This window comes from Haliotis rubra, unplaced genomic scaffold (assembly GCF_003918875.1).
Source record: "Haliotis rubra isolate DU_JTF1 unplaced genomic scaffold, ASM391887v1 Scf192, whole genome shotgun sequence".
NCBI lineage: Eukaryota > Metazoa > Mollusca > Gastropoda > Lepetellida > Haliotidae > Haliotis > Haliotis rubra.
In genome coordinates, this window is record NW_025765914.1 from 55,829 (window position 1) to 344,186 (window position 288,358).

At 40.7% G+C, this 288,358-nt stretch overlaps 7 protein-coding genes and 1 long non-coding RNA gene across 14 annotated transcripts; 2 read left to right on the top strand and 6 right to left on the bottom strand.

The window, feature by feature from the left end:
* Positions 1 to 20,098: 20,098 nt before the first annotated feature.
* LOC124274560 (short/branched chain specific acyl-CoA dehydrogenase, mitochondrial-like) lies at positions 20,099 to 39,689 on the bottom strand. The gene is given in 12 exon segments (XM_046709922.1): positions 20,099 to 21,319; positions 21,611 to 21,710; positions 23,190 to 23,327; positions 25,082 to 25,171; positions 26,975 to 27,067; positions 27,409 to 27,441; positions 27,444 to 27,536; positions 34,474 to 34,644; positions 34,994 to 35,200; positions 36,286 to 36,386; positions 37,193 to 37,364; positions 39,614 to 39,689. Coding segments are annotated over 12 exon segments (1,308 nt in total). The 5' UTR covers positions 39,647 to 39,689; the 3' UTR covers positions 20,099 to 21,242.
* Positions 39,690 to 48,712: 9,023 nt separating this feature from the next.
* On the top strand, positions 48,713 to 89,623 carry LOC124274609 (protein SFI1 homolog). The gene is given in 32 exon segments (XM_046709975.1): positions 48,713 to 49,028; positions 49,639 to 49,849; positions 50,248 to 50,319; positions 51,008 to 51,118; positions 59,585 to 59,668; positions 60,093 to 60,157; positions 60,432 to 60,549; positions 67,991 to 68,093; positions 68,370 to 68,526; positions 69,712 to 69,873; positions 70,180 to 70,250; positions 70,588 to 70,680; positions 72,542 to 72,639; positions 73,506 to 73,572; positions 74,861 to 74,991; positions 75,917 to 75,998; positions 76,585 to 76,677; positions 77,020 to 77,105; positions 77,860 to 77,935; positions 79,251 to 79,423; positions 79,819 to 79,921; positions 80,132 to 80,228; positions 81,377 to 81,537; positions 82,994 to 83,143; positions 84,052 to 84,228; positions 85,449 to 85,592; positions 85,594 to 85,784; positions 85,942 to 86,043; positions 86,722 to 87,197; positions 87,834 to 88,221; positions 88,438 to 88,543; positions 89,239 to 89,623. Coding segments are annotated over 32 exon segments (4,494 nt in total). The 5' UTR covers positions 48,713 to 48,799; the 3' UTR covers positions 89,356 to 89,623.
* Positions 89,624 to 95,317: 5,694 nt separating this feature from the next.
* On the bottom strand, positions 95,318 to 233,977 carry LOC124274610 (inositol polyphosphate-5-phosphatase A-like). Its single transcript, XM_046709976.1, has 16 exons — positions 233,737 to 233,977; positions 196,853 to 196,894; positions 188,348 to 188,448; positions 171,843 to 171,930; positions 153,847 to 153,910; positions 129,480 to 129,511; positions 127,762 to 127,859; positions 113,568 to 113,709; positions 110,690 to 110,745; positions 109,226 to 109,310; positions 107,859 to 107,948; positions 106,776 to 106,853; positions 105,985 to 106,058; positions 105,505 to 105,667; positions 105,138 to 105,203; positions 95,318 to 103,584 (listed from the first exon to the last, which is right to left on the bottom strand). The coding sequence occupies exons 1-16, from the start codon at positions 233,797 to 233,799 to the stop codon at positions 102,877 to 102,879; spliced, it is 1,950 nt and encodes a 649-aa protein (XP_046565932.1). The 5' UTR covers positions 233,800 to 233,977; the 3' UTR covers positions 95,318 to 102,876.
* A 5,448-nt stretch (positions 233,978 to 239,425) lies between these two features.
* On the bottom strand, positions 239,426 to 254,618 carry LOC124274561. 6 transcript variants are annotated; one of them, XM_046709928.1, is made up of 5 exons: positions 253,993 to 254,618; positions 246,725 to 247,275; positions 245,111 to 246,679; positions 242,534 to 242,959; positions 239,426 to 241,749 (listed from the first exon to the last, which is right to left on the bottom strand). In XM_046709928.1, exons 1-3 carry the CDS (start codon positions 254,537 to 254,539, stop codon positions 245,453 to 245,455), a joined length of 2,325 nt encoding a protein of 774 aa, XP_046565884.1. In that variant the 5' UTR covers positions 254,540 to 254,618; the 3' UTR covers positions 239,426 to 241,749; positions 242,534 to 242,959; positions 245,111 to 245,452. The 6 variants fall into 6 exon arrangements, with proteins under 6 accessions (XP_046565884.1, XP_046565881.1, XP_046565882.1 ...); XM_046709925.1 differs by having other exon boundaries at positions 242,534 to 242,702; positions 242,865 to 242,917; positions 245,111 to 247,275; positions 253,993 to 254,617; XM_046709926.1 differs by having other exon boundaries at positions 242,534 to 242,702; positions 242,865 to 242,959; positions 245,111 to 247,275; positions 253,993 to 254,617.
* Positions 254,619 to 257,828: 3,210 nt separating this feature from the next.
* LOC124274565 lies at positions 257,829 to 260,085 on the bottom strand. 2 transcript variants are annotated; one of them, XR_006897977.1, is made up of 5 exons: positions 259,951 to 260,085; positions 258,484 to 259,129; positions 258,334 to 258,373; positions 258,225 to 258,248; positions 257,829 to 258,064 (listed from the first exon to the last, which is right to left on the bottom strand). It is a non-coding gene; the product is annotated as an uncharacterized LOC124274565 (long non-coding RNA). The 2 variants fall into 2 exon arrangements; XR_006897978.1 differs by lacking the exons at positions 258,225 to 258,248; positions 258,334 to 258,373.
* Positions 260,086 to 260,367: 282 nt separating this feature from the next.
* LOC124274612 lies at positions 260,368 to 265,508 on the bottom strand. Its single transcript, XM_046709977.1, has 3 exons — positions 264,930 to 265,508; positions 264,457 to 264,540; positions 260,368 to 261,003 (listed from the first exon to the last, which is right to left on the bottom strand). The coding sequence occupies exons 1-3, from the start codon at positions 265,476 to 265,478 to the stop codon at positions 260,368 to 260,370; spliced, it is 1,269 nt and encodes a 422-aa protein (XP_046565933.1). The 5' UTR covers positions 265,479 to 265,508.
* On the bottom strand, positions 262,401 to 263,671 carry LOC124274564. The gene is made up of 2 exons (XM_046709931.1): positions 263,294 to 263,671; positions 262,401 to 262,683 (listed from the first exon to the last, which is right to left on the bottom strand). The coding sequence occupies exons 1-2, from the start codon at positions 263,524 to 263,526 to the stop codon at positions 262,485 to 262,487; spliced, it is 432 nt and encodes a 143-aa protein (XP_046565887.1). The 5' UTR covers positions 263,527 to 263,671; the 3' UTR covers positions 262,401 to 262,484.
* A 3,395-nt stretch (positions 265,509 to 268,903) lies between the features above and the next one.
* LOC124274563 (aldo-keto reductase family 1 member B1-like) lies at positions 268,904 to 282,580 on the top strand. The gene is made up of 10 exons (XM_046709930.1): positions 268,904 to 268,944; positions 272,193 to 272,279; positions 274,688 to 274,849; positions 275,375 to 275,491; positions 277,306 to 277,356; positions 278,507 to 278,629; positions 278,719 to 278,825; positions 279,260 to 279,341; positions 280,195 to 280,278; positions 282,477 to 282,580. The coding sequence occupies exons 2-10, from the start codon at positions 272,196 to 272,198 to the stop codon at positions 282,564 to 282,566; spliced, it is 900 nt and encodes a 299-aa protein (XP_046565886.1). The 5' UTR covers positions 268,904 to 268,944; positions 272,193 to 272,195; the 3' UTR covers positions 282,567 to 282,580.
* Positions 282,581 to 288,358: the final 5,778 nt, after the last annotated feature.

Sequence of the window (288,358 nt, forward strand, 5' to 3'; positions counted from 1 at the left end):
GAATTCCATCACCGATCATGAAACCTGAACAAAAGGAGCGAAGGTTGAACTGGTGCTTACAGCATAGAAATTTTAACTGGGACAATGTGATTTTCTCAGATGAAAGTTCTGTGAGGCTGTTTCCTAATACACTGAAATTCTGGACCAAACAAACTGAAAAACCTTTGTATCAGCGTACCCAAAGTACAGTCCGAACTTTAACGTGTGGGGTGGCATATCTGTGTTAGGGGCAACGCCCCTCTGTGTATTTGAAGGGAATATGAACAGTGAGCTGTACACAGATATTCTCGAGGGACATTTACTTCCATCTGCTCACGTGTTCCATGGAAATGTTTGGATTTTCCAGCAGGACAACGACCCAAAACATCGTTCAAAGCATTCACAGGCCTGGTTTCGACCCAAAAATATGACATTATTAGATTGGCCAAGCTTATAGCCCTGACCTAAATCCAATAGAAAAAATGTTTGGGGACTTATGAAGGAAAGTGTCAATAAGAAAAATCTGACAAATATTGTTGAAATGAAAGAAGAGGTGGTCCGATATTGAGACAGCATGGACCACGACTTTCTAACTTATTTGATCAGTAGTATGCCCCGCCACATTGAAGCCTGCATTGCTGCCCATGATGACTTGACAAAATACTAACTGTTCACCTGTCTTTGAATCTGGAGTTATGTTCTGCTAATATTCACATTAATATGTGAGTAATGAGTGAAAAAAATATAAAAGATTACAATCTTAAATTCTCAATAATTTCTGGTTGTACTGTATAACATGTCACATAGAAATTATTACATGTGACATTGCATCATTGGTAATAATATTAGGGTTAAATACGTCATCGAGAATATTGATTAATCTTCTAATCTATCAATTATCACAGATCGTAGACATAAGGATATTCATGAACATGACACTTAGGAGTTGTTTGGGTTGTATATTTCCAAGGGAGCTGGGATTTAACCGAGTACATACTGATCCTGTGTTTGATTTCATATATTTTCGAAGCTGCTACACATCCACGACAGCGATTCGATACCACACATTGTTGAGTACATACTGATCCTGTGTTTGATTTCATTTATTTTCGAAGCTGCTACACATCCACGACAGCGATTCGATACCACACATTGTTAAGTTGAATCAGTCAATAGTTTCCCTGGGGAGCTAGGAAATCAACCGAGTGTCCACTGATCCAATATTAGTATTGGTAATGGTGTGGCACTTTCAGCATGACCGTGGTGTGGACAGATAGCACAATATAGATGTTGTTTGTTTCTGTTGTTTGTTTCTTAGTAGGGATGAAACGGTATACTGACTGACTGACTGACTGAGTTTGGTTTTACGCCGCTTTTAGCAATTTTCCAGCAATATCACGGCGGGGGACACCAGAAATGGGCTTCACTCATTGTACCCATGTGGGGATTCGAACCCGGGTCTTCGGCGTGACGAGCCAACGCTTTAACCACTAGACTACCCCACCGCCCCTGAAACGGTATACAGCGGTATCAGTAGAACTGCGGTATTTTGCCTTCGGTTCGGTACATACCGTAACGCAATTAAAAAATTCAGTATTTTCGGTTTTCGTACCGTCATTTCTATTTTGTCATAAAATGACAGTTTTGTTCATTCAATAATGATCTAACAGAGATTATGGTTATTTTTATTCCCATGTTATTGAACAATGTAAGGTTTGGCTCTTGTCAATTTTCTCATATACCGAACCGAAACGGACCTAATCGAAGGCCTTGTACCGGAATACGTACCGTACAGTGGTAAGAGCGTACCGTTTCACACCTATTTCATATATACCCCAGCACACACGCACACATGCACGCACGCACCGACGTACGCACACACGCACGCACGCACGCACACACTGCTAGATATGCCCAACACCGACTCTATGCCATGATCAGATAGGTTAAGCATTGTGCACTAAACAGCCACCTTACACTGTATGAGTTATATCCCACGGACAATCCCCACTCCGATCATCGTGAATAGTTTATGCCGCCGAGAAACTGCTGAGTCACTGAAACATTTCGCCAAGTGGCTGCGTGGTAAAATAGGTCAGAGTATAAACAACCAACCAGACCTAACTTTCATTTCATTTTCGATGTAAAACATATATAAAAGAATATCAAGTATATTTTCTAAAAAGATAATTAAAGCATTGGGGCCAGCCACATAAACGCGTCTACGATCTGGAGTTCCTGATCACGCGTGTGAACCAGCCGCGCCCAACAGTGAATTAGCCTACCTGTCAGAATAAACACCTTCTATACGCCAACCGATTAGAACATACAGCGTATTGATTTAAACACGTTTTATTGACAATGATGTATTAATTAATATGAAAACACACGAACGTTATAAAAATTATATGTGGCTCCTGTTGGGTATATGTATGTTGACACTGAAATGAAAGCTATACCGGATCTGTCACTTATTGATCACACATGGCATTTACCTAACGTTGCATGCGACATCGATAACAATGAATGATCGCACACCGAAGCTAATTGCTTAATGTCTGACGGTAAGTAGTGAGTGATGAGTGATGAGTGAGTGGGTGGGTGGATGGATGGATGAGTGAGTGGGTGGGTGGGTGAGCGAGAGAGTGAGTGGGAGAGTGGGTGGATATGTGAATGAGTGGGTGTGAGAGGAGTGAGTGAGAGTGAGGGTGGGTGGGTGAGCGAGAGAGGAGGGTGTGAGTGTGTGTGTGGATATGAGGAGGAGGGTGTGGGTGAGTGAGTGAGTGAGTGGGTGTGACAGTGAGGGTGTGGGTGGAGTGGAGGAGTGCAAGTGAGAGAGTGAGTGAGTGGAGTGAGGGAGAGTGAGTGGAGAGTGAGGAGGAGAGTGAGGGTGGAGGAGGAGTGAGTGAGTGAGTGGACAAGGAGTGAGTGAGAGTGAGTGAGAGTGAGAGGGCAAGGACATGTGAGTGAGGAGGAGTGAGGAGTGAGTGAGGAGTGGAGGAGTGAGTGAGAAATGGAGTGAGTGAGTGAGTGAAGGAGGAAAGGGTGGCTGGACGAACACGGACCCAAGAGACCCCAACCCAGGATGAACATGGAAACAACACAGTGGACAGAAAGACACACAAAGGAGACACAAGACACAATAGTGGACATGGAACACATGGACATGACACACATGGATACACAGCCACAAGGAAAGACATGGAACTGACACGGACAGCCCAGAACACACACACACTGGACACGGACACAGAGAGACCAATCAACTGACCCACAGGAAGATCCACAGGACACAAGGAAACTGGACTGACCACACAGGAATGATGGAAAGGAAGATGGAAATGGACCGTGGAATAGGAATAGGACCGGGAAAGATCACGACACAGACAGAGACACGGATCCAACAGGAGGACACAGTGAAGGAGATGGACAGACCAGCCATACACAGGACATGGACACCCCAGCACATGACCATCGGACCGAACCCGACCACGAACAACCATCCCACACCATCAAGGAAGATGGAAAATACAATATAACGGAGAATGGAAAGGAATATGGAACGGAGCCACTGAACAGACACAGACACACAATCAGAAGACAGCACACACGGCACACACCCACAAAGTGGTGAGTGGAGCGGAAAGGAACACACAGGAGACACACAGCCAGAAGAAGACTGTGGAGGACACACTGAAGTGGATATGGAATGGAGGACATGGACTGGAAGAGAATCTGAATTACAATCATAGGCAAAATGGAAGGAGGACACACAACCGCAACCAGACACGCACGGATGCAGGACCACACACAGACAGGCCACAGACACAGAAACAGCACGCATGGAAGGACGGATGGCCCCAGCAGGTGTAAGGAAGGAAGTGGACAGACAGGACCCACAGACACACACAATATGTTGCAGGTGACAGTGGTACATACAGAAAGATAGCCAGAATAGTATGTGTGGAAAGTGGAAGGGAAAGGCACACAGAAAGAAGTGGAAAGGACTATAGACCAGGCCGGAATTAAAGGAGGAAATGAATATGGACATAGAGAAACAGGGATGTAATAGACTCAGAAGGAAGGAGCCGTAATGAATGGAGGTGGATGAAGGAATGGAATTGATGAATCGGAGTGGAAGGAAAGCATTAATAACTTGGGAAAGACAATGTAATGGAAATCGAATATAAAGTATCAGAAATGGAAATGGTTATGAGTGGATTAGAAATACAGCATGGACACCGGAAATGGAATGGACACACATGGTACTCATGGAATGGAAATCTTCGGGATGAGGGAATGAACACCCATATGGTACTAATAATGGCCCTGGATAATACCAGTAGGTTTAGTATGGAACACGACCTGCCGTGATGATAAAGAAAATGGAAAAGCGATGAGTGAAAACTAAACTTAAATAAGTCAGTCAAGGAACAGGACAATGATAATTGGACTATAATCCTTTATATATTCAGCAGGTAGAAAATGGATTAAGAATCAGCGTTGATCGTACTTGTTTATAATAATATGTCACATAAAACATACAAATTATACAGCTCTTGGAAGCTAAAGATACGATAGAAGATCCCTCCATGAAAAGAATTACTGCACCGTAGCTTCTGTTACACTTAAATGAATTCTCCTGATAATGTTTCTTTGTTTGTCAGAGCCAAATACCTGTGTTCGTGGATTTGCCGCATGTTGTACACGCCAGTCTTTGACCCAGTTCGGCGTTCCTACCAAACCGTGATAGAGAAAAACTTTGTTTTAAAACGGTCTTAAACCCATCTAACACTAGAGCAACAGTTCTAACCTCGCCATGTTGACACGTCACGCTCTGCGGCGTCATGTACAAAGAATTAGCGTTATACAACAGGATACGAATGAACTAAATACTGACAGTGGTTGGTTGCGTAAGGGAAACACACTTTCCGACCCCGAGTGACGTGTAACGAGAACTTTACGTGGCGTTTATGGCGGATGTGAAACATGTAGTTTTTCAAAATATATCTATATTAAAATTACTGGTGTTCAAAATGGTTAAAACCTTTGGGAAAAGCTATGTAATTTTATCCACATTGTTTAATTGCACATGACATGACACAGAGAGCTACACAGTCTTCTCGGCCGTCGTATTTCGTTGCGCAGCTCTTTCCCTTGTTCCTGACGAGATTTTCAAACGTGTCCTCGTTAGGGGCCGTTTCATAATTTATTGCTAGGTGGTGGTGGGGTGGGTGGGTGTTCATGATTTTATGGAGAAGCATGTACCATGTAAATGACCCACACCCCATCCCCATGTCAGGTACAAAATCAATTACCGCCACTCCACCCCCCATATTTTTTAAGCATATTCGGTAAATATTTTAATGTACAACATTTCTGACCCCACCTACTTCATTAGAACAAAATGGGTGACCACCCCATCTCCACCCCCAGAACATCCCTTATAGCACTCGTATATGTGTACATATGGGTATTATATATATACCCTTATCCATAGGGACACGAATAGAGACAATCCGGCACTACAATGTCTGATTCGGTCGTGTTGGCGAGTTTTTTATCATAGCTCCATGTTTGACACTGTTTTCCAATAGTCCGCTAGGGCAATCAATGTAACCTCATATAAAGGCATTATTTAGAAATAATTTAAGATGGTTTACTCTGTGAAGAGAACACGTTGTACAGAAAGGTACGGATACACTTGAGACATGCTGTTGTTGTAATCAGGGCTACTCTGAAAGTTGAGGGGGCGGTGGGTTAGCTTAGTGGTTAAGGTGTTCGCTCGTCACGCCGAAGACCAGGGTTCGATTCCCAATGTGGTACAATTTCTGGTGCCCAAAAAGTGATATTGCTGGAATATTGTTAAAAGCGGCGTACAACCATACTCACTCACTGCATGTTGAGGAAGTTAAGTCGTTTGAAATTCGTAAATTATGGCTCGAAAATACATTACGTAACAGTACATACTTCAACGACAGACAAATTCAATGTTATATACCCAGTACCACAAAAGTGCAAACTGTGCTCCAGACGTCTTGTCACGCAATGCAACGAAGATAGCCTTGCGTGGTTACATAAGCTCCTTACACTGCACAATGAGGTTATACAATTGGGTGAGTTTAGTTTTACGCCACACTCATCAATATTCCAGCTATATGGCGGCGGTCTGTAAATAATCGAGTCTGGACAAGACAATCGAGTGATCAACAGCATGAGCATCAATCTACGCAATTGGGAACCGATGACATGTGTCAACCAAGTCCCCAGATAGCATTCAGACGTTGGCCCAATGTTGGCAATGGTTTTGCTAACATTGCCAATGTTGGGCCAACGTCCGAATGCTATCTGGGTCAGCGAGCCTGACCACCGGATCCCGTCAGTCGCCTCTTACGACAAGCATGGGTTGCTGAAGATCAATTCTAACCCGGATCTTCACGGGTTGTAGTTACAACAAACGTCACCAACTTCACGAACGTTTACCTTATGAAATGTCTCCGCCTGAGATCGGGAACGAGCATGTAAATTGCGTAAATAGAAGCAGACGATAGAGCTACACACTATCTGTAAGAATGCACTAGGAGTGGAGGCGCCATGGTTTAGGACTAGACGTAGAAACTAATTAGAAGAAAAGAGATTGCCATGACAACCAGTAGCTACAATATATACATAGCTTAGCAGATAACATGCCAAATAACCTTGATCACCATTCCAAGTGGGACTCACTAGTATAAGGTTCTTACCATTATAGAACCGCGCTCAACTTGATGCGACTGGATAACCTCGGGGTTACAGCTTTCAACGTCATTAAGGTACTTGTCTGTAAATAACAGTCAGACAATCAGACAGTCCAGAGACTGACATCGTGAGCATCGATCCACTTAACTGGGATACGATGAGAAGCAGGGATCGCTGAGGATTAATTCTAAACTGGAACAACATATACAGCGGCATACACAAATACATGAACAACATACAGAACGATATACACAAATACATGTATGAACATACAGAGTGAGTGAGTGAGCTTATTTTTACGCCGCTCAGCAATATTCAAGCTATATGGCGACAGTCTGTACATAATCGAGTCTTGACCAGACAATCCAGTGATCAACAGCATGAGCATCGATCTACGCAATTAGGAACCGATTACATGTGACAACCAAGTCAGCGAGCCTGACCACCCGATCCCGTTAGTCGCCTCTTACGACAAGCATGGGTTACTGAAGATCAATATTCTAACCCGGAATTTCACGGGTATGAACATACAGAACGTTATACACAAATATATGAACAACATACAGAACGATATACACAAATATGTGAACATACAGAACGGTATACACAAATATATTAACATGCAGAACGATATACACCATACATGAATATACAGAACAATATACACAAATACATGAACATACAGAACGATATACACCATACATGAACATACAGAACGATATACACAAATATATGAACATACAGAACGATATACACCATACATGGACATACAGAACGATATACACCATATGTGAACATACAGAACGATATATACCATATGTGAACATACAGACCGATATACACCATACATGGACATACAGAACGATATACACCATACATGGACATACAGAACGATATACACAAATATATGAACATACAGAACAATTTTCAGAAGTATATACAGAATATACAACGACATACACAAATACATGAACAACACAAACAACGACATGCCCAAGTACATAAACAACATATAAAACATAGTATTGGTGAGCTAAGGTTTGTTTTAAAACCGCCGTAAACCGTATTTACATCAGATGAATGTGGGGTCGTGTTGACGGTCACCTCGTTCATGAAACCCTCGTAGGATGCTGAGAACCAATCAATCAATCAATTCTTTATTGTATGAAAGGCCATAGGCCCATATACAAAAGAGATACATCTTGACAATGGCATATATAATCAATTTTCTAACTAATCAATTCTTTTCTTAACCAAAATGCATTGTAGATAAATAGAGCAACTTTGTGTTGTTTTGGAGGTTCTTTGCAGCAAAGTAAGGAAGACAATAGATTAAAGTTGATTTGAGATAAAGACAGTTGCGGTAGATACTTATTTCTTAGATTTTCATATACAGGACAAATAAACATAAAATGGAATTCGTCTTCAATAATGAAACAGAATGGACATAATCTTTGGGTTTTTTCCATAGAAACGTATCTCCCACGGTTAATTAATAAATCATTGAGGCCTAAACTAAACCGTATAAAAGCATTGCGAATATTTCTGTATTGAAGGTGAGGAAGATAACACTCTGGCTCAAGCAACGACTTAAATTGACGATATGAAGCATATTGAAAGCTTTTTTAGGTAAACGATGTTCAGGCATATTAATTATTTTACACCAATATTTTAAACAACGACAATAAGATGATATGTACAATGGGAACCTCCCACATTCACCATAAACCATAACATTTGGTGTTGACAAACCAACATTTAGAAACTTTTTACAGGCAAGCAAATGAATTTTTTCTATAGTATAATACTCTTTAACACCCCATATTTCAGATCCATACAGTAAAATCGGTTGTATCTGAGAGTCAAATAATTTGAAGTAAATAGTCGGTGGAACAAGACCGAGCATAGGAACATTAGAGTGAAGTTGTAAAAGAGCTTTCTTTGCTCTCCTCGCCAGGTTAAGTACGGACTTATTCAGATTCAGCGTATGGGTAAACAATATGCCAAGGTATTTATAATCATTCACAACATTCATACGTTTATCTTTAAAAAACCATTTCTCTCTAGCCGACAAAGGACCACCTCTACGGAATATAACGATGTTTGTTTTATCTAGATTCACACTCAACTGCCATTTATCTGTATACGCTGTGAGTATATCTATTTGATTTTGAAGACCAATTACAGAGCTGGACATAAGAATGACATCATCAGCAAATAATAACATAAAAAGTTCGATTACATCGGGAGAAAGTTGGATGCCATGTTTACCAGACTTCATGATATCTAAATATAATTCGTTAATGAAAAAGGAGAAAAGTAAAGGACTTAAAATACATCCTTGACGCAGACCGACAGGACAATCGAAAAAGTCACTTACACCATAGCAACAGCGGACACATGACTTTACATTGGAATACATCGATCTTATGATACCATACATTTTACCTCTCAAACCTATATTTCTTAAGCATTTCCACATTCTACCTCTATCTACAGAATCAAACGCCTTTTTGAAATCTACAAAAGCTACATACAACTTTCGCTTGCTAAAGGATAAATATCTCTCAATAATAGCATACAAGGTAAATATATGATCAAATGTTGAGTAGTCCTTTCTAAATCCAGCTTGAGGTTCCGGTATTAAATCTCTCATATTCGACCATTGTGTTAACCTACTGTTGATAATAGATGTAAAAGTTTTACCTAGAATACTAGTCAGAGAAATACCCCTATAATTGTCAGGATTTTGTGCATTTCCGTTTTTATATAACGGGATAATAATAGATTGCGCCCATACGGAAGTCCAATGATCAGTCCAATGATCCAGTATAAAAGCCTCAAGTTTATCAATAAGGCAACCAGAATTATTATTTCTGTTGTAAAATGTAGAGCCTACAGGCGGAACATACATACACAACAACATGAAATCATTAATTAAACTAAATGTAGCTTTGGGAAATTTTAAACATATCAAATTGTCTATCTGTGTGTTAAGTTGAAAGCACTGGTTCACAATTTCTTGTCTAACACAAACACACACACCACCAGAACATCTACCTGATGAAGATAGTTTCACTGCTGGGGCAAAGTATGTCTGATATCCAGGTAGCCAGCACAAGTTCGCAAAATCAGTGATAAATGTCTCCGTTAAACACACAATATCAAATGACTTGAGATAAGCCATACAGTCAAGGTCATCAAACATTTTACACAAGCCACTAATGTTCCATGATAATATTGACAGTTTATTGTTACCGGTGCGCGAGTAGTTTCCATCCTGTGAGAGAGGATCCTGGGCCTGACCGCACTGCTATCTCCTGTTATGAATGACATCCACACTCAACCGATCCTGGCACAACAGATATGATTGTAGTCGGTCCTTGCGTTCGGATTGGAGTAGTGCCGAAGAAAGATATGGAAAGTGAAACGATTCCTTTAATATTCCAATTCATCCATTTCCGCCACGTGGTACATCCTTTATATGCATCCATCAATCAGTGAAAATACCATATTCCTTGACCACTCGCCTGTTTTCAATAACCTACGCATCTTGCAAAGGGCTTCAAATGAATAACACCGTAAACTACAATTTGATACAACATCAAAGCTTATACTCTGACAGAATACCTCTTGGCCCGGAGAGAGAAAAAGAAATTGATTTTAATGAGATTGCCATTACATGATGATATCCAAGTACAAATTAACCACAGGTATTTTCTCAGGCATCCACAATCAGCCAGCACTGTGCACATACTTGAGACATTCCGTGAGAGGGAGAATGTCCTTCTCATATCGGTTTAACAGGTATAGAACTCTCGCCTCTGAACCAGACCTGCTGATGTCCAGAACAGGGGTTTCGTAGTCTGTAATATTTGGGATCTTTAGAGCACCGTCTTGTTCACTTTGTGGCATTTCTAAAATCTTTACAAAAACATTGTAGTGTCTCTCTCGCACTAATCTCTGTACAACGGTCGGTTGAACAGCCTTTCCCGCTAACACATTTTGGAGAATCAAACCAACACTACTAAACCGGTTCTCAGCTGCAACCACCTGATTCCGGATTGGTGAAAAGCTAATGTCATCTTCTTCCTCGTTGCCTGTCAGTTGGACAGTCTGGTTCAAGAACAAACCTCCATCTAGGTTGGAGAACAGAGGCTCCAGCAACACACGATACGTCTTGATGAAGCTGTTGGGAAGAAACAAAGCAACCGGAAGTCGTCTGCTTCGGGAGTCTGACAATGTTTTCAGCATGGTTAAGGTCCGGTTGAGTGCAGGTGTGGTTTCAGCAGCGTAAAGGAAGAGGGGATGTTGTTTGAGTTTAGCATTTCCACATTCTTTGACAACGGAGTTTCCAGACGGGGGGTTTCGAGTGGGATTAATGTCCTTGAAATCCCCGTATGTTCCCTTGACCTGGTCCCAGGTCTCAACCTTTTCACCTCGATTTTGGAACTCTTTATTATAGAAGTCTACAATACTTTGATCTTTTGTAGTGGAATAAAACTTGTTTACCCATTCAATGGCTGATGTCTCAACGAGGCGTTTTACAATGTTTTTTTCAACATCTGCCGATGCATCTACTTTGAGAACGATGTGTTCATCGGCATGGGTATTGTCCATGATCCACTGACCTATGTCGACAGTTGGAACAGACCGTTGTCTCGACTCACCGGTCAGAGATTTCAGTTCCATCCGCTTCGAACCAGTCGCGGCGTCGCACACAGCCGGTGACACCAGTGTATGGGACGGGTACACAGAGTACAGGGGAGCGTAGGTCGCATCGGGGATGAACGAAAATATAACGAACTTATGTGACGATGGATAAGTGTCGATGAAGAGTTCCACACTCCTGGGAGAAGTCCCTCCACAGTTGATGAATATGTGCCTAGGTTGATAATCCCTGAACTGTACACTCATGTCTTTCTTCCGACTCTTCGCCTCTTCGGCTCCTCTTTTCTCTACTTCTGCTATAAGCGCTGCTCTTTTAGCAGCTGGTGGAATGTTTTCTGTGTCAGCAGACGACATTTTCGACCTGTTGATAAGGAGCGTAAAGATATGTCCGCAAAATAACCCAACAGCAAAGAACACAACAATACACGTCATTTTCTTACATCTTGCGAATCCGACCATTGGTGCTGCTAGACCAGTTAGTCTGCTGAATGAAGACTGTCTGCTCAGAGAAATTTTCTCACTTTTCTCCATGTAGGTGTGTCTCTCAAACAGGACAATAAGTTAGCCTATCTTTGACGTGTCTATGCTCAGAATCTAGCACAATTTGTTATCGGAAACATCTGACCTTGACCTTGGTTTCTGGCATGACATTTCAAGAGAAATGATAGTCCGTGATTCGGGACGATATTGCATATAATTATGTAGGGCACCAAATAACCAATATCTTCTACGTTAGAAGGAGAAGACAATTGGTGAATGAAATACACAATGCCATTAGAAAGTGGATTTTGTGTGCTGGGGATTAGGTGCCTGACTCTGAGGGTGTGGGTTCGAATCCCGGATGGGACTCAACCCAACAAAAGTACCAGAATCTATACTTTACAAAGAAAGTGTAATCCCAAATATAACAATTGGTTGAATACCGGAATGAGGCCCCACAGAGCTGCATCGCTCAGTCGTAGCAAGAAACTCCCAGATCATTATCCATGTTCTGTCACCTCATTACTCACAGGCAGGTCTTTAAACTGATATCTCCGAAATGAAAACATTTTATAGAAAACACATGTCTTTATCTTTTCTTGCTAAAATGTAACCAGAAGGAGCCCCAAAACTCTCTTCATTTTCAGAAACTGCGGTAATTCTTCCCACCTGCCCTGAATGGGCTGTAAAGGATATGTACAATGTACATTCAAACACCTTTATGTCGAGCTTACAGTTATTTCGGAGAAAGAGCATGGTTCATATTCCTTTATCGTTAAGAGCTTTGGAGTAGCCTCGTGGTTAAAGCGTTCAATCGTCACGCCGACCCGGGTTCGATTCCCCACATGGGTACAATGTATGAATTTCTTGTGTCCCTTGATATTACTGATATGTTGCTACAATGGTACATCGAACCCCGGTCTTCGGCGTGACGAGCGAACACTTTAACCACTAGACTACCCCACCGCCTCGGCATAAAGATGACAAAACAAAGACTTGTGGTCTGGGAGTCAGTATAAGGTCTGTACGGGGAATTCATGTAACTGTGCCGTGGTATGTCAGTGTGCTAGCGTTAAGAAACTGGCTTTGTCCTGGACAGCTCTAGCAGCCACACCCATACGTGCGTGTACGTCGCCAACCAGCCTCGCTTCTCATCACTGCATGTGCATGGGGACAAAAAAAATGAGGGTCTACGCACAGGCCCTCGTGTCTTTGCGAGGATTAAAGATTTAAAAAAATTATAATTATGAATTTGAGATGACCCCCGACTCGGAATGCTTCACAGTATTACTGGGAATCATTTCGAGTTGGGGGTCATCTCAAAAACAATATTTTTTAATCATTAATGGGTGAGTTAATATTGAACGTCACATCGGCATCGGCCACATCGTGACGAATTAATCATTAATCCTCGCAAAGACACGAGGGCATGTGGGTCTACGAGCATATTTCGATACCTTCGTTTCCGTGTTTATCTAATATATGGTAATTAAAACTAGAATCGAATCCGTTCATTCCGAAAATAGAAGCAGAGAGCCCCTAAGAGGCAATATGATTCTGCTTACGGAATAAGCAGATTCGAGTGAGTTCTCCAATTAAACTATGTCATGGTTGATGTCAAATTTCTCTATAATTATGCATGAGCTATGGGTGCTTCAGTTTTAGCTGTTCAGATTCAGTTCCTGGCCATGAATCAGCAGCAACAACATGACATGAGGGTTCACATGAGACAGAAGGTGTAAAATCTGTGCCAGTCCCAGATCCTCACCCCTTAATGTTAGAGGAGTTCCTCATCACCTGATGTTGTAAGAGCTGCTGTGTAACACGTAGAGCTCTACGACTGACTGATGTATCCCCAGTATGTCATGAACTGATGGGAAGTTGAGGTGAAATCTCTCTACATCGCATATTAAGCCACTGCTGATGGTATCTTTTCTCTTATCCATGAAAATTACTTTTATTAAATCTTATAGAATTAAATTTGCAAAATTTCAAACATGTTTAGAGTCCATGTACCTGCTAGAGTATGGACTCATTTTTACTGAAAAAGTGAATTAAGTGGGGTTTTTTTCACAAAATTACCCAGCTAAAAGTGAGTGAGTTTAGTTTTACGCCGCACGGAGCACTATTCCAATTATATGGCAGCGGTCTGTAAATAATCGAGTCTGGTCCAGACAATCCAGTGATCAACATTATGAGCGTCGATCTACGCAATTGGGAACCGATGACATGTGTCAACCAAGTCAGCGAGCCTGACCTTCCGATCCCGTTAGTCGCCTCTTACGACCAGCATGGGATGCTGAAGATCCATTCTAACCCGAATCTACCGAAGATCAATTCTAACCCGGATCTTCAATAACAATTCAATTTATATTGTTGCACGAATGAGTGATCATTAAATATCTATAGTCAACAGTTGTCATAACTTTTAGTTTCATCCACAACAAACTCTTCAAACAAAATGCTTTTGCCTCTCAGTCTATGTACGTTCTAATGTTACGAGCAAAGCTGTTTTGTGTGACATATATGTACCCTATATTCCTTCTACCTTATATTTCAGTCATTTTAATTTGATGATATGATTAATGTACATGGTCTCCTTTCAAAAAGTACTAGGGTGATCGTAAGTCACTAAGGTAACCTTAGTGCAATGTTAAAGAATAGGAGTTAAGGTTAACCTTAGAAAATGTTGATTCGTGAAAGGAACCCTAGGTTTGAGGAGCGTCCGTCTGCGTGCTTGTACTATCCAGGCCGCAATATTCCTGTTCTTTTAGCGCTGGCACCCATGACGCAGTCCAACACGGATCGACAGGTTACACACATTATGCTTTATCTGTCCTTGCTAAATCCACTCAAAGCCGAACGCAACAAGTATATTATCCTTCAGAGTCTTTTGGTATGACGCATCTGGCGAGTGAACGACCTTCACCCCTCGGAGCAGACGATCTATCTACCAGACCCAGAAGCATGAACTGATGAATGGACCACATATACGACAAGTGAACACGTTTTGTTTGGTTCGCCCCGTAGTCAGCAATATTCCAGCAATGTGACGAACAATCTCGTCTGGACTAGACAAACAAGTGATTGGTATAATGAACACGGTCCTGCGTCGTCTGTGTATAACGCCACGACAAGTCACCGAGCTCTCTGAAAAGTGTGAGACATGTTGTTTGTTTGTTGTTTAACGCCGCACTCAGCAATATTCAAGCTTCATGGCGGCGGTCTATAGATAATCGTGTCTTGACTAGACAACCCAGTGATCAACAGCATGAACATCAACCTCCGGAATTGTGATACTATGACATGCGATAACCAAGTCAGCGAGCCTGACCACCCGATCCTGTTAGTCGCCTCTTACGACAAGCATGGGCTGCTGGTGACCAGTTCTCACCCGGATGTTCACGTGTCCTGGGCACTGTCTGTTCGTGGCATTTATGTATGCTAACGTCAACACAGCAGATACAGCAGCCAATAAGAATAGGCTTCGTTTTGTATATGACGATTCACACTTGGTCACAGTTATGTGTGACGTTAAAACCACTTTACTACTTTGACACGGAGTTTTATTCACGCATAAACAGTCTAGAGTGCTTAAGTCTCTACGCGAGGTTGAGAACAAGTGTGCTGCACCTGACATAAATTAAACTGTAGAAAGAAACTTGTTCGATAACACGTCTCTTTGTAGTAATTTAAATGTTTAGAAATATAAATTTCGTTTCGGGATATTACAACCCTTGTTCTTTCCCCAACTGATCACGTTTGTTTCAGATTGGTGTCATGTCTCATTTGTCAGCTATAATAGCATACGTGACATCGATGTTCATCATGTACACGGTTCTTAAGGTGCAGGGGCGGTGGGGTAGCCTAGTGGTTAAAGTGTTGGCTCGTCACGCCGAAGACCCGGGTTCGAATCCCCACATGGGTACTATTTGTGAAGCCCATTTCTGGTGTCCCCCGCCGTGATGTTGCTGGAATATTGCTTAAAGCGGCGTAAAACCAAATTCAGTCAGTCAGTCTTAAGGTGCACAGAGCGGTCGGATAGCCTAGTGGTTAAAGCGTTCGCTTGTCACATTAAAGATCCGGGTTCGATTCCCCACATGGGTACAATGACTGAAGACCACGCCGTGATATTGCTGAAATATTGCTAAAAGCGGTACAAAACTAAACTCACTTACTCTTAAGACGTACAAAACAGCGTACACAACTAGGGGTTTGGGATTTTTGCCCAATGATCAATTTAAATATTACGTACACGTTGCCAAATACGTCAGTCTATGGCAAATCCACTGTGCAAGATAACAGTGATTGAGTGATCAACCTGATATTGGTTAAAAATATGGTGGACGTTTTGAACATGACAGATTCACTGTAGACATGTTTAAAATAGGATATTCTTGAGATTCTTTTGAGTGGCTACCCGTGAAGGTCCGGGTTAGAATGAACCTCCAGTAACCCATGCTTGTCTACCCGTGACGATCCGGGTTAGAATGAACCTCCAGTAACCCATGCTTGTCTACCCGTGAAGGTCCGGGTTAGAATGAACCTTCAGTAACCCATGCTTGTCGTAAGAGGCGACTAACGGGATCGGGTGGTCATGCAGGCTCGTTGACTTGGTTGACACGTCATCGGTTCCCAAATGCGCGGATCGATGCACATGCTGATGATCACTGGGTTGTCTGGCCCAGACTCGATTATTTACAGACCGCCGCCATACAGCTGGAATATTGCTGAATGCGGCGTAAAACTAAACTCACTCACTTCTTTTGAGTGGTACATGTTTGTAGAAAAAATAACATAAAACATGACTTCAAAATAACCGGAACGTTTGGGGCTAACGCCAAACTGTGCATCCACGTTACCACCAGGCACAGACAGCTTGGCGCAGATATCTGAGGTTCAGAAGACAAGACGGGACAATTTACAGTTCACTGATGACTCAGTGTTTCGTCTGGACAGCACTGCTGATAGTAAAGTGTCCACAGGTGCCAAGGAGAACGTTTCAGTGGTGCTTGCCTAAACCAAGGTCGTCAGTTTGGGGCTGGAAGCGATTGTTTGATCAGCATTCTAAAGGTTGTTGGGTAAATAACTTGATTTAGAACTTGTGTAAGAATCTACATCGAAACGTCGCCCTGTGCAATCATCCAGACGCTCTTATCCATAAAGTTGTGTGCTTCCTTACAACTACGCATGGCAAGTTGAGGTGAGGTGAAATTGGGTTTTACGTCGTGCTTGAGAATATTTCGCTCATATGACGACGTGCATGCGTGTGTATGTGTATGTGCGGCTGCTTGTACTAGCCCACACTTAAGCTGGTTTTATAGTGCTAGCCCACTGAGATACCATGCTGCAGTGAAGCATGAATAACCCACTCAGACACATTATACTGACTCCGAGTCGACCAGTCCTTCCTGTACCCATTAATGCTGAGCGCCAGGCAGGGACCAACAAGTACCAAATTTTAACGTCTTTTGGTATGACGCAGTCGGGGATCGAACCCGCGACCTTCCACTCTCCGGGCGGACGCTCTAACCACTACACCACGGAGGCGGTTCATGACAAGTTGAATAGTGTATGCTACCATCATTCCAGATCACGTTTCCAACTCCGTATATATGCAATGACATCACGTTTGGCAGGATGTCGCTCCACCCCGTTCCGCTGTCGCAACAGATCTTTTCTGGAAGCGTAACACAGCAAGACCTCTCCTATTTCTCCAGACCTCTCCACAAAGATCATTTCTCTGAAAACAGATGGGTCGACGCCTACAACAGGACCAGAACCATCCGGAAGGATACCTCAGTTGTGCTATTCTTTGGCTGACATCTGGAACATTGCGCAGTTCTGTTTATCGAGTCTAGACTACACAATCCAGTGATCAACATCATGAGCATCCACCTCCGGAATTGTGATACGATGACACGTGTCAACCAAGTCAGTGAGTCTGACCACCTGATCCTCTTACGACAAGCTGGTTGCAGAAGACCAATTCTAACCCGGATCTTCACTGGTATCATTAATCCTGGGTGTCGTTCTGTGTCACCTCACATTAAATAATTATTTTATTAGCCCCAAAAGTGGGCTCTACAGATTGGACCCATGCGGGGAATCGAACCCAGGTGTTCAGTGTGACCAGCGAATGCTTTAACACTAGCCTACCTCACTGCCCCTCTCAAACAAAACAAACACAAATTAGTCTAATACTGGTCATTCCAATCTACCAAACCATTTTCACAGAGAAAACAACTAACCTGACTAACACAAATCAATGCACCTCCAGAGAGGCCACACAAGCAACAAACATCTCAATCTGTTTACATCTTTATTGGCAACAGAGCTGATATGTCAAAAACATTACTGACTTGACACCTTCTGTGATGTCTCTACCATCAGACAACCAGCCATTACAGTGACAGTCTTGTCCCAGTTATTAGCTGTGACTGAGTAAGTTGTGAATAGAACTGCTTTCACAGAGTTGCAGACTCATGTGAGAGGACTGAGTTTAGTTTTACCCCACTTTTAGCAATATTCCAGCAATATCACGGCAGGGGACACAAGACACGGGCTTCAGACATTGTACCCATGAGCGGAATCAAACCTGGGTCTTCAGTGTGACGAGCCAACGTTTTTACCACTAGCTACCCCACCGCCCCTCATGTGAGAGGAAAGCCTGAAGCGACAAAGGTGCAGACGTTTATCACTTCAGTGTAACTGCTGAGGCTGGGTGAAGTGCAGGAACACCAAGCATCAGTATCTGAGCTGTCCAATCAAGGGCAATGGCTTCACAACCATCCTTTCAACAGACGAATTCACTAACTCGGCACCTCAGACACTATGGGACAACAACATCATCTGGTTGACAAAGTGCTGTCTGATAATATATTCAACACATCAAAGACACAAAGACACTCACACAGACACCCTCAAACCATATCTACCACACTTGTCATTACCTGCACCACATATATCAAGAGTTATTTAAAATGCAAGTAAGTGAATATATTTAGACACTGTCATAAGAGTGCTAATATTCTTAAACACAGCATGTATATAGGACTCAGGAATAATCTATAAACAATCTTTACATACTGTATTAAACAGCTAGCAATTATAAACACACATTAATATTAACCATAATTTTTCATTCCAATTAAAAAATTATAACATCCATACTTCTCAGTCTGTAGGCTACAGATGAAGAAATGTCGTTCTTATCTTAATCTGCTGGCAAGATACAATACTGAACTTGTTCTTCAAACCAAAATCCAAATAACACGTAAGGTTTGTAGGATTCTACAAATTGACAACACATAGTGCATACAGACTATTATGTACATATTTACAAATCCATGTTTAAGTTACATCTGCTGAGATTCCAGAGCCTGCAGCTGGTCGATACGACATTTATAGCTACTGCATTATCCATGAATCCATGCATTCATGAAGCAATTGGCCCACTATTATCTGTCAGGTTCACACATTACATACAAACAATAAAATTAACACCATATTCATAAAACACCATATATCTTTGAAAAAAGTATATACCAGTTATACAATTTGGTATCAAAATGACTGGATATCATAAGCATCATACCAAAGTCTTTCTCCAACACTTTTGTAGACATTCCACTAGTCATGACCAAACTGCATTTAATTATATGATATTAAATTTGAAAACAAATACTTAGTTCACACTTTCTGAAAAAAAACAGTATCAGGGGTGGAAATAACTTTTAAATTGCTAGTGTACTCCCGTACAGTGGCACAAGTAAAATTACTTGCCCTGATAATTTTTCCACTATACTGGCCGATTTTCTCGTTGATTTTTTAAAATAAACAACATAATTTACACTGGAAAGTCAACTGGACACCGGTAAAGTGTGATATACAAATTTGCTTGCCCGACAGAAAAAAACACTGGACTCGGGCGTCGGGCAATGGGTTATTTCCGGCCCTGAGTATGGGATCAATAATGCTACATGTATTCTGGCAAATATTATTTATCAGACTGTAATAACAGTATTCATGATCCTTCACCTTTTGTTCAGCATAAAACCAAATTAGAACAATTTGAATGGGAGAATTTAACTATCACGTCAGACTACTCATTAATTTACAAATTAGGTCCGGAAATATCTCGACATGTCAAACAACGAATTAACATAAAGATGTTAAATGTTCAACTATAGTCATTCTAATTTCAATAAATAAATACTGACAACAATCAAATCATGAAACTATAGTGGGTAATTTATGAACAGGAAAGACATAGCCTGTAATATCATTACAAACAAAATTGTACTTGTTCTACAAGCCATAAAGGTTTCATTTCTTCAACTACACTCTCCTAATCTTTGAGTGAGTGAGTTTAGTTTAAGCCACTTTCAGCAATATTCCAGCAAATCACAGCGGGGGACACCAGAAACAGGCTTCACACATTGTACCCATGTGGGGAATCAAACCTGGGTCTTCAGTGTGATGAGCGAAAACTTTATCCACTAGGCTACTCCACTGCCACTGTAAATCTTTTTGAAAGAATATAAGCTACCAGTACTCAAAGAATTCTTGCTTCTTTCATACTGCCATAGTTAAACAATCATGGCCATGATCAATAATTTCTAGTCACAGGAAAAGATTGGGCGTTTTTCAACTTCATTTGAAAAGTAAGTGTCCAGTAGTGACCAGCTTTTAATCTTGTGGTTAAGAAATGTCCCTGTATAAGTGACAACCAGCTGGTCCCTCTATAATGTGATTAGTCAGTTACAAAGCTGCTAGGAGTGAGTGAGTATGGTTTTACGCCGCTTTTAGCAATATTCCAGCAATATCACGGCGGGGGACACCACAAATGGCCTGCTAGGAGTGGAAATATACACAGTCACAGATTTGTCTCAGTGCTCAGGAAACTATACATATTTGATTATTTTCCAGAATATTCAGAAATGTTCAACATTAGATCCTACCCCAGTTAACACCTGACATTTTCATTTCACAGATCACAAAGGTTGTGAATTTGTCAATATTATCAAAAAGGACACATTTCGCAAAAACATCAATACAAGATTTGTGAAACAAGCTTCAACATGTCAGTGTATTTAATTCTATACATTGATTATCTGTTTACTCACATAAAATTGTTCATTCTCTGTCTAACCAGAAATATGGTTTAACATTGCATGTATATCTCCAACATTATCACACAATCAATTGATCTGTTATAAATCCACACAGGTAGTAGTCTAGTACCAACTGAGACAGCTCTAACATTAAAACAACTGCAGCATGTATAGTTTGCTATGTGCACACGACAGACAGCTGCCATGAAGCAAACAACTGTGTCCATTACTGGGGCAAACTCCAAGTGTGAAATACGTCTACTGCTGGCTCTCCTGCTCCAAGCACCGAGCTATTGTGTTCAGCTGGATGTTGCTTGTTCCCTCATAAATACAACCTGAAAGAATATGTAATTTTTAAAGTAAAATTGATATTTTATACTTATCCTGACTTAGTCGTAAGTTAATGTTAATGTATGGCACTTACGACTGTCTTAGCGCTAAGAGAGCTTCGAAAATCTAGGCCCAGGTCTTTATGAGTGATTGAATGAGTTTGGTTTTACGCCGCTTTTAGCAATATTCCAGCAATATCACAGCAGGGGACACCAAAAATGAGGTCTTTATGGGACTGCATCAAACAAACCATTCCTGAAACAGCTAACCATCATGAAACAAGGGAGGTAACTCACCTATCTTGCAGTCCCTGTAGTACTTCTCTATGGGGTAGTCCTTGGTGAAACCTACTCCACCCATCCACTCCATGCACTTGGATGTAGTCAGTGTCGCCACCTGTCAGTGAGTGGGTGAGAGAATATATGAGAGAGGGAGGGAGTGTGTGCCACTTTTAACAATATTCCAGCAATATCACAGCAGAGGACACCAGAACTGGGCCTCACGCATTGTACCCATGTGGGGAATCAAACCTGGTTGCACAATAAACAAACTACCATACTACAAGGGGAGTTGGGTTCATGCGGATTTGAAAAGTATTCAAGTAATATCACCTCATGTCAGCAATCCTCCAGTGTTACCACCTCAAGCACTGGAAAGGTGAACTATGATTCCACCCAAAAGCGTGCTCAAGGGACTCAAACTCTACACAGTGTATTACATAAGTTTGGCCACCTGGGCTCCTGCTTAATATGAAGAATGAGTGAGTTGAGGTGAGGTGAAATTGGGTTTAACGTCGTGCTTGAGAATATTTCGCTCATATGACGATGTGCATGCATGTGTATGTGTATGTGCGGCTGCTTGTACTAGCCCACACTTAAGCTGGTTTTATAGTGCTAGCCCACTGAGATACCATGCCGCAGTGAAGCATGAATACCCTACTCAGACACATTATACTGACTCCAAGCCGACCAGTCCTTGATCTTTCCATTAATGCTGAGCACCAGGCAGGGACCAACAAGTACCATATTTAACGCATCTTTTGGTATGGCGCTGTCGGGATCGACGAACATTGCCCGCGACCTCATGCTCAAACCACTACACCTCGGAGGTGGTGAGTCAGGATTTATGCTACTGTTAGCAATACACTAGCAATATCACAGCCGGGGACATCTCAGGGCTTGACATTCACCCAAATTCTCGAACAAGACCACAGGACCAGTAACTTTTAAAAATCACTGGTCCTTACTGATTGTTACTGGTCCTGCTAAGGGACTCTTATTGACAGCCTGAAATATCTACTAGACCGTCGGGATGGCACTTATCAAAGTTGCACTGGTCCTGTCAACATTTTACTAGACACGTCCAGTGGGAACGCATGAATGTCGAGCCCTGCATCTCTTTCACACATTTTACTCATGTCAGGAATTGAATACAGGTCGAGCAAACACTTTAACCACTAAGCTACCCCATACTATGGGGAGCAAAGGGAGGCCGTTCTATTCAACCTATCAACACTTACAGAACAAAAGGGATATTTAACCTTCAAAGGCCAACACAGAAACAGAAAGAAAGGAAATAAATGATTGGGAAACTAAAATGATTTTTATAGATCAGCCAAAGTCAGCGACCTTTATTTGTAGAATGAAAAGTATGCCTGGTGTCACTTCTGATAATCTGGTGTCTCAGAATCAAAAATATATTGGAGACCAAATTTGTATTTCAAATCTTTTGCACAAGAATTGAACATATCAACTGTCAATTAATCTTTGATACATAACATACTTGTTAATGTGTATCCAGTGAGTACTTTGATAAACATTTACAAATACATGTATATCAGCAAATTCATGTGAAGATTATTCCTGAGCACAGTACCTCTGAGGTGAAGTATTTGGCCATGGCTCCTTCCTTCACGATGGGCAGTCCTGCCTCCTTGCGGCGAGCAGCGTTGTAGATCATCATCCGGGCAGCCTCGATCTGGGTGGCCACGTGGGAAATCTGGTGCTGCATGGCCTGATGGGACATCAGAAACATTGTACTACTACAGCTACTACAACTACTACAGCTACTACAGCTACTACAACTACTACAACAACTACAACAACAATAAATTCAGTGAGTTTAGTTGTACGCCGCTTTAAGCAATATTCCATCAATATCACGGCGGGGGACACCAGAAATGGACTTCATACATTGTACCTATGTGGAGAATTGAACCTGAGCCCTTGGCATGACAAGCGATTGCTTTAAGCACTAGGCTACCCCACAACAAATACAAGTTTGACTAAGTCAGTGAAAGTGCTTCACACTATGGCCATCTATATTATAGTGAAACACCACTGTGTAAAGTTGAAGGGATCATCGCCAATACTTCCAGTTATCCCAGGTCCTACACAAAATGATGACTAGACAAAGAATACGCAATAACCAAGTCTTCAAGACAACCATTAAGTTGACCCGTCCATTTTCAACACAACAGCCTTGGAATGTAGATCAATATCCATACAGAAACCATGTAACCAGTGACACTAGTATGAGAAAGGTGCCGTGTTACAGTGGCCCATGGTCAGGTTTACACAGATAGTTGGTCATGTCACCTCTCCCAGTACCACTATGTCCAGCAGACACATGGTTCTCTATAATCATGGAGTAAACTTCATGAGCAGATTGGATGTCATTATTATCTTTACTTGTTAGACTGACTGACTGAGTTTGGTTTTACGCTGCTTTAAGCAATATTTCAGCAACATCACGGCAGGGGACACCAGAAATGAGCTTCACACATTGTACCCATGTGTGGATTCGAACCCGGGTATTCGGCGTGACGAGCCAACGCTTTGACCACTAGGCTACCCCACCGGCCCGACACTAGTATGAGAAAGGTGCCGTGTTACAGTGGCCCATGGTCAGGTTTACAAAGACAGTTGGTCATGTCACCTCTCCCAGTACCACTATGTCCAGCAGACACATGGTTCTCTATAATCAAGGAGTAAACTTCATGAGCAGATTGGATGTCATTATTATCTTTACTTGTTAGACTGACTGACTGAGTTTGGTTTTACGCTGCTTTAAGCAATATTTCAGCAACATCACGGCGGGGGATGCCAGAAATGGGCTTCACACATTTTACCCATGTGGGGAATCAAACCCGGGTCTTCGGCGTGTGAGCCAACGCTTTAACCATTAGGCTACCCCACTGCCCCCTTTACTTGTTAGACAATCTAGATGGTGGTGTGTGGTCCTGTGCATAGAACTCAGGTCACAAATCAGTTGAAGTTAAGCAACGTTGAGCGTGGAGAGTGCTTGGATGGGTGACCGTGTTTGGCAGCTTGACTCCAGAGAGCGTCTAGGACTTCAGTCCTGTCCCACAACAAAGACAATGTGATACATGTGGTTCACCTTAGGCAAGTGAGTTTGTTCAAAATTGCCTCTGTTCACCCAGCAGAAAATGGGTACCCGGTGGGATAAGTCATGTAACCATTAACTTTCTAGTGCCTCACAGGCAACTTGGGTTATCCGAGGTAATAATAATCAGTGTGTGGGCTTGACAAATGGTTCCCTAATTTGAGTTATTAAAACATGGAGAAAACTCCATCAACAGCATTGGATGCCATTTACCTTTACTTGCTAACCAATCTAGGAAACAGAGTTCCAGTCTCTGTATTATTAAAAATTCATACAAGTCACCTGGCTGGATTGTACAGCTACAAGATGCCTGTATATTTTTCTGGTGACACATGTAACTCATACAATGTGTTTAATCCCACCTGGAAATCACAAATCCTTCGGCCAAACTGTTTACGTTCCCTGGTGTAGGCAACTGCATGGTCGAAACACCCCTGTGACAGACCCAGCATCTGTAACATGACAACAACATCATCGTGTGTAATATGATGTACAACACACTACAACATTGTTTACAACATACAATTGTAACAGTGTGTAAATAAAAGTGTTTCATTTTAATGTGTTAAACTTCATTATTTTAAAACTTAGGTATAAAACTTTATCATTACCAAACTGGGTCATAACACTAACACTTGCACTGTTTAACTAACTCACTGGTAAGCTAGCTTGGGGTCTATTGTTAAGGGTAAGTGATCTGTGTCAGGTTCAATCTCTGCATTGGCCTGTTGTCAAGGTTCCTATTGTTTCATAGATTTCACCTTCTCGTCATATTTAAAGCTTTCTACTGCCTTTCATTTGTGGCAGTCTACATCTTTCTCCTTGAGAGCACAATCACAGCACAACACCAGGACATTATGGGGTAAGTTAAGTTAGATCTTGTAGTATTATATGTATAGTAGGGCTATTAGGATTTAGTGTGTTAGATTACATGTTTTAAGGAATAGTGTTTTATCATATTTAGTGTAGGTTAGGTGTTTGTGTATGAATATATGCATGCTAAGTATTTTAGACAAATATATGATGTATTGTGTACCAGTACACTAGTATACTGGCGTGAGTTTATTTGAACAGTAGTGTATCATGTATATGTAGTATGTATATGTATATTAGCTATTTTATGATTGGCATGATACAGTAATGTGTATCATGCAAGTTTATTATAAGGTTTAGTTTCTATATGCATATTTATTTATGTATTAGGGTCAATAAGATAAGTATTTATGTGTACGCTAATGCCATTTATGATGTATATCTGTATATACTAGCAGTATACTTAGGCAATATTTTGTTTATTTAGGTTCACTAAGAATCAGATGTTTAATTAGCTGTTGGACTATTCTGCCTACGTCCCTGAGACGAGGTGAGGTATTGTTTTCAGAATGTGATTGTAAATATTAGTAATTATAGTTGTCATATATGTGAGTAATAATCAGAGTACATGTCTTTGCTTAAATCTGGATGATTGACAGTTATCAGATGCATTAATAGTATACTGGTAACCATATTAAACGTATAACATGATACGTATATGAGAGACATGTATTAATTGATGTATATTTTATTGACCACGGCATTTTGTTAGTTCAGTTACATGGACTGAGAACCAACTGGGGATCTCCATATCCCACACTACCAGCGCTGGAATAAATCCCTGAAAACCTACACAAGTGTTCGTCTTCATTAAACTACCATATACGAATACCTCTGTTACACAATCACATCATAATAACAAGTTGACACTTGTGGGGAAGAATTATATCCTCACTGAACTGTTTTGTTGGTCTTACACATAGCAAGGTAAATGATAATTAAACTAAGATATAAGTGATTAAGGGACCGTTCATAACTAATTGGGGGAGGGAAGGGGGATGATGACCTTATGGAGAAGCATGTACAATGTGAATGACTCCCCTAAAATTTATGTACAAAGTGCCCCCAATCCCATTTAATGTACTTAATTGCTGCACCCACCCCCACCCCAAAATTACAATTTTTTAAAATCATCATCCCCCTATCCATAAATAATAATGAACGGTCCCTAACTGGTTTACTGTCTCTTCAAACATTATTCCAGTTGTGTCAGCTTAACTTAACTTAATGTGGGAGGATAATCTGAATTAATCCACTTCTAGACATAGACATCAGTGAACCAAAATAGACAAAACAAGACATCCTAGAAACATCCTCAGGGTAACTAGGATTCTAACTTGCAACAACAGACCTCTTAAATCTTGTGAAACAGGACCACATACCTGTGATGCAATTCCAATCCTTCCTTCATTCAACACACCAATGGCGTACTTGTAGCCATGACCAAACTGGCCCAGGATATTCTCTTCAGGCACCTGAAGAAACATGATTAACATAGACATGAACTCATGAATACCTGCTAATTGTATACTACACCTTTCACACTAAACTGGTTGATGCTCAGGAACCTGATCCCCCTCCTAAAGATAAAACTACTTATAAACCAAATCAAAAGGCTGATTGAATTACTGTTTAACTGGAAAATTATCTCCAGGCAAACAGCATCATACTAAATCTTTAGGAATTAGAGGTAATAAAATCTAGCATGATTCTATGGATTTTCCAACTCTGACATCAACATATATATATATTATATCATCTTCCAACATTCGACCAAACACCAGAACAGCTCCAATGTTTGATGACAGAGTCTCACCTGGACATTTTCAAAATGCACGGAGCATGTCTCTCGGACGCCCTGATGCCAATCTTGTTCTCCTTCTTTCCGATGGTGATGCCCTCCGAGTCTGCATCCACGATGAAACATGTGATGCCCTTGTAGCCCTATGTCAAACAATGCACCAGCTCATGTTCTAGCCGTCCAGTATGACAAGACTTGCATACTATGTAACAACTGAATACTGCTTTAGTGGAATACATCTACATCATGTCAGTTATAGGCTCACTAGTGTTTCTGTTATCCTATGGTTTACTGTGTAATGAATGACAGAAGCAGATATCCTACATGACAAAACAAGGAGGATAACAACAAACCTCTACGCCATTTAGAACATGGTTCAATGTAACACGTTATAATTGGGATTACACTTTCTCAGTAAAGTACAGATTGTAATACTTTCATACGGTTAAGTCCCATCCGGGATTTGAACCGACATTCTCAAGGTCAGGCACCTAAGCTTAAGATGATAATCCTGAATTGGAACCCACCCTCTCAAAGTCAGGCACCTAATCTTAAGATGATAATCCTGAATTAGAACCGACCCTCTCAAAGTCAGGTACCTAATCTTAAGATGATATTCCTGAATTGGAACCCACGCTCTCAAAGTCAAGCATCTAATCTAAGATGATAATCCAGAACTGGAACCCACACTATCAAAGCCTGGCACCTAATCTTAAGATGATAATCCTGAATTGGAACCCACGCTCTCAAGGTCAGGCACCTAATCTTAAGATGATAATCCTGAATTAGAACCGACCCTCTCAAAGTCAGGTACCTAATCTTAAGATGATATTCCTGAATTGGAACCCACGCTCTCAAAGTCAAGCATCTAATCTAAGATGATAATCCAGAACTGGAACCCACACTATCAAAGCCTGGCACCTAAGCTTAAGATGATAATCCTGAATTGGAACCCACCCTCTCAAGGTCAGGCACCTAATCTTAAGATGATAATCCTGAATTGGAACCCACGCTCTCAAGGTCAGGCACCTAATCTAAGATGATAATCCTGAATTGGAACGCACCCTCTCAAGGTCAGGCACCTAATCTAAGATGATAATCCTGAATTGGAACCCACGCTCTCAAGGTCAGGCACCTAATCTAAGATGATAATCCTGAATTGGAACCCACTCTCTCAAGGTCAGGCACCTAATCTTAAGATGATAATCCTGAATTGGAATCCACGCTCTCAAGGTCAGGTACCTAATCTTAAGATGATAATCCTGAATTGGAACCCACCCTCTCAAGGTCAGGCACCTAATCTTAAGATGATAATCCTGAATTGGAACCCACGCTCTCAAGGTCAGGCACCTAATCTAAGATGATAATCCTGAATTGGAACCCACACTCTCAAGGTCAGGCACCTAATCTTAAGATGATAATCCTGAATTGGAACCCCACTCTCAAGGTCAGGCACCTAATCTTAAGATGATAATCCTGAATAGGAATCCACACTCTCAAGGTCAGGCACCTAATATTAAGATGATAATCCTGAATAGGAACCCACACTCTCAAGGTCAGGCACCTAATATTAAGATGATAATCCTGAATAGGAACCCACACTCTCAAGGTCAGGCACCTAATATTAAGATGATAATCCTGAATTGGAACCCACACTCTCAAGGTCAGGCACCTAATATTAAGATGATAATCCTGAATTGGAACCCACACTCTCAAGGTCAGGCACCTAATATTAAGATGATAATCCTGAATAGGAACCCACACTCTCAAGGTCAGGCACCTAATATTAAGATGATAATCCTGAATAGGAACCCACACTCTCAAGGTCAGGCACCTAATATTAAGATGATAATCCTGAATTGGAACCCACACTCTCAAGGTCAGGCACCTAATCTTAAGATGATAATCCTGAATTGGAACCCACGCTCTCAAGGTCAGGCACCTAATATTAAGATGATAATTCCTGAATAGGAACCCACACTCTCAAGGTCAGGCACCTAATATTAAGATGATAATCCTGAATTGGAATCCACGCTCTCAAGGTCAGGCACCTAATATTAAGATGATAATCCTGAATTAGGAACCCACACTCTCAAGGTCAGGCACCTAATATTAAGATGATAATCCTGAATAGGAACCCACACTCTCAAGGTCAGGCACCTAATATTAAGATGATAATACTGAATAGGAACCCACACTCTCAAGGTCAGGCACCTAATATTAAGATGATAATACTGAATTAGGAACCCACACTCTCAAGGTCAGGCACCTAATATTAAGATGATAATCCTGAATAGGAATCCACACTCTCAAGGTCAGGCACCTAATCTTTAAGATGATAATCCTGAATTGGAACCCACACTCTCAAGGTCAGGCACCTAATCTTAAGATGATAATCCTGAATTGAAACCCACCCTCTCAAGGTCAGGCACCTAATCTTAAGATGATAATCCTGAATAGGAACCCACCCTCTCAAGGTCAGGCACCTAATCTAAGATGATAATCCTGAATTGGAACCCACCCTCTCAAGGTCAGGCACCTAATCTAAGATGATAATCCTGAATTGGAACCCACTCTCTCAAGGTCAGGCACCTAATCTAAGATGATAATCCTGAATTGGAACCCACCCTCTCAAGGTCAGGCACCTAATCTTAAGATGATAATCCTGAATTGGAACCCACGCTCTCAAGGTCAGGCACCTAATCTAAGATGATAATCCTGAATTGGAACGCACGCTCTCAAGGTCAGGCACCTAATCTAAGATGATAATCCTGAATTGGAACCCACCCTCTCAAGGTCAGGCACCTAATCTAAGATGATAATCCTGAATTGGAACCCACGCTCTCAAGGTCAGGCACCTAATCTTAAGATGATAATCCTGAATTTGAATCCATGCTCTCAAGGTCAGGCACCTAATCTTAAGATGATAATACTGAATTGGAACCCACTCTCAAGGTCAGGCACCTAATCTTAAGATGATAATCCTGAATTTGAATCCACGCTCTCAAGGTCAGGCACCTAATCTTAAGATGATAATACTGAATTGGAACCCACTCTCTCAAGGTCAGGCACCTAATCTTAAGATGATAATCCTGAATTTGAATCCATGCTCTCAAGGTCAGGCACCTAATCTTAAGATGATAATACTGAATTGGAACCCACGCTCTCAAGGTCAGGCACCTAATCTTCAGATGATAATACTGAATTGGAACGCACGCTCTCAAGGTCAGGCACCTAATCTTCAGATGATAATACTGAATTGGAACGCACGCTCTCAAGGTCAGGCACCTAATCTTCAGATGATAATACTGAATTGGAACGCACGCTCTCAAGGTCAGGCACCTAATCTTCAGATGATAATACTGAATTGGAACGCACGCTCTCAAGGTCAGGCACCTAATCTTAAGATGATAATACTGAATTGGAATCCACGCTCTCAAGGTCAGGCACCTAATCTTAAGATGATAATCCTGAATTGGAACCCACGCTCTCAAGGTCAGGCACCTAATCTTAAGATGATATTCCTGAATTGAAACCCACCCTCTCAAGGTCAGGCACCTAATCTTAAGATGATAATCCTGAATTGGAACCCACCCTCTCAAGGTCAGGCACCTAATCTAAGATGATAATCCTGAATTGGAACCCACCCTCTCAAGGTCAGGCACCTAATCTAAGATGATAATCCTGAATTGGAACCCACCCTCTCAAGGTCAGGCACCTAATCTTCAGATGATAATACTGAATTGGAACGCACGCTCTCAAGGTCAGGCACCTAATCTTCAGATGATAATACTGAATTGGAACGCACGCTCTCAAGGTCAGGCACCTAATCTTCAGATGATAATACTGAATTGGAACGCACGCTCTCAAGGTCAGGCACCTAATCTTAAGATGATAATACTGAATTGGAATCCACGCTCTCAAGGTCAGGCACCTAATCTTAAGATGATAATCCTGAATTGGAACCCACGCTCTCAAGGTCAGGCACCTAATCTTAAGATGATATTCCTGAATTGAAACCCACCCTCTCAAGGTCAGGCACCTAATCTTAAGATGATAATCCTGAATTGGAACCCACCCTCTCAAGGTCAGGCACCTAATCTAAGATGATAATCCTGAATTGGAACCCACCTCTCAAGGTCAGGCACCTAATCTAAGATGATAATCCTGAATTGGAACCCACTCTCTCAAGGTCAGGCACCTAATCTAAGATGATAATCCTGAATTGGAACCCACCCCTCTCAAGGTCAGGCACCTAATCTTAAGATGATAATCCTGAATTGGAACGACGCTCTTCAAGGTCAGGCACCTAATCTAAGATGATAATCCTGAATTGGAACGCACGCTCTCAAGGTCAGGCACCTAATCTAAGATGATAATCCTGAATTGGAACCCACCCTCTCAAGGTCAGGCACCTAATCTAAGATGATAATCCTGAATTGGAACCCACGCTCTCAAGGTCAGGCACCTAATCTTAAGATGATAATCCTGAATTTGAATCCATGCTCTCAAGGTCAGGCACCTAATCTTAAGATGATAATACTGAATTGGAACCCACTCTCTCAAGGTCAGGCACCTAATCTTAAGATGATATTCCTGAATTGGAACCCACCCTCTCAAGGTCAGGCACCTAATCTTAAGATGATAATCCTGAATTGGAATCCACGCTCTCAAGGTCAGGCACCTAATCTAAGATGATAATCCTGAATTGGAACCCACCCTCTCAAGGTCAGGCACCTAATCTAAGATGATAATCCTGAATTGGAACCCACGCTCTCAAGGTCAGGCACCTAATCTTAAGATGATAATCCTGAATTTGAATCCATGCTCTCAAGGTCAGGCACCTAATCTAAGATGATAATCCTGAATTGGAACCCACCCTCTCAAGGTCAGGCACCTAATCTAAGATGATAATCCTGAATTGGAACCCACGCTCTCAAGGTCAGGCACCTAATCTTAAGATGATAATCCTGAATTTGAATCCATGCTCTCAAGGTCAGGCACCTAATCTTAAGATGATAATCCTGAATTGGAACCCACGCTCTCAAGGTCAGGCACCTAATCTTAAGATGATATTCCTGAATTGGAACCCACCCTCTCAAGGTCAGGCACCTAATCTTAAGATGATAATCCTGAATTGGATTCCACGCTCTCAAGGTCAGGCACCTAATCTTAAGATGATAATCCTGAATTGGAACCCACGCTCTCAAGGTCAGGCACCTAATCTTAAGATGATATTCCTGAATTGAAACCCACCCTCTCAAGGTCAGGCACCTAATCTTAAGATGATAATCCTGAATTGGAACCCACCCTCTCAAGGTCAGGCACCTAATCTTAAGATGATAATACTGAATTGGAACGCACGCTCTCAAGGTCAGGCACCTAATCTTCAGATGATAATACTGAATTGGAACGCACGCTCTCAAGGTCAGGCACCTAATCTTCAGATGATAATACTGAATTGGAGCGCGACGCTTCTCAAGGTCAGGCACCTAATCTTCAGATGATAATACTGAATTGAACGCATCGCTCTCTCAAGGTCAGGCACCCTAATCTTCAGATGATAATACTGAATTGAACGCACGCTCTCAAGGTCAGGCACCTAATCTTAAGATGATAATACTGAATTGGAATCCACGCTCTCAAGGTCAGGCACCTAATCTTAAGATGATAATCCTGAATTGGAACCCACGCTCTCAAGGTCAGGCACCTAATCTTAAGATGATATTCCTGAATTGAAACCCACCCTCTCAAGGTCAGGCACCTAATCTTAAGATGATAATCCTGAATTGGAACCCACCCTCTCAAGGTCAGGCACCTAATCTAAGATGATAATCCTGAATTGGAACCCACCCTCTCAAGGTCAGGCACCTAATCTAAGATGATAATCCTGAATTGGAACCCACTCTCTCAAGGTCAGGCACCTAATCTAAGATGATAATCCTGAATTGGAACCCACCCTCTCAAGGTCAGGCACCTAATCTTAAGATGATAATCCTGAATTGGAACGCACGCTCTCAAGGTCAGGCACCTAATCTAAGATGATAATCCTGAATTGGAACGCGACAGCTCTCAAGGTCAGGCACCTAATCTAAGATGATAATCCTGAATTGGAACCCACCCTCTCAAGGTCAGGCACCTAATCTAAGATGATAATCCTGAATTGGAACCCACGCTCTCAAGGTCAGGCACCTAATCTTAAGATGATAATCCTGAATTTGAATCCATGCTCTCAAGGTCAGGCACCTAATCTTAAGATGATAATACTGAATTGGAACCCACTCTCTCAAGGTCAGGCACCTAATCTTAAGATGATAATCCTGAATTTGAATCCACGCTCTCAAGGTCAGGCACCTAATCTTAAGATGATAATACTGAATTGGAACCCACTCTCTCAAGGTCAGGCACCTAATCTTAAGATGATAATCCTGAATTTGAATCCATGCTCTCAAGGTCAGGCACCTAATCTTAAGATGATAATACTGAATTGGAACCCACTCTCTCAAGGTCAGGCACCTAATCTTAAGATGATAATCCTGAATTTGAATCCATGATCAGCTGACACAAGAACAATCAGGGGAAACAAGTATGCCCAGCTATTTGCTGCTTGGCCACCCATGTCTAACATATCAGTGGGTTTAGCATTGGCAAAAGGAATGAGGGTATTATACGTAATACCTCACATAAGTGGGTTTAATATTGGCTACTGTATGGGAATGTAAGGGACCGTTCATTATTTATGGCTAGGGGGTGTGATGATGATTTTTATGGAGAAGCATGTACAATGTGACTGACCGCCCTAAAATTTATGTACAAAGTAAGTGAACCCCCTGCATGTCATGCACAAAATCAATGACCCCCCCTCACCCTTCGCAGATATTTTTTAAGCATAATTTTAAAATGTGTACAAATTGATGGAACACCCCCCCCCGAACAAAATGGGTCACCCCACCTTAAAATCATCATCGCCCCCTCTTGCCATGAATTATGAACGGTCCCTAATTCTATAGACTATGATACATATCAGAAGGTTTAGCACTGAAACAAAGAGGAAGTAAGGTGTTACAGATAATGCCTCACATCTGTGGGTTTGGCATTGGCAAATACAAGGAAGACGCCAGCAAAGGAGGAGTGGGATATCCAGATTTTCTCGCCATTGAGAATATAGTGGTTGCCCTGCTTCACAGCTGAAGTCTTCATCGCGAAGGCATCGGACCCTGACTCAGCCTCGGACAGACAGAAACTGCCCACCTGTAAACATATCAGTCACAATTCATGAGGCACAACAACACAATGTTTGGAGCATTTTAGAAGATATTTAGATTGTAGGTAATAAAATGTATGCAGCCAAATAATAGCAAGCAAATAGTATAATAAGGAAAAATATTCTATTACTAACAAATCCCTCTCCAAAAGTGTTACTCATGACAATGATATTCATCACCAAAACATCACAAAGAGCTCTATGGTGTAACTTTAAAAACTTCCAATTTCTGTAAGAACAATTTTAACTGACTCAAACTAAAGGCAACAATTTTCTCTTCATTGCTTTCTGTACATATCACTTCAGAACATCTTGAATATAACAACACATTCTCACCGTGTCTGTTGCAAGTTTTGTCAAATATTTTTCTTTTTGTTCCTTGGTTCCGTACTCATCGATGAGACGGTTGATGAGCGTGTTCTGGATGTCTATTACAAGGGACACTGCTGGGTCCACCTTGGCGATCTCCTCTATGACGAGATTGGCCACGAAGAACGTGGAGTCTGTTCCACCATACTGGCTTGGTATCTCAATCCCCATCAACTGTAGAGGGAAAGACAGGTTAATGCTGGTGGCACAAGTTTGTTTAATTGTTGATTGTTTTACGCCGCACTCAGCAATATTCCAGTTTATACGGTGGTCTGTAAATAATCAGGTCTGGACCAGATAATCCAGTGATTGCAGGGCTCCAGATAAGGGCCATATCGACATATGTACGGATGAAAAATATGCATGATACGATAGGAAATAATTTTGAAAACGTAGCAGGTACGCACCACAGCTATGGTGTACGAATCATTTACAGACATATTTATATGAAAAAGTATTGTTTTATTGTTTATTGACCTGTTTACACAAGAGTAGCAATGTTGTGGTACATATACCAAAAGAAACACAAGAATACTGATTACTAATTTCCATTCAGTACTCTAAATGTACTCTTAAGTTTTTCCAGTACTCCTATATTGAAAAAATAAGGAGTACGTACTCCTGAATGCTGATGTTGAAAAATTATCTGGAGCCCTGGATTGTCATCAGTATGGATCTACACAGTTGGGCTATGATGACATGCATTAACCAAGTCAGCGAATCTGACCACCAGATCCCATTAGTCATGGGTTGCTGAACATCAGGGAATGTTGTGATCACGTGGCTTCCTATTTATATATTGCCTGTCACTAGCAGATGACTGATCTTACTGAAATTTGGCTTGATATTTTTGTTATATAGGCAATTGATTTTGCATCTGAAGTGGTATTAACGATCTCAGGTAAATAATATTGATGTTTGTTTGCTTTTTATATAACTCAACTTTCGGATTTCAATTGTCAATAAAACGCCTCATGACAGCGATTGGGCACCCGCCCTACCGATGAAACTGCTTGTGCCCTCCAATCGCGCACATACTCCCCCGATATAGCGCGATCAATGCAATTGTCAAAATCACCAGAACATCGAATTCAGCTCACTTTGGGATATTTACTTGCCATCCACAACATCATAATAAAAATATTCTATTACTAACTGCCACTTACTCAGGACACATGCAAGGATATCCATTTTATTACAAACATGTTCATCTTGGAAAGTCAAACATGGTGATAATACTGAAATTAGTTACAACTAACCCCATTCTCGAACAGCCCAGCAACAAGGGATCGATCGAACACACCATGCTCGTCCATTTCTTTTACCAGAGGTTGAATTTTCTCAGCAGCAAACCGTGCAACTACAAAAAATAATTCAAATTTGCATATCATTTGTCAGAAATTCACTATTCACCTTATAACAGATAGATGGAGTTTGATCAGGGTGAGTGAGTGAATTGGGGTTTAAATCTGCTTTAAAATGATATTTCTGTCTCAGATCAAAGCAGTCATTTCCGATATAAGACGAAGGGATAAATGAGGTTCTAAACACTGACTGAAAACATGAGCAGTGATCTCTATATTTAAGGAAAGTTTTGAAAAATATAACTCTCTTTAAAATAGGGATGCCACGATATATCGATACTTTTTCTAAGACGATACAATTATCGATACATTCAAAACTGTATCAATATTTACTTTTGGAAAGATCGGTTTAAATATGTTTATGTATCGTTTACATTTTGTAACTGTATCATGTTTCTTGATGTTATGAGAATTATAAATGATTATTTTTCATGCACAAAGATGGGAAATTAGAACTTTTTTATCTCTGAGAATAAAAAATGTTGATCTTTTCATGGACAATTTTACAATATGTAACATTAATGTTCAAATTGTAACTAAATTTATGCAATAATTCTGCGAAAATAGGTATCTTGATACATATCGAATCGTGACATGGGTATTGTGATAGGTATCGATTCATGAAATCCCTAGTAAAACACAATTCTGAGCATACCAGATATCTGCCTGGGGTCCCGATAGCAACAGTTTTTGTGATAGAAACAAACTTATGAATTACCGGGACAGATATTATTTGTTACTGACAATAATGTGGATGGTATTTTGATTTTTTAACTTTGTTGATTTGGTATTGACTGTTTACCAGTTTCCTTCATCATGCGTTCTTCATCACTGAGTATTGTAAGGGGTGCTGCCCGGAAACCCTCCTGCAAAGGGGAGAGGTCTGTTGCGGACATAGATCGCAAGTGAGATCCAGGTGAAATCCATCTTTTGTGTGTTTGGGCAAGACTTCGAAATGAAGCTGACCGAAGAACCTAGTCGTAAAACATCATAATGACTATACACAGTATACAAGTCAATATTGCATGCTTAACATCGTAATAAATCGGGGCTGCGTAAAACCAAACTCAGTCAGTCAGTCAGTCAGTCAGTCGTAATAAATCAGTCAAAATGTGCACTGCCACCTCAAATTCTGATCAGCAACAGTTCTACAATAGCAAATGGTTCTAGCCAATTTCCACATAAACTCATTTATTTGTTGTTTGTTGTTTAATGCGGCAATCAGCAATATTCCAGCTAAATGATGATGGTCTGTTGGGATATCATGACATGTGTCAACCAAATCAGCGAGACACCATTGGATCCCCTTAGTCGACCATTATGACAAATATGGGTTGTTGAAGACCAATTCTAACCCAGATCATCACAGGTATCCACATAAAATCAAAGAGAAGAGGTAAGTGTTCTTCTTCTACAATGACCTGTATCAAACAAGTCAGTGAGCCTGGCTACCCCATTCCTGGTAGTCGCCTCTTTATGACCAGCATGGGTTGTTGAAGACAAACACAGATCTTCAAGGGTCATCGGCAATGTAATATAGTCTATAACCAATATCATCCATAGGATGTCTTTTGAAAGCCTCTACAGAAATGTTTACCATATGTTACTGCTCTTGGCAATATGATCTATCATTGTAAAGCAAAAGTCACTGTGTTCTTTAATCTGATTGGTTGAAAAACATGATCGAATGGTATTTGATTCCCAGAAATTGCAAGACTATTCATTGTGTATTGACAACTACAAATATTGCACACAATTGTATTGTTGCGTCGTCAGCAGTGGTGATGTCATTCAAATCATATTGTGACGTAAAGACGGAATGAATGACGTCACAAATGAGCAGTTAAAGATGCTACCATGGGAACCAGCTGAAACGGCCAGCTGATGACACTTCACTGCTGTACCAGTATGAGTTCAGACTGTAAAACCCATGTGGGCCTTTTGGTTTACTTTTGTGTTTACAATGTCGATAATCATCATGTGTTGGCCAATTTCCGGGTGTTATTGAGTATTTGAAGCACAGGAATATTTCATTTGAAACCCGCGCTAACGCCGTCGGTTCCAAACGAATTCCCAGGCTTCAAATACTCAATAACACCCGGAAATTGGCCAATACATGATGTTTATCTCCTAATTAGATTATATCTGTTGTGGGTTTTTACATCATACATTTGATGACAGCAGTGTTCTGTCATATAGACATTGTAAAATCTCGGATGATGGCTCGTTTATGAGGTAAAGCTGCCTTTGATAAGTAAGTGGGATTTTTGCAGTTGTTCATGTGATTAGAGAGAATACAACACATGAACAATGATGAAGCATCTTAAGAAATCTGTCGGTCCATGGGTAACTGACATTATTGGCACAACAGGCAGGTTAATAGTAAACACATCTTGCATGCCTGTCCTGTGTCTTCTGGTTCTCTTAACATAACTCTCAGTGCAACCATAGCACCATAAATTTACACTTATCATTTTTATTTCCCGAGGCACTTGGCTTCAATATCACATCATGTGCAGTGTCAAACAATTTCTGGGGCGGTGGGGTAGCCTAGTGGTTAAAGCGTTGGCTCGTCACGCCGAAGACCCGGGTTCGATTCCCCACATGGGCACAATGTGTTAAGCCCATTTCTGGTGTCCCCCGCCGTGATATTGCTGGAATATTGCTAAAAGCGGCGTAAAACTAAACTCAGTCAGTCAGTCAGTCAGTCAGTCAAACAATTTCTACAATGGTTTGATTCGTTTGATTTGAAATGTACGGAAGATGCGTCAGAAACATTCAAAAACAAGGATTTCCGACATTAGTTATTCAGATTTGTGGCTGAGAAATATTTAAAAATCGTAAAATCGCTACATATGACAATACAGTCTGTTTTATTTCGATATTTATCGCTTGCATTTAATGTCCCCCTGTATTCAAACGATTACGTTTGACTTGTTCATCACGTCGGGAAAAGATGCCTGCAAATTCAGAGGTCACATCTGTCCATATACCGAGCACACCCACAGTTACATCCAATCACCTTAGGTCTGGAATCGATGTTTGTGTATGCTAACTGACAATGTGAAGGTCGACTTTTGAGTCCAACCATTTCATTCCAAGTGACAGCTGTGTCAGCCATCAAGTTCGATGTAGGCATTTGTATTTTTGTTGATTACAAAACTTCACATTTGTTCAGCTCACACTCGTTTCTTATAAAGAAATAATGCGCAATTATGTATACCTTGACCACAGCGCTGCTTATGGTGGCTGCCATTTTGGAACCTGGAGTCTAGTATTTACCGCGAGAGAAATAATATTCACCCAACCAGGCTGTATTCGAACAAGTAGAAACCACTGCGTCATCATGTTAATTTTCGTAATTCTTTAAGGTCCAATACCAGACGAGACGAAAGGCTACATAGTATTAAAAAGAATATTTTCCCGAATTAAAGGATCACTTTTTAGGGTCAGCTGGGGAGAGATACAGCTGAGGACGGAAAGATTTAGAAATAACTGCAAGTTTTCTCACCTAAGCAGACGCTTCAAAGAGAAGTTTAACAGAGCGTAGCAGGGTTGTGTTTTGGCGAGTTATGTTCAACACAGCTACTGTACGGGTGTAAATTCTCTTTACTGGTTTTATTAGTTTGTAACACCACACATAACATCACTCAATTAGGATACAGTGCCTTACACTATAAGACATAGCATATAAAAAGAGCATCAATACTTCTGCAAATAAAAATATACAGGTCACTTAAATCATACATTTACTTAAGAGATGATAAGATTGAGAGATCAAGTGTCGTAATCTGAGGGGCATCAATCCTCAGGAAATGAGATCTGATCTTTTAAATGCGTCACTGCTGTGTGATCCCCATGACGATGTTAAAGAACTGACTCAGCTTTACAGCAAGACTCTCAGTGACGTACTCGAGAAACATGCTCCTCTCATTTCCAAGAAAGTGAGTAAAAGACCTGTCACTGACTGGTATGACCAGCGCATACTCATTGCCAAGCGTAAATGTAGATCAACTGAACGTCAGTGGCGCAAGACTCGTCTGGAGGTGGACAGAAGTATTAACATGGGAGAAACGCACAATGTTTTAACGTATTTTATGACAGTATACGTTTTTGAAATATGGAAATGTTACAGACTAACTGAACACGTTTCACAATCTGCAAGCTGCCAAGGGTCACATTGATAACGAACGTCCGAGACCAGTATCTTTATGTGTCGGCAGATAGAGATAGGCTAATTAAATTCAGTGTGAACTTCACTCATCAACACCGACGTTTATCAAAATCATTAGACAACCCTGCCAAGATAGAGTTCTTAAATGCGCAGTAGGCACCTTATCGTCAGTCGAGTTAGGCAATAGGATTAAGATTCAGCAACTGAAGTTCACAACAACAACTTTATCGTCATCTTTATCAGTAAATGGGATTATCTATGATAACTGGAATAGGTATAAAACAGGGACGACACACAGTCACAAATCATCCTGTGACTGCTGTGTAATAAACTCCTTGTTTATATTCAGGTGTTGTGTTGTGTATGGGTTGGTATAGTCATACCTCTTGCCAAGCGAGCTAATTCCCCAACACTCGCGTTTTAACAGAAGTATTTATTGTGCAGCTAGGCATGAACTCCACATGGTGCTGCGCCGTGTTAAGTCAGAGTCCTGTAAATCCAAGATAGATGACATGTCTCAGAACCCAAGAAGATTCCACAGCTTCATGAAGACACTTCTTGGCAGGCAGAAAAGTTGCCTAAACATGACAATAAGAGGACCCTAGCTGACTCATTTTCTTCTTACTTTGTCAACAAAATTGAGGCAATCGTGGATAGTCTCCCCACAGTCCAAGCCCCTCACTCGCATGCGTGTCACTCGCCTCTGCACTGTGATCCATTAACTTTACTTGAACCTTTCAGTGACAGTGAAACTGAAAAGGTTATATAATCATCCAAGAGAACTACATGCTCTGAGGATCCAATTCCCACCACTCTTTTGTTCGAATACTTTGACATTTTGTTACCAGTCATATCAATGATTGTGAACTTATGTTTACAGCAAGGCACTTTTCCTGATGTCTTGAAGAAGGCTGTTATCCGACTACTCCTAAAGAAAACTACCCTAGATCCGGATAATCAGAAAAACTACCGACCAGTCTCAAACCTTTCCTTCCTTTCCAAAATTGTTGAAAAAGCTGCCAACATAAGATTGAAATCACACCTATCTGACAATAGTTTAGTGGATGACTTTCAGTCAGCGTACCGGGCACGTCATAGCACGGAGACAGCTCTGCTGCGAGTCGTGAATGAGTTACGGTCTCAGGTAGACAGAGGACACATGTCATCGTTGATTCTTCTTGACCTGTCCGCGGCTTTCGATACTATTAATCACATGCAGCTCATCAACACCCTTGCGGCTGATATGAAGATAGAAGGGACTGCTCTTCAGTTCTTTCAGTCGTACCTCAAGGGAAGGCAACAGGTCATCAAAATCGAGGGAGAGCAATCAGATTCTGTCGGACTAACCTCTGGTGTTCCACAAGGCTCTGTCCTCGGCCCTGTGCTGTTTGTCATCTACACAAACAATCTTGCTCATATCACGGATCACCATGGGATGAAACACCAGTCTTTTGCTGATGAGGCCCAGCTCATTGATAGTTTTCACCCAAGCAACATAAGTCAAGCTTTGGATCACACAACAGCATGTACATCGGATATTAAGGCTTGGATGACTGGTAGGAAACTCAAACTTAATGACGACAAGACCGAGGCTATACTGATAGGGTCTAAGCGTCAACTTCAGTCAGTGGATGAGGCTTATGTTAGTATTGGACAAGCTGAAATCTATTTCTCGGACGAAGTGAAGAGTCTTGGTGTCTATTTAGACTCACAGCTCACCATGGAGAAGCAGGTAGACAGTCTCTGCAGGACATGCTACTTTCACTTGAGATGCATCGGCCAGATCCGTCATCTTCTAACCACTGAAGCCACAAAACCTTGGTCCAATCCCTTGTCCTTTCACGGCTAGACTATGCCAATAGCCTCCTCTTTGGAATCAAGAAATCATTACTACAAAGGCTCCAGAAAGTACAGAACACTGCAGCACTGATGGTGTCAAGAGTGACCAAATTCTCCCCAATTACGCCAGTTCTTCAATCACTACACTGGCTTTCTGTAGAAGCCAGACTGAAATTCAGAGTTCTGTGCCTGACGTTCATGTGCTACCATGGATTGGCTCCATCATACCTATCCTGTCTACTCAATCACGTGCACCAGTCCCAACGTTCACTGCGCTCAGACAACCTCCACCTTCTGTCTATTCCTCAGTACAACTTCACAAGCTTTGGTGATAAGTCATTCTGTGTTCATGCCCCAAGACTCTGGAACACACTGCCTCTAAACATTAAACTCTCTCCTTCATTTGACTCTTTCAGATCCCGACTAAAGACCTTCCTATTCCGTGAACACTATGACCTTTGAACTATGTGCCGCTTTGAGCATACTCGAGAGTATGGAATCTAGCGGGATACAAAACCATATTATTATTATTATTATTATTATTATTATTATTATTATTATTATTATTATTAAGGCTAAACATATGTACAAAACTGACTGCCGTATGTATATTGTCGTGAGCTTACTACATAGGCATATTGTATTCTCGAAAACCATCAATGGTGGTACATGAGACAATACAAAATTGACAACAATAGATATACCTGTCAGGAAGAACGAGATGGAGGGAAGTTACATTGGTTGCGCTATCTTTAGTTCTTGAATGAAATAATTTGGCCATCTTTAGTGGATTGAGCCATTGCACATATTTATAAATACTAAGTTGAGATCGATCTAGCTAGCGTAAAACCTTCCCATTTAAACAAAAAATGAGTCTTATCGGAAATTGCCAGAGAACTGCATAATGGACAAATTCTTTCTTATCTGGGTACACCACTCCAGTGGCCGGTTTCAGTCGGAAGGTTATGATTTGAGGTTCTGAATTTTAAAATCGGAACAGATATGCTTTTAAAAAATGATAGGTTTCAAACTTTGGTAAAAGAAAGTGGTAAAAATGGCGATTCGGACTTGATGAAATATTCTGCCTCCAATATTGAAGGAACTGGTCTTTTAGAATTCTATCAACATATGAGACTAAACATGGGCTGGTGTATTCAGACGGATTTTTAAAAACATAAAGCTTAAACCAACAGTTTGTATATTATATTTTTAATAAAATTTACCCGTTACTTTCAGAGTGCATAGTTCTTTTTCACCCGTTTTTCGAGAGTTTCAATGGTCATTTAATAAACTTTAAGGACAAAAGGGGGGCTCTCTGCTTCTTTTCTCTCCCCCACCCCTCTCCCTGGATCCGCCTATGTAAGTTGAGAAAGTTTCAGAAGTTGTAGAAGATTTTACGCAGGCCATATCACGTGTAAGCAATAGGTAAACACAATAACATCTCTTTGCATGTGGAGATGAAGCAACATACCCGAAGTAATACTACTAGGCGCAGATGATGCCTGCCATGTCTAATATGTCAGTCTAAGATCAGCGCATCATCATAATGCCTACCAATATGAACATAGTACTGAGTTTACAATAACCCTAACTTCTCTACACATTGCTTTTGCGTATGAGAAGTATCTATATCACCACATCGTTGATGCATTCAATACATATCTACACATCTGAAGATAATGCAGTCATAAGACACGGTGCAATACTAAACATGCATACTAGAACTACCAGAAATGTCCACACACTTGTAATATATATTTACAATACGTAGTACATTTACAATATGTATGGAAATGGTTTCAGAAAACAGGTTTAAATCACGGCCCAACACACCCAGACATTCAGTGTCTCTCACACTACATGGAAAATATGTTGTTTACCTTACACCCATACTATATTTTATATGGTCCAAATTATGAAACCGTGATATTTAAGTACATACCTTTGCATGTGAAAATGTATTCAAAATGCCTCCACTTGCTGTCAACAGACATGACTAGTCAATTTTGTGCCTGAAGTACAAGTGACACGGGTTCAGAAGGGCGTGTTCATTCGAGAGGAACATCTGACCCCAGTCAAACAATAACGACTGTGAGGATGGGGACGGTGGTTTCCCTCTATGGCCCTTAAAATTGCGTCTGTCACACATCACTGATTACAAGTGCCACACAGGGAACCTGTGTGGAGGGCATGTGCCAGACAGGGACAGCTCATCCACTCTATCCTTTTTTTCCATCAACAATTAAACTGTGGATAACATACCCTTAGCTATCAGAAACTGTAAATCTGTTGTGTCTTTTAAAACTGCAGTTCATGTGAAACAAAAATGTGCACCCGTATATTTCTCATATGGGGAAAGGAAACTAAATGTTTTGCATACAAGATTAAGATATATGACAAGTAAAATTAATTATGATTTATTCAGAATTAATGTTAGAAATGATGCACTTTGTCAGTGTGGCCATAATTGTGAAAATGCTTTTCATTATTTCTTGAATGTCCATTATATATAATTCAAAGAGAACAAATGTTAACCTCTTTAGAAAATATAGTGAATAATAGAGCATGTATTGATATTAATCTCATCTTAAATGGCAATGCAGGTCTCTCGCTTGGTGAAATCAGAATGTTTTTAGATCTGTACATATCTACATCCATAACACTAAACGATTCAAATAACTCTGTCTGTACATATCTATACCCTTTGTCTGCCTCTTGTTGAATTTTTTTTGTAATATACACTTGTAACTATGTGGAGAGGGCTTATTTAAGTTGGATAACTTGCGCCCAATCCGTTTCTTAATTGAACAAAAATATGTTTCAGTCAATCAAATCACCCCTTCAGTTAATGCAGGCCCCAGCAAAAAACTGACTAAAATATTAACACTACTAGTCTATAACCTATTCATTAAAATGCTTAAAATATATTCTACAAACTAATACTGATAACTAATTGCTACTAGCAATAGTTATACTAATACGGGGCGGTGGGGTAGCCTAGTGGTTAAAGTGTTCGCTCGTCACGCCGAGGACCCGGGTTCGATTCCCCACATGGGTGCAATGGGTGATATTTCTGGAATATTGCCAAAAGACGTAAAATTAAACTCACTCACTTATAATAATACTAGAATTAATACTAAAACTAACTACACTATAACCTAACAGCTCTATGCAAATATTAATACTAATACCATCAACTAAATGTTAATATGAATATTGATACGAACCATCACTGTATGCATCCACCGAGTTAAAGCGACACAGTCACACAAAACCTGACTGCCACAAGATGATACGAAGTTGTCAATTCTTGAAGATATGTAGGATTATTCTAACTTACTGACCGATCTGTAAACGACAGAATCTTGAAGTCCGTTATGCACGTGCAAACTATGAAGTTACTAAAAAACACAGATAAATATGCAATAGCTTTTCAGTCTTGGAAACAAAACATGCGACCGTATTTTGAATTTCATCAGTTTATCACAAGAGCTGTTTGTCGGCAAGCTGATACAGCAATCCACACGAGAAACACATACGTCATGAATATCTCTGTGGATAAATTTTAAATGAAGATTGGTCGCACATATTATCTCCCAAAGTATTAATGATCCCTAACTTTTTGGGTTGTTTGATAATAAACCACAACAAATGCGAAATAAATTGATGATTATGTGTTTAACTTCATCAGTCGATTATTAAACAGTTCACACACACACCCCACCCCCGCCTTTACCCCGATTTCTCAAAAAGCTGTATCCGCCCCTGTAGCGTAGAAAGCACAGAATGTAAATAAAGAGAGTCCCAACACCACTTGCGTCTTTTTTGTTTTTGTATGTTCCAGTGTCTAATAAACAAAGTAATAGTTAAGATCACAATGCTCATTTTACTATTCTGAAATCAGAAATTCGACTAATTGGTATGCGGCCGAGGAGGAGAGAGCAGGCTGTCATACACAAACGTGAAGGTTACTCTCGTTATTGACCTTAAATCATGTAAGGCACGCAAAATGACATTTGAACGGTCACATTCACCAATAAATTCAACATAAACATTCTAGGTCCATACTTGTACAGACATAGTTTTGTACGAAAATCAGTGTTTCGTTTTAAAATGAGCAATTATCATCATAAAATCAACATGGATTCCAATATTTTTGTCGTTTTTTTATGAGTCAAAGGACCACGCGTGTCAGAAAAACTGACGTTTTTCCATCGTGGTCACCACGAGAAGTTAAGAAATACAGGGGGTGCTTAATTAAGTTCTTTGTGTATATTACCAAATGTGCACACATGCCACACAAAGTGCTTAATATACATAGGTGAAATATATTTTAAATATTATACTTTTTACCGTATATAAAAGTCAGATACACGGCCTTTCAAACACGTTGTACTGTCCCGGAATAACTATCTTTTCTCGTATTATTTAAATGGTGTCCTCCCATGACGCAGAGGCAGTTCGCAGACGCCTTAAAGCAACATTTCGGTTCCATGAACAGATTAGCTACTACCTGGTACCTACACATTATAATGGAATAGTCCAAATAAAAACACAGGAAAAACCTGAAGTTATATTATTTACTTGAAAGATGGTTGAAAATTGAATTTTATTGGTGCAATATATAAAACAGTTGATTTTCATAAACATTTCGGTTTAACCTTCTCGTCTAACGGGAGTTGGCATCATCATAGTGAAACGATTGGAGCATGTCCTACTAAATAGAACAACACCAGTTTTTCTTCAGGATTTACCCCCACCTGTAGTAGGCAATCGGACAAGTTATGAGTTAAGAAACTCTGATAATCTTAGCCAACCATGTACAAAACTGAGGCACTCAACATCATCTTTTATTCCATCAGCAGTTAAAATGTGGAATAGTATTCCCTTAGCTATTAGAAATTGCGACTCTGTAGAATCATTTAAATCTTATATCCACGTGAAAGACAAGCGTGCACCTAAATCTTACTCATATGGAATAAAGACGTTAAATGTTTTGCACACAAGATTAAGATATATGACGAGTACACATAAATTTATTTAGAATGAATATTTAAATAATGACGAATCATGTCAATGTGGCCATGGATATGACAATGTTTTTCATTACTTCCTTGAAGACCATTGTATACTATTCAAAGACATAAACTGTTACATCTTTAGAAAGTATTGTTAAAATTAGAACACTGATTGGTATTAATCTTATCTTACATGGCAATGCAGGTGTCTCATTAACTGAAAATCAATGTTTTCAAATATGTACATGTCTATATCTCTCAAACAAAACGTTTTCTCGGTTAACTTTTGTTGTACATATCCTATCATTGGGAGAGGGCTTTTCTATCAATAAACACAATCAAACCCCTCAGTGACAAACCTGTTTTTATATTCGACAGTAATTGATAGTATAAACAATTTTGAGAAGAGAAATCATTTATCATTTAATCATAACAAAGTTCTATTTACACACAATCAAACTTCTCTGTAACCTGTTTCCGGCTCAGCCTTCTCTCCTCACTAGACAGTGGACTGTTCCATTAAACCCGTAGGTGTTACCCTAATTAACCTTCTAGTTCAGTGTCTGTCTATTGGGTGTCTGTCAAATGGGTGTCTGTCAACTGGGAGATAACCGTTTAAATCACAATAACGCAATACGTATGTTTTATCCTTATAAAACCAAAAACCACATAAACATTTGGAGGCTATGAGAGAATGGTGCCGTGTTACATATCGATAAACAAGTCGGTCATAGCTGGGACCAATGCAAAACATTATATATGTGGTTGTAAACTTGATATATCTCTTCGCTCGTTTGCTCAGCTCCACCCAAATGTACTTCCCTTCATCTATCGCGTCGATCCCGGTTAGAATAAACCCCAGCTTCCTATGCCTGTCGTACAAGGTGATTTGCTGGATTGGATGGTCAGGTCAGGTTGGTTGTGTTCAGCATGTGTATTTTCTGACCCAGACTCAATTATATACAGGCTTCTGACGTTCCGTTATGTGTTCTGAAATATTGATGAGATAAACCTCCTATATTCAAAATTTTGACAAAGCTCCCTTTGAAATTATAGATTACAAATAATGTTATGTGTAGATTGTCTTAAAAACCCGCACAAAACATTTATTTCCAAGATATATAAACGTCATCTGTTAATGGGTTTCGAACACATATATTCCAGATTGCCTGTCTTCTAACGTTTCGTGCCTGGGAATTACCTCCCCTTGTAATAAAATGGATTGTAAAGTCGTTTATCCAGCCGATAGCGTTTACTACTTTACTACAGTTGATGTTTATTCGAGGTTTGTTTGGAACATGGCGGTACGCGAGCCTAGTCTTGCACCTTGGTTACATTTCTTTATACGTATTCATGAAACTTGAAATATTATCGTGTTATGGATAGACGAGATTTTAAGAAGGTTGCCAGCGAAAACGGACTATCAAATGCAGTGATGAAAGCAGAACGATATTCTGCACAAGGTCAAAATGCCGACCGCGTCCAGGCGAAGCGGGCAATTTTGCAAGAACTTGGCGCAGATCTGTCAATACGTGCGGAGAGAATGCGATTAAAGACACGAATTCTGAGCGATGGTTCTGCAAGACATGACAAGCGGTGCTCTGGACGTTGGAACTGAAAACACCAATGCAAAAACGTATGCACTGTTTATGTGTTTGCAAAAGTTAACATGGTTAGCTAAGTTCAGCAGTTTTGATGTTTGATACACCTCTGTAAAGTTGGGAAGTGAAATGACAGATTAAACGGGAGCATATTCAAAGGATTTCATTTGAAATCTAAATTGGACATACCAATAGTATTCTCTTCCATCTTTACAGAACTCATTTGATTGTTTTTTGTCAATATTCCATATCACTGAAACACAAACTTTTCCAAACAGTGGCCTCATTATAATAACAATGTGGATTTCTGTCATTTCAAAACTAGTAAACAGGAATGTCTTAAAAACACCTTTTTTCGATGTATTTACTGTTGACTCATTTATATTTATAGAATATTGCATTCTGTGATTTGAGCCACCTCACCAAAGCCCAAGTGTAATAAAATATTTGGCCTAGTGTGTGATGTAACGTTTAAGTAAATAATAACTCTTCACACAAAGATCTACTGAAAATGATGTACACAGACAGATTCACGCTTGTAGACATAACAGTTTGACCATATCTGATATACCAGGAACCTAATGTACATGACACATAAATATGACTATGTGGTCAGTTTACAGACCTACACAAGTAGTACCAGGTGTCCAGGGCCTCAGGGATGTGGTCAACAGTCCGACCAGGATCCCAGTGTCACAAGCCAGGCAGAGAAGGCGGGATAAGGAGAGAGGCTTGAACAAGCAGCCCAAATCAAACATCAACATACAGAACTACAGGCCTGATTATACATGGAACAGAGGAGGACGTGTGAAAGAACTGAGAATAAGGTATTGGATTAGCCTGTTCAATTCATGATGGGGCTTTCTTGACATTGACCCCACAGACTGTGGGACATGTGTGATTTGATACCTGGTCCTATCATACTGAGAAATGTTAAAAGATGGTACTTGTTGTTATCCTGCCATGTGTTTGACAGAGAAAGGATCAAACAAGGACTGGTTGGCTTGGAGTATGTATATCTGAGTAGGGTATCCAGGTTACACTGCAGTATGGTATCTTACGGTGCTACCATTAAACCAGCATTAATCAGAACCAGTGCCAGACAAACAAAAGCATGCAAGTGCAATAATTCTGAATGCAAAATTTCACCTAATCTTGTCTATGATGGTGTAGAAAAATGTACTCAATGATAAAGCAGCAATATTCACTGTTTGATTTTTTTCAGATGCATTGCAAGAAAGTTCCTACATTTGTGGATTATAAATGTATTTGGAAGAGTAACTCTCTCCAAAGCAAGGTGAGTAGCAATAGGAATTTGAACAAGGGCTGTGGGGACTAATTGCCAGTGTGTAAGTATTCAAGCTTCACTGAAGTTTACTTAGCCCAGCATAAGGCACAGCAAATCCCTGTGCTGGGGTGCATCTGTTTGGCATGTCAAACCCATGATTGTGGGTTCAAATCATGGTTAGTCCTTATTATTTGTCTAGGTCATCACAGTAACAAGGTTTCACCAAACTAGTAAACATCCAGACAAGCATCACTTCAGGCTTTCCTCCATCATTAGGCTGACAAAGCTTGATATACCTGAAATACTGTTCTAAAACAGTGGCATTATACCTAGCTCAGTCAGTTATGGTACAGGGACTCACAAGTCACATGAATGTTTCTTTTAAAAGATGTCAGTTTTTTCAAGGCTTCATTTTTAGAAATTTTAATGAGTGGCACTATTCAAATATTGATCCCAACTAAATCTTTTGTATTAGGTCTCTGAATTTTGACTTGCCAAATACGATCAACTCTATTTTCGAACTCTGGTTTTTGGTTATATTATGTAATATAATTTCTTTGCCTATTACAAACGGAAGTGATGTAAATACACATGTTTTAGAAATCATCAAGTTGTGAAAACAATATTGTTAATATGATAAATAAGCCTGTACTTATGTTATAAGCAAAGGGTTGAAATGAAGACTGCTATGTTCCAGAGCCCATTTCAACAATCGCCTGCTGAAGATGACGTTTGGTGTGTGGTATGACATGTGGTGGGAACTGAGGAAAGAATGGAGACTGCAGGTTCGGGCAGAGTGTCATCACAGGTACTTCAAATCATACAGGTTTTCGTACAGGCAACATTACCTTGCGATATATTTTCACACAATGTTGGAAAATAAAAGTGAAAAATAAAACGATTATGGTATTTGGATGATAACCAGTGTGTAACCACGTTTAAGGCTTATTTGTGCATTCTTATTTGTTTCTGCTAAGAATTTAAACATTGCTTAAACTTGTTCCATTAGTATATTCAGAAAGGAATTCAATCTCTTTCCTTATTGTTGCCTTTAAAATACTCTTTGTGTTAAGCCTTGATATCTGTAATTAGCCATTAGTGTTGACAATTGGGGGTCACTAGGGTAGTTTGGGACTTGGGCTAAATTAATAGTTTATAATACAATGTATTATGGTTATGTCAAGTGTCCCTTCACTTTGGTCCACTTTTTCTTGTAATCACACCAAATTCCCAGTTGTTTGCATTAGCTGATCACTGTCATTGCCAACTATAGCTTCCATTAGTAACATAGTTATCAGTGGTGTGACGATTCATCGACACGCATCGATGCATCGATCCATCGATCCATGGGGCGCCGATACAGTGAATTGATACAAAGTTTACATTGTCGTATATCCCGATACGATACTTCAAAAGGGCCATGATGCATCGATTTTTAACTTTGAATATTGCCGAATGGCAATATCTGTCAAGAAAAAAAACTTACATTTTTAAACTTATCCTATCTCACGGTATGCACCATCTCTCTCTTCTACGACCATGCTGTCAGCTAAGTTGAGTCAAATCTAACTGGCCTCTGACCCGCCCTGACCTCTGCCCTCACCCCGACATCAACGCCTGTCAATCATCCACCAAAGCGTGCGGCTCGCCTAAACGATCACATGACCACCTCTACTTGTCATTCTCTTTCTTGTCTCCACGCTGTGTGGACGTGTGTTGTGGTTAAGAGAGTTTTTGTTTGTGTTTCTACTATGGGAAAATCAAATCGTCACGCTTCAAAGAAACGCAAACATTGTGAAAGATGCAATAGTAACTTTCGGCAGCGGACCCTCATAACTCTTGTGTGGATTGCCTTGGACGATGCGGTTGGTCTAAACGTTGTACTTTATGTGCTAACCTGGACGACGATGCATTCTCAGAGTATTGTCGGGTAGCTAGCAGGCGCAAGGCAGATAGAGATCAGAGGAATCCATCGGAAGGTCCATCAGAGCTGAAACGTTCTAAATTAGATCGCCGAGTAAAATCTGCAATACGTTCAAAATCCAAGTCTCCTAAAGAAGATTTTCTGGACGAGGCATCGGACTCTTATCTTAGTGAGAATGTGCGTCAACTGTTCCGACCCCATTCATCTAGTCCTATTACTTTGGAAGATTCGTCACCTCCATGTATTGTTGTTTTGTCTACATCTGACATTCAATCACGGCCATCCTTGTTGGTAAATGTGACTCAGCGCCCTAATGGGTCGGAGGTGGCGACTACTCATACTATTACATCACAAGTGACGGTTACAGGCAGTGCAGCGCTTTCAACCAGAGCGGCGCTTACCTCGGGAGTGACACTCTCATTAGGAGAGTTATATACGGGCAGAGCGCCGCTTGTCACGGTTACTCACTTTGGATGGATTCAGCACTTACTACCAGTTCGGCGCTTCCTCCCGGTGTGACGCTTACCCCTGGTATTCCCGGTTCGGCGCTTCCTCCCGGTTCGGCGCTTAACCCTGGTATTCCTGGTTTGGCGTTAATCCAGGTTCGGCGCTTCATGGTTTTGCATTTCCTCCCAGTGGTCCTGGTTCGAGGCTTGCGTCTGTTTCGACGCTTCCTTATGGTGCACCCAGTTCACTGATTCTTCCCAGTATTCCCGGTATGGCACTCACTCATGTTGGACTTGGCTCGGCGCTTGCTCATAGTGTTCCCGGTTCGGCACTTCCTCCTAGGACTCCCGGTGCGGCACTCACTCATGTTGGACTTGGTTCAGCGCTTGCTCATAGTGTTCCCGGTTCGGCGCTTCCTCCCGGTCCGGTGTTTCCTCCTGGTTCAGCGCTTGCTCATAGTGTTCCCGGTTCGGCGCTTCCTCCCGGTCCAGTGTTTCCTCCTGGTTCAGCGCTTGCTCATAGTGTTCCCGGTTCGGCGCTTCCTCCCAGTCTGATGTTTCCTCCTGGTTCAGCGCTTCCTTCCGATTCGACGCTTCATCCTGGTTCGGCGCTTCCACCCGGTTCGACGCTTGCTCCTGGTGTTCACGGTTCGACGCTTCCTCCTGGTTCGGCGTTTGCTTCAGGTGTTTCCGCTCCGATGCTCCCTACTAGTTCGACGCTTCATCATGCTGCTTTTAATTCAGCGCTCGCTCACAGCCTTCCTGGTTCGGCGCTTACTTATAATGTTATTGGATCAACGCTCACTCCTGGGATTCCTGGTGCGACACTTACTCATGGGGCACCTGTCTCAACGCTTACTTATGGTGTTCCTGGTGCGGTACAGTCTCAAGCTACTGGAGTGGTTCATGGTTCAACGCTTCCTCAGGTTTCAGCGTTTACTACTCAAGTGCCATCATCTCATGTGGGCGTGACTCAATCAGCTGTATGTTCATCCTTTCTGTACGTGACATACCTCATCATCCCTCTGGGGCTACTACGATTTCATCAGTTCCTTCTGCTACAGTTTCGACGGCGAGATCTGTTTTGCCGGTTTCCTGGAATCCGGTGTCTGAGGGGGCAACGTCTCAACCTATGGACTTTGATGCCTTTGTGTTGGCGGTAGCATCAGCTATACGGCATCAGGAGCCAGTGTCATCTCCTGTTACTCAGTCATCAGGGATTTCGACTACGCACGCGGTGCCTGTGCAAGAGATTCTACGTTCAACAACGCTGTCTATGTCTTCAGGAAGTACGTCCCCTTCGGATGTGAGTGTGGATGCTGTTGACTCACCTTAGCTACTTATCTGGATTGCTGATAAACTCAAGTAACAGCGTAGTACTTCGAAGGATGACATTTTATCCAGTTTTGATATGAAGACTGGAGACTTTGGTTCCATCACGTTCCCTCCCCGACCGTGCATCACTCAGTTGACTGCGTCCCCGGATGAGGCTAGTTTGAGAAAAATTAAAGATGGTTTTGCTACGCCTCGCTTCAACTTGACATCGGCTCATGTACATGGATTGTCATCTATGATTGCCTCTCCTCCAGTAGATGATGATATCACTTTGTTGGGGACGAAACAGAGAACTTATTTGCCCTTCCTTGTCGAAGACCGTGAACTGATACATTTAGATGCGTCCATAAGGAAGATTATGGCTCCATTAAACTAAGTGTTGACAACTACTGAAGCGGTGGCCATATCTGTCGCACATGCTACAACCCATCAGCAAGCATACATCCGAGCGGCTATGGTGTTATTGCAGGAACAATTCCAAACCATCCTAGATCTATTGGCTCATTTTTTCTCCTATGTCATGGCTATGAGGCGTAGAGGACCGTTACAATTATCATCCTGGGAAGACAGATTCAGGACAGACCTGTTTCGCCAACCCTGGTCGGGCAATTCTCTGTTCAACGGGGCGATTAGGCAAGTCGCCGAAAGAGTAGGGCAGGATACCCATCTACAAGTCTCGGTCGAATTGTTGAGGTTCCAGCGACTACAAGTGGAGCAATCAATGACACAGCGACGACCAGCTCACTATGTCCCTACTAATCCGGACCTTTCCTCGGGTTCTACGGCTTCTTTTCCTATGGAAGAGGAGATCGAGTCGCCAACGGAGAACTTCCACTGCTCCACGATCAACTTCCACTACTGACCAGCCCACCTCACAGAGACGTGATAGGCAATGACTTGTTGACATTGAAAGGCGACTGGGAACTTCCACCTCAAGTCGTACCCATTCAGATTTCCTCAGTAGGAGGCCGACTTGGGACCTATGTTCCCAACTGGACAAGTTTTTTGGAGACCCTTACGTCCTGTCCATGTTAACCAAGGGATTCCAGTTACCAGTCATCGGGAAACCTCCGCTCACAATACTTCCGGATTGCAGAACGTATGCCACACAACAATTGGCTGCTCTGCGATCAACGATAGACACTTTACTCAAGAAACTTGCGATCGAATCCCTGGGTCCGGCCCCGACCAGTCCAGGGTTCTATTCTCCCAATCTTTCTGGTGCCCAAGAAGGATTCGGACAAACTGAGGTTAATCTTAAACATGAAGATTTTCAACGAGAAATTTCTGCAGCCCCCGCCTCATTTTCGCATGATATCGGTGGCACTTCTCAAGACAATTATCAAGCCGGGAGACTACATGGTCAGTTTACACGGGTAACGAAGCCTATCTCCAGTTTTCGTCATCGCAAGAGGATAGTGTTTGAAGCCTCAATTGACGACTGCATTCAGGCACAGAACGATCATGCCCTTCTGCTTCGTCACATGCAGTTTGCATTACAGCATCTTCGCCAATTAGGATGGTTAATCAATCTTCAGAAATCGGAACTAGTCCCAACGCACCGACTTCAATTCATCGGGAGCAGTTTTCGACACAGAGGTCAACAGACTGTTTGTCCCGAGGGATCGTTTCTGCAAGATACAGCAGTTGGTTTCCCTAGCTCTAGCCCAACCTAGGACGCTCCGTCAATGGCAGGAACGCCTAGGCCTCTTGACGTCGGCTCAGGCGTTGACACTCAGGGGTCATCTACAACTTCGTCCGTTACAGCTATTTCTAGCACCTTACATCAGAGTGGGAAATCCCGGTGCTTTGATCACTCTACCTCTGGAGCTTCGTCCTTATCTACAGTGGTGGATGATAAAATTGAATGTCTGCGACGGAGTCTGTTTAGAGCCGTTTGTTCCGTCTCACTACCTGTATGTGGATGCGTCTCTACACTGGTGGGGAGCTCACCTTCTCAATCTACAAGTGCCATGGCTGTGGTCTACCACAGATCTCACTTCTCACATCAATATTCTGGAGTTCAGGGCAGTGATTATAGCAATCAGTCACTGGCAGGATGTTCTACGATCAACTTCTGTCATGGTCAGATCGGACAACACAGCGGTGGTGTGGCATATCAACAGAATGGGGTCAACAGGGTCTCCACAGCTTCTACAGTGGACACAACGGTTCTTCAACCTGGTGGATTCTCTCAACATCTTGGTGCGGGCCAACCACATTCCGGGGGTGAAGAATGTCATCGCAGATGCTCTGTCTCGAACAAGTCATCCCTCTCCAACGGAATGGAAATTAAATCCCCAGGTGTTTCAGACTCTTTGCCTTCCAATAACGTTTCCAACAGTAGATCCCTTCGCCACGAGGTTCAATCATTAGCTACCTCGGTTTGTGTCACCAATACCGGACCTTCTAGCTTGGGACCTGGATGCTCTGGCCATTCCATGGGAAGATCTGAACACTCATGCGTTTCCGCCAGTGGCCCTTCTTCCTCGCATTCTGGTGAAATTGCGTGCAACTTGAAGGATAACTCTGCTTTTGGTCGCGCCCCACTGGCCGGCCAGAAGTTGGTTCGTAAATCTTCGAGACTTAGCCGAACCAGATCCCATGCCGCTTCCCGAGCGACCCGATCTATTGGTTCATCCACACTCCAATCAACTCCATTGGTCTCCGCTGACGCCTGGCGCATCTACATCGATCATTAACGGCTAAGGGTTATTCTTTATGTGTTGCCACTGCCATCACTACAGCTCATAGTTCTTCTACCAGGTCACTCTACGATGACAAGTGGAAAAGTTTTGAAGCATATTGCAGGAAGAAGGGCATCTTGTCTCCTACTACGGCATCCCCGCAGATGGTGGCAGAATATCTTCAACATCTCCCGACCTCCAGGAAACTTAAAGGATCAACTTTATCTACCTATCTGGCTGCTCTTAACACAGTTATTGCTACAGCCTCGGGGGTGAAGATTTCCGGGGCGGTGGGGTAGCCTAGTGGTTAAAGCGTTGACTCGTCCCGCCGAAGACCCGGGTTCGATTCCCCACATGGGCACAATGTGTTAAGCCCATTTCTGGTGTCCCCCGCCGTGATGTTGCTGGAATATTGCTAAAAGCGGCGTAAAACCAAACTCAGTCAGTCAGTCAGTGTGAAGATTTCCACTGTTCCTGAACTCCAGTCTCTCCTAAGGTCTTTCAAATTGGCTGATCAATCCCAGAAGTTCCGGCCTCCAGCTTGGAATCTCTCTGTTGTACTTGCTCATCTCAGATTGGCTGAATATGAACCTTTGAAGAATAAAGATTTTGAACATGTCTCCTTCAAGACCTTCTTTCTCTTGGCCTTGGCTACAGCGGCCCGTATCTCTGAGTTGCATGCTCTGGATGTGTCTCGAGTACGATTTGAAAAGACTAGACATGCGAAAGTTTTCCTTGGTCTGCGGTGGGATTTCCTTGCCAATAATCAATTACCAGGACAGCTGGATCGCATCTTTACGATCCCACCATTGTCTACCACCTTGGGCCCAGAAGACACTGAAGATCTTTGCTTCTGCCCAGTTCGAGCATTGAGGATTTATCTAGCTGCCTCGCAGGATCGTCGAAGACTACGTAGCAGACTTAATCATCCCTATATCTACTGCCTCCACTTCGGAAGTCTCCCGTACTACCTTGGCATTTTGGATGAGAACTACAATCCTGCATGCCTATACCTTTGCTGACCTACCTCCACCAGCAACGGCCAAGCCTCATGAGACCCGAGCTCTTGCGTCAACCATGGCTCTTCACAGGAACTGTTCCTTTCAGTCCATCATGGAGGGCTGTTTTTGGAGATCGGATACTGTGTTCTCCTCACACTACCTACGGGACCTCTCAGTGACAGATGTGGAAGGACAACATCAATTCGGCCCTTTGGTTCTGGCACAGCAACTGTCTTCGGCCCGCGTTCGCAGATAAAGCAATCCTTGGTCAGTTCTGCTCTGTACATAATAAAAGATATCGATGTTATCCATATCTTGGTACTTTTTGACCTGGGTCTAGACCCTTCTCACCTAGAGAACTAGGACATGCTGGTACTGTCACACCATGGCGAGAAGACTATGAGGCAAGTCCTGTACTACATGTAGAGATGGTCGACATACAGTTACTGACCTCTGCTCTTTGAGCAATCACGTCAGTGAAGTGTTGATTCTGATTACCTGTGTGGTTTTCGAAGCGTTCTGCTCCTAAGTCCTTTCTCACCTTTGGTAAGTTAGGGAGATTGGTACTTAACGTTAAACTAGTGAGCAACCGGGCTATTCCTTCTTTCATCGCCTTCCAGCGTGTGTCTGTGGGGGATAGTTTCGAAGCAGGGACTGGCCAGATTAAGGTCCTCGACTTTAATTCACTGGGGTCACCTGATAAATCGTGGGGCGGGGCCTACTTGCCATACTGCCTCCTTTTGCTTGTCAAAAGTTACGGCTGAAAACCACATTAACTCGGGAGCGTCCACTCCCAAGAGTTTTTGTGCTGTGTAAGCCAAGGGGTTACCTGAAGAAACCATCTCAAGTTTGGAGTTTGCATATCGGGAGTTGGTGCTTTCTCCTGGCCTCCTTGGGTTATGCATTTTTCCCGGTGGTAGTAGTAACGGGGTAATCTGCAACCCGCCTACCAACCGTGGGATTATGCATACCGTGCATAGGATAAGCTTAAAAATTTGAAAATTTTATAATAAATTGTATATTTATATACTTATCCTATCTCCCGCGATAAGACCCACCCGACCTGCCCCACATCACAGATTACTGGAAGCTTCACGACGAGAATGACAAGTAGAGGTGGTCATGTGATCATTTAGGCGTTTTGGTGGATGATTGACAGACATTGATGTCGGGGTGAGGGCAGAGGTCAGGGCGGGTCAGAGGACAGATTTGACTCAACTTAGCTGACAGCATGTTTCCACACATGGTCGTAGAAGAGAGAGATAGGATAAGTATATAAATATACAATTTATTATAAAATATTAAATTTTGTTTGATGATTAAAATAAGGTTTACTTATTTTCCCTTCATAAGTAAACTTTTCTCGGAAATTCTTCCGTCAAGAACTGGGTCAGACATAGCGCTCGGATGTTATCAACATTCACAAAGTCCGTGTATAAACTTAATTATTTCGTTTCCGCTGGCGGAATTTGACGAAATACTTAAAAATGGTTTTGCTTTGATCTTAAAGTGTTTTATAGTTGGTGTTAGAATTAAGGATTTTAGTATTGTGATACGTATCATATTGCCACCCTTATATCGGGATTCGTATCGTAACGCAGCTTCAGTGAACAATACTTTGGCAATATGTCATCATGACTAAAAATTTATCATCGGGTTATGTATCGTATCGCAGGTTGTATGGCAATACCACTAATAGTTATATCTATGTGATTTGCATCCTTTCATCGATTGATTTTTACGTGAATATAATTGCAGCACATTTACATATAGTAGTTAGTTTTGTGTTGGATGTAGTTATGTAGTTTTGGTATGATTTGTTGTTCTATGTATACTTAGTCACCTCTACACATCACAGCTAACTGTACTTTCCTGGGTCAGGTATGTGCTGTGGAACCACAGTTTTCAAGCCTGGAAATACTTTGTGCAGACCCAAAGAGTGAAGAAAGCAAAGTTCTTCAGAGCGTAAAGACATTGTGAGTAGAACAAAGCCAGTATTAGTTTTATCTAATGAAAAATAGTGGCCCAAGTTAGAATAATCATGTTTAAGGTATTGTGCTGTTCTTTGTTTTATTCATTTTCTTCTTGGGGTCTTAATGACTTTATTTTGATATAAAGTCGTATTGCTGTGCTTGTATTCTGACAGCAGTCGTAATAATGGTTGTGATGAGGTGATGATGAGATAATGAAAATTAACTAGATGAGGAAGTTGATGATGATAATGGTGTTGGTTCGGGATGAGATGATGATTATGCAAATATGATATTGATGAGAAAAAATGATGATGAAGATGAGATGAAACAATGATGAAGATCATGAGGGTGAGGATTGCAGTGATGAGATAATGTTAACTGGGGTGATGAAGATGAGATGGGGATGATGATGGCAGTTGTCGTGATGATGATGATGATGATGGTGGTGGTGGTTCAGAACGAGATGATGATGTTGACTGGGGTGATGAAGATGAGATGGGGATGATGGTGGTGGTGGTCGTGATGATGATGATGATGATGATGATGATGATGGTGGTGGTTCAGAACGAGATGATGATGTTGATTGGGGTGATGAAGATGATGATGGTGGTGGTGGTCGTGATGATGATGATGATGATGATTGTGGTGGTGGTGGGTGTGGTTCAGAACGAGATGATGATGTTGACTGGGGTGATGAAGATGAGATAGAGATGATGATGAAGGTGGTGGTTCAGGATGAGATGATGCTGTTGTAGATGTGCTTCATCGGGAAAGCCAGGTGATGCGCTGCTGGGTGCAGTATGTACATCAGAGAAGGGAGGTCAAGCAAGTACAGGAACAGGCTAACAACTTCCGGAGAGGCTGTCAGTTAAGGTCAAGGATGGCATATCATCATGCATTACTGTTACCAAATTCTTATTTTTCCTTATCCTGACTCATGGTTATTGCTTGTCTTCTTCTTCTTGCGAACATAGTGGAACACGTGTATCTCCCAATTGAAGTTCCCTTCAATTAAAAAATCACTAATTAGTACTCACCACGAGTTACCTCCCTTCCACAAGCGCGTGAACGAGGGCGCCACCTGAACCCATGTGCCTCACTCTCTCCTTCTTCGCCCAGTGAGCTGGACGTGAGAGCGTCTGTGTCTCCCAACACACTATATCCTTTATTTATATTTAGTTTAGTACCTCTTATATTCAGTTATAGAGGTGTAACTAGTATCCTTATTCAACTTGCATTGATTATTAGTCGTGTTTCTGCTGTTTTATTCACGGTTCGCGTGTTTGTTCAGCAGTTTACGCTCATGAGAATCTGCACAGGTTGTAAACTACGCTATTCGCCACCGATCCACATTTAAAATGCCCTAGTTGCATTACTCCATGTTCTATTGTTTCTCGTTGTAAATTATGTATTAATTTACCAATTGCTGCCTTTTGATAAATATTTATGTTCCGCTTTTGAGACGGAAGGCAGATAAATCTCGCAAACAATCTTCAGTCATGGCTAATAGATCGGAAGCTATTATACCCTGTCAACTGTTGACTGACTCGACCGCCACCCATTGGTGCCCTGCCGGAGTCCCTCGGGGATAAGCGTGGGACACAGTCCGCTATGTCCAAGAAGCTTAACTCTGCGCCTCAAGACATTCCGCCTTCTCAGTCTAAGACTAGGACAGCGCCCACATCTTCTCAACGCACGCTTGAACCCCCAGGTCCACAGCTTCAGCCAAAAGGGAAATCTAACGAAAACTATAAATAATTTTGCCTCCGATATTCTACCTGTCTCAGAATTATGTTTATATGATGATGACATTCCGATTATCATTCCAGATGTACGTCATAAGAAACGTCCAGTATCTGCTACCGTCACAACAGCGCAGATAAACACGCAACCAGAGATGCCTACGCTGACGCCTGAGTTTACGATTGAGGGTCCCGTCACTTTCACAGAGAGGCCACCCTCAACGCCAGCGCAGACTGTCCCAGACGACCTGGTTAACCAAATCATGAGACTGATGGAGGACCGTTACGGTTTACAGAGGCCCCAGAGCCACGGGCCCCAGAGCCCAACACTTAATAAGTCATACAGGGCCCCAGAGCCCGCCTTGGCTTCGAGCCTCCGCGAAGGGCAACCCAGCCCGTAGCGATCACTTCGCTAAGGAAGTCCCAGGCCGCCTCCGCGAAGGAGCGAGAGCCTATCCAGTTGCGAGGGACATCGCGGAGAAGGAGCACTTCGACGAGCCCACACCCTGTAGAACACAGAGGTCGTTCTCGAAGCAAGCGCTCATATGTCGATTCGGACACTGACTTGATACATTCGCGAAGGTCGCAAAGGCTAAGTGGCTCCATGTCTACCTCGCCCAGAAGATTTAGAAGAGCTTCGCGAAGTCCCCAACGTTCGCCGAGGATGTCTCCTCCAAGGTCTCCTTACACTAGCCACTCGTCAGTCCGTTCACCACAGTCCTCTCATAGATCTTCCTACAGATCTAGGACTCCGACATGTGACCCTACATCAGAGGAAGAAGGTATCATTTTCTCAGATGCTGAGATCAGATACTGGATGGTGAATGAGTTACAAGTTGCTTCCCCATCAAAGAACGAGAATTCAACTCAGACTTACCTGATGAAGGATGATGATGTAGACAATATCACCTTACCTCCTATTGATCCGATTGCAGCGGTACCAGCTAATTTGGATACAGCCTGTTCCAAATCTTTAAAAGTACAATCTACACAATTCCCGGTCTTCAATGCCAAGAAATTTGCTGGACACAATATGGACCCCTTTTTCAAGGCCCAGGATATTGATGACAACTTTAAATTGATTAGCGATGCCAAGTCCAGAAGTTACAAAGTAGACGATCGCAAATTCGCTCAACTAGATACCATCGCCAGGAGGATGTTCTTTGGATTGAATAGATCTAGAACGATTAATGAAACTCTCATCACCAAGTTCAAGAATTCTACAGAGGAGGAAGATAGAATGATCTACTCAGCTCTACTCATGCAGAAAAGAGACCACCAATTTCTTACAGAGCACCTATCAGCTTACTGAAACTACTACCATGGCTCGTCGGCAAGGCTTACTAGCCTCCTGCTCTTGGGATAAGCAATTTACAGAATCTCTATACACAGCTCCATGGTCATCGCCCTTACTGTTTGGTGGCAACATAGACAAGGTCTCCAAAGAAGTATCTAAAGACTCAAGAGAGGTTCTTATGATCAGATCCATGGATACCTTAGCGAACGTCATTAAACAGTCAACACAGAGATACTCAGGCAAGTCTAAGTTTTCGGGCTACAGAAAGCACGGGACAAGAAATTAGCTGCAGCTAAAGATCCCAAGGATTCTTTTTCAGCCCATACAACAAATTTAGGGAGGATCAGCTAGAGGCAGATCATCCAGAGGTGCCCGTGGATTTAGACGATGAAATTCAGGTTCGGAACGACTGGAGTCTTCCACCCCCAGCCGTTCCAGTACAACCGTCTCAAGTGGGTGGACGCCTTCAGCTACACTGGGAAAACTGGGGAATACTACAAGATCCATATGTATCCAACATCCTACAGCACGGATATCTAATACAACTCAAGGCCAAGCCTCCGTTAACAGTCAACCCCCCAGGGTTCAACGTTCATCCGGCACAACTACCTATGTTAAGAGAAACAGTACTTACTCTACTAAACAAACAGGCCTTAGAAGTTCTGGATCAACGAAACATCGTACCAGGTTGTTACTCCCCAGTTTTCCTAGTGCCGAAGAAAAATTCCAAGGAGAAGTTTCGTCTCATATACAACATGAGCATCTTCAACAGAGAATATCTATGGAAACCTCCAACGTTTCGCATGATACACTTACCGCAACTTCGGCATTTAATTCCTCCCAAAGATTACATGGCCAGCATAGATTTGCAAGACGCATATCTACACATTCCGATTCATCCCAACTCAAGGAAATATCTAAGATTTATCCTAGACGGGAAACATTACCAATGGAAGGTTCTTCCTTCGAATCACATCGCCCCTTGGGTATTCACAAGAGTGACCAAGCCTATTGTCTCATACCTACATCGTCAAGGTCTTCTTGGCGCTTTTACCTAGACAACGGTATACAAGTGGATCCAGATCCACAGCCGCCTCAGACTACAGCTGAAATTTATAATCAAGCTACTAACACAATTAGGATGGTTAGTAAATCTACTCAAGTCGGACTCTAGAACCAACGCAAGATCTGCAATTTCTAGGTATACGATTTCTAACAGCTCAGAATCGTATTGTAGTCCCGGAGGACAGATGGATCAAGATCCAACAACTTATTCCTCAAGCCCTACTCTCTCCGTTACCACTACGACAGTGGCAGAGCCTATTGGGACTACTCACATCAGCTCAAGACTTGACAGTCAGAGGCAGGCTTCAATTACGTCCGTTACAAGTCCTCATCAATGCTCATCTCGAGGACCCTCTACCATGCAGTCTACCAGATTATGTCAAACCACATCTACTCTGGTGGACCAAGAGATTGAATGTTTGCGCAGGCGTCTCCTTAGTAGAGCCGGAATCGAAAACACATCTCTACGTAGACGCGTCACTACAACTTTGGCAGGACAGCGTCAGGCCTATGGAGCAATCAAGAGAGCAAATGTCACATAAATCTGCTAGAGATGCAAGCAGTCATAAACGCCATAAGTCACTGGAGCAACATACTACAGAACGCTCAGTTGATGGTTCACACAGACAATTCAACAGTGGCGTTTTATGTGAACAAACAAGGTTCAACAAGGTCACAGAACCTACTGACTCGATGTTTCAGACTGTTCGATTTAATCGACAATCTAAACATACACGTCAGAGCTTGCCACATTCCAGGAGCAAAGAATGTATTAGCAGACGCGCTCTCTCGGCCACACCTACCGTCGCCGACAGAATGGATGCTCCACACAGAGATATTCAATCAAATAATCATGGAAATAGGATCTCCACTGATAGACCTATTCGCCACTCGATTCAACAAACAACTGACAACATTCGTGTCGCCAGTGCCAGACCCACTAGCATGGGCAACGGACGCTCTAAGGATATCGTGGGAGAGACTCAACACGTACGCCTTCCCGCCTCCAGCGTTGATCCCACAAGTCTTACAGAAAATCAGTCAAATGCAGAGCCTCCATCTGATTTTAGTCGCGCCCTACTGGCCAGCAAGAACTTGGTTTCCAGATCTCATTCAAGTAATGGGAAAACCAATTCTTCAGCTCCCTACAACGCCAATCTATTGATACATCCGCGACACCAAACAAGTGCACGAAACACCTGAAGCATTCCAACTTCACGTATGGATTGTATCAAGGCATGTCTGAATAAGAGAGGTTATTCTGCCAGAGCTGCTAAAGCGGTCACGCTTGCACTTCACGTAACTCAACTCAGAACTTGTACGATGATGACAAATGGCACAGTTTTGTCAATTACGCTGCTAAGAAAGGGTTTACAGCCAGATATGCTACACATCCTCAAGTGGCAGATTCCTTATGTTATCTACGGCAAACTAAGAATCTAAAAGGCTCAACCTTGTCCACTTATCTTGCAGCCATAAGTTCTGTCATAACTATGCGAACGGGCGTCAAGTTAACAAAAAAACCAGAGTTACTCGCTTTGTTACAAGCGTTCCGATTGGAGGATCAGAAAGGGAAGTTTCACGCTCCAGCCTGGGATCTAAATATAGTGCTCCAATACCTCACTAGTGAGGCTTATGAACCATTGCTATCTACATCGTTTGAATCACTGACCCACAAAACCTTATTCCTGCTAGGGCTAGCTACGGCCGCCAGGATGTCAGAGATTCACGGCTTGGATTACGAGAGAATACGCTTTGATGATATTCATAACATCGCTCATCTGGGACTTCGCTGGGATTTTATAGCGAAAAACCAACTGCCAGTTCAACCAGACAGATTATTTCACGTCCCAGCTCTCTCATCCATTCTTGGACCGCATGATACGATGGCTCTATCACAATGCCCAGTGAGGGCACTAAAAATATATCTCCAACGATCCAAACAGAGCAGAGGGAAATTCAAGAGATTATTTATCCCTATATCTACAGCTACGCAGACGGAAGTCTCAACGCATTACTACCATCTCTATCTGGATCAGAACTGTCATACTACGTGCCTACAAGGCTGCAGGACTCGACCCTCCAAGAGCTTCTAATCCTCACCGAAATTAGAGCTAGCCTCAACTCTCGCTCTACATGGGAATTGCTCGTTGAATACCATAATGGAGGGATGTTTCTGGAGATCCGATATGGTGTTTGCCAACCACTATCTGAGAGATATCACCACCGAGGACGTCTCAGGTATCCACCATTTCGTCCCATGGTCCTCGGCCAACAGTTGACAGTTCCACGGAGAAGATAAGCCTATCTTACAGATTTTATACTTATCTGATAACAGTACTAATAGCTACATGCTATCTATATATTTTGCTTAAGTTTAATTTATTATCTTAAGCTCAGTACTATGGTTTTTTATATCATACTATATATAAGCTTACAACTCCTAGGAGTTTTGCTACTATATATGTTCAGCTTAAGTTTCATCAATCCTTAAGCTCAGTCATATGGTCATATGCATAAATGTATTAGTTAACAAACTCTAAGGAGTTGGTTCTATTATACAGCTTAAGTTATAATTATATCTTAAGCACAATACTATACTATTATAGCTTAAATATATGCATATCTTAAGCTTAATACTTTGGTTAATTTATAAAAGTATCCACTATAAACTCACAGAAGTTTATATTATCACATTAATAGCTTCAGCTTACATTAATGTTGTATATACTTTTATCATATTCTATAAATTGTAATAACCTTATATGGCAGCTGATAAGTTATACAGCAGGAATTCATCAGTTCAGTGCCTTTATGAAGTTCCCATAGGGTTATTACAATCATCACAGTTCAAATCACTAATTATTAAAATCCAAAGTATATATATTCCCACCTCCTTTTCCGTCGGATTCTACAAGCAATAAGCATGAGTCAGGATAAGGAAAAATATGAAATTTTTAGAGTAAAATTAATATTTTATACTTATCCTGACTCATGAGGTAAGCCCTCCCGTCCTCCCCACTTAACACTTTGGATTTCTTCAGAAAAATAAAGTGTTGGGTTCGAAACTAAAGGAGAGAGTGAGGCACATGGGTTCAGGTGGCGCCCTCGTTCCCGAGCTTGTGGAAGGGAGGTAACTCGTGGTGAGTACTAATTAGTGATTTTTTAATTGAAGGGAACTTCAATTGGGAGATACACGTGTTCCACTATGTTCGCAAGAAGAAGAAGACAAGCAATAAGCATGAGTCAGGATAAGTATAAAATATTAATTTTACTCTAAAAATTTCATTTTTCAACTATCTGATTTGTTACTTACCTCAGAATATTTTTAACATTCATATAAGAAATAAACTGCTTCATTTCAACAAGGCATTAGTATGCCCTTATCTCTTGTAAATAGAATGTACTGGCTACCGAACAGTTATCGCCATGTTTTAGCGGTATTTACAAATTTACTCATCCGTTCGTTAAATTAATGAAACAGAATTAATTATGATACTTAATTAGCTATTCACCGATGTGTCCAGCCGATTCATTGCTGCCGATCATGTTTTTATATAACGCGGCAGAAGGGAATCACAGCAGTATAAATAGATGTTTTCTCACAGCTAACTGTAACAGTTATCCCCATTTAGAATTTCTCAGGCCATTCGGGAAATAATATATTTATTTATATCATACAGTAACTTCGAATAATTGTTATGTGACTATTTGAGTATTTCTTTCACAGTAGATTGATAGGGAATGAAACAATTAATGACTTGTGAACTTGAACTTGCAATTATGCCCCTCGACTAAGTTGAAAAAGAATTATAGGGTTCATAACTTTTCTTTAATTTTTCTCTTATGTTACTTACTGTGAATAATTTTCTTTTGCTGTCCTTTATTGTTGTCAAATACCGAGGGAAAACCCACGGAATTGTAATTGATCGGAATTGTGCTGATGTACTGATACTGTGATACTGATGTAATGGCGATAACTGTTATGCGGCGATAACTGTTCACTAGCCAGTACAGGAAACACCATATTAATTAATAAATTTCGTGAAAATATTCCTCTCACTTTATGATTTGTTTGAATGATGCATTTAGTTTTTCTAACCTTATTTGGTCAAACATTGCATCATTTTCTCTTCACTGGTGATTATTTTTGCTCAGAACAGTATGTTACTAGAGATAAATGTAATCATCCTATTGTGTTTGTGTACAGATGGGCGTGGCGGCAATGGCAGATCGAGATAGCTCTCTCACATGAGAGACAGGAAATGGATGGCATTGCTCTCCAGTTCTGGGCATACAGGTTACAAGCTCAGGTAAAGATTAAGTCAAAACTCCATGTCTTTGTACATTCTGTGTTTGTAGGTAAACATTCAGAGAGGGAAGGGTGACCTAGTGGTCTAAGGTGCCACAATTCACAGTTGCGGAGTTATGTCCCTTGAGTGCACCAGAAACCTGAGATTGTGGATTGGAATCTGAGTTGTTGTTATGTCTTGGTTTGTTAGCATCATGCTCATGCTAGTTGGTTTCTATCTATTGGTAACCACCTTATTCACTTTGTTGTAATACTGTAATGGTAACACTTGTTACAGCACTGGCTCTTGTGGCACGAGGCGTTCCAGAATCGACAGTTGGACAAGCAGAAGGCCCTCCATGCATATCGGCACCAGAACTCTGTCCTCGCAACCCGCTGCCTCCATGCCTGGATCTTGTACTACAGGACGAGGATGGAGAAGAAGAAGCATTACGGTGAGAAGGGTTTGAAATAAGGGCAGGTCCAGGATCTTGTACTACAGGACGAGGATGGAGAAGAAGAAGCATTACGGTGAGAAGGGTTTGAAATAAGGGCAGGTCCAGGATCTTGTACTACAGGACGAGGATGGAGAAGAAGAAGCATTACGGTGAGAAGGGTTTGAAATAAGGGCAGGTCCAGGATCTTGTACTACAGGACGAGGATGGAGAAGAAGAAGCATTACGGTGAGAAGGGTTTGAAATAAGGGCAGGTCCAGGATCTTGTACTACAGGACGAGGATGGAGAAGAAGAAGCATTACGGTGAGAAGGGTTTGAAATAAGGGCAGGTCCAGGATCTTGTACTACAGGACGAGGATGGAGAAGAAGAAGCATTACGGTGAGAAGGGTTTGAAATAAGGGCAGGTCCAGGATCTTGTACTACAGGACGAGGATGGAGAAGAAGAAGCATTACGGTGAGAAGGGTTTGAAATAAGGGCAGGTCCAGGATCTTGTACTACAGGACGAGGATGGAGAAGAAGAAGCATTATGGTGAGAAGGGTTTGAAATAAGGGCAGGTCCAGGATCTTGTACAGGATGAGGATGGAGAAGAAGAACAGTTGTGATCATGTTCCTGTTGGTGTTGGATGAAATGTCTACATAGCAGTGTGGATCCTGGGCCTGTTATCCCTGATTATTAACACATTTCATTGTCTATGTTCTTGTGTCAATCTTTCTGCATATGTCCATTGTCACAGAAGTGACTTTTACCTGTGATAAAATACTTCATCTTCATGAGGCAAGGCAGTTACCTGATTATAAAGGAATGATGGAGTGTCCCTTTTTGCAATATCAACACGATTCACATGATTATGCCAGATATAAGCAGCTGAATACAAACCAGAAGTCCATTTTAATCAGTCATCTCATTATTTTGCATATCTAACAATGCCAATTCACATCACAAAGCTCTCACAAATAACAATAATACTTTACATTGTGCGACAACAATTACCTGTGTATCAAAACATAATGATTTTACTAACGAATTGATATCTTGATTTGATTTCTGGGTGTTTTCCTGTAAAATCCAAAGGTAGGGCTACTCTCATTTGTTCCATGACAGTTTAGATATGACACATTAATGTCATGATATACTGTATTCATAGTAAGAATCATCAATATTAACACAACTTCTATTTCAGCGTATGCTGCTAGGGTGTACCAGACCATGCTGAAGTCCCGCTACCTTCAGCAGTGGCATCAGCATCTCGCTCTGCGTCAGTCCCTGGCCCGGCACCATGACCACATGCAGCACCTAGCCTACAGGTTCACGCTGCGCAGATCCATGCAGCACTGGAAACGGTGTATCCTTGTCACGTGTTGTAGCTGGTGCGATTGTTGAATGTACACACTGTCCTGTAGTATACATGCTTAACCATCAACACAGTGAGGCAGGGTAAATGGTGGTTATTGCTTGTGTTAGTCCCAGTGACTTTTCCCCCACATAGTACAGTCTGGCGTTGTGATCAGTGAAGTGCAGTTGTATAGTCTCAAATTACTTCCCTTTCCAATTATTTTGAAGTGGACGAGTTAGGTGTATGTAATCTTTCAAGCCCTTTCATCCTAACTGATTCTCTGATCTCACGTCAATACCCCTTGACCAGTGTCAGATGTGTATGGGTGTCGGGCAGCCAGGAAGAAAGAGAAGACAGCTGACCAACACTACAGACACCACCTGCTGGTCAGTTAGACTACACAATCAGCTAATTAAGGAAAATGTTTTTTTCCTAGTGCATGACTTTGTTTTATGGCAGTGCTATGTCTCAGCTGTTTTTCTGTGGGTAGTGTAGTGGTCAAAACATTTGCTTTTGATGCTGAAGACCAGCATTTTATTCCTGTCATGAGGGCCCCATTTTCTGGTGACCGAGCTGTGATGTCGCTGAACGATTGTTCAAACCATACTCATTCACACTCTGCTGCTGTTTCACGAAGACGCCACCTGTGACACTATATATAGTGTTGATTAGAGAATGTATTGTGTGCCATGAGAGAAGTAGTGACAGTTTTTCATGTTACAGGTTGTTGGTCTGAGTGCATTCCGGCTGTATGGGGTACAGCAGAGGCTTCAGGCCATGCGACAACGGATGGCTGAACAGCTCCATCACAGACAGGTAACAACATCCAAGTGGGCAAACATAGCTGCTGTAAACAAGGTGGGGTAGAGGTGGGATAGGCAGGTGGGTGGGGTGAGGGTAGGCAGGTTGGGTAGGGTGGGCAGGTGCGGTAGAGGTGAGGGGTAGGCAGGTGGGATAGGGGTGAGGGGTAATCAGGTGTGTAGGGGTGAGGGATAGGCAGGTGGGTAAGGGGTAGGCAGGTGGGGTAGGGTGTTACTGTTTGTCAGTGATTCATTCAGATTCAACATGTGTTAAACATGTGTTAACATGAACTGTTGTAAAATGAAACAAAAACATGATTTAGGTGAACTACTTGAGCTTAAAATCTCATGTGACCTCCAATAACTAGGGTCCTTGACTAGAATGTCATTATGCAGTCCTACAAAATTGATATGTCTTTGGCCTTTATCATAAATTGATAACATATGTCCCATTATGAAACAAAACAAAAATAACAAAATAATGTGAATTGCGAAATGGTCACTCAGAGCCAGTAGCTCTACTTATAAGTCCGAATAATCTTTGAAGGGCATTTAGAAGTGGAATGCATAAGAAAACAAGATTTATGGATGTCAACTTCTTTGTTGTGAATATTCATGACCTGATGAAGGAGCAAGCATACACTCCGAAACGTTGTGTTATTCACAAGAAGTTGACATCCATAACTCTTGCTTTTCTTAAAAGGTTGGTCCATTTGAGTCCATTAATTCCTCTAAAACCCCAAAACTTAAAGCATTTGGTAGAATATTTGGCACTTTTGGAGCCACTTATAAAGACACTTCCAGTTGTAAAATGTTACATGAAACAGAAAAGAAACAGAAGTATATTTGGCACTTTTAGAGCACATTTTTAGGGCAGATAATTCCAAGGGACCTAACTCTGGATGACCCAATATATTGCGTAATCTGAACCATATCGCGATAATCATATTGAGAGATACTGTACCAGTTTACCGGTAATATTGCACAGCCCTAGTAAGCAGGTGGGGTAGGGGTGAGGGGTAGGCAGGTGGGTAGGGGTAGGCAGGTGGGTGAGGGATAGGCAGGTGGGTAGGGGTGAGGGGTAGGCAGGTGGGTGAGGGGGGGAGGGATAGGCAGGTGGGGTAGGGGTGAGGGATAGGCAGGTGGGGTAGGGGTGAGGGGTAGGGGTGAGGGGGTAGGCAGGTGGGGGTAGGGGAGAGGGATAAGCTGGTGGGTAGGGGTGAGGATAGGCAGGTTGGTAGGGGTGAGGGATAGGCAGGTGGGTAGGGGTGAGGGGTAGGCAGTAGGGAGAGGGGAAGGCAGGTAGGGTAGGGGGGTAGGCAGGTGGGTAGGGGTGAGGGTAGGCAGGTGGGGTAGGGGTGAGGGATAGGCAGGTGGGGTGGGGGAGAGGCAGGTGGGTAGGGGTGAGGGATAGGTAGGTGGGTAGGGGTGGTAGGGGTGAGGGGTAGGCAGGTGGGGTAGGGGTAGGCAGGTGGGTAGGGGTGAGGGGTAATCAGGTAGTGTTGAGATGAGGGGTAGGCAGGTGGGTAGGGTGAGGGGTAATCAGGTAGGTGAGGGGTAGGCAGGTGGGTAGGGGTGAGGGGTAAGCAGGTGGGGTAGGGGTGAGGGGGTAGGCAGTTGGGGTAGTAGTGAGGGGTAGACAGGGGTGTTTGGTGGTTCGAGCTATCTGTAACATTTACAAATACAGCTGGCTCTAGGCAGGGATGGTCAATGGTGGGGTGGACGTCGAGGTAACAGGGATGGTCAATGGTGGGGTGGACGTCAAGGTAACTTTCTGTACATGGACAGATGCAAAGAGAGAGGGGGCTATCTGTGGAATCTGTAGAGTCCTCCCAGGAGAGGTGTGTAGTGTCTGTAGCCTAGCTGTTGTGCTCCAGGTGATGAGGAGGGTGTGGAGTCAGTGGCTGATTCGATGTGAAACACACGAAGAACTGAAAATGATGCCTCAGACACAGAAAGCCAGGAAGCATTACAGGTAGGGAGATACGTGATGTATCATTGTATGTGACATGACCAGTAGCTGAAGGAGCTGTACAGAGTTACACCCCTTTATCTGCCAGGATCCTAGATTCTCTCTAAGCATGAACATAGTTTTATCAGCACAATGTGCTTTATATGTGATTCACCAATACAGTTAATGTATCTTTTGTCATTAATTGTGGTTAAAGCCTTATGGGCAAAACTGAAACAAATCTGATACAAATGCACTTAGAAAATATTGAAAAACTAACCATTTTCTTGTGTATGGGTACCATTGCTCCCCTGACTGGGATACAAGGGCAGATGAATTGGTCCACAGCGTATGTGTCTCCTTCTCCTCTTCTCCATTTTGATATCTTACAACCCTGACAAACTGCCTCCGTGGTGTAGTGGTTAGAGCGTTCGCCCGGAGAGCGGAAGGTCGCAGGTTCGATCCCCGACCGCGTCATACCAAAAGACGTTAAAATATGGTACTTTTTGGTCCCTGCCTGGTGCTCGGCATTTAATGGGTATGTCAAGGACTGGTCGGCTCGGAGTCAGTATAATGTGTCTGAGTGGGGTATTCATGCTTCACTGCGGCATGGTATCTCAGTGGGCTAGCACTATAAAACCTGCTTCAGTCTGGGCTAGTACAAGCAGCCGCACATACACATACACAGGCATGCACGTCGTCATATGAGCGAAATATTCTCAAGAACAACGTTAAACCTAATTTCACCTCACCTCACCTTACAACCCTGACAATGTTGATTGCCGTCAATCACTGGTCTGGTAGCCAAGTATGTATTATATCTGTGACATGTCTGTACTATAGTTAACTGTTTAACTACATGCACTGAGTTCCTGTTGTTCTGGTTGTAGCTGTGTGCTGCTGGGAAAGAGCCTCCAGGCCCTTCAGAACTACGCTCAGTGGAGACACCACAGGAAGGTCAGTCCAGGGAGACAACTCTATACCGCACATGTTTCATCATGACACGAATTAAGAAACTTTTCGAGATTGATGTTTTGGGAAATGAAATATGCCTTGAGAATCATGCTGTGATAAGATGACATCAGTCATGTGAACCCATGGGAGTTCCAGGTTAAAATTGGTGCCAAGCAACCTATGATGGTTGTTTCATATGGATATCGTGGTAAGGCTCACCGATTGGTTGACTGCATGCCATAAATCTCACTGGCTTTAATCAATACTCACAATGTCGCTTTGTGGATTACACCCCGTGTCAGGATGATTACAGTTTCAGTATACTGGCCACAATGGTTGCTAGATGCTCCTGTTGCATGGCTGTCTATCTATCTACCTACAGCAATGACAGATGATCATGTATAGCTGTGACCGTCAGGGTTACTGTAAACGTATTATATTTCGCGCAGGTTTTATTTTTGCGCAAAACATTTTAGCACGAAAATTTATACACCGCGAATATACCTGTCATTCATTCAGTCTAGCCACGCTCGCCCCTGAGTTGTTACCATAACACATCAAGTTTGAAGACAGAAATCTACGGGAATCTTAAAATGACGACTGATAGTAGCATAAAGAATCATACTTAACTGTCGCTGTAATGGATTTCCCGAAACATAATTAAATAATGAGCCAAATCCCATAGCGAATTAGCGAAAACAGCAATGTGTGTTGTGGCGCCATGGAAATTGGTCACATGACAGATGGTTTGATACAAAACAGATAACCATGAAACCACTCGAGGAAAGAAATAATACAGCAGTATTTTATTTATTCACTAAGATTTTATTTACCAGTACATCATGAAGTTTAATAGTCGCTAACACTCAATCATCTCATTCACAACAAACCCGCTTGTTTGAAATCACAAAGAGCTTCATATACAGTAGAAGTTAATTAGTCAGATCGTCAGAATTTTCGAACATAAGACTGATGTGTTTTTCATCTCTTCCGTGAGTAAACGGATTACTGTGTACTAGTATATCGCACAGATAGGGATTTCCTGTGAGTAAGCAATAAACGCCGCCTGACAGGTTAAGCCACTCTGTTTGTTTTCACTGCTATTAGTGGCGGCCAAAGAGACAGCTGGCAGTTCCGGCAATTACTGATTGCGCGAATAATTGACCGTGCGATGTAGTCTAAACTGTCAATTCCGCGAAAATTGCACCACGCGAAAATAAGTACGTTTACAGTATATGGCATGCTGAAATAGTTGTTACATGATCAACTCACATGTGATTGTGTTTGACAGAGCCAGTACAGTCGAGCCGACGCCCACTTCTACCTCCATGTCATGCCCCAGTGTGTGTTCAGGATGAGAGTCTTTGTCCAGATGGAGAAGAACAACCGGGAATATCAGGAGAAGGCTGTCCAGTTCAGACGGTATGGAAGTGAAGCATAATGAGTTCAGACAGTAGGGTAGTTCAGATGGTAGAAGTCAGATGGTTGGGCAGAGAGTTCCAATGGTAGGATAGTGAGTTCTGACAGAAGGGGAATAAGTTCAAATGGTATGGTAGTGAGTTCACATGGTAATGTAGTGAGTTCAGATTGTAGGGTTCGAACAGTAGGCTAGCGAGTTCAAATGCTAAGGTAGTGAGTTCAGACAGAAGGATAAAAAGTTCAGATGATAGAGTAGTGACTTCTGACAGAATGATAAAAAGTTCAGATGATAGAGTAGTGAGTTCTGACAGAATGATAAAAAGTTCGGATGATAGAGTAGTGACTTCTGACAGAATGATAAAAAGTTCAGATGATAGAGTAGTGAGTTCTGACAGAAGCATAATAGCTCGGATGATAGGGTAGTGAGTTGTGACAGAAGCATAAAAAGTTTGGACGATAGGGTACTGAGTTCTGACAGAAGGATAAAAAGTTCAGATGATAGGGTAGTGAGTTCTGAGAGAAGCATAATAGCTCGGATGATAAGGTAGTGAGTTGTGACAGAAGCATAAAAAGTTCAGATGATAGGGTAGTGAGTTCTGACAGAAGAATAAAAAGTTTGGATGATAGGGTAGTGAGTTCTGACAGAAGGATAAAAGTTCGGATGATAGGGTAGTGAGTTCTGACAGAAGGATAAAACGTTCGGATGATAGGGTAGTGAGTTCTGACAGAAGCATAAAAAGTTCAGATGATAGGGTAGTGAGTTCAGATGGTAGGGTGTTGAGGGAAGGGATAATTCTTAATGTATCAGCATGTAATTGATAGGTTTGTAAGTACTAGTTGGATGAATGTTTGTAAGTACCATTCAGATTAATAATTTGATTGTTGGTGGCCTCAGGAAACTGTAACAGTATTGTCATGTTGATTCCAGGGAGAGTTTAGCAGTGAGGTTCTTCACACAGTGGCAAAAGGCACTGGAGAATAGCCGGGAGCACCGCATGCTTGAGAGAATGGTAGGTCAGCCTGCAGGTACATTATAATATGTGACCCATGAAGATCTGGGTTAGAATTGATCTTCAGTAACTCATGCTTGTCATAAGAGACAACTAGCGGGTGGTCAGACTTGCTGACTTGGTTGACACATGTTATCGCCAGTTGCATAGATCGATGCTCATGATGTTGATCACTGTATTGTCTGGTCGAGATTTGATTAGTTACAGACCGACACCATATAGCTGGAATATTGCCAGGGGCGTAGCTACCGTTATAAAACAAAATCTGGGCTTACACATGATTTTGGCTCAAAAGGTTGGGCAAGCCTTCAATACTATCTAAATATAAAGCTTTGCAACCTATCGGGCTTACACGAAAAAATTGGCTTGCTTACATGCCAGATTGCTGAATGAGGCGTAAAACTAAACTCAGTCGCTCACTCATTATAACATGTCCAGCGCCAGATTCCATTCACAGTTAATGCCAAGTTATACCGATAGATTGTGAGAATTTGGATGAAAAGGAATGTTTAAGGATATCTATTTGAGATATCATTGAGTGAATGTTTACGGTTTAAGACTCCACTCATGATATTGTGTATTCCAGGCAATTCTTCATGACGAGGACAACACAGCTCAGAGGTTTTTCCGCATCTGGCGAGGTCGTACAGTGGACAGACTGGAGGAGAATCAGAAAACAGTGAGTTCCCACAGCAGGTGTCCCCCCAACACATGCAGTGTTGTATCTGAAGGGTGTGACTGAAGGGGCGGTGGGGTAGCCTAATGGTTAAAGCGTTGGCTCGTCACGCCGAAGACCCGGGTTCGAATCCCCACATGGGCACAATGTGTGAAGCCAATTTCTGGTGTCCCCCGCCGTGATGTTGCTGGAATATTGCTAAAAGCGGCGTAAAACCAAACTCAGTCAGTCAGTCAGTGTGACTGAACCCTCTGAAGATTGCTTTGTGATTACATGATGGTGTGATTTCAAAAATAAAGTTTAAGAAGTGTACAACATATGCTTACATCTACTTCATTTCTACAGGAGTTAGCTGGGCAGCACTACTGTATCTCACTCTGTGTTCGGCATCTCAGGGCATGGAAGAGGCATATAGATGACCTGAAACACAGGTGAGATATGACATAAAACAATCTGAAGGGCATGAAAGAAGCATTAGATGACCTGGAACACGGTGAGATATGACATTGAACAATCTCAGCGCATAGGACAGGCATTTGATGAGCTGAAACACAGGTGAGATATGACACAAAACATTTCAGGCATGGAAGAAAAATACTGAGCTGAAACACAGGTGAGATATTACACAAAACAATCTGAGGGCATGAAAGAAGCATTAGATGACCTGAAACACAGGTGAGATATGACACAAAAACATTTCAGGCATGGAAGAAGCATTAGATGAGCTGAAACACAGGTGAGATATGACACAAAACAACCTGAGGGCATGAAAGAAGCATTAAATGATCTGGAACATGGTGAGATATGACACATCATCTCAGGGTGTGAAAGAAGCAATAGATGACCTGGAACATGGTGAGATATGACACATCATCTCAGGGTGTGACAGAGGCATATAGATGACCTGAAACACAGGTGAGATATGACCCACAACATCTCAGGGCATGGAAGGATTATATTGACAGTCTGAAAGTTTTGACTATCAAGTTGACAGCCACTGTTTTGAACTCTCCACATATCTGGGTGAGCTCCATTGGAAAAGTCACTGATGTTCCAGAAAGGGATGATATGTATTCATATGGTACTTCTCCTAGGTAATATATTACTTGATATTGTGTCTAACCAGTGTATTGATGACTGTGTCCAGTCACAACCTACCACTGACCTTATTACATGTTGTTACAGTGAGATGAATGAGGTGAAGGCTGTGAGACACGGTTATCTGGCTGTCATGAAGAAGTGCTTTACCAAGTGGAAATCAGTGAGTTGCTTTTACTGTCATGAATATGAAGGCTGTGAGATGTGTGTCGATATGGAGCTGTGTATAGTTCTCACTGCATACTTCCCTTGAAATCCAGGTTAGAATCCATCTTCAGCAACCCATGCTTGTCGTAAGAGGCGACTTTGGGTGGTCAGGCTTGGTGGCTTGGTTGATGCAAGTCATTGTATCCCCGATTGTGAAGATAGATGCTCATGATGACCCTCCATGGATTGTCTGGTCCAGACTATAATACAGGGGTGGAAATAACTTTAAAATTGCTAGTGTACTCCGGTACAGTGGCACATGTAAAATCACTTGCCCTGATAATTTTTCCACTATACCGGTCGTTTTCTTGTTGATATTTTATTAACATTGGAAAGTCAACTGGACACCGGTACAGTGTGATATACAAATTTGCTTGCCCGACAGAAAAAAACACTGGACTCGGACGTCGGGCAATGGGTTATTTCCACCCCTGTAATATTTGACTGCTGGCATTAAACTTGTACCCTTTATGTAAAGAAATGATTGTGCAAGACACAGCAATATTATGTTACTGAGGTTCATTCTTAAAATTTAGGTACCTATTTGTATTGAAATAACTTGCAAGAGATTCCCTAGACTGACTGACTGACCAAATAATTATGTTTGTGTTGATGTTTCCTCTCGAAAACTGCTGTTTCCTGATTGGCTGATGAAGTAGCATGTGTTGAGTTATTGAGGGGGTCAGTGTCACTGATTTTCTATAGTTGTCGGCACTTAAGTCAATGAATAAAAAGCGGTCTGTGAAGATATTGTTTATATATTTTTACAAGAATTTCGAGGCAGCGAAATGGTTTAAGAATCTCCTTATCACTCTGAAGACCTGGGGGTACAAAGTTTGATGCCAATTTATTGTGTACCTTACTTTGTTATTGGTGGAATATTGCTAAAGGTGGCATAAAACCTGACTCACTCACTCACTCCAATAATTGCATTCATGGAGATGTAGATGTAAATCAATGTGCATACTTTGCATAAAATCTACAAGTTTTTGTATACATATGTCTATCTAGAACTTGTGGTGACTATGATTCACCTTAGCTGCTGCTTGCTATCTACATCACTTGCACTTTGAATCATTGAGACAGCCAACCCAAAGGGAACTGGTGCTGTGCAGCTTTCTGATTTAGTTCTTAACACAGTGATTTAGATACATTCATAAATGAAAGACCATAGTACTTTCAAGATCTTAGTGCTATGAGTTTGATACATCAGTCATGTTACACTGAAAGACCTGATCAACAAGCATGGCTTATTTGTTTTTCTATTTCAGTACAATATGCATCGGAAGGAAAAACATTGTCTCAAACTGAGGGCTTCCACCCACCTGAAGGTGAAACTGTTCAGGATGACCATTACACACTGGAAGACCTACGTTGACCAGGCAAAGAAGGTCAAGGTCATAGCTGATGAACGCTATCAACAGAAATGTGTTGAACATTTGAGGTAGGTTACAGACTTTTACTGGGTTGGTGAACAAAAACATAATCACTGTTTCAGTCAAGTCATGATGTTAGTGACATCAGTCTATTTCAGAAATAAATATTATAGGCTTTTGTTATGTTTGTTATAAATTGAGGATTGGAGAATTTCTAGTTGTTGTTCCTTAGATGTATAATACTTTCCATAGAATAAGTCATTGGTGGAAGAATAATTAGACACTTTCCTATAATTCCCCTATAAATAATTTGACCCTTTGAAACAATGTGGGCACTTGGTAACTTTGTCTCTAAAGCATTTGATCATAATGCTGAAGTGTCCATGTTTAATTCCCCACATGGATACAATTAGTGAAGCCTTCACCTCACAAACAATGAATATACTGCAATATTTGTGTTCAGGTGGGCATTTTGCCTGTGGCAGGAGAATGCCGGTCTCCAAGTGGAAGAGAGACATCGAGAGAGCCAAGCAAGTGTCCATCACAACAGATACCTGCTGGTGAAGGTGAGCTAATGTAACGCTTATGTAAGGAGAATGCCAGGAACCACTTCAAGAGTTTTATTTATTTTCAATAACTTTGAGAAAAAAATTGCTGTTTCTTATAACATTGGCAGTTGATTTGGTGTAAATGAAATTTGGATTTCATGGTTGGGAAAGCAGGAATGACAAAAGCACATGCTGTGGACGTGTACATGGTGTAGGAGTGTGTTTCAGGTACTGAGGATCTGGCACAGGTTTGCTGCCATCCATGCATACAAGAAGTCTGAGACCAAACACCTAGAGGAAGACGCCAGGACGGAACTCAATAAAAGTGAGAAGTGTGGATTATACTGATAGTGCAGGATAGGGGAATTAATTCCCTTTTCAAGACACATGCTTGCCACAAAAGGCGACTATGTTTGTCGTAAGAGGCGACTAACAGGATCGGGTGGTCAGGCTCGCTGACTTGATTGACACATGTCATTGGTTCCAAATTGCGCAGATCGATGCTCATGCTGTTGATCACTGGATTGTCTGGTCCAGACTCGATTATTTACAGACCGCCTTTTATAGATGGAATATTGCTGAGTGTGGCGTAAAACTAAACTCACTCACTCACTCATTTCAAGACATGTCACATACTGCTTGTATGAAAGTCACAGAGTGTAGTGCTTCTGTGCCTCTCATAGTGATATGATTTAGAGTATTATATGAACATGATGAATGTGCTTTGGCCTTGTCTAGTTTGCATTATCATTGCCTTGATACTCCACGGGTATTATTGAAGACATTTTTTGTAGGGCCATGAGAGGTAGGAATAAAATGGATAATGACTTGTGTTATGCATTAATGCTACACTGTGATCATTAGAATAGACAACATATGTATCAATGGTCTGATTTCAGGGTATGTAAGAAACAGATTAATTACACATATATCAACTGAATCATGTACCATTTATCTTATGAGATGCTGTTGCTCCTAAGATTCATGTTTAGACAACTTGTAAGGTTAATGGTATCTGTCCCATGAAGGTCCGGGTTAGAATGTGCCTTCAGTAACCCATGCTTGTCGTAAGAGGCAACTAACGGGATCGGTTCCCAATTGCGCAGATTGATGCTCATGCTGATCACTGGATTGTCTGGTCCAGAATCAATTATTTACAGAACGCCTCCATATAGCTGGAATATTGCTGAGTGAAGCGTAAAACTCAACTCACTCACTCACTAATGGTATCTGTCAGGCATGGCTGCAGTTACCTGTACATCTATGTAACTTTAGTGAATACAGCTAACATCCTAAACATTAGGTGCTGTATCTGAAAACATAGGTCCCTCGGGCATGCAAATAAGGTTTGGTCATCATTCTGTGATTTCATAGGAATCAAAGATAAAATCAGTGATCTTTCAGAGATGCCTCGTATTTATGGCGGCTCCTGTGTTTGGTTTCGCTGTCAGTGTCTGTGTTGGTGTCTGCTAGGTAAGCTGCAGCGGTACCTGCGGCGATGGTGTGACGCCAGGGATGCTGCTGTCATTGCACGACTCCGGTGGCAGCAGGCCGTGGAACATCATCAAAACGGTGTGATGAAGGCTGTTGTCTCACAGTGGAGGGAACACACCACACTGAACATCAGGAAAACTGTGAGTGTTGCTGTGTTTGTCACTGTCTGTGTGTGTGTGTGTGTGTGAGTATGAGAGTTATATGTGTGTCTGTCTCTGTGCATCTCAGTGATTGTGTGTGTGTGCGTCTCAGTGAGTGAGTGTGTGTGTGTGTGTGTGTTTCTTTGTGTATGTGTGTCTCAGCATGTTTGTGTATGTGTGTGTGAGTGATGGTTCAGTAAGAATGTATGATATAGTGATGGATCATTGACAGCTGATGTTGCTATAGTGATGGATCATTGACAGCTGATGTTGCTATAGTGATGGATCATTGACAGCTGATGTTGCTATAGTGATGGATCATTTACAGCTGATGTTGCTATAGTGATGAATCATTGACAGCTGATGTTGCTATAGTGATGGATCATTGACAGCTGATGTTGCTATAGTGATGGATCATTGACAGCTGATGTTGCTACAGTGATGGATCATTGAAAGCTGATGTTGCTATAGTGATGGATCATTGACAGCTGATGTTGCTATAGTGATGGATCATTGACAGCTGATGTTGCTATAGTGATGGATCATTGACAGCTGATGTTGCTATAGTGATGGATCATTGACAGCTGATGTTGCTATAGTGATGGGTCATTGACAGCTGATTTTGCTATAGTGATGGATCTTTGACAGCTGATGTTGCTATAGTGATGAATCATTGACAGCTGATGTTGCTATAGTGATGGATCATTGACAGCTGATGTTGCTATAGTGATGGATCATTGACAGCTGATGTTGCTATAGTGATGGATCATTGACAGCTGATGTTGCTATAGTGATGGATCATTGACAGCTGATGTTGCTATAGTGATGGATCATTGACAGCTGGTGTTGCTATAGTGATGGATCATTGACAGCTGGTGTTGCTATAGTGATGGATCATTGACAGCTGGTGTTGCTATAGTGATGGATCATTGACAGCTGATGTTGCTATAGTGATGGATCATTGACAGCTGATGTTGCTATAGTGATGGATCATTGACAGCTGATGTTGCTATAGTGATGGATCATTGACAGCTGATGTTGCTATAGTGATGGATCATTGACAGCTGGTGTTGCTATAGTGATGGATCATTGACAGCTGATGTTGCTATAGTGATGGATCATTGACAGCTGGTGTTGCTATAGTGATGGATCATTGACGGCTGGTGTTGCTATAGTGATGGATCATTGACAGCTGGTGTTGCTATAGTGATGGATCATTGACAGCTGGTGTTGCTATAGTGATGGATCATTGACAGCTGGTGTTGCTATAGTGATGGATCATTGACAGCTGGTGTTGCTATAGTGTCATCCTGACAGATAAATGGCAGCACATGTGTTGTGAGATTAGTTACTACTAACAGGTACTCTTAGTACATTCATTCAAGTGATGAACATTTAATATGATCAAATGTATATATGAGTGACTTGAGCTCAGTCTGCCTATTCCTCCCCTCAGCTTCTCCGGAGACAGAGTACCTGGTTTCTGAATGTCCGTCTGACAGCCAAGTCATTCCTGCTGTGGAAGGAGAGGATGTCGGAGTCCGAGGAGATGAAACAGAAAACAGACCTTGCTCTGTGGCACTGGTGCCTTGTGCTTCTCAAGAAGGTATGTGTATGGCTGTAGAAGTGCTTGCATATCTTGACAGTTTGTTCTGTCATGTACCCTACAAACTAGATGTCTTGTTTAAAAGGGTGACTTTTGAGGTCATTGTCAAGTCAAAAGTCAAAAGATGTTTATTGTATGAAAGGCCTCTGGCCCATATACATGAGAGTTACTAATACTCATTATCTTACCTCACACATAAATGTCGCTTTCTGATTGGCTGAGCGCTCTTCTATTATTTTCAATGTACCCCGCTTACAAGCGAGTAACATTTCAATGTACCCCGCTGTCAATGGCAACTCATTTGGTACTTCGTGGTAGTAATTCTTTATCTCGAATAACATTGAATCACGTACCCCGGTATGATGTACGGAAATTACCGATGTTTTGCGAATGCAAATCGATGGAAGGGAGATAACTCTTAATCTGTTTTTCTTGTCAGCAAAATCTAGCGATGGCTACAAAAAGATAATAACCTGTGCTTCAAACAATTCAAAATTAACATTAAGGTGTTCGGTAAGATAAATATGTTGTTTACTGGTCCCTCGGGGCCCATGGGTTGATGTACCCTCGATGTAATTCCAAACATTGAGGGTACATCAACCCATGCCCCCCCTCGTGACCAGTGAACAACTTATATTATTACACAGATCATAGGGGTTCCACGTTAGGGTTGATCACAAGCAACCTGTACTAGTTGTAAGAGTCATTCAAATGGATTTGGTGGTCAGGCTCAGTGGATTAGTTGGTCATTCTACACTGATAGTATGAATCATTGCTCACAATATCGATCACTGGATTGTTTGTTCCAGATGTGCTAATCTATAGGCTGTTGTCATATGGCTGAAATATTACAGTATGCAGCGTTAAACAAATCTTATTACACTGATCTACTGACTTCCTGTGTGCAGAGTGTGGTGTCATGGTACGTGTACAGTCAGGAGAGACGTAGGAAGAAGAAAAGGGTTGCAGAGGAGCTAGAGGGGAGACGACTCCGTCTGCTGCGTAGTGGTGCTGCGCAGTGGTTGCGGGTCTCAAATGACCTGGCAGGGATGAGAGCCAAGTTTGCAGCACAACAACAAGCTAAGGTAGGTTCAGCTGATACATGTGCATCATCATTTTGTTTTCAGTTGTTGTGCCCCGCCGAAACGCGGAACAGGGGACTATGCATTCAGCGGCGTCCGTCTGTACGTCCCGATTTTTGTTAACGTGATATCTCATGAAATGTTGTACCCAATGTCTTGAAATTCGGTGACAGCCTACATTGGGGGATTACGCAGACATCAATATATTTGGGTGACCTTGACCTTATTTTCAAGGTCACCACAACACTGACCACTTTTTAAACTGTTGTTAACGTGGTATCTCATGCACTGTTGTACCCAGTTTCTTCAAATTTGGTGACAGCCTACATTTGGGGATTACGCAGACACCAGTTTATTTGGGTGACCTTGACCTTATCTTCAAGGTCACCATGACACTTTGCACGCTTTTAACTCTTGTTAACGCGATATTTCATGGACTGTTGTACCCAATGTCTTCAAATTTGGTGACAGCCTACATTGGGGGATTACGCAGACACCAGTTGATTTGGGTGACCTTGACCTTATTTTCAAGGTCACCACGACACTGACCACTTTTCAAACTCTTGTTAACGCGATATCTCATGAAATGTTGTACCCAATGTCTTCAAATTTGGTGACAGCATACATTGGGGGATTACGCAGACACCAGTTTATTTTGGTGACCTTGACCTTATCTTCAAGGTCACCACGATACTTTGACCGCTTTTTAAAGGCGATATCTCATAAAACAGTGCACCCAATGTTTTCAAGTATGTTGACAGCCTACAGTGGGTGATTATGCAGACACCAGTCATTTCAGGCATCTTGTATGTGACCAAAAAATAAAAAGTAGTAAATTGTAGATATTCCATTCTTTAGCGGCGGGGGACATTGCCATATCAGTGGCAAACACTTGTTATAGCATGTGATTATGACAAGTGATATTGTGGATAACGACTTCTTTCTTATAAAAATATGAATAAACAATTACTGAGAAAGTGTAATCCCAAACCATTACATGTGTTTCTCTATTATACTTACACAACATTTTAGGGCTACCTTTTGCAAAACAGAAGATGATACAGTGCAAGAAGTAGCTTTGAAACATGTTTTTGTAATCCATGAGATTTCTTGGTACAGTTGAATAAATGACAATATCTAAAAAAATGTCAGGAAAGTAGCAAATTCTTCTGTGTTCAGAGTATCAATAGCTTTTGTTGTAATTGAAATATTCCTTGTTTCAGAGTGTATTTGACACATTCCAAGTTGTGCAGAAATGTGCCTTGCACTGGAAATACATGACAGCTCGTAGACGGGAAGTGAGGGGTGGCCCCCTGCCCCTCGACCCCTACCCCCTGTCAACCCCACCAACCTCAACCTCCTGACCAGCTTTCCTCTATAAAGACCAGCTTCGCACAACACCCTCCAGACTTCCATTCCTACCCTTTACAGCCCAATGCCCTACCCCCAGAGGCTTTAGTACCCCACCCTCAGAGAGCAGGTGCCCCTCTACCACACCTGACACAGACCATGTCCCCATGTAGAGCTCATCACAGACTGGAGATCGGACAAGGTGATGGGTATGTAAAACTTCCACAATTTAAAGATTTTTAAGTCAGTCTGTTGAAAATATATGATCGGATATGTTTCAAATATATAAAGGATATTAGTGAAATAGTAGGGTAATGTCTAGTCAGGTGTTCATCTGTGGATGTTGATGTATGTTTTGTTGTGCAGGCCTGCACCAATATCGCGGAGGGAGAGAGCTCGGCCAAGAAAACCTGCATTCCTCATTGAGTCTCTGAAGAGAGCAGGACTGTATGCTTCAGTGTATGAAATGTAAGTATTGTTCATACATAGCTTTAAGTATAGGCTATGCATGCCTAATGTCTAACTGACTTCACTGTAAAAGAGTAATGTTTTACCATGACAAAGTTGATGTGATGATATGAGCCCCTAAAGCCAAAGCTGTCTGAGGTGGGACCATGCTGGTGACTATACATGCTTGTAATTGAAGTAGGTTCAGGAAAATGTGATTTTATGGCTAGAATACAGAATACTGCCCGAGCACAATGTTTTCATCATTACTTTTAGCTGCCTCAATGAAAACATAGTGTTGCCTCCCCCACAATGACTGGAAACAAATGTTATTGAAAGTAAATGTAATTTAAAATCCCGAAGTTAATGAAAAAAGGGTCAGATAAAGTGATGGATGCCATTGATGAGGTTTCCACAGGCCATTATGAAACTTCTATTTCCATGTGATATCTTAATGGTGATGTATGATTTTCGATATTTATGAATTGCTTTGATATTAAAAATGAGTTTAATTTTACTGGACCATACAAATGGAAGCAGAGTATGTTTATTTGTTCTTATTTTCAGCTTCTTTTTTATTTTTTAAAATAGTCAGCTATCGCATACTGCTGTGTTAATAGAATCAAACATGCATGGCGTAAGTTGATAACTGTGTCATCATGCTTTTTATATCATGGTTTCATGTACATCTGTCCCCAGGTCTGATGTGGCTGAGCAGGGAGAACCATCTGCTGTATCACCCCTTCGTCAACTCCACACACCCCAGCTACCGACCTCAAATACCTCAACTGTGCCAAATCTGACAGTATTGGGTACACACACATCGCCACCACACACCACAATGCTGCCCCAGGACAAGATGTCCATCCCAAGTCATCACTCACACAGGCCTAAGGTAGTGCTGGAGATGCAGGGTCAAGGGCACAGCCCCAGGGAAGTGCCAGAGATGCAGGGTCCAGGCCCCAGCCCCAGGGTAGTGCCAGAGATGCAGGGTCCAGGCCCCAGCCCCAGGGAGATGCACCAGAGGGAGGTGCAACGACACAGCCCTAGGGTGAGGCCCCATGATCAGGGCCCAGACCATAACCTTCACCTCTCCAGCACCTCAGACACAGAATTTGCTCCTCCTGCCAACTTTGTGTCCCCCTCGTGCAGTACACAAAGGTCACAGCCGTCAGGTACGCCATGCCACCATCTTACACGGCACTGTTTGGTAGCACAATGTAGGTGTTCTGTATTAATCTGTTAGCTAACTGACGGCCTCCGTGGTGTAGTGGTTAGAGCGTCTCCCCTCGAGAGCGGAAGGTCGCGGGTTCGATCCCCGACCGCGTCATACCAAAAGACGTTAAAATATGGTACTTGTTGGTCCCTGCCTGGCGCTCAGCTTTAATGGGTACAACAAGGACTGGTCGGCTTGGAGTCAGTATAATGTGTCTGAGTGGGGTATTCATGCTTCACTGCGGCATGGTATCTCAGTGGGCTAGCACTATAAAACCAGCTTCAGTCTGGGCTAGTACAAGCAGCCGCACATACACACACACGTATGCACATCGTCATATGAGCGAAATAATCTCCAGCGCGACGTTAAACCCAATTTCACCTGACCTGTTAGCTTACTTGGAATCCCTGAATTCACGATGATGATGGGAATGAATGATCCAAACAGTGATGTCTCTGAAGAGTGTTCTTCCCATCATTTCTCTTTTAATCTTTTCTCCCGAGCTGACATTCTGATGCATAGTTAAATCCTGTTCTGATCAGGCTAAATGCAACACACTTTCTATTATTTGATGGTATCGATTTTCCCCTGACAGGTAACCCTCTCCTGTACTCCTCCCCAAAAGCCGAGGCCAGCAAGCGCCATGAGCACTACACAGACCAATCTTGGAGACCAGAGAGGAACATCATCAGCGGCAATCTCGACGACAAGGGTCCCGGAAGAACCATGCTCCTCACCCCAGATGATTTCATCAAAAGGTCAGACAGACCGGAAGAGTTCACACCCAGGAATGGGGACAGAGTGTCATTTGACTCCTCCCAGAGCAGGTGTCACGAGCAGAAGGGGACCAACATGTACCTTGACCTCTCCACTGTTAGAGATGTAAAGCAGTCAGAGGTCAAGGTCAGTCTGTCTCCAGCAGAAGAGATTGTTCAGATCCGTGATCAGTTGAAATCTTTTGATGAGATGAAGAAGAGGCTAAGGTTGGTTATTAGGATAATTTTCTGTTCTTTACATAGAACTACAGGCTCTTCTTAATAATGGTCACTACTTGATTGAATAAAGACTGTTCGTACTATATTGTTGCTGATTTTACCCAATGTTGATTGCTACATAAAGCTTACTCATACTTCAAAGTACTTCTTGCAATACTACTGAGCCCAAAGACATCTTTCTCATCTACTCATGTTGTTTTACAGGAGGCTGACAAAGCAACACCGGCAGCTGGCTGGCTTGTTGAAGGACCAGGAGGCTGGAGATGAAGCTGATGAGGATGTGGTCAATGCAAGACGTGAACTACACGATGTAAGTGACCTTTCCCTGTAACGGGATAGAACAGATGGTGCAACTGGGGGCCTTAGATAACTGGACTCGATGGAAGCTATACATTGTGGTTTTAGGTGTACAGTTGACTCTACTGGGCGGTCTTAGGTTACTGAACTTGTACTGAACAGACAGTTTTACTGTATTGTCTATACTTGTAGTAATTAGACAGGATGTCAGGGTGGTAAAAATGTGGACTGAACAGAGTAGTCTTAAAAGATGGTGCTACAGTGTGGCCTGGTCATTTGCTGCAGGTGTGCTGTTTAAATCATGTGGTGGTGTGTGGTCCTGTGCATAGAGCGCAGGTCACTAATCAGTTGAAGTTAGGCAACATTGGGTGCTGAGAGTCCTTGGTGACTGTGTTGGCAGCTTGACTCCTGAAAGTTTCTAGGACTTCAGTCCTGCTCCACAACAAAGCACATGTGATACATGTGGTATCACCTGAGTTTTTTCAAACTTGCCTCTTTTCCCTCAGCAGAAAATGGGTACCTGGTGGGATAGATAATGTGACCATTAACCTAGCGCCTCACAGGCAGCTTGGGTTATTCGGGGTAATAATATTCAGATTGTAGCTCTTTGAGCGTGCCCCTCTGTGGTGCAGAATTCAGCACATTACAAATGCCCTTATTATTTATTTTTATGTGTAGCAGGTATTATATAAGTGTCATGCGTTGCAGCTGTCATGTGAGATGGAGGAACTGAGAGTGGCAGTAGAGAGGCAGAAGGGGCATGTCAACAGCTGGTGGGGAGAGCCAAGCAGTTGGTGCAGCAACTGGACAACAGCACATAGCTAGTCACCAGCGACTAACATGACTCCTAAACACAGAGCAAAGAACAGAGAGAACTCTCTATACTTTAATAATTGCCACATCTAAATAAAGTATTCACGTCTTCTTGTATACTGTAGGTGACATTACACTGACAAGGGTAGTAACCAGAATGTATGTTATTTGGTCTTCCATGTACAGTACACACTGCATAGGGAGGTGCTATAAATATGACCATATTTGTATATCGATTCTCTGTAGATACTTGTACATCAATAAACATATAAACCACAAATTGAAGCCTCTGTCGCATCCCTTGGGACATTCATGTGAGAATATTGGTGTTATTCCTTTCAAACTTCTGTCTGCACGGTGTTGATTCTGGGGCAGAAAGGTCTGCATTATCCAGTGTGCTTTTTGGACAGTGGAGAAGAACGTGCCTTATCCTGGGTGAATTATTGTCAGTCACAGGTTTGTCTGGTTTGAACATTTACAGACTGCCAGAATTCCTCCAGACAACATGGTAGCTGGAATATGTTGCCAACTATAGACTAGCATCTAGTCTGAGAAACATATTTTACAGAAAAAGGTTCCTAAATTATAATCATAAAATATCATGAAAAGGAGCACAGAGACTTTTTATTTGAAACTGTGGTAATCTAAAACTGAAACACACAACTTTATGGACGACAATTTCTTATTTATTGCATAGAGCGACGTTTTGATGTAGATTCTTACATCGTTATCAAGCTAAAAACTTCAATTTTAGATTTCCTTGAAGGAATCTTCTGATTGCAAGTCTTAATCCCAGGTCATATTGCTTTCCTTCCAAGAGTAACGCAGCATGCTGTGAAATCCTGTTCAGAGCAGTGTCAACTAAACTCTCTCAGCTGCCTTTCAACCATCATACGTGATTAATGAAACAATAAGGGTAAATATGCTGGACAGTTCACTGCCAAAGGTGTGGTCTCCATCTGTCCTATTGCATTCTTAGCACACGACTTTGTTTGGCTGCACAGTATCAGTAAATATTGTCTCTGACTACGTTGCTATTATGATCTAAAATAAATGAGAGTTTAGCCTGTGAGTCTTTCCTTTCATTGAAGAAAAATGCTGATTGTGGTGGGTGGCAGCATGGAACTGTATTGACAAGGAAAGCACGTAAATAATGGTTCGGCAACATTAAAAAAATCTGACAAAAGAGTGAAAAGACAAAACGCTTATTGTATTAATAGAAGCTTTACTTTCCATTTGATGTAGACATAGTGTGGTGGCTCGCACTCAGGTTAGGAAGATGTGTGCTTCCACGAGTAAGTAACCATGGTAACACACTGAAGAAACTGCAGGTTTAATCATGATGACTTGACATGCTGTATGTGTAATACAGAGTCATGAATATGTATACAAAATGGTCATGAGTTATGAATTGAAATTTCTACCTCAGTCTCAAATTGCAATTTTGAAGACTGACATTAAATAACAAGACATCTAGATAGGAGAGATAATTTGATAAAACATCAATATAAAAAAGAAAACGTAAACCTGCTGATAAATGTTGGAATCTGTCCCATAGAGTGATGTAACACTAAATTATGGGATGTAACTTGTCTTGGGACAGTCACCCTCCAAGACGATCTCACCTTCAAGGGACATGTCTCATTGTACAAACGTGCACACATTCACTGTAAAGATCAAAGTTTAACATTGAAACAGACAAAACCTCATAGTTGTCCAAATTGTGAAGTGGACACGTGCTAACCTGGTCAACTGGGTATGGGACAACAGGAAATATCTGACATGTGACAAAACATCAAGATGAATGGTGTTGGACGCCAACATAGGGTACAGATTGTACACTAGGACAACCAAACCTGGTTCTATGACAGGACAAGCCTCTATAGGCGACTCTACAACATGTCAACACTTAAATATCAACAGAATTCTGTAGAGACAATCTGTGCCCATATGGAAAATTATACATGGTTCTAAGATCTGAGAAATCAGTGCATTAATTAACAGGCTAATCTACCCATACAACGGTTGTATGTTGACAATACAAGTGTGTTGGTACTTACATACCAAGTGAGTTCTGCATCATAATCTCTTCAATTAAGGGGAGGTAATTACAGCTGTGAAAAAATATATTTTAGTTGTGTCTCAACTCGCCAGCTAAATGTAGAAATGTACAAGCACCTTTTCCAGTTGAGTTAAATCTCGTCAGCACAAGTAGGACCAAAGTTTGTATTCCGGGTGAATATGAGATTCTGTGATTTCAAACCTATGACCCTGGCTCATCAACTCATCTTGTGGTGCCTTAGTTCACTAACTTCCTTATGTTGATAGTTTGCAGGAGTTCAAGGGGATGAGAACCCTATTATTGAAGTGAGTGAGTTTAGTTTTACGCCACACTCAGCAATATTCCAGCTATATGGCAGCGGTCTGTAAATAATCGAGTCTGGACCAGACAATCCAGTGATCAATAGCATGAGCATCGATCTGCACAATTGGGAACCGATGACATCCTATTATTGAAGCTGCAAGTTAACAAGTATCGTTGTGTTCGATTAAAAGTAACATATTTTTCTACATATTGTTAAAAAATCTGGGTCAGCAAGTTTCCATCTTCCATTGAATTTTGGTTAGGCAAACATAGGGTTACTAGCATGAGCAACAATCCATCCTCCATTGAACCATGCCATCAAGAACAACTCATTCTCGTCATCTTGTCTAACAATCGTGGGTACAGGTATATTCAGCCCTGACACTCCAACATTGAAACATTCATTTTTATACAATACGAGAATCTAATTATGCAATACTTTTCATATTATGTCATAATGGAAACTTTCACACCAACAAAACAAGGATGGACTTAAAAAGTACAAGCCATTATACAGAAACATATACAACAGCACACTTTACCCTTTCATCGACTCGAAAACATGCAGTCAACATTCAAGTTCTACAATGTTAAAGTGAGCTTCACATGCTACTATACTAATGCAATAGGAACTGGGTGGTCCTTAACTTCTGTTGAGTTGTATGTGGTACAGAGTGACATTGAGAACATATAAACAAAGTACAGTGGAAACCTGATAAGTAAAATTTCAAGGGACTCGCCAAAATTGTTTACTTATCAGGTATTTTACTTATCCAAACTTATAAAAACCTGCAAATGACAACCATAGGCATGTATAAGTATGCATATGTAACAATGAACAACTTATCAGGGCTGGCCTCCAGTTGTCAGTGTATTGTCAACTGCTTGACGGCAGCGAGCTGTAAGTAGGATGTTTGTTTGACTGGAGACTGACACGACTGCCCCTCATGTCGGATTATGTGGTGATTGCTAATTTAGTTATCCAGTCTCTTTTGTTAAGTAATTTACTTCCAGGGACCGTGAGAAGACGTTTACTTAAGCGGTATTGTTTACTTATCCGAGTTTAGTTAACAGGACTCTAATAGTGATAATTAATGAAGAAATTTGCCGGGACCAAAGAATAGTGTTTACTTATCCGGTCCGTTTAGTTAAGCGGTCTTTACTTAGGCGGTTTCCACTGTATACCATATGTTTTCACTACAAGATGATAAACTTGAAGGTGCCCCAGTTCGGTGATGTGTCTCTGAAGCTGCTTCTACAGGACAGACACAATCAATGCAGACATCTTTTGAAATATGTCTGATTCTAGAAGAAGCGGTGAGTGAATCAGATGGTTTTAGACTGCTTCTGCCATTTCAGCGATAGGATTAGGGGATCAACAGACATGGGCTTCATTCAATATATGTGTGGGGAATTGAACCCATGTCTCCTGTATGATGAGCAAACACATAACCACAAGGCTACCCCACTGCACCAGAAACAGAGATAAATTGTACTTGCCATGAAGATAAACTTAGAAAATAGTGTGTTCAAGTGGAGCATCTCTGAATTCCCAAACCTAATGATTAAAAGTTTGGGATTTTGTTTCATAACACAGTTTACAAGACATTCTCCATGTTTTACCAAGGAGATGATCACATAGAGATAGTGGTGCACATGACCTCTTAGGAAACATTACAAGCATCTTGAAATGTGCTGGGGCAGCGCGGGGTAGTGTTTTGGTTAAAGCTTTGTCTGCCATGCCGAAGACCCAGGTTCAGTCTGTGATATTCCCAATTCGATGCTTCTTTATTATTATTCTCGATTCCATACAGTGTATTACTGTCGTCGCTCGCACACACGATACATGCCACAAGCTTGGTTAGTTAAATAGTTTGAGTGATTTTTACAGAGGTCTTATTTTCAAATGTTCACACAAACCGATGAACAGTATCATGATCTTTTTAAGTGTTGGCGGAACATACAGATACAGTTAAGTCCTGTAAAATAGGTGTAGTCTTGACTGACAAGGAACATCTTGAACCTAAGGGAGGCAACTCTCAACAAATAAATGAGCCGCTAGACCTGCCAGCAGAGGGCAGCATCAGTTTCCTTTCGTAACATCGTCCATACTCTTCAGCTGAACAGAGTTGCCCACTGCTGAAATCTGAGGACTAAAAACTTAATCAGAAACTCAACAAAGATAATTAGTAAATCTAAGTACCAATAAACAATAACATTCAAATCTGGAACTACAGCCTGGAGTCTTTGATGGAGATGGTATTTGTTGCTACAGGTTTTCTATAGATATACATGTACATGATACATGTTTCTGTACAACTGCTGAATAGTTGTGACTGGTTTCTACATAATGGCAGCACAAACTTGTTTGCAAACTAGACTACACTTTAATAGGTTTTAGCCTCATTTGTTCTGAAATTTGGGTACAGATACATTCACAATTACAAATTTGGCTGTTTGTAAATCGAGAAAAAAACATGACAGCTGCATGAATAAAGTAAAAATACCATTCTTTAACACTGGCATGAGATTGATAACATTAATACCGGTATCAGAAAATGCCAAACACCATCGCTCTAATCCATGCAACAGAGACAATGTCGTAATCTCAGTGTAACCACCTCCAGGGTTGCCAAGTAACAGTTATGCATCAAACAAACTAACCACACTGTTAACCTTTGATTAATCTGTAGCTCCAGGTCATGGCATAATAACCCTGGAGCAAGTATTCCATAATCTGTCCTTCTCTGTATCTGAGTAGGTATAGCTTTATACTGCCTCAAGCTATATTCCAGCAATATCATTGTGGCATCCACCAGAAGTGGACATCACACATTGTACCAATATGAAGAATCGAACCTGAGTTTTTGCTGAGTGAACACTTTAGCCACTAGGCTACCCACTGCCCCTTAAACCCCCTGTATCAGACGGGACCTGGTGTGGCTCACTGGGAAAGGCAGCCTTACTCAATGTGTTCTCAGTTTCAGGGGTAGTGGGGTAGACTACTTTTGTAAAGCGTCTGCTTGTCATGCCAAAGATCCGGGTCCAATTCCCCATATGGGTACAATGTGTGAAGCCCATTTCTGGTGTACCCCACTTTGATATTGATGGCATATTGCAAAAAAAGTGGCGTAAAAGTATACTCACTCACTCTGACAATGCCAGGAGAAAGTGAGTGAGTGAGTGTAGTTATACGCCGCACTCAGCAATATTCCAGCTATATGGCGGCGATCTGGACCAGACAATCCAGTGATCAACAGCATGAGCATCGATCTTCGCAATTGGGAACCGATGACATGTGTCAACAAAGTCAGCGAGCCTGACCACCTGATCCCGTTAGTCGCCTCTTACGACAAGCATGGGTTACTGAAGATCAATATTCAAACCCGGACTGTCACGGGTTTCCAGGAGAAAGAAATTGGTGTCAAACTTCTGAATATACCATAGCACAGTGGGTCTTTGTGTCACAGCAGCTCTTGTCAATAAAGGTTTTATTTAATGTACATCAAAAACCACTCTATTCTCCTGCAGCCTAATCAGGTGAATAATTTTATAATAACTGAATCTCTGATATCTGCTTGATGTATTAATGAAGAGAAAAACATAATCTAGAGTCCACCTATGTAGTTAGAGAAACTGGTGGACTGGTACGTAGAGAGGATGTTATGAGGAAACAACAATATATAAGTGTGGATAACACAATGAAAAATGTATGTATGCTCAGTATTAATAAACATGACAATGTTGGTTTCACAAAAGCACATGAAACATGTTTTGAGTCGACAATAAGTGAATGGTTTTGATTTTAGAAATATTTGTGTGCATGGATGTAAAAAATAATATATCTATTCAATATGCCATAATACTAGCCCTGACTGTTGTAATACATTCATCAATATACAATCCACATAAGAACTATAATTAGAGATTGAATATCTAACACAAAATGCATTGCACATTTTGATTGCTCTATCAGAAAACTGATTGGAAAAAAGTTGATTTTTTTCTTCCCAATAAACTGACCGAACAAAGCATCACTATATAGAGGAGGTGACTATGTCACTTTCCTCATGCACAAAACACATAAATGGGATTATACTGACACAACAAAATAAGGGACCACAGGAAGGATTGCTGGACGATGCATATTGCCGTTTCAATATGAACGATATTTTATAGTAAAATCCTTCGCTGAAATATTGGTGTGGATATCCTTTTGACTACTGAAAGAATGAAAGGAAAAAAGAAGATAAAATAGCCTCCCTTGATTGTTCCCTTATTTTTCCCCATCAGTATATCAGTGGTGTATGTATTAGAAAAAAAATGAAAATACAAATTTATTAATGCTTATAATAAAACTATTTCTCGCAACTACTGTAAACAACTGAAATACTGATCATTCAATATATTACCTTAGGTTAAATGCCTGTTGTTTCATCAACCCTCTAAAATTCCATAAAAAGGTTTGCCATTAATTATCTGGTACCTCCACAACTACATCCATGTTTTGGACAACAGTCTGAATCAGGCAGCAATACACAACGATCTTTAACAGCATATATACAAACAACAACAACAACAACATGAACAACACAGCTGGTTAAACAACTAATATATATATATATATAGATATATGTACATACTTATATATATGACCTGAGCTGGTTTATACAAACAATAGAGTATAAGATAAGTTTTTACACAAGGAGTATTACAGGCTGGTGTAGGTCGTGGAGAGTTACACATGGCCTCTCTAACACTGTACAATAATCAACTGTAATTTAAAGAACATGATAATGACAGCTACAAGCCATAGTACTAACTATTAGCAAGGCTAGTACAAACATGTTTACAGATAGGCAGGATTAATACAACAAGTGTAGCTAAACTGACACAAGAATTAATTATTTAAAGTTAATTTCCTTGAGGCAGCTTTCAATCAAACAAAGAATTTGAGTAACATTTAGGGACTTATCATCCATAATCCAAAATATAAGTTGGTCTAGATTTAAATCAAATCAAGAGATAGATCGGCTTATACAACCTACAAAGTTTCTATGAGTTTGGGTGAATGAGTACGCAACACATAACACTGATATAAACAGTATTCAAGTTAAATCATGGCATGTCAGAGTGAATACCAGAAGAGATGTAGGATCAGACATTTACAACATTGTTGAAACCGAAGAGCATGGGTTTGGTGCTGATAAAAACATTGCAACATAATAGGGCCAAACAGGGACTGGATCACACAACCTCTGTTTCCTGGTAATCTAAGGGGAAGTAACTCTGTACAGCAAATTCCAGAGCCTTAACATATGAGGACAAGGATTTGAAAAGGACTTGTTTTTCTGACACTGAATATGTGAGCTTATTAGAAGATGCAATTAATGCAATTCTGTCATTTTAAGAAAATATCTTATAAAAACAAAGTGGGAATTTCTAATTAAAAGGGTAACTATGGCAACAGAATGCAGCATCAGCATGAGATATAATCTCTGTACATGCTAGAGATCGTGTTTCTGTACATCACATCCATGGCACTATTACACCAAGGAATCAGGTAGAGTCAAACCTCGAACCTTTAAACCCAAGATAACTGGTTAGTAGCTTCTACACAATTGTGCTATATTGATCAAGTTAAAACAACATTGTGAACCCATGCATGCCATATTCAAAGAAACAAATCTGGAGTTAATCTGACACAGGTCAACAATGTTTACCACTTTTAATAAGCTTACAAACATGGTTGTGGTTCTCACAGATGAAAGAGAATAATTGTGTGAGTGAATGAGTTTGGTTAAACCCACTTTGATGCATTCCACTTATATCATAGTGCATCAACTTAATGTGGAAAGACAGCGATGCTGGTACCATTGGCACAGGTTTCTGGCTTGTACAGAGGCTGCAACTCTGGCAGAGAATTACACCACTTTAGATGAACGCCACCTGTGCCCTGGGCGGCTTGTATCTCTGGGAGTGAGTGCCATGAAAGTGTAATATCAAAGTCATAATATTTTAATAACATTTTGTTTATGCATAAGAGAGATGGGCGAATTTGCACCTGTTTAGGGACAGTCTTTTTAAGAGAAACATTGGGCTTTAGACTGTATCATATTCTGCTGCTCTGCACTTTGTGTAACATTCTTTCATGTCCCCAGCTATTCCATCCCAAACTTTATGTAAAAGTATTCCCATGTCCCTGCTACCTGATAATAATGACCTTTTCTTATAAAACACAATGGGAAGTATAAATCCCCTGCTATAAGGTGGACTACGTAAACATTTCCATCAACAACAATTACTCATGGTTCTTCTCACAAGAACCTGTTCAAGCTGTAGTGGGAGTCTTCAGGCGTGAGTTGGGTTTTGATTGTAGTAACTGACAATGAACATTGCCTGACCAGACATCCCCTGTGCCCCTGTGGAGTTGCTTGACTTGTCCTGACTGATCAAATATGTTGCCTACGGTTGAAGGTTAATATAGAAATAATGTCTCTACCGTTTGTACAGATCGCTGACTGGTCACACCATGCTAGACCCTTCTAACAAACACAGCAGGTGCTCTTACAGACAACTACGTTTGACCATTACTATACACATGATCAATAATTCTCATTACCTTCAGGACTACAAATACACAAGACCACATTCTGTACAATACTCATAAAATTTTCCAGTGACATGATTGCACAATTAACAAAAGTTCCTATATGGCACTATGTATGGTAGAAAAACAACCAGGGTTGACCTTAAACTGCCTTCAAGGTCACGTCCAAGTCTGTCAACAGATGGCCTTCAGCTGCCAACTTGCAATCACACTGTGTGTACTTGAAGGGTTTTCAACGGTTTTATGAGATGTGGGTAGAACTGTTCCATCCTTACAGTTACAGTAACCTTCTGCAGGTCAGTTGTCCAGCTGACCACATGCCCATCAGTGGACTCACCACATTGGTTGTTCTATTCTGAATTTTTCTTACATGACCTGGAGTCAATCTCACAATCTGCATGATCTGGACGCCATAGTATTTGCCCCGAAAGGCTCCAACACCAACAGCTCCAACAACACTAACATATACAATGTCCACACAATCTTCAACAGCCCAATAGCAGATGACATATCAACTGTGACATCCCAGGATGTCCTGCACGTCTTCTGTTGGCTGACCCACTCTACAATGTCATACAGGTCCATGCTGACCCTACTACAGGTGTCCCTTCTGGATCAGCCAATGACCTTGTTCAACTCAATGTCACTGCATGGTCCAACACCAAAACTGTTATGTCAACTCACTGAAGGTGCTCCATTTTGGACAGTCCAGCTTGGCTGGCCTCTAATGAGTAAGTCAAACCAAGGCCTTTCTCTACTGTCAATGTGAGAAGGTCATCTCTACTGCAGCTGACAGAACTCCATATCAACTTCATCACGACAATGCTGTTGATGTTGAGGACAGTCATGAATACATCCATCTAGAGATCTGCCAAGTTGATTGACTTGAATGGTAAATACAGACATCAAACCTGACATCTGTAAGTTGACTGGCAGTTGTATAACACCAAGAGATCGACATACTGTCATACAGACATTATTCCAAAGATCTTCCAACAATTGTGTGACACCAAGAGACATTGCCGTCATACAGATGTTTCCCTGAACACGCGAGTTGAGCTGTCCCCCTGCCTGATGTGGATGTAGCGTGTTGTGTCCACCTCTGAGATCTTCACCTGCGTGCTGGGAATGATGATGTCCCCCGCCCCGGGGAGCTGCACCAACTCCGCCTTCGGTGTCGGCACTGAAACATACATTATCTTGGGATAACATTGGTCTCAATGAAAATCACAAACTTACATTCCAGAAAATATATTCACTTTAATTTTTGCATGCATGAAATCATTGCCCAAAACATGTGGAATTGATTCTAAGCATTATTCAGCCATTTTTTCTGCTGTACTAGAGTTAGAGTGAGTGCATCACATGTTGAAGTCAGCAAGATGCCATCTGCATGATGGAGATCAGCCATCAGGTTAGGGCTGCTGACCATCAGACAACTACAAGTAGTAAGACGGGTCTCATACCCCTTCATGTAAACTGCCAGTAGGGAGTAGAGGTTTGCGCTCCCAGAAAGAGTGTCAACCAGTAAAGTTTGTTGAAACAAGGGCTAGCATACAGAATCGGCAATTTGATATTCTTGGGATGTAGAGGAGGAGAGGGGATGGAAAAGAAGGATGTGATTTGATCGAAACACAATGTTATTTTCTTGAATGATTCTCGAAAACATAATCATGCACACCAAATGTTCGGTCTCTTAGGCAAACCAGCTCAGTTAACCACAAGTCATACAAAAAATTGGATTCTGGATTATACAAAAATATAACTGCATAATACAAATAGAACTGGTTTCAGGAAATACAATAGGAAATAGTTTGTTTGCTGAACATACTGGTTGCCCTGAAATATACTATGTTGTAAGAAACGTGGTTGTCCTGTTAGATATATATGAGCTGGATTTAGATGGAATTTGTGGGTGTGCTAGGTCTACCACAAACCTGACAACCAACAAAATTTTGAAAAAAGTTCAAAATGACATAGGTCAAATATATTTGCTTTTTGAGTAAACTTTAGACAGTGGATATGGTGCTGATAGAATAAGGATCATCACTAGGGTACACAAGAAGATCCTTGCAGATATAAGGGACACAACTCTGCATGGCAAACAGCAATGCCCCTGACCACTTGGCTACCCATAATACATAGAGAATATAGTGAAGTCTCACCTGTAGCTGGTGTGCCTGCCGAATCTCACTTTCAGTGCCGGCCACGACAATCACATTACACTGTCACTTCACCAGCAATTATGTGAAATTTTCAAAAGAATTGCAAAGCTTCATGCCAAAGAACCCAGCCAAACTAAGAGCAGATTACGCTCATCCCATTCATTAGTACCAAAAGAATCAATAAGCAGAATCGTGTGCAACTGCCAGTTCAAGGGAGATAATACATACCATGGAACCAGATTCAAGATTCATGGACAGAGAAACCTAGCAGGAACTTTCCCACATCAAAATTGGAAAAGTTAGTGAAACCCCACACCACTTTTGTCAATATTCCAGCATAAGGGTGAAAAACTAGACTTCATGCTTTGCATCCAAGTAAGAATGAGTAAGTGAGTTGGCGCTGTTTCAAACAGTATTCCAGTTAATATGTCATGGCGTGTCAGACTGACGTGGCAGGAAAGGCTACTGTGATGGAGGACATTTACAAGTTTGGTGGAAAACAACAATGAGCATGGGAATGATGCTGAGAAACTTTTAAACAAATCTAAGTAGAGCACTCGGATTGGAATTCAGGATCCAGGGTTTCTGGCAAGCTCAAGGGATGCAACTCTGCACAGCAAAATGCCTTCTACAACATTGAGCAATATGTGCCACTGCTTCCATGTAGGAATTACAACAAAGGTCTCTTGTGCAATGATTAAATGCTTAAGTCAAGATTTTCAATCTACATGAATTTGGGACGGAGTGTCAAACGTCATGTCCAGTCAGGTGTCGACCGTCAACCTGGGCATAATGGGAGGGAGACAAAATGAAAAATCACAACACAAATCAGTAAACATGGCACACAGTCCCTATGGAAGTCTGGACATTGTACCATATTGTTTACCTCATGCAAAAGGTTAGCGAAAAAATACAGAATCTACTTCAGAATCACAACAGTTATTGATACATAATCTTAATCCTTTCAATTTGAGTCCAAATTAAAACTGTTTTAAAACTACAGATTTCTTATTGATAAAGGGATGGCATCTGTACTGAAATATTACAATGAACGAATACAGTTGAAATCCATTATTAAATTCTATCTTAACTGAGACTAAAGCTTCTAGGATGCCACTTAGTCTGTATCAAGGCTATAATTTCATGTTTGTTCCAGATGCTAGTATGTTGTATTCCAAATGAGACCGAGGTAACCTTACACTATGTATGTGGGGAATAGAACCCAGGACGTAAGAAGTGACCACAATGCCTGCTGTACCACCACACCTTCTGACAGCCAAGACATCAGACATGCTCTGTGAATAACCACTTCAACCATATGTATAGTTACATATGTCAACTGGAATTCAACATGCTACGATATATATACATATATATATATAGTAGTAAGCTATAAAATAAAAAGTAACATAAGAAAAAATGATCAATACAAACATACATACTTGTATAAATATATAAAAGCAGTACAACAGCAGGAAATAAACATACACAGAAAGTTGAGCAAATATAAGATTTGAATCGTAAATCAAAGTCAGGCAGAATATTGTCTGGCCAAGAACTGTACAAATATCAAGTGTCTAAAAACTCAGGCGATTTAGCAGAGATTTCCACAGTTCTTGTACCTTAAGGAAGATACATGGACTTGTATAGCTATTTTGAAAATTCGACTTTGCTTCATACTGGAAGCTTTATCTCAAAGTTGTTTGGTCAACCAACACATCAGCAGGTTCAGGTAAAATAGGAGATATACCTCTCAACTATAAATAGGGACATTCTTATTCACTGATACATCAAACCGTATAACACAGTGTAACACTACATAATGAACTGGCAGTATCCCTATCATATCTTGAACAGTATACATTCGTCATGTATCTTCCTGGTGATTGGCCACACTGCTACACACTGTCCATACAAAACATGCTCAGGTATGTGGAGGGTATCCATACTACTCAACAGAAGTTAAGGACAGCACCCCTTTGTTTTAGCATGACTGATTAACAACAGTAACATAAAAAAATGAGGCATTCTTAATTTCTTTAGAATAGTATTCATCCAGCTGTTAATAATTACTCAATCTAAAAATAATGTCCAGTTTCTGTATTTTGATAATCAGAACTGAGAATGGAAATTTTTCCAAGCTGACGAGATAGTTTCCTTTAAAACTATTCAGAGTATCAAAGCAAGGGAATCCAAGAATTTAAAATTGTTCCTAGATGGAATTAAACCCAGACTTCGGTATGACATTCATACACACCTACTTGGCTGATGGAGATTTCCTAATATTACATGAAGATGGACAGTATGTAGCATTGTGAAAGTTGTTCGTAAGGAATAAGTATAGGAGTGAGTAACTCACGATAACAACAGAAGAGGCACCAACAACAATCAGATCACAACAACACACAGGCAGGACAGCAGGAGTCCGACTTCGATTTGACAACAAGGTTTGAGCGCTCATTTGCTGGCGAAGTTGGGCTACCAGTTGATTGGCTGGGAGGGAAGCTGGGCCGAGCATGCTCATTAACACTCACAGGACCATGCAACAGGTGTTTGTTAGCATTGTCACTACTGGGCGAAGCTGTCGGGGTGGAGATGGGTGTCATGTTGACTGAGTCATCAACTTCTAGGGACACATGAGATATGTCAGTTGTAATAGATTTGATGTCGTTGTCAGGGCTTTTGTCTTCATCAGCGTTATTGTTCTCCTCATGGTCATCAGTGAAATCCTCTGAGGATGAACTATGATGACGCACGCGAATCCTCGGCCACTGCCGTAATATTTTTTGGCAAGTCCGAACTTGCATAGCTATTTCCTGAAAAGACTTCCTGCGTACCTTAGTTGGTACGGGTTCTAAGGAATCAGGAATTAATGTCCCAGATTCTGTCCGGGTTCGAATACTGGTCCGGAATTCAGGAACGAGATCATTTTCTTTCTCAAATACAGCATAGTCATGTATATTGATGTCAGTAATGTCATCACTCTCAAAATGTTCCCCATTTATCGATAGCACCTTTTTGCGTGGAGATTTAGTGGAGGATGAGCGGGACTCATTGAGATTACCTTTTCCTGGTTTCAGATGCAAGGACAGGTACACTGGCTGCGATAACAGAGAGATACATACACATTATTACATATTTACACGCATAAAACACACACAGTTATTTCATTTTACTTGTCTTGAAAGATTAGTCAGCAGTACAATGAACCATTTCTTTTCATGAACCATTCCCCAAAGAGATCTTAAAGATAGATTAATTTGAGTGAGTGAGTGAGTGAGTTTAGTTTTATGCCGCACTCAGCAATATTCCAGCTATATGGCGGCGGTCTGTAAATATTCGAGTCTGGACCAGACAATCCAATGATAAACAACATGAGCATCGATCTGCACAATTGGGAACCAATGACATGTGTCAACAAAGTCAGCGAAACTGACCACCCGATCCCACAAGTTGCCTCTTACGACAAGCATGGGTTACTGAAGATCAATATTCTAACCTGGACCTTAGCGGGTCTAGATTAATTTGTAGTGAAGAATTGCAAAGTATAAGTATTGTAAGTATAACATATGGCTGAAACCCCCCCCCAAAATAACAGGACGGTGATAAAGCGAACATTTTTCACACACTGGCTAAAGTGAAGATCTGCAATCTTCAATCAAAACACGGACATCATGGTGTAAGTGAGTGAACACTGCATTACCCATGTCTGCAATTTTTCAGCTATATCACTACTCCCTGTAAATGTTATTGTCCGGACCAAACAATATGAAAACATAGAACTATCCATGTAACATATGTTATATTTGGGATTTCACTTTCTTAGTAAAGTACAGTTTCTAGTACTTTTGTTGGGTTGAGTTCCATCTGGGATTCGAACCCCCACCCTCAGAGTCAGGCACCTAATCGCCAGCACACAATATCACATTCCTAACCCACTTCTGTGTGCTGGCGATTAGGTGCCTGACTCTGAGGGTGGGGGTTCGAATCCCGGTTTGGATCATTTTGACAAATATGCGAAACTAGGTCCTGTTGAACCCTGCACACAGCTACGCTACAGCTACTGATCACCCACACCTGAAGACACCACTTGGATGTGATAGGTTTCCTAGGATACAATACTACAATGCAACAACAGCACAACGCTCTTACATCACAATCAAATAACATCACTCATCTCTCTCTGCCACAGCAGCAGAGCATGTGTGCATTTTACACACAATTGAAATTGCTGAAGAATGATCTCGTTGTTAAATTTATTGAATCTCAAACAAGAGTAAAGTTTCAAGCTTGTACTGGCTCATGTTCATTACATAGTACATAAAAACAAAAAACAAAATAATCTTTAAACCATCCACCCCTAAAAACAGTTTAAAACTTTCAGCAACCCATGGTATTTTGTAAATAAAAACAAACAAGGATGAGATTCTTGATACACCAATGACTTGTCATGTTAATACACCTGGCCTAGACAAACAAATACTTTACACCAATATGGAAAATATTATCACTGACATTATTTACTGTTAGTTAAAAGTAGTCACAAATACATCTCAGTCATACAGAATATATTAATCATGAAATAATTTGATAAAACTAATGCAACAAAAAGTAGCGTACATTCTTATTACCAATCAATATGAACGTCACCAACCTTGTGATCACCCATACAAACTTCCTTCCCTATTAAGCTGTACTGGGGCCGGTGAAACTTCTCATCCTGAAAGCACACAATATAATCAGTGAGGGATCTGGGATTAACAGTGCCTTGTCAGCATGTCACATTGGTGGGTTGTGTCCCTTGGATGCCAAACAAATTCTCCGACACAATTTAGTAACTAACTGACTGACTGACTGAATATGGTTTTATGCCAGTTTTAGCAATATTCCAGCAATATCACGGCTGGGGAAACCAGAAATAGGCTTCACACATTGTACCCATGTGGGGAATTGAACCCGAGTCTTCGGCATGATGAGCGAATGCTTTAATGTTATGATTTGGAATGTATTTTTTCTCTTGCCACCATTCTGTTCAAGAATCCAGGAAAAGACATATTTTGGTGCTGTAGTTCACCTGGAAGATGATGTCTTTGGCGCTGAGAAATGAGTATCCGGTCACACCAGGAGGGGCAGCGCGTCTTCATGTATGACGTCCCATCATTTACATCCTCACTGAAAGGGTAGCTGACAAAACAGAAACAAGACACATTGTCTGGAGCACCCATTACTGTTGATTTAAACAAGAAACATAGATCCTCAACATGTTGGACATAATGTATTATTTGTTAACAGTGACAAGACATTTCATTGTACATCATTTATTTTAAAAAATGCATTCTGTTTCGATTCATTTGTTTTCATGTGGGATTCATAGGAAGCAGTGAATCTGGATGTTTGGTAGTGGGTCTGGACATTTGGCAGTGAGGCATAATGCTTGGAGGCCGAAGGGGACAAAAGATCCAATAATTACTTGCCTGGCCTGATATTGTTGGCTTTCTTACCTTGGAGGGAAGTTGATCTCATATTCAGACAACCTGTCTTTGAATGGAGTCATCTCAGTGTCATACTGCTTCAACTAAACAAAATACAACAACACAGACCATTACAGGAGAACTAACTCTGTGGTAAACACTATCATATGTTCCTCAACTCAATACATACAGCACGTTTAAATCATAACACTGACAAGTAAACTTTTATTGAGAAAAGTACAGAAATAAGTCATGGTTATATCCATTAAGTGGACACACTGCAAACTGTGTGTTGTAAAATGAAGCAAATTTGACAGTATGCAAATCATGTTACAGAGAAACAGGTATACCTTTACCATAAAGTAACACCCTTGGCAACAAACAAGGATACTACTAATCCCTATCAAAATTTGAGCGCGCTATATTTTCACTTTACCTTGCTATCTGATTGTCACTATTACCTACCTCTAAATTCTTTGAGTAACAATACCATGAAATTCATAGAACAAAAATATTGGCATCCTGTAGAACACAACTAGGCACCTGTAGCCTGCCAAACATTATACATATGATGTCTGATATACAGTTTTCAGCCTGACTGACTGACTGACTGAGTTTGGTTTTACGCCGCTTTTAGCAATATTCCAGCAACATCACAGCGGGGGACACCAGAAATGGGCTTCTCACATTGTACCCATGTGGGGATTCGAACCCGGGTCTTCGGCGTGACGAGACAACGCTTTAACCACTAGGCTACCCCACCGCCCCTTTCAGCCTGACTGTGTCTTGTAGTGTTCCTTGGAGGACAGAGTGGCACCTACCCACTTGATTGTGTTGAAGAACAGATCTTCATGTTTGTCATGATAGTCAAATCCCTTGGCCTCTACTGTCAGCACAACCTGAAACAACCAACGATGAACTGATGGGTTCAGTAAACTCCCAGCTCTTATACAACAGTGATGAGGACTCCAGACACTGTTTAAAATCATTGAGTCTTTACAAAATTACTCACATTATTATTGACTTTGAACATCTTTGGGTTTTCAATACAGACTATTAGGTATTGTCTAGCCACTGAGTAGATATTTCTAGGCAACAATAATTCTGTTTCAGATAGGTTCCAATTTGAATGATTGAGCCACCCTTAACAGTGTGAATGTGCATAAGATCACAACAGTGGTGCATGTCTTAGTTACAAAAGGGAGATGTAGCCACTTTGTGCATTATTCACTGCAGTAGAGCTTATGAACGGGTGAAGCCTTGCATTTGATCAGTAAATAAATGAAACCCAGCCTTTAGTGTAACAAGTTTAACACTGTTGTGACTTGGCTACCATGCTGGCCCTCTCAAAACAGCCTTCAGTGTAACAAGTTCAACACCGTTGTGACTTGGCTACCATGCTGGCCCTCTCAAAACAGCCTTCAGTGTAACAAGTTCAACACCGTTGTGACTTGGCTACAATGCTGGCCCTCTCAAAACAGCCTTCGGTGTAACAAGTTCAACACCATTGTGACTTGGCTACCATGCTGGCCCTCTCAAAACAGCCTTCAATGTAACAAGTTCAACACCGTTGTGACTTGGCTACAATGCTGCCCTCTCAAAACAGCCTTCGATATAACAAGTTTAACACCGTTGTGACTTGGCTACCATGCTGGCCCTCTCAAAACAGCCTTCGGTGTAACAAGTTCAACACCATTGTGACTTGGCTACCATGCTGCCCCCTCTCAAAACAGCCTTCAGTGTAATGAGACAAACACCAATGTAACTTGGCTAGCCTACTGCCCCCTCTCAAAACAGCCTTCAGTGTAATGAGACAAACACCAATGTAACTTGGCTAGCCTACTGCCCTCCTTGACCACCACCACCATTATCCTCCCCTACTTCCTCCTCTACTTCCTCCTCACCTTCTCATTGCCCTCCTCGGTGTAAACGATCTTACTGATCTGGTCCTTCTTTCCTAGTGTCTGTTCCGACGTTGTTTTGGCTGTGAGGGCCTACAAAGACACACCATCAGTGAACATGATATGCAGTGAAAAGATTTGGTATTGTCTTTCAGTCATTCACAGATGCAATGGTTAACAGTAATGTTGTTGTCAGCATCACAAGTAACATCCATTGAGCTTGATATTCACTTGGAACATAAAATCACTGCAAACCAAACCCCATGAGCATATCACACTTGTATGAAAACAATTACATTGGGTCCCAGTCCAGCAAAGGGTGGTGTACAAAGTTTTGTCACTGACATATGCTGTTCTGCACAAAGATAACTCCACCTCTCTACCTAAAGGATCTGACCCAGATGTAAATACCTGGGCCCTTATTCTCGAAACGTTCGTAGCCCTAAGAATTCTTAACTTTGATCGTAGACAATGTGTTATGACTGACTGACTGACTGAGTTTGGTTTTACACCGCTTTTAGTAATATTCCAGCAACATCACGGCGGGGGACACCAGAAATGGGCTTCACACATTGTACACATGTGGGGATTCGAACCCGGGTCTTCGGCGTGACGAGCCAACGCTTTAACCATTAGGCTACCCCACCCTCAATGTGTTAAGAATGGGTTAGGGCTAGGGCTGAACGTTTCGAGAATAGCTAGCCTGGACGATATCTCCGATCTTAGAATATGTAGAATCTCTCGGTTCCCTCAACATCCACTAAACTTGCTGATCATGCCATCTCCAAAATAAACCCCACCTTGTGGAACAATCTACCGTTTGAACTCAAAGTTGGAAAATAGGCCTATATAAATTAATTATTATCATTATTATTATTAAATGTTAAAATGTCCAGGCATCAAGTATTTGGTAATATCTGACAACCTGACAACATAAGTTACTGATAACTTCCATCATATTTACACTGACACCATAGCTTTTATTGCACAGTGACAAGTGTTTGTTCATCTGTACCTATACAACAAAATCAATCGGGAGTCACATGTTCTCTACTTATCGCCATGATTACACAGCAAGTTATTGATACAGACATAAGAATGGCAAAGCACAAAACATACTGAACATCTAGCCGGGCATCTTGGGGGTCTTTATTGCAGAGTTACATCGATCTCAAAAACGTTCAAAATGAAACAAAAATCCTGGAAATCTGCGGATCCACAGGAAATTCTCATGCCTGTTGATAATGTCTGTATCAAAACAAGTTGAATACAGATACCGCCCAAAGACCATCCTTAAAGCAGACATAAAATACTTTTCTACAGGGGTTCCAAATGGCAGAAACATCTCTTAGGTATGACAAGTATCTCACCTTTATTAGAACGTTTGTGTCGAGTCTGAAGTTGAAGTCTCCAAATATCAACATCGGAACCTTTTCATACTGGTCCCCTTCAAACCTGGAAACAACCAAATTCTTATTGTAATATACATTTTCTTCACTTTGTCACTTTGTGTGTTGCTTGTTGTTGTTTAAATCTGCTGCTGTAGGATGGCATTCAATTAATAATTTCAGTCTCCACTTGACAATGCAGTAATAATATAAATGAAGTCTTGGTTCGATGACATGCGATCCACTAAGTCAAGAACATGTCACTCGACTATTTGGTCACCTGGCCCCAGTTTCACAAGTGATGTTAGCGTTAAGGTGATAGTAAAGAATGGGAGTTAAGGTCACCTTAGTGCCAAGATCCCTTTGTGAACAGGTACAGTCGATGTTTACCTGTACAGTGGAAGGTCAGTGGTTCCATGCCCAAGCCAAGTCATACCAAGAGACTGACTGACTGAGTTTTGGCTTTATGCGCTTTTAGCAATATTCCAGCAACATCAGCGGGTAGGGGACACCAGAAATGGGCTTCAGGCATTGTACCCATGTAGGGATTCTAACCAGGTCTTCGCATGACGAGCAGAATAACGCTTTAACCACTAGGCTACCCCACTGCCCCCATACCAAGAGAAACTTTGCAGACAGCATTAAGGGAATAACACAAGGAATTTTAGGCCTGGGGTGAGCATACTGGGTTTGTTTTGAGTGGGTCTGTATGATAAACTGCAGCACACTATCTCCTTGGATAGCACATTATCTTGATATTAAATATCTTTAATGAGATTTGTATCTAAAATATCAATATCAAAATACTGTATCCCCTCCCGTGAGGTGCGAAGTATACTCAAGAAAATATGGTGACTGACTTAGTTCAGACTAGTACAAGCAGCCATACACACACAAGTGCATGTACATCACCACATCAGTGCAAAAATCTTGAACCATTTCACCTCACTCACCTCACCTTGTGCAGACTGAGGGAATGGCTGCTGAAACTGCCTTAATAGCGAGTGCGTTACAATTATCTTCACATCGGCAATACTCTGGCCATATCGTGACGAGTCAACTGCCGATAATCAACACACTATCTAGGTGATTTCCCCATAGTTTTGATGGCTCTAATGACTTCCAATGTTTACATTCTAAAGCATATTGATAACAAATTAGCAGTCAGTTGTTAAAAGTTTCTGCAGGTTGAACCTTCCCTATGCTTATCATTATCATCTTAGCTGTTCAAGAATCCTGGCTGCATGGCCACAGTGCCAATGATTCCCGGTAAATCGAACACCTAATTTCCTCTATTAAAAACTATGCTTTGAATAAAAGCTTGGTACGTTGATAAGCAAGCAATTTGCCGCATCCCTGCAAATAAACACTGAATGAAAAGCATGTCTGAAAGAAATATACACTGTCAAGGCATATGATTGAAGAAATGTGATAAGCTTGCTGTACCTTTTCAATGTGTGCATCAGTGCCTGTTGCCTGTTTCCGTTGTATATTGAAGGGCTCTGAAAACATAACATTCATGCTAGCTTAGGTCACAGGATAGGGTTTTTACATTAATTACTAGTATATTTTCTTAAAGCATGAACCCTTCATATGAAAATACCAATATTTCTGCCAGAGAATTTTCATAGCCTGACTTGTACAAACAATTTACTCGTCTCAGCAGGGGAGTTAATGGTATTAGTGAACACTGTCAGTCTCCCCTGGAATATTTTAAAGTTCCAACCAGGACAATGATGAACATAGAGATTTTTTCTGGGTAACATCTTCTTTTTATTCTTGAGTACAATGTTTCAGGGCTTGTTCTGGCCCCATCATCAGGTAAAACTGAACAGTAACTGTTAACTCTGGCCGTGACGTCACAATGCTTATGACATCACAATGCTATGACGACGCAATACATGTGGTGGTCAATAGATACAATGATGATGAAATCTAAAATATATATAATAAGCCATAGATATATACACTATAAGTGGGGTATTACCTTACTAATAATATACTGATATATCAATATATATATATAAACTAAGTACTCTAACTTAGCTGCTGTAATAAATCGAATAGGACTCAGTATGAGAGCTTGGGTTGAATAACCTTAAGCTAAACATGTACATAGCCCTCTAGAACTCCATGGAGTTATAAGCCAGTGAATATATGTCATATATATCTAATAACTGTCATGGGGGTGAATATTAATTTATTCGGACTTACACTTCTGTTGTCAATTGCTGAGTCGATCAATGCTCAAAGGACCGATCAAAATGATGAATGCCAGAGACGCCCTCGTGGTGATATCTCTGAGATAGTGATTAGCAAACACCATGTTAGATTTCCAAAAGCATCCTTCCATAATTGTATTCAATGAACAGTTACCATGAAGGGCGCAGGGTGGATACGCCAATGCCCTGATTTGCTGAGGATTTGATGCTGTTGGAGGGTCCAGTCCTTGCTGCCTTATAGGCCAAGTAGAAATGACAGCCCTTATCCATAATGATATGGTGGGTACGAGACTTCTTCGTCTGATTTGTAGGCTTATAACGGGATGAATAATCTTCTGAGCCGCATCTCGCCTTGTTTTGGAACGACGTGAAATAGATTATGAGATTCGTGACTTCGGGCATAGAGATAAGTTCAAATGTATCTTGAGATCCAAGAATTGAGGATAGCGAGGGATGTGAAATAACCTGTCTGGCTGGACCTTGGTAGTTGATTTTTAGCCGCATGCAAAATCCCATCTTTTAATCCTAGGTGCGCTGCCTTTTGATTTTCATCAAACTGTATCTCTCCTCATAATCTAGGAGCATGAATTTCAGGGATATTCTGGCTGCCGTGGCTAGCTTACATAACAGGAAGACTCGTTTTCTGTGAGAGAAATTCAAACGCTATTTCCATTCCAATGGTCTTCGTGAATCCTCACTCTTGTGAGGGTGTCGCGAAACTACATTCAGATCCCAAGCTGGGCGTGGAATTTCCGCTTTGGTCCTCCAATCGGAGCCACGTGAGTAAGGCCAGTAACTCTGGTGTTCTTTGTTAATTTTAACACCCGCCTTCATAGAAATCACAGAACTAAGCCGCAAGATATGTTGACAAATGTCGAAAGCCTTTTAAACGTTTGTTTTATCGCGTAAGTAACACAAAATAGTTCTGCCACTCTGATGAGCGATGCAGTCTAATTCTCGTAAAACCCTTTGTTTGCTGCATAATTTTCAAACTTTGCCACTTTGTCAATCGGCGACAAGCTACGCTGCTGAGTATCAGAAGCGCAAGTTGACCGCTTTGGTCACTCTGGTAGAACATCCTCTCTTGTTTAAACATACTTTTAATACAGTCCATAATGGAAGTTTGAATACTCTGGGTTTCTGCACCACCTGTTTTGGTGTGAGGATGTATTAACAGGCCTGCTACTTTGGGTAGTTCTAGTGCCGGGTTGACCGAAGATCTTGTATTGCTATGGAAACTGACGCTCTGGCCGGCCAATAGGGCGTAACTCAAAGTGAAAGCTGTGTAGGCTCTGGCGCTTATTGGATTTTCTGTAATTACCTAGAGGTATTATTGCTGGGGGCGGAAACGCTGCGATGCATTGAGGCCTTCCCATGAAATGCTTTAGAGCCGCCTTTGCTGCCCATGCTAGTGGGTCTGGCACTGGTGACACTCAATGTCGCAGAAGTTGATTGTTGAACCTTTGTGGCCAACAGGATCACTAGCCTCCTATTTGCTTCTTGATTATCTGCAGCAACATCTCTGCATTGAGCATCCATTCTGGTCGCATTAATGCAGATGTGGGCCTACGAGTGAGGCCTGGCTAGGCATATTCCCGGCCCGGAATGTGGCATACTTTGGACATGTAGATTTTAGATCTTGGATTAATCTCTCAATTCCAGCCGGGGAAAGGTTAAATTCTAAAAGGTCTCGGGCGACCCCGCTGGAGCCTTGTCTGTTCACTAGCAAAACTTCACCGTCTAGCTAAGTTGTCGGTATGTGCATCATCAGGTGCATGCATTCTTGGGTGAATGTTGCTCCAATGTCTTATGAGCGCTGATTACAGCTTTCATCTCGTAATGCGCTTATGTGGAGCTTCATTTAGCTGAGTCCATAAACCCTCGATACCGGCCCCGTTGAGAGATGAGCTCCCCTAACCCTTGATTAATGCCATTCAAGCATATAGATGGGTCTTGAATTCCCGCCTGCTAAACAAATCCCTTCAGACATTCTGGATTTCTTTGTCCACCATAATAGATGAGGTCTGAGAGGTATCGTAGACTGGAATGGCTGTAGGTCGTCGAGATGCGTGTATTGACGAAGACCTGCAAACGACGCGAACTGTAATCTGCCTATACCGTCGGGTCTTGGCTGATGCTAGAAGACCTAGTAAAGCTTCTTTAGGCCATTGTCGGCGGTAGCGGTATTGTAGAGCTGGTGGAATGATCTGCTGGATCTTGAGCCAACCCGCCCTGGTACCGCATCTATACGGTTGAGATTGGTGATAAATCGGACTTAGGAATTGCAGATCTTTATGGCGGTACTAGGTCCGACTTCTGTGTAAGTTTACTAACCATCCCAGCTGTGTTAGTAGCTTTATGGATGTAGTTTTAACCGTAGTTCTGAGATGCTGTGATCTTGATCTACTTGTAATCCTGGCTGCCGAGGGAAGAACGCACTGGCGAGCTCCCTTTGACGGTATGTAGATAGATAACAATCGCTTCCTCTGCTATCCCTCGTGGAATAACCATGGGGCTGATGCTATCTCGAATGGGAGCACTTCCGATTGGTAATGTAAACTGGGCTCAGCCGTGAAACCGGGTTGCATTTCCTGGATTCGGGATGTACTGGGATGCAGTAGATAAGCATCTTGTAGATCTATACTCGCCCATGTAGAACCATGGGCGAATCATCTGCCGTCAGAGCTGGGCGGTAGATGTAGAAGCATAGTGAACCTGGGTGGGTTTGTTTAAGTAAGTCTCCTAGTTGAAGAAGCCTATGTTGTAAATGAGTCTGCATTTCTCCCTTGGAGTTCTTTCCTTGGGTACTAGGAAAACTGGGGAGCAGTGTCCCGGGTCTGGATGTTTCCTTGCTCTATTACTTCTATGGCCTGGGCGCTAGGTATAATGTAACCGGCCTCTTTAATCCCTTGGTATTAAGTTGTGCCTCTACCTCTAACTTCTGGAGGGTTGATCGTTAGGTGGAGGCTTGGCCTGTAGTGGATAATGAACTGCTGCTTGAAAAATGTTGCTGAGACATAGGTGTCTTAAGTATTCCCCAGCTTTTCCTTAGTGTGAAGTTGAAGATCGCCCACTCCACTTTGTGACGGCGTTGTATCAAAACGCCGGGGTGGGAAGAGACTCCAGTCGCTCCTCGAACCTGTCTTCAGCGCTTATAGTTAAGTGGAACCTCTGGGTGTCCTGCCCTCGGCCCCTGACCTCCTATAGTTGCCATAGCGGCTTAACCTAAAAGAATCTCTTCCCCTGAACCTGGCAAATCTTCCTGTCTCCTAGCTCCTTTGTAGGTCTTGAATTTAGATCTCTCCCGGAGTATCTTTGTGGAAGTCTGTCGAATGACACTGGCTAGCTGCGGTTCCATCGATTTAATCATCAGGACTCCCCTCTAGAATCCTTTTGGTGATTTCTTTGAGACTGTGTCTATTCCTCCGGCCAAATATGGATGGGGAAGACCACGGGCCAAAGCATAGTGGAGCTGTGTGCTCTCACCTTTGAAGTTGCAGGAAGCTAGGAGGCCTCCTGGACGACGAAGCTAAGGTCAGTGGCTGCTGAGACAGACGCGTCAGATGATTCTATTAAAACTGGCTGGTCCTTCTTTGCATCAGTAGGGCCGAAAGTAAATCATTCTTGGGTCATCTTCAGAGGTCGGTTCCGGAATCTGAGATAAGTGTCCTATTCATTGTTCTAGATCTATTTAGGACCGGAAGAATACATACTCTGGCCATGGTTTCATATCTTTGAACCAATTTCCATCATCAATCTTGTAGGTAATTTGTTCTTGGCATCGGAGATCAGCTTATAGTTCCCCATCGATGTCTTATGCTTTGAAGAAGGGTCCTATATTATGCGCGGAGAACTTCTTTGAAGCTGAAATTTGGTGGCAGATGTGGCGCTGGAACCTTTGTGGCTTTGTTAAATGCTGTATCTAGGTTCTTGAGGTAACCGCGAATCGGGTCGACATTGGGGGTAGCGTAATAGCATCTAAGGCCATCTTCTTTTCATCAGATAAGTCTGGGCGCTCTCTTTATTGCCAATTTAAAGAAGGTGATGAGAGATCTAGATTATTGACCATCCAATATCTTATATCTCTGCATCTGAGAGAAAATAATAATTCCTCCATCATCTTCCATTCCATCATCATCATCATGATAAGAGGTTGTTGCTCTTCTCTGATGTAGGGCTGTGTGTGGCTCTATCTCTATATCTACGGACGCTTTGTGGAGATCTAGTTGTAGGTTTATGTGCAGACTCTGTGAGGTGATCGACGCAGTGACGGCGCAGGGTGATCAGCCTTTGGCGGATCTATATCGATAGGTTGGACCTTCTTGGCGATCTATAGATGGGACTGATAGCTTCGCTGGTCCTGTGTAGTCCCTTGCTGATCTTTTAGATGAAGCGACGACTTCCGAACTTCAGGTAACTTCAACTTCGCTAGTCTCTCTCAGATAGCGGTCCGTCCTGGGGAACGATGATATGACCTTCATGTAAGGCTATTTTGCGGTAGTGGTCTGGTGATCAGATTCCACATCTGGAGTATGACTGCCGGCGAAGGTGATGATTCTTCCCGCTTTCGCTAAGGCCTTCGCTAAGGTTGTACATCTGGGTCCTTCTGTCGGTGGTCTGTGAATTCTTCCTTCGGTCGCTTTACCGTCAGCGCCATTGCGATGTCAGATGGTGCCCATTGGGGTGTCGGTCAAAATGAGAGCCTTCTCGCGAAGGCTCGACCCGGATGGCTGCTTCTCCAGTCGGGATTTTCTTCCACCAGAATCTTGATTTATTTCGGTAGATTCGCTTGGGATGGATCGGCAATGAGTAGATGGTAGCCCTTCGCGTGTTACGGGGCCTCAGCGATCTCTTTCGGGAAAGCGATCAGTAGAGGCATCGCAGCAGCTTTGTTGATCTCTGCTGACGCCTCCGTCGATAGCACTGGTCAGCTTGTTATCATCGGTTCCTTTTGCATTATCGAATTCGCCAACGTAGTTCAATTCCGCCGCTGAAATCCATCCTCGCCTTCGGTAAGTGTTCTACGGACTTTGATTTCCCTTTGAGGGTTATCGCTGCCCGAAAATACGGCCCTCTAAGCGTGAGAAGACGCGAGCCTCTCGGACTTTGTTCTGGACGCGACTGGATACGTCTGGAGGCCGGTCACGCCTCTGAGGTGATCGACTGCATCCTTTATCGCTTCCGATGGGGCCCCAAGCAGAATACCAGACGGGAGGGATCACTGGCTGAGCTGACTGATGGGCAACCACGACGGGCTTTGTTCATACCAGCCTATGGACCTAGTTGCAACACGCCTCAAGATTCAATGATGGTATTCATCAAAGGCAGAATTGGTTAAATTTGCGTAACCGGCCCAGTCCGCGTCCGCCCGCGATCCGCAGTTTGAAACGAATCAGCCTTTCACTTCCACCAGTCGTAACCATCGGCCTGCACCCAGTCGAATGATATCAGTTGCCGTCCTTCATAAAACCGACCAAAGTTCCGCGATGAGACACATCCCGTTCAACAAGCGCCTACGAAATGAAAGGTTACACCCGCCAGCAGGCACCACCAGCGGATTCGGCGCGACGAAGGGAGCTTCACTATGGAGAGGATATGGGCGGTTCTCACGGTGGTTCTGATATGGGGTGGCGCCTGAAGCGCCGAGTCAGAGCAAGCGAAAACAAGGAAGTTGCAATGGGTCGGTCGGTCGGATATTCGATATGAATTCAGAATCCGCCATGGCTCAAAAAGCTCATGATCCCGACCGACCGGCTTCCGGTTCACGCCTTTGCGAATTGGTTCAAACAGTTCCGCCTGACACCGAAAACCGTCAGCTACCGTGGATCTAACTCTTTTTCTGGCTCTTTTGCAAGGATTTGAGCTTAATCAAACAGCTTTTGAACGGTTTTAGGGTTTATCCCACCACTTCGGTAGTGGTTTTGCTTTTGAAATTGAGGATTTATAAAGACTTCTGGATGCAGGGCCGAGAACAGGTTTTGACTTCTAAAATGAGGAAATCGCATTTTAGGTTGCTTAAATTGAGAATCTTTTGAGCCAGAGAGGATCTTGGCTTTGAAGAAGATCTGAAATTGATTTCGTGGAAAGGAAGGGATCGAAACGGATGCTGTTCCGCGCGTCCCTCGCCCGAGCCTGACGCTACTCGCGTTCTGTTCAACGATTGGCAAAATAAAACCCATCGTTTATTTTATCGCGTTCCGCCCAGCCCATAATTTAACGCCTTAACGCAATGCAACTGAAGCCGCGCATGTTCACGCATAATGCCATGAAGCGCGATGGTTGTCGGCCCATTTGTTTCACGCAACAAATCAAATATAATATCATTATGAATAGGTCGGCACCTGGCATGGATATCGTTCCAACGGTAGCCATCGCTTTCGGCAACTTCCATCGATGGTGATCGTTATACCGCCATCTATCGACGTATGATATCAATGATTCAATTCCGGAACTCAAGATGTTTTACCGGTAACCTGGATCAACCGGTGAGCGCATTAATTTAAGCGGCTGTCCACGGAAGCGATCTCATCATTGCTGGTTCTTCTGCGTTCGAGATCCCCAACGCAGCATCGGGTTCAATCTGGCGAAGAAAATCGGAATGGAAATGAAGCGACCGTATGTTCGGCAAAGTCGCATACGCTGATAGTTCCGGTGCGACGGTGGAAGTGAAGCAGATGCCCGCGCGACTGCGCCGCATGCCGGTATTTATTATTTCATCGTCTCGGCTGCTGCGATAACGGAACAAGTGAGTTATAGTGTTGGAATATCCATATTCAGCAACATCAAGGCTGGGGACATCTGAAATGGAATTCACACTTTGTACCAATATTATGAATCGAACCGCTGGCCTTTGGTTTGATGATTGAATGCCATAAGCTAGATATAATCAGACACAAAATACTGTAGGCACCAGGGTCTCATTCACATAGTCTTCTGTAAGAAATTATCCAAGTGAAGAAGTGAAAACTCTGGATTATTGGATGGATGGATGGATGGGTGGATGGATTAATCGGTGTACTAATGGATGGATGGATGAGTGGATGGATGGATGAGTGGATGGATGGACAGACAAATGGATGGAGAAAGCAACAAACATTTTAAGCATTGTAACAATGTCCCATTAATATCACAGACAGGAGCACCAACTACAGCAGAGACTTGAAGGGAGGTCATCAGCCTGCATTGGTCACATGGCTACCCTGAAACAATCAAGTAAGATCAAGCCAACCATTATTTTCCCATGCACTGTGACAGCAACTACAGGCCAACAAAAGAAAACTTTCCCATTGTGCAGAAAAACGCAGAAAATCCCACATTAATCGTGGAAATAGTAACATAAACATAATACCTCGCTACTGAAACAGTAAAAACGGCAACGAAAGACTATGAAACTGCAACATTTTTGTATCAGTAAACTTTGACCTCTACTACGCATAAGCATTACCATACGCGCTTCTTTCAAATTCTCGAGCAACCTTGAATCGCCTTGCATAGAAAAAGTATTGAATATGTCGAAATAATTTCTGTCAATCATTTCATACGAATGGAAAGTAAACTCAACAAGTGCGCACACAAGTTCATGATGATAAATGCCAAATAACACAACAGAAATACTTTAAAAAGGGAATGTAACTTTTGTCCAAGCTGGAAAATGTCAACATGCGGTCGCCACTTCCTCTTCCATGTGCGCATGCGCAAAATCAAAGTTGTAGGCCCTTCATTTTTTTATCCAGCTTAAGCGATTTAAAGTTGCCGTTTTTACTGTTTCAGTAGCGAGGTATTATGTTTATGTTGCTATTTCCACGATTAAGGTGGGCTTTTCTGCATTTTTCTGCACCGTGGGAAAGTTTTCTTTGGTTGGCCTGAACTTAATGGAGGCCCAATAATCATTGCCTGTTCCGCTCCTGTCTGAGGTCAAGTTGGAGGTGAAGGGTTTTGAAGATGGGTCAAGGGTTTTCTATTCATCAGTAGGTACTTCATGTAGGTTTAGGAGTGCAGCCAAGCTCTGTCTAACGTAGGTGCCGCACAGCAGTGCGATAGAGGCAGCTGGGTTATGTATGCAACTTGCTGTAATTACAAATACATATACAGATCTTCATTTTTAACCAGTGAGGTTCTAGAAGATTTTTTCCATAAGCATTAGCTGTACCAAAAAGGGAGTTATAATGTATCTGACAATGTCATAATGTTGACTCTCTCTCTTCCTGACATGAACACAAGCTCTTGTGCTTGGCTCAGCAAGTAAGTGAGTGAGTGCAATGTCACATTGCTTTGCATTTGCAGCAGAAAAATTCGAGGCAACATCCTGTACTTGGAACACCATAATGTACACATCGTTCACTTTGGGAACCAAGCCTGTGTGTCCAGTGTGACAGAAAACACTGTGCCCTCAAGGCCACATCACCTCCCCTGGCATTTTGCAATGACTGTTTGACCACTGTGAGATGGTCAGTCTGGGACAGTTTTCAAGTTACCACAGAATGTAGTCAGAGAGCTATTGTATTAGTAACTGGAACAATTTGATCTTGTTATCTCTCAAATCCTACTGAGTAAAACTGGCTGCGTGTCATGAAAATCATCAAATACTCTCTACTGATTGAACATCTACAAAATATTTAATTCCAGTCATGACGTCTTTTAGCCCTTAAGTTGTGCAAATTTGAAACTAGAACCATCCTTGAGTCAAGCACATACAATTTTGAAGCTAGAATCATCCTTGAGTCAAGCACATACAATTTTGAAGCTAGAACCATCCTTGAGTCAAGCACATACAATTTTGAAGCTAGAACCATCCTTGAGTCAAGCACACACAATTTTGAAGCTAGAACCATACTTGAGTCAAGCATATACAATTTTGAAGCTAGAACCATACTTGAGTCAAGCACATACAATTTTCAAGCTAGAACCATACTTGAGTCAAGCACATACAATTTTGAAGTCACCGGGATGGCGGGGTAGCCAAGGGGGTAAAGTGTTTGTTTGGGTTCGAATCACCAAGTAGGTACAATGTGTGAAGCCCATCTGGCGTCTTCACCATGATATTGTTGGAACATTGCTAAAACTGACGTAAAACAAAACTCACTCACTCACTCACTCGAAGTGGTGGTTTAACACGGCATATCAGCTTGTGATAAAAGTCTGAAGTGATGATGGCCATGTACCATGAGCATGGGTATGTGCTGACAAACTTTGAAACATAATCATGTGAACTGGAATTGGAACCCATGATCACAGGTTTCTGACAGTCCTGCTATATGCAAGTCAGTACATAAATTGCAACGCCTTAGACTCGATGGCACCCTGTGCCCCCAAACACACGATGTGTACACACTCCTAAATCAGAATCTTTATCAGGTGTGTTTTTTCCCTTCTAATCATTGTTTCCAGAGCAACATGAAAGGCCACATCGAGACAGTACTTCATTCATTAATCATGCTTGGAATTTACAACATCCAAGCTGTAAAAAACATCAGCCCTTGATGATGGCGACAGTGATGTCATACATTTCAGTAAAGGCATCATTTTTCTCAAAATAACCTCCAACTCGATATTTTATGGCACAGTAAGACATCAAAACATACAAAGCCAATTGCAATACCTTAATGGTACCTTACCTTATCTTTGAAATAATTATTTCCTAAATATGCCATTATATTGGCTTGTTTATGTGAAACACAGACACAGGTATGATACTTTGAAAACCAAGGTCACTATATGCTTCATCTGTTTGAAGAGCATGATAAAAACGGCATCGGAATTGGGAAGTATTCAACCCTCTACTTACAGGAAAGGTTGATTGAACTAATGATCATGTAAGCTATAGCTTCTCTAGTCCTGTTTTCAATTATTAACCTTTGATATACACCATCCGTCCAGACAGTCTGGCAACATCTATGTTGTTTAACTAGATTAGGAACAAACAGGAAAAACTGTTGGACTGAAATAGAATATCGTTGTGTGATAAACATGATGAGACCTACCATTTTTTTCTATATCAGCAGTACATACAGGTTAATAAAATCTTATTTAAAACATATCTTAGTTCTCGTCACTGCTCCACAGAGGTTTGAGGACGACCATTACAAGTCATATCAGAATGGCCTATCACCCAACCAATCAGAGTGTCACTTACCAGATCTCGAAAGTGAAAGTCTGAATGTTTTTTCTAATTATGAAACCCTAACAAAGTAAACACAGGGTATTTTGAATGACCGTTCAACTGATTCCATAAAATTCATTGTCTATCTTGCAATATGTCAATGGCATTTTAGAAATTGATAACTACATAAGAAGGGTATGACTGACTGACTGAGTTTGGTTTTGCGCCGCTTTTAGCAATATTCCAGCAATATCACGGCGGGGGACACCAGAAATGGGCTTCACTCATTGTACCCATGTGGGGATTTGAACCCGGGTCTTCGGCGTGACGAGCCAACGCCTTAACCATTAGGCTACCCCACCACCCATAAGGGTATGATACTTCATGGACAACAACTTCTTTACTATAGTATGATGCAGCATTTTGGTACAGGTTCTTAAACTGTTGTCAAGCAAGAATCTCTCATGAAGTATCACACCTTTCTCGTATGTCAATGGGATAAACATTTGATGTGGAAGAGACTTTCCATAGACCATCCCAAGAACTGCTATTCAATCTTGTTCCTCATTGGATATCTAGAATTTTCTTTTGATCAGTTGACAATTTCATGAAAATTGTTGAAACATTTTTTAAAGTGTCAAATCTGGAATGAAGTCTTCAATTTGAAACTAGTGCTGTTAACCTCAGGAAAGCTGCTTTCTCCAGGTTGACTAGTGCTCTCTTACCATGGGAGACATTTCATTGGTTGATCAAAGTTCGAGAAAGGTCAATCTGACAAGACCAGATTTGTGATGTTCTCACACAGCGTGTTGTTGCACCTGAGACCACAGGAATATCTGTGCCCCATACTGCAGTACATCCTCGATAATCTCCAGGGTATATGTTACGATCACTCTCCACTATACCCTGGATCCATCCACGGCTTGGGTCGATGATTTTATTACCTCCCTTGGCTGGCTCCGCATTCTCACAGTAGCCAATCAGCTAAGCCGCCGTTACAGTCGAGCTTGCCAGTGTCAAAGATAGCGGTCGCAGTCGCAAAAGTTTGTTCGCAGTGCCACACAGATTTTTTGGGAAATAATATTAAAGACAAATTCACAGATGTGAAACTTTAAAAACTATATGAAAGAACTCCTTCTAATTCTTTCAGAGTACCTCTGCATCAATTGTGTTGCCAAGTTTAAATGGTTAGATAATTTGAGTAGCGAAAGTGAGTTGTGATTGGTTCGCTCAACTTCCCAGCGTAAGCACTTGATTGGATAAAAAGCCATCCAAGGGAGGTAATAAAATCATCGCCCCAAGCCATGGATGCATCCAGGGTATAGTGGAGAGTGATCGTAAAGTATACCCTGGAGATTATCGAGGATGACTGCAGTATAGGCCTATGACAACTGCTGCACCGGAGACCACAGGACGTCTGTGCCCCATACTGCAGTATAGGCCTATGACCACTGCTGCACCGGAGACCACAGGAACATCTGTGCCCCATACTGCAGTGTAGACCTATGACCACTGCTGCACCGGAGACCACAGGAACATCTGTGCCCCATACAGCAGTATAGACCTATGACCACTGCTCTACCCGAGACCACAGGAACATCTGTGCCCCATACAGCAGTATAGACCTATGACCACTGTGGTGCTCGGATCACTTTGTGTAACAGGGCCTTGTCACCTGCTACTAAAATAATTCCTTGGGATCCTCAAGAAATATTTCAGCCTTATCATGATGGGGGACACCAGAAATAGGCTTCACCCATCGCACCTTTGAGGGGAGTCGAACCCAGGTCATCGGTGTGATGAGTTAATTGTTTGAACACTAGGCTACCCGACAAGGATTTTTAAATAAGCCTTTGTGTACATATAAACTCAATGCATGTTAAACACTTTAAGTATGAAAATACTTAAATCAAACTTGATTATTTTCACTTACTTTGTCAGTTTTCCCAAATACATTTTTTAAATATTTTTTTTTATTCATTCCCATAGTTACATAGATGCAAACATATTATTGTAACAGAAATGAGTGAGTGAGCGTGTAACGCCGCTTTTAGGAACACTCCAGTAATATCATGGGCATCAGAGACAGGTCCACACACAGTACCCATATGGGGAATAGAACCGGGTCAACCACTCAACCACTGGGCTACTCTGCCGCCTCAGTAACAGAAGCAATATACAAGTAAAATACGCTGACACATACCCGCTTCTATAGGGTGGTTGAACATAGTCAATGATTGAGATATGGGGTGGAAGGTAACCTTTTTTTTTCAAAATTTATATGGTTTAGTATTTTGTTGGCTGGTGAAGTACCAAACCAAACCTGATATTTTGTTATTATGATTTCTTTGTTGAGGTATTTATTGATCCAGATCTCAAGCTCATTCCAAAATGTCTTGGTTTCCTTACAATTCCAATATACATGACAGATTGTTTCCTGTAGGTCATTACAAAACTGCATATGTCAGAATCTATTAGCTTCATTTTCAAAGCTCCCTTTTGGAATATATTATTCCATGTAACAATTTAAACTGAAAATCAAGAAGTTTAACATCTTTTAAACCATAGAAACTCAATGCATGTTAAACACTTTAAATATAAAACACTTAAATCAAACTTGATTATTTTCACTTACTTTGTCAGTTTTCCCAAATACGTAATCTGAATGTTGTACCCTACAACCTAATGTGGTAAACAAGTGCATGACAACTTGACAACTGATCATGACCTCAATCTGTAACAAGAGCAACAGGGTAGAGAGGAAAGCCCTCATTCAAATTAACAGGGACTGTAAAAACATTTGTGAAGATTAAAAAGAAACAAAATATATGGCCACTTTCTGCTGGTGTAAACACACTGTTGTGACACATGCATGTGGGTCAGTGACGTGTGTACACTTGTTACCAGCCAACACACACAGTACTCAACATGTTCTTGCATGTATCTCTCACATGACCTGGACTAACAGTTCCCAAAATACAGTGAACCGCAGTGAACACATGCCCCCAACTAGTGGCTCAATACAGAAATATAATACGTATGTCCATGTGTATTAAGCTATGTACAAAAATGTTGTGTGGAATGTGCACATATATGCCCAAGAATCTAGTATGTTAGAGGAAAAAATGTTAGATAATAATCTTTGTTTGTTGTTTAATGCTGCAATCAACAATATTCCAGCCATATGGCGCCAATCTGTAAATAATAGCATCTGGACCAGACAATCAAGTGATCAACATCACGCGCATCAATCTGACACATGTGAACCAAGTCAGTGAGCCTGACCACCCGATCCTGTTAGTCACCAACAAGCATGGAATGCAGAAGACCAATTCTAACCGTGATCTTCACAGGTAAACAATCTTTGTTGTTATCACCAAAGTGAACGATACACCAGGTATCCAACAGAACCCTGTAAAATGTTTGGACGGGACAAACTGGTGATCAGTAATATGAACAAGATCTAACTCTGTCTGGATGTGATGACACGCAACAAGCCAAGTCCCCACAGATGACCATCTGATCAATACAGCTGCCTGACACGACAGCCATGGAATATGTTCGGCAGATGTAGATACATGTATACAACAGATGTGATCACCACACCTGACCATCTGATCAATATAGTCACTTCATGCAAGAAGCAGGGTATAACTGCTGGAGTCTCACAGGACAGATAGTGGCAAGAATCAACTTAGAGGTAAAGATGAGGTGAGGTGAAATTGGGGTTAACGTCGTGCTTGAGAACAATTCACTCATATGACGACGTGCTCGCATGTGCATGTGTATGTGTATGTGCGGCTGCTTGTACTAGCTGGTTTTATAGTGCTAGCCCACTGAGATACCATGCCGCAGTGAAGCATGAATACCCCACTCAGACACAGTATACTGACTCCGAGCCGATCAGTCCTTGTTGTACCCATTAATGCCGAGCACCAGGCAGGGACCAACAAGTACCATATTTTAACGTCTTTTGGTATGATGCGGTCGGGGATCGAACCCGCGACCTTCCGCTCTCCGGGCGGACGCTCTAACCACTTCACCACGGAGGAGGTCTAGAGGTAAAGGGGTGTCTGACCAAATGTTATTGGGAGTCTTCCAAGATATGTGAGAGGATGTATTTACCTTGATTCTCAGGTTGACAGGCAAACATAGAAACTACCAAGTGAGAGTGTGTGTGCATGCGCGCCCTAAATGTACTAGTCTAGACTAATCCAATTTTGCATGGTGCTGTTTCACTGAGAAACACTGGCTCCCAGCTACCCAGTCTTTGATTTATCAATTTAATTGCAGCTAATCCCAGGTAACTAAGAACAAGTACTACACTTTAATTTCTTTGGTATTGAACCCTCATCTTCTCCAGGCAGGCGTTGAGTCCACTAGACCAAGGGTCAGTCAAACAGACAACACATGATTTGTCAATGACAGAGATCACCTTTCGCAGTATCATTTGATAATGATTATCACAGAAACCCAATTATCAATTGTGAATCAATAGCTGAAAGTCAAGGATGATGCCATGAATGTTTGTAAAAAGTGAAAGTAGTACTTCCTGTCCTATCATATTTGCATAATTATCCATGATAACAGTGGATACTGCATTTCCGTGATGGATTTATCCTACCATTTAACCTTCCCATTTTATGCTAAATCCAATTATTTACCCACTTCCTATATATCTGCCACCAAGTCCCCGGCTGTTAGCCAATCAATATTCACTTGATCTCAGTTTCAATCAACAGGACACTGTGGAACACTCAAGTGTTTCATGTCAAATCAATTCTTCAATCAAATCAGTCTGCCAGTTCAGTATACGAAACCGCAGCTGGATTTCCCTGAAAAATTGACTTCAGTATTTTTATGGAGGTACAAACATAAGGAATGACGTTCACACTAGTTAATCTGCAGAGTTGATTTACGTAAAGTGCTGACATCGGTTTGCATTTTAACACCTCAATAAACACAGAAAACACATTGAAATCAATATTAATTAATACATTTATCAACAAAAACAACTTCACAGACAGGTTACTATACATTAACACCAAAAAAGCTACAGTACAAACATCAGTACAACACAATAAGTCAACATAAGATATACCTATTCCATCCTGAACCAATCAAGAAACAGGGGTCCATTAGTGGGTAGGAGCTAATAGATTCTCTGGAATACCTTGGTAGACTCCCCAAAACATTTAAGTAGACTCCCTTTTACTCATGGTTGATTCATGAAACGATGCTCATGACATCAATCACCAGTTTGTCTCTGTGTGGTGACTGTGTGTTTTATGTCAAGGATATACCACAAAATGTAGCCTGACATATTACGTACACCCTGCTAGTGAGTGAGTGAGTGAGTGAGTATGGTTTTACGCGGCTTTTAGCAATATTCCAGCAATATCACTGCAGTGGACACCAGACATTGGCTCCACACATTGTACCCACCTTCTAGCATGCTAATCACACAATTACCATTACATCTTAACAACTTACATTATACTTGCAGGAATATATTTGTGTCACATTTCAGCAATGTCTTACAGGAACAGGCCAATTGTTACATACATTCTTCAACAGCATTTTTTAATTAATATATTTTCCCGGGATATCTGGAACAAATTGTAACAACTCAAAATCAGAACCTGTATTTGAAACTGGACTTTTGGCATGATGAGAGGACACCTTGACGACAATGCTACACCATAAATCCCTTAAGGCAACTTCTAAAGTTAAAATGATGAAGCATGCCCATTCCATAATAAGATCTGGAGTAAAACATGGCAATACTTCAAGAGACAAATTCTACAAGCAACTACTGTAACATCCCAACCTGGGAGTGTACTACTACTACACTGAGGCCATGCTGACACATGTTCCCAATCTCATAAGGACATGATCAGAGCCCTAACATGAACAAGACCCTCGCCAGTGTTATTACTCTCTGGAGGATGTAAAACAGCAATAGCTTCACACACAAGTGCCCATCAATCCCTGCTTTTGATGTGCAACTAAGGAAATGAAATGCACAAGAAGGCTTCAGCCCCGAAACAACCATTTCACTACAGAAAGTGGAAATCATGACAGTCTTTTTCTTTGGCAATTTCATGCATTAATTGAAATTTCCAATGTCCATTATGGAATGTTTTTACACTTTGGATCGACTGTAAAATCTTTTGGGAAAGAATAAAGAGTGAAACCTTTGAAAGTAGCCCTTTTCACTTACCTCTGGGAAGAAATGTTGAGGGAATTTTGCCTTTTCTTTTATTTGAATGTTTTCTATGTTTCCAGATAAAACCTGAAAGAAAGAGAAAGATAACTAATTATGTATGGCTAGCCGCTTCTTCTGTAGATTGATTGAATGAATGTGATCTTCTGATATTTGAACTGAAGAATAGATGTGGTTTTCTGCCAGAGTCAGCAATGTTCCAGCCATCATGGCAGCATGTAATTAATCAAGTTAATTCCAGGAACACCACACTTGGATAACAGGTTATTCTGGGTTTCCATTGTTCCATGAGATCCAGCTGAGAGACATGCATGGTGCACAGGGAACAATTACTCTGTAATACATCCCAACTACCCATGAAGGCCCAGGTTAGAATATTGATCTTCAGTAACCCATGCTTGTCGTAAGAGGCGACTAACGGGATCGGGTGGTCAGGCTCGCTGACTTGGTTGACACATGTCATCGGTTCCCAATTGCACAGATCGATGCTCATGCTGTTGATCACTGGATTGTCTGGTCCAGACTCGATTATTTACAGACCGCCGCCATATAGCTGGAATATTGCTGAGTGCACGGTAAACCTCAACTCACTCACTCACTCACACCCCAACAGGGAGACAAGCAAGGGCAATGGAACATATTCTGCCAAGAACCCCAAGAGGAAGACAAGCAAGGGGCACTGGAATATATTCTGTGTCCTTACAGGGTCCAAGATCTGATGGGTGAGTGACCTTTTTATGCCGCTTTTAGCAATATTTCAGCAACATCACATCGGTGGACACCAGAAATGGGCTTCACATATTGTATTCATGTGGGGAATCGAACCTGGGTCTTAGGCGTGAGACGCAAACGCTTTAAACAACTAGGCTACCCCAACATGAATCGAACCCCTGTCTTCGGTATGACGAGCTAAAGTGATAACCACTAGGCTTACCCATCACCCCTAAAGATCTAATGAGACCTAACAATCTGGAAAGGCAGATGTACAATTCATTTCTCTTAAAACAAGACAATTAAGAATATCAATATAGGCTGGTCACAAATTCATTTTCTATTGGCCTACTGATAAAAGCTGTTTCTGGAGTCTCAAACCATCTATATTTTAAGTACTCTATCTGGCAACTCAGAAGACCAAGCATGGGGTTCTTGAAGATCACATTGGTTGAGTTCAAGATTCAGGATGGACCTGGAATCTTTGATTTTTGGTATTATAAAAAGCATATAAATGTTACAAACTCTAAATCTTTAATTTTTAATAGAACAGTTGTGACAAGAACCCCATAATCTTATTAAATATCTGCCAATTATCATATTTAACGCTTCTGAAAGTTTTGCATCCTTAACAACGTAGGGCAATAAACATCAAGCACTTTCAGTCTCAATGTCTCCATGTATAATCAATCATCATGAAAAATGCCAAATTTCAAATTACACTCATCAAATTCTCCATATTCATCTCTTGTAACTTATAATTTCCAACTATGATAAAAAATTCAGGAACAGATGAGGCAGCTGATGGTGAAATCATTATGTGAGGACATAAAGTGTCATGGAAGCTTGCAGTGGAAATCTGATTGGTCATGATGAACTGGTGTAGTAGAGGCCATGAGTTGGCAGGCATCACTGCAATGTCCTATTGACCTCGCTCAACAAGGTCATGACTAGGTAATGACGTAATCTTTCACTCACCTCACGTCCTTCCACCGGAACAAATTTATTTTCTGAAAAAGAAACAGCATATTATAGTTAAATCTGGCAAAGTAGATAGTTTAGATTAGACTAAGAGATGGACTGACTGACTGACTGAGTTTGGTTTTATGCCGCTTTTAGCAATATTCCAGCAACATCAAGGCGAGGGACACCAGAAATGGGCTTCACACATTGTACCCATGTGGGGATTCGAACCCGGGTCTTCGGCGTGAGGAGCCAACGCTTTAACCACTAGACTACCCCACCGCCCCACTAAGAGATGGAATACACTGCAACTTGCATTGGATAAATTCATTAAACTGTTGTTTTACCAGGTAATGTTTAATCCATTCTAAACATACCACATATTGCCATCTTTTAGGCAAGATTCTGCCATGTCAGAATTGGGGTATTTGAGGTGTGCACAGGTACCTTCTTTGAACGCATCCAGCCAAGGTAGCTTCTGTGTACACATGTGTATCCTAAGTACCATCTATGTACATACATATCCCAGGTACCTTCTGTGTTGGTTAGGATTACGGTAGTAAAACCACTTGCAGCACATTTTGCTAACAAGCAAGTTTAAGTGGCAGCCAAACTGAATCGGTTCATGCATTGAGAAAATAAACAGGTATGATTGTAATCATTTCGGTATGATTCTGTGATAACTGTACGGGAAACTTGCAACCATAATCCAGAGGGAATGTTTACGACATAATTATGCATGGTTGTAATGCTAGGGTATATTTAAGTAAACCGAAGGTATGTGTTCACATCTGCACTGAAAAGAGTGAGTGAGTGAGTTTAGTTTTACACCGCACTCAGCAATATTCCAGATATATGGCGGCGGTCTGTAAATAATCGAGTCCGGACCAGACAATCCAGTGATCAACATCATCAGCATCGATCTACGCAATTCGGAACCGATAACATGCGTCAACCAAGTCAGTGAGCCTGACCACCCGATCCCATTACTCGCCTCTTACGAAAAGCACGGGTTAATGAAGATCAATATTCTAACCCGGATCTTCACGGGTCATGCACTGAATAGAACCCCAACAGCACAATTCACAGACAGGACCAGGGCCCCAGTTCATACAGCTGTCATAGTGCTATGTCATAAGTCTAAGTTACAGAATAGGAGGTATGACAGTCATAGCACTACGATAGCTTTGTAAAACGGGGCCCTGTATAGGAGGCATGACAGTCATAGCACTACGATAGCTTTGTAAAACGGGGCCCTGTATAGGAGGTATGACAGTCATAGCACTACGATAGCTTTGTAAAACGGGGCCCTGTATAGGAGGTATGACAGTCATAGCACTACGATAGCTTTGTAAAACTGGGGCCCTGTATAGGAGGAATGACAGTCATAGCACTCACGATAGCTTTGTGAAAACGGGGCCCTGTATAGGAGGTATGACAGTCATAGCACTACTGATAGCTTTGTAAAAACGGGGCCCTGTATAGGAGGTATGACAGTCATAGCACTACGATAGCTTTGTAAAACGGGGCCCTGTATAGGAGGCATGACAGTCATAGCACTACGATAGCTTTGTAAAACGGGGCCCTGTATAGGAGGCATGACAGTCATAGCGCTACGATAGCTTTGTAAAACGGGGCCCTGTATAGGAGGTATGACAGTCATAGCGCTACGATAGCTTTGTAAAACGGGGCCCTGTATAGGAGGTATGACAGTCATAGCACTACGATAGCTTTGTAAACGGGGCCCTGTATAGGAGGTATGACAGTCATAGCACTACGATAGCTTTGTAAAACGGGGCCCTGTATAGGAGGTATGACAGTCATAGCACTACGATAGCTTTGTAAAACGGGGCCCTGTATAGGAGGTATGACAGTCATAGCGCTACGATAGCTTTGTAAAACAGGGCCCTGTATAGGAGGTATGACAGTCATAGCACTACGATAGCTTTGTAAAACGGGGCCCTGTATAGGAGGTATGACAGTCATAGCGCTACGATAGCTTTGTAAAACGGGGCCCTGTATAGGAGGTATGACAGTCATAGCACTACGATAGCTTTGTGAAACGGGGCCCTGTATAGGAGGTATGACAGTCATAGCACTACGATAGCTTTGTAAAACGGGGCCCTGTATAGGAGGTATGACAGTCATAGCACTACGATAGCTTTGTAAAACGGGGCCCTGTATAGGAGGTATGACAGTCATAGCACTACGATAGCTTTGTAAAACGGGGCCCTGTATAGGAGGTATGACAGTCATAGCGCTACGATAGCTTTGTAAAACGGGGCCCTGTATAGGAGGTATGACAGTCATAGCACGCTACGATAGCTTTGTAAAACGGGGCCCTGTATAGGAGGTATGACAGTCATAGCACTACGATAGCTTTGTAAAACGGGCCCTGTATAGGAGGTATGACAGTCATAGCACTACGATAGCTTTGTAAAACGGGGCCCTGTATAGGAGGTATGACAGTCATAGCACTATGATAGCTTTGTAAAACGGGGCCCTGTATAGGAGGTATGACAGTCATAGCACTACGATAGCTTTGTAAAACGGGCCCTGTATATAGGAGGTATGACAGTCATAGCACTACGATAGCTTTGTAAAACGGGGCCCTGTATAGGAGGTATGACAGTCATAGCACTACGATAGCTTTGTAAAACGGGGCCCTGTATAGGAGGTATGACAGTCATAGCACTATGATAGCTTGGTAAAACGGGGCCCTGTATAGGAGGTATGACAGTCATAAGCGCTACGATAGCTTTGTAAAACGGGGTCTTGAGTAACATAACTTCTGTCCTATCCCTCTAAGAGCTGCTGTATTACAGTTCTGTGAATTATTAAAGTTTTCACTAAGCCATATAAGCCAGTGTTTCATTTCACTTTTTATTCCAAGGATATCACATTCTGACATTCATTCACTTTAAACACAAACTCAAGCAGTGCATCGTTCATTGGGTAACTTGATTCTCTGTAGAGAAACCATAAATACAACTGCTAACTGAATAAAAAGAGTTGAATTTCATAAAATTACATGTATTCTGACATTATATCAAGTAAAGAAATATAGTGTATGGAAATGGAAGCCATGTATTCAAATTACATTGACGACAACTTCGTGTTCTCTGACTCCCTGGTGACTGTCAGATGCAATAATAGAGCATCTCTCTGACAGACATATAAAGTACTAGTTGTGGCTTCATAACAGCATTATTTCTTCTACTAAAAGCAGGAATGAAGCTGGCATGGAATACAGGAATAAGCCAGTTGTCTACAATTGTCTCCACAGTAATCCTGATGCAATCTACCCTATAATGAGTGAGGTTGCTTACTTATTGTTTAACACTGCACGCTGCAATACTCCAGCTTCTTGACAGTGGTCTGTAAATAATCATGTCTGGACCAGTGAGTGAGTGAGTGAGTGAGTGAGTGAGTGAGTAAGTGAGAGTGAACGAGTGAGTGAGTGAGTGAGTGAACGAGTGAGTGAGTGAGTGAGTGAGTGAGTGAGTGAGTGAGTGATGTGAGTGAGTGAGTGAGTGAGTGAGTGAGTGAGTGAGTGAGTGAGTGAGTGAGTGAGTGAGTGAGTGAGTGAGTGAAGTGACATTAAGAATGGATCAGAAGGAAAACCAGGATTTTGATTGGTGAATGAAGTTAGGCCTTTAAGTGAAGGGGCAACCTTTAACATATGCACACCAGATCTTTGAGTTCAAGACTGTTCATAACATCAACCACTAGTTTCCTTGGCTCAGAATCAACTTCACCATCACCAAGCATGATTATTACCAAGTGCAATGTGAAACAACAAACACCAAGTATTATTTATATTTTAACAGCAGCCTGTAATTATACTTGTGGGGATGGAAGAACATGCGATTGACATCAAATTAGGTGAAACAAATATACAAACATGGAGACAGAGCCATCTTGTACATGTTCCTTTACAGCTGAGACACACAGGCATGTTTACAGGTCAGATCTACATCAGTGCCTTGCATAATTCTATTACCATCATTACTGAGCTGGAACATTCCTTGCAGAGAAGATAACCAAACATGACTGGCATCTCCAAAATCACAATCACACCTCAACAATTCTGATGTAGCCAGGGCATACTCATCTAACTGTCTTCATAAATCTGTGTTTTTTCATTCTTACCTCTTCTCTATGCATGGAGTTATACCGATACACGGGCTGAATACAAATGGAAAATGGCAGTCGGATTTTTAGGCAATATGGATTTTCTGTCAAAAGGTCTGCAGAAGATATAAGTGGAACCCTTGTGTAAGTTGTGGAGTCACCGGACAACTGAGACTTATAACAGCAACACAACCTAGTTGTCGGAAGTACATTGGATACAATGGCTGGTCTTCAACAAGCCAAGCCAATTTATAGAATTACATTCTGGCATGTATCCTGTAGCTCTAGCAGAATGTGCACATTTTATATGCTTGCAAATTACTTCACACCCACAAGTGATGCATCTTCTTACTTCGGGACACAATGCCAGTTATTCTTTTCCTAGTTTATATGCAGCTTCAGAATTGGTGAGAAATGAGACTAGGAGAAGCGTCTAACTCTGTTTATTATTCTGCTCATCTCACATGCCATGACTGCAGAACACTTTTACTGAAATGACCTCCTCAAATGGGAGTCTCTGCATGGAAAACACTTATATTTTTAGAAGTCGGAAATGAACTAGTCTGATTGTAGGCTTAGCTGACAGTAAATATTATTATCTTCTCACCATCATGCTAACTTCAGATCTCGCAGATACAGAGGCTCACGGTGCCAACTTGATGTTGCATGATGTTGTGCATGGTTCAGAATCCTCCATACCACTGATATGGGTTTGAATCCTAGTTTTAGACGCTTGGTGTATCACCACCATACCACAGTCATGGATAAATTATACCTCCACATATAACCTCCTAACCAACTTTGTCAATTTCATTATAATCATTAGAAATATGCAGACCTCTTGCATGAAATCTAATACTACCAGATGACCTGACTTTTGGACTACTGGGTCTGAGTATTGTCATGCAAACCTAAAAAATTTGATTCAAATATTGCAAAATAATTCTTCACATGAGCAATGATTCCTCCCAAGAAGAATAGCAATAAATCTGCACCAAATCAATACCAGTGTCAATAGCTTATTGACTCAAGAATGATTAATAGTTCTAAGAGCCACTTGCTGACAACACTGTTAGTGAGAGTGGACTTGAGTACATCATGGCCAAGATGGATGCATGGATATGAAGCCCTCGTCACCTCACATTACACATAGAACGTTGTGGATGAGCATGTCATTGCTGGCCAGCCTAGTTCTTCATAAGGAATAGAATAACTAACCTAATCCCCCTATAAAGTGGATACTGATCATAACAGTGCTAAGATAATGTTTGGAACTGATCAAAGGGGCACTGTGATACACATTCGCCAAGGGAGAGCACTAAATATTAGTGGAACAACCACAGACCAAGGCACTAACTTCTGGAGCATACTCTGTGTGAACGTGAACGTTTTTTGCAATCCAAAGTTGATGAAAGCCAAACTTCACTCCTCACTTACTCACTCATACAGAATGAGAGATCCAGTAGCCACAACCAACCAATCCAGGAGGGAATTATTCCAATAAGCACCGCATTGGTAGGACTTGGTGAAACACCCAGGGCATTAATTACATCGAGTACGCCATACACTCTCTGTTTGTCCATACTGTGTTCCCTGCTAATATCAGTGGATGATGATGGATGTGACGTCCGATCAGAGGTCTGGGAGTAACCCTGGGAACCTCCATTATTGACATCTTCCTGACAGCTCTACTTTGTCTTGTGTTTGAAAAGAGTGCTTAATAAATGCATTATTATCTCCTTTTGAACAAAACTGTTTCAGGTGTGTGAAATGAATTGTGTATGTCAAAAATCCCATTAATTCTCAATCAAATAATATACAACTTGTCAATATATTCTTAGGATTTTCCCATCAGGCCAAATATCAAACATCAGTCATTTAGGACATATATCCTCTTTATTAGTTGCTGCATCCTCATGTTGTGACAATCTATCTGTTAAATATGATTCAGGTCAAGACCTATCCGCCTACAAACCCTGGCAACCATTGTATCTTCTAGAGTCATCCCAGAACCACATCATGCTGCAGGATCAGCTTCCTTTCTGTGTTATCATGAAATGCTTTAGTAGCAACTCTCATGAATATAGACACAATATTCTCACATCCTGACAGATTTTATGCTCACCACCAGTACTGACTGACTGAGTTTGGTTTTACGCCGCTTTTAGCAATATTCCAGCAAAATCACTGCGGGGAACACCAGAAATGGGCTTCACACATTGTACCCTTGTGGGGATTCGAACCAGGGTCTTCGGCGTGACGAGCCAACGCTTTAACCACTAGGCTACCCCACCGCCCCTTCACCACCAGTAAATAAGTCAGGATGAGAAGAGGGCATGACAGATGCTAGATACTGGTATGGTGGTAACTTTTAAGGATTGCAGAGTCAGCTTTTGAAGAGTCACCAGCACTTTCCCCTTACAAAGTATACATTACATATTTCTATATTTCTACACAGTTCTGATTTTTTCCTTTTCCTATTTTCGAAGATTTTGTGATCTGTGTTTGTTATTTATCATCACACTCGGCAATATTTCATCAGTATGACAGCATTCTGATTTTGTAAGTAATAAAGAAAATCCAGTGATTGGTAACGGGATTGAGTGGTCAGGCTCATTGACTTGGTTGACACATGTCATTGTATCCCAATTGTGTAGGTCGATGCTCATGATGTCACATTGTCTGATAACTGGATTGTTTGGTCCAAACTCGATTGTTTACAGACAAGCTGCCATATACCTGGAATATTGCTAAGTGCAGCTTTAAACAACACAAACAAACTCAATATTGTGAACTATCCACAATTTTGAGAAACTGAACCTGGACCTTTGGTATGAGGATCCAATACCTGCATCACAAGGCCACCCCTACACTTCAAAAGAATGTAAAAAATCTTATACCGTACAGCAATGTAGAGTCTGATATCACTGAATGGCTTCAGTCTTTGTAGCCAACATTTTCCCAGCCATCAGACTCCTGCCAGGAACAGCTATGGGAAGCTTCTGGATCTGCCACCCAATAAAACTCTCGCTTACATAGCCTCAAGGGGCTCTAGTGGTGGTGTCTTTATCAGCAGCGGAAATGGAAGACAGTTTCACAAATGCTTGCTGTCATTAACAGACTGCCATTATCATCAGGTCTGAGTGAAATGTGAAATGTGAGGTGATAAGTTGATTGGTGGAGGCAATAACTGACATGAATGTGGAGGTATTCAGTGTCCTACCTACTTCATTGCTGAAGCAAAGGTATTGTGATACTAGTGACACGTCTGATCACTAACTCCTCTCAGCTTTCACTGATATTCAGTTAGAAACGTATAGGTTTAAAACTAAGATACATGTGTCTTTTCTTGTCACTGTGTCTACCAAACGCATGTATTTATGAGTACATGTATGTGTGAACTTGCTCAATGCTTACATGCCTCTTGCTTGTTTAGTGCTGGACTCAATAACTGGAACGTTTCAGCTATCAAGAGAGTGGCATGAAAATAATCAAGTCTGGATCAGACAATCCAAAACATTGCCAAAGAAGTTGATTAGTCTCGCATCTCACCACCATCATAGATGATTCGGGGCCACTTTTATCCTGGAATCCCCAGATTCCTACTGTAGTAGCATCCTATGATTAGCAACTGATGTTGGGGACACATTCTACCCCTGTGTGTGTGTCTGCCTGTCTGAGTAATGCTGGTTTTATAGCCCATTGAGATACCATGCTGCAGTTTAAACCCCTCCCACACTGTATATACATATACAGATCTGTCCCAGTTTTATCTCCTGAATGTGGAATGCCAGGAAGGGTAACAAATGCCATCTTTTATTGGGATGATGGGTCTGGGGATCAAACCACCAGCCTCCCGCTATCCAAGACCCGTGAAGATCCGGGGTAGAATAGGTCTTCAGCAACCCATGCTTGCCACAAAAGGCGACTATGCTTGTCGTAAGAGGCAACTAACAGGATCGGGTGGTCAGGCTCGCTGACTTGGTTGACACATGTCATCGGTTCCCAATTGCTCAGATCGATGCTCATGCTGTTGATCACTGGATTGTCTGGTCCAGACTCGATTATTTACAGACCGCTGCCATATAGCTGGAATATTGCTGAGTGCGGCGTAAAACTAAACTCACTCACCCACTCACTGCCGCTATCCAAGCAGAAGCTCTGTCCACTACACCAAAGGGGCAGTTCTACTCATTCTACCAAAGGAAATTAGTAGAGATGAGTACTGTTTAGTTGTGTCATAACGTTCAAATACTGAGTCTAGCATTCTCCTTCTACACATGTACTACCCATCAAGAATTTAGACTCACTAGTGGAAATGTACCCACTTACTTCAGTCAACTGTTCTAAACTAGATTTTGCAAAATATTCCATACTGTTTAAAGGTACTATTTACACATGAACTAATGTATTGTCAAACAAATTCATAAAGTTGAAAAGATTATTGTCATGAGTTAAATAAATGATGAAATTGGTGAATTCTTAACAAATTTCTACACCAAAACACAACTGTTCCCATGCATGATATTTGCACATGCTTTTCATCAATTTGATGCATGATCTTTGTACAATTCATCTGCATAACGTTTGCAGTTGGTTCCCCAAGTTTGTGGAGAAATTCATCTTTGATGTAACCATATATATATATCATGTAAATAACATATAGTGAGTGCTAAACTTTTGATGGGTAGTATATTAAGTGAATCACCTGACAATGGAAACTGCAACCTTCTGAGTACATCTATATTTCACATCAATACTGCATGTTTAATACCCATATTATCATACTGATATAACACAGACACATATGAGTTTACTGTATCTTGAAATGATTGTCTTATCAACACATCAAGTTTCAGTTTCACATTTTGTTGTTTTAATTTAAGGAAACGGGAAATATTTTTACAAATGCAGGGATTTACCTCGAGTCCTGTATTTGAGGGTCCCTGGGACTCATATTCTTAACTTTCAGGGGTCCTGGACTACAAAATGGGGTTCCCAGACACTTAAATATTATTATTAATACTGTTATTGTATTGTGTATCATGATCATCACATTGTTACAGTAATTAAACTGCAAATACTAGTAATACCATAACCCAGCTAGTTGCAAACTCAGTGATAACTTCTTGTTATTTGATTTTAATTAATACAAAAAGCATTTGGACTTTTTTCTGCATCTCTGTGGATGCGCTAATAAATTTTGTTGCGTCCATTGTCAATTTTTATGCGTATAGGACGCAGGAATTCACGTCCTGTAAATCCCTGCAAATGAGTTCAAGAAGGACACATTATCTTCACAAGTTTTGTGATAACCATACCAGCAATAATAAGCAACTGTAGGAAGTTTTGGTTGGAGACAAGGAATTGGATTTACCCCTGTGAGGTAGAAAAACATTTGACAAATGGTTTTCATTCTAAACATAACACAACTGCTTTTCAATTGAGCTTATATCCACGATGTATTTCTATTTCTGATGACCTTGACCTTGTAAGACCTACAATGTGAGCAGATAATTCCAAAGGATCAATACTCAGCATGTTGTTCCATTTTATTTCAATTCCTCCAGGAGCAACTAAAGCAATCAGTTCATTTGCCTCCTTCAGAACGATTCTGCCACACTTGATACCATCACAGACAGTTGTCCACGAGTGATAGAAGTCCCTTGACAGTTATCTCCCTTGGAATGAGACATACTTCAGTAATTCCTCTCCCACAATAACTCCAGCAAATGGGTAACTTACAAATGATGTTAATCTGTTGAATTTATAGTCAATGGTCATCACCATTACCCAATCTATAGACTGAACTTAAGACATTGACATAAACAATATTTTTCATTTCTGGTAATCTGAATTCTGTTTCTACTGATTCCTAAGGGATCAGTCAAGTAATATGGAGAGCCTCAAATGATTGAGTGCATGGCTGTGTGTACATTCATAAGGGCTTTTTTTTTCATTACCTGGTTTACGGATCCCCCAACCCAAAATGTGAAGAAAGTGGAAAAAACGTATAAATTGTTTTTACATAAGTTTTGTTTTGTCATGATATGCTGCCGACCTGATAAAAAGAAAGAAAGTGAAAAAAAAGAAGAAGAAAAATAGCAAATTATACCTTTCAAAGATACCCTGAAACTATTTTATATTTTACAAAAGAAAATCAGACAAATCATATCTCAGAAATTACTACATTTCAAGTTTGAGCTTTCACTGTGCAACCCTGTTCACAGTACTTGTAAGTGGGTGTAAGATCTCTGCTGGTCCACACCCTTCCATTCAACTTAAATATTTTATTCTCTGAGCTGATGAGTCAGACATATTTGCTTTTACCTGTGGAACAGAGAGAAAGGTAATGCCACAGACTGCTCAGATGGCATGCTGCACTTGGCATATATGATATACTCAAGTGTGCAAATAACATCTCCATATTCCTTTTAATAATATTATAATAATATCTTTTAAAAATCCGTAAACTAAGTAAGGCTAGACCAATTTTATTTCTTGTTTTATGGATTCTTGTCCTCAGAAAATCTAAAGGCAGGAGGGAAAAAAATAAATAATAATGATAATCACTAGTCAAAATAATTTTCCTTTTAAATACTAAAAGTATTTTATTTTGGGCAATTTATGAAGTCTTCTTATATGGGACAAAAAACAATCCAAAAAAATATTTTTTGTAAGTTTACATTTTTGGCTAATAAAAATATGAGGATATTATTTTTGAGCGAGGAATATTATTTTTGTTCTTATTCTTGAAAAATTACAACCAGCGGATCCGTAAAACAAGAAATAAAATTGGTCTGGGCTAATTAAAGAAAAAAGGCTTAAGGAAGGAAATTACATTGTGCACTGTGAGCATTACTGGAGAAATTCACAATTCAAATTGACTTGGAACAGATAAGGTGTCCACAAGCAGGACCAACAAGGTGTCGATATTTAGAAGTGACAAGGTGTAGAAGCCGCTAGGATTTTATAAATGATACAGACAAATTGTCCACAAGTGTGACAGACAAGGTGTTAATATGTAGAAGTGACAAGAAGTAGAAGCAACTAGGTGTCTACAATGTAGGACAAGGTGTCGACATGTGATGAACTAGAAGTGACATCACTAGCTCTTATCACTAATCACAGAATTCCTTTCAATTATGACTTGAAAATCAACAATCAACGACAAAAGCCTCTTTTAGACTTCGGCATAGATCTCACACCTAATGAATGCTCAAATGTATTTAAACTGTAATAAACCTTTTTTTAGTTGGACAGGTTGGATTGTCTGGGCAAGACTCGATTATTTACAGACCACTGCCATATAGCTGGAATATTGCTGAATGCAGCGTTAAACAACAAACCAACAAACCAACCTACCTTACTTGTTGGTTGTTAACACTGCATGCCAACTGGGTCTGATGACACGCAATCAACCAAGTCATCAAGCCAGACTACCTGATCCATCCATGACCAGCATAGGTTACTGGGGACCTATTCTAAGTGGAATCCTCATGGGGCTCTTCCATACTGCCAGATTGCAAGGTCATACCTTCATCCATCAACCAGTTGCAATGTTTAGCCAGAGCCAACTATGTCCTGTATATCACTTTGATTAATCACTTGGTGGCATGGCTGAGTACATCAAATCACATGACTTTATTTCAGTCCAAGTACGATCTCACCCTTGAGTCCATGATGTCGCATCTAACTTTGAAATCACATAAAATTGGCGGCATTCAAGGTGTGTGATGTACTCGTACATATTGTGTTTGATCACAGTTACTACAACCCTCTGTCTGGAGTGTAACAGTTGGGTCTGAAGGGACTTGGTCTGGGTAATGATTCAGATCTTGCAATCTCTGAGACATAGCAGGGGACAAAACTAAGAATTTGCACAGAGCTTCAAGACATTACAGGGGACAGGGAACATTACTGGAACAAATGGCATGGAATCTCTGGGAACCTGGGATAGTTGAAAACCAAACTCAGACCTTGCAAGGAACCTCCGGGACATAGCTGAAAACAAAACTCAGACCTTGCAAGGAACCTCTGGGATATGTCAGGGGACAAAACTCAGACCTTGCATTGAATCCTTGGGGCATGGCACGGGACAAAGCTCAGACTTTGCTAGGAACTTCTGGGACATGGCAGGGGACAAAACTCAGACCTTGCTCGGAACCTCCTTATCTGTGAAGTTGAAATTTTTATTGATCAGCTGTGTAAAATAATGGAGGTGAGCGCAGCAGCTGATTGGTTGAGAGGTCTTAAATAGAATTTGAATATCAAGACATCTTATGTACTTTCTGGATGAAATAGGTAAAATTCACCCCTAGTAACATTCATTATGTTCAAACTTGCATTAAAAACTGGAACAACGGTAGGAATCATAAGGGAAACAAACTCAGGACAGTGTGAAGAGAGAACACCCTAACCAGTAAGCTGTAACACCACAACAGCACTGTGTATGAATGTTCAGTGTCAAGTCCAGTTTAATATTATTCATTCCAGGAATAGTTTCACCACTAATCTTCACTGTAGATCAGGCAACAGTTTCCTAATGTACTGAACAACTGACAAAGGTACCAAAAAATGATAATAAAACCTTTTAAAATATCCATGAAGCCTAAGACAGATGTAGCTGATAAGCCAAAAAGATGACTGGTGGTAATGAGACTGTTGTAGCTCAAAATCAAATTTTAAAAGACTGACTGACTGTGGTAATCCAGAGAATGGGTTGTTGTACCCATGTGTTAAATCATTCAATCACCTTCCCCTTTAATTTTAAAGCATCAAAGTGCAAACCTTGATACAGGCAACATACATGCTGTTGTATGAATTACACCTTAAATTACATCAATGTAATTGTAAACACATCAATAACTGCCCTTTTTTACAATATTTCCTGCTGTTTAACTTCAATACATCAAAAGCTTGAACTGTCAGAGTGGAAGAAAATATATAATTCACATTGCAAAGACAAGACATAGCGTGAGTGAATAGGCTTCTAAGCCAGTGTTAGAACACTTCACCTGTGTACCCAGGACAGGGACAAGCTAACCACTGTCTGGGAGCATTAATCAATGTCTTAGCATCATGATACCACCAACATGAGCTGCTCACAGTGTTTGATGATTCTGTTTTGCAGACTACTTAATATGTCTGAGAATGAAAAATATGTTGAAACACGAGTAAGTGGGTGGGCTTGTGAGTAGGTGGGTTTGTGAGTGAGTGAGTGAGTGAGTGAGTTGGTTTTTGATTAGGGGAGTTTCTGGATGGGTGGGTTTTTGAATGAGTGAGTGAGAGTGGATGGTTGGGTTTGTATGTGAGTCAGTGGATTTGTGAGTGAGTGAGTGGGTTTGCAAGTGAGTGGGTTGGTGGGTTCATGAGTGAGTGGAAGGATGGGTTTGTGTATGAATGTGGGCATAGATTTGTAAGTGACTGAATGGATTTAAGAATGATTGAACTTGAGTGTGATAGATCATGTGGATGATTGCTGATGCCATTAACCAATCATTGGCTGACCCACATTTATAGTCTGCAGTTACTACAGGAAAATGTATCATAAAACAGCCTTCACTACAGCTTACATCTCTATATTGCTGCTGAAAAAGTTGTACACAACTTTGCTACATTGTCTCTGAGCATTTTCTCCCATTAAAACACAGAGTCACTTGTTAAGCAAGATGTCAGAGGTCACTCCCATTAACCTACCAATTCCCTAATGCCCCTGATTCTACTACCTCATGGCCTGCCTGGCACAACCTCTCAAGACCCGATTGCCCACCGGTCAGTGACTGGTCTCATCATACACTATTAATCCATAATCTCATTGCTCTCACAAGCCCAGTTCTATAAAGAAAGCCTATTGATCACAAGTGCAGTAAACTGTGTTGACTCTGCAATCCTCGGTCATCTGATGCCTACAAGTGATAAAATCCATCGATACTAGATCAGCCATATTACACGGTCCACGCTGTGATGGTCACATCTTTCAGCTGACTTCATTCTAGACTTCCCAATCTTTAGAAACAAGCCTGTCATGGCACCATCTCTGGATGAATAATATACGTGACTGACTTTTAAAACAGTTAATAGAAAAAGGTCATGGAACAGAAAGTTTCAGCTTCAATCTCACTGGCAAGGCGATAATAAAATAAGAGAATACAAAGCTCATGATATAACAGTCCCCAGATACCTCATATGAAGAAAAAGCAATGAAAGTTTTCCTTTTTTATTTACCAATAAGTCTACATCCAAAAACATTCCTCTTGGGTTATATCCCAAAACTTCCACATCCCAATACTACCAGACATTGCTAAAACAACAACTCCTTATCACCCCTTTTCAGGTAATAGGATAGCCCAGGAAGTGCACTGAACTGAAACAACAGATACATCATCACTGACTGACTGACTGAGTTTGGTTTTACGCCGCTTTTAGCTATATTCCAGCAATATCATGGCGGGGGACACCAGAAATGGGCTTCACTCATTGTAGATACATCATCAGTTTTGGGTTCATTCGCAGGAAGGCGACTTTTTAGTTTTAGCTTTTTGCACAAAGGCGAAACACGGTACCCTTTCATGTTTAGTGTTATTACAGTAATGTTCATGTAAGATCTTACCGGGACATTAACAGGGGATTAGCGTACGGGTGGTGACTAATTTGTACTAATTTCTACGTGAACACAGTTCATGGGTCGTTCATGCTGACACTGATTTCGTGAACAGTTTTGGCCGAACTGTTATTTACAACTGATTGGTTATCATATAAATTGTGAGTTCGTATCAATCTCATAAAACAATATCAACAGTTTTATATAAATATGCCGGTACAAGAGTCATCATTACTCGATTTCTGAGACATTGCGAACGCACAGCTACAGTACAAGTATCAAGAACAAACAACAACCTGGAAGGTTGGCATGGGCACTTGGAGAAGTTGGTTGGCAAGGAAATTAAATCAGCATGTTAGATGCTTCTTTGAACATATTTTAATGATTAAGAAGGACAGTGGAAGTGGAAGTGAAATATTTTGTACATATGTATGTCGCCTTCCTCTGGGTTTGTAAACACCCGAACCCATTGGTGCAAATGTCCACCCTTTTTGCATGAAGTCGAAAACAAAAAACGGCCCATGTTTTTACACGCCCCCAAAAGTCGCCTTCCTGCGAAGACACCCAGTTTGGGGAGGATACCTTCTCTTGGCATCTTTTTCAGTTAACAACTTCCTAGGTAGAACATTATTTCACCACACTCTGGCTTCGGACAAGCGGTAGAGTCAAAACTTTGAAATACACGTCAAATGACATTTAAAATGCCTTGAACAGAGGGATCAAAATCGAAGAAATAATTTACTGTGACTTAATGCTCTGCTGGTAATTTTTTAAGACTTTATATCTTGACATACAAGGATCTTACCTTATACAAAACTGAAGCATAGTTCAAGGTTGTACTTGCAATTTTTTAAACACTCACAAAACATTAATACTGGAGATGAATGAGATTGTATTTGGGGTGAAAGGCAATACAGCAGTAAATTGTTTGAATGGATCACTGAAAATCTGTGATGACATCAATGTTTAAAAACATGTTCGCAAAAAGAGTTACATGTCATGCCCTACCAGTAGCACAGTTACCATAACCATCTCTGTGGTGACACCTTACAGCAGTTCCAGCCATGTGACAGCACCATTGAAAACACTGCTATGAAATAAAAAAGCTGAACAGTTAGATAACATTTCATCCAGATACTGAGCACATGTAAGGATTCCACAATCATCAGAGATGAAATTACATCCACTCTTATTTCCGTAACATGATATTAAAGATATTTTTATCTGAAGATAACGTGTCCCTGAAGGAAAACACTTGTTCATCCTTCAAGGTGTTAATGTTTCGGAATAAATCACTGATAATGTCCGATACTTGCACACGCTCATGTTACTACTTAAACAGTCACTGTTAACAGCTCCCGGTATGTTTGTAATGATTGTGAGTGAGTGAGTGAGTGAGTGAGTGAGTGAGTGAGTGAGTGAGTGAGTGAGTGAGTGAGTGAGTGAGTGAGTGAGTGAGTGAGTGAGTGAGTGAGTGAGTGAGTGAGTGAGGGAGGGAGGGAGTGAGTGAGGGAGGGAGGGAGCGAGCAAGTGGCACTTCTGTCAGTATTCCAGCCGAACTTGACGGCTCAACATGGACACCCAAGTCAGACACATTCTACTGACTCCAAGTCAACATGTCCTCATCCAACCTTAATGTGTCAGACAAGGTCACAATAAGTACAATCCGTTAATGTCCTTTAGTATGATGCAGTCAGGGACTAAACCACTGACCTATCACTTTCTGGGCATTTGACTATCCACCAGGGCCCTGTTTTACAAAGCTCTAGTAAGCCTAAGATCTCCTAACGTTTCTTGTAGCAATCGTACTTCCTATGTTACAGTATAGGAGGTACGATTGCTACGAGGAACATTATGAGATCTTAGGATCTTGAGAGCTTTGTGAAACAGGGCCCAGGGTGCTAAGTCTGGTGTAAGTCTATGCTAAGGTATGCTAAAGGAGTTACGATAACTCAGGATACCCAGGTCACAAAGATAGTCTCAAATTGGGCTGATTCTGGGCAGATACAGCACTAAAGGTGGTCCAGAAACAGTCTTGACATATGCTAATTGTAGAGCTATAAGAAATCATACTTAGACCTTTGCTATGACAAGTCAACATTCTAATTACCCAGCAAACTGTTTTCCTTTTAGTTTGTGTGTCACAAAAATGCCTTGACCTACATAACGTCTACATCCCAAGAAACCAGCGGTTGACATTGTGTACATCAATCCCTTGACAGAACATGCATAAAGCCAGCTTGAAGCTGTCCAAAATACTTATTCACAATTACAATCACTCCCTGTTGTTATGGCAATCATCCTTGGCATCCCTCAACTATGAACTCCCATCTGAGGGAAAAACTTTCGTGAAAACAATAGAAGTTTCAGTTGCTTCCAATTTATCCTTCATGACTGAAACCCAAACATCAAAGCATCGCAATAGCGTTGGCAATAAAAGCAATAATTGAATTGGCCATTTAAAACATCAAATATATATGATGAAATAAAACCATGAGCCACTATTCCTTGCATCCTGGTTCAATCAAATGCATCTGAAATTTCCAGCAATATCCTTTTTTATTACAAACTACTATCAATTTCAGAGAGAACGCTCTTGTACAACAGTGCATCAAAGTTTTAATTTGAAAAAGTACATAAGCAAGATGGAGGCCTGTTATAGCTTGTTTCAAATCTCTGAGGCTGTTTTCAAATTACAGCCTCTCAGAGCAATATGAAAAACTGACTTACAGTTCACTGCATGTTCTCAAAGATGATGAATCCATTCTTGTTATACAAATTGAATGGGAAGCTGTATGTCTCCTGTTTGACTACATCACTGCAGCCACACTTTAAAACCCCAAAACACATTGTGAGGCTCCACTGGAATCCATCTTTTAGAAATGACAATTTAAATCTTTAATATTTCTTTGTCTTGAGTTGTGAAGAAGAAATTTTCAATTACAATCTCTGCCTAAATTCTTGTCTACAAATCCTAATTTGATAGTCTGACAACACTGGCACCTGACACCTGAATTTGCCTCTCTCTGTGATGTGTAGCGTTATTGATGTGTGTCTATGCAACAGTAAGTCATGTTAATTTGTAAAGGGAGAAAACAGATTCCCTAAGTCCCCTAAAATGAAAGTATTTCCAAACACACGGAATGGCAATTACGGGTGCAATAAAAAAGCACCACCAAATTGTAATAATTCCATCTGTGCTAAGTTTTGGCAGGATGCACTTTATCATCTAATTTCCTTTCCGATATCAATATTTCAAGTGCTTCTGACAATCAATGTAACGCCTCCTGTCAGATATTGGCACAAGTCAGCAAGTGGCGGAATCAATATTGTATTACATTGGAGACAGTTGGCTGCCACAGTTACTGGTCAATGGATAGTCTGTGCCTCGTAACAGCCAGGGAATAATGATATTATATCACATCTGTGTGAGACTGGCCACAGTGTTGGTAATCACCATTATACCATATCTTGTACACTTTGTTATTTGAGAAAAGTCAAATTTACTTGAGGACTGACTTCTTTCTACAGTATTATTCTGCAGCTTCGAAATTCACTCCAGTCGGAGACTACTTAGTTGTGCTGAAGGAAAGTAAAAAGCCCATGAAAGTAGTCCACTTCGCTAGAGGCATTCAAAGGATATAATTCTAGCCTTTTCTTGCTGCTTTGATAACCCTTCATATTTGGACTGAATGAAACTTACAGAGTATGTAATGGTCATAGGATGGCATGTGATCATTTATGAACCAAAGACATGGTGGGGAAAGCGGGAAAGTTACAATTGTTGTGAGTTAATGATTTTTATGAGCAAAGAAATACTTCTCAAAATGAAAGCAATGTCATCCAGAATTAGACAGCCAAATTATAAACTGCTTCAGGACCATTTCTAACAAAATACAACCTCTCTACCTTCTGTTCCCAGTCGTTGAACATAGTGGGAAGAGTAGGAAAGTTGCTGTTGTACTTGTTTGTGTAAGAACGGTCTTGACGAGCAGACAGTCACTTCCCAAAAGGAAAGACCAGACTGCCCATGATTACAGATGGCCGAATTATAAACTGCCTCAGGATGTTTCCAACACCTTACAACCCCCAATACGTTTTGATAACAGTTCTGCTGAATCGATGTATCTCAGTTATTCTGTTTAATGATTTCACTAAATAAATACTCAAGTTACTAACAACTGGCAATCATATTTGAGTTTATTTTTACCAAATTTCTTTCATAAAGATATATTTCTGAACTTTAAACTACTTACTTTGATTTCTCATCACAGCTTGAAGGTGATAGAATGAGCCAGGGTTCGACACCACTTTGAATAATATTATTATCATCTCTCTAGTCACATCAGCTCTAGTGTGGGAGGAGGTAGAATATGTATTCAAATGGAAAAAACAATCTTTGCTGAAAGCTATCGTCGCCTTTGCCTCGATTTCCTCTGTACTTGAGTACCATCACCTGTTTTTTAACGCCTGTTTAATCTGGTACCTTAACTGGGTTTCCAGTTAGCAGCACTCTAAAGTACAGTTATCAGCATAATTCTTTAAGGTTGACATTAAAACTAAAAAAAGGTAACTGAAAGTTTAAAACCTATTCAAAATATGACTGACTGTCAAATGATTTTACCATCCCTTTTCATCATGACTGCACAAAAATATCCTCAATGAGGATGATCTGTTCCAACAGGTGTACAGAACTTCACAGAGAGCCAACACTGACAGGCCGGATGCATGCACTGTGAAATTAGCAGCTTTGATGACGTCAAGCATCTCGTTACACATCTCGTTACACCAATGTAACAATTAAATACACGACAATTGTCTGGCTAACTTGTTTCAATTAATCAAGTTAAATACTCTGCATACCAACCTCTCCCATAGGAACCCTCACATAATGGTGCGATATGGCAGTATTAAGGTATAGAGAATAATGTAACAATTAAATACTCTGCATATCAACCTCTCCCATAGGAACCCTCACATAATGGTGCGATATGGCAGTATGAAGGTATAGAGAATAATGTAACAATTAAATACTCTGCATATCAACCTCTCCCATAGGAACCCTCACATAATGGTGCGATATGGCAGTATGAAGGTATAGAGAATAATTTAACAATTAAATACTCTGCATATCAACCTCTCCCATAGGAACCCTCACATAATGGTGCGATATGGCAGTATTAAGGTATAGAGAATAATGTAACAATTAAATACTCTGCATATCCAACCTCTGGCCCATAGGAACCCTCACATAATGGTGCGATATGGCAGTATTAAGGTATAGAGAAGTAATGTAACAATTAAATACTCTGCATATCAACCTCTCCCATAGGAACCCTCACATAATGGTGCGATATGGCAGTATGAAGGTATAGAGAATAATGTAACAATTAAATACTCTGCATATCAACCTCTCCCATAGGAACCCTCACATAATGGTGCGATATGGCAGTATTAAGGTATAGAGAATAATGTAACAATTAAATACTCTGCATATCAACCTCTCCCATAGGAACCCTCACATAATGGTGCGATATGGCAGTATTAAGGTATAGAGAATAATGTAACAATTAAATACTCTGCATATCAACCTCTCCCATAGGAACCCTCACATAATGGTGCGATATGGCAGTATTAAGGTATAGAGAATAATGTAACAATTAAATACTCTGCATAACCTCTCCATAGGAACCCTCCTCGATATGGCAGTATGAAGGTATAGAGAATAATTTAACATAGACACTGCATATCAACCTCCTAGGAACCCTCACATAATGGTGCGATATGGCAGTATGAAGGTATAGAGAATAATGTAACAATTAAAGACACTGCATATCAACCTCTCCCATAGGAACCCTCACATAATGGTGCGATATGGCAGTATGAAGGTATAGAGAATAATGTAACAATTAAAGACACTGCATATCAACCTCTCCCATAGGAACCCTCACATAATGGTGCGATATGGCAGTATTAAGGTATAGAGAGTAATGTAACAATTAAATACTCTGAATATCAACCTCTCCCATAGGAACCCTCACATAAAGATGAACCGTGGCAGTATTAAGGTACCGTATATGACCGTCTATAAGACGACCCCATGGATAAGACGACCCCCAAACTTGACCCTTAATATCAGTGTCAAAATGGTATGTTTCGTGCATAAGTCGATCCCCCGCGATGGGGTCCTAATCGCGGCAAACACAGACCACAGAAAACTGGCAGTTACCAATAATTATAACTTTGGTCCACATTATTCAAAGAATTCACTGTCATATATATTGTGTCTACTCACGGATCGAAACGAAGTGTAGTTAACAGAAAATGCATAATATATTTTGCTTCTCTAAATATCATATTTATTGCAGCAACAAACTGGCTTGCCTATTTTACCCCATTCAACAATCACGAACTGATTACCGCCTCGTTTTCCATTGACTGCTAGTTTACAGTAACATCGGTAAAAATGTGTGAATTTAAATGGCTTCCGTATTTTACCCCATTCCATGTGCTTACCACGTTCATGAGGGTCCGTATAACCCTAGTGTTGATTATATATATTTTACATAAAAACTGTAAATAAAATTACACAATGCTAGGATATATTTCTTTGGGTTAAATAATAGTATTCTGTATTATATTTTACTGATGACTGCGTCAGAATTCATCCCGTTATATTATTGTGCATGTTTGAACTTGTTCGCCGGGAAACGTGTGCACAGCTGATTGCTATTTCCGGCTCAAATACACACGGTAATCTTAATTAATTTATAGAGCAAAAACTGTAACTAAAATTACACAATGCTAGGATATATTTCTTTTGGTTAAATAATGGTATTCTTTATTATATTTTACTGATGACTGCGTCAGAATTCATCCCGTTATATTATTGTGCATGTTTGAACTTGTTCGCCGGGAAACATGTGCACAGCTGATTGCTATTTCCGGCTCAGATACACACGGTAATCTTAATCCCTGCAAATAATACAATGCCCAGCAAAAATAACTTATAACTTAAAAGGTAAATAATCTTGTCTAGTGATGTTTAATTGCAAATTTGACGTCTCTACTGACAAAGTCGTCTTCTGTTGTTTGTTCACTTGAAGTGATACGATGTTGTTTTCTTACCCCTGGAAAAAAGTTTGACGAAAGCGTAACCCATGGATAAGACGGCCCCCTTCTACAGACTGCTTTTTTTGGTCCTCAAAATTCGGCTTATAGACGGTCATATACGGTACAAAGAATGATGTAACACAATAAACTGGTTGACATACGATTGGACCCAGAATAATCTCATTACAATCCCTCTTCATCCATAATTCGTCCCATACAGCTGTTTTGTCACGGAACATAGACAGCATAACCCAATACAGCACATACCCTGTCGTGTGAATCAATGCTGTTCTCCCACGTAACAACATTAGCAGTGTGCATAGCAACTTCATAAAGCTCCCAAGACAAATATCTGCTGTTGGTAAAATTAACGTCTGCCATGATAATAGACTGATTAAATTACCCATACCATTCAGCAGAGGGATATTTCCGAATGTGTTAACTGACTTACCAAGTGTGTGTATGTGCTGCTTTACTACAGTCAGCAATATTCCACCTCTTGCAACAAACAATAGACACAGAGGATTAATTCTACTACCCTTACTCCCCAGGTCTGAATCATCTAGTGTCTGAATCTTATTTAACATTGGGGGCGGTGGGGTAGCCTAGTGGTTAAAGCGTTCGCTCATCACGATGAAGGCCCAGGTTCGATTCCCCACATGGGTACAATGTGTGAAGCCTAATGATATTTTTGGTGTCCCCCGCCATGATATTGCTGGAATATTGCTAAAAGCGGCGTAAAACCAGACTCATTCACTCACTCACTCAATTGTTTAACATCACAGTCAGCAATATTTCATCTCTTGCAACAAATATTAAGGACACAGCAGATTAATTCTCCCACCACCCTTACTCCCCAAAGCAGATCTGAATGTTGCTTAACATTGCAGTCAGCAATATCCAGCAACATTCCAGTTTTTATAAGAAAAAATGGAATTCTCAAGATCCCCTCTTCCTACTGTATTTGAGACCCGTGAACATCCGAGGTTAGAATTGCTCTTCTGTAACCCATACTTGTGGTAAGAAGTGATTAACGGGATCATGGTCAGGCTTGCTGACTTGGTTGACAAATGCCATTGTATCCCAATTGCGTAGATCGATGTTCATTCTGTTCATCACTGTTATTGTCTGGTCCAGAATCGATTATTTACAGACCACTGCCATATAGCTGGAATATTGCTGAGTGCAGAGTTAAACAACCAACCAACCAACCAACCGACTACTGTAATGGTGAAGCTCTCAGTGACAACATGTTCACCAGAAAAATACTTCAACTTGGCATAGACACAGACAATAGTCCATTAGCTTAAGACTGGAAAATCCAGACTTGTTAGATGTGACCCCTGCTAACCATTTTAAGAGTGAGGATAGGTTCCTGCAGCTCTGAAAGTTGTCCTAGCTATATTCATGTTAAAACTAACAACAAGAGGAAGGCATAGTGTGTCCATTAGCAAACTGTCCTAATGGCACTGAAATTGGGAAATGTTGGTCATATTGTTCAATATTAGGATTTTTTAAAAAGGTTTTAGGTTCATAATATAAGATTTATTTTGACACTGCAATCAGTGCAAAAAGATGTAAACTTAAGCTTCATCCTCTTCATTGGTCCCGACATAAGTGAAAAATATGTCACCTCGACCGCATCAGTACTGTAACACGTCATGTTAAATTGAATTTTACTGACATAGGCTGCGGGCAAAGGACCCAAAATTTGCCTTTTAAAAGACAAGTAGTTGTCGTGATATATCCCTGTTATACACTGTCAAATCTTTCTGTGAACCCGAAGAGCATAGGCATGAGGTGACAGACCAAAGACCATAATTAGGAAGAGTCTGGGACTGATCAATGCTAGCTTGACTAAGAGACATTTGTAATCATAATCTTGTACTTGGAGGTGTAACTAGGCCACAAAATATATATAGTAACCATGTGTGCACACCTACATAAGTCCAGCACTGAAGCTGTATGTAGGATGTGCAGGGAGAGAAGGAAGAGCGTTACTGTCTCACTGTAGGAAGTGTACAACAGTCTCACCAACTGTCTCACTGTATATACAGTGACAGTATGTACAGTATATGTCCAACGGGTGTTCAGATATCTCACAGTAGGGTATGTACAACTGTCACAAATATTTCACTGCTGGGAGTGTACAAATAGCCCACTGTAGGAGCGTACAAAAAGCTCACTGTATGGAGTGTACAAATGTCTCACTGTATGGAGTGTACAAATGTCTCACTGTATGGAGAGTACAGCTAGGTCACTGTACAGTATATACAACTGCCTCACTGTACAAATAGACAATCTTGAAGTTGTCTCACTGTAGTGTGTTTACACATTTCACTGCAGGTCATTGCACAACTTCCACATACTCCTGTGACACACTCCAGCACACTTGTACAACAAAGTCTGGGATTGTTATATATAAGGTGTCTCTTCGTCATTGTTTTAGCCTGACCTGGCAGAGGAGCGGCACCTCCCTCTCTTACTAGATTGTTTATCACTAGTACTCAGAAAACTGAAAGTTCTACTTACCTACAAAGTCGAAGATGTTGACTTCTTCGACGGTGTCATGGACGAAGTATAGGTTCCCCAAGGCCTGCAATGAAACACAGCATGAACAGTGGGTGCCAACAATAGAATATATCAACCTGATGCAAACTCACACAAAGTTTGGACCGTCTCTTCCTCTTTCAGACACCTTTCAGAAAATCTGATCATTTTCAGATGACCTTTAAACAATCTGATTTACTCTCATGTACTTCTAATACCATCTGATCCACTCAGACACCTTTTAGACCATCTGCTCCACTCAGAAACCTTCCACACAATCTGATTCAACCTCAGTCATCCTTTTAGACACAGCGGAAAATAAAACATTCAAAAGTGAGTGAGTGAATACGATTTTATGATGCTCCTTTAGCAAAATTCAAGCAAATTATCACCGGAAATTAAACATTCAAGAGAAAACTAAAATCAGAAAAGCAGTAAAACTGAAATAACATTTATCATTCTCAACCTCAAGCGGTCTTTCCCTGGCACAGCAATGCCACTTACAAAGTAATGCTTAACAGCAGTGTTCACTTTGTGCTCATCTAATTTAGAAACAGTTACAAGAACATCCCTTTAATATTGTTGTACCCTTGTGGTTAAGTCCTATGACTCATGCATCATGTGCTCCAGCAAATGGAACACTTCTACATTTTAACATGAAAGAAAGACTCAGGATGAGAAGACCACTTCTTTTAATGGACCATACTTTTTCAACACACACAAAACTCTTCAGACACTCTTAAGGTTGGTAAGATGAGGACATTAACAAACATTAAAATGTTGAGGTAATTGAATCACTACATCAACATATGTTTCCTGGCATGGTGCCGAGATTGGTGTGATCACCTGTACGATCATTAACTGTGACACAGTGCAAGGCTGGGCAGTGTCGGAGAAGCACCTGCTTCCTACATCAAGGGAGCTCCTGATATTACCAGCCTACCTGATAATACTGGTGATAAATATCAAGGGTATCACATGCTACACATGTGAATGTGAATTAAAATTCATCCACCTTCTCTGAAAACTGTAAAATCATTTCCAAACAGTCAGTGATGAAAATCAGAGAGTATGGAGGGATGTTTCTTGTGTGTTGAAAAGATTATAGCATAGTACATTAGGCATATCAAATTACATTTCATTCACATGTCAGTGCCTATGTCTGAAGGTGTATTTATAAGAACATTATGCCTTATAGTTTGTTGTCTAATGCTGCACTCAGTAATATTCAAGCTATGTGAGTGAGTGAGTATGGCATTAATCCACTTTTAGCAATATTACAGCAATATCACGGCAGGGGACACCAGAAATGCGAGTGATGTGATAGTAGTCAAGAGTGTTAACAATTGAGTTTGGACCAAACAATCCAGTGATTGACATGTATGTCATTGCTTCTCATATGTACAGTGATCCTGAAATGACTACTAACTCCAAGTAAACTTAAAGATGTGTGATTTTTTTTCAATGTGAGGAAGGAATACTCAAATTTTTAAAATTAATTTCATGATTTCCATTAATTTTTAGAATATTCTGGTGAAAAACATAACAGCCTGGAAGGAGAATGGAGACAGCAGGAAGACACATGATCGACTGGAGCATGATGCATGCACTACATGAGCTTCCTGTGACTGCCTAGTACAAACGAGAAAGCTGGGGTGTGTTCCGGTGAGGTGTTTATAGAGGCTGAAAAGTTTAATGCCAGGTCATTTCCACTCCATGGTTGTAAGAACAAGAGAAAGTGCAGAACATAAGATAGGATCAATTTTAAAGATTTTATAGAATTAACTGAGCTGGGTGGAAAGGGATTGTGGATGTTCTGGTATGTTTAGATACAGGAAGTGACATCACCACAACCATAACAATTACTCCATCCATCATCAACCAACACAAGTGTGTACAATTTTCAGGTAAAAGATGCCTGCAAAATGGTTTTATTTCCAGGAAGACACTTGTCAATGCAAGAACCAGCAGTCTCTCCATAACTCCAACATCAACCAACACAAATGTGTAATATAGGTTCCACCAGATAACAGTTTGGTCTGACTATGGTCTAGTGAAGAAGGTACTTGTAGATAATAAACATGGCTGTGGTACTGGTAGACTGAGAGAACAGACCCATAACTTCCTCCAGACATGTGTGTGAACCACTGAACTAGATAACTGGTTATTAACAATGTACAGCAAAGACTATTGCTGGTTACACTCCAAGATGGTAAACCATTTAGGATTTATCCGGTGTTACGATACTTGTCTGTGACCTTCTTTTTCAGAAGCGAAGTAAGCTTGGATGGTTTTATGATAGTTTCAGCTATATTCCAGTAACCATATCAGTGGTGGAAATAACCCATTGCCCGACGTCCGAGTCCAGTTCTTTTTCTGTCGGGCAAGCAAATTTGTATATCACACTGTACCGGTGTCCAGTTGACTTTCCAATGTTAATTATGTTGTTTATTTAAAAAATCAACAAGAAAACGGTCGGTATAGTGGAAAAATTATCAGGGCAAGTGACTTTACATGTGCGACTGTACCGGAGTATACTAGCAATTTTAAAGTTATTTCCACCCCTGCATATAAAAGAAATGATGCCACAATGCATCAGGCTGGGAATCAAACCTAGACCTGTGGCTTCATGAGTGAATGCTTTAACCTCTGGGATACTCCAATGCCCATTAGACATGTATATAAACATGACAAGTTTTCATAGTAGTGCTTGTTGGTCCCTGCCTGGTGCTCGGCATTAATGGGTACAACAAGGACTGGTCCGCTCGGAGTCAGTAAAATGTGTCTGAGTGGGGTATTCATGCTTCACTGCGGCATGTTATCTCAGTGGGCTAGCACTATAAAACCAGCTTAAGTCTGGGCTAGTACAAGCAGCTGCACATACACACACACACGCATGCACGTCGTCATATGAGTGAAATATTCTCAAGCACGACGTTAAACCCAATTTCACCTCACCTCACCTCATAGTAGTGAGTTTTTCAAAAGTCTTTTATAAAACCTATTCCTGTTTCATTATTATTATTTGTTTTAGAAAAAAACAACTTCACACAAATCGTAGGGGAACTAGTGCAAATATCCCTTATCACAACCCTCTGTATTGTCTACATCATCTGGATGGCATTGGGGTTGTCATTTGAGTCTTACTGTGATGTGAGATTAATATTGGTATGATGTCACACTGGAGACAATACCTGGTGGCTGAAGATTGCTGATGCTATTTGAGAATTGAGGTTTTGTATGACCGCTGACAGGATCACTAAATATTTCTGAAGGGGAACTTGGATGGATTAAGAAAAAATGGTAAAGGCCAGGCCAATTTTATTTCTTGTTTTACAGATTTTTGTCCTCAGATAACCTAAAGGCAGGAGGGAAAAAAAAAAAAAATAAAATCACCAGTCAAAGTTATATTCCTGCTAAATATTTAAAGTATTTTACTTTTGGTAATTTGGGAAGTGTATATGGGGCAAAAAACAATAAAAAACCATTTTCTTGTAAGTTTACATTATTGGCCCATAAAAACATTAATTTTTAATTTTTTTCTTATTCTTGAAAAAATACGACTGGCAGATCCGTAAAACAAGAAATAAAATTGGTCTGGCCTAATATATAAAATATTACACGCACATGAGTGTTTTGCTGATTCTAAGAAACTTGTATAAATATTGAGGAGTTACCCTAGCTCTCGGGTACTTAGTAACAAACCTTTTACTTGCTTCAGGAAATCAGTATATCATGCTCATACAAAACTCTGTACTTATGCATCAGTCTCAGTAGCTACCAGTTCCAGAAATGTGTCTCTTCTGGTAAGATGACTCCTACAATCATCATTTAGACCACCAACAATTGCAGTGAGAATTCATGGTCTTATGACACTTTTCAAACCCCAGAGACAAAAGCGCTTCAATGGTAATATTCATTGAAATATTTTGACATACCAATAACTGTTGGCCAGCATTTACAAACAACAGAATGAAAGTGTAACAGTCATGTTTTTACAAACAAATCCACCTGTGGCTGTATCCTGAAACAGAACACGACTGACACATTACGAGCAAGGTCTGTAAGGGAACTGTCAAATTACCAACAGGACAGCAAGCAGCCTGCCCAATAAACTGGTTACATGAGGCTGCAGCTACTAGGTGATGTCAAGAACCTAGAGTCGGGGACAGATGCACAGTCCCCAACAATCCTGATCAATAGAGTCCAGCTAGGGGCATGATGCTGTTTTGTCTTGACTAGGATTCCTGTGGCTGTGAAGGAAGCTTACTGCATCAAGATACATGCTGCTGAGGAAACGTAATCCTCGTAACTTGTAAATTATTGTCTGTTCTGGCTGAAGCATGGCTTCTGGGTGATGCAGGTTGAGATGCAGTGATTTAAACCTCAACTCCCTTGTACTATTGAAATGTTAGTGGGTCGATGGTCAGGTGGGTGGGTAAGTCAACAGGGGTTCGTAAGAGTGAGTGGGTTGGTGGGTGGGTATGTGTATTTGTAAGAGTGAGGTGGGTGGTTATGTGGGTTTGTGAGAGAGTAAGTGGGCCTTATGTGTATTCGTAAGAGTGAGGTGGGTGGTTCTGTGGGTTTGTGAGAGAGTGAGTGGGTAGGTGGGTGGGTGGGTATGTGTATTTGTAAGAGTGAGGTGGGTGGTTATGTGGGTTTGTGCAGAGAGTGAGTGGGTGGGTGGGTGGGTGGGTATGTGTATTTGTAAGAGTGAGGTTGGTGGTTATGTGGGTTTGTGTGAGAGTGAGTGGGTAGGTGGGTGGGTTCATGAGTGAGTAATGTGTAGACAAGTGTGTAGGTCACCGTGGTTTCATGAGTTGTGTGGATGGGTAGGTGGTCCTGGCTAAATAGGTAGGTGATTACAGTTATGACATCTATATGTTAGTTAAATATATAACATCTTATAGTTCTCTCCATTAGAATAGTATTGGAACTCATTTACCACTTGTCCAATAGGATCAAACAAAAACTGACACCTCCTGCCGAAGAAACATGTTTTGGTTTGAATTTCTGAATGCTCATTCATTATCTCAACAAAGCTGACTAACTAGCTGACACAGCAGTGGTAGAATGTTGTCTGATCAGTCTCAATAGAGAGATATTGACCTGAATAGTTCTTCTGTCAGAAAACCAGATATGATGGCTCAAAAGTTAACCTCTTTGGTGAAACCCATGAACATAGGCATGATCTGCTACAGACAAGTCTAGAAAGCAAGCCAAACTGTGGATTCAAACTGATCATCTCAGGCTTCAGGCACACCAAAGGGACACAACTCCACTATAAATTGCAATCACTTACCATGGACAATATTTCTGCATTAGACAAATAAGGTTCACAATTTCTTTAAAAGTGTTGAGATATTTTAAGAAGAAAGCTTGAACTTTTTTCATCCATTAAATGAAAACTACTCAACAGAAGATTAGGTCCACATAGTCTTTCCACATTACTATATTCCTTCATATTACTCCAGTCAGTCTGTCCACCTGATTCTTTAATATTCCTAAGGTTAATCTGTATGCCATGACAGCCTAATTATAGTGAGGTGATCCATAGCTTCTTTTGTCTAGAACAGGTATGAGGTATGACAGTTCCTGACATCCAATTACACTGATGAAATTAAACAACACTTACTGTACCAGACAAATAGACACTCACTGGTAACACAGCTGGATAGGATTGTAAACTTCATTGGACAAATTACAAACCATTTTTGCAAGTCTGATTCAGTTCCTTGCTTCCATAACCTTTGCATTTTCAAGTTAAACAAGAATCTCTTCATTCTTTAGAGACCAAGTCAAGATATAATCTGAATCTGTCATTTATGAAGATATATATAACCCCGAGGTTGGCAGAATATCGACAGTTGTAACACTAGAAATGTAAAAAAGCTTGCGGTTTCAATCTGATGAAGCTTCCAATATCAATTCCTCCAAACAAAGCTGGTTCCCGGCAGAGAGACGATAAACAATTACACTGAGTAAAATATATTTCCAGTGGAAGCAACCTGGCAGTTTTCAATTCAGTGGAAATCAACTACTTCCAATTTACTCCATAGATTTTCTCGTTCAGAATCTCAAGGCAAATCTGCCAAAACGACAAATTAATTTAAATCCTTTGCTGACTTGACAGTAAGTGGTGACTAGGATGGCAGTCAGATTTATCAGGGTCTGTTTAGTGCCGACTGATGTGTTCAATTCTACGGAGGCTAATCCCCCATCAGTGTTGATGTTACACAGAACATACAGAAAGAAGTTCCATTCAGTCAAAAAGCACAAAGTAGTTCCAACACCATACAGAATGTAGATCCATCACACAGTTCCAGTAAGATAAGTTTCATTAAGTTATCAAAAGCCAAGTTAAAGAAAGTTGTTCCTATAACATATAGAAAGAAGTTCTATTACACTATAATTGACACCAAAACAGAGAAAGTGGTTCCATCCCACCAACATGAAGAAAGTGGTTCCATCTCACAAACATGAAGAAAATAGTTCCATCATTACAACACACAGAAAGTGCTACGATAGCACATTTTGCTAAGATGTAGAATAATATAGAGCCAATGAATACACAATGCCATTTTGAAAGTGGTCAAATGTAACACATGTTATACTTGGGATTTCACTTTCTCAGTAAAGTACATATTCTAGTACTTTTGTTGGTTTGAGTACCATTCGGGGTTTGAATCCACACCTTCAGAGTCAGGCACATTAAATCACCAGCACACAAAGTCAGCTGTCTAACCCACTCAGCCACCACAGCTTTGTGTATCCCTCTGATATTGTCATGGCTAAGGAGAGACACCTCATTAGTGTGACCTTGCATCAGAGAGCTTGTATCAGGCACCTCATCTGTAAGACCTTGCATCAGACACCTCATATGTATGGCCTTGCATCAGACACCTCATCTGTGAGGCCTTGCATCAGGTACCTCATCAGTGATGCTTTACATCAGACACCTCAACTGTGAGGCCTTGCATCAGACACCTCAAACTGTGAGGCCTTGCACACCTCAACTGTGAGGCCTTGCATCAGGTACCTCATCTGTGAGGCCTTACATCAGGTACCTCATCTGTGAGGCCTTGCATCACACACATCATCTGTGAAGCCTTGCATCAGGTACCTCATCTGTGATGCCTTGCATCAGGTACCTCATCTGTGAGGCCTTGCATCAGACACTTCATCTGTGAGGCCTTGCATCAGGTACCTCATCAGTGAGGCCTTGCATCAGACACCTCATCTGTGAGGCCTTGCATCAGACACCTCCTCTGTGAGGCCTTGCATCAGGTACCTCATCTGTGAGGTCTTGCATCAGACACCTCCTCTGTGAGGCCTTGCATCAGGTACCTCATCTGTGAGGTCTTGCACCAGAGACCTTTGCTTCCAGGGTTATTGAAATAGTACCACATCTGTGAGCCGCAATGAGAAACCACCTGACAGAGCTGGCTTGAAGCACTCAATATCAAATTACTCTCAATAAATCTCAAGTTGATTTGATAAAAGAAACAAAGTTGAATCAATAATGGTCCTGACAAATAGCCATTAACCAAATAATCCTGCACTTAACCTCAAGTAGGGAGAGCAATGGCATCAGATCTTGAGTTGAGTCCTTGATGTCTTTTGCCACTTGATGCTCCATAGAAATTATTGAATCCACTTTAGTTGCCATGACGACAAGGACCACAACTCACACTTGTAGAACAAATGTCAACTGTACAATGGCTCCCGAATCTGTATCGAGGGTTGGTGCTGCCAATGTGGTGCCAGAGACCATACATTGGTGTATGGTCTCTGATGGTGTTTAAGAAATGGAGTTATCACAGTACTGTCTTTCGATACAGAAGCTTACAAGGAGAAAACACCATTTAAGGTATCTAGCTATTTGGTTTTGCTCACTTAGAATAACAAGTGTACTATTCAATAACATTGTCTTAAGTTACTTTTTTTCTCACTTATTTTTCAAATGTCATGCTGCTTTTTCCTCAAGTTTGACAAAAACACATGGCAAACTTTATGTCTTGATCACTGACTGGTTATCTCAAGAGGAGACTTGTCAAACAGATCTATCAGTAAAACATGGTAGTAGTGAGTGAGTGAGTTTAGTTTTAAGCCGCACTCAGCAATATTCCAGCAATATGGCAGCGGTCTGTAAATAATCGAGTCTGGACCAGACAATCCAGTGATCAACAGCATGAGCATCGATCTGCTCAATTGGGAAAAACATGGTAGTAAAGCAAGGTAGTTTAAACTCATAGTAACACCAACAAAAACTAAGATATCAGAATATATATTTACTGGTGTTAAGATAGGTTGAAATGTTATTTCTTCTCATCACTGCATCACTGAGCTATTATACTGGGTACTTTTTAACTGCATCCCAAATAGATCATGGCAGAATATGTATGTGCAGCAGGTCGCTATTTCATTCATATTTATAATGAAGAAAATGCTCACTCATAATGAGCAAGAGAAATGAAATGCAGTTCATCATATCTTGTCATGTTTTACCACAAAATTCACATCTTCACTAAGTTTAGTGACCAAGATTCATCTTTCGTCTCATAGGATACCTGGGCCCTTTTCCATCTATGTCTGACACTGTAATGTTATTAATTCTTGTGAAAAGATAGTAAATGTCCATCATCGACTTGAACTGAGTCTTTATTACTCTCACACATGTGCCACGAGCATGCATGAGTGGGCGGACACTGGCTCTTTACGAATATCCACTATTATTATTATTTATGTGGATATGAATTGCATTTGATAGACAGGTCCCGCAATCAGGCTGCTATATGCAATTCACTTGGTATATCTTCTAGATGCACTCCTCATTCACTATGCAAACCTATAATCACCCGTTGATATGTTTCATGATAGACTCATAATTTCATTCAACAACTGACAACCATGCGAAAGGTACGATACTTTTAGGATAACAACTTCTTTATTATCTTGCATGATAACAGTATAAGAAGCTATACTGATGTTATCCATAAAGTATCTGCATTTTTTATAATTCATCAACTTCTAAAATGCCAATCAAACAGATCAACTCACAACCATCCCTTTATAAGAGGAAAACAGTTGGAATCTGATATCTTGGAAAAAAAGCTGCAGAAATTATTTATCAATCACTCTGCACTAAAGAATACTCTCTCTAAAGAGGATCCACCCTAGATGTTGCTCATTGTCAGTATAGCTCAACACTTGGCAGAAAATAACTCCTGTAGACATCCACACCCTAGATGTTGCTCATTGTCTGCATGTCTAAATACTTGGCAGAGAATCTCCTGTAGACATCCACAGTTTATGACAAGACTAATTCTTAGCTATAGCTATATTGAATCTATCATGCCATGACAGTTTAACTTGATTCATATGAAAAAATCATATGATTGTGATTCGTACAGTCACTTAAGTTAACGAGTTACTTAAGGCAATCATAGATGTGTTTTCTGCAACAATTCTGCAAATTAAACAAAAAATGAAACTTAAAGCTTTCGGCTCAGTAAAGGATTCTCACAAAGATTACACAAAGACTGTTCTTGAAGCTGAGCACAGGGTGCATTGATAAGAGGCACGTAATCAAACAAATTCACTTAAAATGATTTTTTAAAAACAGCAACCAATTCTGATTAAAGCTTGAAGAAAAGTCCACACGTCACAAAAGCAGTGCCAAGCTTGACACCTGAATACACGGATGCAGATAATGAATGTTGTCCCATCCTTACTATATGGCACCACTGACATTCACTTGTCGTCAGTACAAGGCCTAACTGGAGCTTTTCCAAACGCACTTGATTTAATCAGAACACAACAATGAGTGAAGTACCTGGCAGAACACAGGATTTGGCTTGAGTTGTTTCTCAAGCTGCTCCTGGTCCTGTCCTGTCAGTGTGGGGCATTGGAGCAATGAGATTCTGACAGCACACCTGAGCAACTCGTTAACAATAATGAACGTACAGGTAGGCTGCTGATTGGCCACTCCAGGGAGCCAGGAGCCCAAATTATAAAATACCTGCATCATTAAAAAATTGCCTTAATGGCCAAGTAATGGGAAGACATGGGTTTATGTTTGTAAATTAGTAGATCTTGATCAGGTGCTGTGTCTGGTAGATGTTTCCCATCTAAGCGTGTACACTGATGAATGGCCGCACTCATACCTGAACCAGACACATCTAAACCTAGAAGCCCAAACATGTGACACTACCATTTTTAGGGATTAAATTAGTCGCTCTAAGATGTGAGCGGTCAACCCCCAAGTCTCCGGCAAATGAGTGAGTGAGTGAGTGAGTGAGTGGGTTTGTGGGTTGGTGAGTGAGTGAGAGTGATCCACTGCATTTGTGAATCAGCGAATTGAATTTGTGAATTGAGTGAACAAATGAGTGATAGAGTGATCAAATGATCTACTTACTTTCTGAGTGAGTGATCCACCTGTGCGAGAGTGATCATTATCCACTGAGTGAGTGTGTAAATGAATGCGTGAGCGATTGACTGCTCAACTGTTCTGGTGAGTCAGTGAATGAGTTTAGTTTTTACGCCGCTTTAAACAATATCCCAGCAATATCACGGTGGGGGACACCAGACTGACTGACTGAGTTTAGTTTTACGCCGCTTTTAGCAATATTCCAGCAATATCACGGCAGGGGACACCAGAAATGGGCTTAACACATTGTGCCCATGTGGGGAATCGAACCCTGGTCTTCGGTGTGACGAGCCAACGCTCTAACCACTAGGCTACCCCACGGCCCCCGGGGATACCAGAAATGGGCTTCACACATTGTACCCATGTGGGGAATCGAACCCGGGTCTTCGGCGTGACGAGCGGACCCACCGCCCCGAGTGAATGATAGCAGCATATGAATGATCATGTCATCAACTATGTTGGTGAGTCATGGAATGATAGTGTTCCACTGAATGTGTGAGAGAGGGAGCGTGACTTTATGATTTGAAAAGAAACACTAACTGATTCTACTGAATTGCACTGCTCAATCTCCTTTAACCAATTCACTTGGTTAATAGCTTCAAGGAACATGATTTGTGCATTAGCTTTATTCAAAAATAGAAAACTGCACTTGAGATGCACCTGCGATAACTACATTACCTAGATCAAGCTCCAGCCCTGCAGATACAAACAAGGATTCCTCACACCTCTAGCTGCCATAGTAAGCATCCACCTAATTCCTACTATTTGGGTCACAACTGGTAATTACTGTAGACACGAGCTGGGAAAGGCAACAGTAATATTTATAGCATATGCTGACAGAGTTTATGGGAGAACTACTGTTGGACAGCTGTATGAAATCGCACACTGAACTGGTTAGATTGCTAGTTGTTGGGAAGATAGTATCTGACCAATACATGGGAAGAGGCCATTTTGTTATCAACACCTTTATAATTGACAGCTTCACACGTAGCTGAAAATGCCTGACCAAATTAGAGTTTTCTTGAGAAATGTTTGGAATATACTGAAAGAGTGATACACCAATTGCTTGGTGCTAGTGAATACTATACCAGTGGGCCAACTAACCATTTACTTGGTGGTTCCAAAAGATGTTTACATGGTACTTGTTGACACGTCACTTGGCACTGAGGGGATAAAACAAGATCAGAGTCCTCTCAGTAAGGAGGTATGGAGCAAGGAGACAGCACACCTGAGCAACTCATTAACAATAAGAGTGAGCATACTGAGTGGGATCTAACTGTTATAAGGGGTGGTGGGGTAGCCTAGTGGTTATTATAAAAGAACTTGTTCGTCATGCCCAGGTTCAATTTGCCACATGGGTACAATTCGTGAAGCCCATTTCTGGTGTCCCCTACTGAAATATGGCCGGAATATTGCTAAAAGCGGCGTTAAACTAAACTCACTGACTCACTCACTCAATTGTTTAACATCACAGTCGGCAATAGTTCATCTCTTGCAACAAATATTAAGGACACAGCGGATTAATTCTCCCACCACCCTTACTCAGCAAAGCAGATCTGAGTGTTGCTTAACATTGCAGTCAGCAATATCCAGCAACATTCCAGTTTATATAAGAAAAAATGGAATTCTAAAGATCCCCTCTTCCTACTGTATTTGAGACCCATGAACATCCGATCAATGTTAAAACTCCAGCATATCTCGGTGGCCTGCACTGCAAAACCAGCATGTAATGGTTATAGTACACATGCATATATGTTCCTACTTCACAACACCCTATTAAAACCTATTTCACCTCACTTATCATGTAATAGGGAGTGAGTGAGTGAGTTTAGTTTTTTACGCCGCACTCAGCAATATTCCAGCTATATGGCGGCAATCTGTAAATAATCCAGTCTGGACCAGACAATCCAGTGATCAACATCATGAGCATCGATCTGCGCAATTGGGAACCAATGACGTGTGTCAATCAAGTCAGCGAGCCTGACCACCCGATCCCGTTAGTCGCCTCTTACGCTATCATGTAATAAATGTCACAGACCTGACAAACTGCACCTGCAAAAACAACATCAATCAGCAGGGACATACACCATGAGCTGTATCAGACTGTCCAAAATATATTCATTTTATTATGTAGCCTTGTTATTTTACTTAAGAGTGAGAGAATGAATAGGTAAGATGTAAGATTTAGATGTAAAGCTATTCCTGAATTACAAAATAAATAGTGACTGGTGGCCCAGTCATCTAAGGCACTGCAATTCCCTGTATGGAGCTGTGTTCTCTAGGCACATCTGAAAATTATGTATACTGGGTTCGAATCCAGGTATGAGTAGGTTTCTGGGTTTCCAAGCCCCATGTTTGTGGGTTTCACCAAAATGAAAAACATCCGAGACCTGCATCTCTTTGGGCTTTACACCCTCATTATTCTGACTTGCCAAGATACACTGTTAAAATCAGCATTCAAACCAACTCACAGACAGTATTGCTGACTGAACAAGTTCAAGTCAATCAGAGAAACAGAGGCTGAGTGTCACAACAAATTTCTGTCAATGAAAACTTGTATAACTATTCATTCACTTCATTGCAAAATTAGAAAAATAATCCCCACAGATTTAAAGGTGATTTTCAGTGTTGCTATTGTAAGATGCCGCTTACACTGTCATGGATTCACGTCTACATACACTTTACCATCCAATAACCTGAGAAAACAGGCCTGTGAATAAAACATATATATATACATACTAACATTTGTATAGCGCTCGATATCTAGCTATATATGACCCAAGGGGCTGAATAATCATTATTTTAGAATCAGTGCAAATGTAGAAAATACATCTAGCTCTTGACAATCAAGTGTACCAAACATTCACCAAGATTACTGTGATCTCAGCCAATCACATTGCTGTACCTGGAGCAGGGCACCAAAACACACTCTCCTTCATTATTGTATTGATCTGCAAGCAGCAAGAGAATTCTATTTTCAAAACTTTTTTCACAACTTCTAACTCTCTGTGAGTCCGTGTAATGAGTTTCTAACTCAAGTGGCCAGATTCCTTGCTCGTCAAAATGGGGACAATTTGATCATCACACTGTAAATAACAGCAAAAGAATGGGGAGATGGTGTACTGAAGCACAATGGCGCTTCTCAGGCTGCCCCATTGCCCTACAGCTGAAGAATGTTAATCACTTTAGGATAAGTCCTGTTAATTATCCAGGAATGGTTAGAAAAGAAAGACCTTTCAAATTAAAGATGCAAGTCTTTCAAATCTAACAATAGTTATTTTAACCTTTCCAAATTGAAAATCAGTTTTAGAGGAAGAAAGAATCTATTTCAGAAAGAAGTCACAACAGTTTACCAAGTCTTCTGGTTGGTTAAGTGGCTACCAGTAATCCTGGTGATAGAATCTCCTGCTTGATCAAATGCCCAGCACTAATCATGTTGCTCGAGTCCTCTGGTTGGTCCAATTTTTACCCTGTTGCTGATTACCATTAACCCCAGCTGTAGTCCACTAGTTGGTTCATCGGTTACCATTAACCCTGTTGCTAGAGTCTTCTGGTTGGTTCAGTGATTACCATTAACCCTGTTGCTAGAGTCCTCTGGTTGGTTCAGCGATTACCATTAACCCTGTTGCTAGAGTCCTCTGGTTGGTTCAGCGATTACCATTAACCCTGTTGCTAGAGTCCTCTGGTTGGTTCAGTGATTACCATTAACCTTGTGTTGCTAGAGTCCTCTGGTTGGTTCAGTGATTACCATTAACCCTGTTGCTAGAGTCCTCTGGTTGGTTCAGCGATTACCATTAACCTTGTGTTGCTAGAGTCCTCTGGTTGGTTCAGTGATTACCATTAACCTTGTGTTGCTAGAGTCCTCTGGTTGGTTCAGTGATTACCATTAACCTTGTGTTGCTAGAGTCTTCTGGTTGGTTCAGTGATTACCATTAACGTTGTGTTGCTAGAGTCCTCTGGTTGGTTCAGCGATTACCATTAACCTTGTGTTGCTAGAGTCCTCTGGTTGGTTCAGCGATTACCATTAACCCTGTTGCTAGAGTCCTCTGGTTGGTTCAGCGATTACCATTAACCTTGTGTTGCTAGAGTCCTCTGGCTGGTCCAATCTTTTCCAATAACCCCAGCTGTAGTCCACTAGTTGGTTCATCGATTACCATTAACCCTGTTGCTAGAGTCCACTAGTTGGTTCAGTGATTACCATTAACCCTGTTGCTAGAGTCCTCTGGTTGGTTCAGTGATTACCATTAACCTTGTGTTGCTAGTTCCAGTGGTTGGTTCAGTGATTACCATTAACCTTGTGTTGCTAGAGTCCACTAGTTGGTTCATCGATTACCATTAACCCTGTTGCTAGAGTCCACTAGTTGGTTCAGTGATTACCATTAACCCTGTTGCTAGAGTCCTCTGGTTGGTTCAGTGATTACCATTAACCTTGTGTTGCTAGATTCCAGTGGTTGGTTCAGTGATTACCATTAACCTTGTGTTGCTAGAGTCCACTAGTTGGTTCAGTGATTACCATTAACCCTGTTGCTACATTCCAGTGGTTGGTTCAGTGATTACCATTACCTTGTGTTGCTAGAGTCCACTAGTTGGTTCAGTGATTACCATTAACCTTGTGTTGCTAGAGTCCTCTGGTTGGTTCAGTGATTACCATTAACCCTGTTGCTAGAGTCCTCTGGTTGGTTCAGCGATTACCATTAACCTTGTGTTGCTAGAGTCCTCTGGTTGGTTCAGTGATTACCATTAACCTTGTGTTGCTAGAGTCCTCTGGTTGGTTCAGTGATTACCATTAACCTTGTGTTGCTAGAGTCTTCTGGTTGGTTCAGTGATTACCATTAGCGTTGTGTTGCTAGTTCCTCTGGTTGGTCAGTGACCTTGTTTGCTATTGGTTCAGTGATTACCATTAACCCTGTTGCTGTCTGCAGTGATTACCAGTCCTCTGGTTGGTTCCAGCGATTACCATTAACCCTGTTGCTAGAGTCCACTAGAGTCCTCCCTGGTTGGTTCAGTGATTACCATTAACCTTGGTGTTGCTAGAGTCCTCTGGCTTGGTTCAGTGATTACCATTAACCTTTGCTGTCCTGGTTGGTTCAGAGTCCTCTGGTTGGTTCCAGGTTGGATTACCATTAACCTTGTGTTGCTAGAGTCTGGTCTGGTTGGTTCAGTTGGTTCAGTGATTACCATTAACCTTGTGTTGCTAGAGTCCTCTGGTTGGTTCAGCGATTACCATTAACCTTGTGTTGCTAGAGTCCTCTGGTTGGTCAGCGATTACCATTAACCTTGTGTTGCTAGAGTCCTCTGGTGGTTGGTCCACTAGTTGGTTCATTCGATTACCATTAACCTTGTGTTGCTAGAGTCCACTGGTTGGTTCAGTGATTACCATTAACCTTGTGTTGCTAGAGTCCTCTGGTTGGTTCAGCTGATTACCACCATTAACCCTTTGTGTTAGTTAGTGATTCCATGTACCTGTTGGTTCTGGTTCAGTGATTACCATTAACCTTGTGTTGCTAGAGTCCTCTGGCTGGTCCAATCTTTTCCAATAACCCCAGCTGTAGTCCACTAGTTGGTTCATCGATTACCATTAACCCTGTTGCTAGAGTCCTCTGGTTGGTTCAGTGATTACCATTAACCTTGTGTTGCTAGATTCCATTGGTTGGTTCAGTGATTACCATTAACCTTGTGTTGCTAGAGTCCACTAGTTGGTTCAGTGATTACCATTAACCCTGTTGCTACATTCCAGTGGTTGGTTCAGTGATTACCATTACCTTGTGTTGCTAGACTCCACTAGTTGGTTCAGTGATTACCATTAACGTTGTGTTGCTAGAGTCCACTAGTTGGTTCAGTGATTACCAGTAACCTTGTGTTGCTAGAGCCCTCTGGTTGGTTCAGTGATTACCATTAACCTTGTGTTGCTAGAGTCCTCTGGTTGGTTCAGCGATTACCATTAACCCTATTGCTAGAGTCCTCTGGTTGGTTCAGCGATTACCATTAACCTTATGTTGCTAGAGTCCTCTGGCTGGTCCAATCTTTTCCAATAACCCCAGCTGTAGTCCACTAGTTGGTTCAGCGATTACTTGGTTCAGCGATTACCATTAACCTTGTGTTGCTAGAGTCCTCTGGTTGGTTCAGTGATTACCATTAACCTTGTGTTGCTAGAGTCCTCTGGTTGGTTCAGCGATTACCATTAACCCTGTTGCTAGAGTCCTCTGGTTAGTTCAGTGATTACCATTAACCTTGTGTTGCTAGAGTCCTCTGGTTGGTTCAGTGATTACCATTAACCTTGTGTTGCTAGAGTCCTCTGGTTGGTTCAGTGATTACCATTAACCTTGTGTTGCTAGAGTCCTCTGGTTAGTTCAGCGATTACCATTAACCCTGTTGCTAGAGTCCTCTAGTTGGTTCAGTGATTACCATTAACCTTGTGTTGCTAGAGTCCTCTGGTTGGTCCAAAGGTCACCATTAAACCTGTTAGAAACTTCTGATTGGTCCAATGGTTACCATTAACCATGTTGCTAGAGTTCTCTGGCTGGTGGAACGGTTACCATTAAGCATTAAGACTATTCATAAACTTGTTTATATGAAATTACCAGAAAAATGTTACACCCCAAGGAAAAACGTACAAGCTGCTGTCTTGACATTAACATATTTTCTCGAAAAGACATGCAGATTCCAATACAAGCCAGGCAATGTGTTCTTTTCCTAAGTACATCAGTTGCAACAAGTGACACAATTACATCTTCTGCATTCATATCTATTGCACATATGATGACTGTTTAGCAAAGTGCAAAGAAATAAATGGCTTTGTTTAGCTAGATAAACAATAAAACTGTGTTTGTTAACTCAGAGACAGTATATAATCTATAAATTGCACAACAGGTATCATAAAAAAGCAGGCTGTTTCAGTGCATCCAGATAAAAGGGATATAATGTTTCCTAGGACTCTTTTTAATCACAGTAACAAACAGTATGCCTGGAAATGAAGAATATCAAAATCTACAGCTTTGAAATTATTTGTACCATTATCAATAGTACTCATTTCAACATAATTTACAAGGTAAGTTAAGTAATTTTTAACAAGTCAGTACTTCTGTGAGAATCATTATCATCACTATATTGTAGAATTGTATACAAATAGTTGCTTGTGTGCTTTTTACTGCCACATTTAACAACAGCTCAATTACAGCAGTCTACAAATACACGAGTCTGGGACAGACAATCCAGTGATTCATTGCCAGTGTGCCATGCAACTGGGATACGATAACATGCACTGACCAAGTCAGTGAGCCTGATCGCCAGTCCAGCTTGTCAGCTCTTGCAACAAGCATTGGTGGAGGATGACTTTTTCTAAGTCAGATCTTTATGTGATCTGAAGTGTACCTCAGGAATCCAAAAATCAAAAGTAAAGAATACCTTGAATGATTTCAAAGTGAAAATGTCATAATGAGATATATTTAACTGTCACCATATGAAACAGCCACTTCAGTGGATTCATCAGCATATACATATTTCAAACTGAGACAGAACGTCCCTTAATAAATGTGTTGCTGCAGCTCACCGTGAATTTGTCTGCAGCAGTATAGTCTTCGTCCAGAAATACCCTCGCTCTGTCATATTTCACTAGCTCCTCCGAGGCCAAGATTGTTCTGTAATATAAGATAGCTTAAGATAGTTATGATTATAACAACAACAACAACAACAACAACAACAACAACAACAACAACAACAACACATCAACAACAGGTCCATATATATGAGCCAAACTCCACTTATGGCTCTGCATTGTTATTACCCTGGTTACTGGATCAGTGAATGCACGATTTAAATATTGAGGTCTAACAGGTAGTATTTGAAATGATCTGAAGAAAATATGACGTTGTTATTAGGAGAAACATATATACCAAGGTCCAACTGCCATAGTCTAGTTATTTCAGGAGGCAGAGTTTACAGGGACAAAGAGAGAGTGAGTTTAGTTTTACGCGCACTCAGCGATATTCCAGCTATATGGCAGCGGTCTGTAAATAATCGAGACTGGACCAGACAATCCAGTGATCAACAGCATGAGCATCGATCTGCGCAATTGGGAACCGATGACATGTGTCAACAAGTCAGCGAGCCTGACCACACGATCCCGTTAGTCGGACAAAGAGAGAAGGAAACACATGGTCAATTTAGTTCAGCGAAAAAAAACCTGCCAAATATGGAACAATGTGATGAATCTCACAAATAACTGAAAGGAAACTGAGTTTCATTGCATTACACGAACATAACTGAGTATCGACATGTTTTCAATGCACCTGATGTGGTCTGATAGCCATATTGAAAATCAGATTCAAACTTCTTGAACAAATATGGCCGTCATCATGGTAGGAACGAGCATTTGAAGCTTTAGCTTCATTGGTGAGGTGTTCAGTGAGACGTTTACATGACATGGAACATGATGTTTACAAGCATGACAGATTAGGCATGGCGGATGCCAGACACTTTACAGCCCATGACACAGCCCATCTTGACCTTCAGTCTGGTGAGCTTGAAAATATACTGTGCAAAAACTTGACATATCAATAGCTCTACCCACGCCCTGCTTCATAAATCATTGTGAAGCAGAATTCGCTAGACAAAAAAACATGTCACTATTATCACAATCAAGTTTTGAGTGTGAGTGGGGGTCTGTCTGAAAATAAGAATAAAACTTTCCATCTGACTTTGAACTTTGGAGCTGATTCTTTATGCTCTTATAGACAAGGGAGATAAGCAATATAGTAAGGTACTGAGCTTTGTGCATATTGGGTAATTGGTATCTGATTTTAAATGTTTTCTTTTTAGGTCAAAATAAGTTATCAGGAAATTAACCAACCCTGACAACATTTACTTTTTCTTTTGTGCCCCTGTATATTGGAATGATTTGTCTGAGAAAATTATCTTCAGTCTTTGTAAGGTAAGCAATTCTGTAACTAAATCTGCCGCCCCTTTCGCCTTGATCCGACATCACAGAGCTGGATAAATCTCAGTTTTAGCATTAACATATGCAGGTATTTCCATCAAATAGCTAAATAAAGCGGTGGTGCCTACCCTCTGCATGACCTCAATTGATTTCAAAATAGAAATCACAACGGGAATTTGCTGTGATAATTCCAGACTCTTTTCTTCTCGTTCTGTGTCACGACCTTATATATCAAGGGTTTGTTAATGTTTGCTTAAACTGAAATGCTATTTACAAGCAATCCCACTATCACGATATAAGGAGTGGAGAAATATGGCCCGAGGAACAAATGACAGGACTGTCATTCAATTTGTACACATAAATACAACATGTAGTCATATAATACAACCAAACAGAGGAGCCAGGCTAAATACAGAATCTCCTCCAAGTGTCTTTTTATATCAATTATATCGACACGAGTAGATGCATATTTCATACATCAAGCACTTGCCAAAGAATTTTAAACTTTGATCAACTTGTGATCATAAATATATTAGATATCAAAAGACACAAAGGTATATTTTGTACCCATAATAAATCTTCCAACCTTTTAAGTTCATTAATAGTAATAAGCAGTGTCTAAAAAGTATGGCAAAAAGTTTAAGAAGTTGAACAATTTATGATGTCATAATGGTTTGTAAATCCCCTTGTAATGCATGTCAGCCCCTAACTGTGACTATCCATCACCCCTCATGAAGCTTCATATTCTTGATACAAATACCACACAACAGAGCCTTTGTGATACTCATTTAAGCCAATTAAGCCAAGAGTGAGTGAGTGAATTTGGTTTAACTCTGCTTTGAACAGTCTTCCAGGTATCTCATGCCATGCTACTTTAATGAAGTGATGCCGATATATGATGTGAAGCACATTAGTTGGTTGGTTGGTTCTTTAACGCTGCACTCAGCAATATTCCAGCTATATGGGGGAGGTCTGAAAATAATTGAGTCTGGACCAGACAATCCAGTGATCAACATCATGAGCATTGTTCTACGCAATTGGGATACGATGACATGTGTCAACCAAATTCAACATAATTTACATGGTAAGTTAAGTATTTTTTAACAAGTCAGTACTTCTGTGAGAATCATTATCATGACTATGTTGTAGGATTGTATACAAATGGCTGCTTGTATGCTTTTTACTGCCACACTTAGCAATATTTCAAATAAACAAGTCTGGACCACACAATCCAGTGATCAACATCATGAGCATTCTTCTATGCAATTGGGATACGAAGATATGTGTCAACCAAGTCGGCGAGCCTGACCACCTGATCCCATTAGTCGCCTCTTACGACAAGCATGGGCTACTGAAGACCAAATCTAATCCTGATCTTCACACTAGGTAGTACCACACAAGTAATAGCTGAGCATGGATCTGGTGCTAACAAACCTAGACACTCAGTTTGGGCAAACCAGGATTGACGAAACCATGATCACTGGTTTCTGACAAGAAATGGGCTTCACACATTGTACCCACATGGGGAATCGAACCTGGGTCTTCAGCGTAACGAGTGAACGCTTTAACCACTGGGCTACCAAACTGCCTCTGCCCCCCAATAAGTTTTGGGGATTAGTCAACTCACTCCCATAATTCAACAGCAGCACACATGGCATGGGTCTGTCAGTTCAACGAAGATAATGCTAAACGCAGTAAGTCAACATTCACAGTGCTTAAGCACGGTCTTACTACCACTAGCTACTAATCGTGTAGTCTCATCTTAAGGGTCTCCAATTAACGAGATGTAATAAATGTCAATAGGTTTCTCATTGCCTTTGGGATAAATACCTCAATTACTATTTACTGTAGGATTGAATGATCGATTTTCATATTTACTTTTGCAGTGGTACCTACTTCAAAACACAGATATAAGATATGTCATTAGGTCACATGAGTTATGGTGCCATCCTGTCAGGGGTATGCACAGAGATCTAACATGTAAACAACAGGGGATAGGCAAGTCTAGGCAAGGGGGAACAGAATATTCTGCTGATCTCGCAATAAAGGTTAAAATGACCTAATGAAAGATATTTCTGTGTGAATTTGATCTTTTCATTAGCATAAAAATCACTTGAATGTCAATTATGCAAAAGCATACAATTTCTTCCACATATCACATTCTCTCTTATCCCACCTCCGGCTGCCTTGCATATTGATGTACAAGATTGTTTACAGCAATACTGCAATGTTATTTCTGTAGGCAGAAAACACTGAAGTTTGAATTAGCCAGACAACTAGCATCCCAAACATTGATTGCATGGAACATCTGCAGGGGCTCATATGAGTTACTTCATGAACAATTCTCTGCATCAGTCTTGTAGACCATGAATTGTATTAAAATGAAAATAAAAACTGCTTTTGATAATTGGATGGTGCCTTGTAACTAATATCACACCGAGAGATGTGAGTAGAATCATTATACAGAGGAAGTAATACTGGATTATGGCTGTCTGTGTAGCATCAGAGGCTATCTATAAAACATGGCTGTTATTGCTAGATATATCCTAGCTAAGCAATACAGCTACACACAGCTGGGAAATATGAGGGTCTTTGAGAAAATGATGATCTAAGATGCCATCACAGGTTCATGATTGTTGGCAATCATTGTAAAAAGATATGTCGAATAAGAATATCTGCAGGAAAGAAGCTTGGGCTTAGACATTTGTCAGTGTCAGCTACAGAATATTATAAAAATAATTCAGAGAGTTTGTTTGTAGAGACTGCCATCTGAATTTAGGTTTAATTTTTAAGTTTTAAGTGAAAGAGTTAGGGCTCCAGCCACTTTGAACAATTTTTCAGTTATATGACAGAATGTCAGCTGGATGTGGGTGGAAAGACTGAAGTGATGCAGATCTTCACGTTTCTACTTTCGTGAGACACACAAGAAAGGGTACGATGCTGACAGACCTCAAATATTAGGTCAGTAACGATGCATCGAACAATCGGTGGATTGCAGTTGTAGAGTCTCCGATAGCAATTAATCGATGATAGAAACGAAAAACTATGGATGCATCAATTTAAGCATGTGTGACAATTGGTAGTTTAGTAATTGACTTCCGTTGATAATTGTGCAGTGCAAAATACAGGAAGTACCAGATTTGTTCACTTTGCTTTAGAGTTATCCGCCCCTGTTACCTCTTGAACAATCTTGATCTGGGTTGCAAGTTTCTTGTCAGTTAGTAAAAGAGACTGAAAGAGACTGAAACTAGTTCAGCAATATTTCAGCAATATCACGTATTTCACACCAAACTATATATTCATTACCCATGTGGGGAATCGAACCCGGGAAATGACTTCAAATGACTAGGCTATTCAAGAAGAGACTGAAACTAGTTCAGCTTGTTTTTATTTCATACAAACTTTATATTCATTTGGGAAATGACTTCAAATGAGACAATTCAAGGAGAGAAAAAACTATTGCAATAGTTGGTCGCAATAGACTATCGCTATCGCAATAGCATGTTGCAATAGACTATCGCTATCCCAATAGTTGTTTCCCCCTCAATAGTCACCCCTATTAAACATAATCAGTGTGAAGCTGGATTCAAACCTACATTTGTATGTCCCTGGAACATTGTATGTCCCTGGAACATCGTAAGTCCCTTGAACATCGTAAGTCCCTGGAACATCGTATGTCCCTGGAACATCGTAAGTCCCTGGAACATTTATGTCCCTGGAACACAGTAAGTCCCTGGAACATCGCATGTCCCTGGAACATCGTATGTCCCTGGAACATCATATGTCCAAAGGATGCAACAAGGTTAATTAAGGCATCTTAGATAACCATGCACCCTCTGAGAGGGAGATATAGTTAATATACTGGAGCTGTCACAAAGGTTAAAATGAATTGCCATATGTAACAGGGATATAAATAAACACGTCCTTGGCGCCATAGTTGTTCATATTGACAATACGTCACTGACAACTGACTGATGAGTCAAGGTTGAATGTCAAGCAACTAGATTACCAGTAAGCATGAACAGGTTCATGTATGTGATATGTAATGATTGATCTGATTGAGACTTGGTAGATATTGTTTGCTGAGAGATTAACTCAGAGGCAGGACCAAACAAGGCAAACGAGTCAGTATAACAAGGGATATTGTTTGGTCATCAAGTGTTAGAAATGTGATCATGACTACACACACAAACAGACTTGGCATGATCGTGAGAATGGTATTAGTGTATTATCTGGCCTTGAGTGCTGAAGAATTTAGGGCAGAATATTTTGCAAGAAATAAATGACTGGATTTTCATTGATGAATTGTTTGAATGAATAAGTGAGTGAGTGAGTGAGTGAGTGAGTGAGTGAGTGAGTGAGTGAGTGAGTGAGTGAGTGAGTGAGTGAGTGAGTGAGTGAGTGAGTGAGTGAGTGAGTGAGTGAGTGAGTGAGTGAGTGAGTGAGTGAGTGAGAGTGAGTGAGTGAGTGGATAGATAAAGACGACAATGAACAGACAAAAATAAAACAAATAATGTTCCAATTAAAACACAGACCTAGATGAAAAATTGGCATCAGATCCTGTACGGAAGTGAAAAACAGACTGAACACATTTACACAGGGATGTGTTACATGCTCGAATATGTATGACACTACTGGTGGTAGCAGTAAAACAATGCATCATTACATTTCTGAAAAATATGTAAACGTACAGGTGTGTGGGTGTGTGAATTGATGTGTGTGTAGGGAAGTACATGTTTATATAGCATAATGAATCTATCACCAACATTTGTCATGTTATCAACTTCAATCCTCACACATCAAAATCAATACACAGTCAATCAGACAACCTATCAGTAGCCACCCAGACAATCTGAAGAAATTGGTTGTGCATCCTTCGGGACCATGACTGTTAGACTACGAAGCACGACCTGAGACCTAGAAGTGAGAGCGGAGAGAACACACAGAGCTGCGGATAACACATTACAGGCCTCTACAGCACTTGGAAGCCATGCCATCCTTCTAATTTGGTTTCACAAATACCTTAATGTAATCCCATACACCAACTATCTAAGTCTAGACATAGACCTTCATTGGTATAGATCTGAAGGCCTTATTGTATTGTTTTAGAACATTGATTAAATTCCAGTCAGAGACTTTTAGCACAAATCGGATAAATTGAAATGATTCAAGTCTTCATTACCAAATTAAGCTAAATCTGTGAGACAAATTACTTCTCCTGACATTTAAGTGCTCCAACAGTTTGATTAAGCTTCACAACTAAAGCCGGCTAGCATTGTGGTTTGAACAACTTCGAAACACATAATATGTCCTTTTCTAAAGGCTCAGTACTAAATAGCATCAAATTGTGGCAAGTGACGTGGTGCACTTAATAATAATAATAATGTGTCCATTTATATAGTGCCAAACTCCACACTAGGTATGCTCATAGCGCTAACAATCAAGGCACAGCACATTATTACCCCAGATAACCCAAGCTGCCTGTTAGGCGCTAGAAGGTTATAGTCATATGACTTTTTTCCACCGGGTACCCATTTTCCTGCTGGGTGAACAGAGACAATTTTGAACAAACTCACTTGCCTAAGGTGAGACCACATGTGTCACATATGCTTTGTTGTGGGGCAGGACTCAAGTCCTAGAAACTCTCAGGAGTCAAGCTGCCAAACACGGTCACCCATCCAAGGACTTTCTGAGCTCGACGCTGCTTAACTTCACTGATTTGTGACCTGAGCTTTGATTAACTTAAGGAAACAATTTCCCACATTGTTTTTAAGAACCTACAAACAATACGGTAATACAAATTATCCATCCTGTGTGAACTAATTTTGTATGTTCCAAGTGTTTGCTAGTTAATGCCAATAGGTCCATTGGTTTCAGTGCTTGTGGTACTATAATATTATGCTCTGCCAAGATTTGAATGGGTAACTCCGGGTAGGCTAAGGTGATAATAAGACTGTTAAACTTGTAAACCTCACAGGAAGCTGAGAATAAAAATCTAGTGCACAGTCATCTATAGAGCATGGTCATCATAATCATCCATTTGTCTATAACTAATCATAACAAACTGCGCTATGGGATGTTGGCCCTACAATTTATTGACTGAGCAGTTGTCTCCATCTGTGATTCTGACAACCATGTGTTTCACATTTTCCAAGGAAAACTCAAGTTACATAACACACTTCGATCGCAAAAATATAGATTATTTGCTTCGTGTAATTATGATGAATTACAAAATCAATTCACTTGTGACAGATAATTCCTCGTATATCATAGGTTAATCACTGAACATTGTAAATGAAAGCAGGACTATACACAGGTGTAAGCTGGAGTGGAATGTGTCCTAATATGCTATAGACATGGATGCTGGAATGCTTGTATGAATGTAAATGTGGGCTACCTTGGACACAGGGAGATCCAGAGTTGGGAGAATATGCATCTTGTTCTGCTAGGGGTGTTTTCTGAACTAAGTGAGTGAGTGAGTTTAGTTTTACACCGCACTCAGCAATATTCGAGCTATATGGCGTTGGTCTGTAAATAATCAAATCTGGACCAGACAATCCAGGGATCAACAGCATAAACATCAATCTACACAATTGGGATACGATGACATGTGTCAACCCAGTCAGCGAGCCTGACCACCCGATCCTGTTAGTTGCCTCTTACGACAAGCATGAGTTAATGAAGATCAATTCTAACTCAGACCTTCATGGGTTTCTGAACTAAGAACTGAAGGAGGTGAAGCAAGCCCTTAACACTTGGCATATAAGAGAAATACAACCCATGTTTACATGGCTGCATTCTAACCAAGTACACAACTAGGCAGCATATTTCAATATTTAGGTTATATTTCTAATTGGCCACCATGCTGTCATATCCTAATGAAATGGCTATTCAACTTCAACAGCCATTCTATTAGACATAGTTTCAACTCGATGCTCCTTCCTTTCCCAGTGAAGAGGTGGGCAGAGGAATTCAAGAGGGAAGGGAAAGCCTTGAAGATTATCCAAGATCATGACGACTTGATGACATGCTTAAGGACGCCAGATGATCACATAAGCCATACAGAAGCCATCTCTCATGAGACTGCTGAGAACGTTCTGAGGAATGAATTGATGGTATAAAAGGTTTCAGGATACTAGTAGCAAGACTTCTGACTACTGACCAGAAAAACACCAGATTCATCATCTCACAAGAGAATTTACATTGTTTTGAAGCAGAGCCAAGTAATGTTCCTGCATAATTTGTAACCATGGATGAACCCTGAGACTAAGCAGCAGTAAAAGCAGTGGAAACATCTAACGTCCCCTCCTCGGTAGGAGGAAGCGTCTCAGCTGGCAAGGTGATGTGACTGATGCTTTGAACTTCGTATTTACCATCAGGCTTCCAGTTTTTACAAAACTGAAGAAAGAAGGTTTCGCCAAGCAGTATACAAAGAATGTCGCCATCAGTGAGTGAGTGAGTGAGTGAGTGAGTGAGTGAGTGAGTGAGTGAGTGAGTGAGTGAGTGAGTGAGTGAGTGAGTGAGTGAGTGAGTGAGTGAGTGAGTGAGTGAGCTATGAGTGAGTGAGTGAGTATGGCTTTACGCCGCTTTTAGCAATATTCCAGCAATACCATGGCAGGGACACCAGAAATGGGCTTCACACATTGTACCTATGTGGGGAATCGAACTTAGGTCTTTGGCGTGACGAGCAAATGCTTTGGCAACCAGTATACCCCACCGTCCTACAGAAGTATGTGGACCTAAGAGGGGATTATGTTGATATATAATAAGCAACCTATGCAGATGTAATGGCTATGCTCAGAACTTTTCAGCCAACCCTGATAGTGACATGTGCTCCTCATGCAACTCTCTGCAATTCAGTGTGGTGTGATATTGCCTCTGGAGCCAGAATGATGGGGAAACAGTCAAGCATAAGATAAACAAACCTGAGTTACAGTACCAACCCAAAATTGCCTGGTGCAGTGACTCTATGAAAGCATTCTCAGATGTGAGTTTTACATTGCTACAGTAGAGACAAAAGCAGCAGAGGAATGCTGATGACACAGATACCAGAGTAATAATTCTCTTTAACAGACAGACACCTCCACAGCACAGAAACCAAAGTGCATGTGGTTCCTCTTTGAAAAACATTATCTCCAGAACACAATTCCTGTGGAAAACATAATGCATAAAAATTGCTTTGAGTGAGACACTCTGTTTACTTCAATTTACGTAAGATTCTCAATGATTGTGCCAAAGCAAGCCAGTGTTCCATTAGCATAGGACTGAACCATCAGCTGGAGGACTTGCTGAGATGATCTCAGAATCAGGGTGGAGCAACTGCCATATCTTTTCTTCAATGTTGCTTCAAAAGTCCTGCTCACTTCTGATTAATCAATTATCCAAAATACATGATAAGACAGAAAGGTATGATGAAGTGTGGCAATCTGCCGAGTTAGGGATTTCTGGAGCTTTTGTTGAGTAGGAGGCCATGGCACAATGTTGCTTCCTGCCACAGATACCCAAAGCAAGGAAGCCGGGAAGCTGAAGTCAATTAGCAAACTGGTATCATCGAAACTGCAATATCATTTCTGAAACTTGTGAGAGATAATTAAAGCAACACACAACTGCATAAACAAATACATGCTGCCATGATAAGAGGAACCATTCATATTCCAGCAAGTCGAGACTCAGCCTTGCAAAGCATAAAATGAACTGTCTTCATAAAAAATGTGATTCAGATGGTAATTGAGAATGACAAGAAGAATAATGATGTGAAAAATTATATAAATTTCAGCAAGTTTTCATGGAACAGTCAGGAAGACATTCTAAGGAATGGTGTGGAATGGAGCGTTCAGTTGTCATGGAAACAAATGCTTGTTATAAGTTTGTAATCTGTCTTAAAGATCTGAAAGCATCTGTCAGGAGTATAAGAAAACTTACTCATTTGGAAACAGGTCGAACACTTGACCCACTGGGTTATCATCAGGTAGGAACCTAGGACTCAAAGTGTCTGTGAGGTCAACACCATACCTATGGGGCCATCAGCATCAGAGGGGAACCATGGACTTGTGTGAGAAAGGTAAATACTCCATTCACTAAACCATCATCAGGTAGGAACCTAGGACTCAAAGTATCTGTGAGGTCAACACCATACCTATGTGGCCATCAGCATCAGAGAGGAACCATTGACTTACGTGAGAAAGGTAAATACTCCAATCACTAAACCATCATCAGGTAGGAACCTAGGACTCAAAGTGTCTGAGAGGTCAACACCATACCTATGTGGCCATCAGCATCAGAGAGGAACCATGGACTTATGTGAGAAAGGTAAATACTCCATTCACTAAACCATCATCAGGTAGGAACCTTGGACTCAAAGTGTCTGAGAGGTCAACACCATACCTATGGGGCCATCAGCATCAGAGAGGAACCATGGACTTATGTGAGAAAGGTAAATACTCCATTCACTAAACCATCATCAGGTAGGAACCTAGGACTCAAAGTGTCTGAGAGGTCAACACCATACCTATGGGGCCATCAGCATCAGAGGGAACCATGGACTTGTGTGAGAAAGGTAAATACTCCATTCACTAAACCATCATCAGGTAGGAACCTAGGACTCAAAGTGCCTGTGAGGTCAACACCATACCTATGGGGCCATCAGCATCAGAGACAGAAACAGATAAAACACTCCCTCTTGAAAACATCATCCACATTGTTGGTACAGATTTGACTTCAACAACATATTCAAGGGAAATATAATTCCAGATCATCCTGGATTGCAATCACATTTATTCGATCGAACGCGGATACTTCAAGCAATCATTGCACAAAAGAAGTATTTAAAATCAGCTATAAAGTAAAAATTACATCTTATCACATGCAGCATTTTTTATACCAAGTCATTTCATATATTTTGGATAAACAACTCACATGGTAAATGCGGTGTAAATCAAGGTCCTTTGATTTATTTTCAAGGCAAATGCTGATTAAAGACCTTTTCACTCTAAAATTCAAGAACTTTTCAAGCCCTGTGTACTCCCTGATTCAAACTGTTGATGGGTTTGGAAAAGAATTCATTGTAATTACAATAAAACAATTCAACTCTGATCCTAGATGCTTACATTTCTAGGAAAATACAGAAGCACAGGTATGGGACTGACTGATCACGAACCTTGGATGCAAACACATAAACAGCAGATCCTGGCAACTAAGGGATGTAACTCTGGCAGTTATAAATGTACCTGAGAATATGACCATCTGAAATATTTTCTATCTTGAGTGAATGAACAGAAGCGTATATGATCTGAAAGCTTTGCAGTTCATTAATCACTCAGTCATCTGCAGTTGCAGTTCAAGCTGGTTAATGAGTACAAAATTGCACAGAATATTACCATTACATCATGATGTTTCAGCTTTATGTAGGAAGAAAGTCTAAACTTACACAACACATAGATGTTTACCATGTTGATACTGATGAGCATCATAATCTTGTGTAATTGCAGGACAGAATCCATCACTTTCTAGTATCTTAGGGAGGCAACTCTGGAAACAGTGGGGATGCAGCTATCACAAGGAACAGTGAAACTTGTCATTACAGATTTTAGTGCTTGTGGCCCCAAATATAAATTCTAACCTGAACTATAAATTCTAACCTGAACTACAACTAAATCACATAAACATGATAAAGAAAGCAGATAAGTCAGATATTCAATATGCTGTTCATAAATACAAAATCACTCATGGATAAAAGTCCTTTTCCCTAAGCTTATCATTTAGTAAGATTTGGAGATTATCAAAGCACTTCTGAATAACAGCCTTTGAAATAACCATCCGCTGTGCAGATTCAAAGGAAATGTTCTCTTTGTCCCACAGATGAAACCATTCCAATGTCAAATTCAGCCCATCTTGGAAAACTTCAAAAGCCAAACTGAACATCAGTGTATTGAAGATACTTCAGCATGCACCATGTATGTTTTTGATAGGACTCAGAGATTGTCTTGTGTGGATGTGTTCATGTGTGTGTGAGTGTGTGTCCGTGTCTCTGTGCATGTTTTCAGCTAAACTTTACTAAGTCAAGATCTCACGGTCATGATAATGGGAGATACTCGGAGACAGCTTGTGAAGTAACTAGGTAGCCAGAACGTCAAATGATCAGAAACAGCTTAACTCACAGGAGATCTTGCAGACTGGGATATAGACTTTAATGAAACTAGTTACATTTGCTGGTAACGGCTGTACGTGCTCTTGTAAAATGTTATATCTACCACCTGAAGATTCCCATGTACTCCCTGGAGTAGCTTATCATTAAAACAATAAAGAAAGCAGTAAGGGACTAAAAATTGCTGATATGACTAAATTCAGAGATTGCCTAGTGTAGTTTCAACTGAAACTGAAACACGTTTAACTCTTCGTAGGTTCATTCACAACACAAGTTTGTTACCCATAATAGGCTCATTTACGACCGAATGTGTGACCCGTAACAGGTTCATTCATCACAAATGTTTAACCCTTGAGGTGCGCCCTCATTCATCACACAAACGTTTAACCCTTGAGAGGCTCATTCATCACACTAATGCATCACCCTTGATTTGGTCAACCACTGCATAAGTTCCATGACAAAAAATTCCCATTTCTCTTTCTCAGTGTATTTCTATCTCGTAATCAAAGGCCACCTGTGCAAACAAATAGCTGAAATTCAAGTGTAGAGGCATTGGCAGGTACATTCAATTGCCTCAAGTAATTGAAGTAATGAGAAAAAAAACCTTGAAATTTGAAGGGAAAAAAAATCAAATAACAAGAATCTGTTTGAAGCACTAATATGGCAATGTCCCCAGCTGCAAAAGAATGGAATATTTATAACATATTTACTACTTTTTATTTTTGGGTCACATACAAGATGCCTGAAATGACTGGTGTCTGCATCATCACCCAATGTAGGCTGTCGACATAATTGAAGACATTGGGTGCAATGTTTTATGAGATATCGCGTTTAAATAAGTTTGAAAAGTGGTCAAAGTGTCGTGGTGACCTTGAAGATAAGGTCAAGATCACCCACATCAACTGGTGTCTGCATAATCCCCCAATGTAGGCGGTCAGCAAATTTGAAGATATTGGGTACAACAGTTCATGAGATATCGCGTTAACAAGAATCGGGACATACATACGGACGCCGCTGAATACATAATCCCCCGTTCCGCGTTGCAGCGGGGGACAATAAATTCAAAATTTCGAGTATTTTCAATAAACGTGAAATCACAATTATGACAACAGGAAAAACCTTGAAATTTAAAAAAGAATAAACAAATTTATAAACCAAGAAATTTGTGTAAAAAAAGAAATTGAGCTACCAAAAGTGGCTACCAAAGTGGCATCATGCCCCTAATGAAGAGCGTTCAAATCCAAGGACGGTGGGGTAGCCTAGTGTTTATGTTGATGTCTCTCCTGGTAAACTCTACCTGTTGCATGGATGATGTCACACAGGTGACTGGGTTCTTATTTCTCGACTGTGCTGTACTTGAGATGAGGTGGTGGGGTACCCTTGTGGTCCATGCGTTCGCTTGTCATGTTGAAGCCCCTGGGGTTCAATTCCCCACATGGGTACAATGTGTAAAGCCCATTTCTGGTGTCCCTCGTCGTCATATTGGTGGAATATTGCTAATAGCAGAGTAAAACTCAATTCACTCACTCACCTGAGATGAAAATAGCTGGATCTGTTGCAACTAAATTTCACCTAGTTTCTATGAGCTTCTTGAATGTTGTCAGTTAGTTACCTTTTCCTTATATAATATTGAGAATACAGTTATGATATACCCACAATGGTCAGAATGGTCAGAATGTGTAGATCTGATTGGTTCATGTTATCTTGATATATCCTAGGTGGGATATAGATTTCTGACAGTGAGAACCATCCCTTTTAATCCATCAAGAAAAAGAGCCTGGACATGGAGAATAATCACTTGCACCCTGCTATGAATAAAAAAGCTACACCTATTTATTGGTAAACAAAGTCACGTGACACATCACAACTTAGATAAGTTGAACACCTGTTTTCTATTTTTTTAACCCTTACACGATGAAAATATGTTGGCACAACAAATTTGTGGTATAAAATATCACTCGGTTTATATTGGTTTTATAAGTCCTACATTAGGTTTCATAACTCTGGGCTGTGGCTCGTGGTATAAAACCTAACATAGGAGGCATATAACAACATATACCCCACTCAATATATAAAGTGGCACTGCTCCAGCTTATAAACGATGCCGTGCTTGCACCTTATAGACATCACTTATACAATATGTTACAGAGTTTCTATATTCTTGACATCTATATCAAAATACTTTAAATTCTCTGTATATACTCTGAAAAAGATAATAAATTTGATATGTATGGTTTTAATAAGCACCAGCCATCAGTCAATCTTCAATGCATCTAGGTAACACATTATGGCGAATGAGATGACTTAACTTGAACTTTCAGTGCATGAGTGTCTTTATGTACTGAGCATAAAGGTGGCTTCCACTTTATTACACATCAATTCTTACAGATTTCTTGCATGAACGCAGCACCATGAAACACAATTGATTATGGTTGTATCGCAGGTGCTGTGAATCATTAGGTATCAACCATTATAAAAGCACAATATCCATTCGAAATTTTAAAATTAGAACATCTTCTCCAGCTAAAAGTTGATGTATAACAGTTTTCTGATTTGATTATACACAATGAGGGCTACCTCTGCAAGATCAATATTAAAATACACTGCCATTTGCCAACTGCATGATGACATAAATCCTTCGTAACAAGTTATTTGATGGCATTTTAGAAGTTAGTGAGCAAATAATGAATCATATGACTTTATGGCTTGATAACAGTGTAAAAATATACATCAACACGTAACTCTATACCATAAACAAGAAGTAGTCACCCACTGTATCCTTTGTTACTTAGTAACAAGGTTAAAGGTTAATCTCCAAATCACATACGAGCATGTACAAAAGTCAATACCCAAAATATATTGATTTTCACCATTCTAAATATGCTTTGATGTGTCATACATGTTTAAATAACTTCAAATAAAACACAAATGCCAACATACAGCACTGTATCTGAAGGTAGGGCATGAAAAACATATATTACCTATCCACTTAAAAGTTTGTGAGCTTGTTGATCAAGTAGATGTGCATGTTCGGCTCACTTACCCATGCTTAACCTCTTTGGGTGGCTATAAAATTCATAAATCGAATCCATGTGACCCTCTTGTGACAGTGTATAAACTCATGCTTTCCCGTCAAAAGTTCCTTCCCACCCATACTCCCTTAATTTCCCATGGCTTTCCCTTCCTCAATACTCAATACTGACCTTGCCCCTCCTCAATACTCACCCTGACCTTGCCCTTCCTCAATACTCACCCTGACCTTGCCCGCCTCAATAGTCACCCTGACCTTGCCCTCCTCAATACTCACCCTGACCTTGACCCCTCCTCAATACTCACCCTGACCTCAGAACCTTCAACAACTCAGTGCACCCATTCAGGTAGAATGGCAGAACATCCCACCTTGCAATCAACATCTACGATGCTTCGTTGTTGTGAGGCAGAGATTCAGGCACGCCACAATGTGTGAAGTCCATTTCTGTACTGACCCCCTCTGATCCTTCTGGAGACTTAAAAGCGGTGAAACCGTCAGCCAGTCAGTTTGAAAAACATCTTGTGATTCATTTTTAAGCTTGAAAATCTTAAATTTCCCACTGCAATAAAAACAATAGATGCATGAATATTGTTGTTTTATGTTCTCCTTTAACACCAACTGTCAAAGAACTTTTTTTAACAGTATACATTCTCTTATCACTCTACCTCAACTCACCCAGTAGACATTGTTTGGTAGTTGACGTACGAATCTGTTAATATATATATAGCATTCCAATTGAACACTGCAATAAGCTATATTTGGCCCATATCAAACAGCATACAATGCCTGTAGACACACAATACAAACAGACTACACACACAAGATTTGAACAATATCAGGGAAGATAACCTCTGTGCCTTTTTTGTCATCCATGCATGGATTCTGAACTAAACAGAACCTGAGTTCACTCAAATACACTCCATGCATTATAATATGGCCACTCACTTGACAAACTGGTTGACATGCTGCATTGACGTCTCGTAGTTCTTGCCCCCAACTTCCTGGCAGTGGAGAGCCACAAAACATGGCTCGAGGCGCTCGATACACTGAAATGACACATTGACAAATATTGTTACTAGGTCAAGATTACACTTGAATTTGTTTCTGTGGAAACAAATACAAGTCCATTTATTTAACGTTATGAAAATATATCAGGGTACTGTGCAACAATCAAACTATGCAAGGCTCCATTTCAGGAAATGAAACCTACTTGCACCAGGTGCAACCTTAGGCAATAACCTTGTTGCACCAGACAAAAACAGGTTGCACCTGCAGCTCAATAATAAATCATTTTTAATGTTTGTGTTTTGGTATTCTCGATTAAGAACATCAATACAACAGAATTATTCTGGGTTTGATGAGATCATTCTATCTTACTTTATAGAACGTCATGACCTGACTCATGGCTCCAGGCCAGTTCCTCATCACTTTGTTTGTCAACTGAAGTCTGTGTTCTTTGACTAGCAAAACATCAAGTACAAGTTGGTATGGGGTTTCATTTTGCAGTTTCAGGATGTGCCAGTGGAAGTTCTAAATGCTTAAATCAGTGACAACGGAGCCCTTGCTAAAGCGTGGGAGTCACGACAGTCCCTCAGATTGCTCTGTAACAGGAGTTACTGTTCAATAAAATAACACTCCCAGCTATGGCATCAACTATAAATAAATATATTTGATTATTGCAAGAACTTATCTCAGCAAAGAATCTGATGCCACCACTGCCCCAGGAATGTTCAAGGTTTGGGAGTAAGAGGGCAGGGTAGAACATTACTGGGACAATATTTCAAGAAAGTCACAATATGACAGCTTTCTTTGGTAAGAAAGATAACAGTAACCATGGGTCTTCTATGTAAACAAACAACAATGGAGAGTGAGGGAGACAAGGTTGGGTTGTTCAAAACCAGTTCATCTTCATTAGGGAGGCAAGCAAGAGTTGCAGAAGACCAATTCTATTCAGGATCTTTATGAGTCATTGTCTTTGAGTGAGTGAGTAAGTCAGTTATGTTTTCGCCGCTTTTAGCAATATTTAAGCAAAATCACAGCGTGGGACACCAGAAATGAATGAGCTCTGGAGAAATACATGTCTCTTTCAGAAACTGGTTCAGAATAGTTCCCAAGCACTCAATTTCTTTCCTCAGTTGTGTATCATCATACCCTGGGAAATTGGTCATAACATCAATCACTGGCCTCACTGATCCAGAATGAATAAATGAATATAGATAGCTTATGCTGCATCAGTAACTTAATGATAACGGTGGCAGGTCAGATGTGATTATTTAAGAGGTGAGGTGAAATTGGGTTTAACTTCGTGCTTGAGAATATTTCACTCATATGACGACGTGCATGCGTGTGTATGTGTATGTGAGGCTGCTTGTTCTAGCCCAGACTTAAGCTGGTTTCATAGTGCTAGCCCACTGAGATACCATGCCGCAGTGAAGCATTAATACCCCACACAGACACATTATACTGACTCCGAGCCAATCCTTGCTGTACCCATTAATGCCGAGCACCAGGCAGGGACCAACAAGTACCATATTTTAACGTCTTTTGGTATGACGCGGTCGGGGATCGGATTATTTAAGAAACTGTGGTACAGCCACATAATGATGACTGCAGCATCAAACAAGCACCAGATGAATTTTCTGTCTAAATAATACTATGTGTTAAAGACAAAGGCTGTGGTATAATATCTTATACTGCACCTGCAACAGTGTGACTATACAAGATACATGACAGGTTCACAAACACCCTCCTAAGATAATACCATCACTTAGGGGCTTTTCTGCCCCATCAATCATCTCTATCACAATCATCATCCAATCATTCAGGCCTCAGTGCATCGCAAGCCCTGCTCGTCCAATACCATGCCTCATACCATATACTAATGCATATTGATCCAAGTGTTTATTTCATCCCTGACACATGCAAATGTCAGCTTTACTTGATCCCCTGGCTACAAATAATAATCCATACATCAGTCACCTGTCTCAGCAACAACGCTTGACAAGGATGGTGGGAGTTGAAATAGCTGAGTAGAACTTTTTCATGTGAACATGAAACTGCCAGGATTTTAAACAACCCAAAAAAGACATAAGCAATTTTTGCCAGGCTTGTAGAAATCTTCCCTGGTTTGAAGCTAGTTCAGCGAAGATGAAAAAGTAGGATATCCCTTTCATAGCTTCATTCACAATTCAGCGGAGCCTCAGTGGAGAGCATCAGTGAAGCATCATGACAATTATGTCTTTGAAAAGAAATTTGAAGTTGGACGAACATAAGTGAGTGAATTTGGATTAACGCCACCTTGAATGATATTGCAGTTACAACATGACTTGTCAGATTTACGTAGGAGGAAATTCTGAAGTGATGCAGGAATTAGATGCTTGGACCTAGATTTTCGAAGCTCTCCCAGTGTTAAGGTGGTCGTAAGTGCCATACATTAACATTAACGACAATCTTAGCTCGAAGAGAGCTTTGAAAATCTTGGTCTTAGTGACCACCACTTGGGAATAAGCCTACAAGCACAGATGGTCCAATCCAGAAACAATTGGGTGAAGCAACATTCAAACATTGCAGGTCACCGGAATGTCAAATGACAAAGTCCGTGGTCTGGACTACCAATTGTCCAAAGTCCATTTTTGTGGAAGTCACTGTTCCTTAGATGGTTAGATGGCTGACTTCATGTGCTGGCGATTAGGTGTGAGTGTGTGTTCGAATCCCAGATGGGACCCAACAAAAGTACTAGAATCTGTACTTTACTGAGAAAGTGTAATCCAAAATATAGCATGTGTAATAATCTGGATTCAGGGCTCCTTGTTGTCCCTTCACCTGATGATGTTTCATGTCTTCATCATGTTGTTTTGTTCTGTCACGAAACACCACACACAATGTTCCCTCTACAAGAAAGTGGCCTGTAAATACACAAGTCCAGATCAGACAATCCAGTAATTGGAACACTGATCCCTGCCAGCGAGGTATGATAACACACAATCAATCAAGTCAACAAGTCTGCCCAAATAATCCATTTTGTCACCTCTTCAATGACCAGATAAGGCTGCTAGTGACATGTTCTAACCCTGGATCTGTACAGGTTTATCTCCGCAATTACTCTTGTATATTGGACATACAATGATAATCATCCAGAAAATGTTCTATAAACAATAAATCAAGTTTACATATATTTTTCAGGGATTAATCTAGATGTTCTCAACAGACAACATTCAGCCTAAGGTATACATTCAGTCAGTATGAAATGAGTAATTTCAACTCAATTTACTATTGTTGTAACTACAGTTTCATATTTGCTCCTAATTCACTGTTTCAGCTCTTAATTGCAGAAAATTTGGAACCATTCAGTTTTTAATAAAAGAATTTTTTTTCCAAATTATCCTGCCACAGGCACTTAGATTAGTACATTGGAATGTGGAAACTTACAATTGAGAAAATGGAGGAAGAAAGTCAGGTCAAGTAATAGTAGAAATGGTCAAGATCTTATTGGATAGGTTAGGTTTTTGGAAGCACAAGAAGTACAGTAAACGTGAAATGTCGAAGTCAGTTTGGTTTGTTATGTTCTTGCCATGGATAGGCCTACTAGGGAGATAACTTGAGAGAAAATCACTTTCACGATTCTGACTTTTTTTGTCAGTATGTTTTGATGGGAAACATCACCTGTGAATAATATATTTCTGTTAAGATTTTGTCTTACACAATAAAGATAATAAGAAAACTTGTCATATTATTTTTCCCACGATACCATTGCACAGAAAACAATATTGTAACACGCATCATTTGTAAAGCATATTACGGTTTACGGGTATAGCAGTAATTATAGGGGTATGCCAGTAATATCATGCAGTGTATCTCCTAACAGTTTCAACAAAGACAGGCTGAATGCACCAGTGTTCATCACAGTGGTGTAATTCAGTGGTTTTACAGTCAAATCCCGATGAGTCGAATGTCGGTGTCTCGAATATAATGCATAACTCGAAGTACCTGTCGGTCCCGACCATTCCCTGTTATAGTTGTCATCATTTGAATACCGGTTACACGAATTCGTTCGTCTCATAAATACACACGATGACTCGAGAAGGAAATTTGGTCCCATGATATTCAAACAACAGCAATCTTGTATACATAAGCCGAAGTCAGTCAATGAGAAGTTGGTTGCAAACTGATCCAATTAACAAACCAGCGCGGCTCACACCTTTCCGCCATTGACGGGTGAGTTCAAAAGGCAGATTGGTGATTTTACGGAAATCACTGTCTGTGCTAATCAGACTGGAACTCATAAGGTGCCCCTATTAGTGATATGGAAATCATTCGATAAACAAATGCTTAGGCGGCGGAATTAGGACTGGATCATCTTTTTTTCTACCCTCATAGACATGCCTATGTCTCGAATACATTGATAAGTCGAATTTATTACTTGGTCCCCAGCGATTCGACTGATCGGGATTTGACTGTATTTAGTGTTATTTGCCTGTATTATCCAGATAACGAAGGAAGTCAAGCAGGTGTTAATTGATCCCTCTGGTTCACAATGATGACTAAGTGGTACAAGACCCTGAATTCCAAATGAGCTGTGTTGATTACATTACAGATAATTGGTTCCAATGGGAAATTTGCAGCTAGGTTTGACATTAAAGCATTCCGGAGTAATTTTGTTCTACCATATTAGAACCACACCTGCATTCTGTGCTCAGACACAAAGCAGTACATGAACACAGCAAGTGAATGTTTATTCCCCATGCTTTATAAGCTGGGACATAAGTTAAAAAAGCAAATATGTATGCACAACCGTAACCCAGCACTCGTGAAACATCAAACTGAATGATCAACAACAAAATAAACCATGAGAAAGTATATCTGACAAGCTACAACTGGGCCTGTGTATTTTCATGAAAGAGTTTGGTGTTGAAATTGAGGTGGGTACTGGGATCTTGGCAACCTTCTTCTCTGGCAGTTGGATCAAGGGATCGATAATTCATCAAACTTATACCGTGAGGGACATGACAAGAATCCCTAATGGCTTTCGTGCTTAGTTGGTACATAATATCTCAATGTCTATATTGCTTCAAGTATGACTACACACCTCAAATATAATCATATTGGATTGCAATGAGAAACATGAAAGACATGGATGGCAAAATGATTACTGGTATTACATACATAATGGTAGGGATAGAGTAACAAGCTAGAGAAACAGTGTGAACAACCGTGACAAATTCTTGGTTTAAACGAAATGACCACATGGGATAATGTCCAGATTAGAGGTACCTATTGCACCTGTGTATCTTCAAGAACCCCTCTCTCCTTACATGCCAACATGAACTCTGCGTTCACCCTCGTCAAATCTGCTCTGTGTACCAAAGTGGAACCTCAAATCATTTTGCTACAAGTCTTACCAGAACATGGCATCAGTCAATTGGAATTCCCTCCTTGATGAACTTAAGCTGTCTCCAACCATTGAAAACTTTAAGCATAATCTCAAAACCTTTCTCTACAAAAAGTTCTATATCAATTAGGACTTCAATAATGCCTTATTGATTGTTAGTGCTATGAGCATACCTGGTGTAGAGTTTGGCGTTATATACATGGACACATTATTATTATTATTATGTAACAACATAGTGACCATGCGATGTGATACATATCTCAATGATATGGGTGCGACATATTTTTAACCTCATACAGTAGTTGTATTACATAAATTCATATTCTCTTCCTATCTGCAGGCAAGTGACACAACCCTGAAATATCTGCTTTTAAATCACGACAGCAGAGATAGGATATTATAGGAGAGAAACATATAAGCTTGGGGCACTCTGAAGACTGCTATTTATAGCTAACCAGGAAATATTGTCTGCATAAACTGGTTCTTGAAGAGTTCTGTTCACATACATTTCCATCAATACATCCTGCACTGTAATGCATCGTAACAGGCGTTGTAAATCAATGTATTTTTGTGAGCTTCATATTGCATTATAATACATAATTACTGTATCGTTACACCAGTAATACAGACACAAGAAACAATGGATGCTGACATATATCACAGAACCATATCATTAGAACAGAGCAAGAAGTAAATGGACATATTCTGGGCTTGAAATGAGGCTTGAACCAAGAACCAATGGGAAGTGCTGTGAGGTCTATCTTGTACTTAAATCAACTGAAACATTTCATGGTAACTACACCTGTTGCATTTCAAACTGTTCCTCATCGTGACTGGAAGTGTCTTAACCCACAGCTTGTAGGTGGTATGTAAATGGATCGGCCGTGGTTATAGTCTGTCCTACAGACCCTGAAGCAAATATATCCAAGAAAGCCTCTGGGCTCCTTTTTATTATATTTACAATTTAATTTAAAAACTTTTATTTTCTGTAAGATATGCTCATTTCAGAGGCTAGCTGTTAGTGTACCATGGTTGGTGTTGTCTTCATAATACTCAGACAACACTGATCATTGCTGATACTATCGATCACGGGTTTGTCTGGTCCTGACTCCTTCAACCATCCCTCATATTGCTGAAACACTGCTTATATTTGTTGTCCTTAACTTGCACAAGACAGTTTATCTAATTGTAATGCATTGATATGTCAACAGCATCAGTCCAAATGCTATACTTACAAGCAAGCCATACAATAGAGCTAATCACAGAATAACCTGGTGGTGGGAGAGACAGCATGTATTTTTGGTAAGTGCGCGATGAAACGCAGTTTTATTCCTGGGAACCCCAGAAACAGCCTGACCTAGACCTCCACACTTACTCCACTGGTCTACCCACTAGTCTGTCTCACAGTCCCTGAACCACATTATTTTCCTTACAGCCTGGCCCTCCCTGCAATGTAGTCTGTCTCACAGTCCCTGAACCACATTATTTTCCTTACAGCCTGGCCCTCCCTGCAATGTTAAAAGCCCTAAATGAAGCAAGTCTAGATTTTCACACATTCAGGTTCAAAATCTGCCATCTCACTTGGGCCCCTTTTCAATTTAAATGGGTTTATTTGTTACTATCAAAATTATATATATTCAGAGACTAAGCTACAGTCTAGTCTACATTCTCTTTCTGACTGTTAGTAGAATCTGACCTTGACATCAAACCATGTTTTCACCATGCTATTTACATTCAATGAACATTAGATCAAATGTGAACTTTGTTTCAAATGTGTGGGTGTCAGATCCGGAGTAATCACCCACTTGTGTAATTACATGCAATAATATCCCGACAGTAAATACCATTTGGCAGACATAAAGGTCATCCTGAGACAGCCTCAAACCATGTTTCATTAAATGTCAGACTGTAGGTGTGAGCTGTGGTCTGTATATAGCTCATAGGGACATTGTTCTCATGTTGACATTGAATTATACATGAAAACATCTGCATGTTTCAATATAGACAGAATTAATGCAGAGCACACTATCAGTATCTCTCCCTGTTGTGAGTGAGCGAGTTTATTTAATGCCGCTTTTAGCAATATTCCAGCAACTTCAGCAATGGGGGACACCAGAAATGGGCTTTACACACTGTACCCATGTTGGGAATCAAAACCCAGGTCTTTGGCGTGATGCTTAACTACTTAGCTACCCACCGTACCTCTCTCCCGGTTGTATGACAGTGTCATATAGGATAACATGGTTGTATGACAGTGTCATATAGGATAACACGGTTGTATGGCAGTGTCATATAGGATAACACGGTTGTATGACAGTGTCATATAGGATAACACGGTTGTATGGCAGTGTCATATAGGATAACACGGTTGTATGACAGTGTCATATAGGATAACACGGTTGTATGGCAGTGTCATATAGGATAACACGGTTGTATGACAGTGTCATATAGGATAACATGGTTGTATGACAGTGTCATATAGGATAACATGGTTGTATGACAGTGCCATATAGGATAACACGGTTGTATGACAGTGTCATATAGGATAACATGGTTGTATGACAGTGTCATATAGGATAACACGGTTGTACGACAGTGTCATATAGGATAACATTTCTGAAAGTGACACTAAGGCTGATCAACAGAAGGTTAAAGAAGTGTTATCCCTCATACAGATTCACACAACAAAATATCCCAAATATCAAACTTATACAGTTCAGCAATTCAAGCTTTAATGATTATCTTTGGAAAGGAACATATTTTGGGAACCGAACCCAGGCCTTTGGCATGGCTGAATGTTAAATCCACTTGGGTACCCAATATTACCCAGGTGTTGTTGTTTCTGTTGTTTGCTGTTCAGTGTGTAAATAATCATGAGGGTCTGTCAAGGCAGCCCGACTGACTCCATGAGCATCCAAGTTAGGCAAGTCAGAACAGCTGATCCTGTTAGGAGTCTCTTACAAGCTCAAGTTGCTGAAGATCAGTTGTCACTAAGTACAAACTATATGTGGTAGAACTATGGGTATGAAAGCAAATTGGAAAATATACTGAAGCATACTCACTCCTAGGAACTCCTTCAGCCATGGCTTGAACATCTGTTCAGGCTGAAAGGAAACAAACAGACGATAAATAACATGCACTTACTGTAATTTTCACAATTACCAATTCCTAAATATTATATTTGTTTATTGCTACACCCATCAATATGACAATCTGAAAATATTCAAACTTGGACCAGTGAAACCAGTGATTAATATCATGAGCAATGATTTACACCATCAGGGTAAATCTCATGAAACTATTATCAGAGGTCTGACCATCCCGTCCATTATGTTGCATCTCTTGAAAAGCATTGATATTAAGGAAAAAATTCTAAATATATAAAGAGAGGGACACTGTCATTATCAAGATTGTTTTGTTTATATAGCAATGGGAATATCTAGTTTTTTTTGTTGCTGCAGCTCAGACTAATGCCAGTTTTAAAGTAACTTCCTTAGTGGCATTTAGAAGCTGGTATGATGAAAAGGTTTTTAAAGTAATAGCCAGCTTTCAGTGCAACATGTCTGTCTGACTAGACATAGTATACATGGTATGCTGGTTCTGAACCAATCAGTTCCTGTTTTATTCCCCTACTCCACATCACCAGGAAGCGTAACAACATGTACACTATTTTAATGTTTCTCATCCAACAGCACCAGAGAATCAACCCAGTCACTTCCAGCTCACCAAGCAGGTACTCTAGCCACTGGACCACTGAACAGTTCATGAAGGATTTGTACAGCATGGCACTTTGTTAATTACACTGTTCTTTGTACAAAATGACCTGTTTGCCCAAAGTTTGAAAATACAGTGTCCATAGAGTTTCATCACAACAACACAGATGTAGAAAAATTTGCCAGATATTTACACATGTGGGGGAGGTGCTGCCTTTTGGCTCCAGTAAGGAAAGGCTCAACCTGTGGGGGAGTGTTACCTGAGTCACAGCAAATGAAAAGATGTGTTTTGGCACATGATCCATCTTAACGAAATCCCAAATGGAATTTTTGTATTCCAGCCAGACTGACATTTTTAAACATGTCACATGGTATTCCAGTAAATTAGTCACTTTCATGTTTACAGTAAACATTGAACATAGTCATGAATAAACGATGACAAACTGACTTTGTGTTTACTTATGACAACTTAGGTACTTTGTGAAACCTTTAGAAGCAATTATTGTTCCAATAAATACTATGAAATTTCCAGAGCATATTTCTGTTTTTAAAGGTGTCTTCCATGCATACTGCATCTTTAAATACATGATTATAATGAAATTAGCGTAAGTCCCACTCTCTGGCAAAATCTCTCTAGGGGTCCTTTGTGTCTATAGTTACCATTACTTATTGCTTATACATTCTAATGTAGTAATAAGCAGATTAAAGAAGGTTAACCTTGCAAAAACAAAGTGGAACTGATAGTTTTTAACAAGAGTCAATCCTTGAAACTTGCTATGTAACATGTTGCATGAAGCAGCAATACATGGGGATTATGGGTGTCAAGCATCAGCGATATCCCAGCGTTGATGACACTACTTGGCACATCAGATCAGTCATTTTGATGCCAATACACAAGCCATTAAAGTGAAACCCTCAACAGAAAGTACAGGCATTGCATCAATCTGAGAACAACCTGTAATTTACTGACTGGGTAATGATGGACAGGCGATAGCAGGGACAAACGTACAGTTTTCAGGCAAATACTATGGAAATACAATAGTCTTATAGTTAAAAACAATTATCATCCACGAAGATGACACTTATATCTATGTAGATTATACTTATATCTATGTGCACATGTACTTAAATTATACTTACATCTTAGTGGATTATACTTACATCTTAGTGGATTATACTTACATCTTAGTGGATTATACTTACATCTTAGTGGATTATACTTACATCTATGTAGATTATACTTATATCTATGTGCACATGTACTTAAATTATACTTACATCTTAGTAGATTATACTTACATCTATGAAGATGATACTTACAGCTACTTAGATTATACTCACAATTCTTAGTTGATTATACTAATGTCTGAGTGGATTATACTTACATCTACATAGATTATACTTACATCTTAGTGGATTATACTTACATCTACGTAAATCATACTTACATCCACATAGATTATACTTAATCTCAGTAGATTATACTTACATCTGAGTGGATTATATTTACATATACGTAGATCATACCTAAATCTTAGTGGAATTTACTTACATCTTCTTGCTGATACTTATATCTTCAGGGGTTAGGTTACACATAAGTGGGTAGGGGACAGTTGTTTTGTTTTATTGCTTCCGTCAAAAACATTCTGTTCTGTGAAAGGAAGAACTAACAATTCGTTCTTATCACACACATTTTCTCAGGATATCCAGTAAATCTTTTCCTGTTCTTGAAGGTGACACATTTTATTTCACAATATCTTCTGGAATACATGTTTTGTTTTCCAAGATATATCACCAAACAAGGCATCTCAATCACATGGTGACTGTAGGACAGTGACTAATGGAAGTCTGCGACAACTGAGCCATAGTTAGACAATAAAGCAAGATGGCTTTCAAAAATAATCACAGGACTACAAAGCTATGTCAAACAAAATGTTTTTTGTTGTTTTTTAACTAAGTGAAAATCAAATTAAATCTAGAATCCCTTTTTTCCACTTTCATGAAATGAGATCCAAGTGAAAGCTGTTTTTGCAACTCTTCCAACTAAAGTTAATGCCGTTCATGTTCCTTTAATCTTCTTACAGCCATTACCATGCTCAGAAGGTTCAGCTTTCTTGGTCTTGTGACTTCATCTCAATACCATGTTTCAACTTATTGTCAAATGTCAATGTTATGATATTTTAAATCCAATTTATAATTTGGACACTATATGACATCATATATGTACTCGGTATGACCCTTTCGGAAGAGATAATATTTAACGCAAAAATGCATCATGAGAGAATTAAAGAGCAAGATCAAAGCACTAACTTTAAAGCAACGTCAAGGCTCTAAATGATGCAAAAAAGTGAACACATGCTGAATCCCCTTATCACTGAGTCAAGTTAGCCAAAAATAGACACAGATGCTGGGCACCTCACCTGATTTATTCTGTATTATTCCTTGTATTATAGATTTTTGGAAGCTAAAGAAACATTCATAGTTTTCTTGCTAATCACATGAGAAGCTGTAAAACATCTCATTCTCCCATGTAAGACAACTTCATTTATATGATCTGGGTATTTACCATGTATGTGTGACATCTTACCCCTCGTACAGCACAATGAATTACAAAATACATGGTCGACCGAAAATATATGATGTCCGAAGGCATGAGAATATTATTAGATCAGAAAGGTCATAAAACTACATGGATAGAGAAGAATAAGCAAGGTTGGGATAATGTTGGTTTTTTAACACTGCACTACGCAATATTCCAGCTATATGGAGGCAATCTGTAAATAATGGAGTCTGGACCAGACAATCCAGTGATCAACAGCATGAGCATCAATTCTGATACAATGATGTGTCATCCTAGTCAGTGAGTCTGACACCCAATCCCGTTAGTCGCTTCTTATGACAAGCACTGGTTGCTGAAGTCCAATTCTAACCCGGATCATCAGGGGTGCTCTAAATTAGTAAAAGTACAACAAGGTTAATCACAGAGGGATTTATGTGAATTCTGATGCCAAAAATGAAATCAGGGGTAACCAATTACTCTATGTACCAAATTTTGTTTAAATACACCAAAAAACAGCAATGTTGTCGGAAAATTAAGGTATTTTCCGCGAAAACGGCGGTTCACAAGTTTCGAGTATTACATGTACAATATCGATCCAAACCTGGACCCCGAATTTGGACACTTTATTTGCCTCTAAAATATTTATTAATGGTCTGATTTTCAAAAGGAAAAGTGATCTGTAGAATGCCAGCTATCAGACAATGTTATTTATAATCAGTTATCTGTAATATGAAAAAATCACGTAGCATAGCTAGTAACTGATAGGGGTGAAACAACATGGCATTGTCTTAGGTCATGATGTGTTTTGAAGCATGATACATAGGTCACAACATAATACATATTGCATATTTACCCCTAATTCCGTGGAAACTTCCCAACTACAAACATTTCTGAACAGGTGCCAAAGAAGGAACAGAACAATCACAGAAACATGTTCGTAAGAGCTATTTTGGGTTTGAGCAAGCTTGAAACATTAATTACATTTGGCAATATTTTGTGACATTTGATAGCCAAATGTGGAGGAGGATATTAAACTAGTAGTAAGTGTTTAGAAAGTGTATCAAAAACAAATTTGTCTTATGTATGGTATTATATAGTCATAAGTGCCAGTGTATCATCATAACACTAAAAGCAAAGGAAACACCAATGAGTTTACTGTACAGACCTCTCCTCAGAGTGTTCCTCAATCTTTCACAATGATGCATGTATCAGTACAGGGGTGGAAATAACTTTAAAATTGCTAGTGTACTCCGGTACAGTGGCACATGTAAAATCACTTGCCCTAATAATCTTTCCACTATACTGTCCGTTTTCTTGTTGATGTTTTAAATAAATAACATTCTTAACATTGGAAAGTCAACTGGACGCCGGTACAGCGTGATATACAAATTTGCTTGCCCGACAGAAAAAGACACTGGACTTGGACGTGGGTTATTTCCACCCATGAAGTAGCTAAACAGAGGGTGAAACACCACTGGTGGTAGCTTCAGAGAAGTGTAAATATCAAAGGAGGAACTTGTGTCAAATATAACAATTCATCTGAACAAAATGTATTCTTGATAGCTATATTGTTTAAGTAGTAGATGCAGTCTATCAAATTCCATAATGATACACACAAAATTTTGCTCTGTAACAGAGAATAATTACTTTTTAATTGTATTTTACATAAAAGAGAACTCTGTATTTTAGAGAGATGTGAAGACTTCTATAGATTGGGGTTGTTGTAAGGTCATAGCTGGGTAAGAGAAAAATTACCCCAACAATTTATGATAGTTTGCATACCAGATGCGGAATTGGAATTTCAGTGTTCCCTAGCGATATTTTTGTAATCAGCTTTTTTTGCCTGGTTCTGTTCAAGAACAACTATCCCGCTACATTACTCAGTAAATCAATCACATAGCATCACATTAAAACAATCTATAATCAGGTTATGTCATGACTCATGATGAATGATTCTGGTAGGAGAGGTAGTCAAGTTATGCCATTCTCCATGTTCTCTATAACAGGAAATGTAAGTCTTCACTTCAGTGCAAAGGAAGACTTTCTTCACAACACCTACACAAGCCACTTGTAAGTTTCTGTGGGTAAAACTGTAAAGCTTTATCATTTTGCAGCATTGACACACAAAGAAACTTAAGGATCATCCAATTCTTTAATATTACTTTAGTCAATCTGTAATGCAATTTCATTAAAGTATTGGTGTTCCTTGTGTGTGAGTGAGTGGTTGAGTGAGTGGTTGAGTGAGTGGTTGAGTGTGTGAGTGAGTGGTTGAGTGAGTGGTTGAGTGAGTGAGTGAGTGAGTGAGTGAGTGAGTGAGTGAGTGAGTGAGTGAGTGAGTGAGTGAGTGAGTGAGTGAGTGAGTGAGTGAGTGAGTGAGTGAGTGAGTGAGTGAGTGAGTGAGTGAGTGAGTGAGTACTGTTTATTCATACTTTGGGGCAGTATTTCAGTTATATCATTACACATCAGATTGCGGAAGTAAACCCGAAGTGAGGCTCTGGTCTTGGTTGTTTACCATTTTGGTCTAACCTATCGAGACTGATGTAGTGTTGGAAAATCATGTTCTTAAACTTCTTTTGGTGAAATATCATTCAGGGGTGGAAATAACTTTTAAATTGCTAGTGTACTCCGGTACAGTGGCACATGTAAAATCACTTGCCCTGATAATTTTTCCACTATACCGGCTGTTTTCTTGTTGATTTTTTAAATAAACAACATAATTAATATTGGAAAGTCAACTGGACACCGGTACAGTGTGATATACAAATTTGCTTGCCCAACAGAAAAAAACCACAGGACTCGGGCGTCGGGCAAATTGGATTATTTCCACCCCTGTCATCAGAACTGTCTGAAACACCTAAATGATGCCACTCAGAACAATGACTAGATCCGTCGCACTAGAAACCAAGGCCACTTGACTTGTACCATTCCATATTGTGGGAGCTATTGCCTGTTCTTGCCAGTGAAGGTAATGTTGTCTGATTGAATAAGTCTAGTCAATATATCTCCAAGATTGATTGACAATCAAGATTTCTAAAGTTTCATCCATATTTGACCACACGGTTAGGCATGTTTGCTAAAATATTGTGGTGGGTTGAGTTGAAATTGGGTTTTACGTCGTGCTTGAGAATATTTCACTCATATGACGACGTGCATGCGTGTGTATGTGTATGTGCGGCTGCTTGTACTAGTCCAGACTTAAGCTGGTTTTATAGTGCTAGTCCACTGAGATACCATGCCGCAGTGAAGCAGGAATACCCCACTCAGACACATTATACTGAGAGAATTGATTCTAACCTAGATTTCTTCCTGGTGACCCATGATGACTTCTGATTCTGACTGATTCCTGACACCAGAGACCATTACTGACCACTAACCATGCTAACTGGAAACAGTGTTGCATATAAAATTAAATATCTGGTGAGACACCAAAAACACTCAGACAGGGGAAATATCCAGCTGTATCTGTAGGAAATTATATGGTTCATAGAGGCACATTCAACAGGACCACCAAAAGGGGTAATATACATCCGTATCACCTGGACATCATATAGTTGAGACAATTGAGACAACCAACAGGGGAAATTGTATCTGTAGGAAATTATATGGTTCATAGAGGCAAGTTCAACAAAACCACCATAAGGGGTAATATCCAGCCATATCACCTGGACATCATATAGTTGAGACAATTGAGACAACCAACAGGGGAAATATCCAGCTGTATCTGTAGGAAATTATATGGTTCATAGAGGCAAGTTCAACAGAACCACCAAAGGGGTCATATCCAGCCATATCACCTGGACATCATATAGTTGAGACAATTGAGACAACCAACAGGGAAATTGTATCTGTAGGAAATTATATGGTTCATAGAGGCAAGTTCAACAGAACCACCATAAGGGGTCATATCCAGCCATATCACCTGGACATCATATAGTTGAGACAATTGAGACAACCAACAGGAAATTGTATCTGTAGGAAATTATATGGTTCATAGAGGCAAGTTCAACAGGACCACCATAAGGGGTAATATCCAGCCATATCACCTGGACATCATATAGTTGAGACAATTGAGACAACCAACAGGGGAAATTGTATCTGTAGGAAATTATATGGTTCATAGAGGCAAGTTCAACAGAACCACCATAAGGGGTCATATCCAGCCATATCACCTGGACATCATATAGTTGAGACAAGTGAGACAACCAACAGGGAAATTGTATCTGTAGGAAATTATATGGTTCATAGAGGCAAGTTCAACAGAACCACCATAAGGGGTAATATCCAGCCATATCACCTGGACATCATATAGTTGAGACAATTGAGACAACCAACAGGGGAAATTGTATCTGTAGGATATTATATATGGTTCATAGAGGCAAGTTCAACAGGACCACCAAAAGGGGTCATAGCCAGCCATTATCACCTGGACATCATATAGTTGAGACAATTGAGACAACCAACAGGGAAATATCCAGCTGTATCTGTAGGAAATTATATGGTTCATAGAGGCAAGTTCAACAAAACCACCATAAGGGGTAATATCCAGCCATATCACCTGGACATCATATAGTTGAGACAATTGAGACAACCAACAGGGGAAATATCCAGCTGTATCTGTAGGAAATTATATGGTTCATAGAGGCAAGTTCAACAGAACCACCAAAGGGGTCATATCCAGCCATATCACCTGGACATCATATAGTTGAGACAATTGAGACAACCAACAGGGGAAACATCATGCCATATATGAGCCAACCACAAACAGGGAATTTCCTGCCATATCACATGGACAGCATGTGTTTCATGGAACTACTAACTAGAGATTCTATTCTTTTCACCAATATCTACCCACATGGAGGCAAGATCGGTATTGGGGACCTATTCTACATCGCAATACAAAGATGAAGAAGAGCAATGGTACCATGGTGACTATATCTGCTGCTGAATCCAACACAGAGAAACACTGGTATTCAATTAAGATTCCTGTTCCCAACACAGCCATAGCAGCCAACGTAGGACATTAACCAGGCTTGTCTTAATTGTTATCGGAATCAGTAAGTGGCATATATTTATTTACACCAGTAGGGGAAAGTCTAGTTCTGATGCCCAGTACAGCATCCCTGACAGTGACACAGCCAGGCCTGATATAATTGATCTCCTTAATCTGTAATCTGGATGGGTGTGTCCCTCATGTATAAATAGTCACAACGTGATCAGTTGACAGCATGCAAAATATACACCAACACGATCTAGAGCCTTCCATGTGAACTCTTCTAACAAGAGACAGACATCAATAGAGACTTTTCTTTTTCTTTAAGCGATTCCTACTCCTGTCCCCAAAAGCGAAAGATATCAATGCTGTTTTTTTCCTACAAGATATCAATTCTGTTTGTCTCACATGGGATAGATACCAATTCTAATGCTTATCAAGCAGTAACATCTTGAGGAATGAGTGAGTGAGTGAGCTGGGTTTTACACTCCTTTTAGCAATATTTAATCATCACAATCCTGATTCATAAAACATCCTCAGAATTGAGCTGTTCCACAGTGGGGGACAACAAAAATGGGATTCATGTGGAACCTGTGCCTTAGGCTTGATGTGTGAACACTTTAACCAGTGTACTAACCTGACTGCATCTATTCAGAAATAACTAATGTAGTGGAATACTAAGTTCAAGCACTGGGAAAGTTACAAAATTGGAGTTTTCAAGAGAATAACATAAATATGCATTCTAAAATATTGATTTTCTGAAACTTACTTTTTCTATCTCCAACAAATTGAAATGAACATAATTCACACTGAAATAAGAGCAATACTTCAGGGACATTTACAACCAATGCTCAGTTCTGCTTGAAATGCTGACGCAGCAGACAGACCAGGCTTCGGCAGGGTTTTTGTACATAACATTAAATTTCAGAGTTTATGATCAGAAGTTGAATTTTCAATGTTTTTAAAAACGAAATTAAGTCATGTTTCTTTACCCAAGTTTCCCAGCAGTAATCGCTACCACAGCTTTCATGATTTTTATTGGGAGACTAAGAACATGTAAGAATGATGAGCTGCTGTTTGAAGGGAACAAACATGGCTGCCAAGGATAAAAAGGTTGGCTTCCGTGATGATGTGATGATGACTACCATCATGCAACATTCTTGCTATGACCAGAGATGAGTTCAATCTGACCCAGACTAATCAAACACAACACTTAATCCCCTTGGATGCAGGTGAAAGGTACTTGTGATTGTACTCTATGCTTTAAATGAGGAAAATCATCAAAGATATTTACCATCATAAACACCCTTCTATTAAAGGACATTTTCAAGCAACAGTTAATATGGGTATATGTGTTTGCTCATTGAAGTATAAGAACAAGCTGTGCCAATGTGGCCAATGGATCTTCAAAGGCATGAAATACCCATTGTTTTACACTGGCACGAGTCTGTCTCCCAGACCCTTGAGAACTTATAAAATAAGAGTTCCACTCAAGTCTAGAATGATCTTGCTGGTCTAGACTGATTCAGCTCTATGTAAAAATTAGATTTAGATTTGCTATGTAAATGAATCCATATTTATATATTTTTAATAACATAACATTTCTTGGGCTAAATGTCAGTCTATAGTGGCACTAGCAAAAATTCAAGCGAACCGATTCTCAGCACCTGGAAACAACCACTCTCACAAGCCGCCAAGATGTCCTAAAGGCAATGACAACCTGTGACCACTTAATGCCTCAATGTGAAGATCTGGATTAGAATTGGTCTCCAGCAACCCATGCTTGATGTGAGAGGCAACTAACAGGATTGGTCGGTAAGGCTTGCTAACTTGGTTTATCCATGCCATTATGCCATATACATGTAGTTTCATGTACATCCAATCACTGGAATGTCTGGTCCAGAATAAATTATTTACAGACCACCGTGATATAGCAGTAATATTGCAGAGTGCTATGTTAAACAAAAAAACAAACCAAACCAAAAATGAATAAATCACACAAATATCATGCAAGAAAAAGCTCAGACCAAAACCAATGTTGTCTTGATTACCGACTCCTATACTGGCTGCTGTCTTTCTCCAACTGTTTTCACGGCTCAAGATTAAACAAAAACAACAGAAGAAATTATATAACAAAAAAACTTCACAGTAGATTTTTCAGCATAAGGATCAAATATTTCGGTTAAACAATAAAAACCCTATCCCATTTGAAAAGTAGTTGTATGAAACAACTACGAGATTTTGAAACTGATTTAATTTAATCGGAACAACAACATTACTTCATTAAGGCCTTAGCAGGAGGAACTAGACAAAATAATTGCTAAAAATCCCAGTCTAATAACACTGCTATTCTTTCAAATTACTACAGTAAATATGCTACAACATGACAGATTAACTACTGTAATTTGAAAAATGGGTGTTTTGAGTAATAAATATAATAGTTTCAATTCACTGATTCAAAATTAGGGATGGTCGGTAAACTTTTTCATGTAATTTCTAAAAAGGACAACCACCGGAAATAAAACATATTTATTGCTACAGCAGTAACATGAGAGACTGTAGAGGCATTCTTTACCTAGGCCTGAATAGCCATAAACAACAGATGAAGAGAACTCATTCAAACAAATGGTTTGACGAAACTCTCCATCTTCCTTGATGAGATACTTCAGTTGTAAACAGCTGAATACCAAGAAGGCCATATGCACCTCAGATATGAGGGTTTCAGACCATGTTATGTGATACACTGTGATGGTGTAACTCAACAGATTTGTAAATATTTAAACTTTCAAGATTTCACTATGCGATAATGTTAACATGCTTGAAGTTCATGTACAACCTGATGACCTGATTCTCTTCATAAGACACACAGAACATGTTGACTACACAGTCTTATGTTGCTATGAACATGGTTCAAGTATTAACATTTTGTAATGAGGCTCATTGCATACGTTGCCACTTGTCTACATGTATGGCAACTTGATCACAATATTGATGCAATGACGTCTTACTGAAGACTGGCTTTAAGTGCAGCTTCTGATTCTTTTGTAAGCAAACTGCTCTTCATGATTGGGTTATAATCAAACCTTCCCATTATCAGAGGGAGAGGGAGAGGGAGAGGGAGAGGGAGAGGGAGAGGGAGAGAGAGAGAGAGAGAGAGAGAGAGAGAGAGAGAGAGAGAGAGAGAGAGAGAGAGAGAGAGAGAGATATTAAAGAACCAACCTTACCCTCTCTTGGCAGATACCTTATCCACTAGCCCACTGTCTGGGGTGGTGGCATAGCCTGATCGTTAAAGCGTTTGCTCGTCACGCGAAGACCAGGGTGCGATTCAACCTGGGTTTAATGTTCCATTGAACAGTATATATGAAAGAAAGTGACAAGTGATATAGTGAGCGAGTGAGTTTGGTTTTACGCCACTTTAAGCAATATTCCAGCAATATCACGGTGGGGGACACCAGAAATGGGCTTCACACAATGTACCCATGTGGGGAATCAAACCTGGGTCTTCGGCATGACGAGCGAACGCTTTAACTAACAGGCTACCCCACCGCCCGACAAGTGATATAAGACATTCACTACTTTGATGAAACCTGAGTGAGCCCTGGCATGGTGCTGACAAAAGTAGAGGCATTAAGGTGAACTGAAGACTTCACACATGGAGGATAATAGGTTTCCGAAACACCTAAAGAACGTAAGTGCACTGAATTGCAGTGCCTTCAATAACTGCACCAGCTGTGCCCCTATCAAACTTCCAGTTCCAGAGGAAACCCAATGATGAGGAAACCAGAAATATATCATGGTATATACTATTATTCAACATGCAAGGAAGGCAGATATAGAGAATATCATCAGAGTGTCTTTTGAGATGAAATATATCTCCATGACCTTGACTGATATAGTTGAGTTTGGAATAAAAGTGTCAAGAATATTTTTAATTGTCATAGAAATCTATGCTTAAAACAGAACCGAATGAACCATTCTGACCACATCATGAGCATGTGTTGATGAATCATTGTCAAACAAGGATGATACCTGGTGCTTGTGAAAAGGTGAGCGTATCCTGCTACACCTGAGTCACTCATTACAATCATATGCAAAGGCACATGAGGGTGGGATTCTATTGATCACACAAAAAAATCGTTCTTCAAAATTGAATTGCTTATAAACAATTGTAATGGCAGGAGAGATAAGGGTGTGTCGTAAGCCTTGAATCTCTTAAGCAAATAAGCAAATTAATCGCTCATCCAGGGTCTGCAACTGCTCGAAGTGCTTTCACTTCTAAAATGTGATGTCGCTACTGCTTGCTTGGCCAAAAGAAGAATGTAATAGAAGAGGTTCGAAGATGAACCCATGATTGTGTTTACTATGGATGACTGCTAAGAAGATGTGGACTGACTGACTGAGTTTGGTTTTACGCCGCTTTTAGCAATATTCCAGCAACAACACGGCGGGGGACACCAGAAATGGGCTTCACATTGTACCCATGTGGGGATTCAAACCCGGGTCTTCGGGGTGACAAGCGAATGCTTTATCCACTAGGCTACCCCACCGCCCAGAAGATGAGTCTGAGGATGCTGGTATGTTAGTTGCCTTAGCCCATCACCCAACTGACACAGTGTAGAATTTCCTGTTCTGCTATCCAACTCTAATTTACCTCAGCCAACAGTTTAGGTTGAGAAAGCAGTTATGGCCAACCATTAACTTGAGAGGCTGAAAGTTAGAAGCCTGTTGTTGGACATCATTTGCACGTGACTTACTGTTTGCAATGCACACTAGTTCTGACATTTTTACGTGCCACCATGTTAACTGTTGAAGTCACAATGATGATGGGTCCTTAGAGACATCTATACCTCTCAGTCAAACTATATCTCCCAGGCAAGTCAGTTTTAGGTGAAAATCAGTTTGCTAATAAATTCTCATATGCCATGCCAGTTCCAGTTAAATTGAAGACGACCCTTCTGAGATGACTGATTCAGAACCTGAGGAACATTTACATTTGCTTCATTTAGGGTTTTGCATTACAGAAAGGGCTTGGTGGAAGCGAAAAGAGAAAAGGGTTGAGGGTGTTTGAGAGAGACTGCTAATATCTCTAAGTTGTTATTCAGGTGAGAAAGAATGTTGATTATATGATCATTATAGAGTAGAGAATAGATGCTGTCACACCAATAGCATTGTTTATAATTAAAAAGGGATCCAGGGTCTTGATGTTGTATTGAGTGAAACAGACATATTGTCTGTGTACACCGATAATTTAAGATGCCAGATTGTCTGATGAGAACATTCGCCTGATTTGACTTCCTGTGGAGGTGTCCTCAGAGAGGTATCACATCAGAGTATAAGATCTGACTAGATGAGACAGGTTGACACACTGCCTCTGTGAGCAGTAGTCATGGTAACAATTAACTCTTGGACTGACATACTGGAGCCAAAGACCTGGGATGTTCAAACAAGCTGTGTGTAATATTCAACACATGTACTAAACATGCTGAAGATGTAAAATCATGAAGTAGATGGTTCCGTTAACTGTAAACAACTCCCAAATCAAAGCAACATGTCAAACTGGCCATGTTTGCTTGGTTCCAGCCAAAATGTAAACAGAATGGAGATTCTGTCTTCTTTCACATGTGATACGTTCATTAAAGCACATCCACCCGATTACTTAGTTGCCAACAAACAGAACTATTTCCTGTTGCTTTATGAACATACACAGCCCATACACACCTTAACATAGACTCATGACAGTTGTAGTGCTAAGGCTGTTTTGCATAACGGTAAACAGCTCCATGGGTCTTGTAATTTCAAAGAAAAAGTCCAAAATGCAATACTTGAAAAAAGGATTAATACAGAGGTGCACTTGGGTTGATCAAATACCAAAATATGCAAAAAATCATATTGTGTTATCCCGCAGAGAGAACATATTAATGCTGCATATCACATTTCATAATCAGACATGCTGAAATAGCTGAGAAATAGGCAATAATGAACTTATTGATATGTATCATGGTCAAGCTATGTGTTAACATGGTCAGACTTCTATGAACACCTTCCACAGTCACCTAGCTGGAGTAATCCATACACAATTTCAGCTACATAGTCTTAGAGGTTTGATTGATTGATTGGTGTTTAAATGCCGCACTCAGCAATATTCCAGCTGTATGGTGGCAATCTGTATATAATCGAATCTGGACCAGACAATCCAGCGATCAACAGCATGAGCATCGTTCTATGCAATTAGGATATGAGTTTGAGAGGAAATTATGTGAAATACCACTACACAAATGTGGGTATGTGAAGGGTGAATGGTTGTAATTTGATAAAAGTCAATGACAATGGCAGAAACCTGAATTACTGAAAGGATATAGAACTAAGCCTAAGACATCATTCACACACAACACATCAGAGGATCTGTATCTCCTCCAAGTTCCTAAATATCGACTGAAGACATTTGGCTCCAGATCCTTCTCCAGCACTGCCCCTATCCTCTGGAACTCACTTCCATCAGTTGAAACTGTGTCCAACCTTTGAGAAATTCAAATCAAGACTAAAGACCCATATGTTCTCCATGTATCATAGTGACATTTAAATCCAGTCAACACTCCCTGACTTTTATCTTTATACAATCCCCTTGTAGTGCCTTGAGCAGGCATATCTGTCTGGATTGTGCGCATTATAAATGCACATTTATTATTATTATTATTATTATCATAGGTTATTCTACAAGTCAAAAGATGATTGCCTAAAACAACAAGAAAGGTAAATATTCTTCCCAACATGAGTATTAACAGTGAGAGACTACTACTTGTCCATTAGTCTGAAATTGGCATACATCTGGAAGGAGCAGTTGGTTTCACTCAAATCATGATTTTTTAAAGATATTTTACATAAAACGATAGTTCAGAATGAGCTGTGGACCATTTTGACATGACCAATGTCATCTTGTGACCCCTTCCAAAACAGTCTTTTATCTTATCTGTTTAGTTCCACACAACAACCAAATACTACAAGGAGCATGTGCTCACCCCTTATTATCAGTTTGACATACATACAATGAACACAATGGGCCTACACTATGTGCCTACCAACTGAGTATTCTAAAGATCACTGATTACCTTGGACCTATGATGCTTAGATTGTATGTCTCCGTAGAGACAAGTATTACGACAATAGACCAACAGGCTGCAAGGATTCTGGTTGACAAATCCATATAATGCAGAAATCGACACCCAGACAGGAAATCTTGACGGGGATTACATCAGGTTGGTGGGGAGTCAAGCGTCATCCAAACCTAAACCGAATTGAGTCAGTCAACTCGTGTCATGGACTGGAGAGATCTGGTGTTTACTTGAGTGTTTATGTGTTTCCAGGAGCACTTTAACATTTAGAGTGAGTGAGTGAGTGAGTGAGTGAGTGAGTGAGTGAGTGAGTGAGTGAGTGAGTGAGTGAGTGAGTGAGTGAGTGAGTGAGTGAGTGAGTGAGTGAGTGAGATCAAAGCACCAACCTTCCCTCCCTTGGCAGGTGCTCTACCCACCAGTTTAGGGGTGGTGGGGTACCCTGATGGTTAAAGCATTTCCTCGTCATGCCAAAGACCTGTGTTCAATTCCCCACATGGGTACAATGTGTGAAGCCCATTTCTGGTGTCCCCTTCTATGATACTGTTGGAATATTGCTAAAAGCGGTGTAAAACTAAACTCACTCGCTCACACTGAGTCTGTAGGATCAAACCACCAACCACACCATCTCTTGGCAGATGCTAACAAGAAGACATGGTCATCAATATCCTCCCCCACTGTGTTCTGTTCCTATTTGGTTCCTGTTTTTTAACTCCAACACAACATTCATTGTTTACGTTTTCGAAATCCATCAAGGCACTCATGTCCTGAAAACACATCTCAAATTTGCTTTCCCTATCTATAACGGTTTCTGAGGAAATTTCCCATTGAGGCATCACACTAAGTCAAGAAACGCATGACAAGGGCCATAACTCTGTAACAAGTTGTAACACTGTTTCTGTTTATGAACTCCATCAAGGCATTCATGTTATAAAAACACATACCAAATTTGGTTTCCCTATCTCTAACAGTTTTTGAGAAAATCTGTCCCCATCATCTCGGATGGATGGATGGATGGATGGATGGACGGAGCTCAAAGTAACATCCCCCTCCCACTTCGTGGCGGGGGATAATAATATCCCGAGCCCACTGTCTGAGGGGGTAAAGTGTTCTACAGAGTTATACTGACATTACCATGGATTATTCTATGTGAGACTCCCTCTTAGCTTCAATGACTATCTCTCAGTTTGGCAGCTATTTAACCTTAAGGGCCAATTTTCATCTGTCCCCAGACACTGAAGATTAAATTAAGAAATGAACCCAATTCACATCAGGATTCTGGAAGTCTATAATGCCTCAGCCTGAAATTAACTATTCTTCTGGTCTCTAACTTAGATTTTATTGTATGTTTTGTAGACATTTATATATAACATAACTTTATTTATTGGACTAAATGTGAATCTAGCCCAATTTCATCCAATAAGTGCCTCTGTATGATGAAGAGTCCATGTGATATGACAAAATACATTGTTAACCCTGGTATTAGTTCTCTCAAGGATAAAGTTGAGTAATTATCAACACACAATACTAAGAAATTGACACATGGAGTCCAAGGTGAAATGTTATTTTCATCTTTTAATTGTTCCAGTTTTCGATCTGAGCTAAACAAAATATGAAGTGATGTATATGTCTCAACAATCTACAAATTAGCACATGTAGTTTACATACATGTTTCACTGTTCTCAGAGAAACAGGATTCATTTTGTGGAATAGTGTTCAGGTTCAGTATGAGAAGTACCAACTATTTGCCACTGAAAGTAATATAAGAACCATGCTATTATTTCTTTCAAAACATTTAAGATCTTATTGGCAGTTTAGGGACCGTTCATAACTTATGGCTAGGGGGGGTGATGATGATTTTCAGGGGGTCACCCATTTTGTTCTGGGGAGCTAGGGGGGCATCAATTTGGTACACACGTACTATGGAGGGGGGTGTCAGCAATTTTGTACATAAAAATATGTTTAAAATTATGCTTAGAAATTATGGAAAGGGGAGGGGGGTCATTGATTTTGTACATGACATGCAGGGGGGTCACTTATTTTGTACATACATTTTAGGGGGGGTCATCCACATTGTACATGCTTCTCCATAAAAATCATCATCACCCCCCTAGCTATAAATTATAAACGGTCCCTTAATCACATTCATCACTAAGTGAGTGAGTGACTGAGTGAATACGCTGGGATGAACTCTACTTTGAAAGAAAGTGAGTTTAGTTTTACGCCGCATTTAGCAACATTCCAGCAATATCACAGCATGGGACACCAGAAATGGGCTTTACACATTGTACCCATGTGTAGAAATGAACCCAGATCTTTGGTGTGATGAGCGAATGCTTTAACCACTAAGCTACCCAAAACGAGTGAGTGAATTTAGCCTTATGCCGTTTTTAGCAATATTCCAGGAATATCACGGCGGGGACACCAGAAATGGGCTTCACACATTGTACCCATGTGGGGAATCAAAACCGGGTCTTCGGCGTGACAAGCGGACAGGTTAACCACTGAGTGAGGCTACCCCACCTCCCCTACTCCATTTTGAACAGTACTCTGGTTATATCATGGTATGTCAGCTTAATGTGGGACAAGATCCATAGCGATGCAGGTCTAGGGCATTTGACCATTGGCATGCTGCCAACAAATGAAAAAACACGATCTGGGAATCTAGAAATCTACCCATGTACAATGCAATTCCCTATGATGATGTGTACTATACTATGTTGATGTGTACTATACATTCCAAAATGTTTCAGGTGATCAGTTGACTAGCCTCTGTTTATGTTTATTACAGATGCCACCCGGAGTGGAGCAGGATATGCTCTCCTCTTCACTAATACCTGGTACCATCAATATTTGATAGTGACTCAATACATGCTTTGTAATCATCACTGGATTGTCTGGTCAGTGGTCCCGACAATTTTTTAATGCCCTCATACAAACAAACAAACAAATACATGCTGATCATAGTCAGAATTGTACAATCAACTGTGTTTTAGGAGAGATTTCATAAGGATGTGGAAATTGTTTTGTTGCTCTTTTTGCATGAGAGGACCACCATGCCCCACTCAACATAAATGTTCCAACATACTTTATGGACCTGCGTTCCATTACAGAAATGGAATTCTCCTGACCTGATCTTGTTGACAAAACTATAACAGCCTACAAACAATATCGAATCTCCTCATTTCTAATGTGCCTTCTTCAACATTTACACAAATATCCCAGATCCATCATGAGATGAGAATTCCACCTCCACCAACATCTGCTGGGATCATCTCAGCAAGTATGCCCTCTTCATTGGAGCTGAGGAACGTGTTGAATCATTTAATGAATTTCACCACACATCCGTGTTAGTTCCAAACAGTACCTTGGTGAGACAAGTTGGCTATCCTAGGTAGCAAGAAGTGGAATATTTTGCTTTACCATTGTCAAAGCTATTTGCCTTTTTCACACTTTATGATGTCTATCGTTTGTTTATTTGTTTGTTGTTTAACAAAGCAATATTCCAGCTATATAGCAGCAATCTGTAAATAATTGAATCTGGACCAGACAATCCAGTGATCAACAGCATGAGCATTGATTCACTCAATAGGGATAACATGACATGTATTAATCAAGTCACCATGCCTGACCTTTGAACCATTTTTCTCTGTTCCATTTGCTTTTAATGTGTAGTCTCTGAAAATATATTATTTTGATAGAAACCAAGATCTCCATTTGAACTGTATCTGGAGCTAAACCAGAGGAGAATATACAGCTGCTACATTGAAGGTTTTGTATAGGAGTGATGACTGGTGGTGGGGAAAATAGTATGGTTAGGGACTGAGATGGTGAGACAGATGAATTGACCTCCAGTTTTATTAAAAAACTTACGCATGAATAAACACACAATAATAACTAACACATTCCATGGCTTTGTGGCAGGTAAGAATAGATACATATTCACTTTAAGACCTGTGTTTACATTCCCTGTTCCAGAAGCCCAACCCAACCATGACACAGGATGTCAGCTGGAGTGACTCTGGTGTAAACATATGGCTGTGTACAGCTTACTTCTAACCCTGATAAGGAGCAACATCTTCTGACTTATAAGCCATATCAACAACAGTGCATTGTATATCATATTATATACATAAAGAGGATGCAATTTACTACAAAGGTGCTTCAGTGTAAAACTAAACACTAAAACTTCTTTTTCTAAATTATATATGTTATCAGTGAAATACAAGTTACCACTAAACACACGATACAAACAGACCATGAGCTGAACATTTGCCTTGAAAAATCCCTGATTCGCAAAATTAATTTATTGGCAAAAGCAAGAACAGAATGTCTATGATATTCAAATATGATGAATGGAAATAAGTTTATTTTATGTTTGAGATAAACACGTGTTCTCAACATGGACATGGCCACCTGTAGATTTAACCATGCCAAACATACTCACATGCTCAAACTGAAACAACTGAAAGCACAGCTTGTAACATTCTGATGACATTCTGATCGTTATCTTCTGCATGGAAATTCTAGCTGCATTTCTACCTAATAAAGACATTCCAAGCAGGACTTGTGCAATGGATAAAACCAATATGATATTCAATCTTTTTTTATATAAAAAAATCCGAATCCTGTCATGTGTACAAAACCAAGCACGTCTTTGTCAGCAAATTCGGTAACCAGTCAAACCTATATTTTTAACATGGCAAAAGTGGTTTTCTGAGGACTCCATAAATACATTGATGATGGCAATTTCTGAGTATTGGACATAATGAGGGCAAAATGACAAATGCTACATATATACAAGTTACCATGGTTACAGTAATTGATGAAAAGTGATCTTGAAAATAGTGCCATAACAGTAAAACAAAAAGCTACAAATGACCATGGTTAGAGAGCAAAAGGAAAAGAGAGATTATTTAGACTGTGATAGAACAATCAAACAATAATGCTACAAATGACCATTACATGCTACGATGCTTGCAGCCAATGACAAAAAAAAGATGAGAACTGTGATCAAAGACTGAACAGCAAACCCAGTCAGCTAAACTAACAATTCTAGCCTCTGCAATGAACATATTTTACAAAAGAAACGGTTCATAGATTGTAATCATAAGATATAATGAAAAGAAGCTCAGAGACTTTCTTCATTTTTAGAAACTGAAACCGTGGTAATCTTGACTTGCCACATATTCTAGACCAACATGGGTGTTCACTGTCAGGGTCTGTATGACGGACACCTGGTCAGCAGCTACTGGTACAGCTGTGTTGGTGACCCAGAGCACCTGGCCAAACCCTAGATAGATTGAGGATAAAGAGATATTCATCTGCCAACTATATGTATGGCTTATATATGCAAGGTCATCTGGCACGGATTGTCATTAATATAAACAATGGTAGAAGAATTGAGATGTGACATAATGTCACAACTAGCTCAAGACGGCTGACAGACTTTGTACAATGCAATTTGCATTAACAATGAGATTAGCATCCTATAAGTAATGGCAATTCAGTAATTCTTAAAATGCAACTGTAATGACTACAGGGAAATTAACCTTTGGAATTATATGTTAATTCAGACAAAGGTCTGATCTGTCAGAGTTCCAGCATTGTGGGGAGGTGAAAGAGGGTTTAATGGGGCACTCAAGATTATTGTTCATGCAGGCACACAAGTGGCTACTAATAGTCCTGCCTTTTTGTGTTAACACATTGAGGTTCCATGCCATAGTTTTACAAGATTATTATCATAATAATCCCACTTAGACACAGCATACAGATGCTGACTCTACCACAGAGGCCCAGATAAGCTGCGTATCCCGGGTAAACTACGCATAGAAAATTTCGAACTACGCATTGAAAAATAATTGTGGCGTACCAATTACGCATTTAAGATGTCAGATACGCAAAAAGTTTAAAACAAATGTGTACGGAATATATTAATAAAAATCGCTTGCGTAATGAAAAAAACATCGACTGCTATGAAGTTGTACTGTTAGTATGGGACAAGTGTTGTACTGTCAGTATATATAGGATGAGTGATTTTTTATGAAATCATTTCCATTATATTTAACTTGGTTTTGATTAGGTATGACATTAGGCAGAACATACCTGCTTAGTAAACTTACTCAATGACATAATACTTAGGTGAGTAATATGACTGAAATACGCACATATTTGAAAGCAGTGGGTAACGGAAAATGAAATACCCACTCAATATTCATAATACCCACTCCAAGAAATTACAGTGGGTACAGTACCCACATGAGCTAAATCTTATCTGGAGCTCTGCTACCAGTCCATGTTCTATCCCCATACATGAAAGGCAGGGTAACTATAAGTAACATTTTGAAAGATCTTTTGTATTGGCACATCCTGGTATCAAACCACTGACTTTCCACTCCCTGGGCAGATAAGCTATCCACTAGACCACAGAAGCAGCCGTTACAGAATTACACAAACCTTGGCCAAACTGTACAAATAGGTGAGGCAATGCAGACTTTGTGTAGTTAGTACTTGATCGATTAGAGAATTCACAAAAACTTTGCCGGTAATATATACTGCATTTGTCATTATCAAATCGTGATAATACTGGTTAAATCAGACATGTATCTGACACATTGATTTATTTTACACATTGATTTATTAACATGATAAAATAATCACAAACAAAACATTGACACGCCCACGCATGGAAAGGTGGTTACCTACAAGCTGTACATACATGCTGCAGATGTTGAGCACATTGCTGTGAATGTCATACTGCCCTGCTTGTCACAAAAATAATGGTAACAAGTGTTCAAAATTAACATAGCTTCAATATTCCTCATATTTACTGAAATGATAAAGAGTCCATTAATAATAAGGGGCTGTTGCGAATCACTCATGCATTCAGTGAATTCAATATTTATAATAATTTATGAATTTTGTAAATAGGAATGTTTTCACATGAAATTGTATGACATTTATCAAAGTGAGATATGCAAAAAGGCAATATATTCAAGCCAGGCAGGATAATACTAGTTAACACTTTCATATATCATATTTGACAGTCAATGTGGTCACTGACAGTTCATTGTCATGATAAATTAACACTGTCAACATGGTAAAGAGATCTCAAAGATTTATTGTGTCATTGTTTCACTGAATATATTGAACGCTGACTCATCATTTGTATCTGTTACCCCTTATTCTTCCTATGTATCATATTTGCCTCATAATGGATTTGTTGGAGAGCTGGTGTATACATACAGAATATGTCAAGCACATTGTGAATGTCCTACTGCCAGGCTTAACATTAAACACTGCTGACAAGTGTTCAAAACTAAACATGGTCTCAATATTGTATTAATTAAAATAATAAAGAGGCAATAACAATGAGACAGATTCCATTCACAAGTGAATAATGATGGTGCTATAACTTTATTGGCCAGGGCCCTGTTTCACAAAGCTATCATAGCGCTACGACTGTCGTAAGTCAATGTTACAGTATAGGAGGTATGATTACTACGAGAAGTTACGAGATCTTAGGCTTTTGAGAGCTTTGTGAAACAGGGCCCAGGTCTGGGACATTAGTGTGCATTGACAATGAATCTCTCTGTGATTAACCTTGTTGTACTTTTACTAATTTAGAGCACCCCTGAAGATCCGGGTTAGAATTGGACTTCAGGAACCCACGCTTGTCGTAAGAGATGAGTAACAGGATCTGGCAGTCAGACTCACTGTCTTTGTTGACATGTCATTGTATCCCAACTGAATAAATTGATGCTCATGCTGTTGATCACTGGACTGATTCCATATTTCCAGACTGCAGCTATATAGCTAAAATAATACAGAGTGTGGCATTAAAAAATAAACAAACAAAATAATTTAGAGCCCCATGACAGTAACTGCCAATGCCAAACGTCACGCTCTGGAATGAAAGAATAGTCCCAATCTTGCACACAACATGCCTCTTATACCAAGCATGGGTTGCTCACAGACAAAGCCCTGTTTAACTGTGAAGTGTGAAAGATCTGAAACTAATCTAACCTTAAGGCAAATGAGCCTTGATCTCTAATACTGATAGCTATAGTCAATTTCGCAATATCGACAATGTCTATTGCATGGTAAAAGGAAGTGATTCAACAATTCTCTTACACCTAATAGTATGTGTCCTTCCTACTGAATATGTTGGTTATCACCCACACGTCCTGGTGTCTTAAATTAGAAATTCCTAACTTATTATACAAACAAGCAAAACTATGAGTGCTGACCATGGCCACAGTGAATGGCCACAAGTACAACTCATTAGTGAGTGAGGCATTTATTGATGCTTTCATAAATAGCCCAGTAATATATGATGTGACTAGCTTAACACCTAAATAGCCCAGTAATAGTATATGATGTGTAGTGGAACCCATGCCTTGTCAACAGAAGGCAGTGGGGTAGCCTAGTGATTAAGACGTTCGCTTGTCATGCTGAAGACCCGGGTTCGATTCCCCACATGGGTACAATGTATCAGGGATACTCTACAACAGGGATAGGTCACTCGCTTGCTTTCTTTACCATTTGTACTAATTAACGTGTGCCTCGTCATGCTCCAACGCACACAGTGACTTGGTTCGGTCCCAGCGCAACCTCGGCTGCGTTTAACAGTACTTCAGCCAGTGTATTGTATAGGTCGGAATTTTACAATGAATGAATGAATTAATTAAGAGCAAGAATTTTATGTGAATGAATGAAAGAAATTAAGAAAAAGAACAAAAGAAAAAGAACATATGTGAATGAATGAAAGAATAAATGATACACCACGGCCATCCCTCCCCAAACATGTTAAAGAACGCAAAACGGTAGAACACATGTTAACATCAGCTGTCCTTTTTATAAAAAATCTACTTTGAGACATTTTTTTTACATTAGTAACTAATTCAGATATCTTATTGCATGTGTGGAATGACATGGGCATTGACAGAATGTTAACTGACACTGTCACAGACCCCTCAAGAACAGAAAGTTTAGAACTATCACAAAGCGGTGTTTCCAGTTTTGTAAAATACTAAGATCAACAAGAAAGAAAGAAGTTTTAGAACTATAACACTCAAGCATCACAAGCACCAATGGCGTATCAGAACAGATCGGCGATATGTCATATTTTTCACACACCTCAAATACACACTAACAAAAAAAAGAAATAAAACTATCACTATTACTTGCAAAAAACTTTCACCTGATGGTATATTCCCCTCATAAAAATTAAAGGTGTATGTGAAAGATGTTTTAGAACAATAACTAGAAACACTCAAACAACGCCCTGTAGTATTTCAATGGCAGATCGTCGATATGTCATATTTCTTACACACCTCAAATACACACTAACAATTTTTTTTTTAAATTATAAAACTATCACTATTACTTGCAAACACCTTTCACCTGATGGTATATTCCCCTAATAAAAATTGAAGGTGTATGTGAAGATGTTTTTGAACACTAACTAGAAACACTCAAACAACCCCTGTAGTATTTCAATGGCAGATCGTGATATGTCATATTTTCACACACCTCAAATACACCCTAACAAAATTTTTTTTAGTTATAAAATATCACTATTACTTGCAAACACCTTTTAACAAAGGTATATTTCCCTTCTAAAAATTAAACGAATATGTGAAAGAAGTTTTTAGCGATATAAGTTAGTCTTTCTTAAGCTGTGTACTGAGAATTGAAGCCAGTGAGCTACAACATGCCCACTTGAAACTTTACTACAAAACTACTGTACTTATACTGACACTAATAACAAGTATTTGACTTAAAATGAAGTGACAGAATAGGTAACTTATCTTCTACATGTAGGTTTTCAGTTGTCACAACACTCAGCGTACGTAATCAGCTGTTGAAAATAAACCGGGCTCAATCTTAAAAACTACGCTGCCGCCATATTGGCTGCACTGGTCACGTGACGAGCCGAGGCATAGCTTAGGAGCTTTCCGAGGAGTGACCACTCCCCCTTATAGAGTCTCCCTGAATGTATGAAGCCCATTTCTGGTGTCCCTCGCTGTGATATTGCTGGAATATTGCTAAAAGCGGCATAAAACCCAACTCACTCACTCACTTGTATTGACAGCAAAGGCATTAACCTGTCTTCTATCAAACCTCCCCTTATGACATATGTAAGGAACTTGACAACAGGGATAACAACCACCAGTCACCAATAGTGCATAAACACCATTGTCATGGGCCAGTTGGACAGCCATTTGAACACTGAGCGTGACAATCACAGCTATTTCAGTGCAAGCTGATGGGCGCCGTGACATTCCTAAGTAACTCAAGATCCCTTTGCATCCTTTGTACTTGTACCACAATACACTCCAGGCAGGAAAAAGGTCATTGCTCTTTCACCCTGTTTACCTTAGCCATTGTTTAAAAATAAACAAGCTAAAAGTGGTGTACTGTGTTATTTGTGTGATAGTAAGGTTGGCCTAAATTAAATGCTGAATGTTTTTCAGGTTGGGTTAAGCAAAGACATGAATATGCACATCTTTGGGTTAAGGATGAAACTAAAAAGGTGTAAAGCACCATTGTATAGCTTTATCACAGAGACTGTGAAGTGAAAACTGTGAAGACTGACCGACTGAGTTTAGTTTTAGGCCGCTTTTAGCAATATTCCAACAATATCACGATGGGGGACACCAGAAATGGGCTTTACACATTATGCCGATGTGGGGAATCAAACCCGGGTCTTCGGCGTGACGAGCCAACGCTTTAACCACTAGGCTACCCCACCACCCCGAAAACTGTGAAGAACCAGTGGGGGGTCAGTAATGTGGTCACACAATCATCCAGGGCCATGGTCAGTACTTCTAGTGACTTACTATTATCTATAGTATAATCAGAAACTATTATAACCACAATTCTGTTGTCTCCCATAAGCACAATGGGCTCACATGCAAGAAATGCCTGTGAGTGAGTATGGAGTTCTGGCAGTTGAAGCAATTTTTCAGCAATGATTGAAGTGGGAACGCCGGAAATGGCTTTACACATTGTACCTGAGCAGGGATTTGAACCCAGGCCTTTGGCTTGACCAGCAAACATTTAAACTGCTAGGCAAAAGTGACCCCTGATGTCTGTGATGTAAATTCATCAGCTCAGGTACTGGAGACCTATCTTGACACAGGGGTAAAACTATCCCAAGGTCTACTGTGGTCTGTCATACAGACCCTGAAACAATTACGTCCAAGAAAGCACATGCAGGTCTAGAATATGTGGCAAGTCTAGATTTCCACAGTTTCAGGAAAATGAAGAAAGTCTCAGGGCTCCTTTTAAATATATTTTATTTATTTATTATGAACTGTATTATCTGTAAAATATGTTCATTTCAGAGGCTAGTTGTTAGTCTAGGTCTACTGCAGCTTTGACCAGGACATCAACAGGATGTCTTATCTTACTGTGGGAAGGCAGCTGAAAGTCATGCAGATCTGTCCTTGATGTGTTTCACAAAAATCAGTATTTGGATGACAGACAATGGATGTGATCATAATCAAGGCGATTCTGTAATTCAAACCTTAACACCAATTAGTGTGTAGATCCGTCGTGCTGTTGATCACAGGAATGTCTGGTCTAGACTTGATTGTTTACAGACAGCTGCCATATAGCTGGAATATTGCTGAAATGTGGTGTTAAACAACAGACAAACAAACGAAACAAATGTCACGGCAAAGGGAAGCAACTTTGGAAAATCTAAATACAGTTGCCACACCAACATTTCACGCTGATTGGAGTCTCTAAACCAAAATATTGTTCCTTCCATCATTCCACTACTGTAATGCTATAGCTCTGAAAGAAGCGTTTCTGGATTTTCCATGGGTTTGGGTCCTGAATCTTCCATCTGACTGGTACTTTAGATTAAACATGGTTGCTTGTTTCCATAAACATTGTATTGTTTCTCAGATTGCAGCTATCAGTGTTTCTGCCCCACGACAGTGCTGACAGGAGGGTGTTGGAAGGATTGCTGGACCGACAGTACTGGCGGGAGGGTGTTGGAAGGATTGCTGGACCGACAGTACTGGCGGGAGGGTGTTGGAAGGATTGCTGGACCAACAGTACTGGCGGGAGGGTGTTGGAAGGATTGCTGGACCGACAGTACTGGCGGGAGGGTGTTGGAAGGATTGCTGGACCGACAGTACTGGCGGGAGGGTGTTGGAAGGATTGCTGGACCGACAGTACTGGCGGGAGGGTGTTGGAAGGATTGCTGGACCCGACAGTACTGGCGGAGAGTGTTGGAAGGATTGCTGGACCGACAGTACTGGCGGGAGGGTGTTGGAAGGATTGCTGGACCCGACAGTACTGGCGGGAGGGTGTTGGAAGGATTGCTGGACCCGACAGTACTGGCGGGAGGGTGTTGGAAGGATTGCTGGACCCGACAGTACTGGCGGGAGTGTGTTGGAAGGATTGCTGGACCGACAGTACTGGCGGGAGGGTGTTGGAAGGATTGCTGGACCGACAGTACTGGCGGGAGGGTGTTGGAAGGATTGCTGGACCGACAGTACTGGCGGGAGGGTGTTGGAAGGATTGCTGGACCGACAGTACTGGCGGGAGGGTGTTGGAAGGATTGCTGGACCGACAGTACTGGCGGGAGGGTGTTGGAAGGATTGCTGGACCGACAGTACTGGCGGGAGGGTGTTGGAAGGATTGCTGGACCGACAGTACTGGCAGGAGAGTGTTAGGGTTGCTGGAAGGGCGGATTGCTGGAAGGATTGCTGGACCGACAGTACTGGCGGGAGGGTGTTGGAAGGATTGCTGGACCGACAGTACTGGCGGGAGGGTGTTGAAGGATTGCTGGACCGACAGTACTGGCGGGAGGGTGTGGAAGGATTGCTGGACCGACAGTACTGGCGGGAGGGTGTTGGAAGGATTGCTGGACCGACAGTACTGGCGGGAGGGTGTTGGAAGGATTGCTGGACCGACAGTACTGGCGGGAGGGTGTTGGAAGGATTGCTGGACCGACAGTACTGGCGGGAGGGTGTTGGAAGGATTGCTGGACCGACAGTACTGGCGGGCCGGAGGGTGTTGGAAGGATTGCTGGACCCGACAGTACTGGCGGGAGGGTGTTGGAAGGATTGCTGGACCGACAGTACTGGCGGGAGGGTGTTGGAAGGATTGCTGGACCGACAGTACTGGCGGGAGGGTGTTAGAAGGATTGCTGGATCAGCTGACAGGTTTATCATGAAGCATCCATCACTATTACCATGTCCATCTCTGACAGGTGCCCCTCATTGCTGTCAGTGAGTTATCAGTACTTCTGTGGATAGGAATGTCACACCAGGATCCTGACCTCATTGTCAAATAAAGCAGGTCAACAACCTTTTGAGTGAGTGAGTGTGTGCATGAGTGAGTACGTGAGTGAGAGTGAGTGAGTGAGTGAGTGTGAGTGAGTGAGTGAGTGAGTGAGTGAGTGAGCGAATTACAGTAAAATAATGCAGGTCAACAACCTTCTGAATGAGTGAGTGAGAGTCAAATAACGCAGGTCAACAGCCCTCCGAGTGATTGAGTGAGTGAAAACAAGACAATGGTCTGAGGACATCCCATTATGGATCATGTAAGTACTGCCCGCCATCTGATCAATTACATCATCATCCACCATATCTGAACACTGAGTATTGGAATGCATTCCAATCACACAGCTTCCAAACCAGTGAACAACACAGAAGGGTTGTACAGTTGATTCCTTCTCAATCATAATGTCTATCTGTTACTTCAGTGGGATATATAATCAAACAGAAGAGACTTCGCACAGTCTATGGGAAGTACTGATACTACCAATCAATGTTGGCTAGACTAACAACTAGTCTCTGAAATGTACACATTTTACAGAAAAAAACAGTTCATAGTAAAAAAGAAAAATATAATGAAAACAAGCCCTGAAACTTTTATTTTCTGAAACTGTGGAAATCTTGACTTGCCACATATTCTAGACTTGCATGGGCTTTCTTGGATATATTTGTTTCAGGGTCTGTATGACAGACTAAATGTTGGCTATCTATTCCACATTCCAAAATGTTCTGTTCATCAGTTCTAAATTCGGAATCCACTTGCCAATTTTAAACTAGTGCTATAAATACACAATTCCATTTTGACTGCAATAGCTTGAGAAAGGTGCTTTGTGACTGGCTAATGTCAACTTCTTGTAAGTCATTTAGTTAGTCATTTAAAGGCCACAAAGGTTGTTCTGATGAGCTTAGGATGTCATCAGATCTTTGTTAATAGTAGCAGGTTACTGATTTCTAATGGTTTTACTTTCAAGCCAGACAGTAATATCAGGGAAAGGGGCATTTCTTTGAAGACTACAAGTCTTACATTAGTTAGATAGCAATTTGTAACAGATCACTTTCGCTCACACATAATTTTTATGAAAATAATTAATTTCTAACATTCTATATTTTGCTAATTCAGCTACCGATGCAATACAAGGAGGACAATACCAATTGTGCCTGGCCAGACAAATTTTGAAAAAAGCGTTATTTCACTCAAATTTTATGGAATTTACAAGACAATACCACAAACATGAATTAAAAAAATTTTTAATCCAAGTTTGAGAATTTTTACTGAAATATGTTGCTGACGCCAGATATTGGTCTCTGAGCACATCTAGATAAATCCCTGTAATACCTTAACGACAGTGGAGGACTGCTTGCCCAACTCCGGGTACAAGTGTCTGCACAACAGATTAGTTTTCTCAGTATGCCAGAGAAACAGACACTTATTTTTAGGTATTATAGCCCCATAAAGTCACTTGGGCTTAGTGACAGCTTGTAAAAATGTCTGTTGCGTCATGATGCATGTGTACAGTTGTCACAAGATACCGACTCACATTGAATGTTCTCCAGCATTGCTCAGTACTTGTACAGCTGATCTGATAAGATTTTTCACACATTCATTGTACGTCATAAGCAGAGACGGACCTTTCTGACTGGTTCTTTTACTTCCATAAAAATATCTGATTTGTTACATCAGGCTGTGGTAAACACCAAATTATATTAGTGAAGGAATAAAATAATTTGTACCTTCTAGTTCTAAAGCATACTTAAATTGACAATTTCATGGCGGCTGTTCTTTTTTCCTGTTCTTCTTGTGAGTATAGTGTGACTGGGGTTTTATTCAACTTTTAGCAATATTCCAAGAATATTATGGTGGGGACATCAGAAATGGGCTTCACACGTCTGTGGAATCAAATGAGGGCCTTATGCATGATGGTCAGTCAATGGTTAAACCACAAAGCTAATCCATCACAGCTCTGCTAATACTGCTGCTTCCATTGTAGTCATGGACATCATTCCTGCAGAGTGACTGTGTGGGTGAACTGGCCTTCCAGCAGCCTCTCAAAGTCAGCAATATCTACATGGTTAAATCTGCAAAGTGAACATGTTGAACTCAGCAGTGCATGCAAACAGAGGTGTGATAATCAAGCATTTGTTATTGTGATAGCAGCACCTGTAAATTGATGTAATCTCTAAAACCACAGAGTATTTTATCTGTGTTGAGTAACAATCGTTAGGCCGTAGTACTCAGACCCACAATGAAAACCGACTGCATGAAAATGCTGTTATATAGGTCCACAATTCACAAAAAAGACAATACAACAGTAAATAAGAAACAGTATCATAAATCTGCGAGCACACCGTGAAAAACTTGGAAACAGCAGAACGAAAACACACACTGACAAAAACACACACTGACAACCTTCCACACTAGGCATGTCTAGAGAACAAGAAGTTACAAATCATGTCACGAAGATTGACAAACAATGAATAGATTAACATCTTACAACAAAAATAGTGAAATTTCTAGATGTATATCACAATATTAGGGCTATAAGATATACATCTACTCATTGTCTGTTGAACCTTGTGACATAAAGTGAACTTCCTTCTTTCTTTGTGCATGCCTAACACGGAAGGTAGCAGAAATGGAGTCATGCATTGTGCCCAGATGGGGAATCAAACCCGGGTCGACATCTTACAAGATGGTTTGACCAGTATGCTACCCATTTGTGCCATGAAGTTTTAAACACAAGAATATTGGTCAGCGCTTGTTCCACAAACAGATGTTGGTGCTGAGACAAAGTCCCATTCCCTTTACACAGACTTACAACAGTAAACACTAGGAGAGAGTTGACACCGGGTTACTAGTCTAGTGGATAAAGCATTTGCTTGTCACATTGATGACCTGGGTTCAGGTCCCCTCATGGGAATATTGTTAAATGAAGCATAAAACCATACTCACTCACTAGGTAAGATTTACTAAGAATGCTTTGTGATAACAAATTTATTAGATAATAATGGATTACAAAAGATTTTTACAGAAAACACTGAAAGATAGCTGAAAGCCAAAGGGACCAGTGTTTCTGACTGCATTTTTATTGGTGGTCATATGGGCTGGAAGCAAATAAAAATACTAGTCTGTCGCAACTGAAAATGCCAGTCAACGCTAAAATTCATGATCATGATACACTGAAGACTTTATACAACCCTGTTTTGGACCAGACATATTGACAGTCCCAACATTTGGTTCTTGCACTGTGCGGAATTTATGCTGGTCCTGTGGTCCGTGGCTAGTAAAAATTAATCAGGACCACTAAATGATAAGTTTGCAGTGGCCCTGGTGGCCAGTGAATTTTTTAAGTACCGTAAATCTACTGAATGATATTTTGACCAGTGAAGTACAGACAGGACTATTATTGTCCACTCACTGGTCCTGTGGTCTAGTGGAAAATTTTGAAAGGTTTCTTTCCCTGCTCTTGTGAGGTACTTTCAGAACAGTCCATGATATGACATGCAGTTTTCATTGGAAAGTTCTAGACATAGGGACAGTCAACCATCCAAATTATCGGTCACTGTAACTAAGTTGTAATGATATGGTGGATGTCGTAATATGATATCTATCCAGATAGTATGGTGCAATATGATTCTATCCTGATACAATACTTTCATAAGTTCAAATATTGTCCTTCTGCAGGTGTATCACAACGAGAATCTGATCTTTTACTGGGGTTGAGAAACCTAAATAGAAATATTGTAAGACACAATCATATAGCCTAAAGGGTAGCCTTGCTCCAAGGCTGTACTGAGTGGTAAGCCCATGCATGTATAGTAATTCTATCCTTTAAAGAGGCAAGTCCAGATAAGGGGACATCTAAGGACTCCAGTCTGTTATCTATATTTTTTTTAGAAACTATCATTTACACTATTAATTATTACCATAGAGACTTATGCAAGTCTACCTAAACGGATGCTGCGAATGTTAAGCTCTTTATACACACCTGGAAAGTATTAGAGAATCTGCATATAATTTTATCATATCAAGATACAATATTGCTTTGCCATCCTGCTACAGCACTATGATTGGCAGGGATTCAAATTTTTTTAAAAAGCCACTTGCCACAGGGCAAGTGACTTTAAAAAAGTAACTTGTCCTGACTAATTTTCCACTTGCCCAGATTTTATGACATAATCATGATGATGTAATTATGAAAGAAGAAATCAACATTATCTAGTAGCCCACGGACAAGTAAGATACCATTATTTGATTGCCTGAAATGAAAACTGACTTGTCCCGGGCGTCGGGCGATGGGATTTTTTGAACCCCTGGATTGGTAAGCCTCTTTCCTCAGTGTTCCTCCAAACCAGGCTGCTGGTAGTTATCTCTTCAAACAAGTCTGACCTCACATTTCCTCACTTTCACATAACTGTCACTAACATAAAGTTAATAGCCTGTTTGTATTGTCATGATCACCAGATAGAATAACATATCAGTGTTAATGATGGCTTCAATATGAATGTTAAACAGAGAGATATTAATAACCATAATGCTATCAAGGTGAATAATTTGTCAAATGCATGGTAAAACAGTTTGTGGTCAACTGTAATGTGTTTTTATACACAAAACACCAATATTGAAAGCTACTCTTTCTTGTTCCTCGTGAACCTGTTTACTCAAAAGATATTTCCGTATTACAAAACAACTGACATCAATACATGAACTATGGACAAATGTTTTTATGTCTTTTTTAATGCATTTTCATATTCAAATAGCTATTTTACCTAAAATATTAAGAAATGATTAAAAATGACTTAAAATATGGTTATTCAACTGTACTATAGTTCTTTCAATAACTACCTCTTGAAAACAGATATATGAACCAAGTGAGGTAATCCTGATCTGCGTCTCATGTTCCAACCTGCTACCTTACTGTAAAATTTCTAATCGATTCCAGGATGCATATCACTTTATCATAATCATCTATACTGTGTTGACAATATTGGGTTGTAAGATTTTGTGACACATATCACAAGATTACAGCACATACAGTAGCATTTCATTTGTTTCACCAAGGTACGAATTTGGATATCAAATATGGGGATTATTATTACCAGTCAGAAAAAGGGTTTCAACTTTCATGTCATTGTCAAAAGCAAATGAACAAGTTTAGGGAACTTTATTGTACCGTTTCACTTGCAGGGAGATCAGGTTTTGACACTGCCACTGTTCTGTTCCTCCTTATAATAAGTGTTTTGTTGTATTACGCTGTACTCAGCAATATCCCAGCTATCTGGCAGCTGACACTAGTGACAAAGTTAAATAAATTAGATGTGGATTACATTGATTGTTGATGCAGCTTATGTTTAATCTACCTCTGGAAATATCTGCCTGTTTTTCGATGTTAACCCAAAGATATTTGAAATGACTATTACAAATATATGAGATTAACATAGGACAAGTATTTCATACCAATTGATGTTTGTAATAGGTCTTTTCTATATTAAAATATTCTTTTATATCTCTGTGTTTTATACAGAATGCAGAGTTTGACACAGACTTTGAAAAATAGGAGTCATGGTGACTCGCAATGTCTATTTTTGGGAGTCATTTTCAATATTTGGGAGTCATGAAAATTTAATATTCCTTTGTGTTTATAAATAAAAAGCAAGAGTTTGGCAAATATTTTATAGTTTTATGTTGCATTGTCATTTATATAACTAGTTAGTAATATAAGTTGTATGCTTCTCTCGAGGGTAGTATGGTCTGATGTACGTCTTTTTGTAGCAGTGTCACCCGAGCCAAGGATTACTGTGTCTCCTGTTCTTTGGAACAATCTGACAGCTCTGTAAAAGTCAAACTATCATCGAAAACTATCATTGTTTGCTTATCAAACTGATTTTATTGAACTGAATTCTGAGGGTCACCCATAAAACTTGCGTCAAGCTTGACTCGTATGATAATATTGTGAGAGTCTTTTACAAAATTGTTGCGTCAAATACGCAGGAATCATGCGTCATGTAAAACCCTGAGAATGGAATTTGGAACAGTCCTGCCATATTATTAATGTGGATTCTTAAAACATTTATTAAGCAAATTGAAAACCTTTACGCTTGGAATTCATTACTGTCATGTATAAACAAATATAATTTGGAATAGCCTTTGCATATACAATGATATTTGGAAGAGATCATGCATACAAAGGTCATACACATGTATTTGAAAACTTATCGGGTACACAATATAGTTCAAAAGCAAAAAACGTATGTTTTTTTTATTAAGCAATGTATTTGGAACAGCTGTTTTCTGCATACAAACAATATTTTGAATATACACGCAGAACATTTGGAATAACTCGTCTTTGTATACACAACAATATTTTCATAGACCATGAAAAAAGTGTGGAAACATCTCTCTCATGGAATAGACTTGGATAATTTCTGACCAATTCCACTAAAAGGCTGATCCATATACTCCAGACTCACACTTACTGGAATAACATTGTCTTTACAGGAGATGAGCTGAGGCTATCAGTGAGATAAATGAACTGTGAAATGTAGACCTGTAATGTGGCAGCATCCTTGCTGTAGAGGAAGCCAGTATAGATTTACCCAGGCTGATCACCAGCAGTCTCACCCACAATCTCCAGTGATTAATGATATAGGCAGTGTTCCTTCCTCTGCTCCACTGTTTACATTCCGAACCTACTGCCTGCTTGTGCTGCACATCTCTCTCAACCTGACCTTACACTTAGAACTGTTGTTTCAATATCACTGACACAGTTCAAAAATACTTCATACAATTGTATGAAAGTCAGGGGTGTAAGGACTGGTTATCCATCATTGATAAAAAAGGGCAAAAGAAAAGGCGTTCTTGTTTTGTCATGTTGCTGAGAGGTGGCTTAAGGTTTGGGAAATGTGATTTAAATAGAGCAGTAAAATGACCCTTCGTTAATACACTTACATGACCTTCCTACTAAGTGGATTACGAAATGATTACGTAACGACAAACTACAAATAACCATGGTGTAGTATAGCATTTTAACGAGTACAATACTAACACTGTTAGCATGAATATGATACACTGGAATATGGACATAATTACTAATGACTATAAATAACATGAATGAAACTCAGTTATCAATCCATAGAGTTCTATCATTGTCAATGGCGCTATGCTGGCTAGTAGCAACTGTATATTGACTAAAGGCTACTAACGAGCTATTTGACATTATACCAGAAGAAATATGCTTGCTTATGTCTGCATATAGATACATATATTTATTTACACAGTGTTGAACATGTCAAAACACACACAGACATGAACAAACACAAATGGTGAACAACCTCATCATAAACAATAAGATTAAGGACATGTCACCAGTGTATAGGGTTGGCTATCAATATCGATCAGAGAGATCAATAATTATTAACTGAATATCACTCAAATATCAAATATCAGTAAATATTTGAGACGTAACTTTGAGAAAAAACAACTCCAAAATCTGAAAGAAATCGACACATTTCACATCAGTCTCTTGGAGTACTAACAAAAGACCATCCTGAACATAAATTAGAAGCAGCCCATGAATAACGATCTAACTTTGTGCATTGGCTGAGCAAATCAAAGCTAAATTTCATCACAGTAGTGTACATTATTATCAGTGGCACTATTTTCATACTGATAATCATTAATAATTTCTTTGATCGGCATTCTAGAAGTTGTAGGTCAAAAATGAAACATACAACTTCACGGATGACAAGTTGTCATCCATAAAGGGGTATGTTTCATTTTATTAATTATTTCCCCATTGACAATATTTATGATTACTGAATTTTTAAACCAGTGTGTTATGACAAGTGCACATGTTACAAAATACTACAGCACATGTATATTTTTAGATTTAGAAAACCAAAACATCATTATTGTCATTACTATTTTTCATAATAAATTTCAAACTATACAGGCAATCTCAATGGCATAAATAGACTATCTCTTTGTGCATAAAGTTTCGGTCTCTTTACTTACAGTGAAGCATGTAAATATACCCTTTACATTAAGTTAATGACGTATAGTAAAATTAATTACAGTTCAGTCTGGTATCGTAGAATGGCAAAATATTGCACAGCATGAAAGATAATAACGGCTCTCTTGTGATGAATCTATAACCCTGATAATATAGCAGACGGTTATCAGGCTACTACCTCTGAGATAGAGGTCCATCGTATAAACTGTTCACATGCACCAACAGTTGCACCAGTGTTTACAATCAATGGTGCTTCTCTGTACTCACTTCTTCGAAGATGGATCCGACATTGGCCGTGATGAGTAGAACTGCGAGGTGTTCTTCGTCCATGTCTATCGACTTCAAGATATATTCCGACAAGAATGTGACACATGCATAAAACTACAATGTATCCATACACACAAAACACAGATTATCCATATTATAACTGAGAACGCAGTGCTCCAAACGACTCATTCATGTGCTGACATTACTGCAGCACAAATGAAGTTTTTGACGTCACACACGAACGCCATCTATAATACAAACAAAGGGAGTTCACTCTAACCAAGCACGCGGAACTGGGCGTGGCATATTTGTTTTGATTTTGCTTTCGCGTGGAATATGCGTTTGTCGTTTGTGGATAGGCTTGAAATTTGCCCTTTTCTTTAGTGTTTGATCCGGTATATGATTTTTATTGGTAGAATGTACATTAAACATGTTCCGGAGGTTTATTCAAGCTATCAAACGATAATTTAAAACCTGTCATTAAATAATTCTTATTTTGCTTTGAAATACTTTTCATTATTATTTTACTGACTATAAATACAGTGAATTATATGATCCGAAATGTTTATTTATTTTCTCAGATTTAAACGTATGACAACAAACAATTTTAAATCCAGTTGTTTAAACTTAAATATTCTACGAAGTCTACGAACTATATTATTTTTGTGGCTTAATTATCATTTAGTTTCTTAAACAGTTTAAACATACCACCCACAAAAGCATGGCTACAACATTAATATTGCTTTCCTAATTGCATATGCCTTTATGTTTTAGTTACTGATCGTTCATGATTTTTAGATATAAACGTTCGTGCTATTAATATGTTACAATTAAAAACCATGCAGTTCCGACAACAAAATCTGGAACTAACTTAAGGTAAGTGACATTTCATTCTACCCCTTAATTATCATAAAAAAATTTTAGTTTTGCCAAAATGTACACGCGTGCTTAATTCCCTCATATATGTGTTTTGGGCTCAGTATATTAACATTGGTCAATCGCTTTCACAGCCTCGTGTGCCATAGCGACAGCCCCATTGATCTCTCTATACTTGGTCCCGCCAGACCGTATTGAATCAATCAAGTCCATTAGTGACGCAACACGGTATCTCTACATGAAGAAAGACGTTGACACCGACAGCTTCTACACAGTCGTTTGTGATGTTGTGATGTGATTGCTATACATGTATATGCTACATCTGGCTTTGGTTTGATCTCGAAAACAACTCTCGTTCTTTTGACTGCCACAGGGCGTTCTCGTTAACGATTTCCATATTACATCGATCTCCGTCCAGCCTTAAATTACCACAGTGGTGTTAACTATCGACAGAAATGCGTGGTAACGTGGGAAGCACATTTGAAAACATATTAATTCAGTTTTCATTTGATTAAACAATGTCATCTGAAGTTGGTGAGTGCATGCTGGGGAGATTCCTATACCGGGCAGAATAAATAACATAGAAATGTAACCCAGACTTCACTCGGAGAGTCTCATTAATTACTTGAAAGGAGGTTTACCATAATCCAAAAGAGTTTAGTTTCTTCAAAGAACGTGATTTCATACGAGCGGCTCCTGAATTTTGATATGCTTTTTGGAAATAGTTGAATATAAACACTAAAACTGAAGACTTATCCTATTTGATTAGCGTGTTCCATACTCTAAACATAATCTATCACACTACACGATCTTGCTGTAAAAATTGAGAGAATAATGTCATAATATTTGCTTAAACTAATTTTATGTTTTCAGTATTCAGTCATGTTTCAAGTTCGCTGCCAGTGGTCAAGTAAATGCTATTTGTGGTATGGTATAGGTCTATAACAAGTGACGGTTACATTAACTATACATGTATGCTAGTTTGAACAGCCTGTATTGAACCTGGAGACTTCACACCAAGTAATATCTACCAAATCCTGTATACGTGTGGTACGTTTTCTTCGGTCACAGTAGCGGAGTGGAAATTATCACCTAATCAGGATATTAGTTAATTTAGTACAAATGTAGAACTAATAAGATAGCTTTTCTGGCGCAGCTGTCCTCGAGGGACCAACAGATTCTCAGTGACTGTATCGTTCTCAAGAGAGTTACATTACAGTTGGGACATGCTCATTATTGAATATAATATATTGATTAGGCGGTTACGTCATTTTCTACTCAATTTACAAAAATGCAAGTTTAGGCACAATTTCTACAAAGAATGAAGGACAGACTACAAACAATCTAAACAAGGACTTTGTCACTGTAAAAGAATAGTTAGAAGACAAAGTTTATAAAGAGTAAAAACTATTGTACATATTGTTACACAGTAGTGTTTCTTGCAGCGGGTTTACTGTTTCCAGACAAACTGAACGTAATCAACGAGGTAACATGCAAACCCACGACGACATACGAACGCCTTGTCGTATACAGGAAGAGTGGAATAGTTCCTGTATTAGCCCAACTGAAGGATACGCGTCATCGGCCCTGGCTTTCAACATATCCTGTTTACTACAGTAAATCCCTGAATAGACGCAATGAAATCTATTAGGTGTCTTTTTTGGTTGGTGTGTGTTTTTGATTTAATAGATTCTTTTCATTTTCAAAGCGATGTGACGTGTAATATGAACAAAATATGTGTGGTTTGCCCAAACCTATTACTAAATACCGAAAAAATACCTGTTTCAGGCAGAACTTTGTCAATTTTTCTCAACACAGGAATTTACTTATTACGCATGCCGTTCCGACAAGACGTGAATTCAAGTTAGACATGTATTCTTAGATTTACGGTATGTGTTTGAGCTTTGTAGCAACCATCTTTACATCTGTCATAAAATCTGCAGAAGTTGCTTGTGTGCATTGCCGTGACGTCGACCTTTTTTCCTTTTCCCCGGCAGTTAATTTAAACCCGACCCACCACACGCCTTGCACCGTAACTACTGCTTGCTATTTTATATACCATTTGATGTCCGAACTCAATCAATACTTAACGTATCAACATTTCAATGGAGAAACACTTTTTCGTATTAAGACGTGATCAGAAAAACATAAAAAGGAACTAATTTCAGTGGGAGAGTTCGGCATAAAGAACGGAATTGTGGTGCACTCACCCAACTTACAGTTGTATTAATTAAGTAGTATCAAATTAAACTAACGAATATTTTTAACTGTGTATATTTTTAAATTAAAACTCTATGTACCAATATGAGAGATTGATTTCATATTGACCTATATATACGTAGTGACATGGTAGTATGGAAAGTTTACTTGAGACATAAGTGATTTTTTTTTGGAAAGTTTTCTTAAAATTGCGACTTTATATTCATTGAGCCTGTTACACATGTTATACAAATCTTGGTGTTCATGTGCAAGGTACTGCACCATTAGTCTCAGTATCATGCAACAAACACCCTTTGACACGAGCGCGCTAACCGCCAGGAAGGCCAGATGGGATATTTTACGACGCTTTATTTGGTATTACAGTCGTGACGTATTCGCCGTGTGGAGGTTATATCGTGATGAAACGACGCACGAGACAAGTTAAGTTCCTGGATACACAAAGGAAGAGGCGCGTGAAATAGAATTTGTTTCCACAGTCACCAATATTCAAGGTCTATAACCATGGCTAGTACTAATGTAATCTGGGCTAGGTACTCACTGTAACACACATCATACGACCAAGCTGTAATCGTAACCTTATCCATATCGTCTATGTGATATGACTGAGCTATGCTTAAAATACTATTTCTCAAAACTGGAACTCAACTGTCAAATCAAGATCTCAATCATGTATAATATCAACTCCAGAAAATGTCATGAAACTTTGGGAATTTCTATTAACTAACCATGTACATATCAATCTAAAAAGATCTGCCCATGTAGCCCCGATCTTTACGTTAAAATTTGCCGATGACAATCAATAGCCAGGGAGGACAGAATTGTAAATTATGCACTATCTGTTAGAGACGAAAAACACTATCCCGATGAATTTGAACCTCTTCTCCTGCAAAGTTTCTAAGATGCTTCGCTAAAAGATCAAAGGGCCGATAGTACTTTATTTAAGAAATGCAATTCGCTCTACCACTCTGTATAGTGTAATATAGTACATTTTTGCCCTGAACTAATTTAGTTAAAGTACGAGGACGCTTAACTATAATAGTTCAGGGCAAAGGTGTGCTTCTATAGCACTATACATGGGGATAGAGCGAACTGTATTTCTTTTTAACAATGGTCTAATATACCCACGAACAAAGAAACGTTTCACACTCAAAAGCCTAAATGATCAGAAAATATATCTCTAAACTGGCTCTACATTTATTGAATCTTTACAAATGAAATCTTTGGTAAATAATAAACCTTGCGTGTCTTTGCTCTTGACTGTTTATATATATTTTCATTGCATATAACTTTGATTTCTCACGTACAATTTGTCTCAGCGGACTAACAAGCACAGGCCCTCGTGTCTTTGCGAAGATTAAAGATATAAAGCAAATGTGTTTTTTAGATGACCCCCGACTCTAAATGCTTCACAGTACAATATAATGTATTGTACTGTGAAGCATTTCGAGTCGGGGGCCATCTCAAATTTGTCACACATTTTTCAAATCTTTAATCCTCGCAAAGACACGAGGGCCTGTGCCAACAAGTGGGTTTGGATAAGAATCACATTTACATAGACTGATGATCTGCTTGAGTTCTCTCCCCTAGATAGTCGCCCAATGTCCAAGCTACGTCAAAGAGGACGAAACACTTTGATGCAAGGTAAAAACAGTGCAGAAACACAGTATTATGTCTTTGTTAATTTCATGTACGACATAATAATTTACGGCATGACCGCCGTGGAGTAAGTCAGACAGTTTCCACCGTGGTCAAGATTTTTCATTCCCAGGCTTCCTCTTCTTGGTAAATAAATCTTAGGCGTCTTACATCAGATATTTTTAATAATGGTACACCATTTGATTGTGTTTGAGGTGGGGCGTGTAATTGAATAAAACGCGAGCAGTATATACCTTTACTTAATCTTTGGAATACTGAAATATTATTTATGATCAAACAGTGTGACATGATTGTTCATGTTGAAGTGGCATTAGTTGATGTCGTAGCCTGTTAGACACACCTGGTATTTAAGGCAGGCATCTTCTATTAAATGATTTACGGTATGTTAGTTGCGTTGATGACGCAATCAGCATTTGAATTTGTGATCGAATCTGGTTTGGGCAAACCAGAACATGCAGAAATGCCGTGATGTGGTCGGGTAGGCTAGATGTTCAAGCGTTCGCTCGTCATGCCAAAGGCCCGGGTTTGATTCCTCATATGAGTACAGTGTGAAGACTATGTCTGGATTCATGTCACAGGTTAGAACTCCGGATTCGCCTTGTGTGTTATTTATGGTCTGTCAGCATAATAACCATGCTTGTGACACTGGAGGGAAATCTGCGTTAGGTTGACCTACGTTAAGATAACACAAGATGCCTACATCATGTTCAAAGCTTCATTAGATCCAGTGATGGTTTTACACTGTGTCAAGATAGGTCTCCATAGCTCACGTTTATCTTGTCGTGGTGTTCCGTGTTCGAATATGTCCCCAGCAACCTATCACGGGATTGTCTAATCCTGGCTCAATGAATCCCCCATCCTATCACGAGATGAATCTATTGGGTGTGGCGCTAAAACTCGCCTGGTTTTTGTATGAATGGATCACTAAACAATGACACGTGCTTGTAAATATCCACTCATGTATGTGTTTATTCCACTCACGGGATTATCATACAAAATATCACTTGTATATTTACATGGATAAAATCAACAAATATTCTGCCATACGTATGGAAATTACCAAAACATAATGGGTTCTGTTACAATATTTGCAAACAAATCACAGAAATATTAAAATTATATGGATCAGACAGTTCCGATCTACAAACGCAAGGCTTAGGCTTACAACACTGCTGTGTACATATCCCAATATCGTCATAAACCAAGGTTCAATACCACTATGAAATATTGCTCTGACATCGTATCTGAGTAAATATCTAATTAACACGTAAACATGTTATATTGTCTAAATATGCACTGACAAAGTATAAAGAGGGTTGTCAAACTGAAAGACATATGGATCTTGAGAGTTAGTTAACGCCTACTAGAACACTTTATCAGGTATATCATTGGTGTCGTGATATTGCTTAAAAAATCCTAAATGCGGCATAATATCACACTCACTCAAACGTGATTTGATATTTCTTTGACACACTATATTAGAAGTGATATGAACTCTGACTAAAACATGATACTTGTTCTGTCACTTCAAAGAACAATTAAAGAATAAACAGAAACCCCATTAATCCGGACTGCATTAAACCAGTCTAAAATTGTACGGATTCACAAGTGTCTAAATTAAGTAGTTACCAAGTATTGTCCCTTTGTAGTAATACACAGATTAAATAGGTGGTCGGAAAGACAGAGTTACCGGAATAACGAGTTTTATAATTAAATACAGATATTATCTCTGATAAAAAAACCCACAAATATTGCTGGAAGAGGCGTAGATGCCGAGTTTAATGTAAGCACATACAGTAAACTGCATGTACATGCACGTTTTACAGAAGGATATACCAAAGGGTTTTGTTTCATAAAATAAGTATAAGGAACTACGGTTAAACCAAACTAAAATTAGAGGTCCTTTTGAGTTCGATATAACCGTAGTCTACTGTAATTGCTTTTTCGGAAATATCTTGAGATGAACCCATGCAGGATATACCCAATTTATCCAATATCATTGCGACATGGGTACGTCATAAAGTAAGACGATATGCTTTACTTGTTTATAATCTCCTTAACTGGGAAATATCTTCTAGGAACATTTTCAGGATACGTATAATTACATAAGTATAGTAATTAAGTTACTCTTTATAGAGGTGAACAGTGCAAAAGGACATAACGTATAGGAATAACGATTGACAAAAACATTGAAATCTTGATATTCAACAAAATACCCAAAACAAACTACAATAGATATTTGTAAAAGGAATAACGTGATGAACAAGAGATGAATATTGTTAAAGATCAGATATCTTATACATTTTGTATATACATGTACATAAAACTCTTAAAATAGAAAATATGTAAATGAATTACATTTTTAATAAGACAACATTTAATTTTACTTTCCATGAAATAATATTCACCAGGACGTAGGTCTCCAGAAAATGCCAGGAAGGTGGTGCAATCTTTATGACCAGAAGAGAACCATTTCAGTTAATTCATTGGGTACCTTGACCTTGCTCTCAAATAATAGCTGTTTGAATTTAATGTTGACACACAAAAGCACAATGACCAATATAACTGTCGGTCTGACTGAAGATGAATGGAGGAGGCTGCGAGGTTCCAGACATCTTGGTGTCCATCATTCCACAATGTTAATGCTTCAGGAACGTCATCAGTTGGCCCAACAGAGCAGATGATCGTTCACGAAGCGGACGGAAGTGACGTCAGATAGACATGGTCCATGGTCGGTATGTGATACCAAATTGCTCGATTGAGTTTGGATTCCACAACAGACTGGTGAAACAGTTCGCCAGTTCCCGAGGTGCCAATACACACTATAGCTACCGTCGACCAGACCAACGTTTAACGGTCATTGTCACACATGTCAGATGCTGGCATATAATCATCGACGGGTACACCAGGCGCTAGAGAAAGGTTGTCTTGGCACTGACCAGGCTGATCGCAATGTTAGGATTTGGAGACGTCGAGGCGAGAAGATATCGCTGTCCTTCGTTTTGAGTTGAGTCCGCTGAATGTGCAGAACGCGTTATATACGCGGTCTCTTCAGTATCGTGTGGTCTGATCGATGTTTGGCGTTTTATTCTGTCCATAATTATATACTGTTGCTGATATTACCGATGCTGATATCTCACCAAAGGGAGTAGAGATAAGGTCAGTAGGTCTGTGTTCAAACAAGGAACGGATTTTCTGCCCTCGTCATCAGATGAATTATCAGTTTGCAAGCTGGGAGAAGCCATGATGTGTGTCGAGGCTCTGTAAAGTACAGCATATGGGAAAATGATATTTAACAGCATATTTCACATTATTTTATTTGAAAGAAAACCACAACCAAATAAGAAAACAACAACCTTAGAACGTATGTACATTTGTTTTGCATTTACCACTTTCGTGCACACGGTACTGTATGTTTTTGAATCAAGTATTGACACTGAACATCTTTTGGATATCAGCAACATGCCTGTGCCCATAGGCGTAGGAACTTTGGGGTGGGGTGTGTGTGTGTGTGTGTGTGGGGCAGCTGCCCCCATATGTTTACAAAGCTGGAACAATCCAGTGATCAACAACATGAGCATCGATCTGCACAATTGGGAAGATGACATGTGTGAACCAAGTCAGCGAGCCTGACCACCCGATCCCGGTTAGTTGCCTCTTACGACAAGCATGGATTACTGAAGATCAATATTCTAACCCGGACCTGCACGGGTCAAATGTAAAGAAGAGGCATTTGCATCTTTGGCGTGTGTAACCTATATTACAAGATGTAGGAACATGCCTGCAGGAAGTTATTGACTTGAGACACTGTATATGAGGGCATCTCTCAGTATGGCATATCAAGGGTATTCGTGTGTATGTGCGTTGTGTACATGGGTGTTTGTGTGTATGTGTGTACGTGCGCATGTGGATGCCTGCGTGTAACTACAGAATATGACACATCTGTGTTGAATTGCGTTGTTCAGACGACAAGTTGCACTAGAACAGACTAGTGAGTGAGTTAAAAGATAGATAAAGACAAATTCATTATGAATTTGGAACGCACCTTGAGCTTCATATTCTCCACCATGGGTCAGACTCGTCTCTGGATGTGCCTCGTCTGTTTCTCTCCCTGCAACGCCATCTTGAACCCGATCCTCTCCATCATGGACGAGGCTTGTTTCTTGAAGTGGCTCTTCTGTTTCTCTCCCTGTACCGCCATCTAGACCTTGAACCTGATGTTCATCGTCACGGATCAGGATTGTCTTTGGAACAGTCTGATCTGTTTCTGCCCACGTAACACCATCTTGAACCCGATCCTCTCCATCATGGACGAGGCTTGTTTCTTGAAGCATCTCCTCTATTCCTCTCCCTGTAACGACACCTTGACCTTGAACCCGACGTTCATAATCAGTCAGCGGTATCCGTGAGTAGATGATCTGCTCTCCATCTGCTGAAGAACCTCCTTGAGACAGCCGGTTAACCATGACATCTAGTGTTAAATGTAAATAAGAGTGAGTCAGTGAGTGAGTGAGTTTAGTTTTATGCCACACCCAGCAATATTCCAGCTATATGGCGGCGGTATGTAAATAATCGAGTCTGGACCAGACAATCCAGTGATCAACAACATGAGCATCGATCTGCGCAATTGGGAACCGATGACATGTGTCAACCAAGTCAGCAAGCCTGACCACGCGATCCCGTTAGTTGCCTCTTACGACAAGCATGGGTTACTGAAGATCAGTATTCTAACCCGGACCTTCACGGGTCAAATGTAAAGAAGAGGCATTTGCATCTTTGGCGTTTGTAACCTTTATTACAAGATGTAGGAACATGCCTGTATTAAAACGCGTTACATCTGAGAAGCGCTAGGAATAGATTTGCACCAGAGAATACTCAACATCTGGGCGAAAAGGCGAAGAGTACAGAATATTGGTATCAACTGCCCCCTAGGCTAATTGCCCCCTCGGACAAGTGATCCCCATGGAGTGGATTCCAAGTCAGAGAGGGAATGAAAAGTTAGCTTTAGAGGGATTCTTGTATGTTCACCAGAAAGAGTTACAAGGTGGAGTTAACTCTTATGAATGTGTGAAGAGGAGACAGTCAGTGTAAGAAGCAGAAGTGGCTAAAGTGAGAAATGCCATTAAATCATAGGCGTAGGAACTGGGGAAGGGGTCAGCCTCCCCCCAAAAGCGCCCCCATATTTTTACAAGCTGGAAATTTTTTTAGGGACCATAATAGAGAATTAAACACAAATTCAAGCCTCTGGTAACGCTGAAAAAATAACATGATCAAAAAAAATAATTTCTGCTAATGATAGAATCCAAATTTTTTAATTCATGTCACTCAAAAGTGAAAGTAGAGGCAGTCAGGCTGTTATCAACAGCCAACATGGATTCGAATCAGCGGTAAGTTGACAACATACATTGGCATTACACTGTAGTCTATACAGTAACATTTAGTTTACAGTAATAGCCATATTTTAAGTATAATAGGTGCTGTTTGATTTATTTATTGAAAATCTAAACAATAACAATAAGACACGATTTCAAACTCATACATTGGCAGTGAGAGAGCTGGTTTTATCTGAAAACCGAATTCATGTATAAAATAAGAATGGCTGCATTATTATACCCCCGCTACGACGTAGCCGCTGGTATATAGCGCTCAGCCCGTCCGCCCGTGTGTCCGTGCGTCCGGAATGGTTTCTCTGAGCATAACTCAAAAACTATACCACTTACAAACTTCAAATTTGGCATGGAACTTACCCTTATGGTGCCATTGTGGGTTTTGGCTTTCAATTGCACGATGCCAAAATTGAAAGTTTTCCTAAAATATTATTTTGGTATTCAATAATGGTATTGAATGCGATCAGACTATGAGCGGGGGTATGTGAGCTGTGCTCACTTCTGCCTTGTTATTGAATGTAATTATAATATATTTATAGTATAAAACTATTGTTTTTCAGTACCCTATTGTTCTATTTGTCAGCACCCAAAATATGATTATCATAAAGAAAAAAAGACAGTGACTCCAATTTCTTATTTTTCAGATATTTAAGACCAAATATAAAGAGAATAAGTTGTTATAAAGACCTTCTTGTGAAGTATTCTAAAGCTGCAGACAAGGGCTGGGACACTCTTTGTGGAGAAATTGCAAAGCAAGTGAACTCGTCTGTCCTTTTCATATATCTCCTCTCCAACCCACACCCCACCCCCCGTTATCAATTTCGAAATCTTGCCCCCCCCCAACTCTTAAACTGTTCCTACGCCTATGCCTGTGCCCACAGGCACACTGGTAAAATACCAATTTCATTTATATCAGACGTTTTTCTTCAATACGATACTTCTTAATACAGCTGTGACAGATGAACATTACAATCAACCAACGAGCTTATTAATACACGCATATCTGATTTCTGTATCACGATACAAACTAAACTTCGGGGTTCAGTTCCCTCACTTACTCTTGATCTATTGCTATGAACTTTGTGCTGTACTGTTGGGCGACGTGTATTTGCACGCTATGTTGCAAACACTTGCCGTTTTATATTTTAGATGCAAACTTTAAGATTTACAGATATTCCAATGCAAACTTGTGTACACATACTCGGAAAGAAAAGTTCAATGTATTACAAACTTACCGCTTGCTGCATTAGCTGACTCATCGTTTGGTCTTGGTGTATCGGCTCCTGAACCTTGTGTGTCCTGCTGTGGTCGAGACTTTTCTGATGTTTTATTCTGAGGATCATGTTTTTCAATCAGCTCAGTGTTTGTTTGTCTGGAGTTTCGGTGTTCCTGACATTTGTCGTCAAACAACGTTAGCTTGTGTGGAGATGCCATTTTCTCACTGCCTGGTGTTAGCGCCGTGGATTCTTGGCTTGTCGGAAATTGTTCTAGCGCATCGTTCGTAAGACTGATGGTATCTGTAACGGACTGCTTCTGTAACAATGATCGGGTGTCTGTTTGAGTTCTCCCACTGGCGTTTAGGACTTCCAAAGAAGTTTTTGATCAACGAAAGAACAGTCATGTCCGGAAACCCTTGCCGGTGATAAATCGTCATGGTTTGAACCCCCAGGTTCACCAATCGCCATCTTCACGTCAGTTTCTCGGTGGTTGTTGCAAGCGGCATTACTCGGGAATTCTAAATCTGCTGCCGGTTTATCTTCATGTTCCTTAAGTCTGTTTTGGGCATGGAGCTCTGTCGTCTTGACTTCCTGGACACTACCATCAGGCGTTCCTCTTTCTGACGAGGTCAGCATGCCTTGGCCAAATGTGTTATCGCCACTGAATGTTTCCTCCGGACTTGAATCCTGCAGACTTTCAGAGTCAGTTCTAGCTTCCATACTCCAACTCCCGCTCTCAGAAATCCCAGAATCTTCCAGGGACGGAAGACTCGCCCTGAAGAGGACGGCCTCTAACTCACTCGCCTCATCAACTTTCGTGATTTGCTGCCTGACGGTGGAGGTGTTTTCGGTAGAAGGACGTGTCTGATCCGTGGTGGTTTGATGATGTGCCGGTTGTTGATAAGACACATCTGTTATACCCCTGACTCTACCACTGCTGCTTTTCCCAGAGGACGAAACGTCTTCATTAGCTGTAGCGGGAGCCTGTTTTTGACTAGAGCCATCTTTTTGAGTTTCATTCTCTAGTAGCTTCAGTTTTGTTTGGTCTACATCGTGTACAGACTGCTCCATATCTTGTTTCTTGAACGAATAGTGACTTGAAGAAGTTACGTCAACGCTGTACCGGTAGCGTGTCTCATTAATACGCTTCTCTGACGTGTCATCAGTGGATCTCCTCCTCGTCTGGACCAGATCGTGTCGAAACCCAGCCATTCCCGTTCTTTCAAGTCGTGTTACAACTGACGATTCCAAATCTCCCTGGTCTTCTTCAAGACTTGTATCAGGTAGACTAAGGGGTGAGATATTCTGGGCACCAGTCTCCAGGGATGTAGAGTATCTGCCTGTTCCCTGACCCTGACCTGTATCATGTCCTGGATAGGCATGGCTTGTCTTTCCTAACCCAGTGTTCCCCTGCTGTTCCCGGTTACTCCCAATCAACTGTCGCCTGGACAGGTCCATGGAGATACCTTCAGTGATCTGACTACTCGTGATCTGATTCTCTGTGTTCTGGATTTCTGTGAATTGATTTTCTGTGTTTTGGATTTCTGCCGTCTGACTTCTAATGTCCTGACCTGTCTGCCCTTCTATGTTCTGACGTTCTGTGTTCTGGGTTGTTGTGTCTTGGGTTTCTATGTTCTGACGTTCTGTGTTCTGGCTTGTGTTTAGGCTTTCAAAGTTCTGGCTTGTTGTGTCTTGGTTTTCTATGTTCTGACGAGGTTTGTTCTGACTCTCTATGTTCTGACGTTCTGTTTTCTGACTTTCTATGTTCTGACGTTCTGTGTTCTGCTCTCCGTCTTGTTCTACCTGTGTCTCAGACTGCAGAAAGCTGAGTCCGTCTCGAGCGTGGTCAGTGTAACTCTGGGCATTGCTCGGTTCACCCACTGACTCCCTCTCTACATCACTTCCACAATGCGCTTCTTCTTCTCTCACCCTGTCAGTTGTTTCATCAACTCTGTCAGTTCTCCCGCTATCAATTTCATCAGTCGCCCCAGTGTTCTCGCTATTAGTTTCATTAACATTGGCAAAATGACTCCTCCCAACAGTTACTTCAGTGCCTCCAAGAGACTGATTCTGATTTACTAAACCTCCACGTTGTCCTTCACCTTGTGGTTCAGGAAGTTCACTTGCATGGTCAAGGTCATCTCTCCCGGGGAAGTTTACTTGGCAATCTGGGGTGTTGGTTTCTAACGAAATGAAAAAAAATATACTTGAATAAATCTCATTCCTTGAATTTTTTCTTAAAGTCTTTAGGTAAAAATAGCATATCTACAGAAAGGACGTGGCTTCAAAAAGTGACAAGAGTAGTTAAGTTACAGTTCGAAGTTAGAGTAGGTCCCCACGACAGGGGCAACTTAATGGATCATGTCGTCAGTTGGTGACGTATCAACGTGGCATGCTTAATCAACCAATCAATGAATTTTCTGTCCTTGACTCGAATATTTACAGACCGCCGCCTTATATCTGATAAGATGCTAGAGAATAAACAAACCGATTGGCGATACATGCAATATTCTTATATAATATAACATGTGCGGAAACTACATGTAATGTCAAAATGTTTCCTATGACATTGTCACTCTCAGTTGGCAGACCTATATTTGTGTCGATTTCTAGTCCTAAATCATCGACGTTTGAAAGTTAGTGTTATCGTTGACCATTTCCTTGCAAGCACTGTACATATACTAGTACGTAGAAAGAGATAGCCTAAAGGTAAAATCTTTCTCTCGTCAGGTTAAAAGCTAGGGATCCCCACATGATGCATCAAATGAGGTCCATTTCAATTTTCTCGTCATAATATTGTGGAAATATTGCGACGTAATATATTACTCACTCACTAAACTTTTCAAAAACGTGTCATCGGACTCGATTTTCATAACGAATCTAACAGTAATCCAGTGATCAACAGCATGAGCATCGATCTGCGCAATTGGGATACGATGACATGTGTCAACCAAATCAGCGAGCCTGACCACCCGATTCCGTTAGTCGCTTCTTACGACAGGCATGGGTACTGAAGATCAATTCTAACCCGGATCTTCGCGGGTTAAGAGTAATCAGAGAGTCAGAGAGCAGCTATATCATTATACCACTAATATGAATGATACATATTCAGTACTAAACAATGATCAGCGTTAAGGGGTTGTGCACCTTCTGGTGGAGACGTCTCGTCAGAGAGTGAGGCGAAATCATGAATACCGTTCGTGAATATTGCACTATTGCAATATTAGCAGCCTGCGTGTACGTCTGCGTGTTGACCTTGTACAAGTCAGGACTACAGACCCACTAAGATACCATACCACAGTTTAACATAGTTATCAAAATCAGATACACTATCAGAATAGTCCATGTGTCTTTTCCTGCCATGCGCTGGGCACGGTAACAACAAGTTCCATCTTTTAACATTGTAATGACGATTGTTAGGATCCGCCCGACCGACATCGGGGCACAAGATCCCGGAGGATCAAACGCTCTAAGCCGAAGGGACACGGAGACAGGTTCAGTCACAAAGGGAATTATATTTTGGTGTTGTCCAAGTACGAGAACTCAACCACATCCAATGACAGTACATTTGAAAATAAACATGTCATTGTAATGAAGTATACGGTGTCATGCATTCGGATAATTACATTAATAGGAACAGTCACGTCAAATACATTAATCAGATGCAGTTAGAAGCCATAAGGCCAAATTCATTATTAGAAAATATACAGAATAATTACATATTTATCATTATACACGTCTTATGCCATATATTGCTCAACCACTGTACAAAGTTGGGTCACATTAACGCGCCATATTTATTTCATTCACGCGATTGCAGCCACGAACAAAGTGAATTAATTCAGACAGTTTCATCACGACAAAAACACATTCCAATTCTTACCGCACCTTCACAGACCATGCCATGTACAGATCTACCATTCGTTATCCATGTGGCCACGATATATATCATGTTTTGTTACGTTGCAGAAGTACATTCAAGGCTTACACGGTTACTCAAGACCCACGAAGGATCAACATAAATCCCTTTGCACAATATGACACAATATTCCAGATGTTTCTCAGTCTTACCTGGAGATGGTTTTGCGGGAAGGACTATAGACATGGTGGTATCGCCGCGTCTCCATTAACACCAACCTCACCTACCTACACGTCGTCTACGACGTATTTTCACGATCTAACCTCACCCTGCTCTCTGCGATGAGGGCCTTTATCTATATGTCATGGGCCCGGAATCGGGATTGTACTATTATATTCTGACCTTGCAGTAACACCTACTCTCCCGGCAGTAATTGTATAGCACGGCGGGGTAAGTCGCATTGTGTGGGTGCAGCCAGGTGGCATTAGTATGTAATTGGTCAGACAGACATTGGTTGCACAGGAAATGTATTAAGGGGCATATTGATTCAGGTCAGCATGTTTGAAACACATCATTCCAGGGAATGATACATCAGCGATACTCGTTATTAAAACGCCCATGCAATTAAAACTTCATGCACTCGTTTTGTCATTTCAAAATGACTGTGTTATAGTATTGTGTTATTTTATTTCATTTTTATTAAAAATATTTTTCAATATGAACATAATCATTTTGGCTAGAATTTCGACATTAATAAACAAACAAAACAGGGTGTAAGAGTTCTTGTCACGTGACTATACGGATATCGCTAATCTGAGTCGGCTAACGACCCCTGGTGTCTTGTTGTGTGGGTAATACCGTGTTACAGGGGCTGGAAGTAGGCTAATGGATTTGTTTACTCCCTGAGCACTAAATCTGGATTACTATTTTTAAGCTAAAGATGCTGATTCTTTCAGCTAGTGTAAAAGGTGTGTGTGAAAGACCGACAAAGAAACAGCATTCATTATAGCAAGTGTTGCGTCTTAGAGGACAGATCGACATACATGTATTTTCATATTTTACTTAAAAGACTTTGCAATATCATTTTTTAAAATGTGTTTGGTTTATAAAATAATCTTTCTTATAATTTGTGTTGAAACTTTAATTTAAGGGTTTTTTGTTTATAGCAAAATATTCATGAACCCGAATACAGAGGTAATTATTTCTAGTAATTTCCTTCTGTCTCTTTTAGTATCGACAAAGACGATGGTGGATAAAGCGGAAAGGTCTGTGTTCGATTCCTGTCCGAGTGATACCAAACGACTTGATGGTACTTGTTACCCTAACAGGTGCTTGGCACAATGGGGATAAGTAAGCACTGATCGGAGTGTGGAGTGGCGATTCCACCCGTATTTCGGTGGGTCAGTCTGTTAAACCGCCATCAGACCGGACTTATACAAGCAGCCACACATGGTACAGTCACCAGGAACATTTCCCCGAACTTCACCTCGGTTAATCACGGTACATTATGAAATAAGTGAGGCAATGAATACATGAGTGAGTGAGTGACTGAGTGTGAGTGAGTGTTTGAGTGAGTGAGTGAGTGAGAGCGAGTATGGCTATACGCCGCTTTCGTCAATACTCTAGCAATATCACGTCGGGAAACACCTGAAATACGCTTCACATACTGAACTAATATTAGGAATCGAACCTGGGATTTCGGCTACCAATATGCTCTTCTTGACACCTGAGAATTTCTAGTGCTTCAATCCTGACCCGGATTGAAGCATATATGCTACATATGAATTCTACTTATACAAGATGCTTCGTTCGAAATATGTCTCTGGTCACCTTGCAGTTATGGGTACCCGGTAGTAAAACATGGTATAGTGACTGTTAACCTTCTAGCACCAAAGACAGCATGGCCTGTGAGTGAGTAAGTTGGGTTGTGACGCCGCTTTTACCAATATTCCAGCATTTGCACGGTGGGAGACACACATTGTACGGATATGGGGAATCGAACTCGGGCATCGGCGTGACGAGTGAACGCTTTAGCCGCTGGGCTACCCCATCGTCCCTACGACAGCATGGAGTATATGTATATACATCCCGGGAGACTGAAATAGGTCTGCACACTGGTCCGCTGGCAATAATGTAGCGGTTGAGCATGGTATAGAGTTCAAATTTGGCAATTATAATAGACAAAGTATTTACATCCGGGGACATTAGATATAAATAACAACACTAGCCATAATACACATCAGTATCCAAGGGCAGTACACACATACATCTGGACACAAGGTATGATGCTCGCAAACAGGGATTGGCAGGTTGAGGTGGCGATATTTATGACTGCACTTCACTGATTGTCATGAACCACCCGTAATGTCCATAAGCTGAGTCATTTCAACGGAAACATGCTCGACTTTTATAGCTTTCGGATTTGGGAGCAACTCCTAAGTGTTCACTCACACACATTAATTTGTCATTACATTTAACTGCTCAAGTTTATCTATTTCCGTGTGTCTCTTCATGGCCTGTTGACAATAATGAGCGGGAGCCTTATATATGTTTAATTGTGGACAATCAAAGACAGAAGCTAGAAATATTGAACACAGATGATTACTAAAAACCTCAACAGGACTGTATATCTGTGTCACTTCGATTCTACAGGTGCCCTGAAATATATTTCATCTCTTAAGTAAAGGTCTTGAAAATAAATAAACATCGCGATATATACAAGTGAGGAGGATGAAGCATCTTGTTGGTGTTACGACGCCTTTAACAATCTGGTTTTGTCAAGTTAGGACATTTCCCAATTCAATATGATTCCTTATTCGTTGCAGTTCAACTGCTGAAAGACTGTGAAATTTAAAAAAATTAAGAAATTCCGAGATACTGCCAGTCTAGCATGTACACTCCACACCACGTGGGATGAAAGTTGGCCAGGTGAAACAACTGACAAACTGGGTTCCAGGTGGGTGTGCACCCTTTGCATACAGAGGTTATAAAGGTATGGTGTTTAATGAAAGTTTGTTTGATGGTGTTTATTAGTGTAATGTACCATGGGTAAACATTGGAATAAACGAGCGTTGGCGAGTCAATGCACGGCTATTTATAAGACAGGATATTTATCATCCCAAACTTATAAACTCTCTTTCAAACCAATGCTATTTGGAGATTTTATCGTCACAACTGGTTCCTTAGCAAAATTTATCCACAACAGCTGTTTGGCCTTTGTGCCGACTGAAAATAGCTGTCATGAATGTTTGTGCAATTAGAGTATATAGTTAGGTGCATATGATAAATATTGGGACCAATATATATTACCATATTCCTGACATTTGGTAATATTCCAAATAATTGGAAGTGCATTCAGAAGCCATACAAATGTATGCTAATATGAAACGCCGTTGGAAGTCTTGGGATAATCCAATCGGGACCAGTAGGGCTACCTATTGAATACCAGTTACGCAGCACCGTGAAGGTTCGGGTTAGAATACTGATCTTCAGTAACCCATGCTTGTCGTAAGAGGCGGCTGACGGGATCGGGTGGCCAGTCTGTATGGCATGCTTGGTAGACACATGTCATCGGTGACCAATTGCGCAGATTGATGCTCATGCTGACGATCACTGGATTGTCTGGTCCAGACTCGATTATTTACAGACCGCCGCCGTATAACTGGAATATTGCTGAGTGCGGCGTAAAAATAAACTCACTCACTCACTATTAACCCAGAGTATCGTGGACGATAAACAACGATGTCTGTTTTTATCCTGACTGTTTGTTTATTGACAGTGACTGTATAGTTTAAAGACATTTTGGGACAAGCTGTTGCAGATGTGTTTCCTTGTGAACATGTATGAATAATAAATTGTTCATGTAGAACTGACACAAGGAAGCGTTACAGTGTTCTGAAAATCTGACATGTGTAGTACACATATTGCAGTTGATATACTGTATACTACATGTCACACACACACACACACACACACACACACAGACAGACAGATATAGACAGACAAACATACACACATACATAAATACACAAATACCGACAGACACACATACATACACACATACATAAATACACACATAGACATACACACACATACATACAGACAGACAGATAGACATATATACACACACATAGACATACACAGACAGACAGACACACATATATACACACATACATAAATACACACATAGACATACACATATACATACGTACACACACATACATACATACACACACACATGCATACACATATACACACGTACACACATACATACATACGTACGTACGTACACACATACATACATCCATACATACACACACATACATACATACATACGTACAATCATACAAACATACATACGTACATACACACATACATACAAACACACATACATATATACATACATGCACATATACATACGTACACACACATACATGCATACACATATACATACGTACACACATACATACACACATACATACATACATACATGCATACATACACACACATACACACATACATACATACATACATACATACATACATACATACATACATACATACATACATACATACATACATACATACATACATACATAACCTAAAACCTCTACCATTTTCCGGTATGGGATGTGCATACATCTTCTCTCGTCATGTCACTTACAGTCTGACATGGCAGGCTAATCAATAGTAAAATAACGAGACCAGGCCTATTACGAACATAAGATCGCACATTCAAACCCTCCAATACGCATAAACCCAACACAGGTATTCATGTTGCATGAGAGTCGGTGCATAATAATCCTATTGTTAGCGATTTCAGTTCAAGCCGAGCGCTATGACACCTCCATTGATCCATGTGTTACTCTTTTGTCATGTTGCATTTGAAACCAGTATTTAAAACATATATCAGTATGCACGTTGATCTGTCATGAAACGCTGTGTATGACTGTACATAATGCCTGTAGTGTGTATATTATTGTGCACTATATCAATCCACAATCGACTGTGTCTGCATGGGACAGCTGAATAGAGCTCTCACCTTGGATAGGTTCTATGCTGGGGAGGTCCTGTCCTCTCGTCACCTCTGGCACCGGTATATTCTCTTCGAACACGCGCGACAGTCGGTTCCACGCTGAGGCATCACTCTCCCAGTTTTCACCAAAACATAAAATATGTTCCGTGGTCAGCTCCTGGGGCAGATCAGATTCTCGGAGTGCGACCGATAAAGGTAGAAATTTGTAGGTCTGTCCTTGGTCAAGAAGCTTCTTGAATGTCGACTGTTGGGTGTACCTGCTCCAACAGTCCTTGACAAACCCAGCCGTGAGGACAACGATTGTGTAGTCCGACCCCTCCACCACCCGGAACAACTCGTTGAAAACATTTCTACCTGGCAAACAGTCCCGGTCGTGGAAGTAACAGTTCACATAGCCTAGCGACTCTAAGGTCGCCACGACCTTCTCAGTAAACGCAAGGGACAGTTTCGTGTCGGGGGTGACTGACAGACGACATCGGGCGTGGTTGTAGATGACATTGAAGTGGTAGATCTTCCCATCAGGCAGAGGACAGCGACTCAAGGCCTCCGCCATATTCGATTCGACCCTAGCCTTATGACGGAGGTACCTGGACTTTCGGTTTAGTCACTAGTGCATATCAGCTACACACAACCGGTGTGACGATAAGGAAATCCCCATTTAAACATTGAGGCTCCACACACGGGTGTAACAAATTTATCGTTATTGTATTGGATTGCATTGTACAAACGAAACTGTAATCGTTTATCGCCGTCTTAGCAATTAGCCTGTTAGGGGGATTTAACACTGGCTTTGGAAGTATTTGCACCTGTCGGACGGATCTCATAGTAATTCGGGCGGCCACGTGCAAGGACGGGGGGTCTTTTGGATCCTACCGAAAGTGTAAATTATAAAGTAACAGTGAAAAGTATTTGAATGAAACTTATCCGAATCGTGTTTTTTCCGATGGTTGGTAAATAGCTTTCTCTCCTCTGTATTTGAAAGTTTTCGACACGATCATTGACATTGCTGTAATGAGTAGAAAAGACCAAACTTCCTGTGCGGTTATTTATAACTGTATAAGGAATGGGAATATTCGTACAAGCAGAATTCTGACCATGTATGGACAATTCCGACAAAAACCTAAAAATACCTTATAAATTTTAAATACTTCTAGTATTACGTTGTAGGTAGCTACACTTTATAAGGTCAACGTAGGAGGATAAAATAACGGTAAAAATGACATGCATGGACGACGGATAAATCAGTGATGACAACAGAGGTACACATAAGGATAATTCTAGCGTGAGTTCAGTAAATACTGGACTGTGATTGGTTAACTAAAGTCATTCAGAGGAATATAATCATGTTTTATACCTCTGATTTTCCAACACAGTACGTTTATCTCCTAAGTATGCCCTGCTAAACCGCTAACATCTCACATTTCATTTATGAAGAGTAGATAATCTCCAGGACAATCAAAAGCAGCAAACTTCATATTCTTTATCTCTACACCGTTGAGATATCAATAGTAAAATACAATGAATCACCATTTCCTGGTTCTCATGGTCCTGACACCTCACCTCATTCGTGATGATATTGAAAAGACTGTGCGAAATATATTCGACAATCCAGAAATTGTATTAAACCAGACAATTTCACAAGAAAACGTTATCGTCCGTATTAACGAGTTTTCGCTGAATCTGTGTATGTTATTTTAAAGTAGAGACACGGGGTAACCTATCAAAGGGTGTTCTCCTCACCAACAGACAGAGATTATATATCTTCTCCATAATCTCACTGGGCGTATGTACATCACCCACATCGACACCCTCCAGAACATGTACATTCGGGTAGTGAATGGATCAATAAGGAAAACGTGCATAGCTCGTATTCCTTTCACAACAGTCATGGCCATATTGAACGCCCCCAGTCAGTCTAGGCTGTCAGCTATTGGCGACATATCTTACCCCACTTATAGTAACATTTGTTCTCCAATAATGAAGTGAAGCTGCTATACCACAAATATGTATTATCTCTTGTGCAAGAGTATTTTCCACACGACTTTGCAACACAATGTTTAGCGAATGTAAAGGAATGTTGTTAATCACATTAAGGATAATGTTATCGACGTGATAACCCAATCCAATGAAATTAGTATCTGATAAATATGCAAATAACGTCACTTAACAGGAAACATATTGGTTCTGTCCTCGAAGCATATTAATTTCCCTTCTGCCTGGCCTATCTACAATGCAAAAGTCCTAAATGAAGTAAGTCTAGATTTTCTCCCGAATTGAAGCTCCTATGTCATTGGGGCTCCTTTTCAATTTAAATGCTTATTTGTTTCTATCAGAATGATATATTTTCAGAGACTAAGCGTTAGTCTCAGCCGTGTACATCAATACGCGATGCCGTCCTTCTCAATAAAATACTGACCATATATTCCCATCATGTTTAGAAGAGGGTTCCCAATGAGCAGCCAAACTGTGGCTTCATGTCTATGATCCTTGTACATGATAGGACACAGCCTCGGATAACAATCACTATAACGTCATAGATAGCTACATTCCAATTCTTTTTCACAGCTTCTAGTAAACAGGTTTGGTGTAGACAAACCAATCATTGTAAACATTTTTAACGGTTCCACAATCAGGGTATTTCAAGATTCAAGATTCAATATTCAGTGTCTGTGTACATGTGTAAATAATTCGGTTAGGTTAATTCAATATCAACAGATAGAAGTACAATAAGACAAATGCATGAATACAATCCAATTGTCAGCAGAGTATTGCAACTGGTTTAAAATAATCATTGTAAACAATTCTTAACAGGGCATAAATTCCGCCGTTATAGTTTTACAAAATTACACAAAGTTAGAGACAAGCTACGATAACAGTGATAATACACTGTAAAATTATCTAACACCAAGAAAACAAAAACTCTTACAGTTGGGGAATACATATACTGAATGAGTGAATATCAGCATCATTTACCTTACCTGAAGCGTAAGTGCCTTCTGACAAGTGGTTGTCTCCCCTTTACTGTTAGTATATTTCCAAGATATACAAAACAAACGATTCAGACATGCATCTGCCAGTCATTGCTTTAACAGACTTGTTCTTTCGGGTTAAATGCACACACTATTGGCCAACTTACTCATTGCCTGACACCCAATCCCCATATTGGTCAGAACTTATGTTTCTTTGTTCAACGGCAATTCAGCTACACGGTGGCGGGTTGTAAATAATCGGGTCCGGACCACAGGCCCTCATGTCTTTGCGTGGATTAAAGATTTTGAAAATATACAAAAATATTGAGATGACCCCCGACTCGAAATACTTCATAGTACAATACATTATGACAAGGCTGGACACCTTAGGTGTACCCCACCCGCCTGCTTTGCCGATCGCTACGCTACCGTTGCATGCAATCGATTAAAACGTAATATGAACATAATCATGGGTGATTGGCCTATCGATCACCACTCATGACATCTACCAATTCTTTATTGTTATTTCTGCAAGTCGATTGAAACCCGATTTTGACGCTCAACTAAACGATCTTAACACAAATGGAAGATGGTATGTCCGCACAAAACGAGGGTGTGGTCGAAACAAGTCCCAACCCATCTGTAGTGGATCGTGAGGCTTCAGGTGGTTAAACAACTTTATCCTGTGAAATACACAACCAGTAATAGCTGATCTTTCCCAACCGTGGGTTAATTAATAAACACAGGACACACAATCTTATTTTTAGCCACCGACATTTATTCTCTCTCTCTCTCTCTCTCTCTCTCTCTCTCTCTCTCTCTCTCTCTCATTTATCTCTCTCTCTCTCATCCCCAAAGGTAAATGTACGAACATGATTTATAAATTCCTTTATTCATTTCTATACAAAAACAGGTATACATTGTATATATGTGGTGAGTATTTACATAGACACAAACAATATCATGAAATGAATACCAGAAAGATAGTACAAACACCCTTGTGGTGTTGAGGGACCTACGCAAGCACTTCGAGTTATTCTAGGTTGAATACAACCTCAAAATGTATCGCCTGTCTGGGTCATACAACTACTCAGGTGTTTGGTTCAGACCTGATGTCAACATGCCTCCATACAACTACTCGCCTGACCTGGATCATACAACTACTCTCAGTTGTCTGGACTTCAGACCTGCCTGATGTCAACTCAGCTATCTCGCCAACATATCTCTGCCTGCCCGGATCATACAAATACTCAGTTGTCTGGTTCAGACCTGACTGATGTCAACATATCTCGCCTGCCCGGACCATACAACTACTCCAGTTGGGTCTGGTGATCATCAAATATCCTGATCTGATGTTGTCAACCTGACTGATCTCAACCTGCCCGGATCATACAAATACTCAGCTGTCTGGTTCAGACCTGACTGATGTCAACATATCTCGCCTGCCCGGAACATTCACAACTACTCAGTTGTCTGGGTCGAACCTGCCTGCCCGGAACATACAACTACTCAGTTGTCTGGTTCAGACCTGACTGATGTCAACATATCTCGCCTGCCCGGATCATACAACTACTCAGTTGTCTGGTTCAGACCTGACTGATGTCAACATATCTCGCCTGCCTGGACCATACAACTACTCAGTTGTCTGGTTCAGACCTGACTGAATCATACAAACACTCAGTGGTGTGGTTCGGACACGACTGATGTCGGCATATTTTGCCTACCTGGGTGACACAACCGCTGACTTGTCTGGTTCAAACCTGACATATCTGGCATATCTCGATGTACAAGAACATACCATCCTTCATCTGCTCTTCTGGAACATTCTTGCATTATTGACCTGACTGAAAACAATTCCACAACATGACGGGGATTAAATATCTTTTTTAAAAAACAAAAGAAAAACGATAAAATGTGTACAAGCACAACATTCAACATGATTCACTGAATTGATTTGTTTGTTATTCAAGGAAATCGTGTTTTGGTAGCTATTTATCAGTCACATTTAGAGAAAGATATAACTGGAGACGACACACTTCATTGGGATGGTTGTAGAGTCATGTGGCAGTTCATGCGTTACTTCCTCACAGGAAACCTACTCAACGAGTCAGCCATGAAGAGGTTTTCTGCCATGCTGAAGAATAATCCCACCAAAAGCCGTGTTCCACGCGAATCTGTGAAAAGGCACACGAAAAGATGTTGTAAATACAACATAGAGGTGGTGACTATACATATGCATATATAATTCGGTTCAACGTGAGTTTGAATGAATGACAGATTGATTGATTGATTCAATTTGATTGTAGACTAAAGCCACAAACAGGTTGTAAATAAGCAGATCTGTACAAGACAAACCAGATGATGAAAGCATAAGCAACAAATACAGGACTTGACCACCATCCATTTACAGTCAATACACATTGCTAGGTTCACAACAGAGTTTATATACAGTACACACACCTCCAAAAGTTATCGTTTACCGACACAACATATCTCGCCTGCCTGGACCAGACAGGCACTCAGTTGCCTAGTCAGACCTGACTGATGTCAACATGTCTCGCCTGCCTGGATCAGACAGGCACTCAGTTGCCTGGTCAGATCTGACTGATGTCAACATATCTCGCCTGCCTGGATCAGACAGGCACTCAGTTGCCTAGTCAGACCTGACCGATGTCAACATGTACACACCTCCAATAGTTATCGTTTGCTGACCATCTTTATGATACTGCAGGAAGTTATTGACTTGAGACACTGTATATGAGGGCATCTCAGTATGGCATATCAAGGGTATTCGTGTGTATGTGCGTTGTGTACATGCGTGTTTGTGTGTATGTGTGTACGTGCGCACGTGGATGCCTGCGTGTAACTACAGAATATGACACATCTATGTTGAATTGCGTTGTTCAGACGACAAGTTGGACTAGAACAGACTAGTGAGTGAGTTAAAAGATAGAGAAAGAACATGTTTACTATTCACTATGAATTTGGAACGCACCTTGAGCTTCATATTCTCCACCATGGGTCAGACTCGTCTCTGGATGTGCCTCGTCTGTTTCTCTCCCTGCAACGCCATCTTGAACCCGATCCTCTCCATCAGGGACGAGGCTTGTTCCTTGAAGTGGCTTTTCTGTTTCTCTCCCTGTAACGCCATCTTTGAACCTGATGTTCATCGTCATAGGATCAGGATTGTTCTTTGGAACAGTCTGATCTGTTTCTGCCCCCTAACACCGCCATCTTGAACCTGATCCTCTCCATCATGGACGGGGCTTGTTTCTTGAAGTGGCATTCCTCTATTCCTCTCCCTGTAACGCCATCTTGAACCTGATCCTCTCCATCATAGACGGGGCTTGTTCCTTGAAGTGGCTCTTCTGTTTCTCTCCCTGTAACGCCATCTTGAACCTGATCCTCTCCATCATAGACGGGGCTTGTTCCTTGAAGTGGCTCTTCTGTTTCTCTCCTGTACCGCCATCTTGAACCTGATCCTCTCCATCATAGACGGGGCTTGTTCCTTGAAGGGCTCTTCTGTTTCTCTCCCTGTAACGCCATCTTGAACCTGATCCTCTCCATCATAGACGGGGCTTGTTCCTTGGAGAGTGGCTCTTCTGTTTCTCTCCTGTAACGCCATCTTGAACCTGATCCTCTCCATCATAGACGGGGCTTGTTCCTTGAAGTGGCTCTTCTGTTTCTCTCCCTGTACCGCCATCTTGAACCTGATCCTCTCCATCATAGACGGGGCTTGTTCCTTGAAGTGGCTCTTCTGTTTCTCTCCCTGTAACGCCATCTTGAACCTGATCCTCTCCATCATAGACGGGGCTTGTTCCTTGAAGTGGCTCTTCTGTTTCTCTCCTGTAACGCCATCTTGAACCTGATCCTCTCCATCAGGGACGAGGCTTGTTCCTTGAAGTGGCTCTTCTGTTTCTCTCCCTGTACCGCCATCTAGACCTTGAACCTGATGTTCATCATAATCAGTCAGGGGGCATCCGTGAGTAGATGATCGTCTCTCCATCTGCTGAAGAACCTCCTTGAGACAGCCGGTTAACCATGACATCTAGTGTTAAATGTAAAGAAGAGTGACTGGAGTGAGTGAGTGGGTTAAACTTTACGCCGCACTCAGCAATATTCCAGCTATATGGAGGTGGTCTGTAAATAATCGAGTCTGGACCAGACAATCCAGTGATCAACAACATGAGCATCGTTCTGCACAATCGGGAACCGATGACATGTGAACCAAGTCAGCGAGCCTGACCACCCGATCCCGTTAGTTGCCTCTTACGACAAGCATGGGTTACTGAAGATCAATATTCTAACCCGGACCTGCAGGGTCAAATGTAAAGAAGAGGCATTTGCATCTTTGGCGTTTTGTAACCCTATATTACAAGATGTAGGAACATGCCTGCAGGAAGTTATTGACTTGAGACACTGTATATGAGGGCATCTCTCTAGTATGGCATATCAATGAGTATTCGTGTGTATGTGCGTTGTGTACGTGCGTGTTTGTGTGTAATGTGTGTGTACGTGCGCATGTGGATGCCTGCGTGTAACTACAGAATATGACACATCTATGTTGAATTGCGTTGTTCAGACGACAAGTTTGACGAGAACAGACTAGTGTAGTGAGTTAAAAGATAGATAAAGACAAATTCATTATGAATTTGGAACGCACCTGAGCTTCATATTCTCTACCATGGACCAGGTTCGTCTCTGGATGTGCCTCAAATCTGTTTCTCTCCCTGTAACGCCATCTTGAACCTGATCCTCTCCATCATCAGGGACGGGCTTGTTCCTTGAAGTGGCTCTTCCTGTTTCTCTCCCTGTAAGCCATCTTGAGACCTGATCCTCTCCATCATAGACGGGGCTTGTTCCTTGAAGTGGCTCTTCTTCTGTTTCCTGTACCGCCATCTTAGACCTGATCCTCCATCATGAGACGGGGCTTGTTCCCTTGAAGTGGGCTCTTCTGTTTCTCTCCTGTACCGCCATCTTGAACCTCGATCCTCTCTCCATCTTAGACGGGGCTTGTTGTTCCTTGAAGTGGCTCTTCTGTTTCTTCCCTGTAACCTGCATCTTGAACCCTGATCCTCTCCATCATCATAGACGGGGCTTGTTCCTTGAAGTGGCTCTTCTGTTTCTCTCCCTGTACTCGCCATCTTGGGCCTGATCCTCTCCATCATAGACAGGGCTTTGTTCGCGTGGCTCTTCTGTTTCTCTCCACCAACGCCATCTTGAACCTGATCCCCTCTCCATCATGGAGCGGGGCTTGTTCTGGCAGAAGTAGCTCTTCTGATACCTCTCCCTGTAACGCCATCGCAGACCTGATCCTCTCCATCATGGGCAGGGCTTGTTCCTTTGAAGTAGAAATGCTTCTGTTCTCTTTCCCTGTACCGCCATCTTGAACCTGATCCTCTCCATCATAGACAGGGCTTGTTCCTTGAAGTGCTCTTCTGTTTCTCTCCCTGTAACGCCATCTTGAACCTGATCCTCTCCATCATAGACGGGGGCTTGTTCCTTGAAGTGGCTCTTCTGTTTCTCTCCCTAACGCCATCTTGAACCCTGATCCTCTCCATCAGGGACGAGGCTTGTTCCTTGAAGTGGCTCTTCTGTTTCTCTCCCTGTACCGCCATCTAGACCTTGAACCTGATGTTCATAATCAGTCAGGGCATCCGTGAGTAGATGATCGTCTCTCCATCTGCTGAAGAACCTCCTTGAGGACAGCCGGTTAACCATGACATCTGAGTGTTAAATGTAAAGAAGTGACTGAGTGAGTGAGTGGGTTAAGCTTTACGCCGCACTCAGCAATATTCCAGCTTATATGGAGGTGGTCTGTAAATAATCGAGTCTGGACCAGACAATCCAGTGATCAACAACATGAGGCATCGTTCTGCACAATCGGGAACCGATGACATGTGAACCAAGTCAGCGAGCCTGACCACCCGATCCCGTTAGTTGCCTCTTACGACAAGCATGGGTTACTGAAGATCAATATTCTAACCCGGACCTGCACGGGTCAAATGTAAAGAAGAGGCATTTGCATCTTTGGCGTTTGTAACCTATATTACAAGATGTAGGAACATGCCTGCAGGAAGTTATTGACTTGAGACACTGTATATGAGGGCATCTCTCGGTATGGCATATCAATGGTATTCGTGTGTATGTGCGTTGTGTACGTGCGTGTTTGTGTGTATGTGTGTACGTGCGCATGTGGATGCCTGCGTGTAACTACAGAATATGACACATCTATGTTGAATTGCGTTGTTCAGACGACAAGTTTGACGAGAACAGACTAGTGAGTGAGTTAAAAGATAGATAAAGACAAATTCATTATGAATTTGGAACGCACCTTATGAGCTTCATATTCTCCACCATGGACCAGGTTCGTCTCTGGATGTGCCTCGTCTGTTTCTCTCCCTGTAACGCCATCTTGATCCCGATCCTCTCCATCAGGGACGAGGCTTGTTCCTTGAAGTGGCTCTTCTGTTTCTCTCCCTGTAACGCCATCTTGAACCTGATCCTCTCCATCATAGACGGGGCTTGTTCCTTGAAGTGGCTCTTCTGTTTCTCTCCCCTGTACCGCCATCTAGACCTTGAACTTGATGTTCATCGTCACGGATCAGGATTGTCTTTGGAACTGTCTGATCTGTTTCTGCCGACGTAACACAATCTTGAACCTGATCCTCTCCATCATGGACGAGGCTTGTTTCTTGAAGCATCTCCTCTATTCCTCTCCTGTAACGACACCTTGACCTTGAACCCGACGTTCATAATCAGTCAGGGGCATGTATTAAAACGCGTTACATCTGAGAAGCGCTAGGAATAGATTTGCACCAGAGAATACTCAACATCTGGGCGAAAAGGCAAAAGAGTGGGTACAGAATATTGGTATCAACTGCCCCTAGGCTAATTGCCCCTCGGACAAGGTGATCCCCATGGAGTGGATTCCAAGTCAGAGAGGGAATGAAAAGTTAGCTTTAGAGGGATTCTTGTATGTCCACCAGAAAGAGTTACAAGGTGGAGTTAACTCTTATGAATGTGTGAAGAGGAGACAGTCAGTGTAAGAAGCAGAAGTGGCTAAAGTGAGAAATGCCATTAAATGTAACTTTCTCAAAAATGAGGTCTAAGTGAATTTTCATGATTTATATGTTGTGTTGTATAACTTAGTGCTGTAAATTAAAAATTTAAAACTATTACTTTCAGTTTGTGTGTTTTTTGTTTTGATAGGGGGCAGTTGTCCGGGGGGCAATAAACCCAGGAGGCAGTTGTGTGTGTGTGTGGGCGCAATGGACGGGGGCAGATATCCAGGGGCAGTTGTCGGGGGCAGTTGTCCGGGGGGCAGTTAGCCTAGACCCAGAATATTACATGAATGGATCGCCGAACATTAGCGATGATAACAGGTGCTCGTGAAAGGGGTAAACATTCCCTGCTCTAGCGGGAGCACCCACCCAAGAAACATGGTGTTCATTGCCTATCGTATTTAAGAATGACATCAACGAAGAAAAGGCACACTCACCTTCATCCTGTGGGATGATCGGATTATGTACAGAGGCTGGGGGATCATTGTCTTCAGCTTGCTGGCCTCCATTTTGGTTGGTTTCTGAATCGCAGTAACAAGATTCAATGAAACCCGTTGGTTCAGACGATTCTGGATTTAGTGATGTTGTTATTTAGTTGAAGAATCGGTTTCTGGAATATTGAATTGTAGTGTGCCCCTGAGCACAGCGCCATCCAGAGTAAGGTTTAGAGTTCGGTGATGTAGATTATAGAAATTGGCGAAAGCCTGGATATCAAAGGGAGGCAACTCATGAAAGGTTCGCGTTGTAGTTTCGCTTTAGCAATGGCAGTTACATTGAGACAACATACGCATGTCAGTCATTTTTATGTAACTCTGGAAAGTATTTCATTGTGGGAGAATGGTAAAAACCTAAGACATGTGAATATTTTCTGAAAACTAAAGTCGAAATTGAGACCAAAGTTTGAACTCACCTTCCACAGGGTATTTCCTTGATTCGTTGCATGCATGCTGACGTTAGCTATTGGTCTGTGTTTAGTGAACACTCTTCTCAACTTTTGCCATGATGCCTCGTCATTCTCCCAGTCATCAGAAAACTCCAGAGGTGCTTGTGTGGTCAGCTCTACAGGCACTCGTAAATTCTGGTTCAGTCCGAAACATAACGGAAGTAACCGATGAGAAATGCCCCTCTCCAGAAGCTCCTTAAATGTGGCCTGTTGTGTATATCGATTCCAACTATCCAGTATAAACCCTGGGGTAAGGACGACGATGATGTACTCGGACGCTTCAACCACCCGGAATAGTTCCTGGAATACATTCAAACCCGGCAAGCAATCCCGGTCATAATAGTACGAAGCACGGAGCCCGATAGATGCCAGTGTAGTTGTGATCTTTTTAACAACTTTTAAAGACTTTTCAATGTCATCTGGGGGATCGGAATCGTAATTGTATAAGATACAAAAATGATATTCTTTCCCGGGCGACACAGGGATACTTTCAACCGCGTCCCCTCCCGTCGCCATATTGTATCTAATATTAGTCACTTGCGTTTCCTGAGGACTCAATTGTAAGTGGGTCAAAACTAGCAGTCACGCATGGTGGTGTTGACAATTTTCGAGAAGTGTTGTTATGTGCTTTAATTATTGATGTGATCATTTTAAGGTCACTTACTGCAGAACTAACATTTTCTGGTGAATTTCTTTCTGAAAATTGGTAGTCTCGCGCCACATGTGAAGAAATGAGCTATATATAAATTTTATGACGTCATGGTAAATCCCATCCATGACAAAACGAAATAAGGAAGTCAATGATAATGACAGCGTGGTACATGTTTTAAATCGTTGCATAGGCCAAACAAACACTGCGGGTCAGAAAATCGCTTGAAAACCACACCATCACCTTCATTCTAGGGAACCAGTCTGATATAGACAGCTGTCAACAATGTTTGTTTGCACCGGAAACACACTGTTAAAATGTAGGGTATAGTCATTAAAATGGTCTCACAACTCTTCACTTTCTATATCTTTAATAATATAAATAGTTTAACAGGGACATCTGACATTTGCAATACCCGTTGAATGCAGGTGCCCGACGATTCGGTTAGATGATTGTCCAAAGCGCCCAGCTGTCCTGAACGTCGTTAGCCATGAACAAGTTAAAATCGGAAATATTGCGTGGATCCGCCTGTATTCTGCCAATCACAGTGATCAAACCTCACACCTGTATCCAGACTCCCCAAACGATTGTTCTGACTAACGTTTACGGCATAGTCTGTTGTGCCTATGACCCGTGAAGATCCGGGGTAGAATAGGTCTTCAGCAACCCATGCTTGCCACAAAAGGCAACTATGCTTGTCGTAAGAGGCAACTAACGGGATCGGGTGGTCAGGCTTGCTGACTTGGTTGACACATGTCATCCGTTCCCAATTGCGCAGATCGATGCTCGTGCAGCTGATCACTGGATTGTCTGGTCCAGACTCGATTATTTACATACCGCCGCCATATAGCTGGAATATTGCTGCGTGCGGCGTAAAACTAAACTCACTCACTCACTGTTGTGCCTGTCCCGGGAGTCCGAAGTGATTCATCCGAAAACAACGATTGCCCAACCACGGTGGGTTCGGCGTTGCCGCTTTTGACACCAACGACGTGTTACAGTGATGTGACGGTCCGTCGTGGACGTCGGGCATGCAGGGTCCATGACGTCGGGCATGCAGGGTCCATCTGTGCAGCTGTTTTCAGAATCGTCTGTCCACTCACCTTTTCACCTTAAACTCTGTGAAGCTAATCTCTGAGAGGCACTTTGACTTTGGTTGACCAGATCGACGTCTGTGGTCAATGTTATTGTTTGTCGATATCGCGACTGAAACCTGCTAATTATTGAATGTGAAACGATACGAGCTGGAGCCAAAATGCTCTGTCATGTTCCAACTTCAAACATGCCAATACACGAAGCCTGACCCCGTTTAATTGAGTTTAAAACAATATCAGAAACAGTTTCTGCTCTATATTACTGAAATGTTCAGAACACACTGACGCGTTTCACTGTAAGTTTCGAATTTATCCCGACCATGCTGAGACGCATATCATGAAAAACGCCTGCACGAAATTGGTGAGTGTGAGTGAGTGTGTTCAGTTGTACGCAGCTTTTAGTAATATTCCAGCAAATATCACGGCGGGGAACACAAGAAATGGGCTTCACGCATTGAACCCATGTGGGGTATCGAACCGGGTTTTCGGCTTTACGAGCGAACACCTCAACCATTTGGCTACACCACAGGAAATTGGTAAGTTTGTGTGATAATACGTTGTGAAGTGAGTAATCTTAATCATGATCTTACTTTTTCTGAATAGTATACTTCCGGGGTGTGCGGTTTCACCATCCCCGAAAACGTACGGTGCAGTAGTGACGCTTGTCCAGTATTGTCACCAATGGAGTGTTCCCTTTACTACCTCACGTTAGCCAAGTTACACATGTTCAGTGCATGGTGTTACTGAACAGAGTAACTGTTGAAAATGGCTATGGTTTGTGTCATGATAGATGCAACAAAAGCACAAATTTGACAAATACGTCTCTAAATCTGAAAATATACATCCGCAACAATATCTGACAAGTTATAGGTTCAATTTAAGCAAGCCTCAAAATTCGATAGTTAATTATTCATTTCAGCAATACATAAATTTCAGATCGACTATATCGACATCTTATAGAGCGAAAATTATATGTCCACGACTGTGACCTTGACGTAAGCGGGATAACTCTTATTTATCATATTAAGTTCAAGGTAGAACGTACACACGTTGACGATTGTTGCGATGACACTTTGACAAAATATTTTGCCTGTAAGTGTTTTGATATAAATTATTCTGTTATCCACACTGACCTTGTCGGCTCCAAGGTGAAGGTAAAGATTATATAGGTCATGAGATTTCCAGTATGGTGTAGATAAGAACAAGATAAACCCTTTGATGCATGGAAAACAGTGCCAGTTGTTATTGTCTTCACGAAAGCTATGCTGTTCACATATTGTTCCCATAAGCGAACCAAAGCTCTAAAACTTGAATGACCCTCAAACCTTGCAGCACTTAGTTTATTTGTAGTTACGTATGCGCAGTGAACGTAAACTGCCGCAGTCTGTGTCAAGGCGGAGGTGCGTTATCTTGTTTATACAATACAAACTAGTTGTTGATAGCAAGCGCACCGACTTCACCCCAAAAGGTCGAAATTTGCATTAAACCATTACCTAGTTGTCAGCGTTAATAATGTCTTTGTTTGGCGCTGCATGTAGCAATGTTGCAGCTATATGACGGCGGTCCAGACAATTCAGAGACTGACATGATCTACGCAATTGGGATACGATGACATGTGTCAACCAAGTCAGCGAGCCCGACCACCAGATCCCGTTAGTCGCCTCTCACGACAGGCATGGATGGCTGAAGACCAGTACCTGTGTAGTACGGTGCAGTGAGATCACCTCTGTGTAAAACGGCTGAGTCATAATGCACAATAAGGATCCATCTTTTTCGTTTGCGGGCAAACTAAGTTAACTTTCTATTTTTGGGTGGGGAAAATCTGAAATATCTTAACATGAAGCACCCTTGTTTCTCAACCCTCTCAATGGCATCGGGAGCCAAACCCCCACCCACCCCTCTACCATCTAAGTCACATCACACACAAACACACGGATACATGCCTTTCCCTTAGTCAGTCTAAGTCCCTGAACCGCATTTTTTTAACATCCGCCAAGAACATTCTGCAATGCTAAAGCTCCAAAATGAAGCAAGTCTAGATTTCCTCAGGTTCAAGCTAACTTCTCACCTAGGCTCCTTTTAAATTTAATAGGGATTTTATTTTCTATATTCAGGACTAAGCGTTAGTCTAACCTTTAACTCTGACATGAACGATTTTAAGCGAGATATGTCACGTGGCATTCCATGTCATTCAACAACTGACCAATCGACGGAGCAAATCTGGGTCTACAGCTTAAAGGTAAGAGACATGTGCATACACAGCACTTCCTTTACTATTGAATATACAACGATTAAAAAAGTCAGTGTTATCCCGGATTTACCTGTATAGCACGTAGCGTGAAAAATAACACCTGACACCCTTCGCTCTGTGTGGCCGTCCAAGGTAGGTCGCTTGTTTCAGTAAGTGCAGCAGAAACTGAATTACATCACATTATAGATTGTTATTTAATATGCATATTGGGCTACATAAAATATATATTTACCACGCCTCTAGCAGGAGTTAAATAATACAAACGTCTACATAAACCTTGTCTTTAGCAGTTGTATAAAATGTCTATTAACATTGTCTGTAGAAGGGTTGTATAAAAGGGTTGTATAAAATGTTTATCAAAGGGTGTCTCTAAACATTGTCTGTAGAAGGGCACATCTCTGTTATATGTCTGTCGCTTGGTGTACCATGTCTATAGATGGGGGGCATTAACATCATGTCTCTAGCAATGGATGTATAGACATAAATCCTATCTCTAGTAAGGGCCAACATATACTTTAACTACATCACTAGGTGCTTCGGGATTTGTGCGTTTAAAATGATAGCCTCACAATTTAAAGATCAGCCTATACAATGTAGTACTGAAACATATTGACATGTAAAGCAATTTGCCTTGCCACGTGTATATTACAGTGCATTCTGTTTACTACGAGCATAACAGAAAAAGGTGTGTGACAGTTTGAACTCCACATGAGATTTACAACATTTTATGTACAATAGATTACATCTGATATGCCGATGGTGCAGTAGACACGACGTCCGTCATTTTTTGTTGCATTTACAAACGTGAAACGGTAAAGTAAACGCACATTTAATCAATGCTTTTTCATAAAGTCTTGTTTTTGATACACTATTTTGCACCGTGACAGCGTTTCTCTATTGATCGTACTGTGCACACGTTGGAAGGTCCTACACCTTGTGTCCGTGCCGCCGTGCACGTAGCTCGGTGTAGGTGATGTCATGTCGGGGGAGTCTGAACACTGGGACTCAGTCACTGACAACAACCTGACATGCGCAGTGTACACATGCATCCCATGTCCAGGAATAGTCTTGTAATACGTGTACAGGTATTCGAAGCTGATGAAACGTGTTGGAGCAAGACTATATTCGGGATTAACCTCAATGGCCTCTTCTCGTGTCGTGTCAGCCTGCCCCAGTCGTTCAGTTGTGCGTTCTCTTTCACAAATATTAAGGGAATAAAATATTGTTTACCAATTACAGTTGTCACTCGTGAGGTATGCAAAGGTTTGTTTTGATATAATGTTGATTTACGATTAAGAAAATTGGTTACAAACGCAAGACAACTATTATTTAAATGTAGCTATGTGTCTAATTCACATTTTAACTCATTCATAGAAAAGTTATAACACGTGTACTTGTAAAACCTATTATGATCATGTGATAAATTCCTGTATTATGAAAACTTTAACTACATATATTAATGCACAGCAGCAATTGTTTGCTATTAATGTTCAAATATTTAGACATGCTCTATCGAAATATAGATGTTACCCACGTGATCTCTTAACTTAGTGAACACCCGGTGCCATCGCTAATTATTAATCATCATTGTAATTTTCATCATTTTGTAACTTTTCGCCCGTTGAATCTGTTTTGGTACATATTACTTTTCTGTCGGTCACCCGGCATATCTATAACTGAGTTTGTGATGTGCGGAAATATATAAAAAAATATATATCATCAATAACTTTTGAAAGCACACTCAGTTGTCTCCCTAACCCATGATTGATGAGTTATCCGCCCCGAGTGTATAAATCCTGTTAATACTGTAACAGTTGCCTTACTGTTCACCATGACAACATATGTATGTGACATCACAATCCAGAATATATGTACATATACACATACCTACAACCAAGGTTACATAATCAAACATTCTACAATGTGTGCTCAAGAACGAACTCTCTTTACAAAGGGACGTAACTCTCGTAGGCCTTCTTGCGTACCACAAGCCATATAAAACCTCATCCCAATCCTCTGATATCTAAAGCGGCCTTAGCACGGCAAACTTAAAGTTTGACAACTCGAGTTTGAGAGTGTGAACATTCCACCAACTCGCCACCAACACCAATTTCAGAGTTGTCAAACTGTTGTCGAGAAATAGAATCGGCGTCTATTATCACCAACTTTTCCATCAAACATTCCGTGTTGTAAAACTCGAGTTTGACATGTGAAGTGTTGTCAAACTCGTGTTGTTCAGAAGCAACCAATTGCAGTCAACGAACTTGTCACGTGATGTTTTAGTGGTCTGGTCAACTCGACCTACAAAATGGCATCGCTCAAATGTCACGAAAATTTGACAACATGTGTTTGACGTGTGAAGACGTGAGTTTGACAACTTTTAGAATTTTAACAACATGTGTTGTCAAACTTTAGTTTACCGTGTGAAGGCCGCTAAATAACACTTCACTGAAGTAAGATAAGCTAACGTCAAACGATGACGTCATATCTACTGTTCCCTACAGCGCAACCCACTGACGTCATATATTATACCTTATCTGACCAGGCAGCATTTACAGCAGTTACTACACCCTACATATGGATAACAATCTTTCTTCACACTCATACTAAAGACACTTCTAAGATGCTTAGCGGTTAGAACAATCGAAAAAACAAACATTATCAGACAATAAAGGTATAGTTTTTTGATGACGTAACAATTGAATGACGTTATCCCGTCACTGCACCATTCTAGTGTACCCCTCGTAATCGAACCATTTTACATTACGTCACAATGTAAGCGACGTCACGATGCATGTCAGTTGTCATCGCCTCTTACGGCCTCCTACAGTAAACTACTCCGTTGCACCCCGTTTCTTGGTTTGCAGTTGCTTCACGCAGCTAACAACACTGGTGGAAACATTACGTTTATGTTTTACGACGGTTAAAATGTGTCAATTCGACTCACAAGTTTTCAGCGACACGGTAACGTTCGCGATGTTTACATTCCCACAATGCAATCGTGGAATGTCGCTTGACAACTCAGCTTCATCTGGATGTACTGATCTAAACTTACGTTGGTAGTAGAAATGCGACGTTCATATTGTCCCATATGGTTTACGTTAATGACAGATGTAATTAAAATAATTCAGAGAAGATGATATTATTTTGCTATACGGGGGGCTGTTGCAAGATGACATTGTTATCATGGCTACCATGTGATTATCTTTTTATGCTACTGTTGCGATATCTTTCAGATAATGGCGGACCGAATACCCAGAATGCGTCTGAGGAGCAGTTACAACATGCCTATGCTTGGGTTGGGAACGAACAACTGTTCCAAGGTTTGTGGTGTTTTTGGATTATCTTAGCTTGAACTGTTACAAAATGGACCCAATATCCTACTCAATACAGTATTCCGAATAGACAAGACAATTTAGTAGATAAAGACGCATATGGCCCAAAATGCAGACCTGTAGCAGTTACTTTTCTGAGGGCTGTAATTAACACCTACCAGAAGGTTGAAGTTGAGAATATAATGTGTAATTTTAGCATAAGGTTGACAAATACATGCATGGAAATATAGTATTCATTAAAATTGGTCTATCAAATGCTATTAACCCTATTTCTTGTCTTTTGCACATAAATTCTGTATTTCTTGAGTGTTAATTATAATTACACAAGTGTTTAATGCGCTGCCAATTCTGACATATTAACTAACATACATCATTTTGCTAGATGTATATGCATCAATACAAGCAAAATATGAGTTTCATCTTTTTTGTACATTAAGTGCATTATTGTCTCTGTCATCAGTCTAATATTGCCTCATCTTATTGCTGTAAAACATATTCTCAGATGTAGTGGAATATCAATCCACGGATATGTTTCCATTTGTAAAACTGTCTTACATAAAATCTCGTTGGAACATTTATGAGAAGTGTGCAGTGAGGAACACCAATATTGTTTAGGAATGTGAAAAGTCTGGTTTTAGATAATCTGATAAAAGTTGCAGTATTCCCAAAATTTTAGCTTATCCATGTGAAACAAAACCCAAACTGAAATTGAACATGTTTGACATGTGGAGCCAATGTGACCCTCCCAGCGTCATGAAAAGACTTTAACATTAAATAGCATTGTGAGATAGCATATTTCTATCAAGAGTATTTAATCTGCACCACTACTTAGCTTCCCCTGGCATGTATGCCAGCTGAAGTGGAGCTCTACCACATTCACCAAGGACCAAATTATTGTACTCATACTAACCTTCAGTAATTTTTTGCAACTTTTATCTGAACATTTTCAACCGTTCTATGGTATTTTATGTTCCACATTTCTGACCCACTGTTGGTCTTATCAGTGCAGTAGAAATACTGAATGTTCAGTACAATTTATATGATCTACGGTCTTTCGATACCTTTACGTTGCCATAAATGTTTTATTTGCTGATGATGCAATTCATGAATTATCTTTTGCCCAAATTACGGTGAAAATACTAAACCTAAATATTTATGAAATAACACAACCTCAAACCTTTGGCAACGAAAATACCAGTGGAAACAACATAACATTTATCTTTTTCTATACCAGTTAATTGAAGATTCAGTAGTATTAGCCACTACTGAAACATCATCCACACATATTAGAGTAAATAGGGCATTTGCATCAGGAGATACATAATACCTGTCTACGATATGCTCCCATCATGCTAACAAGCTGATTGATAAAGATAATAAACAGCTGTGGACTCAATATGCAGCCTTGGCTACCAACATTACACCTGTAGTAATTAGACAATCCATTCGCAGTTCTTACACAGTCCGATAGCTTTGAATACATTGATGAAATAATATGAAAGATTTTCCCATTTATGCCCTCATTTAAGTCTTGTCGGTAATACATCATGCTCAACAGTATAAAACATTTTGAAAAATCATATGGCAAGATCAAACGGTTGGCAATGATAAAACCAACAACACTTCGCCATTGTGGGTCACACATGTGAACTGACCTTGCTTATCTTCAAACAGTATGCCATTCATACTAAGATGTTCTACATAGTTCAGGACGTTATCTCTGCTTAATCTCAGTGGGTCAATATAGTAAGAGGGACAGTCATCAACGTCCTTATCAATAACGTCAATAGTGGCAATTCTACCATGACTTCAGTAAATACTGGATTGTGATTGGTTAATTATAGTCATTCAGAAGTATATAATCATGTTCCAAGACAGTATGTTTACCTCCTAAATGTTCAGAAAAGATCCAGTAAACACAAACTGGATGTATAAGTAATACATGGAGACACAGACACTAGTTAGAATATATATACTGGACACAAACAGTTAGGTATCATGAATATTATGGGGATTTTTTGTAGGGAACACTGATCACTCAATGATATAAATATTCATTATGTTTCATTTTCAAAACAACATATCTTACAGAATATTAATGACTACTTACCTTTCTGTTTCAGTATGTAATATCTGGAGTGAGCAAGTGAGTTTAGTTTTACGCCGCCTTTAGCAATATTCCAGCAATATCACGACGGGGGATACCAGAAATGGGCTTCTCACATTGTACTCATGTGGGGAATCGAACCCGGGTCTTCGGCGCTCTAACTACTAGGCTACCCCGCCGGTCCTGTAATGTCTTGAAATTAGAATACAAATGATGACATTGTTATTTCCTAATTTCTGTTGCTGAATGTCGAAGTAATGTGAATGAAGTATTATGTTGATTGTGTCAGGTCAGCGAGGTTGGGAATCTTGTGAGGACGGCCATACAGATAGGGTACCGCTACATCGACACCACCTCGGTCCACGAAACACAGCAGGAAATAGGAGACATTATTATACAACTGATCAACGATGGAAGGATAAAGCGGGAAGAGCTTTTCATTGTGGCGAAGGTAGGACGTCCAGGCAATATGCTGCAAGATGTCAAGTAATGTAGAATTATAGCAATATGTATGCAGGATGTTCTTCTTTGTGCAATTATCAAATTGATTAGGGACATGATTTCATGACGTTGCCAGCTTGTAAAATCTTGTACTTTTTGCGGTTGAGTCCTATCCGGAATTCGAATCCACACACTCAGACGACCAATTAACTTGTCAGAGGGGTACACACAATTCGTGATATTGACTACCAGTTATCTCACTTGTTTTGAAGCCCCGTGTCTATGTGGATTAGATCGCAGACCTAGTGTGCTGAAGGTGTAGGTTCGAATCCTGTTTGTAACATCCCCGACATACACAGAAGAATAGTTTAGGCAAATGCGTAATCCCCTATATGATATTATATTATAGATACCCATTTTGAAAGGCATCTGTGTAATCATGAAATACTGTTCACATCAGCATAAACACATATCAGTCACGCCGTCCTAGTTGTGGCTACATTCGCATACATGTAGCTTTAAGTTACAATTACAGATTTTCTGCCACTGTCACGAACCGGAGCAAGTCGAGCCAGAGTGCCGAATGTCACTGGAGGCCCTGAACATGGATTATATCGATCTCTATCTGTTACAGTTTCCCATGGTCCTAACAGTGAGTCAAGAACTCTTTCCTTTGTGTAAATTGTAGTCTAATTTTTTGACAGGATTGAGTATGTGATGTTTCAACAACTGTACTTGCCTGTTGTCTTCATATAGTTGCCAGTTTTGAAATATAGGGCCTGTAAGTCTCGCGAGGCTCTACTTCCGGTACTCAGCTGGTTCCCGGCTCACTTTGCGCGCGCCAGTTTGCTATATGCAAGACGGAGCCCGGCTTACATCCGATGAGGTGAGGTGAGGTGAGGTGAGGTGAGGTGAGGTGAGGTGAGGTGAGGTGAAATAGCCCATACTTAAGCTGGTTTTATAGTGCTAGCCCACTGAGATACCATGCCGCAGTGAAGCATGAATAGCCCACTCAGACACAATATACTGACTCCGAGCCGACCAGTCCTTGTTGTACCCATTTATGCCGAGCGCCAGGCAGGGACCAACAAGTACCATATTTTAACGTCTTTTGGTATGACGCGGTCGGGGATCGAACCCGCGACCTTCCGCTCTCCGGGCGGACGCTCTAACCACTACACCACAGAGGCGGTCGCTTACATCCGGTACAAGATTTCCGGTGACAAGCGTATATTCAATAACCAGTTCTGATTCCAAATTGCGCGACCGCCAAAAATGACTTTACAAGACCGGACCAAGTGTACAACCATGCTTGGCCGTCACAGCTGTTGACAGTCGTAATAGTTTGCTAATTTGGGGATGGTTAGATCGGAAATTTGTTATTTCTGAGATGATTATCGGTTCCTTACTGTCAACTGACAACCATGAGACCATTCGTGAAGGTATGAAACGTGTTTGTCACAGTGAGGACTAAACAACGCCTCCCGAAGTGCCGTGACCTACTTACAGGCACTATTGGGCTGATTTCTCTACACACTTGTTTGGGTGTTGGTACTCGGTGACTCTGTCACGCGTTTTTCACTGCTTTTTTTTAACTCGCAATCTGTTACCTTAGCGATTTATCGAGACTGATTGTTCGCTCGCTAAATATCAATTTAGTCATCGAATATTGTCAGAATATGGCTGAAATTCTTATGGCCTTAGATGAAACTCACTCACTCGAATATTGTCTAACATACCTCTAAGCTGATACAATAGCTGCTTAGTAGTAATGAATTTCGCGTCGTATGATATAAGAGTTTGTTGTCGTCAGTCACCTGACACTTCAAGGCATCGTCGGTGCACATATCAAGAGTGTGGTAATATTTCATAATTGCATGTAGATTGGCATTCGCAGTGAAGCGGCTGGCAAATCACAGGCATCAGATTCAAGATTGCCCATGCCGTTGATGATGTGATAGTGTAACGGACTTATAACCAGATGGCATAATGGCTTCTAACGTCCGGTGCTTACTGTAACTAGATGGCATAATGGCCGCTATCATCCGGTGCTTACTGTAACCAGATGGCATAATGGCTTCTAACGTCCGGTGCTTACTGTAACCAGATGGTATAATTGCCGCTATCATCCGGTGCTTACTGTAACCAGATGGCATAATAGCTTCTAACGTCCGGTGCTTATGCTTCTGGTGCTTACTGTAACCAGATGGCATAATGGCTTCTAACGTCCGGTGCTTACTGTAACCAGATGGCATAATGGCCGCTATCATCCGGTGCTTACTGTAACCAGATGGCATAATGGCTTCTAACGTCCGGTGCTTACTGTAACCAGATGGTATAATGGCCGCTATCATCTGGTGCTTATGTGGTGCTTACTGTTTCCCCAAAATTGTCACCCATCGATATTATGACACTGTCTATTGTAGTTTTTCCGTATTATGTGTGGACATGTGTGTGTTTCCCCAGGACAAGGAGCGAACCAAGTTGACTACAACCGACTTCCTGGACACTTGGAGGGTAGGTGGCTCTACTCTACTCAGGGAGAAACAATAAACCGTAACAAGCGATACTTTTCAAATCGTGTATATTTCCAGCCAGCAAAATACAACTTGATGTACATTCCATGATACTTTGTAAGGTATTCTATGTTTATTTTCTGATGTTTTGCCCACCTGAACATAACAATGCTATCCTAGTTTGTCCATCAAGCAGATCTTGACTGTATTGCGAAAATAGAAGCAACATCTTCCTAAGGTCACTGACGCTTTAGAGATGCCCTAAACGTTTAAACTGGTTTACTAAGGTATTGCACATTGTGACCCTTTTGGTGGATTCTACACCAGTTAACATACTGGGCTCATGTATGACATCATTTGGTATGATACTTATACCATGCTGTTTTCTAGAAACAATGATAGACAACTGACATTGTTTGTATGTTCAGGTTCCACCTGAGTATTTTCTTTCCACCCCAACAGGCCATGGAGAAGCTGGTGGACAAGGGCCTTGTCAGGTCTGTCGGCGTCTCCAACTTCAATAAACACCAACTACCATAATGAGCATCTATGCTGCACAAAATTGTCACCCATCGATATTATGACACTGTCTATTGTAGTTTTTCCGTATTATGTGTGGACATGTGTGTGTTTCCCCAGGACAAGGAGCGAACCAAGTTGACTACAACCGACTTCCTGGACACTTGGAGGGTAGGTGGCTCTACTCTACTCAGGGAGAAACAATAAACCGTAACACGCGATACTTTTCAAATCGTGTATATTTCCAGCCAGCAAAATACAACTTGATGTACATTCCATGATACTTTGTAAGGTATTTTATGTTTATTTTCTGATGTTTTGCCCACCTGAACATAACAATGCTATCCTAGTTTGTCCATCAAGCAGATCTTGACTGTATTGCGAAAATAGAAGCAACATCTTCCTAAGGTCACTGACGCTTTAGAGATGCCCTAAACGTTTAAACTAGTTTACTAAGGTATTGCACATTGTGACCCTTTTGGTGGATTCTACACCAGTTAACATACTGGGCTCATGTATGACATCATTTGGTATGATACTTATACCATGCTGTTTTCTAGAAACAATGATAGACAACTGACATTGTTTGTATGTTCAGGTTCCACCTGAGTATTTTCTTTCCACCCCAACAGGCCATGGAGAAGCTGGTGGACAAGGGCCTTGTCAGGTCTGTCGGCGTCTCCAACTTCAATAAACACCAACTGGAGAGGATTCTCAAAATGGACGGTCTCAAGTACAAGCCTGCGAACAACCAGGTAGAAGACGTTAGGATTCAACAAAATCCATGAATAGAAATTTTGCCCCAAATAGGGAAATATATTTTCGATCTGTTGACTGGTTTCAGATGGAGATAACTCCGTCTCTGTCCCAGGACGAGCTTCTACAGTTCTCCTTGCAAAACGGCATCTCCACTACTGGCTGTGAGCCATTTGCGACTCCAGGACAAGCAAAGTGAGACTCGTCATTTACATCGAAATCATGCAAATTAACAAAACCGAGCTGCTGTAGATTTGAATAAGATTGCTGTCGTGGGTAATCTAGTCGTGTAACACGGCAAGATTCGATGTGCCGAGTAGCGTCCCTTGTGCATGCCAGGAATATGGGTTCTAATCTATGCCATGATGGGAATCACATTCACATAAAGCTGACATTATCTGATAAACCTAAACATTTAGCAGGGCTAAAGAAAACGACCTGTATACTGACATTCTAGACACCGCTTTGTAAGATTGTATGACTGGGTGTCTGTTATGGATCAGGCACGCATGGACTCACGCACGCACGCACGCACGCACGCACGCACGCACACAAAGTGTTATTTTATGCGTAACCAATTTTATATTCTATAATAATGCCGTTACACAGTCTGCAGATTTCTGTTGCAGAATGCCCATGGAATCGCACAGCTGCCAGGAACATCCAACAATTGCTACTATCGCAAATAAATACGGAAAATCAGCCGCACAGGTAGGTTTCTGCCCTGTTATTTTCTGTACAGGGGCGGTTGCATAAGGTGTTCAACCCCCTGCAGACATCCCTCCCACAGTCTGTGATAGATGTTGTTACTAACTATGCACTACTGATCATAATGTTTCCCTTGATAGATTTTGTTTCAACTAACTATGCACTACTGATCATAATGTTTCCCTTGATAGATTTTGTTACTAACTATGCACTACTGATCATAATGTTTCCCTTGATAGATTTTGTTTCAACTATGTACTATTGGTCCCACTGTTTCTACCCGTTAAGATCCGGGTTAGAATTGGTCTTCAGTAACCCATGCTTGGCAGAAAGTAAGAGAATCTCACGAAATACGGCACGTCGTTTGTCAACGTTAGGCGACTTTGGCTCGAACTTTTACCATTACTTGGAGACCCGTTACAATGCGGATTAGAATTGGTCTTCAACAACCCATGCTTGTTGTAAGAGGTGACTAACGGGATCGGGTGGCCAGGCTCGCTGACTTGATTGACACATGTCATTGTATCCCAATTACGTAGATCGAGGCTCGTGATGTTGATCCCTGGATTGTCTGGTGCGGACTCGATTATTTATAGACCGCCTACACATGCAAATTTCACGTCATACAGCCATCATCTTTCAAGAGCGATTACTGTACAAACAACCATGGTTATGTGGAAGTGCAAGCAGTGATGCACTCTCAAAACATTCATTATTATCATATCAACATTGATTGACTCCCATACATCTCCCAATATTTTCAATCGCAAATTACAAATGAAGTTCCCCTATATTCTAAAGAGGATATTTTGTCGTTTGCGGTGGACTACTGAACTAAACGTTTTCTGTACACCAGGTGATCCTCAGGTGGGGCATACAGAGAGGCTATGCTGTGGTTCCCAAGGCAACGAATCCATTTTGTCTGGTCCAGAGCATGGACGTGAGTGTCTGTGTTGGTATCTTCAATTTATCTGACCTCAGTTCCACGTGTATCAATGTGTCAGGAAAATGTAACGCTGGTGTTTTTCAATTGGCATTTGGCATTTGTGTTCATACCTTACGGTGTGCTGTTCAGTCATTTGTCAGGTTTAGAGGCTTTCTATAGGGGTACAATCCAGCTCCCTCTATAGTGAATTATATATATACACACATACATACATGCATACACATATACTAGCCACATAAATAAACTGTGCATTGTCAAAATATTATCCCAGTTGATAAGTACGATAACAATGTCAAAGGTACATATAAACTTTAATGGAGGGATCATGAGACCATAACAAGTCGGGAGAATTTCAATTGAAAAGTCAATCACAATGACGTCACGAGTCCACAAGCGGGACAGGAGTCAAACGACCATGTCACAAGCTCAATAACGGGTATGTCCACCATCGGCATTGAGAACAGCAGTGCATCGACGACGCATAGAGCCTATCAAACGTGCAAGGAAGGCTTGTGGGATGTCACGCCAGATTCTCTCAAGTTCTGTTGCAAGGTCAAGGACGTTATCTGGCGGATGAGGAAGACGGCGTAGACGTCGATCCATCTCGTCCCAAACATGCTCTATCGGGGAGAGATCCGGTGAATTTGCAGGCCAAGGCAGTAAGTCAACGTTGTGGAGTTGCAAGAAATCCATAGCAACCCTTGCCGTATGAGGGCGGGCATTGTCCTGTTAGAATGTTAACCCAGGGCCATGACGTTGCAGAAAAGGAACTGGCACAGGTCGAAGAATCTAATCCCTGTAGCCCACACCAGTTAAGTTGCCCTGAACAATCACCAAAAGAGTTCTTTGGCGTGCTGTTATTCCACCCCAAATCATCACGGAACCACCACCAAAGCGTTTCCTCTCCAAGACACAGGCCTGTGCATAACGTTCTCTCACGCGCCTATAGGCACGTTGACGTCCATCACTATGGGAAATGTTAAACCTGGACTCATCTGTAAAAACAACATTTCTCCACCAAAACAAGGGTCTGCGGACATGATTTCGGCACCACATTCGGCGAGCTTGTCGATGACGTTGTGTCAGGATAGGCCGTATGGCGGGACGTCGTGGTCTGATCCCGTGATGACGTAAACGTTGTCGAACTGTGTTGGGGTGGACACGGCGAAGTCCTGGGATGGTTCGGGCAGTCATCACTGCAGTCTGAAACCTGTGGCGAAGATGGGTCACCCTTATCCATATGTCCTGTCTTGGCGTTGTTACACGTGGACGTCCAGAACGTGGCCGATCGATGACGTCATGTGTGTTCTGGTAGCATCTCACCAGTACAGAAATGGTGTTCCGGTGGCAGTGGAAATGTACAGCCACTTGTCGTTGAGACATATACCCACGGACCATCCCAATGGCCTCAAGACGTTGTGCAGACGTGAGCCTTGGCATGCTATGCGTTTCAATAGCCGTTTAATTTTTTGAACGATCGCAAGGGCAGGGATTGAGCTTTCCAAAGTGGCAGTATTATGTGGCATTCGTTTGCTCTGTTTCTCTTTCGTTGAATGCACGTGCAACAACGTAGTGCACGTCTCAAGGACGAACCCACTGACGTCACGGAACGTGGCACGTGCATGCATGTTGGATACATGTCACTAATCTCTGAGTTTGAATCCTTATGTGTCTACACAGGTTTGATAAATTTAGATTTTACAATTTTTGTATGCACATTTTCTTTATGTGCCTAGTATAGTTGGGGAGGAGTTTTGGCAAATGATCTTCAATACAATTTGCTCTTTTGTCTTGTACCATATGTTTCCTTGTTTCATCAGGTGAACAATTACCTTCCTTTCACATGTGTTTGTGGTGGGGAGTGGGGACCACCGGTGGGCAAGATACGCTCACCTTATTGCGAACTATCTCACGGTGATTCATGTCATGTATATGGATTTTTATGATTATGGAAAAGGCTTTGGCGTATTTACAATAATATTCCAAAAAGCTTTAGTAGACTGTGTCACGCACCTCATAGAAGACTGTCTCATGTATGGGAGCGTTGACTCAAAATGGGATTAAAGTATATAAACTTTCATGTAAACGAATGCAATAGTACCAATACCCTGTGTTGGAAAGTGCAGAGAGACAGTAATCTTTACTCAAATTTGGTTAAAAAAGTACTGACTAGATATTGTTCTTTGTTTCAGATATTCAACTTTGAACTCTGCACGGATGACATGCAGGCAATAAAAGCTCTGGACAAGGATACAGAGTACATTTCAACAAATACCAAATAAACACACGGTCGACATGTTCAGAGTTTCATCATTATGTGCATGATTTAAGAGTTAAGGATCATCGGATTGTTAACCTGTCTTTGGTTTGGTTTGTTGTTTTATGGAGCACTCAGCAATCGCGACGGTCTGTAAATAAGCGAGTCTTGACCAGACAATCCAGTGATCAACAGCATGAGCATCGATCTACGCAATCGGGAACGATGACATGTGTCAACCAAGTCAGCGAGCCTGACCACCCGATCCCGTTAGTCTCCTCTTACAAGCATAGGTTGCTGAAGACCAATTCTAATCCGGATCTTCACGGGTCCTTCTTAGGTAGTACAAGAATAGGAATGTTTCGTACTAAAAGTGGCTGTCGTGTTTCATCTTTAAGTACAAACCAATTCTGTTACCTACGTGGAAGTGGATATTGCCCTGAGCGCCGCCAATATCAGTTCGTTTGACATTATGGCTGTTTTCTGAATACTTAACACATAACACAGTATGCTTTCATTTGAAAACAAACAGATAAAACAATTCTAATTTGATATCTAGTGTCTGAAGGTTGTGTTTTGTCAAGGGATATTCATGCGCAAAAGAAATAGTCCCAGGCCGGGGAAACACTCGACAACAAGAGAACACGGAAACAATTCGAACAGTCATATCTACTGCCGCTAGCAGATTTGAGCAGATCGTGGTCCTACTAAACTGAGACAAGTCATGCATCGACATATTTGTCCATATTTCCTTCAGAAAGAAGGCTTAACCTATTCATCCTTTTATGAAGTCCGGTTCGGTGGGGTAGTCTAGTGGTTAAAGCCTTTGCTAGTCGCCGAAGACCCGAGTTCTATTCTCCGTGTTCTATTCTCATGTGTTCTATTCTCCACATGGGTACAATGTGAGAAGCCCATTTCTGGTGTCCCCCGCCTTGATATTGCTAAAAGCGATACAATGCTATTGCTACATCGCAAACCAAACTCACTCACTCATTTTAAGTCAACATGTACGAGATAAACAGTCACCAAATCTCAGAGTCAGATTAATGTGAACAGTGTTTTGGTTTCCAATCGTGTACTCGACGTTTGACGCACCGATCTCATTGACAAAAGAATCACTGATGACGTGCAGTGAAACACCCTGGTGTCGAAGTTGACGGGACCTACGTAAATACTTCAACTTATCCGAGCTTCGACAGAACGCAAAATGATGAATAAAGAAGGAATACGGAGGCACCAAGCTTTCACATGAAAATGATTTCGAGTCGATTGTGTTTGACTGTTCAGTGTTTAGCAACATATACGCATTTGAGCTATATGGATTGCGGGAAACAAAGCGCCCCTGTGATCTTTCTGTAATGAGCTAACAGACATCTACATCGCAGAACGTTTTATTCGCTCTTTCTTGGTTTACATGACTAACACCTACCTTTCAGGCTGTCTTCTCCCATATAAGAGAATGAGTGGTATGTGTTTTGTTAGTTTGTTTGTTGTTTAACGCAACACTTCAGCTGTCTGTAAACAAACCAGTGATCAACAGAATGAGCACCGATCTACGCAATTGGGATACGATGACATGTGTCAACCAAGTCAGCGAATCTGACCACCCGATCCCGTTAGTCGCCTCTTACGACAAGCATGGGTTACTAAGACTAATTCTAACCGGTATCTTCACGGGTAACTAACACAAGTTTCCTGAATCTACTTTCACTTCGGAATTTTACATTACTAACAATACAGACTATGTATTATGTGAAACAAAACCCTGTAATACTTAGACTGACTGTACATTTTGACGGAACGTTCTAATACGTGACTACTGGTATCTGTCTATACCATGATAATCCAGGTAGAATTAGTCCTAAATTAGCAAATTTTTCATAAATGCCACGTTTTAACATGTGAGCATTGTTAAGTGAGGTTTCCTAATTAAATATGTCCGGACTGTGGAGGTTCGACTGTTTGCAGTGACAAATAATAGCGACAAACCCCGTTCCATACACATAAGAAATCTCTGCTTAAAGGACTTCAAAATCGATTGTACAATTCCCACTATATTGTTGGCTTGAGTATTTGCTTGTTTGTTAAAGCCGCACTGTCATGAAGGCTTGTCTAGCGAACCCTTGTGTTATCACTGATTTCCCGTGATCCGTTTTATCAGCTGATCGAGGCTGATGGTCTTAGTGTTGGCGATTTGACTTCACAACTTCCAAGAACAACCGACTCTCTTGTTGTCCTCGAGATATGCAAACAGCGACTGGGGCCATGCAACCCCCTCGTGTTGGTGGGGATCAAGGCATGCCCGTCTGTCAACATGGGCTGGGATGGGACGTGAGTCTCACACATTGTCCACGGCCACTCGAACATCTGAAACATGGTCCAACTGACAGAACTAACAGTGGAAGCCTACTGCGTCTTAACACAGAACAGACTTCACTGACAATGGGGGCGTTAGGCAGACAATGTTTTGCCTGTCACAGCCTTGATCTTGTTCAAGACAAATGCAGGTTTTGAATATTGCTGACTCGAACACACGTCCCTGACCCGGTGTTGCAGACACTCAAGACAGGAGCCGGGTTTGGCCACGGGACTACATCGTCGATTGCAGTCCGGATTAGTTTTATCCTCCTCCGAAAATGAATGCTCGTTTCACAAAGACATGGTTAAAAGCAGTTCTATTTCACACGCTTATCGGAATATGGCTGTTTCCCGTGAAAGGTAAGTTGTCTCTCTTTTAGGAAATATTTCCGCAATACCACATCTGGGGACGCAAGAAATGGACTTCACCCATTGTACCCGTGGAGGGAAACAAACCCGAACCTACGGTGTGACGAGCGAACGCTTCAACAACTTGTCTACCGCCGTACCTATTGACATGGAGCTATGATAGTTATGAGTACCATTATTGTTTTATATGGCCTGCCATGATAAATACCGATGTGTTAATAGAGACACCACACAATCACACTTTGAAAACAGGACGAAAGTCCGCAGTATTTAAATTACCGTAGAAGTGAAAAAGGAGAAAACACATGCATAGGTACGACCTCATCAATGTTAGGTGCAGCTGTTCTCAATGACAGTTATTTTTTGAAATATTTAACAAATTTTGACATTAGTTAATGAAGGATATTAAAGGCTCACTATAACGCTGACATTAATAATCGGCGTCAAGTGTTTGATCAAATTCCATCCAAAGGCAGTTTGAGTGATCACTTAAGACACAGAAGATGACGATTATCACATGCATGTATAGAAAAATCCTTTTGTCATATAGAGAATTTAGAACCAATGTTTAGGCAGATTGTTTCTGTTCAGAGTCAAACTGTTTTGACAAATAGTGCCTAACCCCCAAGAGCTATTCCATCACCTAGGGATAACATTTCAACGAAAACCGAGAGAAAATGCTTTTTCTGTCTTCTGTAAAGATGAAACATTTATGTATATTTGTGTTTTATGTATAAAAGTACTTTTTCGGAAGTATAAAGAAACGCTCGTAAAATATATCTTATCAGGAAGTATATGCTGAAGGTGGCGTAAGCATCTCTGTCTTATGCTTAGTGTATGACCAAATGGTTAGACAACTACTGGTTTCCATTGCCGTTACGTGTTACGAATAACACTCATGTCTTCTCTTCAACTTTAGGACTTTGGAGTTCAAACTTAATCTTTCTAAGTAAAGCTTAAAACAGGGGTGATATCTCAAAAGGATACATTAAGTCGATGATCTAGATTACCAGTTGTCCAACTTCCACTTTTGTGAAAGACTAACTTCGTGCTAGCAATTAGGTGCCTGGCTGAGAGTGTGGGTTCGAATCCCGGACGAGACTGAACCCAACAAAAGTACAGTATACTATAATCTGTAAATTACTGAGAAAGTGTAATCCCAAATACAACATGTGCACATTTTGTTGTGATCCATGAGTGAGTGACTTATGTCGGATTCCTTGTCCGATACTTATACGGAAACACATACTTGGGATGCCATTAATCCAAGATTTATGGTTTGATCTTCAAGGATTTCACTTGTGGATTGAATGTTCACGATAATGATCGTGGACACGGACCACTGCCAGATGCCAGTCTGGATTAGGGACCACGTGGTAGCTGACCCGTGAAGATCCGGGTTAGAATTGGTCTTCAGCAACCCATGCTTGGTGTAAGAGGCGACTAAGAGGCGATCGATGCTCATGCTGTTGATCACTGAATTGTCTGGTCCAGACTATTTCCAGACTGCCCTCATGCAGCTTGCTTATATGCTGAGTGCGGCGTGAAACAAACAAACGACCAAACAAACACAACCTCGTGGTAGCCAGGCGCCGAAATATGCTGTGTAGAGTTACGTTCCCCACACCACCTCTGAGTCGTACTGTGCTCTGTGATACACTGCTGGAAGCACGTCTCCAAACACGGTTTACTGAAATGCAGACAAACTCGTCACTGAGGATGGTGAAACGCCATTGTGGCGGTGACTGCTGAACCTTTGACGACTTATTGACTCTACACTTCATGATGACCAATCGACGACGGTATGAATACTTTAGCATTTAACAGGTCAATGACTTAATAGCCTTTCTGGTGACCTTGAACACTTTTGTTATAAAACAGCCAAGGCATGGCTTCACATCACAGTGCAAATCCCATAAACTTGGTGAGTGAGTGAGTTTAGTTTTACGCCGCACTCAGCAATATTCAAGCTATGTGGCGTCCTGTAAATAACCAAGTCTGGACCAGACAATCCAGTGATCAACAACATGAGCATCGATCTACGCAATTGGGAACCGATGACATGTGTCAACCAAGTCAGCGAGTCTGACCACCCGATCCCGTTAGTCGCCTCTTACAAGCATGGGTTACTTAAGATCAATATTCTAACCCGGATCTTCACAGGTCATAAACTTGGTATCACACAAATTGTTTCGATGCGATCACGGGGAACAAATATAGATCTCCAGCTTAACCACTGACTAATGCGTGACATTTGAGCGCTAACGTCATGTATTGAATCACCACGGTGACGTCTGTTGTTACTACGCAACAATCCGACGAAAAAAGAATGACCCAAATCACTATAACGGGTTCCACGTGCATTGTTCTCGAGTTCTTTCACCCGCAAATTTCATTATCGTTTATAGTCTGTTTGCAGTTAAAACGTACCAATGAATTTCACTTTAAACAAAAAAGTAAATCAAATAAAGTGAAATTAAGATTGCGAATCCTCATAATTTTACCTTGCCAACTGAACATTTAAATCTCAAAAATTTATTCAAATTAGGATAAAAGTTGTTTAACAAATGATCATAGATTCAAATCGCTATTACTGGTTTTCATTACAATGGGGTAAGCGCAATAGTTGGAACAGTGAAACAAATGCACGTGCGGTACGTGAAGAGCGTTAACTTATAACAACCCTTGTCTTTTTCTGTGTTTCATTTGATGTGCATACCCCCTTGTAATACAAACCAATAATAGCCATGCGAGACTATGATCGTTTGTTAAACAACTTTTATCCTAAGTCGAATAAAATTCTGAGATTTTAATGTTCAATTGGCAAGGTAAAATCATGAGGATTCGCAGTCTTAATTTCACTTTATTTGCTTTACCTTTTGGTTTAAACTGACATTCATCGGTACGTTTTCACTGCAAACAGACTATAGTAACTACTGGTTCTTATAACTTCACATCTTTCTATACTATATTTGCAAGAGGATATATTTCCACAAGTTAATCATGATATCGTGTAAAAGTAACTGTGCGCCACAAAAATTTCAATAAATAATATTCTGAAATCAAATAATACACATTTTTGAAGACATA

What these genes read in the sequence shown, in the direction of transcription:
- LOC124274610 (XM_046709976.1), bottom strand. Translation starts at nt 233,799, where the DNA reads ATGGACGAAGAACACCTCGCAGTTCTACTCATCACGGCCAATGTCGGA. An exon ending in TTCCGGTGGAAGGACGTGAG is followed by an intron (nt 127,860 to 129,479) that starts GTGAGTGAAAGA and finishes TCTTTCTTTCAG; the next exon opens with GTTTTATCTGGAAACATAGA. An exon ending in GAAAAGGGCTACTTTCAAAG is followed by an intron (nt 113,710 to 127,761) that starts GTTTCACTCTTT and finishes TCAACCGTATAG; the next exon opens with ATGCGGTACCAGGGCGGGTT.
- LOC124274561 (XM_046709927.1), bottom strand. Translation starts at nt 254,539, where the DNA reads ATGGCGGAGGCCTTGAGTCGCTGTCCTCTGCCTGATGGGAAGATCTAC. An exon ending in CAGCATAGAACCTATCCAAG is followed by an intron (nt 247,276 to 253,992) that starts GTGAGAGCTCTA and finishes TCATTTCGTTAG; the next exon opens with AAACCAACACCCCAGATTGC.
- LOC124274612 (XM_046709977.1), bottom strand. Translation starts at nt 265,478, where the DNA reads ATGGCGACGGGAGGGGACGCGGTTGAAAGTATCCCTGTGTCGCCCGGG. An exon ending in AAGGAAATACCCTGTGGAAG is followed by an intron (nt 264,541 to 264,929) that starts GTGAGTTCAAAC and finishes ACTGCGATTCAG; the next exon opens with AAACCAACCAAAATGGAGGC. An exon ending in GATCATCCCACAGGATGAAG is followed by an intron (nt 261,004 to 264,456) that starts GTGAGTGTGCCT and finishes ATTTAACACTAG; the next exon opens with ATGTCATGGTTAACCGGCTG.
- LOC124274563 (XM_046709930.1), top strand. Translation starts at nt 272,196, where the DNA reads ATGGCGGACCGAATACCCAGAATGCGTCTGAGGAGCAGTTACAACATG. An exon ending in GAACGAACAACTGTTCCAAG is followed by an intron (nt 272,280 to 274,687) that starts GTTTGTGGTGTT and finishes TGATTGTGTCAG; the next exon opens with GTCAGCGAGGTTGGGAATCT. An exon ending in AGTTTCCCATGGTCCTAACA is followed by an intron (nt 275,492 to 277,305) that starts GTGAGTCAAGAA and finishes GTGTTTCCCCAG; the next exon opens with GACAAGGAGCGAACCAAGTT.
- LOC124274564 (XM_046709931.1), bottom strand. Translation starts at nt 263,526, where the DNA reads ATGGCGGTACAGGGGAGAGAAACAGAAGAGCCACTTCAAGGAACAAGC. An exon ending in GGTGGAGAATATGAAGCTCA is followed by an intron (nt 262,684 to 263,293) that starts TAAGGTGCGTTC and finishes CATTTAACACTC; the next exon opens with AGATGTCATGGTTAACCGGC.